At 40.5% G+C, this 288,358-nt stretch overlaps 7 protein-coding genes and 2 long non-coding RNA genes across 14 annotated transcripts; 4 read left to right on the forward strand and 5 right to left on the reverse strand.

The window, feature by feature from the left end:
* Nucleotides 1-39,416: 39,416 nt before the first annotated feature.
* Nucleotides 39,417-41,301, reverse strand: olig3 (oligodendrocyte transcription factor 3). Its single transcript, XM_004551439.3, has one exon. It carries the CDS (start codon nt 41,033-41,035, stop codon nt 40,166-40,168), a length of 870 nt encoding a protein of 289 aa, XP_004551496.1. The 5' UTR covers nt 41,036-41,301; the 3' UTR covers nt 39,417-40,165.
* Nucleotides 41,302-60,942: 19,641 nt separating this feature from the next.
* si:ch73-52p7.1 (uncharacterized) lies at nt 60,943-75,418 on the reverse strand. Its single transcript, XM_004551440.3, has 2 exons — nt 75,353-75,418; nt 60,943-65,344 (listed from the first exon to the last, which is right to left on the reverse strand). The coding sequence occupies exon 2, from the start codon at nt 65,305-65,307 to the stop codon at nt 64,525-64,527; it is 783 nt and encodes a 260-aa protein (XP_004551497.1). The 5' UTR covers nt 65,308-65,344; nt 75,353-75,418; the 3' UTR covers nt 60,943-64,524.
* Nucleotides 75,419-79,557: 4,139 nt separating this feature from the next.
* On the forward strand, nt 79,558-99,324 carry ifngr1l (interferon gamma receptor 1-like). 2 transcript variants are annotated; one of them, XM_076891325.1, is made up of 7 exons: nt 79,558-79,831; nt 91,862-91,979; nt 93,260-93,444; nt 93,857-94,029; nt 94,862-95,027; nt 96,995-97,110; nt 97,250-99,324. In XM_076891325.1, exons 1-7 carry the CDS (start codon nt 79,771-79,773, stop codon nt 97,625-97,627), a joined length of 1,197 nt encoding a protein of 398 aa, XP_076747440.1. In that variant the 5' UTR covers nt 79,558-79,770; the 3' UTR covers nt 97,628-99,324.
* A 3,426-nt stretch (nt 99,325-102,750) lies between these two features.
* On the forward strand, nt 102,751-108,554 carry il22ra2 (interleukin 22 receptor, alpha 2). Its single transcript, XM_004551442.2, has 6 exons — nt 102,751-103,499; nt 104,592-104,706; nt 105,904-106,088; nt 106,513-106,658; nt 107,390-107,547; nt 108,063-108,554. The coding sequence occupies exons 1-5, from the start codon at nt 103,436-103,438 to the stop codon at nt 107,537-107,539; spliced, it is 660 nt and encodes a 219-aa protein (XP_004551499.1). The 5' UTR covers nt 102,751-103,435; the 3' UTR covers nt 107,540-107,547; nt 108,063-108,554.
* Nucleotides 108,555-109,543: 989 nt separating this feature from the next.
* map3k21 (mitogen-activated protein kinase kinase kinase 21) lies at nt 109,544-139,755 on the reverse strand. 3 transcript variants are annotated; one of them, XM_023153522.2, is made up of 11 exons: nt 138,038-139,755; nt 121,803-121,983; nt 121,519-121,667; nt 120,933-121,108; nt 118,926-119,166; nt 118,216-118,338; nt 117,288-117,383; nt 115,752-115,902; nt 113,696-113,790; nt 112,766-113,596; nt 109,544-112,677 (listed from the first exon to the last, which is right to left on the reverse strand). In XM_023153522.2, exons 1-11 carry the CDS (start codon nt 138,828-138,830, stop codon nt 112,304-112,306), a joined length of 3,210 nt encoding a protein of 1,069 aa, XP_023009290.1. In that variant the 5' UTR covers nt 138,831-139,755; the 3' UTR covers nt 109,544-112,303. The 3 variants fall into 3 exon arrangements, with proteins under 3 accessions (XP_023009290.1, XP_023009289.1, XP_004551500.1); XM_023153521.2 differs by having other exon boundaries at nt 112,766-113,599; nt 138,038-139,754; XM_004551443.5 differs by lacking the exon at nt 117,288-117,383 and having other exon boundaries at nt 112,766-113,599; nt 138,038-139,753.
* Nucleotides 139,756-140,263: 508 nt separating this feature from the next.
* pcnx2 (pecanex 2) lies at nt 140,264-178,966 on the forward strand. The gene is made up of 40 exons (XM_004551445.2): nt 140,264-140,719; nt 142,023-142,225; nt 144,461-144,578; nt 144,674-144,710; nt 145,590-146,113; nt 146,203-146,391; nt 147,559-148,041; nt 148,133-148,310; nt 149,776-149,926; nt 150,056-150,198; nt 150,585-150,663; nt 150,933-151,068; nt 152,669-152,811; nt 153,085-153,238; nt 155,062-155,094; nt 155,457-155,628; nt 155,745-155,855; nt 156,073-156,164; nt 156,974-157,083; nt 157,409-157,517; nt 157,971-158,063; nt 158,172-158,322; nt 159,404-159,545; nt 161,302-161,479; nt 162,029-162,137; nt 162,224-162,353; nt 163,645-163,703; nt 163,834-164,049; nt 164,128-164,381; nt 166,306-166,539; nt 166,917-167,020; nt 168,769-168,913; nt 169,027-169,257; nt 170,986-171,143; nt 171,256-171,372; nt 173,201-173,373; nt 175,822-175,988; nt 176,086-176,160; nt 176,318-176,494; nt 178,567-178,966. Exons 1-40 carry the CDS (start codon nt 140,567-140,569, stop codon nt 178,738-178,740), a joined length of 6,405 nt encoding a protein of 2,134 aa, XP_004551502.1. The 5' UTR covers nt 140,264-140,566; the 3' UTR covers nt 178,741-178,966.
* A 2,352-nt stretch (nt 178,967-181,318) lies between these two features.
* rgs17 (regulator of G protein signaling 17) lies at nt 181,319-209,575 on the reverse strand. 3 transcript variants are annotated; one of them, XM_004551447.3, is made up of 7 exons: nt 209,354-209,575; nt 204,267-204,349; nt 203,966-204,174; nt 199,776-199,906; nt 192,938-193,012; nt 192,621-192,852; nt 181,319-190,761 (listed from the first exon to the last, which is right to left on the reverse strand). In XM_004551447.3, exons 3-7 carry the CDS (start codon nt 203,966-203,968, stop codon nt 190,573-190,575), a joined length of 630 nt encoding a protein of 209 aa, XP_004551504.1. In that variant the 5' UTR covers nt 203,969-204,174; nt 204,267-204,349; nt 209,354-209,575; the 3' UTR covers nt 181,319-190,572. The 3 variants fall into 3 exon arrangements, with proteins under 3 accessions (XP_004551504.1, XP_004551503.1, XP_014265446.1); XM_004551446.3 differs by having other exon boundaries at nt 203,966-204,349; XM_014409960.3 differs by lacking the exon at nt 209,354-209,575 and adding an exon at nt 206,822-206,996 and having other exon boundaries at nt 203,966-204,349.
* Nucleotides 209,576-229,208: 19,633 nt separating this feature from the next.
* On the forward strand, nt 229,209-255,607 carry LOC143421690 (uncharacterized). Its single transcript, XR_013101253.1, has 3 exons — nt 229,209-229,346; nt 230,308-230,413; nt 254,699-255,607. It is a non-coding gene; the product is annotated as an uncharacterized LOC143421690 (long non-coding RNA).
* A 16,245-nt stretch (nt 255,608-271,852) lies between these two features.
* Nucleotides 271,853-273,620, reverse strand: LOC143421691 (uncharacterized). The gene is made up of 3 exons (XR_013101254.1): nt 273,531-273,620; nt 273,086-273,433; nt 271,853-272,976 (listed from the first exon to the last, which is right to left on the reverse strand). It is a non-coding gene; the product is annotated as an uncharacterized LOC143421691 (long non-coding RNA).
* Between the last annotated feature and the right edge of the window lie 14,738 nt (nt 273,621-288,358).

Consider the following 288,358-nt stretch of genomic DNA (forward strand, 5'->3'; position numbering starts at 1 on the left):
CAGACTCAGCACCACCCTCACAGAATGTGGGCTGACTGAATGATAGCCAGAAAAAAAAAGAGTAAGTTTAACTGCTCAACCAAACCACAAACTCATTACTGCACATCTGGAAGCAGAGTTTAATCCACACATGGCATCAGTCTGATATATGTAGATGTTGGATTAACTTTGACCTGCAAATCAGCTCCACATCCACACAACAAAAGTAAAACATTCTTTATGTCCTCACTTTCCTGTAAAAACACAGAGTCAATTTGTGAAATATTAAAGCTGTACACAATGGCAGACGTGCAATTTAAACTTTCCGTGTACACGTACTTTGTGTTTGCATTCATCATTTGAATAATTCTGAGAAAGAATATTTTGCCTTGCATCATTTTGTCTCTCTTTAGGTAGAAAAGTTCCTCTCTGGTGAAAAGACGCAGTATAATAACAGGGTGCAGATTTGATTTCAGTTGTCAGCGGCGTCGCTGCTCTCATGCATCTGAATCCTCCACAGACCGAAGATGGATTTTAACAACGTTGTGTCTTCTGCTTTCCTTCACACATTTTCATTTACTTCCACCGACTATTCAAATTTACAGCTTACCCCCTGGTGTCATGGCATATAGGGAAAAAACAAACATCAATAAACGAAAAGGTAGCATGTTGAACATTTTTGCAGGCATCACGCTGTGTTTTTTAAATGTCCTTTTTTTCCCTTCTAAATGTTTTGGCATTTACTTAGTAATTATCTGTGTTTTAATTCTCATCTACCAAATTTGAAATACTCACAGTAAATATGATTGTTTACCACATTTTGCTCTTTGAAGACTCATCAATCATTTCCAAGCGATTTTCTCTTTCCTCAAAAACACAAACTTTTGTTCTTTTCTCAGAGGAAATACAGTTTTTCTTCACAGCTTTGAGTTAGACAGCTCAGAGTATAATAACACAATTCATTTTATTATTGTGTTGTTGACACATTCAGCGTTTCCTCCCCTTGTTTGACATGCGGGATTTATTTTTATTTAACCAAGAAGTGTCAGTAGATACATTATCTTTTTTCATGACAGTGACCTGGACAAAAAGCCTGCCAAGCTACACGTCACATAAAAGTTTTACAGTATTCACATAATTTTATAGTACAATAACCAATGACCTGAGAGTCATAAAGAGGAGAGTGAGACCATTTACAGCAGTAACATTCTTTATGAAAGACTTTTAAAATGTTTTCTAATGAAATTGGTCTTGGACGTTATTTTACACAGCTTTGCCAGGATTATAAAAGACACTAGTGTTTTTTAGGATGATCTAGGTCATCCTCAGATCATCATATCTGGTTGGATATTTCTTTTATAAACAGGTCATTTACAAAGAATGGGTTTAACCACTTTCTTTGTGACTGTCTAGGCTTTGGGTTGTGTTTTCTTTTAGCCAGATCTAAAATGGAAGATGTAACTTTCCAAATGAATTGTCATAAATTAATTTGACAATGGAGTTTATCTGTTAAAAGCTTTTCCATTTAACTGTTTCAGTTAGAGATTATTTTAACCCAAGCACTATCCCAACCCGCTTTCTCTGGCATGCTCCACAAAGCACTTTAAAAAAAATTAAATAATCAAAGTTGAATTTTACTTGATAAAAAAAAAAAAATCAAAGTTTAGTTATATCAACAAACTATAAAAATTATATTCATCAACTATTTTGCATACACTCACTGGCTACTATATTAGCTACACCTTGCCATCGCACCCTCTTTGCCTCCAGAGCTGCTTTAATTCTTCTTAGCAGAGATTCAACGAGGTCCTGGAAACATTCCTCTGAGATTTCAGTCCATTTTGAGACCACACAGATGGTGCACATTTGCAGGCTGGACATCCATGATGAGGTTCTTCCATTCCACCACATCCCAAAGGTGCTATGTTGGCTTGACATCTGGTGACTGTTGAGGCCATTTTAGTACAGTCAATCTACTGTCATGTTTAAGTAACCAGTTTGAGATGATTTGATCTTTGTGACATGGTGCATCATCTGGCTGGAAGTGGGAGATGAATAAACTGTGGTCATAAAGGGATGGACAGTGTCATCAATAAACCTCAGAAAGACTGTGGCATTTATTTGATTGAGACCCAAAGACCCCAAATATCACCTTTATTTGTTTGGTTTTCAGAATGCTATCTGCTGCACTTTTTATCTGCTTCTTCTGTCACATCAAGACAAACGGATGAGTCTGTTTACTTCTACATTACAAAAAACCCTTAATTTTCAACCAGTCTCTTTGACAGCAGTAGGGTGTCTTCATATTGAGGACAGGCGTTTAAAGACTTTGTGATAAGATAAAACATGTTTTCAAACTGCTACAGGCTCTTTTCCCAGGCTGCTGCCACACCTGTGAAATTTCTTATAATAGATATCAGGCATGAATCTTTAGCCAGTCCTTGTGCCTAGAAAAAAAATTATTATCTTAGGCTTCTTTCTTCTTTCTTTCCTTTTTTCTGGCAGAAAGAAATCAATTTAAGATTGGCTATTTCAAGTGTGGAATAAGCATGTATTCCAAGTCAAAGGGTTGGAATAAACTCAATGGCTACAGCTACTTTAGGTCTTTGACTGTAAAGCAATCACCTGTTTTTCTGTGTGTCTATATCTGTTCATACCTTCATTATATTTATGTTTGACTTAGAGAGAGAGAGAGACGTCTGCTAACTTGAGTGCAGCTCCACCACCTCTCCCTCTTTCTTGGTGCAGCTTTGTGCGCCATCAAAGGCCCTGAGCAAAGAGACATGAGCCTTAATTGTTGTGCTTTATCAGGGGGATAAAGGCGGGATGGGCAGCAATTTAGGCGGCCTTTATGAGACTACAAAGTGTGACAGACTGACGGAGAGATAATTGGCAGTGAGGGGAAAGGAGGATGGGATGAAAGAGGAGAATGATGGAGAGACGAGGAGGAAAGGGGACGCGGATGGAAGCATGTTTGATCAACAGAGAGGAACAGTGGACGGTGAAGTGAAACTCAGCCGTTGGTAAGAAAATATCCTGCTTGTTTTGCAGGAAGGAAAATTAGTTGCCCACCCATTCATGATATCATTCATAAGTCAGACTGAGCTGAAGAAATTGTGGAAGAAATGTTGTCATAAAGCTCAGTTTTAACTACCTGAATGCATCACTACTTCAGAGTTAGTGCACTGATTTATTTAGTAAGCTTGGGAATGATGTGAACCTTTTCCCTGCATTTAAATTTCTTAAACGGTTAATTACCACATAAAGTGTTTGCCATAAAGCTCAGATGTTAAATGTGTGCCCTCGACATTTTGAAGAATTTCTTGAATTTAAATATTTGCACAGTTAAGAGTCTGATATTTGCTGGAGCTTAAGGTGGTATTTTAAGGCTTACGATACACTAGCTGTGTTGCTTTCATGCACTCCACAGATTGTTAATGTGACAGGATAATGTTGTCCTCCTTCTATTGTATCTGAACTAATGTGTTTGTCTGATTTTACTGTGGCTATATGCAGAATGTAAAACAAAAGCTTAGCATCATTTCCAATCTGTTCTCTACTCCACCCACTAATTACATTATTTAGCTTTGACGCACGCTAAGGAGTGAGTGGGAAATGGTCAAAAATCTCTAGTTTGTTCTACTAAATAAGCATTAGCTCAGTCATTCCCACAAATCACGCGCACTCTAATCATTCCTGAGTTCACACACTGCCTGTGCAGCCCCGAGTCCCCGTCCCTCTCCTCTCCACCCCTGACATGAATATATGAGTGTTTTTATGTTCGCACTGAAAAGGCGTCACTAAGTTAAGTGGCCTTGTTGTATTCTGCTTGGGCCCTAACAGCTTCCAGAAGGGGGTGTGGATGAGAGGGGGTGGCAGAGGTGGTGGTGGTGGGGGTAGATGAAGGAGAAGCCTGCAGCACCATGCCTAATCAGCCTTTCTCGCCAGGGTCAAGACTTTCTGTCTGGGTCCGCGGTGCACCCTGCCACCGAGGACTCGCCCATTCAAGCGCACAATGTCCCTGTCAGTCCTGACAACACTTCCTGCCTCTGCTGGCTCCAGCCCTCGCAGGGATACACAATATTTCACAGCTCCCAACAATGGCCTGTCTGCCTGCACCCACCATATGGTTACTATGGGCCACAATATTGACACACATCACTAATTATTCAAAGAGCTGAGAGAGAGAGAGAACCCCTAAAAAGGAATCTACCAGTTTGTTTCCTGTGTATTATAATAATACAAGAACAAAACCACGTTACCGCGTTACATTACAGACACTTTAAATTAGTTGATTTTGAGTATGCTTTAAATTATCTATATATCACATGAACTAAATCAAACATTTCTCATATATTTAATTTAAAATTAGCATAGACACATAAAAAAATGACAAACGCCTACATAGATGTAAAAATCCTTTAAAATCACTTAACTTATACATTCTTAAATACACACTGTTAACTATTGGACTAAATAACATTAAAAATCTCTGCTCCAGAGGGTAATAAGTTGTTTTATAACCTGATATTTTTCATGTAAATAAAACAGCGTGTAACCGGCTGCTTTTGGGTAATAACAAAATGTTCTTAAAGTTTCGGATGTTTTGGTCTGAAGCAGTGAGATGGAGGGGATGTGATCCATATTGCCTGTGTTTTGTATGAACAGGAGGACATCTGTGCTTCAGTCTATAGGCATCTGTGACATCTCTGCCTAACACATGTCTGCTCCCTTTCCCGCAGAAGCCTCCTCATGGGGCGGGATCATCTAATGATGGAATCTGTGGACTCAGCCACGATGCAGAATTTCTTTGGTGCTATAGACTGTATATAAAAAATGGACACGGAGACATCACCCATCATTTTATGGAACTAATGTAGTCAGAGATGACCATGTTTGAAGAGAGCATGGAGTCTAAGTTATTAACAAATTAATAGAAAGCTTAGTTATACTGTGTATGCACAACAAAGAGACACAGGTCTATAATTTATTGGAGAAAGACACTTTTTTTTATGTAGTTTTGCCTTTATACGCCATCACAGTGGTGTAAATCAATCAAGATGCGATTGAGTGTGTGTTTATTGTGATGTGACTGCTGACAGAAGCAGTGCTACACAATACAAATAGATGAGGACACAAAGCATACTGCAAAAACCAGCCCAAAAGCTCGCAAGGCAAAAAAAAAATAAAATTAAAAGTAATTCTGCACTAGGCAAGTCAGTTGCGTAATTTCAACCAATAGAGCATTTTTCATTATATTATGTAGTTATTATAGTCTTAATACATACATAATATTAAAATATGGGCTATAACGGTTATATTGATGTATAGCAACTTGAAATGTTCCCAAAAATGGCTCTACAGCATGTAAAAATATAAAGATAACTCTGTTGGACCTGGTTCTATGGTAGGTCTTAAAGGGCTAACAGACTAATGAAATACTTGAATTTCAGTCACAAAAAATGGGCTTTTAGTAGACCTACAACTGCAACCCTATTATAACCCTATTATTTCTTAGGTAGTTAAAAATGCTCCAGATGACACCAACACCACAAACACGATTAAGAGGTTCAATTCAGCAACTCAGATTGACAGAGGTGATGTGCCAGCTACAGCTGCATGTGTCGGCATCTGCCTGCATTTGATGTTTTTGGCATTTCTACATTTTCCAGTTTTGGTTGTTTAATTCAATTTGATCCAATCTCATTTATATAGCGTCAAATCACAGCAACTTAAGGCACTTTTTATTGTAAAGACCCTACAATAATACAGAGAAAACCGACAATCACATGACCCTTTACGAGTAAGCACTTGGCAACAGTGGGAATGAAAAACTCAGGCTCAGGGAGGCGCATGAGGAAGAAAGGACGAAATGCACAAAAGGTAGTTGGTTGGTATTTACCCTCACAGGAATGATATGGTCTGCTGCTTTGATATAAACCTTATTACGATTTCCCTGCATAAAATGTATGTTTTCTGTGGATCACATAGAGAAAAACAAACAGCATTTCTTTTTCAGACAATCTCACACAGCTTCTCCATGTCTGTTTGTTTGTGTAAACTAGAGCAAAATGCAACCGCTTGCTGCAGCCTCACCCTGAAAAGTCAACTAATTACCTGTTGTTTGCTCTACTGTGAAATTGTTCGGTGATTGTTTAATTGAGCTTCAGTGGCTGTTCCAGTGTGTTATTATGGTCTACCCAGTGTTGAATATTATCTAAGAAACTGCATTGAAATACTTTTTTTTTTTCCCATTTCACCCTGGCAGGAGGGAAAGTTGTTTTCAAAAGTCTTAACCACATATTCTTGTCTCTAAATCATAGAATTAGTCTCAGATCCAGTAGATTTTTAAACATTGCTTTTTGGCATTTTTGGTATAATTAAACAGCAATTTTCAAAGAATCACAATTATTCTGATACTAGAGAAGTTTTATGGAAGAGACAAAAAAGTTTGAGGACATAGGCTGTAAATAAAAAAATACACATAGCCCTCCATCATTTCAAACCCTTATTTATCATGTTTTATTCTGAAAGGAACTCTTTACAAAATAAAAATTGTGCTGTGTTAATAAAGAAAGATTTGAAACATTGAGACTATAGTTTTTATAGATATAATGATATATTTATTTTACAAAACGACTTTTAAACAACTGGAGTCTAAAGGAGTCAACAAGAGTCTCCACCTGCTGGCCATCAGAAAGACTGCAGTTTTAAGCCATTTTTGCAGTGGCTTCGCTTTTCAGACTCCATCTTTTACATACAGTATCAAGAAAAAATAAAAAGCCCTACTGGTGCCAACATCTGCTATCACAGAAAACATTTTTTTTTGATAAATAGACTTGAGTCTATAATGTCTGACACTGCTATCAGCATGCTTCCTTTTACCACCCTCCCTCTTCCTGTAATCACTCTGTCCCCTGGCTGGCCCTCGTTTGAATTCCTGCCTGGTTGCCCCCCGAGTGGTGGGAATGTAGTCCTGTGCAGCAGGCCATGACAGGCCCATGTTGGGACAGGCCTCAGCGCTCCACTCCACAGAGCAGTTGATTGACAGCTCTCACTGAGGGAGGTGGGATTCCTCATCTGTCAGTCAAAATGCCGCCGGAGATAAAGATGCCATGCAAAGGATCTCAGGGACTAGACATGTTACGAGCCAGTTTTTCCTCCTCTGTCCTCCCAGGTCCTTAGCAGCTAGGTAAAGTTAGCTTGCTGGCTGAGGGTGAAGGTTGCCACAGGTCCAGATGTTGCTGAGGTTTACTATCCCTCTCCCGGCTCACTGTGATGTGCTGTGTCACATCTGCCTGGGCAGAGGTGTGCCATATTGCTTCCCATCTGCCACATGGCACACTCACGTTCACACAGGAACAGAGGCACACACATGCAGCGTGCCCAGAAACTGCCCATTTTAACCAGGGCCATAAATAGTGTAATTCATGGGTGTGAAACAGCGGGTTTTTAAGAGCGCTCAGAGGAACGGAGCAGAGCTGGAACCTTTGGCAGCTGACAGACAGATTTTCAGTTACTGGTAGCCACATGAAACTCTGTGAACTGTACGCTGAACACACTGAGGCAGAAAGGCATTGAAGACCTGCTGGTGCAAGAAAATAAGAGACAAACCATCTTAGTCTTCCTTTCCTTGTGAATTTCTCTGTCGTTGTGCGGCTCACCATCTGTCTCCTCTCACAGTGCGGGTCTGTCTGAGTCTCTCTGTTTGTCTCTCTTCTGTCCTCTTTTTTAATCAGGGGGACAATACTGACGTGAATGTCACCCCTGTCCCAATGTTACTTAGGGGAAATTGACTCCTTAGCCTCGGTGCTGTCAGCAGCCATATGCTGATGTTTTCATATTCCAGAGAAATGAGGAGAGGGAGTCGTAAAGACTGCTAAAGTCAGAATTACAACCCTGACTACCACTGGCGAGGAGACGGAGAGGCCCCTTCTGTCGCACCACGAGCACCGTTAAAGCTCTGATTCCTGTGTCCTAGAAAGTGCCATGGGCTTCTGAAGCACCACATTAATGGCAGCTTTTCAGTGAAATTTACACTTTTTAGTTTTACATCCATTGGCAGGCGATTCAGTCATATTCGCGGCTTGTGAGGCAGCATGTTTAGCTTCACTTTCTTATTAAACATTCACGGCCGGGTGGAGAATGAGATGTCGTTCAGCTCCTCTGCTGATTGTGGCTTTAGGAGACATCGCTGTCTTCCTCTGCATGGACCACTGAGCTATAGGCAGCATTTCCAGCTTATCTATATTTCATGCTTTTATCTGCTCTCAGCATTTAATTAGGCAGTTAGCAGCTCGTTAAATTCTATTGGGAGCAAACTTTTACTCTGTTGCAAAGTTGTGCTGAGGTTGAGCTTTTCCAGGCGATGGAGGCTTTTGATTACCTTGCAGCCACACTGTCGTAATAAGTTATGCTGTTATTTTTTTCAGGGACAATATTCTCTTCTGACATTTCTTTGTTCATATTGAGACATATGTAGGAATAAATTGTTCATAAAGAAAATGATTTATTACAAAAGCTTTGAGAGAAGTCAGTTTTTAGCCTCATTGGTGTGACTTTGCAATTTGATGTCATTGGACACAGCTTACAACAAGCAGTACATTATAGTTATTAAACTATTAGCACAACCTAGAACTATGCAGTATTTCTTATTCCTGGAAATACGTCTTTGTAATAGCTACATGTCCTACTTCAAATATTTGGCTCAAATAGAAATGCTCTATACATTCAGCTGAATGCCCCAGTCTTTGCCTTTGTGGTGTATGAAAAGAAGTATTCTAATTATACGATGGAATTAAATATTCTACCTGGGTGGCAGTTTTAAGGTCTTGCAGCAGCATTTCAATCAGGCTTAGGTGTCAACTTGCAACACCTTGATTATTTTTTCTTTCAGCCCTTCTGTTGTAAATTTGCTGTCATGCTTGGGATCATTACTGTGTTAAAAATGTAATCAAATTAGGGATGATGCAGAAATAACAGAGGGGACTGTTAGTAGTTCCAGTCCCCTCTCTTTATCGCCGCCTCCCATGCCATGCCTCTTGTTGTTATTTGTGCTGATATGTGGCATTGTGTATTGTGGCCATTCATCTCTACTTTGGTCTTGTCTGTCGAATGGATGTTGTTCAACAAGAGTTGAAGTTTGTTCAGATGCAACTTTGCAAACCTCAACTGTCCTGCCATGTTCTTTTCACCATGTTCTTTCTCCTGGCATCGTTTTCAAACAGACATATTTCTTCGCTGTTTTCATAAATTGTACTTTTGTGAACTTTAACATACTAACTGAGGAGTCTAAAATGTGGCTTTTTGGTTTTTTTCTATTTACTTGCCGAGTCTGACCTTAATATACATTTGTTCCAACTGCCAATATATATAGCGGTTGTCACACTTGATCATGAGTAAAGTGCATTTGATTAGCCACGCCTGGTGTCATGGTCCCCTGACACACCCTTTCTGATTCTCCTCGTGACTCAACTAACTCATCTTGCCTCCTCTCAGAAGTGGGTGTGGCTGGCTCAGATTTCACAGGCACACTTGTTTCTCATCTACAGTTATGTGAAGTATATAATCCTGTAGCTTCACGTCACTCCTTGCCGTACTGTTAAGCCAAATAGTGCAGTAGAGGTACTTGGACATCCTGGTTACCTGATGCTTTGCTTTTTGCCTGCAAATGTAACTTTCCTGCATTAAAGGATCCATTGTTTTACATGATTAGCACTAAAGAAATTGTGCTCATATTAAAAATATATATAGTTTTACTGCTATTATTAAGTATTTTCCAGACGTTTTTTAGTTCTTAGTCCATAAAGAGATGTCCTTGAAGTATTGCACACCTGTGTAATACTTCAAGGACAGACACAAGCACACAAGCTGTTATAAGTACCGCCCTCACTTGTGTGTGCCACCAATTTATAATTAAAACTATCTTCAGCCTTCAGCTCTTGCCCTGAGAATAGGTTGTCAGTCTGGGTTCAGTGTCCTTTTTTTGCTTTGGTGTTATGGACTACTGTTAGCAGACAAGCTTCCAGACAAACCTGCCAACCTGCTACTCATAACAAAATGAGAAAGTGGCATGTGGATAAAAAAAAAAAGACAGGTTTTGCTCGCCTCCCTCTAAAGCTTGACCTGCAACAACTTTTCAACAGGAAACCTGTTAGTGGACCTGAAGGTCCCCTGAGAGCCAATCAGGGCGGTTATGTAAGTGTAAGGTGTTTGAAAATGGCGGTGGCCGGTCACTCAGATATGGCTTGTTGCTGATAATCGGTGGCGTGGCGTGGTGCGGCGCGCGGCTGACAGATGCCTGCTCCAGCTGGTACAGGGGGGGTTTATCGCCCGGTTGGATCGTGGGTCCTCACACCCCTCCACTGTGCTGGCCAACGTGGCCGTGTTTAATGAGTCACGAATTGCCTGTTTGTCTTCTGCTCCCTGCTGTTTCTGCACTCCCCCTTCCAGAACAATCCCTGAAACACATGCTGCTGCGCTCCACAGAGCAGCCAGACAGGCAGGCTGAGCCAAACTGTTGTAAAGAACAAAGTTGTCATTTTTTATTTCTTCCCTTTTTGTCATTTTTTTTCTTCCTGGGTGTTCATCTAAGAGAGGGATGGGTCGTTCTGTAATAAAGCTGCCTTTTTAGATGCTGTGCCTGACCTCGCCAATATGGCTACCCCAAGAAACCAGTGCCCATTTGAAGCCCCTGACAAACACATAAATGGCTCTATAATTGGGCCGCTTTGTTGTGCGAGGCGCAGACTCGTCTGAAAGTGCTGTTCAACACTTTGTGGTAAATGGAGTTACATTACGACAACACATGGCAGTTGCTAAAGGAGCAGAAACTGGCACGCTGATAAGACATAAGCAGGTGGTGTTGACACAGAAATGGTTTGTTTTAAGTCACTAGAAAACCACAATTTGAAAAAAAAAAAGTTTTCTGAGACAACTAAGCAGATCACAAATTAGTCTTCAGGCCAGCGACAGAGTTGTGTGACTCGGCGAGAGAGGACGGATCTGCCGTGAAGTCCAAGTAAACACACGGAGACGCTTGGATGGCCATCAAATGGACCAGAGCACACTCACATACACACACACACACACACATGCATCCACACACTCACAGAAGGGGTGTTTGTAGCCTGTGTTAGGGGATGTTCTGCAAGCTGCCCAAAGCTTTGCCTTAATCTCACCTGTTTAATCTGCAAGGTTGGGCAACAGCTTCTGTAACAGGAACAGTTGGCAGAAACAACTGCTGCTGGACAAACTTAGAGAAAAAGTTGATTAAAGCCCAATCTGATTTTTCTTTTTTTCCCCCTGGGTAATAAATAGGAATTGATGTTAAAATGACAAATAACATTTCTTAATGTTTATTTTTTAATGGCTCTGTTGAATTAACCTTTGGAGAATGTCTACGACATAATTAAACTTACCTGTATTACTGAATATATGCAAAACATCCGTGTCTAAAATATTTCCTGCTTAGACATGCACCCACAGACGCATGCAGAGCTACTCGGAGTGTCTCATGGTCGGAAAAAGTGAGAACTATCCGCGGAATCTTGGCAGCGTCCGGATTCGGCCCAGTGCCGTGAAATCCTCATTCTGCGGGACTGCTCTTTGTAGCCAGCTCTGGGTTCTCAGAGTGGCATTCTTCTCATTGTACAGGTCACCGAGACAGAGGCGACTGGCCTGAAAAGATCGTCAGTGGGGGGAAACAATGGCTTAAGGCAGCCCATAAATGTCTCCAGTTCAGCTTCGGCCCATTGACTCTTCACCTCCCTGCCAGGCAGAGCCCTGTCAGACCAGCCCCTCTCTCTAACAGCTTAATTAGCAGAAAGAACAACAATGTCCAAGGCTGTTTCAACTGAAATGAAAACAAGAAAAGACCCAAAAGCTGCTCTCTCCACCTCTCGTTGTTCCCATACGGCCCATGATAACAGAACTGTGACTTTTCTGTTCAACGTAGTACAAATAAAACAGCATTCCTACCTTGTTCCATGAGGAGCATGACGACCAGCCGTGAGGGGGGAGTTTCAAAGAGGAGGTTTGGAAAAAAGGAGGCTTCTGATTTACACTCTTATGCTAATTTTACAACTTTTTCCTTTGTCACAGGATATTTTCAGTGTTATCTGTGAATATAAAGCTCTCGATAAGCTGTGGCACACTGAGATGTAACCTCCACATTCCACTGGGGTGAATCCTTTAGTGAAAGCTGTCCAGCTGAAGGCTTTACTCCGAACTCAATATGATTTTCATTTTTCATGATAATGGTAATGGTGATGATGATAATGCAGTTTGCATTGTGATGATAATTCGAGTTCCTGGCGTCACGGGGAGACTGTGCGAGGAGACACTGCACTGGTGTCCACCACGCTGGCTTTGAACCTTCGTTTGCCCTTCGATGTCTGACTGACTGATGGATTGTGTCTGTCTGACTGAAAGACATTTTGTCTTTTACTTTGTCCTTCTGCTTACATGCATCTGTCAATCAGATGGTTTGATTTTCTTTTTTTGTCTCTTATTTATTATTATTTTTCCTAAAATCACACCATCTTCATGACTCCTTTTCCATATCCTTGCATTTGCTTGTCCCGATACCGTCGCCCTGTCTCTCTTTGGTAAACATTGCCCTCTGGCACTTCTTCATACCTCTACATTTTTTTTTATCTGCCTATCCCATTAATCTCCCTGTCTGTTTGTGCCCCATCTTTCCATATCTCCCCGCTGTCATTCTTTGTTTTGTTTCTTTTATCTGTGGTTCACATCAAACACTGGAACCAGATTGATTCTCATGTGAACAAGGCTGCAGTGGGGGGCCAGGGACCTCTTCCCCAGGCTTTGAAGATCCTTCCCATCCCGTTCACTGCTTTTCGGACCCCCCAACCCAACATACACTCACACACAAAAACACACGCCCTCTCTCCATGTCCCACTCCCACCCCTGTTCTCTGTGGATAAAGCACTTTTAGTTTTTTTTTTATTACTGAGTTACACAGAAATTCAGAAGCTGACACAGCTGTGTGGAGAAAATTGGGGTTGTTGAATCAATTTGTGCAAGTCCCTCTGTACAATACTAATCCTTTTCTAGAAAAAGCAGTTATACCTGTACCTTCTTTGCAGGTAAATCAGCTGGACCCTGTTGTCTATTCAGTGGTGTCAAGCACAAAGACAGCAAAGACTCCAATCTGGCCCACTGTATGGCATTAGAAAATTTATAGGATATAAAGTTTGGACTTTCAACTGTATTTTTAATACCTTTTACAACGTTTCCTACTGATAAAGACCCCCTCATGGCTATTCATACTACACCAAAGTAATTAAGTAACTACATAAACAAGTTCCTGTTTATTTAGCTATCTATAAATAACTAGAAATTTCTATTGTTCTACAATAGGTAGAAAAACGCTCCGTTATCAAATGTTTTAAACTGAGATGAGCTTTCACAGTGATCTCAACTCTGTCAGTCTAACTGCACAAAACAGTGATGGCAGACACACTGTAGATGGGAAAATAACACCGGTTGACCCATTTTATTTCTGCATCATCCCTAATTTGATTACATTCTTAACAAAATGACATGGATTGTAGTGTTATAGTTGTAGTATTAGAGGAGAAAAGGAGGAGAAGAGTCAGTAATCATCCTCTGATGATGATGATAATGGATAAAGGCATGCAAAACTGACCTATCAGTTGACCATACAAGTAGTACAATAACTCACTTGGGCTTTAAGAGCAATGTCTCATTTAATCACTCAATGCTTGTACTATATTAAGCATTTGAACTGTTTCTTTTATTTAATGGCTACATTTTTGTTTGCTTTTCCATTTTTCTGTCACTGAGTTCAAGTTTAGAGTTCATAGCTTTAAGTGCAAAGAGCCGAGCATAACCATTATGGTCATTGTGCTGATTTTACACCTCTCGTCTAGCCGAGTCTTTGATGAGCCGTCAATAAATCCACCGGAAACAAGTGAGGTTGCGACTCTTTTTCTTCAGTGGGATGGTCAACCATGAAGTTCAGCTCTCGGACAGCCCTGTGCCTCAGTGCGCCAGTATTGTCAATTTTCTGACTGCATGAAGACGTATAGCACACATAACTTATTTTTTTAACAACCAGGCCCTTTGAGAGAGTCCATGGCTGAACCATATTTAACCTTTCTGTGTCAGACCACCCGCCAGTGGCTGGGCCTCTGGCGGCCCATTCACCACCTCAGTGGCACCCACAAGCTAGCCGAATATGATATAGAGCTGGACCAGAGGAACCGCACAATTTATTCCCCACAAAACCCAAGCAGCTTTAGAGGATGTTGTTCCCTGCATCACAAAGACTCTGTAGGCCACATTGCCACAGCAGTGGCATAAATAACCTTCAGTTTGAGGTTGTGGGTTTTATGTAGAGAACCTTCACACTCTGCACTTCCCATGATGGCAAAAAATACTTTTCCCAGGTTATGTCACACGCAGGGGTCTGGCTGAGCGAGCAGAGGAAGGCAGAATCTGTATCTGGGATTTGGCCATCAAGTTGATATTTTAACATATTTTGATAATTACAAATCTCAGTATTTATGTGACAAAGTGACCAGTGTTGTAAATGTAATGTATTTACCCATTTACTAACATAACGACATGTTTATAACTTTAAAAAGTATAAAGTGATGGTTTACTTTAAGTATTACTGCACTCTTTCATTCCTTGCACTGATTGTTGCATTACGTTTTCAGTTCTGCAACATTACCTGAGATCACCTTGTCATGTAATAACCACAGCTCACATATGACCACAAACCTCTATCTTCTGATGCATGCTCAGCACCCTCGTACTGAGAAAACTGTGCAGAGATAAATGGATCAACCTTTTGGGATAAACCTCTGTCCTAATACAAAGGACATAAACAAGGTCTTTGTCTTGGTGTTTAAATATCACGACAAAGTGGGAAGTAACCTTAAAAATGTTGTGGCAGTACCAATCTACTATAGATATGGGGAATGTTTTCCCTAGTAGCTGCTGTATGGTGACAAATCTACTTGTTTCTAATTTTGTTACACTAATCTTGATCATGATTTTGGTACTGGAGGGCTTTTGCTACTTGTTTTTGTTTTATTAAGGTGGATAGTGGTTTCTTGTCTGCATACAATTTGCACTTCCGCATCACATGCTCTTGCATTTCGTGAAGGAAATTCCAAAAATAACGTCGATATCCTCGCCTTTAAAGAGCAGTGTACCACTCTGCCATTTTTGTTCTATGTCCTGTACAAACTGAGGTCAGGTCATTGGTGCAAAGTGTGCATGAAAAGCCACATTTGATGAATTTTCCCCCTGAATTTGCAAATCTTTGTAAAATGTATGCAGTGCAGTAATTCTTTCATCAATAACTGTAATGTGACTGAAATTAGCAACAGTAATGCAGCGCATTACAAAACAGACACATGTAATGTTCCAATAGGAACTAGCATTAATTGTGATTTAGTAAATTATAGAAGTTATTCAATTCAGTTCAGTTCAATTTTATTTATAGTTTTTAATCACAAAATTTTATATTGTAAGAAAGCCCCAACAATCATATGACTCCCTATGAGCAAGCACTTTGGTGACAGTGGGGAGGAAAAACTCCCATTTAACAGGAAGAAACCTCCAGCAGAAACAGGCACTTATATTATTATAGTATAGGAATGTAATTGATTAAAAACTGAATAATGATAAGAAGTTCAGCAAGAGTTAGCTACCTGATCTAGATAACAATAGACTTTGGTACCTATTCCAGATTCTGTGCTGTGAAGGGAAACACTTCATTAAGTTTCCTGTCATGTTTTGTTCCAGCTTGACCACCTTGTTTTTCGCTGTCTTGATTGTTTTCACCTGTGTCTCACTCCCTACCGTTTGTACAGTCCAGTCTTCCCCGTAACCTTAATCAGGATGTCTATTATGTTTCTCTCTTTTTCTTGAGTTTGGGTCCTCTCTTCATCACTAAAATGACAGTTATATTTCCTACTCCACCATCTCTTTGACTCACTGTATTGTTTTAATGTCAGACTGTTTTGGTAAAGCTGTTATCTACCAAAATCTAAATTCTAAAAAGGAAGCAAACATCCAAACTCCAGAATGAAGTCTTACTGGGATTCATAACTGTAGTATTTGAGTTACAATCCTTTAGACCAGCTAGTCCCAAACGTTTTGACTGCCACAGCCCATTTTAAATTCTGAAACTCTTCTGCAGCTCACACAATGCTTTAATCACATCTGTGAACATGAGACTAGTCTAAGATGAAGCATTTCCTTCTTTGTGTTTTCAGTGATGTTTTTGACCTTTTGATGATTTGCTTGTTGGTTGACTTTCCATTAATACCTAAGACATAAGATGAGTTTAAGTTTAAAAATAAGTTTAAAAATAGGTCATAAAATGAAAATAATGTGCCGTCTTATAGATTCTTTTGTTTGTTTCATAAGTTCTTTTCAAGCTAAATAAAAAAAAGTTTAAAAAACGTTTTTATTGTAAATTAATTTTCACCGCTCACTTGCAGTACCTTCACAGCCCACCAAGGGGCCGCGTCCCCCAGTAGGTTAGGCCATTCATTACTGCACTGCCATTCATGTTGCTTAGTAATGCTTTGCTGAAAACAATAGTCTTTATTCTTTTCACGGGAGTAAAATATAACCAAATATATCTTACAAATGTTTGCACAGCAAAAGGAGGTTCTTGTCATTTTCAGGTTTAATTAATTAGTCTCCCTCTGACTATGTTCTTTCTCCGTCTCCTTACTCATTACTCTGCTGCCTAGTTGTGACCTTTGCCGATTGACACTCTTCAGTCCCAGATGACCAAAGGGCTGCTGGACAATCCCAGTGGGTTAATAATTACTCTGAGTGCACAGTGAAGAAGCCCTGACCCCAAGCACAGCACAGCAAGGCATGAGCAAGCCACGGCACCGCTGATAAATGAATGACATCTTTGAAAGGAGAGTGGCCAACATGCCTTCAGTCTTGCAATTTTTTTTTTGCACAACGGGGCAAAAACTTTAGGAAAGAGCGAGAATATAAATCTGTCGTCGCAGCTCTTAAAATGATTGTGCTACAAAGGACAAATGAGGCTTCAAAAGCATATTTTTCAAAGGGAATCAAATCAGATAAAGAAAATGTGAGAAATTCTTACACTTCCTCTTTACATTTCCATATATTGCCGAGATCAAATACAGCATCAGAGCCGCACTGAGATAAAGCACAACAGTGTGAAGAAAGAAAGTCCAGCAGAGAACATGACAGAGCAGCGAGGCAGAGGCCATGGCTTTTCTCAGATATGAACATTAATAATATGACAAGCCACAATAGGAGCACTGAGATCAGAGAGATCACCTCCATTGTCCCTCCATCTCCTACTGACATCGACTGCTCTGGTGAGGGAAGAATAAGAAGAATAGAGGAGCATAACCTGGCCACTCACCATGCCCTTCTTTTTAAAATACATAATGGCCTGTGGTCCTTTTAAGTGAGTGTGAAGAAAGGATGTACAGAGATGCTGAGGTAAAGACCGTGTTTCAGCTCAAAGTCAGCACTGACATATGGTGGGATTTCATGTTATTAAGTGATCCCATCAACTTAAGGTGGCAATGCCTTCATTTTATTTACATATTTGGTTCATAATGTCATGATAACATCAGGCAGTTTCCAAGGTTAAAAGCGACAATAATCCATAAAAACTAAAGCCAGATGTGAAAAAATGTTTGAGTTAATAAAATCTGGATCTTTGAAATAATTTAAAACTGACTGAAAAACCTTTGTGAACCTGTAAAACCAACTAAAAATAAACATCCAGTAGTTTTAGTGTTTGTCGGTTGGTAAAACCTCCCAAAACATATCTTTGATAGCTGTTTTTTAAGACCTAGATGTCTACAAGACTGAGTCAACTGATATCCAAAAGTTCTGTGTTTACCAAAATCTTGTAAATAATATAATACAATAGTAATAAATAATAATAATGACTAAAACAAATAGAAATGAAACAAAAACTAAACATTAATAGAAATAAACTGAAATGAGAAAACTCACTCGAAATAAAAAAAACTGATGAAAACTAACCATGGCAGTTTCTGCAGATTTGATACACATCGTGGATGTGGATGTGGATGGCTACACATCCACGATGAGAATTTCTTGCTCCATCACATCCCAAAGGTGCTCTGTTGAATTGAGATCTGGTCATTTATGTACAGTGAACTCACTGCCAGGTTCAGGAAACCAGTTGAGATGATTTGGACTTTGTGACATGTTGTAGTTTTCACTGGAAGTAGCCATTAGAAGATGGGCATTAAGGGATGCACGTGGTCAGTAGCAATACTCAGGCAGACTGTGATGTTTAAACAATGGTCAATTTGTACTAAGTTGCCCAAAGGAATATCCTCCTCACACTGCAGCAGCCTGAACAGCTCATACTCTGTTTCTCAGCAAACACATGCCACATTCAAAGACATTTATATCACCTTTCTTCCCTGTTCTGGTCCTCAAATGCAAGTAACTGTCACATGATTGGCTGATGAGATATTTTTGTTAATGAGCAAATTAACAGGTGGCTTTAAATTGTATAATATAAACTGTAATATCGGTGATTATTTTGACATTATTTAATTTTTTTTTACATAATGCAAATATTTATCAAATGGTATATTTCTACAGTGCAGTGATAAATGTTTGCATAAAAGTCACAACTTTCCAAAATCCATCTATTTCCTGCTGTCATAATATGCAGAATTATAGATATCAGACAGTTTAAGCTGTCCTTTACTGATCCTCTCCTATTAGGACTAGCAGGCAGGCACAGTGTAACAGTCAGGAACAGACTTGAGCTGTAGTGCACTGCAGCAAGTGTTTCACAAAGCATTATGTCATCCTTATCATTAATGTGGGAGCAGCACACATGAAGACTTAATGAAAGAGTTTCGAAAAGTTTTTAAAAAGCCATTTTTTATTTAAAAAAAATGTATATATATACATAAATGTTTTCTTTATATTTGTTTTGGTTTGGTTTTTTTGCAAAAGCTGCCACTAGACTGAAAACAAAACTGAAATATCCTCACTGAACTAATGCTCCCATTTAAAAAATAAAATAAAATAGAGGAATTTTCTATTTTATTGTCAAATATATTTATCTCAGTCTGCTTGAATTTTAGATTTTAAGAAAGAAAAAAAATGCAGGTAAAAACATAACAGAAAAACTTCATGTCATTTATTCAATTTAAGCGAATAAATACGAATAATCGTATTTGCATTGTGAAGTCCTCCACTGAAGGTGTAGTGAGGCCCTGAGGGCTGCAGGATACAGTGAAAGGTGGACCACTGTCATGGAGCAGTGAGTGACTGACCAGGGGAATCCATCCAGTCATTAATCATACGAGTGGACAGCCACAGACATGCTGTTCTAAGCTGGGCAGGTCTGGGCCACTGGACTCCAACATGTCCTTGACCTTATCTCTGCTTTCATCAACTTTATTTTATTATTATTTTTTAACTCATCTTAGTATTTAACGCACCTGAAAAGTATTTTCTTCCATTTTAGTGCATTGCTGTATATGCATATTTTAATTGGTTGACTAAGTGCTCATAGGATCGTGACGAGCAGAGGGAAGTGTCCTAACTTAGCTTTCTGCTCATTATTGGCACTTAAATAAGTGTGAGCCCTACAGCAGTGTTTGTTCAAGACTGGGTCATGACCTCAAGGTGGGCGATGGGAAGATTATGGATTATTTTGAGGGAGTTTGAAACTCAGTGTGCAGCACAACAACAAGTTGTTGAGATTCCCATGTCAGAGAATAAATAAAAGAATTGAATAAGCTACGAATCCTGCTTTGACCTGTGAGTTTGAAGCATAAAACCTGCTTTACTTTCTCTGTGTGTCCTCTGTTAAATCCTTATCTTCCAGAAATGTTTATTTAAAGCCTGATGGACCCTAAGGCCCCCCCACACTTGAAGCATTAAAGCTCAAGCCTTCTGTCTAAGCATAAAGCCACTTTGGCAAATAAAGAAGATGAATGTGTGCAAATCTGAAAGCAAACAGCCGAGATTGTCAGCACCACGGGAACACGATAGGGGCCGAGTGAATGATGGTGTCGCTTAGCCCGCTGACAGTTCACTTAGTGGGATCGAGAAGGCTGTTTTCTCCTCTCCTCTCCTCTCCTCTCCTCTCCTCTCCTCTCCTCTTCTCTCCTCTCCTCTCCTCTCCTCTCCTCTCCTCTCCTCTCCTCTCCAGGGATAGAGCCTTCGTCCGGAGCCATTTTTCAGCCAATTTATTTCTTGATGTGCTCTAACCTGGGGCATCTCCCGCTGGGGAGGCTTTATGTGGTGATTAATGACGGGTATTTAGCCCAGGTGCCTGAGGGACCTGAAACCCATCTGCACAACACTGACAGGTACAACACTGTGCTCCAGGACCAGACAGGACAGGCCTGCAGCAGACTAGAGAGTGGCAGACAGGTGTGATGAGTGCCACCGCACTACCACAAACCCCAGTTACATACAATTACTCTTGCCAAATGGTTACTGACTTTAAAAAACAAACAAAAAAACAAGAGCAATTCAAGCATCAAGGTATCTTTTGCATTTTTCTGCTCTTTTGTCTTTCAGGAATTTCCAAAGGATGCTTCCAGATCATCAAACGAAAGAGTAAGAGGACCCGCTGGTTGAGGCCAGATGATTTAGACATCCATTATACGCTTGAACGCCTTGTCTTCTTCACTCCATCATAGGCCATCCCTCAGCACAACAGGCCCAGATGCCAGAAGGACCCTAATGAGATTAGGCTGCGGACAGGTTGGTGGCCAGTAGCTGTCACAACCACTCTGTCTGTGTGTGGAGAGATGTGTGTGTGCATGTTTGTATGTGGGCAAACTTGTGCGAGCTAGCATTACTGCATGTATGCGGTTCACGAGTGTGTGCAAGCTGCCACTTTGATGGTGATTAATGAGCGAGGTAATCCATAGTCTCGTTCTGTCAGTGATAGACACATCAGCAGACCCCCAGAGCCCGACGAACAGACCGTACCACTCCATCAGTCAGGGCAAACAAACACAAACACACTCACGCATGCAGGAAACACAAATAAAGCAACAAAACTCTTGTCTACTTCGTGACAGACTCTTGGTTGTTTTCCAGATATATTATGCCCAGATAATTAATGATTTATCTCAGCCAGATAGTTTAACTTTTCTTCTAAGTCATTAATTGTCTTTAATCAGAGCGCATAGCTTAGTGTACAAACACCTCAACACTAAGGGTTTGAATTGTGATAATACAATGCTAACGATAGGCTTGTTCATAAAGCCACAGTCTGCATGCACAATGCTTGAAACCCTGTGGCCCCAGACTCCTTTGAAGCCCACTGAGATCAAAAAGCAATGCTCCATGGAGCACAGACTAGGTGAGGAATATGGGCAGAACAAGAGACGAATGGTTGGAAGCAAGGAGGGAGGCACGCAGGACAATGCCTGCAGGACAGGGCTGCTGACTTCCGAAGATAAAATCATATTTTGAGGGCAGGCATCCAAAACTCCCCGTCTGCCTCAGTCTCCCCTCCTGCCTTCCCTCCTTTCTTCTCTGAATATGGACAATGACTGTTTGCATTTACAGAACCATAAATCAGAGGTGCCCATTGCCACAGAGCAGCTGGCACGTTTGCCAATAATTATAATTATTAATCATGCTGATTTCACGGTCTTCAGTGGGACGGCAGGAGACTGCACGGGACAGGGTGCGGCTGGCGCCTCCGGGACCGCAAAGCAGGCTGGGAAGGGAAGGATGGCCTGCAGCGGAGTGGGGGAGGAGAGTGGTTCTAGGAAGGGGTAGACTATCAAGCGAGCAGGAACAAAAAGAAAAGTTGGGAAAACTGTATTTTGTCTTTTAACAGAGTGGGAAGTCAGGTGACCACACAGGGAGGCGGCTGAGATGGATGGATGAGACTTCAAAGCATTTGACTGTAATACAGAAGACTGCTGCTTATTTCAGGAGCCTTCTTTTCACGAGTGTAATCATTTCTGAACTACACGAACCAGCCACTTTAGCCACTTTCAGAACTGCAATAATTCTTTGTGGCATAGATTGGAAAAAGCTGTTGGAGAGAATCCTCAAAGATTTTTAGTCCATATTGTCATGGTAGCACTATGATTCCACTACGTCCCAAAGGTGCTCTTTTAGATTGAGATCTGGTGACTGTGGAGGTCATTTGAGTTCAACAAACTCAGTGTCATGTTGAAGAAGCCACTTTGATTTGAGCTTTGTCACATAGTATGACATGACAGCCATTAGAAGATGGGTACACTATTGTTGGATGGACATGGTCAACAAAATACATAGGCAGGATGTGTGTTTGAATTTCAAGTTTCAATTAAGATACTAAGGGATCACAAATTGTGCTAAGAAATTATCCACCATACCATTACACCACCACCCTAAATTCTTGCCACACTGAAAGATAGTTAAATCACATTTCTTCCTCAAAAAATGGGAGTTAGGGTATCTATTAAATGTGTACTTCTTACCTTTTAAAAAAGTAATACTACTTAATTACTCTCCCTGCAGAAAGTAATTAGTTCCACCGGCAGCCTTATACATAAACACACTGAGACAAATGCCCATCCTAATGAGAACAAACATGGGATCTTAGATAAAAGACACAAAGCTGAGAGCAGAGTTGAAAACCAGCACAAAGAACACTACATAAAACAAATGTGGCCACGGTGCCACAGTGATCCTATTGTAGAATACGGTATGCATAGAAGCTAAAATCTCACAAGGTTGACTGCAAAAATACGGAGAAAATATAGAACGATAACACCCAAACAGTTATACAAAGTACTACAGTTGTGTTGTTGCTACCTTCCCCTCTTTATTTCCCTGTGCAATGTTAGGCACATGTTAAAGTCAGCAGGCAATAAATAACTTGCAACGCTGGTAAGAATATAAAGTCAGGCTACACACCCTGTGGGTAGTTTTACCAACATATGCAATCTACCTTAAAAGAGGGAATTCACTTTTAATAATACAGTTGTACTACTGAGTTATTTTTCTCAGTAGATAGCAAATTACTTTTTGTTGTAAAGTAACAACTAACTCTAAAAAGTATTTGTTTTAAATGTCTATACATTATACAATTATAATGTATATATTTATAAAAGCACCGTTCACATCATCTGATACATCATATTGAGAATGAATTTCTACTTCTAGTTTAAAGTCCAGTTGCAAAGTTTTTTTGTTGTTTAATTTGGAGGAGTTGTTGTTTTCCAAAATCACCGTGCCATCATTCATCCACCCCATCTTTCATTTCCATCCTGTTTAAAGCATCGTGCAGGAATGTGTAGCTTCAGGTGATCGTTCCAAACACTGAGCCTCTGGAGGACTTGTGTTTAACTACTCGCATTCATTCCAACAGCTGTTGCCAAGTTGCCTCCTCCTACTCAGGCCCTCTGCTAACCAGCTGCCTCGCAGAGCTCTGCAAAGCATGGTGAGGAAATGACAGCTTGTGTCATCTGCCTTTCACGTCTATAGTACTGTAAATAGGAGGATAACTGTATAATTAGATGGTTAACTGGTGGAATATGGTGTTTTCCTTGTTAAAACGTGTGTGCCTTGGGAAGCTGCCCATGTGTGTTTCTAAAGTTGAATGCGTTTGTGTGCGAACATGTCCCTCTGTGGGAGTGTCTATTGATGCACCATGTGCATCATCAGTGTTCTTACACGTACAGCATATATCGCTTGCTTGACAGATGGTCACAGCATAGGTGTTGTCAACAGAGACCTGAAACCAGTGGTCCTGATTGCTGCTACAAACCCAGCAAATACCTCGAGACCTGCACTGTCAAACTCTGGTCTGAGGCCAACACATGTCTGTGCTGGCACAGACGCACACTGAACAGATGTGTTGTTCAAATCGGGAGACAAATAGCAGAGATAAGCTTCATTGTCTTCTGAAAGTGAGTTCGCTGAGTTCTGTGGCTCAACAGGTTAAACGGTGGGAGAAAAGAATATGATATGAAATATAAAATTTGAATCTTCCTTGTGCTTGCGTAAAGCGCTTTAAACTCATAGCAGGGGAATATTTTTACTTTTATATATAAGATGAATGTGGCTGATGCACATTTATTGTAAATCTGTCAATTTAACCTATTAATTAATTATTTTAACTTTAATCACACTCCTCCATCCATTCATCTCCTTAACTGGTTGTGCTACAGTCACAATGGAGGAAACAGTGGCTGGAGACGGTGGAACAACTGTAGAATGAACTTGTGATCCTTTTGCCTTTAAAATGGTTGCTTTGAGGATGGAGGCCACATCCGCTTCCCCACACAGTCCATTGCTGTCTCGTTCTTATTGCTGATAAAACAGCATCATAACAGCATCAGTCTGCTATCAGTCTGTGATTGCATGGGGTCAGGTTGGAAAATAAAAGCAATCTCTTTGTGAAACCTCAGCGATTATCTGTGATAAATCTGTAAGATGTCATAGATTTAGAACAGAATTTAAGAAATTACTTCAAAAATGAAGTGTTTTAAGGACTCAAGCACAGTAGGAGTGTTTAATAAGAAACAATCCATTTACTATTTACAAAATAATATAGCAGCCTTGCTTTTATAAATATTACCAGTCAATAAAGTCATTTAGCAATAAACTTCGGTGCAGACTCTTGATTGCAATGCGCTGGCAAGCTGTGTGCATCTGTTTTTATGTATCAATATTTAAATGAATGGGAGTTAAATAGTTACAAATTTGCACAGATCTGTGCAAATTAACTGAGGTGCATTTATACAACTTTCTGCAGACTTTTTGCATTTACTATAGTAAAATGTCTGCAGTGTATTTTTTCTGTGGTCGTAACAAAATTGTTGATTCAGGATTTCAAAGAACTCTGGAATCAAAGGGTTTAAAGTTATGATTCAAACAGAGCGTTGTAAGAAAATTTAGAGGAATAAATGATAAGGGACACATTCAATTTGATTAAGATATAAAAGCTTTGGAACACAAGCTACAAGGGTGTGACTTTGCAAGATAAATTGCCTCCACCTGGACAAAACTAATCTAGGGATCACTGTGATGGGAGAAAGAAACATAAAAGTTACATTTCATCTGTTTGGTGAATAAAATATTTAATAGGTATCTGGTTTTATACCACAGTGTTTAATTCCTTCCTTTTCTCTGTGTCTCCACAGGAGGTGGGAAAATTGACAGCAGGTTTGATGGATGACCTCCATTCAACACTCCCTCTCCATCTCCTCCTCTATCCATCCTTCCTTCTCCTCCTCTCTCCGTCCCTCTCCTCTGGCTCCCCTTATCCCTTACATGCATAACACAGCCTCCCCTGGGCAGGCTCGGACAGGGGGCTGGTCTGGGAGGCCAGACCCAGAAACAAAGCACTCTGTACCATTCAAATGCCCTCCCCCAGGGCCCCCGTCCTCCAGAGAAAGTGCTCTCTGCTGAGCCAGGACTGTTAATAAGCTGCTAATGAGGAAACAGACCTCTATTCTCTGCTAACATCAAGACAGATGGACACACACGACATGTTTGTTTTAAACTTCCTATTGATATGATGGATTAGAGCCGAAAAGGCTCTGATTGGTCCTGGTAGCTCCATTTGGAGCCAAATGACTGCCAGTAATTTATATGCTATAGCAAAGATTTTATTACAAATTAGTCGGCTATTACAAAATTGTCAGCTTGTTGTTAGTAACTGCTGTCACATTTTCTGTTTTTGCTTTTTTCTTTTATGGCACAAACAAGAACTCTGAGTCTTTCCGGAGAAGCTGATAAAATACTTTTATTAATATCTTTTTTCCTTTTTATCTGCCAATATTTATAAAAATAAAAATCCACCAGCATGTAAGAATATAGTAAAGGGGCAATGGGTAGAAAGTGATGTAGCAGAGGAAGCCACTTGGGCTTAGTTCATGTTTTAACACTGAGGTATAACAGTGCACTCAGTCACTACTTTGGTGTAGAAATTATCCAACAATCAGTTTGCATGATAATCAGGTGGATAAGCTGAGCAGCTGATGCTATTTTTCTAACTCACTGTGCATGAGTGGCAGGACAACATCATAAACACGAACTGCAGTAAGAACGGCCTTACTTTAAATGTTTAATTTATCAACACTTACCGCTCTAATCATGCAAACAATGTAAGAAATTGACAAAAACAGTGGATTCAGTGGAGGCCTTGATGTCTTAAACATATAACATAATGCACAGCAGGAGGTTTCTTATGCGATGTCACAAGTGCATTCCTGCCATATTCTACATGATGCACCCACAAGCATAACCATAGCCGTAAGCATGGAAGATGCCAGTTTGTCTGTTACTCTTAGCCAGAGATGGGCAGTAACGCGTTACTTGTAACGCGTTACTGCTGTAATCTGATTACTTTTTTCAAGTAACGAGTAAAGTAAGGGATTACTATTGCAAAATCGGTAATTAGATTACCGTTACTTTCCCGTAGGAACGCTGCGTTACTGCGTTACTAAAACCGTGATTTTTTTTGCGAGAATGTCTCATGACAGTGACGTAAGCAAGTGCGACGTTGGTGACAGCAGCTGTGTGCAGATCAACAATGGATAATATATCGAGTGCGGGAGAGAGTATGAGCGTGCAGCGTTTAAAGTGTGGAAGTACTGACCTTACTTTGAGTTTGATTCCATAAAAAGTGACAAAAACATTAGCGTCCATCGTGCGTGGGAAGAAAACTTCTTTTTACAGCGAAAAAAACCCCTAAACTTCCGAGCAAGCACCGAGTAGCTACACTCGCGCGGATTCTTCAACTGACCGCAGCACACCTACACCAGGGTAACCCTCCGCCTACCCTGCTCCTGCTTTACAGGTGAAAATAGAGCAAAAGGACCGCTGAGTCTTTGACTTTATTTATTTTCTGCTGTGTTTTACTTGCATCTGTTTGAAAGAGTGAGTGAAAACACAAAAAATATTTTATTTTATGTGCTGGAATGTGTAGAAAATAGGTTTAAATGTTAAACTAATTTATTCAAGTCAGAGAATGTTGCATATAATTAAATGTTTTGCTTGATGCATAAAGTTAAAAGATTAAAACTAATAAAACAAGTTAAAAAAAGAGACTTTTCCATTTGATTACATTTTGTATGATGGATTATATAGAAAAAGTAGAATTGGGCTGAAAGATCTATCACTTTATCACCTCTTCAGGTTGTAAATCGTGTTTTTAAAAAGTAACTAAGTAACTAAGTAACTAAGTAATTAATTACTTTTGAAAATAAGTAATCAGTAAAGTAACGGGATTACTTTTTGGGGGAGTAATCAGTAATTAGTTACTGATTACTTTTTTCAAGTAACTTGACCAACACTGCTCTTAGCCCAGTGGCAGTAAAACTACAAAAAATGTGACACAAACTGGAAATAAAGAACAATCACCTTCAAAGCAAAAAAATTAAAACATTAATTTTATTGAGCAGAAGAAATGTTATGAGCATTTAGCCCCGTGAGATTAAGGAGTGTATATGATCCATCATACACCTGCAGCATCCAGGTACTGAAAAAAGAGATAAAAACCATCACAAACAAATGACGGTGAGACTGAATAAAATGGTGAAAAGTGATACTTCCATTGTGTCTTTAATTTATGAGTTGCATTAACCACACATTAGCCTTTTGTGAGAATATTGTGAATGGTGAATTTTACAAACTCCAGCCCACACATGTCGTTGCCATCACCAACTTTCTCTTCACCTCACCTCTAGCCACCTTCCTCCCAGCTTGTTAGAGGAAGTAATCTCTGCAGGCCAGATGTGATCCAAAGAGACAACTGATACTATTAGAGACAGCAACAGGACTGGGAAGTGTGCCTTTTCAAACTGTGCATTGTCTACTTAGGTCCGTCAGTGCAACAGGAGGACTGACAGGAGGTCCGCACTCAAGTGCCATGCTTGCATTGAAACCCCATCTTCTCCGTGTCTCGACAGGAGGCCCATGCAGTGCTTGACTGTGCCAGGCAGGCAGCATGGCTGTGTCTAACGGTTGGAGGCATAACAGACAGGTATTGATATGGATTTCTCTCCAGTAGGCCCCAGCAGAGAGCCTGGGGACTGTTAATAGGCCTCTAACGGGATGGCCAGCCCCTGGACAGCCCCCACTGACCCCCCAGTACTCATGGAAAAGAGAAGATAATAACAGATGGAGGGGAAAGGCACTCTTCCTGTTTGACAGACAGACAGAGGAAGATGGGGAGTTGGGGATGAGTGACAGCTCTTGGTGGGGCATCAGAAAGCGACAGGGCCAATGGGTGGAGGGTTTTATTGAGGGAAACTTTTCCTTTCAGCAGCACATCAAACCTTTCACTTTGTAAAATGTTCGTTATCATCATCTGGGCATTAATGCATGTGTGAAAAAGTTGTGAAAATTTGGAAAGCAACTAAATTAAAAGTGTTAGACAAAGGAGTCTGTATCACTCAACAGAGTTCTGACAATGAACCAGTAATGTTTGCCAGATTTGGCAGGGTTCTGGGTTTGTGGATTTGTGCAGCTTTAGCCAGAGAATTAACTAATTTAGCTGCATCTGAACTTTGGAAACATACAGGCAGGTTTCACTTTACACACACAGGTGCACTTGGGCCTATTCTGATATGACATTGAGTACAGGGCCAAGTTATGCGGACTGCTTCAAGTGACATACGGAAAACTACATGAAAATGTAGTCTATGACTTACATAATGGTCAAGCTGCCTTGTGGGTGAAGTAGTTACAAAGATGAAGAATTGGTGGGATATAATATTTGACTCTGCTGCACTGGTGATTCTGAACACTGCAGTGCACACTCCAACTTTCTCTTTGGCTCTGCCTTGAGTGAATCTCCTCATTAAGCCTCCTCACTCAGCAAGTATAAATTGAGGCTTATGTATCGCATTGTCCCCAAAACTGTGATGGAGTGTTGTGTACTGCTGCCCGACTGCAACAGGGTTGTGGATCGCTTGGCGTTTCTCCCCGGTGGTAGTTAGCGTCATGGTTTCCAGCTGCTAGATTCTGGTGCAGCATCCAGTGGCCATTAGCGCAGCATCTGCTGCTGCTGACATTTTCAATATAGCAAATCAGAGCACTGCTGCTGTTATGACATTATGTGTTAGAGAGAAATATTTTTGCACAAAGCTACATTAGCTACTTTTTTTTAACAGACTGTGTCTGAATAACAACTGTTTTGTAGTGAATGCTTACACACAGTGCACAACTGAATCACTAATCTCAGACCCACCCCGAAGCTGTTTCTGGTTCCATCATTAAGAGGTTTGACCCTTTTCTCACTGTAGCTTATATTACAGAATTCTTACAGGTCCAAAGGAGAAGAGAAAAGAAAGTCTATTAATCTGGATTATGAGTGTCAAGTTCATTCTTCAAGCAAGGAAGGAAGACAAAAAAGTGAAAGAGAAACACATGAAACCCATCAGACAAAAAGAAACAAAACAGAATAAAGAAAATAAAAAGAGTTGAGAAACAGAAAGAATGAAATGTAGAATCAATGAAAGGAAGGAAGAGAAGATAAAACAAAGAAAAAAGAAACAGAAACAATAAAATAAATGCCATATAAACAAAATACTTAAATGCTCTTAATCATCATCATCATCATCATTATAATAATCATAACAATACCGGCTTAGTTTGAGGAGAGGTACACAACTAACCTTAAATGTATCTTCCAGCAATAACGTTAACATTTATCGCGGGTCGTCCTTTGATCTCACGTTCAGAGAGGAGGTTTGAAAATGTGTTTTAATCCCGCTCTGTTTGCTTTGATCGATTTACTTGCTGAGATGTGCAACATAAATCCAGTTATTCTTTAAAACATGCAGTAGTCAAGCATGAAATGACTCTCTGGTAGCAGAAGGGTTCCTCTCCCTCTCCCTCTGTTGCACACACACACACACACACACACACACACACACACACACACACACACACACACTTACATTTTAAACAGTTGACCTGAAACCTCTGATTAAACTGAACCACAGAAGATTCAGCCACTACAGATGTTAAACAAGGTTTAATGACATGTATGAATTTCAAGATTTGCGTCTTGACCAAGCCACTAGCTACTGCATCACTCACACACACAGTCAACACACTCTCTCTCTCCCCCCCCCCAGCATATCGCTGTGTCCTGTCTGATTGGGTGAGGTCTCGGGGGAGTCATTAAGTACAAAGCGTTAACATCTGCCAGACATTACTGAGCCAGAGCAGTTGTGATTCGGCCATATGATGACTCTGGCCCATCAGAGTTTGTGTGTGTGCGTGTGTGTGTGTTTGGCTGTCCATTGCTGCTGTCACTTCTGGTTTCACACCCATGATAATGGCTGTTTATAATTAGAGCTGTGCCTTCCTCGTGTGTTTCCCTGTCCTCGCCGGGGCTGTGTTCACACCGACCAGCACTGCCAAGCAAAGCTGATGCAGATTGACTCCCTTCAGGGGAGATCATGTTGAGATCATTTTTGCTTCATTTGTGACCTCTTAAACTTCTTTTCTTTTATTAGCACTGATGCTTTCTCTGGATCACCTGTATCGTCATACCCCCACCGATCACTCTGTCCCTTCTGCTTCCTTTTTTACTTACCAATCATACTTTTAATTTAACTTATTTTTACATTTTTTTAGGTATTTTAAGACTTTATCCATTAGATTATCCAAAGATTTCCTAAGAATCTGAACTTTTTACACCATTTTAACTTATTTCTTAATTCTATTGTGCAAACAGAATATAATATTCTATACTTATACCTGACAGCTGTACATTTATGGTAAATGGTAAATGGCCTGTATTTGTATAGCGCTTTACTAGTCCCTAAGCCCTTTACACATTCAGTCATCCACCCATTCACACACACATTCACACACACTGGTGATGGCAGCTACATTGTAGCCACAGCCGCCCTGGGGCGCACTGACAGAGGTGACATTTTCCAACTTCTATCATTTTAGCTTTATGTTTGGCTCATATATATGGCTCATTCACATTATGAAATGACATTGAATTTCTTTCTCTGGGAGACTGATTACAAATAATTGCAGTAACTTCTGGACAACCGCTTTCAGACCTAAGACGAGTGCACATGGTACCTGATAGGAAGTAACTTGTCTCCAAACAACCACAGTTTGACTCGGATTGATTGCAATCACTCTTAGAGAAATTGGGGAAGGCTTGCAGATTACAGATTGCCAACACGTTGCAATCAGTTTCCGCTGATGTCTGTGACATATCTTTTTGTAATAGGGGGCTTGTATTCTGGTTAGATTCCTATATAAAGGCGAAGTTTCTGTACAGAATTTGTGGAGAAATTTCTGATTTTCCTTTTAAAACGGATGATGTTCTCGTTGGACAGAAATGAAAATTTCTCTTTAATGTGAATTTTTGTATCTATAGCAACAGATTTTGCACAAAAAAACTGCATGCAATCATCAGCTTGGCTCCATTCAATCAAAGACTGATAGCAGACTCAATCTTATTGATTTTTGTCACTGTACTGATGCACCAAAGCCACTTTGACTGGAAGTGGTTGCAGACCAGGTCCACATTGATTTCAAAGGCAACAAGACTGCACACAGAAACAAAAATTTTAGGTCGTGCTCACTCTAACCTCCAACAACTACCTCTGGTCATATCAGTTAGCTGTTAACTGTTTTAACTCTTTAATGTACACTTAATTGAATTGCATTTTCATTTTCCAAGAATCATGTTAAATTTCTCCTGGTGTACCTCCTGGTTGAGAATCCCTGACCTGTAAAGCCCAAAGACTTTCTTACCACACTGAGTAGTATTATTTTGCTATTGGATAATATGTGGAAGAGACTCAACTCTAAGTCCTCTGAACAACAAAGTCTAGACTGAGAGAAACCAGAGAGCTGTTGGTAAAATAAGGCTCAGAAAAGCTGTCTTGAAATGAAATTAATAGCATTAATAGCTTCTATTAAAGTGAAAGAGACAACAATATCAAGTGACATTGTCTTTATGAGAAGATTATAGATGCAGGTTACACACACGTAGCAAAGCATAAGCTGATCTCTCTGTCTCCTTCTCTGCCCTCTCATACAATAATCACCTTGTCCAGAATTTCAGAACGTGTTGACGCATTATTTACATGTTTGTTTGTTCTCCAACAAGCTGTCTGGGTGTTGATATTGATCAAAATCACCAACTGTGACAGAGTCTGCCTGGCAGAGCCATCAATGAGGTCTGAACGTGCCAGCTGAATCCAGGCCAGAGGGAGGAGGCTAATGTCTACTTTAACATCGCAGCCAGCTCACACAGAGGGTTAGATGGCAGGCTAACGCCTGGGTTAACAGCATTGCCAGATCACAAAGTCTTACACAGACCTGAGGAAATGTAATGAAAATGTTTGAAGTCTTCAGAGAAAGCTTTAAGGGGACTGGGTATCTTTGATCAGGACCTTCCTAGATGTACTTAACATCTGGTCAGATTGGAGACATGTAATATATATACTTCTGCTGCCAAATGATGCGCGATAGACAAGAAGGTTAGACCTCCTGTAAATGTGGGCACATGCCAAACCACGTACCTTAAGTTTGAGAGGTGTAATGTCTGTCTTAACAATGCTGCCAACAGAGATGTTAGATCAATTCCCAAAGGCCTCTTTGAATCTCTCATCTTCACGTTTAGCTGAAAAATAAAAATAAATGGTCACTTTATCACAAACGTGACATTATTGTATGTTGGCTATTTAATATTTGTGTAATTAAATTGTGAAACTTAAGAACAAAAATAAAAAATAATCAGTATTGTTATGCTTAAATTTGAAGAGCAACAAATGCTTTGTTTTGATTGAAATGATTGATATACGGGCAGGTTTTTGTACATGTTTAACTGTGACTGTAAAACTACTACGACTATAAATGCAATGGAGGTAAATACAACTGATAATTTCACTGAACATGATGTTGACATGCAGAAGCTACAGGAGCCAGTGAGGTTACCCAGTCAAAAGGTAAAAGTCACATGATAAACAGACGTGTACAAAAACAGTCTCTTGTGAAGCAAGAAATATCAATTCAACTATTAAAACATTTGATATTTTATACATTTGATTGACAATGTATCTGATTATTTAATGGGTGTGAACATGTAGCCATGCAATGTTCTCTTTATGAGCCTGTTTTTATTAATATAAATAACACTTTTAAGCCTTTTACAACTGTGTAGGTTTAAATTTAATTTTAAACCTTATTTCCGGCTGAACTCAACATGTCTTGAGTGCCACAACCATCACGTCCCGACCCCTTTTTGCCAGCATCATAATCCTGTGATGAGCTGAGTGTGAAGACCAGTTAGCTTGGTATGACTTTATAGTGAGCGGTCAGGGGTTTGAGTCACCTTTGTGCTGTACCAGGGAGCCTAAGCCCCAATTTAAACAGGTCTTGAGACCAGTGAGACCCGGTAACCACAGGTTGCTAGGGAAAAACCTTTCGTAGCTGGTTGGCGAGTGGTTGCTGGACTGTGAATTCACTTATGAAGCCCCAGTCACATATAATTAGAAAGTAGTCAGTGACCCGGGGTTAACACCAGTCAATGGGGAAAAATGTGTATTCTCCAATAGCCTGGCTAATATATATGTAGTTGCTTGTTGTCACAAGATGAAACTGATAACAAAGTTTGCATAGAAGATGCCAACTTGTCTGCAAACATTCAACAACTACTCAATGTGTACTGAAACTATGAAAAGTTCAACAAAACTGGAAGTGGAGCCTGCTCCCCTTCAAAGGCACAACTTTTACTTTTCCTCTTGGTGGTTAATTATCATGTGTTTGCAGACAAGCTGGCAACCTTTCACCAACTGGTCAGTGGTTGCTGAAAGGTCTCTGGGTCTTCATGAGCAATCACCGTGCATTAGCAGATTCAGGCTTCCTCATGAGACAAATGAAAGGATGATAGTGTAGATTTATTTTTGTTTGGACAATGACCTCTGAAAAAAGGTTTTTATGGCTGGATGCATTCAGCCAATCAACTTAAATACCTATGTCTTGATCAGTCATGCCTCAAAACATTCATAAGCACCTCACCATGTATTATCAGTTAAGTTAGCACTAAATTCTCTCTACTGATATGTTGCAGGCTGTTTGAATATATGACGAATGACTGATTGCACAGTGGGCAAAGATGATGAGCTGTTCAGTACTGGTTGGGACGTCACATTCCCTTCAAAGCCTTAAAACCAAAAAACTTGATCCGCGCTCAAAGTCTCTTCATTTTAAAACTTTCCTGTCCCCTGATTTCATGTTGTTGTCAGTGAAGGAACATTATCAAACACATTTCTGTTTTGTTTTGGACTGGACCGTGCAAAGAGGTAGTCTGATCTCTCTATTTGTGCTGTCTGTTCTTGGCTTCAGTCGTGGCTCGCTCTCCTCATGACCATGTTTCACTTTGTCGCCCGACTCCCCCCTGCTGAGAGGGGACTGTCACCCAGGACTGTGCCAGGCTTGGAGTTGGCACACACACACATAAGCACACACACAAAATCTTCTCTCCGTCTCCTATATTTTAGACAAAAAAGAAAAGAAAAAGAAAACCTTTCCTGCACAGTTTGCCTCGTGTCATCAAGCAGAGACACCCGTTCCTCTGGGCAGATTTGAAGCATGTGGTGGCCAGAGATTTAGATAGATATATCTCACCCATTAACATCTGCTCCCCTGGCCTGCTCAGCACTTCCTTCCAGAAGGCCACTGCATACACACTCATCAGCATGTACATACATACACACTCACATCCACACACGCACACATACACTACGGTTCATCTGCGGTTGACAATCAAGGACAGTTGGTTTTGAACAGTGTCAGGACAGTTAGACTCTCACAGGGAGTCTCCAAACTACAGGCGACTGGCACACAGACAAACACTCAGAGAGCACATTTACGGCCAAACACTGAACGCCATCTGTCAGTCACTGTAGGAGGATATTACTGCTGACGCACACACACACACACAGACACGCACACACACAGATACGCACGCACAGGCACTTTCTGTCTGGCTGAATCTGTATTTATCACACAAAATTCACACCAAAACTGGCTTGTATGCGGACAAGTGAAAGTGTGTGTGTTTGTGTATGTGTAAACACAGCATGTCCATTTTGTCAGGAATGTTGTTTATGTGTTTCAGTTTATTTTCTAAGCCCGTAATTGATAACATTGACAGCCATCCTGCATGCATGGCCGTTCATTGGAGGAAGAACTCGGATATTTTCTTAAATGAAAGCGAGCGTTTGCTACGATGAAAGATGGCTTTGTTGCAGATATGTCAAGTTGACTGAGAACTACTTTTGTAATTGATGTAGAAGCATTTAAAACCTTTATTATTATTAACATTTTAGAGAATTTTTCATTGTGTATGTCCCAAAAGCTTGACTTACTAACTCAAACTTTTGAGAAGATAACCTTTAATTGAGAAAACAGACTGAATTTCTGACTTAAAGATGCAAAAAAAGGTTTTGTTTTGTTTTTCAGATTAATATTGAATACCTGAGATGTGGTTGAGTAAAGCTACGGATGCACCGTGGTAAACCTTTGCCATATTTTTGTTCGCTAAATGTTCAAAGATGAAGTGTGATGAAGAGGTTTTAACCTTTAGAATAGTTCAGCCATTTTTCTTAATGGCTATTTCTTTGTTTCATTGACACAAAAGGGGGCTACTGAAAACAAAAACGAGCAAAAATGGGAAATATTTCTGTATCCGCATCGGCCCAGAAATTCACCATCTGTGCACAGATCAAAACGCCTCAAAATTTCACTACCCGGGTAAATGTGTGTTACTTTTCACACTATGACAAATTCATTTGGGAGTAATGAGCTATCCTATTGCGTTTTTTTTTTTTAAGTACAGCTAAACACTTTATTTAATTCTCACATGATAAATAAATAGCACCTTATGAAATTAACTCAGTCTATCTCCCATTGTGTTCAAACGTCCCGTGATGACAGATGATATAACCAGCCCGAAACAATAACACACATGGTTATCATTCTGCAGCCCCATCCTCTCACTTTCCGCGACCCTGATTGGACAAAGGGAAGTGTCAACACCACTTCTCTAACTGCACAATTAACATGCAAATGAGCTGAGTCGCTAATGGCAATGGCAAAGCGCTCTTATGATGGAAATATGCTTTCTGCTTTGGCAGTATGGGTTAAACATTAGTCTAAGGAATCAGCTGAGGACATTAGGGCAGAGGCCTCAGAAGCTTCCCTCAGGGCAGAAAGGGAGAAAGATGGAGGTAAACTCAGAGAGGGAACGGACTTTGCACCTGCTTCAATATGACTATGACACACACACACACTGAGCATAACCAGGCGGTTATAATCAGCCTCGTTCAGGCTGTCAGCTCGGTCAATAACTTATCCCCTCAACTGCTTTTGTTCTAGCAGCAGCTCGGCTGATGCGGCCACTGCCCCTTATTCAACTAAAATTTATTTTCAATTGCTGCCCTCAGGCAGCAGCTCACTGACCGACCAAGTAAACAAACCAGAAGACCACTTCACATTCATACACTTCCACACAGGCAGGACTCTTCACACTCAATGCAACAGCAGTCTGTGGCTGCCAAATGACATGTTTATACAAACTCTGGAGTTATAAAAGCCTTAAATGCCCCTACTGTTTGTGCATATCTGACACCCCCCCCTCTAAAACAACCCTTATATTTGCAGCTTTGTAAAACTATATCTGTGATGGAGCTGGCAAGCAGCTGTCGGGGTGTTTTAATTAAAACAACTTTGCGGATTTTCAGATTTGGAGGTTGGAACTTTGTCACAGGGCCAGCAAGTGAGGCTGACAGTATTTGTTGCCTTGTTAGCATCCATGTTTAAGAATGGAGAAAAAAGGCCTCTCATTGTGTGTGTGTGTGTGTGTGTGTGTGTGTGTGTGTGTGTGTGTGTGTGTGTGTGTGTGGAGAGGGTGAACAAAGCAGTGTTTCTCTAAGTGATAAACCTCGAGTGGCTCGCAGTAACAGGTGTGTGCTCTGTAAAGGGCCAGTCATTTGTCAAGCCTCATGAAAAGAAGAGCTGATGGCCACGAGTCCATCCTATGATCGCTGACCAGCCTGCAAACAAAAACACAAATAGTTTCTGTAGAAATGATAGATTTGATCTCACAGCCTCTTTCACGTGCTATATAAATATATATGCATCTCATTTTTTAGAGTTTATAGCTTTCTTTGTAAGTATTTTTGGTATTTTCCATATAATTTCTGCAATAAACACCTTTTTCACTTCTAATGCATTAATGTTGCTTTAAGGATGTTATGTTATTTGTATTTCACTATTCGCACACTCTCTAAGTTTGATGTTTGCTGCAGAACTGACCAAAATCAGCTGTCCAACAACCTTCTCTGGTTTAACTGCCTCTGGTATAACAAATAGGTGCTCAAATACATAAAATGTCCAAATTTGAAAGCCGTTTTTATTTTTCCAGTTGAGTTTTTCGGTCCTTAACATTATCAGTTCTTCTTTTTAGTTTTGCGTTTGTGTTGATGTTGTTATTGTTGTTGTGTTGCATTATTATCCTCTTCTCTCCTCCTGTTTTTGCCTTAATGAAAAAGACAAATCTGAATATCAGTGGGATTTATTTAAAACAAAACTAAAAGTCTCAGTCTAATGAGGATAATTTTTGTGAGCCCTGCCAGGAAGATAAGCCCCTCTGTTAGATAAACACAGAAAACCTGTAATTCACTCGCTGCTTGCAAGTTAGTTTTTCTGTTTACCTTTCCAGCTTTCAGAAGAATAAGAGGGAAATCTTCCATTTCAGTGTGCAGGCCAAAGGCAGGAAGATGCTTCTGTTGCCATATGATCGACATATCAGAGCAGGACGTACACTTCCAAATTTAAGCTGGTTTACATTCCTCTCTTTAACACGGATGTGTCTTGTGCACGCCATTTGCATGTGCATGATTGTTTTGTGCGTTATTTTGTGGCTTACTTACAAATGCTCTCCCTCTCTGGTAGCAGAAGCAGCAGTTGTCTCTGCTTTGCTCGGCTCCTAATTAGCCAGAATTAAGAAGTATTTCTCAGCCCATTGAAGGGTCTATTTCCTTTGAAACCAGAGCATAATAAACCTTAAGTAATTACCCCAACTCATGACTATTAACTCGCAAACCGCCAGCTTCCCTTGACAACATCCTCCTCAGTGTTGTGTGGTTAAAAGGCCATTGCAGCTACCCAGCTATTTACATCCCATCTGGCAGCCTGCGAGGGACAGACAGGCTATACTCATTCCTAAAGACAAAAAGAAGAAGAAGCGTAAAATGAACTCTTTCACTCTTTCTCGACTTAGCCACCAAACTTGTGTTTTCTTCCCTCCAAATAAGTTACAAAAGGGCTTCGTCTCCTTTTCTCTTTCTGTCTTTCTTTACTTTTTTAATCCACACACTCATTTGCATACGGCGAGGCCGAGGAGGGGGTCTGAATGTATAATCTTCTACATTTAGAAGCCTGTAATCCCGACGCCTCTCTGTGATGTGATTTTCTCCTCTCGGTCCCCCATGAACAATTAACTTGTAATCTCCACAAACATACGTGCATTCTGTCGCTGCAGAGATGAGACGGAGAAACACCCAAGGGACCCGGCGGACAAACTGCTCTGCGCTCCCCAAGGCGAATCACTTTCTAGCTGCTACAGGGACCAATTCAGCTGAGCTCCATTAGGCTGCAGCTCAGTGCCTTATTTCCCTCTCGTTTCTCCCTTTTCCTAACATTTCTAAATAAATGATGCATTCGTGTTATTGTTCAGACGTGTATGCCCCGAGAAGAAGGTGACATGACTTCAAAACTTTGGTTAATTTTAGAACAGTTCTAAAACATGAATTTCAACAACCAGCAAAATGTTTAATGTCCTGCTGCGTAATTTCAGCAGTTATTCTAGGATCATTCAAAGGAGAAAAATATCAGATGCTAATTTTCAGCTTTCCTTAGAAATCTTTACTATAAAATAGAAAATGTTCATTTATCTATAAATCTCTGCGTTTTGTTGATTTCAATGTAGTCTGTTTTAAATAAGCAGAAAAATCCGGGGTCTTAAAAAAAGAACAAATAATGATGAGAAGTGTAAAAGAAAAAACGCGCTGAGGTGTTTTTGTCTGAGGCCTTGAAATGTTTATAATCATTGCGCAATAATTATTATTTAAAACAAGATTTGTTTTTTTTAATGTGCAATGATTACATATATGTGGGCAAAATAAAATATTTAAAGAAGCACAGCTTCGTATTTATCTTAAGATTTTGTCTGAAACTACCAAAATTAATTAAAGAAATAAAAAGTAAAACTGACTTAAACTTCCGGGGGTTTAATTCTTATATGATAGAAAAAAAAATGTCGTTTCGATGATTTGGTGAGTATTTAAAAGAAACAGAGGAATAAATTGGGTATGATTCATAATTCCAGTTTTATTGAAATTTCATCCAGTGACGCTGGGCGATAATAAATATTTCATCAGTCATCAACAATGTACAAAAATAAAGACACGGGGTCTCTGGGCATAACAAATTCATTTCAGCAAAAACAATCATGCTGTGATAATTACACCATCATGCAAAAAAAAAAAAAACAGAAGTTAAAATCAAAATAGAAATCAATAGAAATCAGGGCACAAATCGACACACAGTGAGCCACACGATTAAAATAAATCTTAAAAAAATTTAAAACAAATTTCCGTGGTGGCAGAATCGTTTTAGCCAAACACAAACATGTTGTTATTTATTTTTTACATAGAACTCAAGTTTAAAATCCTTGGTACAAGGCACAGAGCATTCTTCGTTTTCACAAAATGACGCTTGATATATTTAAAAAATGTTTTAAAAAAAGAAAAAGAAAGAAGCAAAATTAAAATGTTCATGCTGCCTCCTTCACCTTTCACAATGTCATGTGCAACGAAGACTCAGTTAAACACAGCAGGAGCGCGGTGTGTATTTTCTTTCCTTTTTTTTTTTTTTTTTTTTACCATCAACTGGCAAAAATCAGTAGTCTTTATATATATAGTCTAAGTCCTTGTTACAAGGAGGAAAAAGGCTTTTCTGTTATACGCCAAACAAGAAAACAGACTAAACAACAACATGCACCAGTGAGGCCAAATTCCCCCTCATGCCCTGAATTATCTATTTACAAACATCATTACATCTCTCAGTCTCTGCTGCTCATCAGACACACGGGCATCATTTCATCCCGTCTTTCCCCTCCCCTGAGAGTCTCGTGAGGCCGGTAGAGGTGATGGGGATGTGTGGAGGAGGCGGAGGCACCTGGCAGATGGTGCAGGGACACGGCAGCCCAGCCCAGTGTTGGAAACCGGAGCCCAGCTGCAGGGCCGAGGGCGCAGTTGGAGCCCCCTTCATCAGGGAATGGGGTGCTCTGATGGACGTGAGCCCCGGCAGCGCGCTGGACAGAGTGGAGGACGTGGAAGAAGACAGCGCGCTCCCGAGAAGAGGGTGCACCTGGTGAGCGGCAGCGGCTGCTGCAGCGGCGGCAGCGGCGGGACCTCCGGAGTGTCCGCCGGGGCCGCAGTGGAAGGCTGAGTGCTGCCCTCCGTATATCTCCCCTACCAGCCGCTTCATCTCGTCCAGGGAGCTGGTGAGCATCAGGATGTAGTTCCTGGCCAGAAGCAGCGTGGCGATCTTGGACAACTTCCTCACTGAGGGCCCGTGCGCGTAGGGCATCACCTCGCGTAGGCCGTCCATGGCCAGGTTGAGGTCGTGCATGCGCTTCCTCTCCCGGCCGTTAATCTTGAGACGGAGCTGGTACATTTCCTCCTCGGTGACTTGCTTCTTCAGTTTATACTTGTTGCTGCTGCTGCTGCTGCTGCTGCTACTGCTGCTGCTTCCCACCGACGCGGACTTTGCTTCTCCTGAGCGCAGGTGCTCGCCCCCGCTCATCTTCTGGCGCTGCTGCTCGCCGCTCTGCGTGGAGGAGGACACGGAGGAGCCAATGTGGTGATGATGGTGATGGTGATGCGGGTGGTGGTCACGGAGAAACATGCCGTCCATGTCCGGGGATGAGGCTCTGCTACTTGGGCTGGAGTCTGAATTCATTTTATGAGTTTGCTTCCGAGGTTGTTGGGTAGGAGGTCGCTGCTGGCTTCCTCCCTCTCTCTCTCTCTCACTCTCACTTTCACTCTCTCCCCACACTCTCCCCTCTCAGCTTTTACTCCCTGCCTCTCCCTTTCTCTCTTTTTCCCGAAGCCTTTAGTCACTCTGGTCACCTGATGTTGCCTGTATCCCTCCTGTCCCGTGCTTCTGTCCTTATCACATCGGTTCCCACTTTGCGTCAGTGTCTGTCGACTTTCACTCTGCGTGTGTCTCTGTAACTCTGCGGTGAGGGGGACACTGATTGTGGGTATTTATACGCGCGGACAGACAAAAGCGGCTTTCCTATTCATAACGCCTAGTTAGGAAGATGACGTGCCCGTTAGAAAGGGGGCGGTGTGCTTTGACTGTCCCAGTGACCGCGGTGCGCAACCATTCACTGCCATTGTCAGAAAACTGTCGGGGGCACCGCGCTTCTCTCCTCTCCCCTCCACTTCTCTCGTGGAAGGGAAAGTTGCTCTTCCTGGAGAAACCGGTCAGTTTTCTTCCTTAGTGATTTTTACTGCACAAAGCACACGCGGTTTATTATGAGATCTTCCCATACTTTACGCACACACGCACCGCGATCACATCCCAAGAAAGAAGAAATAAATTTTGAAAAGAGAGCCGTTTAAAATTGTTGTCAAACGCAACTGCAGAGATCATGCTGCATTTTTGTAAAAGAAGAAAACCTCATCAGCCTCACACACACTCACACACACGCTGTTCACTTTGTATCGGACGGTCAAAATTTAAGCCAAAGTCTCCGAGGTTCCGCCGGTGGCCGCCTGAGGGAATGACGAGGAATGGGAAGGGAAATTGCTTTTCCCATTCAGCGGTTAGTGCTGCCGCAGGGGTGCAGGGCCTCCGCTGGGACGGAGGTAACATGCCGGCTCCGACTCGCGGCACTCTGCTGGCCATATGGCAGCATGCGGATGTCAGAGTTTACAAGGCTGTGCCTCATGGTCCAACATCTAGCTTCCATGTGCTGAAAGCACATTATTATTATTATTATTATTATTATTATTATTATTATTATTAATATTATTATTATTATTATTATTATTATTATTATCTTAAAATAAATACTACTGGAGAAACTGGAAAAACATTCAAACATTGAAATCATTTCAGCAATCAATTAAATTTCATTATAAGCTACTTAAAATACAATATTAGCCAAATACAAGCCATGCACAGAAACCACGTCTAAAAAATTTTATACGACAAAATGGAAAGACATGCCAAACCACAGATGTGTCAAAAACAAAAGGGAAGAAAAACTACTAAATCTTAAAACCAGTAATAAAAATTCTGTATTGTCAACACGCAGTGAAAACAGTCAAAACGTTAGTTTTTATCCACTGAAGCAAAAAGCTGATCTTTCAATGTGCATTAAAATATTGGGCGAATGGTGTAAATTGAGTCAGTATTGTCTATATTGAGCAGCTGAGAGTGCTCTCTCCACTCTGAAGAGTCTACTCCAGATCTGTTTTGTCGAGGTGGAGTGGGGGAACGGGCCACCAACAATAACATGTGGAAGTAACTGAAGCACTCTTCCTCTGACCAACCACCTCAGCATCCCTATCGCTCCATCTGTCTATCCGTGCCTCCATCCATCCATCCGTCTGCACTCTCACCCACCCAGCACTTCAAACCCCCGATAATAAAGTCTGCCTCAAACTCTGCTCCGTGCTTCATCCTTCACCAATGAGATCCCCCTGGTAGAACAGTAAAAATGTGTATTCACAGCCTCATTGTTGGCCCAGCAAAAGAGCCCCTCTCATAAAGGTGCTGCCAATGCAAAGAAAAGCGCTGGTCGGCTTTGCTCTCTCTTGGTGGCATTTGATAGTGTAAAGCTTTGAATACCAATTGCTTGAACTGGACATATGTGAATCCCCTGTAAGCCTACTAATCCTGTCCCCAAGTGTTTCTTTGTGTGTGGGGCAGCCTCGCACACCCAAGAGAAAGTGTTCCTAATCCGGCCAATGTGGAGAAATGTGTGAATGAGAGGGGCAGAGCAGGTCTGTTAGCATGTGTGTGTGTCAGATATCAATCTGTGCAGGAACACATGCTTTGCAAAGGGTATTTTTTTGCTTATGTATTTTAGTGTTTGTGAGTGTGTGTGTCCATCTGAGGCCTCTGATTCAACACCACCAGGACACTGGCCTAAATGAAGGCAGTTATTCACTGTTCCCCACACTACTGTCGCAGCAGGTCGCCCATAATGTGCTCTTTTCACTGCGTAAGCTCCTCGTTTTCCTTTTATTCCTCTGTTCGTATCTTTTTTTTTTTATCTCTCCCCCTCTCTCCTCCTCTCACACTCTTTCTCACTCTCTGTACTCCTTCTCACAAGATTCTGGTTAGGGTTGCTTCTTCTCTTGAAACCCTCTCACATTTTTTTTGTTCCTCTCTTTGAGAAGTGGCTCTCTGCCCTCTCACATCAGCTCTCTGGGCAGCAAAAGGACACAATCACAGGGACCCAAATTGAGCCAGCACTATTGCTTTTTTATCTTAGATGTCACCGTTTGAATGTTGTACATATACCATTCTGTAATGCATGTGTATTAGGCATCACAGGTTCATGCAACGTTGGGTCATGAGAAAATTGAGTGTTGCACATGTGTGCATGTAGACAGAGATGCCTTTAAATGACTGAGATATATAGAAACATTTCTGATGTGTCACCAAAGAGCAGGAAGTAGGAGGTCTGCTTAGATTACTGACCCCAAAAACACAAGATAGTAACACAGTTAAGTCCATAATAGGTCATTTACAGTTTTTTTATAATGTTTGCATGATGGTTTGGTGGTTAGCACCATCACCTTAAAGAAAGAAGGTCCCAGGTTTGAACCCATCAGCTGGCTGAGGGGCTTTCTATGTGGACTTTGCAAGTGACCTGTTGCTATTTACCTGTTCATCTTGCATCCTGCCTGGTGCACCTGGGATAGGATCCAGTAGAAGACGACAGACAACTAAAAGTTCAGAAGATCTTGTTTATTATGATCTCTAAAGGCCCATAGAGTTTGAGTCAGATCCTCCATTTAAATGTAAAAACATCTGAAAAATAGCAACCAGTCTCCTCTTCATCTACCTCCTGGGAGGCTCCGGCTACTAGACTACCTCTACTAGTCTCAGGACAGTCCACAGTGACTGGAAGCTTCTCTCTGGTAGTTTGTGGTCAGCAGTGAGTGTCTGTGACACATGACTGGCTGAGTATCTCTTACCTTAAAGAACAATGACACACATACCTGAGACAATAAAGAAAGTAAAAGTCAGAGCCAAAGATAATAGCTGATGTCACTGGTATAAAAAAGAACTAAAAATTTTATGTGTTGAGTTCTCACATACTCTGAAATGCAGAACGGGAAAGATCGTCAGGAGTTAGACATGTTTTGTCTCCTCATTTTGCCTCTTTGTGTTCTTTCTGCTTTAGTTCACATGGAGTAATCGTCTGTATATCAAACCATGCTTTACTTCAGTAAAGACTGTAAACACTTACCTGGTCTGTGGAGGTGGGCATATGAGTCTTCACTCTGTGACCTTACACATTTAATTATGTGCTGCAGGACCTCATTAGAAATCTTGTTATATATCATCATAAATAAGATGAAGCTGTTAACATTATTTTTCAAAAATCACCAAAATGTAACATTTACTGCTGAACAATTTTGTTAAAACGAACTGCTTGAGGCTACAAGACACTAACAATTAATTTGATTTAAAATTGCTTTAAAACCTTTTTCTTTGCTGCATATTAACAAAAGTTGGGTTGTGTGTTTTATATTGTAGAATTTATTTTTACTTGTAGAGTTTGTCTTTTGTGCCATCTCTTCTGTATCTGATGCTAACTTTCACTTTAAAGGACTATCAAAGGAGTAAAATGTGAATGTATCTGGCATTGGTTCATGCCACATACTTTAACAAATTAACAAAAAAAACAGAAATCTGACAGTAACTTTAAATAAATAAAAATTCAATTATATATTAGTTACTGATGGTTCAAATATAATTGCTCACACAAACCTAAAAATGTATTGCAGTTGTTGCTGAGAGTTATTCTGACTTTATTTAATATGGACCTCCATTAACATCTATATAAAAGTGAGAACAGAAACCTAGAGCCGTTCATTTGTAGCAGTCAAGTAACTGTATGCTCACTGTCTACTTCATAAGTTACACCTTGCTAGTACTGTGTTGGACTGCCATAATTCTTTGATACCATTTGAGCACAGTGAACTCATCATCGTGTTCAAGAAACCAGTTTGAGATGATCTGATCTTTATGACATAGCGAGTTTTCCTGCTGGAAGATGCTATCAGAAGATGGGTACACTGTGGTCATAAAGGGACGGACATGACCAACAACAGTACTCGGGTAAGCTGTGGCATTTAAACAATGTTCAGTTGGTGAGGCACAATGTGCGTGTAGATATTTTCTCTTTTTCTGACCAATCTCTGTAAACCCTAGAGATGGTTGTGTGGAAAACCACAGTAGATCAGGAGTGTCTGAAATAACAACCACACCACATTCAGTCACCTCAGCAGGTGGTCTTGACCATATGTACATGCCTAAATGCATTGGGCTCCTGCCATGTGGCTTATTAACTGTGGTGAATGATTTTCAATCTATATTTCTTCCTTCTTCAGGAGGACAAATGTGTTTTTATGCTAATATAATCTAAAAAAAAAAAAAAAGAAACTTGTAAATTCTTGCAAATAGTTGAGCTGACAGTGGATAGTTTGTTTTTCTTACAGAAACGTTGCCTACACATCATTTTACTGAATACAATCCATGCATGAATAACTGTGGATGTATACTCCTTTCATTTTACCCATCAAAGACACCATCAAACCACAGTTTGAAGTTTCACTAAAAGAGATTTCGCTTAGTTTGAAGTGTTTGAGTGGCAGATGGAAGACAGCAACAGGAGTATTGATATCTCACAGTGATGCCAAGCAAAAACCGTAAAAAAAAGTAGTTCTGAGATTTATTTTTCTAAATGATAGGTCAACATTTGAAAAGTAAAAGATGTACCGCACCTCTCAGATATGTTATGGCAACTTTTAAAAGCTTGATTTTGCCTTCTCAGTTTTCTTTGGGTGAATTGTGGGTAAAAGAATATCAATAAGATTTCTTCATTCCTATTTTGTGAAAAGTAAACAAACCTTCAAATTATAGCAAGCCTTTAATTAAGGAGATGATCAAACGATTAAAATCTCGTTAATTACAGACCTCACAACCATCTCTGCCAACATGAATATTGAGGTCCTAATTAATATTTGTCGGGCTGTTTTGTTCTTGGAAGACACTGGCGTTAATTAGGCAAAAACAAGTCAAATTAACATTTCAGTAATGAAGAAACATACCTTCATGTTCTTATTTCTCTCTGTCTGAACACACTCTGATACAAAATTGGCATCTCAAAGCTTTCTGAGGCATGTTTTTATCAAACAGAAGCAATGAAGTTTTCAGACACATATTTTTCATCCCAATGCACGACTGATCAATGTGTGCAATTCTTGTTTTCCTTATTGAAAACAATTTTGGAAAACAATTTAGTTTAGAATCTTTGCTACATATCAGTGCAAGAAATCTTTTACATCTTTAACAGTTCTTTGTCAAACATCAAGTAAACACCTGTGACCGTTAAATGACAGCATCCTTTTGGTGCATGCTTGGACTCCTTGATGCACTGCTGCGTCTAAGTCAGATGTGTTGTAACACAACTGAGAGATCAGTGTATATATTGTACTGTATACCTGAGCATTGGCCTAAGGACAACAGACTTGAGCCGTACATAGCAAAGCTATTAACACCAGCTACATCCTGCATCTTGTGTTAGTAGCGCTACAGCTAGCTTGCTAATCAGAACCAACAACCCCACAGTGTTGGTGTCTATGCCCACCCAAAAATGTCCTCTCTGCTGATATACTCTACAACAGTAAGTCAAATTAAATCATGCCATTTGGTAATGAAGCATCTGATCTGCACGAGGTCAGTAAAGCTAAAGCTAACAGACCTTCACAGACCTAAAGCTAACCCTTCAGTTACTAGTAGCTTAGTGCATTTGAAGTGATGGCACATGAATGTCAGATGTCTATTCATATTAATGTACAGAATTCACCTGCTTGCTGCTACTACTGCACATTCACCCAGTGTATATACTATATGTATATATATATATATATATATATATATATATATATATATAATGTTCTTCCTCTACACCCCCCCCCCCCAATTTTTGCACATGTCGAGGAGCGTGTCAGGCTACATTTCACTGTGTGTTATACTTGTATAACTATGCATGTGACAAATAAAGAACCTTGAACCTTGAACCTTGAATCTATATATATGAGCTTAGCCCAATGAAAAATTATGCTCCGGGACACGACTCAGTAGATTAGAGGTTGTGATTACTTCATGAACTGCTGTTAGATTGCATTAGATTGAGGTAACTAGCATGACTACCTGGTGGGTGCATGGCGATGACTAGTGATATGGATTAAAGAACTTGAATTTGTTGGATGGCCTGTACAGGTGGTAGGAATGGGTGATGTACCCTTAAACCATAAGATACTTTAAGAAAATCTGTGAAAATGATTTTTATGACTATATTAAAAAAAAGTAATGTTTTTTCTTTTTGAGCTACTGTCACTGATGACACATGACCTAACTCAAAGTGTAAATCTATCACCACCAGATGAAAGCAGCAGCAACATTATTGTAAAATAGCAGTGATACAGCATAAGTACAAAAGTAACCAAGGTAGGTAGAGTTTCCTCTGGAAATTTTAGTAATACTTTATAATACAGCCCAAGAAATGAATGGAATTTTCACCTCTTTTACTTGATATTATGGTGTAATTATATTTACCAACATATACTTGGAGGTACACTAGGGGCTTATTTGTATTAGTGGATCATTCATGATGCACACCAATGTAACACATAATAAAAATGTAAAAAGGCAAGGTTAAGGCACTACATATACTGCCCATGTGCCTCACATGTTAGGCCTTGTCTCGTTTTCTCAGGGAAAGCAAATGCTTTATATCAGTATTATCATGGTTTGACAGCATTTTCATCACATTAAAATTATACCAGCATTGTCTTAGATAGTATAAAATGTTTTGTCAATAAGCAGTACTGTCTTAAATATGAATTAATTGGATTTTCTACCATGCAACATAGTTTATAACCTCTGTTTTGTTGGATGTCTTTCAGGGTGTGTGAGTGCAAACCAGGAGTGAAAGTGACACTATGCACGCTGTTAGTTATACATTTTTGGAATTAATTAGCTTTTTTATTAGCTAATTACAATATTGGATCGTGTTGAGTGTTGATATTAATATTTTTGCTCTAAAACGAACTTAACTGCAATTTTAATTTATTTCTTTAACCTTTAAACTCATCCTCTTCAGTATCATCCTCCCTTTGGTCATCAGTCATCCTCCTCCTCATTAGACTCACACTCATACAAGCACACACAGACACACACACACAGTTACACACACACGGTTACACACACCACCAGCACTTAACCAGCCTCCAGCCCAGCCCACCAGCTTTTGCAACAAGATTCTCCTTTTAACTGTCCCTTTCAGCGTGGGACAATTAGACACCTCCCACCGCCTCCTTTCAGGCCGCAGCTCCAGCCTCGCCTCCTCTCCTCCCCATTCTGCTCCCTGTTTCACTTTGTGTCCGCTTCACCCCCTCGCAATGGGTGCACATGACCAGAAAATGAAGCAGGGGTCTCTGCAAGCGGGGAATGAAAGCGAGTATGTTTATGCGTGTTTGAGAGAAAGACAGAGAGAAGGAGGGAGATTAACATGTAAGATTTAAGCTGATGGGGTGAGGGTGGGTGAGCGGGGTTACATGTAGAGATCAGATCAGGTCTGATCTGTGCACATGTTTGCGTGCATGTGTGGTTCAGTGATGACTGCCCATCCATCTCAACCCTGGCTGTATAACGCTCACCATCCACACTGGGTTATAATGATTCACATTCACAAATACAGTCCCTTCTTTTAAACATATGTATGTTGGACGGCAGACACACTCATACACACTCGATTAGAGGAGTACTGCAGGCTGCAGTGTCTAAGGCCTGGATACTGTTAGAGAGATTATCACATCATTAACTCCTAATGAAAAACCAATTCAGACAGCTCCCCCCCGGCGCTCTGTGTTCGCTAGGTAGCAGGGGCAGTGAAACATAAGCCATCCATGCTTCTTATTCATTGAAGCTCTGGCTCAGCATGCTAATCACACAAACAGTCTAAAAAGAAAGAGAAGATAGAAAAAAGAAATATGAGCTTAACTAATGAGTGTTACTCCCATTAAAATCATTTAGGTACCAGGATAGTCGTAATACTAGAATTTCATATGGATGCTCAGGAAAATACGCAAAAAAAATGCCATATAAATATCAGTTTATTTACACATTATTACTGTTGTTGCTTTATTTATAGCCATAGGAATTAGCTGCTAAGCTATGGGGTAACGGTGTCTTTGGCTGATCCTGCTACAGATCGATCCTCATGTTTGATTTGGCAAAATTTAATTCCAGATGTGTTTCCTGATGCGACCATCCATTATCCAGGCTTGAGACCAACACCAGCAGTAGTAATACAGTTGCTTGGGATACTTTGAGGCTGGGTTTGAGGCTATCAGCAGGGGTTAAAGTGGAATATCACCGGTGGGAACCAAAAATTGGGTGAGCACAGTGGATTTTTCATGTGCAGGCTGTGATCAGCTGACTTGTGCTGCTACTCCCATGGTTAGCTGTTTGATCTTCCACCTGCCAAAGTGTCCTCGGGCAAGTCACTGAAGTCAAATTTGCTTCTGATTGCATCCTTGCACTACTAGCAGGTGGATTAATGGCAGCATGTCAATAACGTATCTGACTTATGATCCATCACAATTAATAGGTTAGTATAATGCATGAAATACAGAAAGAAAGTTACAAGTTTTCTTGGTTGGTTTGCTGTCTTGCACAAACTAGTGAGAAATAAAATCCACAGAGACGTCAAGGAAGCTTGTTAACAGTCACATCAAGGACAAATAAATCCTGTTTCAGTGAAATCTCACCAATACTCCACGAGGAGTAGCGAGTCCCCGTAAAACAACCTGTATTACCTTAAGCACAGTGTGGTTATAGACCCTTGAGGTAGTCATTGTGTGCAAGTTTCACAAACATTTGACCTATAGTAGCAGCTAAAATTGTTCCTTAAAAGGTCATATAGGCCCCTGCAGCTGTGCTATATTTATTTCTCGTCAACACTAACTAATATTTTGAAACGATAGGTGTCTCCACTTAAGACAATATCACGTCAAACGAGCTGATAAGGAGGAGAAAAAGTAAAAAACAAAGGCCGAGACTTTGTCGAGGGGTTTTCTTTGCAAAGTTTTTAAACAGTTGCAACATCTATCTGTGTGTATTTGTATGTCTTTAAACCTTGAAGGGATACCATTAAAACTGTGGCAAAAACCAGCATAATCGTACACTTGTGTCTTCAGCCCAGCAGCTACATCTGGCCATGTTTGGTTCCTCAACTCTTCAAGGTAAATGAACACAAATTTTGTGCATTACAGTAAGAGATATCTGCCTTCTTTTTGAAACCATCGCCCCCCGCTGGCCACTGAAAAGAATGGCATTTTAAGGCACTTTCACTTTGGTTTCATTGTTCAGACCAGAAAATCTATGTCCATCCTTTATATACAGCCTATGCTTGTGTCTCAGTTAATAAATCAGCAGCAGGCAGGCCAGCCTGTTTATCATCTCTTCTTGTCAAAGCTGAAACTGGAGTTTCTTCTCTGATTTGCTGATGAAATGAAATTTTCTTCATAGCTTAATAGGTAGAGTTTGAGAAAGAGGAAGTTTATGGCACCAAAATACCAGACGGTGAGGAAACAAAATCATCCGTCCTGTGACTCTTTGCCTCGTGACATCCTGTCCTGTGTACAGCAGTTTTATAGTAATGTGTCTCCCCATGCACTCTTTTTTTTTGAGCGTTTGAAGGCACGTGCGGCGCGTGTATGTGTGTTTTCCTTGCACACAGCAATAATAAAAAGCACATCAGCACAGGCCACATTTTTCAAGTTTGTTTGACGCATTTAAAATGCTAATAACTAGTTTATTATGTGCTACATCAAATGCAAATGTTCTGTTTTACTGCCACAAAGTTCGGTCGACGTTAGCATTTGCATATCTTATGTCTGTCTCCTTAGCATGCATGGAGGAACTGGATAGCGGGCAGACTCCCAATAAATAACATTAACAGGCACATTAGATAAACAAGCTCCAATGATGCCGCTATTAGGAGATGCAGAGGCATAGTCGGCTTAAATGTAGGTGTTTGACACAGCAGCATATGGTGTGCAAATTCCCCCAAATCAACCTAACGCCAACGTTATCTGGAAATGTCAGGGGGAGCAGACGGATTGAAAAAACATTGCTTTAACGGCAGACGCTTTACGATGTTGAGAAAATGCTGTGGAGGAATTTGCCTCTTTAAGACCAACTGGCGAATGGTGCTCCTCCGTGTGTGTGTGTGTGTGTGTGCAGCGGGGGATGTGTCGTGTCTTTGTGTGTGTGAAAGAGAGGGACAGCCATTAAGATCGTAGTTCAAACTTTAATTGTAAATGCGAAACTTTGTCTGGTTTAATGTTTGGTTCACTTCATGTCTTAATCACCTCCCGGCTCCATTCAGACACCAACCGAGATGTAAACATTCCATAAAGACGATCATATATTCTCTGACTGTCGAGCCTGTAATTCATTATAAATATGAGATGGAACACAATGACATTTTAACGCCGTTGGTTTTGCAACTTTTTTTTTAAAACAATTGCTTTGAGATGTGGCATGCTGACAGATGGGTGCCCCCCCCCCCCACAACCCCCGTCCCGTATTTTACACAATGAGAAGCCAGTTTAAACGAACATGCTTCAAAATGTCACCACTGCAACATATGCGACATATTTCTAACAAAAAACAACAACAAAGGCAACTTTGGAATTTTATGGCAATCTTCTTGGTCCAGAAGGTATATTGTAACATTTTGGGATGTCCGTAAATTTTCAAGTTACACACAAGATGGGGAAAGGGTGGGGCGGATAACCATAAACGGTGGGGAAAGAAAGGAAAACCACAACAAGACACTCTTCTTTTGTCTGCTCCCTTCAGTCACCAGAGTGGATCATCTGCCTCCAGATCCTCCTCAAAAGCATCCTCTTATGTCACACCGACCCTCTGCATGTCCTTGTTCACTACATCAGTTAATCTTCCTCTTTTCCTACTGCCTGGCAGCTCCATCTTCAACACTCTTTATATTTAGTATATCTATAACCCTCCTCTGCACATGTTCAAACCACCTCAGCCTTGCCTCTCTAACGTTGTCTCCAAAGCACTCATCCTGAGCTGTCCCTCTGATATACTCATTTCTAATCTTTTCCCTCTGGTCACTCCCAATAAAAATCTACGCATCTTCAGCTCTGCCACCTCCACCTCAGCCTCCTCAGTGCCACTATCCCCAATTCATACCTCAGCAGGTTTCACTAGCATCTTGTAAAAGATGTCTTTCACTCCTCCTGCTGTTCTTCTGACACTTTTGTGCACTGTCCGTTTCTTTGGATGGTTGACCCTAGATATTTAAACTTCTTCTGCTTTGGTGTCGTTTCAGTTTATCATGGACCTCTAGACTCGATCACATAAGCCATAAAAAAAGTTAGTAAGCCTTTAGTCAATTTGCATCCACATGACTGGTTTAGAATATTTAAATAAAGAATATTTTAATTTCTATGCGCTTGACTTTCACCTTAAGCTTCTATCTGTTAATCAAAGTGAAACTTATCACACTGCAATTGTAATTACAAGATAATTTAGTTTAAATAAGCAGGGATTGGAACAAATATTATCTTGGCTCGGATTTTTAAACCTTGTTAAAATGTCAGCATAGATTTAACCTGTCTTGTAGTTTATGTAATTATAAATGCATTAACATAGGCTCTCTTTAACCCAACAGTCTCCTCTCTCTTCCCTTCAGACCTCCTTTCCTCTCTTCTAAAGGCCACTCGTGACGAGATGCCAGTGTTCACTTGTTCCTCCATTTGTACTCACTGTACACCCGGGCACTCTGGATGAGTGTCAGCTACATACCACAAACAAATGCTGAAGTGTAGATGCTAATTCTCGCTTTTTGAGACTCCCTCCTTCCTCCTTCCAGCATGCCCAATAATCTCTTCTCCTCTCTCTCTGTCTGCCTCCCTCTCTGCTCCTAATCCGCTCCACAGCCGTGAAAACTCTCCATGAGAGAGAGATGACCCGTTCTAATGGGTGGAGGCAACCACCCACACACACAGCCGCGGAGGGTCCAGCCAAAACACACACAAAACACACACATAACACACACACACAGAGCCGAAGATTGCCGGGCTTATCAAGACGCAGCGAGCCAAGGAGACTCAGCACGATTTAAACCGTTAACAGATGATTTTCAAGTTTGAGGAAATCCTGCCCTGCTCTGTCAAAACAGACGGTTGAAGCTGGTCTGGAGATGAAGTTATTAGATCATTAACCGATTGGTCACTTCACAGAAAATCTATCACGATGGTTTGCTTGTGTGGTAAAGTAGCAAAGCAAAACTTTTGCTCGCTCCAGCTTCTAAAGTGATAGTTTATCTGATTTACATTCATGTAACGTCTCAATTTTAAACATCCAACTAAACAAAACTATTTGAATAAGTCGACTCTGGCTTAGTTTTCTGGCAGTTTATAATTAATATTATACTTTATTATAAAATATTGCCAGATTAATCAGTGAAATAAGTGAAATGTTGAACTTGTACTGTTTATACTTCTGTATTGATCTACTGCAGAAATAAAAATAAAGGTTGCGCCGCCCGTGAGCACACCTGTTTGTTTGTCTTTAACCATAACTGCCCATTAGTTACTGATTTATTTCAGGTAAAGAGATAGCTTGACATTTTATTCACAACTGTATTCCTTCAGTTGAAAATAATGCAGCGAGCTTCTGAAAGATTGTACTAAAAAAAAGAAGCAAAAAACACTGCGGTGATTAGAGTATTTGAAACTGCTTGAACACTTTCTGATTATCAGAGTATGAAATCAGGCTTTGAAAGCTTTGTCTTGTAAAACAATTACATAGTGGATTTAAGTTAATTATTTCTTTATTTATCTATTTTTAAGTTTTTGGAAATTGGATGTAATTTGCACATGAGGTATAATCTTATTAAACATAGAATAATTTGAGTAATTAAATGAATACTGGCATGTGTATGAGGGATTTTTCTTTCCACAATCTCAAAATTGACAGGTAGATGAAGAAGCATTTATTTATTTGTTTGTTTGCTTTAATGTCTTGCTTTAAACCTTAAATAACAACTAAACCAAGCCATAGTGGATCATCACATCATAAGCTTTTAATTGTGATGAACTCATCAGCCTTTGCTTCTGTATTTTTTCTCCACAAACTCCTGAAAGAACAACAAAGTCTTGAAATGCTCCGCTATCTCTTGTGTACTGTTGGTTTCAGTGAAAGCTAAAAATGACACAAGGATCCTGGACCATAAACTGCAAACAATGACTCAACACAAAGCTTCAAAAAGCGAGCAGTTTTGCAGATTTTACCTGAGCAACCTTGTAAAGAAAGATAAAAATGGTGACTTTTGTGCACTTTTGGATTCAAAAATAGTAGTTCACAATTTAAGCAGCTGTGTGATAAAATGGTTTGACCTGAGATGGTATTTAAACATCTCCAATGAAAGAACATTCAAACTCATCATATCAGCTGAGATCGAACAAAGACTCCTCTCCAGAACGAGGGAAAACCTCGCCGTGGATCGCACCAGCTGTTTTGGTGAGCTGAGTGTGTGCAGGTGTTGAGCTCTCAGTGGGATCGTTCACCCATTTTCCTTCATGCTTGTTTATTAGACCCCTTAAAGGACACACGCAGCTGCTTTTGAATGTTGTTAGCCAGTTGGGTACAGATTACATATGCTCTCCATCCCCGCTGAACATTTGCCAAAGCGAACTACGAGCTTTAAGATTATCATTTAGTCAATAGCATTAAATGCACAATAGTTTTCTCTGGGTCTTTTTCTCCAAGGTTTTCTTTACAGAGAAAAGGGTTTGCGATTTGGCTGGTTTTTACTGAGTGACACATTTGTTCGCCGTATCCTCGAGTGTGACACAAGGACAGTTTAATTACTGTATGATTATGTCACGAAAAAAAGAAAGAAAAAAAGGGTTTTAAACCTCTACAAACAATTTTAAATTGTGTTCCTATTTCATTAATCAAAATAATGTGCATTAGAAAAAGATCAGATGAGTGGTGAAGACAGAATTTGTTGGTAAAAATAGAATTTGTTTTAAAAGCGTCAGATTTGTTACATTTAGACTACAAACCACAGTTAGTAGTATACTACTATAAAGTTGCACTATTTGTATTTAAAGCCTTAAATGGTCTTACACCTGCATATGTGCTACATATGCTGCATCCATTCACTTCCTGAAGATCATTAGGGTCTGCTTCCCAGTCACTCTTGACTGTCCAGTGATCGAAGTTTATTGTGCCTCTGCTGTGGTTGAACTAAAACTCTCCCAAGCGACCTCAGAAATTCATCAGCTGTGGCGATATTTAAATCTGAGCTATAGAAATGCTTTTTTTTCTCTTTAGCTTTTTTTTCCTCTTAAGCTTTTGGAAGCTGATATCTGGAACTGTGTTCAGAGGACAAGCTGCTCTTGTGTTATTTTACATAAATGCTGTGAATGTGTGCATTACGGATTTTTAGGAACTACTTTTAGTTTTTCATTGTTTAAATTTTTCGTAGTATAGCACTTTGATTTAAACACGCTTTATTAATAACATTTAATTATTGCTTTCTCTCTCCAAGCGTCAAATATTTGAACATAAGCTGTATGTCAGCAAGATTGTTTTTTCTTCTCATAATGAGGAATCGTTCATTTATGTATTTGGTCACAGATTAAGTGACATAACCGGTTGCAGGTCACAGATGCTGTTTTCCAGATTTTCCAGAATTATTTCAGATCTTCCTGTGACATCAAACTGATTAAACCTTTTATTGAGCTGATGTTCAGGAAAGATTGGTTTGGTTCAGTGCAGCAACAAAAATCTAAATCTTCCCCTAAGCTCAACAATTCATAAGTATAGCTTTTAATTTATAACCTACTCTCTATGTCTTCAGTGTTGTCATTGTCTGTTCGGTGTATTTTATATAATGTTAATCCATCATGCTCTCCAGTGTCAGCTGGAAAGGTTGCATGCAACTTAGCCATCTAACACAGCTCCAGCTGCACAAAGTGATAGAGAGCATGAGTGAGCTGTAGCACTAATGCATGTTAAGTCACTGATCTCACATATGAAGTTCTCTGCACCTTCTTCACTGTGTTCTGCTAACGTCAGTCACATACATTCACATACAAGTGATGAGGAAATGCAGGTAGTCCAGCCTGGTAGCAGTTCCAGTGTGACTATTAAGACCTGAGGCTAACATGAGTGTCATCATGCTGTTGTAACGAGGTTCATGTAATCAATCACAATCAACACATTCAAGTTATATTAATAAAGAGAAAAAATGCTTTCTGTCTCATTAACAACATATACAGGCTTTAAAGACAACACAGACATGTTTTTTTGCTCAAACAATATGGGGCCTGTCTACCCTGGCACACACACACACACACACACACACACACACACACACACACACACACACACACATACACAAACATAGCCCTGCTAGTTAGCAACAGCAACACTGGCCTTTTTCTAGAGCATTTTCTCCAGACCGGCTCCTCTGGCCATGCTTCAACAGATGGCCCAACAGATCCCTGGACGGGCCTGTAAGGTGGAGAGAAAGGGGCTGTGTGGGAGGAGGGGGGGGTTGGCACCCTCTAAGGAAGGCTGAGGGGGGTGTAGTGTGGGTGAGGGAGGAAGGAGACATATGTCCACAGTCCTGGCCCCTGCTGACGGACTGTCTCTGCTGGCTGCTTAGCGATTGGCTTGTCTTTCTCACAAACACACCACACACATGCATTAGCATGTTTTTGCCACTTAGGTGGATGCTGCATTGACTTCCATATATCCCCTGATGACTGTTATAATTCTATAGACAAATGCTCAGTCTTAACCCTTAAAAAGGCAGCTTACTTATTTACTCCTTCTCCCCCCGCATTGGGAGGTGACTCCTTGTGATGTGACTGGGTGAACAAACTGTTGTCCTCACAATGCGAGCAGCATATGCACGCACACACACACACACACACACACACACACACACACACACACACACACACACACACATGCACACACGTGCACAGATACATAAACTTATTCCAATAAGTCTGGCAGATCGCTGCAGTACAGCTCGTCTTCCTCTCCATCTGCAGCTAAAAGACCCACGCGCCCCGACAATGAGGTGACCATGTCACTGCCTGAGCCGAAGCAGAGGGATGGAGAGAGAGAGAGAGAGAGAGAGAGAGCGAGGGAGAAAAGCAAGAAGTAGGGGGAGAGAGGGGAGGGAGGGGACGAGGGAGGGACACATTAACAAGCTATAATCTCAACTGCCTTATCCATAATGCATTGTGTGGGCCAATTTACATGGTGCTGGTCCCTCTGGGAGAAAGGAGATCATCCATCACATTACTTTATTAGCTCCCTCACTCTCTCTCACAGATGCGTGCGTGCGCACACACACACACACACACACACACACACACACACACACACACACACACACACACACACACACACACACACACATCATTATTTGTCTCTGCCTCTCCCTCTGTTTTGTGGGCCTGTTTTGTCATGGTTGTTGTTTCAAACTGCTGCTGCCTCTATAAAACAACTCCAAACCGAGCTGTGTTTTGCAGACTGTGACAAGCAGTGAGGGATTTTTTTTATTTTTTTAAATGTGACAGCCGCTGGTTTCAGCATGCATCAGAGGATTTAGGTACCTGACAGGAATCTGAGGCTGAGCCTTGTTTTTCTGAAGGTAAACTGAACACACACAAAGTAATTAAACACTGACTGATTTCCCTTAATTTAATATGAAGCTTTAGGGGATATTTGATGAAATTTAACATGAATAATGAATTACACCGTGGCCCTTTCAAACAGGTAGCCTTATATTGTTAGCAAACAGTATTTGAAAGAAGAAAAATAATATTTCTCTTCAATTTAAGTCTGTTCAAATCTACCCTCTAATTTTCAAGGATCAAATAATTTTCTTTATCATCAAAATATTTGTTTTTCTAAAGCAAATTTTATGCAAAAGCAGTGTTGCAACATTTAAATAGCATTATAAATCAACCAGTACAGGAGTTATGAATCAAAATCAATAAATTTGTTCATGATCAGTGAGGAAGAAAACACGTTCATTTTATTTTTTGCGCACGTATTATATTTTTAAACACACATTTTATGTTTCTTATACTGTTTAAATATCAAGCACGATGGAATCCACGCATAAACATTTTCATGCTTCCTTTATTGATAAAGTTACTGTTTGGTTTTTACTGGTTTTTCATTAGGTTAATTCAACATTTCGATTTTTAAAATGATTTCGAGTTCATTCTAAAGGTATGTTAAAACACGCCGATTTATTTTGTTATCGTGGGCTGGTTTGGCAGGATGTGCGCACGGTGTGTTTGTGTTGGCTGATAGACTCAGAATCAAGGAAATTAATTGTTGCCACTTTAGCCACACACACACACACGGATTACAGATCCATCAGATCCCGCAGTCACCCTGTGAATAAAACGAGCTGTAATTGCAATCATATATGTGTGGCTTCAGCTCCGCGCGCCATACCGTACCATTAGTATCGCAAATAAGTAATAATTTGCTAATGACAACATTATGTTGAGTCAGTTTAGGGGCAATTAAAGTGAGTGATATTTACATATGCCTAATGAATCACCGAGCGTGGCAGTTCGGGCGGACTCTAATGAATATTCATCCAGGCATTTCTCCCCTGCGCGCAGCAGTTTATAAACTGAATTATGGCTGATTTGCCCTTTTAAAAAATGAACATGGGCGCATCTCCCACAAGGAGGCGGCGAACAATAACGTCTGATTATAAAAATGTTTTACTGCTAAACTGCCGGTGAGGAGACGGCGGCAGCGTGGTAAAAGACTCTCTTTGGAGGGGTGCTGAGGAGGGAGAGCCCACCTAAAATCAATCCAATTTAGTCTGGGCCCTCTCCACCTCTTTTTAGACTGACAGAAATATTCGCAGCGTGCTCTGTCATCGCACTGGACATGTTCAGCAGCTGCTTTTACTAGAGGAGTCTGCCTTCAGGTTATCCCGAGCAGAGGTTAGACTCACACCAACCTTTAAAAGCGCGGGGTTGACTCGCTCCTCCACCCGCCTGTGATTTCTCCGGTAATTGCCCCCGGTTGGTGGGTGAGTCGGCTGAGCGTTGACCTCTCAGGTGCGGGGCCAACAGGCGGTATCGGTTTGCATTCAGAGGGCGCTTAACAAGATGGGCTGCACGTTTATCATGCAAATAAGCAGCTCTCTAGCAGGTGTCAGCGCACACTCGCATGAGTGCGCACGCACACGTGCATGCGCGCGAGCAGAGGCTTTAACAGCACTGCAGTCATTATCGCATTACAAATGTAACCACAGACACACAAGGCTGACATATGCAGCTGTGCCTCATAATGACCAATGGCCCAAAAACAATACTCAATGATTAAAAAATACATTAAAATCACACTGAGCACAACTGTAAACCAAAACATCATTTTATTGTAAACATTTTGCACATTATAAGCATGTGGCTGTATTTTTAGATGTAGCATACATATGTGCACTCATAGCCAAGAGGCTTTGGGAAGCATTTTCATTTTTTTCATATATGTTTAGATTTTCAAATACAGATCCCGAATGTTTAAGAGTCTAAATCTTTTATTATTATATAATTAAAGATAATACTGTCTGGCTTTATTAAGTGAAACATGCAGAATCGCTGCCTACAGATATAACACTCCCCACAAGCTTTATGTTGCTGCTGATAAATTATGACAACTTTTACATTTAGGTTAACTGCATCTGTAGATCGCTTCAGTCCTTCCTCAGTCCTTCAGTTTGTCGCCACCTCTTTGATTCAAATGTATCTGCTGCCACCTTGTGGTTTATTTGTGCCACTGTCGTTTTTGGGAGTAGCACAAATGACAGTTGCACACATTTTGTTTCATACGCTGCAACTTCAGTTGTCTGGATTATATTGTTTAGATGGGAAATGAATTCTTATATAGTCTTTGTCTGCTCCACTTCAGCACTAAGACCACTTTATACAACATGTTCCATTTGCTGCTTAACACCGAGAAGACCAAGGAGCTCATCGTGGACTACAGGAGGAATGCTGACCCACATCCACCCATCCACATTAAGGGGACGGCTGTGGAGCGTGTGAGCAGCTTCAAGTTCCTGGGAGTCCACATCTCCGAGGATCTCACCTGGACGACCAACTGCTCCAAGCTGGTCAAGAAGGCTCACCAGCGCCTCTTCTTCTTGAGGACTCTGAGGAAGAACCACCTGTCCTCAGACATCCTGGTGAACTTCTATCGCTGCACCATCGAGAGCATCCTGACCAACTGTATAACAGTCTGGTACGGGAACTGCTCTGCCTCGGACCGGAAGGCGTTGCAGAGGGTCGTGAAAACTGCCCAGCGCATCGCCGGAGCACCACTTCCTGCCATAAAAGACATCTACAGGAAGCGGTGTCTGAAAAGGGCTGGGAAAATCATCAAAGACCCCAGTCACCCATCACATGGACTCTTCACCCTCCTGCCCTCTGGGAGGCGCTACAGGAGCCTCCGGACTAAGACCACCAGGTACCGGAACAGCTTCTTCCCCACAGCTGTCAGACTCCTGAACTCTGCCTCCTGACATCTGACCCACGTTAAACTCATGGACTGAACATACACACACCCACAATGGACAACTGTACCCTCAAACACAATAATAACATGGACTGAACCACCACTCACAACCACTAGCACTTTATATAGCCTCTGTAGAAACTATCTACACCCTCACTTATCTTAACTGCACTACTGTATAGCTCTGTGTAAATAATCATTCTGTACATTCGATAATTTTTAACCCTACAACTGTTTACAACTTGCATAGTTCCCATTTCTGTATAGCTGTATATCCCAGATTCTGTAAAGCTATTTATTTCATATTCTGTATAGTTTTTCATATTTATATCCTGTTCATATCCTGTACATAGCTTGTACTCACTACAGCCTGTACATACTTATAGTTATAGAATATTCACAACATACTTCATACCATGTACATTATAACATACCATAATAGACCCATTTCTGTAATATACTCACATATCTATATTATTGCTAATATATATTGTAATATATCTATATCACTAAGCACTTCTGGATGGATGCAAACTGCATTTCGTTGCCCTGTACCTGTGCATGTGCAATGACAATAAAGTTGAATTCTATTCTATTCTATTCTATTCTATTCTATTCTATTCTATTCATTTAGCCCAAAAAATCATACAAATACCTTCTACACTCAAACAAATGAAATTGGATGGTTGTTACATGTACAAGATCCAAACTTGTAATTTGAACTAAATAATTTCACGTTTCTATGGTGAACGTAATTGAATCATGTAGCATCTACATGAAATTCAGCAACTTAATTTGTTCTTGTTGAGATGACATGATACAATCTAGTAAGAGTGGTTCATTACCTGGACTCACGACATTCACAAGATCACATTAGATGTCAAACTTGCAGAAAGTTCTGCATCAACCCTTGTAATCATAGCTTTCCTAGCTTTGTTGAGCCTGGATTGACAGCTTGGTGGCGTGATGGTTAGTACTGTTGCCTCCCAGCAAGAAGAGCCTGGCTTCAAATCCACAATCTGGCTAGTTTGTGTGTAATTAGAGTTAGGTTTTGGTGATTCTAAATTACCCATGAATGTAAGTGCAAATGGTTCTTTGTCTCTATGAAATCATCAACCCCATAGCGGTTCATTAAGCAAGACTAGCAGTAATTGCCTTGATTAACAAAGTAGTTGTTCCAACAACAAGATTTCATTGTGTTTTCCTAAAGTTTTTAACTTGTGTAGAATGAATTAAAACAAATTTCACTCTACATACTTAAATCAGTCACTTCAAGTCAATGCAAGTATACTACGGTGATCCAACGTAATCTGATTACATTAAACCACCAAATGCCAAATGTGTTGGTTTGACATGATCAAAAATGGGTTATTGTACTTGGTTAAATCACATGGAAAAAGGTGCCATGATTAAATTGTGTTCATCCAAAGACAGATTTTTTTGAGCGTATCTAACAAGAACACAGTCACATGCCAGCGAATGCATCAGGAGCAACATAAGGTTCAATATTTGTCTCATTAGTAGATGTCCTGTTCTGTAATCCACAGCCACCCCAAACAATTTAGCTCATATATTTCTGCACTCGTAGCCAAAAAAGCTTTCATTTTTATATTCAGATTTTGTGCAATCTATGGAAAAGTTTCAAAGAGTTATTTTGAAATAAGTCAAATTTATCTATAAAATAAGGTATTTACAGTGTGGCCCATGCTTTTTCATAAAAACATCCTCGAAGACCAACTTCTTCCACTATACCAGGAGCTTTTTGGTGAGCTGAGAATCCATCTTCACTATATCATAGAAATTATACTGAACTCATGAAATCATAAAAACATAGAAAAATTAGGCTGTAACTGGAACAACAACAACAAAAAGTTGTTTTTAATACTTTCACAAAAAACTCTGCTGATCGCACAAAAAATAATAAAAAGTCAGCTCGAGAAAGCAGAACTGGGAGGGATTCGTAAAAACATGTTTTGCTTACAAATGAACTTCTTTATTTTTTTTTCTAGCAATGGCAGACACGTGAGACTGTGTGTAAGTGAAGTTATTATAAGTCAACATTACACCAAATCGTTTTGAAACAGCTGAATGTTTAGTTGCAATTAGGGACCCTCCACCTTTTCACAACATTCACTGTGCTTGACATTATGACATGCAGAAAATAAAACTGCTGCAGGATATGAAACGGTGTTGCAGCCTCACATTAGATTAAGGAAGTGGACCACAGCTTTCATTGCATTCTCCATTTTTTATCACATACAGTGCTGTGAAAAAGGATTCAGCCCCCTTCCCATTTTTATTTATTTTTGCAAATTTGTCACACGTATTTCAGATCATCAATCAAAATTTAATATTAGTCAAAGGCAACCAGGATAAATACAGCGTGCAGTTTTTAATGTATTTATGAGAAAAAGGTTTTCCAAACTTACCTGGCATTATGTGAAAAAGTCATTTTTCTAAGCCTAATAATTAGTTGTGCCACTGGTTACTGCAGCAAGCACCACATTCAAGCATTAGTGATAACTGACAATGAGTCTTTCACATCTCTGTGGAGGAATTTTGGCCCACAGTATTTTTTTTACTTTAGCCACACTGGAGGCTTTACAAGCACAAATCGCCTGTTTAGAGGTTTGCTTGGTAGCTGCATAACCCAAGTGTGCTTGAACTTCAGGGCACGAACTGATGGCTGGACAGTTGTCCTTCAGGATTTTGTGTTAGAGATCAAAATTCATGGTTCAATCAATTACAGCAAGTCGTCTATGTCCTGATCCTGAAGCAGCAAAAAAGCCCCAGACCATCACACTAACACCACCATGTTTGACTCTTGCTTTGATCAGTCGATAGAATATTTTCCCAAGCTTTTGTTTCCTTTCTGGTCAGCAGTGATTTTTCTCCTTGGAACTATGGATGCCATTTCTGCCCAGTCTCTTTCTTACTGTTGAACCATGAACTCTGATTTTAACTGATTGAAGTGAAGCCAACACTTAGATTATGTTATGGGCTCTTTTGTGACCTCCTGTATGAGTCATCAATTAGTAGATTCGGATAGCAGTTTTCCCTCAATAAATAAAAATTGCCATTTTAAAACTGTATTTTCTATTTACTTGTTTGATGATCTGAACCCTGTGCTGAATATGTGAAAAGAGGAAAGAAATCGGGAAGGGGCAAATATTTTTTCACAGCACTGCATAGGAAACAAAAGAGTAAATATTGGTCGGCTGGCTAACACAGGAAGGAAACAGATTGTACTTTCTAACCGTTGCCTTCAGCATAAACATAGAAACAGAAAACCCTCTGTGATTGGCCTATTTTAACACAATTAAACAACTGTGCAAACTCTTGGGCCGCCTGATGTGATTAAAGTTAGTGAACCAAAACTTTTTCCCAGGACAAGAATGCAAAAACAAATGTAAACTCTTTCAAATGCATTCAGTTTCCAAGAAACGTGGACATTTTCACCACTAATTCAAATGACTGAAATCCTGCTTTTAAAAGAGATTAAACTATTTTTTTTATCAGTATACAAAAGTGACATATATGACAGATGTCTCTGGCAATTTCGGCAGGTGGAGTTCAGGGAAAGGCAGCGCACCACTGCTGTCTATGTGTGTCTTTACTGTGTATGCTTTAACCACTGCTCCCCCCTCCAGCACTGATTTGTGGATGATTCCCAGTCTGGCTTGTTCATAATACTCTGCTCCGAGCTCCCTGCCCAGGAAGATGTCTTGGACCTGTGCTGGAGACAGACTTAAATAATCTCTCCTTAAGTCCAGATTTGTGTCTATTTCTGTGTTGTACCTATTTGTGTCTAAGTCAGCATTGTTTTCTCTGTCTGGGTCTCCAGTCTTGGCTCTGTTCAAATCTGGATAGGGATAAAATGGCTTCTGTGGCAGGTTGACCACCGTCAGCCTCTTCAGGTGGTGCACGGCAAAATATCCCTCCGGATTAAAAGGAGGCATCCCACTGGATCCGCAATAGATCAGTGTGAGGTGCCTCACCTCTGAGTTGTTGAGCAGACGTGCTGCATTTGACGGTGACGTGAACCAAACGGTTAAGCGTCTCATCTGGAAAACAGGAGACAAGTGCGACTGCAGGCGGTGCAGTGTGGAGAGCTGGATGTCCTTGCATACGCAATCTGTAAGCGATGAGATGCTGCAGGGTTGTGGGTCCTGGCTGCAGGAGTAGTACAAAAAGCTGTTGTGGGTTACATAAGCCAGGTGCAAGTCAGATCGCTGCAGAGCCACCGAAACACACAGCAGCACACAGAGGAAAGGGGCAGGGGGGCTGAAAGCAGCCATCACTGCTGAAGAAGAGTCTCGAGCATCTTCATCAGTCCTGCATTTAAACACAACATTACATTATTATCAGCAAATCGCACTTATTGTTGCAGTCTTAGTAAATTCTGACCATGATTATCAAGGTGAACAATGAATGAACAATTAGAAAGAAAGGCTACTATTCTCTGAACAGACAGTCGGTCTGTTCAGTTTTTTTTAAATTAGTTTTTTATTGTTTTTTACAGTTCAATTCAATTCAATTTATGTAAATAGCCCTCTTCACAGGATAAAAACCACAAAAGAAAATCAAACATACAGCACAAATCTAATTAAAAGACAATCTAAATAAATGAGTCTTAAGCTGCTTTTTGAAAGAATAAATACAATCAAGGCAACGTAGTGATGGAGGGAGCCACCGCTCTAAAAGATCTATCACCTCCGGGCTTAAAACGTGTTCGTGGGACTACCAGCAGCCTTTGATTAGATGATCTCAGGCTGCGAGAAGGAGCGTGGGGTTCTAAAAGATCAGAAATGTAGGCAGGGGGATCACAATTCAAAGCTTTAAAAATCAGTACCAAGATTTTAAAATGTATTCTAAAATGCACTGGAAGCCAGTGTAATGAACGTAACACTGGTGTAATGTGCTCTCTTTTTCGTGTCTTAGTTATTATATTTCTATGCACCATAATATAGAAGTTTAAGTATAAATGCTCAGTTTCCAGAGTGGATGATAACATTATGGGAATGATCATATAATAAAATAGTACAGCACTTAAGAAGAAACATCCATTTCAGTGGTAAAAGCTTTAGGGCTGACTGTAAGGCAGACAGGAGTGGGACCAAAATGCAGACTTGAGAAATCGAGAAATAAGCTAAAAGCAGCTTTGTTGCTAAACTCATGGGAACAAAACAACAAACAAAAAACTGAGAAGGCAGGAACGAGGAACTTACAAATTAGGCACTATGGAAGAAATACAAAATGCATGGGACACAACATGAGGAAGATTGCAACAAAGAACACAAGTTTAAATAGACAAGAGAAGAGGAAGGCAGAGGCGAGATGCCTGAAGAAAAAACACACAGCTGAACTAATTCTAGCCAATGAGACAAAGGGAAGCAAAACTGTACCAAGCACACACAAGACAATCAAAACTCAACCAGAAGGAACAGAAGGAACAGAAACACAGACAGGAAGGAAACCAAACACAGAGACAAGACAGACTTCACACAGGCAAGACTGGGCACAAAATGAAACATCACCTAATGAGGAATAAAGGACTACAACAGAACCCAAGTGCGTTTCATCTTGAGATTAGACGGATGGCCGGACATTTTCCAAGTCTTGAGGCAGCAAAACAGCCCCAAGTCATCACACTGCTTTGTTAATTTTAACAAAATGGGATGCACACCATCAAAAAGTTTGTGGATCCAAAAAACTTTTGCCTTGTCAGTCCGTAGAATATTTCACTCTTCGCACAGGGCCATGTAGGTTCAGATCTAATATCCCCCTAATTAAAAAAACAAAACAAAAAAAACAACTTTAAAACTGCTTTTTATTTTACCTGTGTTATCTTTGTCTAATATTTAAATTTGTTTGATGATCTGAAACATTTAAATGTGACAAACATACAAGAAAAATTCAGGAAGGGGGCAAACACTTTTTCACACCACTGTAACTCACAACCCTGGGTCACAACATTGGGACCATGCCAGAAAACAAACATAAAGTTGTATTGACTGTGTGAGCTTGAAACAGGGAGACATCAGTCTGAACATATTTTATTAATGACTTTCAATGTTCTTATTTTTTTCTCTTTTTTGTTTGCAGTTTTAGTTCGTTTTTATAGTTTGATTTATTCAGTCACTGAAAATAACAAATAGCGAACTGAGTTTGTCATTACTAGAGTAATAGATCCTGAACAAGAATTTAAAATAAATAAATAAATAAATAAAGTAAAAACAGTACACACACGCACACACACACACACACAGGAAAGGTTTGAATTCAAAGCTTTCTAGCAGACACGGTTGACAGGCACGGATGTGATTGCACACAATGCCATTCCTAAATCGAATCAAGCAGAAAGTCCTGATGCCAAACGCTAACCCTTTACAGTTTTTCCTGATTGCTTAAGCACATTTTTTGTAACTATTGGCTAATTTTGCAAAACTCTTCACACAAATAAGAAAACCTGTCACCCAATCATCAAAACATTGTAGTTCTCTTGCAAAAGCAAACACAGCTAGATAAACTCTTCACACCTTCGTAAAAATGGTGTTTCCGTATCAAACAGTACACACAAGCCATCATCTACTAAGCACACAATGCGCCAACTGCACACTGATGGTATGAATACAAAACACATCTGGCCTTTGCTTTCTCTGTGCACAAGGTAGGCTATGTCAGTTTGAGCTCATACTTCTGTCATAGATCCATAAGCATAGAGGGATCCAAACTTCAAGTACTGGTGTTTATTCAAACACATCAAAACAAACACAAGTGTTCATTTCCAAGTATAGGATTATTTGCAATCGCCATAATGACTATATGGGTTACTTGGTCTGCAGTGAACATGCTTCCTCTGCCCCCAGCATCTGGTCATCTAGCAATTCTGTAAAGTAACAATTTCAGTATTTTTACATCAGTGGTATTGGTGTGTTTCTCATTGGCATATGGCAGTGCTACAAATCTTTGTGCGAAGTGACTATACTCACCGATTCTCATTTCAAGATGTCCTTATGGTACTTGCTACAGTGTAGCGGCTCGAGTTAGGCTGGACCCGTTGGCCAGCTACCCTCAGGGTCATTCCACGGTTGATGACATGGTCCACTATTGTAGCTCTGATGTCATCAGCAATTCTATTTCTTACTCTTCCTACCCTTCCTCTCCCCCCTCCTCATCTTCCTCTCCCCCCTCCTCGTCTTCCTCTTGCTCCTCCTTGTCCTTGTCGTCCTCTTCATCCTACTTCTTCACCTCCACGTCCTCTTCCTCGGCCTCCTCTACTTCTCCCTCTTTCTGCTCCCTCCATTGTACTCCGCACACACAGCTTACCTGTATTGGTAAATGGTAAATGGCCTGTATTTATATAGCGCTTTACTAGTCCCTAAGGACCCCAAAGCGCTTTACATATCCAGTCATCCACCCATTCACACACACATATTATAGTGCTTAGGCTGATTGCAAAGTGAACTAATTATCTAAAAAAGTTTTGACATGTGAAAGTGTGCCAGACAGTTGGCAAATTAGTGTTAATGATAGCCATACATGTGTATACTTTTGCTAGGAGTGTGTTGGAAATTTGGTAATTGAGTGTTGTGCAGTGAATTGTGCCTGCAGTTTTGCAAAGTGTGTGTTACAAAATTGCAAACTGAGTGCAAAGCAGTTTTTGTGCTTTTAGTTTTGCAAACTCAGTGAGTGGTTTTGCTATAAGTCTGAATAGTTTTAGAAATTGTGCTACAGGAATCACAGTCAGGGTTTAAGCATTCAGAAAAAACTGTAAGTAAAGGATATCAGTTGGCTGCCTGTTATCATGAAATCTTATATTACAGTTTTTTCTGAATGCTTAAACCCTGACTGTGATTCCTGTAGCACAATTTCTAAAACTATTCAGACTTATAGCAAAACCACTCACTGAGTTTGCAAAACTAAAAGCACAAAAACTGCTTTGCACTCAGTTTGCAATTTTGTAATACACACTTTGCAAAACTGTAGGCACAATTCACTGCACAACACTCAATTACCAAATTTCCAACACACTCCTAGCAAAAGTATACACATGTATGGCTATCATTAACACTAATTTGCCAACTGTCTGGCACACTTTCACATGTGAAAACTTTTTTAGATAATTAGTTCACTTTGCAATCAGCCTAAGCACTATAATACAGGTAAGCTGTGTGTGTAGAGTACAATGGAGGGAGCAGAAAGAGTGAGAAGTAGAGGAGGCCGAGGAAGAGGACGTGGAGGTGAAGAAGTAGGATGAAGAGGACGACAAGGACAAGGAGGAGCAAGAGGAAGACGAGGAGGGGGGAGAGGAAGCATGTTCACTGCAGACCAAGAAACCCATATAGTCATTATGGCGATTGCAAATAATCCTATACTTGGAAATAAACACTTGTGTTTGTTTTGATGTGTTTGAATAAACACCAGTACTTGAAGTTTGGATCCCTCTATGCTTATGGATCTATGACAGAAGTATGAGCTCAAACTGACATGGCCTACCTTGTGCACAGAGAAAGCAAAAGCCAGATGTGTTTTGTATTCATACCATCAGTGTGCAGTTGGCGCATTGTGTGCTTAGTAGATGATGGCTTGTGTGTACTGTTTGATACGGAAACACCATTTTTACGAAGGTGTGATGAGTTAATCTAGCTGTGTTTGCTTTTGCAAGAGAACTACAATGTTTTGATGATTGGGTGACAGGTTTTCTTATTTGTGTGAAGAGTTTTGCAAAATTAGCCAATAGTTACAAAAAATGTGCTTAAGCAATCAGAAAAAACTGTAATAACGTGACAGCTGGGATACACTTCATTCTATCTAGCCCACATGAACTGGATAAGTGAAAGAAAATAGATGGATGGATACACTGATGAAAGAAGGGTAGTTATTAATTTTGCATGTTATTGTTGTAATAACTTTGTTTTTGTTTTTACTTGCCTTATTCGCCTGCGTCTTGTTTCATGCTGTGTAGTTTAGGTAAAAGACACCTCAGCCCTGTTGTTTACCTTAAATATTTCAATGCCATATAATGACCAAAATGATATGCCAAAAGCTGAACATCGGAGACATATTGATACAGCGATATAGATATGTAGTCATTATCAACTCGAGAAATATCTTGTAAATTTACACAAGAAACTCATAAAAAACGTCATAAAAATGGTAACAGAAAACCTCAAAATAATCACAAAATCCAAAAATAAACAGAAGCATAGAAATCCGAGGACTATGACACACACGATGATATTGCACTGAAAGCTTTTGTTGTAAATATACAGTTGTGGTTACAAGTTTACAAACATGCTTGCCTGTTGGTACAATGTTCTTAGGTGGGCATAAGTGTCATAGTAATTTGGGGCTTTTAAAGCTTTATTAGAATAGTTTTTTTATCGAGGGAGGAGAAATCCAATGATATTTTTGATTTTCTCCAATCCACACAGGGTCAAAAGTATACATAAAGGCTCAAATATATGCATACATTCATTTAAGTCTCTTGATTCGTGTTGCTGATCTACAATGTATTGTAACAAGACAGCATCATGGCCTGTTCTCATTAGCGATTATAATTGACTACAGCTGGTGGTTTCTTGTTGTTAGCATAAAAAGGAGAAATTATTAGAGTAACTGTTGAATTGACCAGTTCCAACTTGTGTAAATCTACAATTACTGTATATTTCCAATTTGTGTGCCTTTTGTCACAATGATAACAGATGTTTGGAGGAGTAAAGGTGAGGCTTTCAAACCTAAGAACATTGTCCCAGCAGTCAAGCATGGTGGTGGTAGCATCATGCTCAAGGGCTATTTTGCTTCCAGCAGTACTGGTACATTGCACAAAGTGGATAGAACAAGAAGGAGGAGGGGGACTACTTCTAAATTCTTCAACTTCACCTCAAATCAGCAGCTAGATGGACATAATCGGGTCTTCCACTAGAAACACATCCAAATTAAATAAAGCAGGCTAATGTTAAGCTTCTAGGATTTCCTTCTCAGCCTTGAGCTCAACCCAATTGAAAATTAGTGGACTATGCTTTAAAGCTAGGCACATGCCAAGAAACCAACCAATTTAACTTAACTCCATCGCAATCTGCTGATTATGTAGAGTAGAGGGAAAGACCCAAGATGCAAATACTGTACACAGGTATGATTGAACAAAAATGAGTCATTTAATTAGGCTGTTGAAAATATCCATAAAATATCCATAAAGCAAAAAATAAAATCCAAAAGGTGAAAAGCAGGCTATTGCCAGAGGCACAATGAACACTGAGCATGGAAACAGGGAGGGCAATCGTGAAAGTGAATACAGCTGTGGAAAACAAGACACACCTGAACTAATCACAGAGGCCAAGAAAATGAGAGAAAAGTAAAATCTAATATAGTTGTGACTTAAACATAATCTATATTTTTTAAAAAGCTCTTTCAGTTCAGGTCCGCTTTCATAAATGACTAAATAAAATGGACTGAGGTCACTCTGTACGTTTAATGCATTAAATATTTACTTACCAACACATGAAGAGAGGCGATATGGACGATATCTACAGATGGTTTGAATTAGGACCCACACACGCACACACTCACACCCACTCATACACATGTGTGATGGGTGTGCTCTTTTTGAACCCCAGTTAAGGATATATTGCTTGGCACAGAAAGCCCACATTGAATTTCACATGGACAAACACACTTAGAAAATTACAGCTGTGCTTTGAGATTCCAGAGAAAACACTGTTTTGAAATCGTGGTTTCTATGACCGTCGGTAGATTTTCTGGTTTGGCAATACAATCAGTGCAGAAACATGACTTTCAGCCTCATTTTGAAGTCCGGATGAAGCTGACCGCTACATTCTTTCTTTGGGTTACATTAAACAAAAGACAATCTAACTTCAAATAGTCTTATAGTGTTGTTGTTGTTGTACTTACACTTATTCACCAATGGATGAGATTTACATAAAATCTCAGGGTTCATTGCCGTTTTGTATTTTTCTTTCTTTGTAACATAATATTTTTGGAGACTGCAGAATTGGATACATAAGAAAACTGTGTGACTTTACACACATACACTCAAAATGTGATAAAATGTGATTACAGCTGTGCAATGTGCACTTGGCGTACGTGCATTACTGTAGGTATCTGCAGACAGCCAACTGGGAAAGTTGCTGTTACCAACTGAAATACAGCCTCCACCTAATAAATACAACTTTGAATGTCTGTTTCTTGTCTTTCTGGTAAGCTAACCTTGAAAGCTGCTCCCTGTGGTTTTATATTTACCAGACAGAAATTAGGCTTCTTTTCTCTGCAAGAAAGCAAACATTTCCACCAAGTGCAATGGTTGTCATAAGAGCTGGGATATTGCATTAAATGTCTTAAAGGAACATAAAGCGAGAGAGAAATCCTATTTAATTTTGCATTTACAGAAGAAACTTGTTGGCTCTGTGCTTGCAAATTCTAGAAGTGGAGAGTAATGATTACCAGCTTTTAATAATTATTTATTTTGACATTCAGACAGACATTGGCCTTAAGGGTGAGTGTTTTCCTTTTGTTCAGACTAATTCTGCTTCAGGATTGGAGCAAAGTGGTGCCGACAGGTGGCCACGGCCAACACGGACTAAAGTCTGCCCACCCTACACAGGGTAAAGTGTGTCAAGATATACAGCGAGATTCTGGGCTGCTCCAGATGAAATATGACCAACAATGAAAGAATTAGACATGAGGTTCAAAGTTGGCCTTTCTAACAGTGTTGTTTTCAAAGATTACCGGGGAAAAAGTGTTAGAAATTTAAAATGACCATCTCACAATGTAACCAACCACTAAAAATGTCGAGGGGGGTAATCAACTTGATATGAAAAGTCCAAAGCAAACTCAAAAGGGAATGGAAAATAAATGCTTGGGTTTGAAATAAAAAGGTTTCCCCCAGCAGCTGTTATGACTGAGTCAAAGGGTATATAGCACGACAACAAACAGAGGAGGGATAGGATCCATGCTTGACAGAGCATGTATTAGCATGTTACAGTCTGCAGCCATCAAAACCAACAACATATAAAGAACAACTATTTACACAAATAAAAATCAAATGAACACAAAATCACCGACACCCATCCTATTCCCAAGGAAAACTAACAAAAACAAAATGTTGACCATTTCCTGTTCCAAAAGGAGAAGGAAAAACAAATACTTGTTCTGCTCATGTTTGTTAAAGCTGTGTCACGCAGAGTGGCTTATAAGGCTGCAAAAATCTCAGTATATCATAAATCTATGAGTCCCAAATGCAGAAACGCTTAGGGAGGCAAAGGTGAACAGAAGACAAGTTGTTTATTGCCCGATGTAGAAAGTCCAGCAAAACACAAAGTCCAAAGGAGTCAGTGTAAAAAAACCAGAACAAATGAAAACCTAAAACTAGAGAAATAAACACAAAATACAAAATGAAATAAACAGGCAGGAAACCACACAGGAAACAGAAATAGATGATTTGACAGATGGGTAACAGAAGACTCGTGGAGTAAATCACAGGCGAGGAGATGAAGGAAGCAAAACTAAAAGCAAAATGCAAGGAGCACTGACTCTCAAAATAACACAGGAAGCGTTATAACTATAAGGGGAAGACACATAGACATGAATGAACTGCATACAAAGAACTAGACATAAGACGGTGAAACGCTAAGAGAAGAAGTGATCTGTATAACAACTGAGACAAAGGAGCAGAACTAAATACACTAGAGAATATAAATATAAAGATTAAACAAACCACGGATCACAAGGAATAAAATAAGCAGTCGAATGACCCAGAACCACAACACAGCCATCGTTACATTAGGATTTATAGCTAGTAACTGCCATTTTTCTACAGGAGCTTTTCATAATTGAAATTGTAAATATCTGATGAGTTGTAGCAACAGTTAAGAAAAGTTATAATCCTAGCAGTTTTTAAAAAAATCATTTGAGACAAAGTTACATAAAGAAAATTTGTTTCTGAGTCCACATGTTGTACTTCTCCACAGTAGTCACGTCTGAATGTGATGAATGATGAAAAGCTGGTCACTGAAACGTGGACGATGTCACCATCCTGGGTCTTTTGACCCCTTGTTTTGAGTTCATATATACATTGATGTTCATGGTTTATGTTTGAGTTTAAGTTTCTTAGGTTCTCTAAGTTCATTCCTTTATGCCTAGGTTGCCGTTACTATTCATGGTTTATTAGATTCCCCTTGTGTCTTCAGCCCCTGTGTTTAAGACTGTGACAGAAAATCTGGCTGACAGCAGTTTGCTGAGCTCATTTAGTGATAATACATTTAATCACACGTGCTTGGCATATCTTACTGAGGAATAGTCGGAGCTACCAAATAAATCATCAGAAGACACTACACAGTAGTTTACAAATTGAGCATTTAGTTAGACTTGGTATAGAAAAGTTTAAAGTGCTTGCCAAGTATGGCTTGTTTGGAATCATTGCCAGGAGAAAGCTTCTTTTCTCTTTGCAAAGTTGCATCTCATTAAATTGGAGGACTTAGGAAACAGTGTCCTTTTGACAAGATAGTGATGTTTGGTCATAATGCACAGCACTATGTTCAGTGAAAAACAAACAGAGCACATCAGCGCTATCACCATCAACTCTTTTGTATAGCAAAGTATTCCGGGGTCAAAGGTGAATCCATCTGTAGCAAAGCTAAAGCTTGGCTGAAACTGGGTGATGCAACAAGTCAGTGATCCCACGCACAGCAGAATGGCTTAAAAAGAAAAGGACCACGGTGTTGTACTTGGTGTTTCCCAAGACACAGAGGTTTGTGTAAACCTTTCTTTTCACGTGACTATATTTGGGATGGAACACTGTCTTCCTTTCTCTTCCCCATATTTGAAAAACATGAATCGCTGTCCAGCAAGAGTCTGTTAATGCAGTGATTCACTGATAAAATTCAAACATCAGGCTGTATTCTTTGGGTCGGAGTTTAATTTTAATTTCTGTCCTGTTTAACAGCCTAAGTTTAATCTCTGTGAAATCCGTGTTTGTTCAGCAGTCTCAGAAGAAAGACTTTCAGGGGTTCGCAGTAAAGTGTGAAGAGACACAAAACAGTGAATTAAAGGCACTCTCGATTGATAATCCAGCATCATGAGCATATTTGTTTCACCAAAAAGATTTGTGAGAATATTTCTGTTACATAACGCACACTACCAGGAATGCATAAGCTATGTAATGTAATATGAGAATGCACATAGGGCTCGGCTTTCTGATCCTTACATAGCGTTAACAACAGGACCCAAAAATACACATTTGACAGCTGTTAGTGTACACTAAATCCTCTTCAGCGTTAGTAAGCATAGAGAAAGTTTTTCATGGTTTTCTGCTGTGTAACTTACCCCAAAATGCTGCTGAGGACCAGATATGCGAATGCGTCAGAGTGAGGCTGGAATTGGGAGGGAAAGTCAAACATCCAGCTGACGTCAAGATGTGGGAAGTATCCCACTTAGGAAGCTGTAACTCACATCTGGAAGAGACTGAGTTCAGCCTTAAGTGCAATACAATAAAGTTCTGTCTGCTCTGAATATAAGTGACCCATGAAGAATCCTATTGTTTACTTTTTTATATATACTTTTTTGTCATCACTGCATTAAAGTTTCTGGATTTAAAACATATTTCGTTAATAAGCTATATAATGTGACGGCTCCATAAATGGCTTTTTATTTATTTTTGTCTGCCAGTAAATATAACACATAATGGCTGTGAGGAGGGTTTTCTTTGGCTTGACACATGGGGGAAAAGGGTGATTTCCCGTTAAAGACATGGAAGGGATCCAAAGTTTGCTGCTTTCAAGTGCTATCGGAAATCCCAGAATTGGACTTGATCTCGATGGAACAACCTAAAATTTAATGTCTTGAAGTTCAAGAGAGAAAAGCTACACTCAAGTTATTTTCAGTGAATTTCTTCATTTTTTAAAGTTATTTTATACTTCTGATTTTTGAAAAATGTCTTTAGAAGAAAAATGCTTTTTTTTTTTTTGTCTGCCACTAAGAATTGCATCTTGACTGATGATGGTGATGATCTGTAAACAGACAGCATTTGGAAAAGCATACTGATTTGCTAGCTTTTTCTCTACTTAATTTAAGTTTGCAGCATCTTTACATTGTGCTTTTTCAAATTTGATGAGGGAGGCAAATACGACTTAAATAGCTACTGGCAACCACCACATCGAGCTGGAAAGGATGTGCATGAGGTCAGGACAAATAGAAATGGAAATGTGCTTACAAGTGAAGAGAGTCAGCTGAAAAAGTAAAAGGATTACTTAGAGGAGCTTTGAATGATGAAAACAATGCCAAGAGAGGAAGCCACTGCATGAGGAAGTCAGAAGTGGCAGAGAAGTATGTGGGGGTGGTGTTGGACATGTATGTGGACATAAGGTGTGTGGTAGAAGTGACATATGGGTTTAATGTGGGGTTGATAAAAACCTGCTATGGTGTATGGTTTGGAGATGGTGGCACTGAACTTCAATAAACTCTCTGTTTATTAGATATTTTCACTGGAAGAAACTGATTTGTTGTGAGAACTGTTAGCAGTTCACCGGTAATTACAGTTTTTTCTGAATGCTTAAACCCTAACTGTGATTCCTGTAGCACAATCTCTAAAACTATTCAGACTTATAGCAAAACCACTCACTGAGTTTGCAAAACTAAAAGCACAAAAACTGCTTTGCACTCAGTTTGCAATTTTGTAACACACACTTTGCAAAACTGCAGGCACAATTCACTGCACAACACTCAATTACCAAATTTCCAACACACTGCTAGCAAAAGTATACACATGTATAGCTATCATTAACACTAATTTGCCAACTGTCTGGCACACTTTCACATGTCAAAACTTTTTTAGATAATTAGTTCACTTTGCAATCAGCCTAAGCACTACAATACAGGTAAGCTGTGTGTGCGGAGTACAATGGAGGGAGCAGAAAGAGTGAGAAGTAGAGGAGGCCGAGGAAGAGGACGTTGAGGTGAAGAAGTAGGATGAAGAGGACGACAAGGACAAGGAGGAGCAAGACGAAGACGAGGAGGAGGGCGAGGAAGATGAGGAGGGGGGAGAGGAAGGGTAGGAAGAGTAAAAAATAGAATTGCTGATGACATCAGAGCTACAATAGTGGACCATGTAATCAACCGTGGAATGACCCTGAGGGTAGCTGGCCAACGGGTCCAGCCTAACTCGAGCCGCTACACTGTAGCAAGTACCATAAGGACATCTTGAAATGAGAATCGGTTAGTACAGTCACTTCGCACAAAGATTTGTAGCACTGCCATATGCCAATGAGAAACACACCAATACCATTGATGTAAAAATACTGAAATTGTTACTTTACAGAATTGCTAGATGACCAGATGCTGGGGGCAGAGGAAGCATGTTCACTGCAGACCAAGTAACCCATATAGTCATTATGGCGATTGCAAATAATCCTATACTTGGAAATAAACACTTGTGTTTGTTTTGATGTACTTGAAGTTTGGATCCCTCTATGCTTATGGATCTATGACAGAAGTATGAGCTCAAACTGACATAGCCTACCTTGTGCACAGAGAAAGCAAAAGCCAGATGTGTTTTGTATTCATACCATCAGTGTGCAGTTGGCGCATTGTGTGCTTAGTAGATGATGGCTTGTGTGTACTGTTTGATACGGAAACACCATTTTTACGAAGGTGTGAAGAGTTAATCTAGCTGTGTTTGCTTTTGCAAGAGAACTACAATGTTTTGATTATTGGGTGACAGGTTTTCTTATTTGTGTGAAGAGTTTTGCAAAATTAGCCAATAGTTACAAAAAATGTGCTTAAGCAATCAGAAAAAACTGTAACGTATTTTCTGTACAGCACTTTGGTCCTGTGCTGGGTATTTTAAAGTACTCTATAAATAACATTGGATTGGATATATATATATATACATACATACACTCGACAAATGTACTACATAATCATATATACTCGTATACACTGTATACCAACAATGTGTTTATATAATGGAATCACCATGTTAAGCATTTAACCTACATATTCAAACTATAAGAGCCATATATTTGAGTCAAGTATTATCCACATTTAAATGATAAGTCTGCACCACTAGTTGTATGAGTACCTGTTGATCCACACCGCTTGTTTTGAGATTTAATAATTAGGATTAATATGTAACTTTTGATCATGTTATGGGCTACTGTGACAAGTCAAGACATAGGGTTAGTCGAAATTGGCCCATCTAAAGATGCACCTTTCTGCATATGTGTGTACCCACAAGAAGCAGTAGTGTTATTAAAAACAATCATATCTGTAAGGTCAGGTCCAAACAATATCCAGAGGACAAGTGATGGTGGGAGAGGAAAAGACTATACACCGCACTGACAAGAAAGCAGACAATAATAGAGAGTGGTGGACAGAAGAAGAAGAAGACTGATTGATTTCAAACATGTAAATAAAATGAAAGTACACTGTAAACAAGAAAAACGTTGCTTTTGACCTGTACCATTTTGGGCTTTAATGCAAAGCTTAGTTTATTCTACAATTTTACTCCAAATATGAATAACTTTAAAACTTTCCCTAGTTTTTAAACACTGTGTATCTTCAAAGAAACCTTTCTGACTACCTTTGGCAACAGATTGCCCCCCCCCCCCCCCCCCCCCCAGAAGATGCAGGGGTTTTGATTAACTGTCATATGTATTTTCTCCAGACCTCCAGTTTAAATATAGTAACACCTCAGAAAAGTAAAGAATGAGAAGTGATTTCTGATTTATCACATGCTTTGCTTTAGACAAGACTGAGATGTATTTAGGCAGTTTGTTAGGAGTATATTTAACATGGGATTTCCTGCAAATGTTGTCAACTGTTATCACAATATTAGCTGAAGGTGTGAATTGGTGGTTTAGAAATCCCCTCACTCGCCAAGAAGACTGCATGCCACACATATACCAATTTTTTCACTAAGAGCTATTTGTGAGTTGCCTTGTTAGTGCAAAAATGACTATTTTATGTTTTTCAAATTATATTCAACAAATTGTATCTTTTTGTGGAAGGCTGCTAGTAACAAAGTCCCAAAAGATATGATTTTAAATGGCTTTTTGCTAAATCGTTTGCTATGCATAGTCACACTCAAGTTCATCCCTTGTCTTTTTTATGCTCGAGGGATTTATATACCGGTGTTTAGTGGCTTAACACAAAAACAAAATTCCTGTAAAATTGGCCATGTACAAGGACTAGACTGAAAATGCACGAAAAAGCAGTCCAAAACATCAGCTTTTACTGCATGCAATATTACTTAATAATTACATTCAATATATTTACGTTTACTTGTTTTCAGTGAAAAGGTGTGGCCTAGACGTCATCACAACCACTGTAATTTCCACCCACTGCTGGACTGAAAGAAAAACACAATTTGGGAGTTTAAAAAAAATCCTGAAAAAAAAACCCTTCTCGAGATGAAAATACATTTAAATAAGTTCCTTAAAACAACACATAAAAAAACAAAGCAACGTGAAATGAAAGTGGAAACAGATGAGCTACTTAGCCAGTCTTAGTCACGCGTTTTTGTGGGTTTCTCGCTACGCTAAGTTGCTTCCTCTCTCACAAGAAACGACAGTCCGTGAAGGGACCATGACACCGGAGCCGCAGACAAGCGCAGTAGTCCTGGTTTTCCTCCCACTTATTCCACAGTGAAGCTGTTGTTGGTTAAAGCGTTAGACGAGCTATATGTATGACTGTAGGCTGAACTGTGAGTGCTAAGTTGGAACACTGAAGAAGTTTTAATCGGGCTAATGGAGTCATTCCACGCCGTTTTTCTGTATTTTTCCTGGATGACGGTGGTAGCTTCCAGCGGTGAGTAGCTATGATAGTTGCTAACTACAGTATGTACTAAAATGGTTCGTGTGAGACTGTAAACACGTCGATATCGGAGCGTGTGAATCAAAATGATTTGTCAGGAGATATTTTCGCCGTTTGTTTTTTTCTCTCTCTGTCTGTCTGTGTTATCAGGGAAAACACGGTATCAGGTTATCAGGGCTAACGGCTAACACTGTCAGGGAAAGATTACAGGAAAAAGGAGGTTCGTTCTTGTGGCTACAGAGTTTACCTTACACGTCTAACATTCAAGTGTCCAACAAGGTCCAACGTTGCCTCCACACCAGAGGGCCAGGAAAAGACCTGAGCTGGTTAAAAATATTTGGATTTTACATTTTACAAGTTATTTCATGTAGTCGTGTATTGACGGTGTTGTGAAGCTGTTGCTGGAAACAAAAAAGTGAATTTTAAGCACGATGAGCTGTTTATTTTTGCCTATATATCTTTGAATTATGCTTTTCCATATGTGGCCACCAGTCTTATTAGGTATACTTAAAACTAGCTGTTAGGCCTCATTGTGGGTATTAATATGAGTCTGGGTATAAACTGCACAAACTAAAACAGACACTGACATTGAATGGATTCCCTTCAGCTTTCTGGGGTTTTTCTTTATTTCCTCTTTGTAGTTTTAGGTGTTGCCCAGTCCTTTCATTGTGCAGTGTGTTTCACCACAGTTGCGATAATGAAGCCCATTATGTATTCTGCAGTGTTTGTGACCATTCAGCTGTGTTGGAGTAGATGTGCATCTAAAAGCTGCAGGACAGTAGATCTCGAGGACTGGAGTTGGAGACTCTGGTTTTAAACGATCTCACCACATTAAATTTTAGGTTACGTCAAGATCTAACTTTGTTTGCTTCAAATCATAGAGGTGAGGTAATGGCAGATTGCAAAGGCACCAACCAAATGAGTATTGATCCTGTGCAGTCTGCAAAGACGATAAAACGCGCACAGACACAGACATTAATTGTAGACATCTACACCTCATTTATATGAGTGCGTGATGTTTGTTGTATGTGTGCTGCTATAAATACTCAAGGATTTAATCTTTTGTCAAAGAGTCAGCATGACCATGTCATGGTCTTTTGTTAAATGCCTTCCTGTCTGCTTTGGGTTAGGAATAAAACCCAGCTATGTTGCTGCTGAAAGAAAATAAGACCCATTAAACAATTAATTTAATTACATTTTACTTTAAAGGGCCTCGTATAAATTTGTCCCGCTCTTATCATTCATTAAAAATAATGTATTGTTGCAGCCCTGTTATCACTGAAATTGAGGACAGAATATAAACTGTTATTTTTGTGAGTATGGATCTGTTTTGTATAAATCAAGCTCAGATCTTTTGCTACCTGTGTGACAGTTCTAACAAAGGAAGCTAATTTCCCAGAAGTAGACACATCACAGAGAAATGTGACAGATGTAACCGCATTACCCTAATTGAGCATTGTGTCTTCCTTGGTTATACACTGTTTTTTTACACATGAAGTGAAAATCGTGACAGGAATTGAAATCTTTTCAGCCTTGGCTGCAGAGGAAGAAAAATCCTAACTTAACATCCATCTTTTGACTTCTGTGAAGTTAATGAAAGTAGAAATTATGTTTGCATAGACAATGCAGGGAAGGAAGCACCAATGATAATGAAGTAAGCTTCAATAGATGGCTCATCTATAATTTAAGGTTCAGTCATTATAAATAATTAATGTTGTTTTGGGCATCAAGTGGTCTCCAGCTAAATTTATTCAGAGGTCAGAGTCAAGGGTATAAAAATGTTTGCAAAACTTTAAGTGTCCCAAATGTCCAAAAATGTATTTAAATAGGACAAGTTTGGATACACCCAGACTCTTCAGCTGGGCAACAAAATGGGGACTTGGTGATGGCAAGCTACATTGTAACCACAGCCACCCTGGGTGCACTGACAGAGGCGAGGCTGCCGGACACTGGCGCCACCAGGCCCTCTAAAACCAGAAATATTTTTTTTAATGCACAGAAAATGTATTTTTTTTCTCATCCAATACACCATTGATTAAAAAAAAAAAAGTTCCTCTTCAGTGTAAAAAGTAACTTTTCTGGTTGTGTAGCGGCAGGAAGTCATGAATGCCTTTGACGGCAATTCAGAAACATGGTTCTGATGAAAACAACTCATGACCTGAATCATATTTTAAGACTTGCAACACAATGCTTCCTGTTGCAAAAGGCAGCAATATGTATGCCCTTTTCTTCTTTTTCTTTTTTTTTTTTTTGGACATTTCTTAAAAAAGGGGCCTGACAACAACCTCTGGCATACTTCTTCAGTCCTCTGTGACATCATCTGTGTAGACTGATGGATTATATCAAATGGCAGTCTTTGGCATTTAAAATAAATAGTGGAAGCTGTGAAGAGTGCTGAATTAGGGGTTGGTGATATATCAAATATACTCAGTGTATCGCGAGTTTTTCCACGTATCAAACGGCTTTATCGTAACCATCGAGTAGGGCTGGACGAAATGGCCTAAAATCCATATCATGGTATAATTTGAAGCATATGCGGTAACGATATATATCGTGATATATTCTTCTGTATAATGTATTTTACACACTATAAGGCACACTTAAAATCCTTACATTTTCTCAAAAATCAACAGTGTACCTTATGTATGAATTCTGGTTGTGCTTACTGACCTTGAACCGATTTTACACAGCACGCAGAAATCTGTCAAAAATGTTTTAGTGCGACTTTGGTAAGCTATGAAGCCGTACTGCTTGATGGATTGCCGGAGCATTACAGCTGCCGTAGTCAGGAGCCTTGCAGAGTAATCTGGGTCCAAAACTCCGTCTGCTTCAGGTCCCAAAGTCAAATGAACACAGCAGCATCACTGAGAGTTAAAAACTGTCAAAATTCTTTCATCTTTAATAAAATGATCAGCGTTGCTGCTTTACCAGGTATAACAATTAAGTTTTAACATCCAGGCATCCATGAAAACAATTTATTAAATTCAATGGAGTTAGAAGTTAGCAGGAAGTTAGCTCGCTGGTTTCCAACTAAACATGATATAACATGTTCTGACTGAGAGATTTCTGAAAAAAGTAAAACATACAGCTCTGCTATCACTTCCAACATAAATGAAGACAGAAAACTAAACAGCAGAGATTTTTGTAGGGTTACTAAAGTTGGACGCAATTGCATGGCAGGATGCTATCGCGGTAGAGCGGTATAGTCAAAATCTCTACTGTTGGCCAAATTTCTATCTTTTCTACCATATACCATTTATACTGCCCAACCCTGCCATCGAGCATAAATTGCCATGGCAATATTAAGCTGTGTGCATGTAATGCACTGAGTTTTTTTTTCTCCCACATGCCTCCCTCCCGACCAGACAATTTTCTACCTGGTACACTGTGGTGAGCCCTACCAGATAGGGAAAAAGACTCGCTGTCGTTTGAATTTCACAAGGAAGATGTTGAAAAAGATGTGGTAATTTACAAAACATGCCATAAAACTATTGCTGCAGGGTAGCAGTACCACATATTTTTTCCATCAGCTGAGAAGTCATCCACTGCAACATTAAGACGCTTTAAACTTCACAAGTCAACGTCTCCAACACACCAAAGAAAATGTTAAATAAATCAGCTGCGATACCTGTGACTGTCCGTGGTCAGTCGTTTTCATACTCACTATCTAGACTTTTGTTTCTGTAATTTGAGGTCATCACATTTTTTATTTTACAATTTGTATATGTAGGGCTGCTCAATTAATCGAATTTTAATCACGATTACGATCTGGGCTTTCAACGATCATTAAAAATGACTGAGCCGATTATTAGCCCCTCCCTCGTTTATCCGCGACACCTTAAAGGCCAGTCCGTGAAAATATTGTCCATGGCGCAAAAACAGGTTGAGACCGCTGATTAAGAGGACCCAAGGGAAGCTCGGAAAGCTAAGCAGTAGTTATTTAGAGAGGAGAGTGACTGCCGTTGGTTGAAAAGAGAGGTTTAAAAAAAAAAAAAAAAAACTTCAGTGGTGTTGCACACTATTTTATATTATTTTTTAAAGTCATTATTCAATACATTGTTATCCCTTTAAAGCCGGTCAGAGCAGCACACTGTTTTGTGTAACTATTTTTAAATCCCTGTAGAACCTGAACCGTGTAAGCTAGCGCAATAATTTGTTTTGCATATGAAACTTACATCTTATGCCATCAGCTTGTCCTCGGTCACGGTTTCCTTCCACATAAATTGCATAAAAAGCGCTTGCAGGAACAAAAACATAATATTCCAGAAACACGCTTTGCCGATCCGATCAGCTGTTCGTAACACTTCGCACATTGAAACAGACTCACCGCTAACTATCACATGTCCGCCATTTCCTGCCCGAAACCGGAAGTGATGTCATTTTCGCGGAAAATGTAGTTGTTTTTTTTACTTGTAGGCCTTAAAAGCCTATACTGGTCATGTTTGACTTTTCTGAATAGTTTCTGGGATGCTTAGAACTTGAATTGCACTGCTGAAATAGTTTATTTTGATGCACCTGCTGTTTTCTTTGCAAATTTGCATCATAGGATTGTTTTTGTTTTTCCTGCAGTATATAAAAATTGGTGTATCTCCAAAATAAAACTATGAAGACACTCAAAATACATTTCCTGTTGTTGTAAACTATTTTTTGCAACTTTTTTGTATTTAAAGTTTTGAGGGATAAACCTCTTAAATTTCTCCAAGTAGAAATATATGTTAAAAAACAAAAACAATTTTCAATTTTTTTGTAGTTTATTGCACTTTTTTGCAATTAATGTAGTTACTATGGACTTAATGCATACATATTATTAAAATATGGGCTATAACAGTTGAATAGCAACTTGAAATGCTCCCACAAATGGCACTACAACATGTAAAAAAATAATATAAGCTCTGGCGGACTTGGTTCTATGGTAGGTCTTAAAGGGTTAAATAAATATCGTCAAATAATTGAGATCTCAATTTCAGTGAAAATAATCGTGATTATCATTTTTGCCATAATCGAGCAGCCCTATGTATATGTCATAAGCACAAAAACGGACCTTTTTATTTTCAGTTGTTTGATTTTGTCTCGTGAATTCTAGCTCAATGTACTTTTTTATTGTTATGATCTTTTATTTGTTAAAGGTCGAGTGTTAACCACAGAAAGAGACACTGTGTGACAGTATTGTCATTTGGGGAAAACCTGTGAAGGCAGATATGATAAAAAAAAAATTGTAAAATAAAACATTTTAATTAATTCAAAAAAAATTTGTATTCAAAGTAGAAAAAACTAAACAAGGAATGGTTGATTTGATTGAGTATACCAGTGAAATGTTAAGCATTATAAGGAAGAAAATAACATTTGTTTTTGGAGGTTATTTAAAAATAGTGTGATCGTGTGTCGTGATATAACCCCCAAAAAATCACAATATTAGATTTTCCTCATAACGCCCAGCCTTATGCTGAATTATTTGTGAACCCACCGTGGATGCTAAAACACCAAAAGATACTGTGTGCAGCGTCGCTATCCTGTCGTTTACTAATGGTTCTGTATTTTGCGGTTCACCCTTTGTACACCCTGAATGTTGTCAATTTCAGAAGGGTCTTGTGGGCGAGTGTGTGAACCTCAGGTATATATTGACATGCTGTTGGGGGTTTGATTTGGCACTGTGGCTTTCACACAGTGCAGATTTCTTTAGGGAGTAAAGACTGTTATTGGCAGTTTTCTGTGAAGGACAGCCTGCTTTTGACCTCTGGAGCCACATGGTCTGCCAACCACGGAGTTATTTGAAATGCTTGGTATTGTCCTGAAACTTGGTTTAAAGTGATAAGTCACTGTGCCTGGGACTTTCCTAAAACAAACAAAGCAGACGCACACACAAACCACACCTTTACTTTAAGCTTCTATCATTTATTTTTCTTTTCTAACAGATCTAACAGGCTCTGGGCATAATAAGCAGTGAAAGAAAAACTCACTGTAGTCTGGTGACCGCTTACAGGAATTAGACTCAATGCTGGGAATTAAACTGCAGAACTTTTGTGTGAAATGCTAAAATTTGTAGAAAACAGGAAATGAATACAAAACTATTGAGCTGAGATCAAACATTTGGTGACTGTCAGGTTAGTTTCTGTTAACTTTTGATTTTATTTCCTGCAATTTTTAAAATATACTGCTTTTCTCTTTATCTTTTTTGTTAGAAAATTATTGACTGTTTTGATACAACAAGAAGAAACTTTTGTGCTCATGGATCTTTACTCAGGTGATCTAGCTTTGTTTGATCAAGACCCAACTTGTTTCAATAGCTTTAAGCTGCAGCTGCACAACCACCTGGAAGCTCTTCCTGCTGCCTCTATTGTAGTCCTGATGGCTGATCTTAGACCAGGCCAACTCATGCTCTGAATTATACAGGCTCTGTAGAGAGCCTCTGCAGCCTACTTCCTGTGGAGGACCCTGGTATTTGGAGCTTTGCCGAGTTAGACAAGATAAAGTCATATATAGCTTGGATTAGGAATTTTAATGCTCTCTTCACCTGATCTATCAAAGTGAGGCTTCATTCAACTGTATTCTCCCATCTCATTCAAGCTTCCTGCTGCCTGCCATCCTACTGGTTCTTTCCTTAGCCATTACTGCTCTCTCCTCTTCTCAGACAAGTAGCCACCTTTCCTGCCCTGGAACTTGTTGTATTGGGGGATTGGAAAGCTCTTTGAACAGCCTTTGCCTCAGCCTTTTTTCTGGCATCTCCAGCTCCCTAAAGGGTCCTTCGAGTGCTTCTCCAATAAGGGGGACTTAAATGGAAGTTGCATAATGATGTACTGCTAAGGCTGCATGGCAACCCAAGCCATCTGCTGAGATATTCACTGATTTTCTTCTCCGTTACCTCCGCCAATATTATGGGCGCATCATAAACTCGCAGATGATCTGAGGCAGGCTCACCCAGTCTTTATTGAGGGTTCCTGTTTTAAATTGAAATAGAAATTTGCTTTCTAGTTTTTTTGAAGGTTGCATGTTTAAACTGAACATTTGTTTAATTGAAAGATTGTGTTTGGGGGGGGAATCTGAAACTGGGATGTTAAAATGTTTCAAATGTGAATCTTGGATGTCGTGTCACATGTTAGTGTTACTGTACTGTTAGTGAGACACCCCCTCTGTGACTGCAGATGATGAGTCACAGAGGTCGCAAGGTTTTATGTGTACGCATTAGGAAAGTACTTTCCTCTCTTCTTATGCACAATATGGGCCCCAAACAGAGAAAAAGCACATTAGTGTGAAGACAATAAACACTCAAAGGGAGTTGATTCTCATTTCCAGCATGAGGTTTACAAGCTAGCAGGAAACTTTAAATTTGCAGTAAGTGGGTAACAAAATTGGACGGATCTCAGCAAAACACCTAAAGGCATAATAATTATTAATTAGCTTGACTCTTAACTTTTTGATCTGTCTCAGTTGTCTCCCCTCCACTCTTCACCATGCTTTCTCACACACACAACTGAAGAGGAGGTTAAGGGCATTGGTGTCTCAAATGCAATGTCATCATCCATCAGCACAACCGTAATAACTGTCTCCTGTATTAATCATGAACTTTCAATCGGTTTGTCGGCCCACACTTAATCAGTCAAACGCAGAGTAGTCATTAGTCCATTCTTCTGTTTCTGTGTTTAATGACGGTCGGCAAACAACGTGCATGCGCAATCTTGTGCATGCATGTTGTCTGTCCTGGCGGGAAGGTGTGCATTGCCCTGTGCCAGTTAAAGCAAGGAAAACTATTTACTGTAAGACACAAACTAGTCAGAGAAATTTTTTTTCATAGCTTAATGAGTATTTGCAGCAATACAACCTTGTGAAGTCCCAGCTTAGTGCTAGTAAAACAGTTTTATTTGGATTACTTGACTGAATATATTTGTGTTAGAAACCCACAAAGAGAAGTCACAACCCTTATGCCGAGTCTATACTGACCATCTGTTGTTATTTACTGATTAAAAAAAAAAACAATAAAGTAAATAACCAAAGTGTTGATATGCAAAAAGTAAACATGTCATGCTGGCGGAGTGATGCAGGCATGTATGTTTGCGGTGGACCAGTTGACGTGATTTTTATTTAGCGTTAAACCTGAGCAGCAGTATAGAAGTTATTTGGTAGGTTTTGTGGTTCTGTTGCATATTTCATGATTACTCACAGTGGTATCATAATTAGTCAGATCCGATTACAGATCCTTTGTCTCTGACATTTAGCAATGGTTAAGTCATGAATTTCTTCTTCATACACCAAAAACTGATTCTCCGGAAAAGTTATTCAAGCTTGACCAACATATAGATCGGATATCAGATTTAGGTAACCATACATTTATCATTCACAGAGTATATTTTGTCCAAAAGCGTGCCAGTAGGAAAACTTTGTATTAGGAGAATGTCAAATGTTGTGAAATACTGTCATAGCAGTAATTTGCTAACAGACAGTAACTATATTGAATACCTAAATAACATTACTCTGATGCAACACTGTTCCTGAAAAAAGTCATTACTGCTTCCCACATCTGTGAGGTACGCAGCCAGCTGGATTTCATCATGACAAACTGAGTTGATTTTCACTAGAATCTGATCTATTCTTCTGAAATGGCATCCCACCCAAAACCAGGGAGTTTAGACTAGACCTCATTTACTTGTATTACCGACTTCCACGCAAGACTCCTAGTGGCTGTACGTAGTTATTTTCGGCTTGGCTTGTTTCTCCTGCTTGTTGACCTACACTTAACCAGTCTAACACAGAATAGTTAGTAAGTTCTTCTATTTCTCTTGTTTAATAATGGTCACCAAACATATTGTAGTTGTATTTTTGCTGTCTTCTGGAGATGATAATGTACTTGTATCTGATGGTGATTAAAACAAGGAAAGTACATTTTAAGACAAGAGTACTTGCATAAACTGTATTTGTTCTTGACTTCACCTTGGTGTAATGAAGCCTTACAGCAGTGCTGGCAGTGTTTGTTTGGGTTTTTTTTGTTGACAAAATGAACATGGCTGATACTCTGCAGACAGGAAAGCCATGTGGGCTGTGTAATTTAGATAAATGGTTTAAAATGTGTTTTATATATGTGTATGTGTTGGGGGGGACTTTTTTTTTTTTTTTTTTTTTAAAGCAGTTTCAGAGTATGTCTATCACCCTGTCGATCTCTTTATCTGTTTTCGTTCTTTCCTCCTGTAAAATATTTTGATGTTGTTCAGTGCCTCTGGCTGAAAAAAAATCTGCGTTTGGATGTTATGCAAGGTGCTAAGTGAGCTTTGCTTTCATTGGAATGAACGTGCATTTGCAAAGTCAGAATGCTGTTGGGTACTAAAATTAAGATGAAGAAGTCTCTGTATCTGTAAACCTGCGTGATTTGAATGACTGTTCTCTGAATAAATTTGAAAGCACACTTCAGGTTTTCAGTCACTTTGTACTTTCCATACCACAAGTAACTTCATTTTCAGTTCAAATGCCATCTGCTTTCTCTTCCTGCCTCTGCTACATTTTTTGCTTTGTAAGCACAAGTGTGTGAGCGCTGCTGGCTACTGTTTGTTCTATATGTTATCTTCACTAACTCAATCTTGTAATTTCCCCCAGTATGGTTTGAAGTCATCCGGAAAGCCGCTGTAGGGTTTTGTTTTGTTTTTTTGTCTTTTGTCTTACAGTTTTTAAATCCAAATTTTAAATGAACAAATGGAAGGTGGGGACTACAGCAGGGCTTGCAAAGCAGTTTGCATAATCAGTGTTTTTTATTCTACTTTAATTTATGTCTTTGGTTTGGGTTTTTTGTTTTGTTTTGGTTGGTTGCAGTGGGATGTGGCCTTGTTGGTGAAAACTGTTAAGTTGCTGGTGTCTTATGGTATTTATCTATAGTGCTCAATACTAAAAGCCTTCTGCATTTTCAGTGTCAGATCTGTAAACGGTGTTGAAACTGTTAGAAACACTTTCATTTCATTTTCTTAGTATGTGCATGTGTCAGATTGTGGTGACAACCCTCAGCCGCCAATTTTACTGTTGCGGTTGTCACTTCTTTACAGTGTGTATGCTCCCACCAGTGATTTTTCTTTCACTCTCAACATCACAGCTAAACGTTTAAATTTGCCTTTGTGGGCGGGTATTACTTTGTGAATGTGATTGAATGTCTGTTCACAGAGGAAGGGAAACTGATATGTACGTGTTATATATTTTTTTTTGGGGGGGGGGGGGGGGGGTTCTCCTCCTCCTCCTCTTAAATGTACAGTGTGACTCATAACTCTCGTGGCATGTTCAGTAACTCCCATGAGATTTAAAATCCAATTTCAGCTTCTGAATCTGAGTCACAAACACTGACCTTTTTTTTTTTTTTTTTTTTTTAAACTCTTGTTTGAATGAACACATCTAGCTTTATTTGTATTGTCAGGGAAATTAACAGACTTCAAAGCATCGTCATGCCATGTGCGTCTAATTGACAACATTTATGCCTCCAACCAGAAAATGCTTCATAATTTATAAATAAATCTAACTTAATTTATTAGTAGCTGGCATGGACGTTTGGAGGGAGGTGTGGTTAACCGTGCAGTGTGATGAAGCATGTCTGTTGTAGGTGTGGTAAAGTGTCAGGCCTGTATAAGCATGCTCTGGGTAAAGAATTTCTATTGAGATTTAATTAGTCATGCTTTTAAATGAGTTTTGTGCAATGCTGCAAATTTATGCTTTTTTTTGTTGTTTTTGTTTTCTTTTTTTGGTGCTGCAGATTATATCAGTGAAGTGTTTGTTCTGTTTTTTTGATGGTCTTGTTTATAAACATTGGTACGGTCCTGCACTTTGCTCGCAATCTTTTGAGCTTCTGACAGTCTTCACAGTTATGTGGGGTACTGTGCCAGAGTGACTCATCCTTTCTCATTTCCTAGTTTATATCTTCACATCCTCTTGTTCCATCTTAGTCCCTCCCTCTCACCCGAGAAGCAGATGGAGGCACAAGGCAGCAGGAACATAAGACGTCCTTACTTTGATTTGTCACTCTGACATAAATATTTTTTTATACACTTTTGTTTTGGCAGTTTTCTTAGCTAATTATTGATTTTATAGCTGTCTGGAGGCTCCTGGTGTGTGTGTGTGTGTGTGTGTGTGTGTGTGTGTGTGTGTGTGTGTGTGTGTGTGTGTGTGTGTGTGTGTGTGTGTGTGTGTGTGTGTGTGTGTGTGTGTGTGTGTGTGTGTGTGTGTGTGTGTGTGTATCAATGCACTGTCACAGTGACTAGCAGAAGGCACTGAAGATCTGACCATTGTTTTCTCACGGCCTTGTCTGTCTGTATGCTTCTGACAGTCTTTACAGTTAAGGGGGGTACTGTGTCAGAGTGACCTTCAGCTCTTTCTCATATCCCAGTTTACATCTTGGCATTCTCTTGTTATTTCTTAGCACTCCCCACACAAAATATAAACAGATTTCCTTAACATTTGTTATGTGTAGTTATTCAACACCTCTAACTAAGCTAATCTTAAAATGCGGTTTAAAAATAATCTTGTTTTACAGTCATGGCAAGTGTTGGATTGGTCATTTATGCTGTGCCCTACTCTCCGCTCCTCCTCCACATTGAAAGGTTCGAGTTGAGGGGGTTTGAGTATCTGACTAGGATGCCCCCTGGCAGCCTACTGAGTGAGATGTTCTGGGCACATCGGGAGGAGGCTCTGGGGCCTCCACTCTCCTTCGTCCTCCTGATTTATTTTAAGAATTGAATCATCTCTCAGGAAGGCAGATATAGGACAAGTGGAGCTAAACAGGCACAAATTAGAACAAAGGAAACCACACAGAAATTGTTCCATCAGCAGTATCAGGTGCACTAGTTTTCACACTATGCCCTCTAGTGGTTTGTGAGTGTAAGTGAATGGCAGTGTGACGGCTGAGAGAGAAACTGTTTAGTAACCAAATGTTCATGAAGTCTTTAATGTATAGGGAAACTAAAATCATCAATTGGGGTGTAAATGTTGAATCAATAGGCTAATGCTTCCCAAAACAACACATTTCTAACAGTGATTTGCTGATTTTGCCTTTTTTTTTCTCCACAGTGCTGCCACCAGTGAATGTAACCCTTCAGTGTCGGAATTTCCATAACGTGCTGAAGTGGAGCTACCCTGAAGACACAACTGGGCTCCAATTCAGATTGGACATTGGCGCATTTCTATAGTATGAATTTGTCTTTTGCTTACCAGCCAGTCTGTCTTGAGATGCTTTAATACAAACTAAAATAACAACTCTGAAAATTAAGTTTAATTACACATACTATGAAAATTATTGAAGTCGGATGGAGACAAATCATCAAAGTGCTTTTGCTGGTTTTGCTGGTTATTGGATACAGAGGGAGAAAAACATGTTTTGAGGATCTTAATTGTTCAAATATAAATAATTAATATTTCAAAGATTGGTGCGGTTGTGGTGCACTATTATGTCACAACAAGAATGTTAGGTTAGAAACCTTAAGTTGTGTGTATGCTCATTACAGCTGATAAGCACTCCTGATACCTTGCGTTGTGCTATGGCCTTTCTCTGTTGAAGAGTATATTAATTATGAGCCCTGGCAACATTTTACCTTCATACTATAAAAAATGTAAATTATAGGCCCTGGAAGTACATAGGAATCGTACAGCATTTTGAACGTCTTAATTTGAAATATATGTTTGAACCTAGATGAACACTCAAAGTACAGGAGTGATCTACATGAAATTTAATGTTAAAACAATCAAATCAGTTTTAAATCCACTTGAGTTGTCTTAATCTAAAACCTTTGTGTTTTTCCTATAGCAGATTTTCAGTTTCTGTGTTATGGGATACAGTGGCCCCTCATTTACTCCACAGGAGTTACGTTCTAAAAATAACCCACGATAGGTGAAATCCGCGAAGTAGCCAACTTTATTTTTTGAAATTATTATAGATGTTGTAAGACTTAAAGCCCCTCACTACACACTTTATACGCTTTTCTTTTTCTTTTTTTCCACAGTGTATTGTATTCTGTGTCCTGATTGGCTGTAGACCAGGTTTGAACTTTGAGAGTGTTTTTTTGAGCCTCTAAAAAAGGTAGACTACAGTTGTCCTCATAGGATTACATACTCTGGTTCTACTTCAGAGACTATCAGTGATAATACAAAAACTTTGTATAAGAAAAAAAAAATGGATAAAAATGTATTTAAAACAGTTACGGTTTTTGTGAAAGCCCATAATATAAAACTAAAATTGTGCACTTCAGTCTACTGAGGTGGTGTACAGAGGCAAATATCTGTCATTATTCACTTATCAACCTAAGCGTATATATACACTGTCAATCAGAAGTGTGTTTCAAGCTGCAATAAAGATAAATTCTTTTTATCTTTTAATTGCAGTCTACTGCATTTTTAATGTCACTCAAGAGTTATTTTCTTGTTAAGGTCTCTTCAAAGTTTTTAACTACATTTTCTCATTTGTTTCTTCAGTCCCCCTGACAGTCGCACGTGGATGACTCCAGCTCTTCAAGCCAATCTGTCGTCCCTCTCACACCCAAAAGACAGCTATTATGTCGCCGTAACTGCTGTGGTTAACGGTAGTGAGTCTGAACCTGCCCCGTCAGACGATGGAATCACTTTCAGCTATTTCCACGAAAATCTAGTTGGAACAAAGTGTGAGTGTGTGTGTGTGTGTGTCTGTCTGTCTGTCTGTCTGTATGTGTCTGTCTGTGTGTGTATAAGGATAATATATATTTATGTATTTATTTTTATTTGTCTTTATCTGTCACATATATATGTGTGTTTACATAAAGAATCTCTAAATAGAGAGAAATATAGATTTATATAAAAATAAATAAACAACTATGCATTGTTTTTGGCCATAGCTTAAAGAGTTCACACACTATCACAGAATTTCACACAGACATAATATCTCAAATTCAAAAGGTCATGTTAATTGTGATATAGTAAGGTTCATTTTTAAACACCATAGCTCAAGAAGGGATGGGTAACATTTGATCAAATGCTGAACTTCTGACCGTACTTGTAATCAAAAGTGACTTCTGATTAAAACTTGTTGGTTTCCAGGTTATTTGGATCTTCCACATGTTAACGTCACGGCCCAGCGAGATAACAAGGTCCATATCAGCTTTGAGAATCCCATTTTCTTTCATTGCCAAAAGATGAAAAAAAATAGAAAGAAATGTTTTAAAGACAATGACAGCCTGGATTCTTTCTTTAAAGTCAAGATCCTCAATCAGGTCAGTTCTGTCTTCCTTTTTTCTTTTTCTTTTCTCCTTTAAAGCAAACATATTAAGGAATTGTTACAAAGTTGAACAAACAGTAAAAAAAATGTCATATGTGGTCATCAGAAACAGGACATACTGATGCTGCATCACTAGTTAATGCCAAGAAAATGTTGCTAGCTATCCAGAAACTTTGGATTTCACCAATGTCAGAAGATCGTTTCGTCTTGTTAGCTGCTAGAAATATGTTAGCAACAGTTTTGAAATGCGCCTTTGGGGAGGTAGCATGAGCATAATTCATAGTGTGTATTTTAAACTAGAGTCAATTAAATCTCACTTATAACGAATGCGTTAAAAAGCAAAGTGCTTTTTGTTGCACACCAAATTTTTTTGCAGGAAGAACACTAAGCAAGCTCCTGCATTTTGGTTTGTTTTTTTGTTAAGGCCCTTTGAAAACATAATACTGGTCATGTCTTTACTATAACACAGCTAAACTCAGAAATATAGTGGCATAAAATAGACATTTTTATGTTTGATTTATTTCTTCTTCTTCCTGCTTGTAACAAAATATTTTTCTGCTGAAAAGCTCAATTTTGGATCTCAAATTCATAAATACGTCTTTGTTTCTTAGCCTGTTGGTATGACATCCCATTAGACATCCCATTGTTTTGTTTTTTTGTTTCTTTTAGTTTTTTTTGGGTGGATTTGAAAAGGAGAGTAAATACATATTATACGATACTTTGCTATCCCATGCTCTCATAGTCAGCCATACACATAACATTTCCTGGCCTCGTGTAAAAATGTTTGTGTTGGTGTTATATTTTATTCAAAATTCTTGTGTGTGCAGACCTACTCATTTAACTGTGAAGAAAGAGTGTGTGAGAAGACACTGCCAGTGGATGCAGCACAAGAGGAACACTGTGTGAACATCACCGGACTAACATCACAAGGAATATTGGTTAAATCTACACAACTGTACTGTGATGAGCCATTCCACAAACCATTACAAAGCAGTTGAGTAAAATCTTTTCTTTCTTTCTTATTTCTTAAGGTTTTCTCGTCGCTTTTCTTAAGAGCAGTAAACAATTTATGATTTACTCAAACTGCCATTGTGGGGAGCACAGTTGACATTTCTTACGCCTACCTTTTCTTTTGTGTAAAATAAGAGATGGTAAGAAGAACTGAACACAGCCTCTAACAACATGGCTTCAATTCCAATCACGCTGTTTTTCATCTGACTGCACGTTGTTTGTAGTGTGAGTGCAACAACTATGGGCTCAAAATGTGGTCATAAATATTTTGTACTTGTAAAAAAGATTTGTGTGTGGACTTAGAAAAAAACCCCCTGCAAGTTACAAGTACGGATTTTTGACCCTATTTTTCTTCCCTTCATCTGATTGGTCAATGTCATGTCAATCACAAATGTAACAATCCAATCAGAGAACAGATGGGTTTGGCTGTCGAGGGGCGCTGTTTTTGAACTGCAGGTCTTTGAAGGGAATAAATGCCCTTTTACATGCCAACCCAGCGTTTTCCTTCATCACCACGAAGGAAAACAGTCTGTGGTCGTCCGAGTTTGGTGATTTTTATGTCACAGGTCTACGTGTTTAATACAGGGACTTCCACAGCCTTTTCAACAGCGCTGCGGACCGCGGGGTGGGGGCGGGCAGTGTTTTGGAAATGACAGTCTTCATTACAAAGCTTTCTTCGTTATGAATTAGCATACATGTTTTTATTGAACATTTGAAGAACTAGCAAAAAAAAAAAAACTCTTGTAGAGGACATAAAGATAAAAAAGACAAGGAGCAGGTGCATCTAGTACAGGTAGAGCTGCTGCAAAAACCCACAGAGCCCAGCAGCCAGCGTAACAAATTCTGGATCCTTTGCTTTTAGTTAGCATTAGCAGCGTATCCTGCATCCGATGTGAAAGGACTTTTATGCTGCGCACTGTGACTCACAGCAATGGTCCTGGGTCAGCCCTGACTTTGTGTTAAACTAATCCTAAAGTAATAATGTTATTTCTAACCACTGATATACCACAACTTTTTCCTTTCAACAGCTACTGAAAGTTAGGGGACCTAGCTGCTATCGGATATTTATATAGCGATCCTCCAGCTTCAAACGGTATCACCCTTCAAGGACCTGCAGTTCAAAACAGCGCCCCTCCGACAGCCAAACCCATCTGTTCTCTGATTGGATTGTTACATTTGTGATTGACATGACATTGACCAATCAGATGAAGGGAAGAAAAATAGGGTCAAAAATCCGTACTTGTAACTTGCAGGGTTTTTTTTTCTAAGTCCACACACAAATCTTTTTTACGCATACAAATCTTTTTTACGCATACAAATCTTTTTTACACATACAAATCTTTTTTACACATACAAATCTTTTTTACGCACACACAAATCTTTTTTACAAGTACAAAATATATCCCCCAGGCAGTGACTACCTTTGATTAATGACATTCTTTTCTGTTATTTAACTTAAAAAAAAGTTTCAGAGGAAGCGGGAGCTTGTTAGCATCATGGGCTCATCCTGTCAGAATGAGAATGAACAGTCATCAGTCACAAGTTTCTCGTTTTATTTGAATAATCAGATGTAATCAGCACCATGATGTCAGTTGAGCAATTCAGGCATTTGAGGCCTGAGTTGTCAGCCTGTTGGAATTCTGTGGATAAAGCTTGTTTCATAGTGCGACCAGGATTTATAAATTGGACTTTTATTCAGTATGTCAACAGGAAATAAGTGAAAAGTTGGTTTCCCATTGTCTTCTGTAGGACCAGAAGTCTTTTTACAACCACAGGTATCAACCACAGATTTAAGGCACTTTGGCGCTGGCTTTACTTTATAGATGCAAAAGCTACATCCATATTTTATACGTTTTATGGAGCTACCACAGGGGTGTGTGTGTGTGTGTATTTATGTACAGCTGTTTTACTGTTTTTAAAAAAAAAAAAAAATTCTCTGTCTTGTCCAGATTTTACCGCCGTCTACGTCGTGAGTGTTATACTGGCTGTGGCTACATTCGGGGTGATCCTGTTCATGGCATACCAAAAAATTACCAAGCCTGAACCTTCTTTCATCAAATCTTTGGTAATCTCAATCTACCAGTTCTAATTACATTACACAGGAGTTATTTAAAGTTTGTAGTTGTTAAAATAATGTATCCCCACTGAAGGTGGAGGGGGATTTAAATTTCAGCACATACTGAGTAGTTGTTCTTTGTGTCTAGGTCCCTAAACCCTCTATCTGGCCCACGAGTACACCCGAATCGGTGACTGTTGACCCTGTGGAGTGTTTAGAGAGGTGTGATGAAGTGGAGCCTTCCTCGCCCACACCTTTACTCCCACAGACAGAAGAGGAGGACAGGACCGGAATTACCGATTATGACTTACGCTTGCCCATCAGGGTGTCGGACAATGGAGATATGTCTAATGTCATAGAGGAGGGTCCTGGTTACATGGTAGGCAACACCGATTTAGGTGATGAGGATCCTGGTTCTGGTGATGAGGATCCTGGTTCTGGTTATGAGAGGCGTGATACAGTGGTGGTGGCGCTGGGTCCAGATGAATTGGCTAAGGGCTACCGAGGCCCAGTCACATCTGAGTAAATGTAAGGCTACATATAAGTTAGCACCAGATGTTGTTCACAGGATCTCACATTTTGAAAATGTGAAAAGACTTGGTGACACGTGTAAAAGCCTGATCAGTATGAGTGCCCATATCTGCGATTAGACTGAGGAGCTTCTTATGCTGGAAATCTACCTGTTTACCTGTAAGGGTTATTTGTCTTAGTCAGGGTTAATAGAAAAGCTGAATGCATTATGTTATGTTTCTGCACAGGCTAAATCCCATTTAAAAGAATTGTAAAGTAAAACTATTAATTTCATCTTTTTCCTCATGACGAGGCCTCAGTAGTGGAAGCACTTGAAATGTTACAGGGAACTTTGGGCTTAAAAGACGTAAAGAGGAAATTGAAATCCTGTTTACATTCCTGCCTTACATCATAGATCATCAGGGTGACAGAAACCATCCAATAATCAGACGCATCCAAAAATGAATGGTGGCTCCTATACAATAACACACACTGTAAATATTTCTGTAATACAGTCAATATATCTGTGGGCATCTCATATACAAGCATATTTGGCAGTTACTGAGCCAGGTAGTCAGAATACTGGATTTGCTCTGGAGACTCTTGCACTTTCTTTTTCTATCTGATTCATTTCTTTCCCTTTTATGCTTGTGTTATATTAGTTAGAAATCAGTTTGTATATTATGACATTTATACATTAAATGAGGCGTGTGCTTTAGCTTTTCTTCATGGAAGATGTGGTTGAAGGGAATATATGGGAAATGTATGATTTGTTGTTTTTTTCTTTACAAACAACAAAAATTCAAATGTAAAATGCTTTTTGTTGCACAACAAAAAATGTAATGGTGCTTAACAAATTTCTTAGACCACCTGTCATTAAAAACTAGAAGTCACACATTTTTATAAATTTGTTACACTTATGTAAAACTAAAAATCATATTGTTATTTATTAGGCAAATAACAAACTGAACTCATGTTCTTATACCCAACTTTGGGCCAGCACACTGGGCATCTTTGAAAAGTTGGAACTTAATCAGGTATAACAATCAAATACTGAAACTAATTAATCTGTACAGTAATGCAAGTCAGTTACTGTAATTCGCCGTTTTACTCATCCACACACTGGTAGACTAACAGTTATAGAAAAAGTTTTTTAGTTACTACCAGAACAGCTGTGGAACCTTACATTAGGTGATCTAATAAACAAAAGCACTTACAACACTTTTCTGCTTTGGTTTTTCAATTTTCAGGAAGAATGTGCTTTTTCTTGTTTATTCTTTTTTTGCAACATTGTATTGTCCTTAAATTTCACATGACAAAGGTTGGGTCTAATTACCAGTTTAAAGGGACTGTATGATTGCAGTTTGTTTTTATGTGATGTTTTTGTTTATTGTTTGTTTATTTTAACTTGCCAAACAATTCAACCCTTGCACTAGATTATTTTTTTAATGTGCCTTTCTTAAACAGACAATGGAGAATAGTGAAAATGGCATGCTGTGAAGGTCCAGCTACAATCAAACCTAGAACTCATTACAGTGACATGCTCTATACCCAATAATGCTGTGCTTTTTATCTGATTATCCCTTGTAATAACATACTTCATATATAAAAAGTAATACAATGTGGTTATGTCATTATGTCCAATTTTACTAATGCCGTTTAATGCACTTGTCTGGTCTCCGTTGTGCAATTTCAATAAATTGTGGAACTGTGTGAATTTGCATCTGTCCTGTTCTTATAAAGGCAGTTAATCTATGTGACAGATTAACTGACGTTAATGTCAAACATCATGCAACAATTTTATGCTGTTACTGTACGTGGATATTACGCATTAAGGAAGGGAAGTTGACATTTGCAGTGTCATTATGTTGATTGTTTATTGTAGTGGGGCCTACAGTAGTAGTATAAATCACTTTATCAGTTTTTGTCACCATGTAAGGGAAGAAATGCTCATGCCTGTGGTATTTTGACATTTAAGCTGCCCAAACTGTTCCTCGGCATCCAGTAACACCAGTAACAGGCGGGGGACCTCCTTTGTGTTTGTGTGTCTGTTGTGTTTCCTTCCTCTTTGCTTTGTGTGGGTAAAATGGACACCTTCTTTTTATTCTGCCCGTAACAGATTTCATTATCTGTGTCTTCACAGGTTTATCAGATGAATTCCTGCAAAACCAAATCCAAGTTAAAAAACGTGTTTTATGTGCTGAAATCAATTTCAGTTGAAATTTAGTTTTAACAAAGTTGATATAGCCAAAATGTATTTTATGTCAATTACAGCCTGTTTGTATTCATCCTTCTTCTTAAAACAAAATGCCACTATTACCAATTATAACCAGATCTTTTAATCGTAACTTTTAACTCTCTTTACCATTTATCCATTTATTTAAATGCTACTGTTGCCTTTTTATTCTCTATTAATTTCACCCATTTAACCATTTGCCTGCTGCACTTTTCACACATTACTTTTAGGCCCTTGTTGCTACCTTATAGTGTCACCATTTAACCATTACTTTTAGAAGCAAGTACTCATAGCCTTTATTCTTAAGAGCTTTAAAAAGCTATTAGACTCCATTAGACTTGTTCAAATAAATGGAGCTTTTAACACCCTAAGGTTAATTAAGGAGTTCCACAGGGTTTTGTACCAGGCCCAGTTGTATTTACATTATACATATTTTAGGCAGTGTTGTACATCTTCACTGATATGCAATGATACCCAGCTGCAGATATCTATAAAGCCCAGTGACACACCAATTCGACTGCAAGAATGTGTTAAAGACAAAAAGGCCTGAATGACTAAAACTTATAAATTCAGATACTTTAAGAGGTTTTTTTTGTTTTGTTTTGTTTTTTTAATCACGATTTCAGAGTTGGTGTGTTCGATTTGCTTTTAACTTCAAAATTCAATGGATGTAATTTACATTTGTATATTTCTTGCTCTCAGCTACTTTAACCTTTCACCCACAGCATTTAAGCTTTTACTATTTGCTACTTATTAGGCTACTTTGCTGACATCTAATATTAGCTTTTGAAGCGCGTATGTTTGTCTGTTTTACCTGCTTTAATATTTTACCAAATGCGTTTCATCTTTTCTCCATTGATCTATTACTAGTATCCAGAATTTATCCTTTACTTTATTCAACTTCTTATTTCATTTTGTTATTTTTTTTTCCTTTAGATGCTATCTCATGTGTTGCATATACTTTGTTTATTGAAACACTATTTGATTCAATAGATATAAGCTTACACATTTTACTGCTATGTTTAAATTTTGCCATTTATTTACATACTTAGTTAATTTGTTGCCTATTTATTACTTCCAGGAACATATTGTCCATGACACTTTTACCACATTCAATATTAATAGCTAACAAATTAAATGAGCTTAACATTTACACATACCATGTAGCTGCTTGATATGTATTTGTTACTTTTTTCAAACTTTCATCTGCATATCCACAAATTGTAGCTTTCAACTTTAAATTTGTTGTTAAACAGTATGTTTGATTTTTTTTTCAATTACTTTTAACTATTTCAAATGTTAATTTCGACTTACGTTTTTCACAACTACTTTAATATGTAGTAGAGTGTAACCACTTATCAGTATACCAGTTAATTAGTATAAAAAAACGGGTTTTTTTGTTTTGTTTTAAATTAAATTAATATTTTTCAAATCCTGAAAGGCTGCTGAAGGGTTTGCCCCTGTGCTAAATTATGAAGAAAAAGAAAAGATGAAGTCTAGCTGCAATAATGTCAAATAAAATAATAAAGTAATTTGCATAGGTTCATGTTCTGCATTACCTAATAACAGCTGCTATAAATACTCACTGGTGGCAATATACCTAATGAATAATAATGAACACAGAGTGGAAATATGAAGTGTGATGAAAAGGGGCAGGTCATGCATAGGAAATCATTATGTAACAGATTTCCAGTAAACTCTTACACAAGGATTAGCATTGCTTATAACTGGGTAGACCAGAAATGGGGCAGTGTGGTAATCCTCCTGAACGACAGGGAACCAACAAAGGCCTTAGCAGGAGTAACCTACATCTGGGTTACTAAAGGTGTTTCCATGTTGACACTGAGATTAATGGGAAATGCACCTTTTCACACAATGCACTGCATTATACAGAACTGTGCAAAAGTAGTGAGTTAACCCAATTCTTCTAAAGAGCCAGAGTTTCTTGTATTTAAAAAAACAAACAAACAAACAAAGAAAGTGATCTTGAGCAATAGATTACTTAAATTCTCCAGTCTTTCTAAATGACCATGTCTGTGTTTTTGCTTCAATATTGGCTGGTTTTTCATTTATTTTTAGATGAGGTGGGAATCACCAGACACCCACATTATTATTATTATTATTATTATTAGCACAATATTTCACTCACAATATGAAATTAATGTGACTTTTAACATTTTCCAATATGCTGACCAAGTTTCCTGTTATACAGTAATGTAACCAGAATGCAACCAACAGCCAGCCAGTTGAGTTCCCTCACGTTGTGCTCATTGACAAAGATGGCAACATGTTAGAAAACTGTCTGCATTTAGAAAATAGACCATATTTATTTGCAAACCTTCAACAATCTCCCTGAAAGTGATTTTAGTCAATCCAAGGCAGACAGCGACTTCTTTTGGAAAGTTCACCTCTTATCAGGTAACCCGTTGAATGGCTTTGGACAACTATTTAGTCGCCACAATCTGTCACAGAATGTGAAGAAATTCAACACAGTCACCACGCAGCCACTTATTCTAGATGCAATGAAGTTGCTGTCCTATTTTTGCTGGGGTGTCTAAGCCATTAGCTTCGAATAAGTTTCCTTAGCTAATGTTATCTCGGGAGGAGTAGTATTCCCAGAGTATTTTAATTTATTTAATAAAATATCAATATTTGGTGTCCTTGTATTGACACAATTTTGCCAAACAAAATATTGTAATTTTAAGTTGTGTTGATGTTTTTCACGCAATTTTTTTTATTTTCAAATTTTAGTCCAGTCCTTGAACCTGCCCACACTTAGCAAATAGCCAGTTTTAAATCAGAGCCTTCTACACTTTGTTATTGGCAGCCTATCACAAAGGCATACAATCTGATTTCTTTAGTAAATATACAAAGATGCCAAAGATAACAGTTTGGTAGGCATAAAGTGGTATTTTCTGCCAACAAAGTGATTTGTAAAGAGCTATAAGGTGAAAACTTCTGTCCCTAAAAAAATTGAGGAAACTGGATAAGTGCTGAAAAAGAAGTTGCACTGCTAAAAAATGGAATAATGAACACAGAAAGGTGCCATCAGATTGTGGTACCAACAATACATCGCAAGCATCAGATTGGCAACAGCTTAATTTTTAAGCATGACCGAAATCCCAAACACACTGCTAATGCAGTAAAAGCAGTTTAGAAGGAGTTTCAGTAAACCCATTTTCCTAGCAGAATACAAAGAATGAGGGGGGACTCAAGTATCCTCAGGTTTACTGCTATTGTAAGAGCTTTGTGTCTTTTGTGTTTTAAAACTGACTTCGGCAGGAATGACCCAGAAAAGTCATGATATTCAATACTTTAGCACACATTAGGGTGGCACACAAGTAACGTGATCTGACACTTTTTTGTTTTGGATCCTTTTGTACGATTTGTAAAAAACACAGGAAAAAAAAACATCTTATTACATCAAATAAGTAACACTATATCCTATATCTGTGTCCAAATGCCATATAAGGAACGCCAGGGGAAGTTGATGGCATGTTAAAGGCAAGGGTGTTTCCAACAGCACCAGTCCAGTGTGGCTCGTTGTGAACATTTGCACGTTGGTCGTCCACAAACCACATAAACACCATGACATCTCTCCTGCTTGGAGCAGCGCTGCTGGGCAACTTGGGCATCTCTGTCACAGCACAAGGTAACTTCTTAGAATTTATTTCTCTGTATTTTTATTTCCATGTAAAACATGTGGTTTAGGGCTGTTCTTGATCTAAAGTTAGGCTGATTTACATCTGCCTCACCTCACTGCTCCCATAATAAAACCAAGAAGTATAACTTTACTGGTGCCACAGAAAACCAAACCAACCAATAGCAGAACTTACAGCATCTTCTGCTAGAAATCTACTTTTTCATTACCTTTTCCCTAGTCTAAAATTCATTAGTAAATCCTGAACAACTGAAACACACTTTTTGAGTGATTGTATTGTATCTTTATTTATTTCAGACATAATAAAACAAACAACCAAAAAACAAAAAAAACCAATATATACTCGTCTACATGTACTTTCGTTTACGGATACGAATATATGTGTAGATATACACACACACACGTATTTGTACAGACAAGCAAAAAAGAAATATAATAAAATAAAACACATTCGTCTAACATGAAATAACAATTGTTTGGTCTGAAAAGGAGTAGGAAGAAGTATACACATACTTATTAACTCCTACCCCTGCTCCTACCCTATCAAAGTCTAGACTTGTTGAAATAAAGAATGAAGTGTAATGTTATTGTTGGGAGTGAAAACAAAGTTGGTCCGACGCTGCTGTGTTTGTTCAGAAAGAACAACAGACAAAGGTGTGAGAAAAAGATGATTTTTGCCATGAGAATTATTTGTATTGTTTTGTGTGTTCGGGTTTTTTTTGTTTGTTTGTTTGTTTTTTTACTAATAATTTAACTGCAGTGTGTTAAGTTTGGACAGGAGCTGCTGTTGATCTTTTAGAAATGTTAAAAGCATCTTCTTCTTTGCAAGTTGCCCTCTATAAAATCCATGCAGCGTAATGTGAAAAGCTTAGAAAACTCTTACTAAATTCTGGGGTTCAGTGCCTTTCAGAGTGTAAAATTAACAGATTTTATATGTTGTCATTTACCTTTACAGTATTTACTATACTATTATTCTGTGTATGTGATCATTATCTTTACTATGTTTCTGAATAATACACATTAGTATGGACATTGTCTTTGCATAAACCCAGACTGTTCTTCATTATGTTTTCACACTTCCAGTGATACTGCCTCGACCCAGCCAGGTGAGGTTTGACTCAGTGGACTATAAAAACATCCTGAACTGGACTCCACCCACCACGAACTCTTCTCTGCAGTACAACGTCCAGTGGAAGATGTGAGAGGACACACACACACACACACACACACACACACACACACACACACACACACACACACGTACGTGCAGGAGCACAGTTTTAACTACAAAAAAGGAAGCAAGACTCTTTTACAAGTAACAGTCCTGCAAAATATCAAAATAAAAGCATTCATTCAGCAGCGAAACATTGCCTCTTCTGCATTATATCTGATCATTGTATCATTATTACTGATGTATCAGCAAATGAAGTGTTTTGCAGTTAAGGTGGAACTTACTGAGTTAGACTACATGGAGTAAAGTATTGACTCGTGCCACGAAGCTCCTGACATACAGTTTTTTTTGCTGAGTTTTGGAGTAGGGCTGGGTATCAATTTTGATTTCTATAACAGATTCAATTTCGATTCACAAGGTCTCGATTCGATTTGATTCAATTCAATTTTCACTGAGACAGTCAGAAACATAATTCTGATCATTTGTCAGTACATATCCATATTTTTTAATATCTAGGTATAAAAACAAAGCTGACACTTGTCAGACTTCATCGGAGGTGTAAGCATCACAGCAGACACCTTTGTAACGGAGGATAAACCAAAGAAAAACATGAAGGAGATTTTCGAGTCCTGGCTTTTTATAGCAGATAACCGCCTTAAAATAATCTGCAGCAGATCAAAAACAGAAAAAAATCACGAATCAATATATGAACATTACCTGATGCTGCTGAAGTGAAGCAGAGCAAAGTTATAGAGGTTTTTATTAGAGACACAACTAAGCCTTTGCAGTTTGGCATAATTTGTAAAAGTTTACATTTCTTCGGTATTGAACAGCAGAAATGAGGCTTTCTTGTCAGCGGTCATTTTTGAAAAAGACTAAACAAAACAGCGGCCGACAGCGCTGAACACAACAGTAGATTGGTGCGAATAAGCCAGCGAATAATGCAGAAAACTGAGATTTGAGATCGGAAACCGGTCTCGAAGTACACCGAGAGAGAGAGCTGTGGAGGAAGTGTGATTTTATGGTGGTGGAAGCAAAACTGCAAAAGTAAGAGGGAATTCATGACGACGTTTTTCAAACTTGAAATGTAGTTTTGATCTTCTTGCTGTTGGTTCAATGAGTCAGAGTATCTGTGTTAATATTATTGCAGCACCCTCAGTAGCATGCTGGGTAGGTTGCACAGGATGAAATAACCATCCTCTGTGTTTATGTCTTCTCCCTCAGTTATGGCGAGCCCGAGTGGATCGATGTGCCAGGCTGTCAAAAGATCCGGAAGCACCACTGTGACCTCAGCGACATGACCTCTGAGCCCAGAGAGTGGTACTACGCCAGAGTTGGTGCTGTGTCTGTGGCCACCAGCAGCAAATCAGCCTGGGCCCTCTCCCCCAGATTCAGCCCGCGTTGGGACAGTGAGTGTTTACACAACTTCTTGCATCATTGTCTGCATCCTCTTTCCGTTCGTTCTCACTTCCCCAAACTGATGCAGGAACGTATGGCAGCAAGCACAGCCTGAAGCCAGGTGCACAGACACTCATGAGCTGGTTCAGCTATTTAAATAGAGCATAACAAAGATCTAAGTTAAGTTAAAAAATGCTCTCTCCAAACTATATATAACTAATGTCAGATAAAAAAAAAAGCTCCAAAGTTCAGGTTGCATTGTCTTGCAATCCAATCACAGTCACATGACTTCTTTAGACTTCCCTCTTTAAGTTAAAAACAACAGCAGCATACTCTCCGCTGCTTCCTCTCTTTTCCTCTGCGTTGCTTCACGCTCTCACAACTGTGTGTTCATCGCTCTGCGGATAAGCTCAAAGAAATTTGTTTCCCATGCAGCCAAAATCAGCCCCCCTGTGCTGAGACTGAATGTAACCGAACAACCAGCCATTGTGGTCCGAGTGAAGCCCCCCCGAGACCTGGTCCGGAAGCTGCACAGCAATTTGTACTACAAGATCTACTTAACACACCCCAGTGGAGAAGAAGTACGCACACACACTCACACCAAACACCCTGCTGCGCATCCATCTCCACACTGATTAGGCCGGGTTTATTTTAGACTCATTACATCCTGAATGTAATTCCATGGGAAAACTGTGTTTGATTTGTGCACTTGTGATAAATTAATCACACTTAATTGGGAATTTAAGTCAGAACAGCTGAACATGCTGAAATCTCTACATTTCCCCAATTTTAGCACACATTTCAACATTTAAGAATGAAATAATAATCAATAATCACTGCATTTTCTCTATGATAAGCACCGGATTGCATCTTTTTTTCTCCAGGTTTCACTGTAAACATTAGTAAATTATTCATTGTCAATTCATTCCTCGCTGTTTGTGACACTCAAATACTCACTTTAGAGAAGGTGGCGTGCAGTTTTTTTTCCACAAACACAAACAGTTGCCGTCACAGCAGTATGCAAAAATTAATTTGTTTTTTTTTCCCGGAGCTTAGAACAAATAAAATTGAAAGGTTACAGTGGAATCGGTGCACAGTTCCAAAATAGAGAAGGAAGAAGAGGAAGAGCAGCAAAAGATGATTGACAAAACAAGAACAACAACAAAAAGAAGAACAAAACAATTTGCATTTTTTCCGCCTGTAGTTCTTGAAATTTTCTGTCAAACTGCACCACCTGTTGCTTCCAGCCGCCCGTTACCGCTGAGGGCTGGTGGACACTCACTGTCTCTCTCTTTATCTCTCTCTCCTTTAGGAGGTGTTTGACATGAAGTGCTGTTCTCACAAGCTGACTCTGAAGGACCTGAATCACAGAGAAGAATACTGCCTCCAAGCTCAGATCGTCCTCCCTCTGCAGGGCAAGCACAGCGCCCGCAGCTCTCTGAAATGCGTCACTACCCTCTGACAACACAGGTATAAAAACACATTCCCTCATATCACATCATTGCATCGTATCATGTCGTGCCGGCTGCAGGGTAGAGACGTGTCTAGCTCCTGTAGATCACCACTGATGCAAATTCCTGCCACAGCGCAAAGCCGCCATATCTGTGAGAAACTGTTGCAGGTGTGTGTTTTAGTTGCCTGCACACCGACCCGTTGGAGAGTATTGTTGATGACCAACAATACTGCTGCAACAAAAGATCACCCGGATGAGATGTCTAGTATCATTTGTCACATCACAATCGCCCGAGGCTTTGAGATAGAGGGGAGGGGAAAGAAACACCCTGGAGGAGTAATCCTATCATGAGTCTGTACATGATGACAGTAATTACCCCAGCTCACCCCGCCCTTTTCACCATATTTAGATCTTTTAGAGAGACAAAACAGAACTGCTCCGTTTGCTGATTTCCTTCTCTCTGCATTTCGTTGCCTTGTACTTGTGACATGTGCAATGACAATAAAGTTGAATTTTATTCTCTTTTCTGCAGACACAGCATCGGCCATCCCTTCAGCTTTAAATATCCATCGCTACCTCGACGGCCACAGCCACACACATCCGTGCAAGTAAAAGTGATGCACTTTATTGTACAAAGCATTAAAGGCCTCATATGAAGGCAAACTTTCACGTTCACCGGAAGAGGATTGCTTTTGTTTTTTTAAACTTAAAGAGTATTTTTTTAAATTTTTTCTATTCATGGCAAAATATTCTGAACTCACAGGCAGCTTTTCCTCTCCATAAATCATAAAAATATTATTGCAATCTGGTGTGCTCGTTCACACATGGTCAAGATATATTTTCAACTTATGTCTGTTTCCTCATACCTCTCGCACGCAGTCCAGCAGTGAGGATCAGCGAATGCTGCTTTAACGTCTTTAAGAGAGCTTTTTGTAAAGAAAAAAACTCTGCTAAAAGAAAACTGTATGAGAATGTACTGTGCTAAATGTATCACACTACAAATAAAATCCACTGTTGAAATTGACCTCTGTCCTGTAAGTTGGACCCTTTTTGTACAAACAGTAAAGCTGGTGGTGTTTTTGCAGTTTTCTCATCGTCTTCTCCTCTTTGTATTTTATTGCCTACAAAGGTATAGTGTTACGCCCATTTGTGCAGCCATGAATATATAGTTTTTTTAAATTAAAGCTCAGTAATATGCAAAAACAGCAACTTTGATTCTAGTGTGTTTTTTTCTGGTGTTACTCTGTTGTTGTAGTTTAGATTTATTCCAAGACGACAGTGAATACAAACTTAAAGGACAGAGTCACCATAGTGGTGCCTTCAGATTTCAAGAGTCAGACTTTTTAACTTTTGCTAGGAGTCTACATAATACTTTGAAATATAGGAAAAAAAACCCTACGATATTTTTTATACTTATGTGTCGTATAATAATATAATCTGTGCACTTAGCTTGCTTGTTAAGGAAGATTTAAAAGTAGCGACTGAACCCTCTGAGGTCATCAAGGGTGACTGACTTGCAGTTGAGCTTCAAACCATGTGTTTTTGATGGTTGTCTAAGAATGATTACTTTTTCTTTTACCCTGAATGGCAGGACTTTGGAAAATAATAATAATACAAATCCATGTTCTGATGGTGTAGGTCTGGGCTTTGGGTCTTCACCAACAGTAGCTTCACCTCACTGCGTCAGAAATTATTTTAGTCTTGTGTTGTTGCTACTTTCCCATTCATAGCTGTGAAAAAAAGACCATCTCATGAACTTTACTGTCTTGCCTTTGAATCTGGGCCCTGTCCTTTAACCATCCAGTCTTTGTGCCACGCTTTGGTGGGTTTGCTTCTGTAGGCAGAGGCAGCTTTCAGCTTTTTGAGGGTTTCACAGCATCTTCGGGAACTTTTGAACATGATGCTGAACTACTAGTTGAATTGAATCCCCATAAATCATCTTCAGATGACACAAAAAACTGAAATTATATTTTAAACTGTGTTTGGAAAAAAAAAAAAGACAAACCAATGACATTAGTCTCGACTTAGACTTTATTGAAAACATTGATAAACTGGATACTCTTCATCAATCAGGCATGAAATGACAAATACTGTAATGATATCAAACAGCGCTCACTGAAACAGACGTACTCTAAGCTCAATGTGACACAGTCAGCGTGACACGTGTTCAGTGATTTAAAGGAAGCACTGCATTTAACAGGAAGTTCTCATTTGATTGGGAGGGCGGTGGGTCTTTCAGCTACAGTGCTTCACACTGAGGATCTTTGTGGCGTTTTCATGTGGAGTCGCCTTCTTTGTAGGAACTCCTCACTAGCAGCTAGTTCATTTAGTAGTTTTGGTCCTGAGGACTGAGAGGCCTTAGTGCTGATAGAGCTGAATTTTGGTCCTGTAGCCACACAGCCTGAATGTGCAGTGTCTGGATTCACGAATATTATTGCTGCAGTTTGTAAAATATATTGGCATGTGTGTCTGGGAATGTTTCAGGTCTGCAGTGTTATAGCAGCAGTGCATGCTGGTGTTTAAAGATGCCCTTAATTTATTTCACTTTTAACAGCCCTATGATCAGTAAGGCCCTTTACAGTGTTTAGAGCTGCTCTGAATTCAGTGGTCATAAAACACAGCAACACAGGAAATGATAAAATGCCACAGTGAGATACACATGAGCAATCAGTTATATTTACACCATTTGGAAATTCATATCTTTTAGTAAATGAATACTTGAGTGGGCCACTTTTATATTCAATTTACTTACTAAACAATTACAGGTGGCATTGGGTCCAGCATATATCCTTCATTATCAGCTCTGCATACTGTCAAGTTCACACAAGTCTGGAAGAAACATGTTGACAAATCAACATTCAAAGCCCTTTGTGAATACTGAGGAAAACTAGCATGATCATGAAAGGCAAACGGTGTCTTGACTCGGAATATTTTCTAAATGCAAAAACCTTTTGCTTAACATTGTATAAAAAGTGTACAAAGAGAAACAGATACAACCGACAACCTGACTCAACTAAACGTTAAAACCAGTTACATGTAACAGCGCTATCACAGAATCAAACCAACCAAACTGGGGCTGATTTCTATGACTGAGTGACCGAGCTTTTAAACGACAAAGCTGAAAGGCACACATTTATCAGGTTTACAGTACAAGTATTGCAGTTTTGTGCAGTTGATGCTCTAAACAGTAAGTAAACACTCTCCTGTGTGCACATTTATGGGCTTTGTAGAAATCCTAAACATCCAAGCAGTTTATTTGGGTTTTCCCTCACATGAACATTCACGGCTGATGCGTTCCTCCCGCTCTGCTGCAGTGTGCCAAATAAAGACAATTTTAACAAAGAAAAAACATCTATAAATACTCCATATTCCATATTATCAACACATGACCACAACTCCTAAACGAGAAGATTCCAGGTCTGCTTTGAAGGACTTCCAGTTTTCTACCCGCATTCAGGGAATTCTGGGTGGAAACACACATGCATCTCTACCCGGGTCCAGTATGTAATCTACCTCGAGACAGCGTGGCCTCATGGTAACACGTGACGTAGTCCAGAAATGTGATCTGTTCCTGTGTACTCACGGACAGCAATTAAATATGTGACAGTAACCCCGACTGCAAAACTCAAGTGTTTCAAAAGGAAGTGTAACAGAGCTTTAAAACATGGCTCAGCTGTTTTATTTGAACCTAAACCACAATCTGTGTTTAAACCTAAGATTTTGGTCTGAATCTTAACCATACAAACATGAATCGTGTCTCTTAAGTGAATGCCACCATCTTCCCCTTCCTAGGGTGGACTACACTACAATTTGTAATCATGAACCTCATCATAAACTCTCCTCAGACTGTGTGGCAGATGTTTTTGTGCATACAAACAAACAAACAAACAAACAAACAAAAAAGAAAACATTTTTCTTCATGAAAACAAATTAACAGACACATTTCTCGACTACTCCACGGACTCTTCGAAAACACCAATCTATTGCCCAAGAACAAACTGTACTGCAGCATTGCTGCCTCAGTCATGAAACAGCATTAATGCCATATAAAAGAAAACAAAACTGCCAGCATTAGGCCGATAAAGGATTAAAAGAAATATTTACAAACAAGGCATAGTATATTTTTGTTCAATGTTTTAAGGGTACATGCATGCATGATTTTTAAGTCAAAAAAAAATATTAAAAAATCTAAAAGCGTGATCACACTTTTTTGAAACTGACATGGAATGTGTGTCCTGTTGGTTTCTAAGGTAAGGTCAAGTCTCTTCATATTAAATTACCTATAAAAATATATATATAAATAAAAAGGTGAGGGTATTGTGTTGAGAAAGCTGCAGCAGCGGTCAACGTTTAGCTGCACCGATAGAACGAGAAAGGAAAAGGGTGGGGGGTGACAAGAGCGAGGAAAGGATGGGGAAACAAAGGCAGCAGTCAAGCACCGAGATGATCACAGGAAGAGCTGCTGATCCATCTCTGGAAAGTTCTGCCTTGGTTTCAGAACCCCGTGTGTGTGTACTAGAAAGAAACACACTGGAACACCTGTGACTCAGGAATTTTCTAAAAGCCTCAGACTCTGCTGCAGTCTAGAACATAGAATATGTGCTAGAACTGCGACAAAGCCGTTTCTATCGCTCTGTATAGAACTTCATCAAATAGAAACAAAGGCAGCCTGCTTCTAAACCCTCCAGGAGTTCTGTGTGTGTAAGTTCTGAACATTCTAGGCTGTGAGCAACAAGCTACAACCACCAGCAAGCAGCTCGCTTCTCGAGACTTCTAAGAGAGGAACTCTTTGTCCAGCTCAAAGACAGAGGGCCGTGCAGGAGAGCTTTGAATGCGGCAGAGCGGCACGGTGCAGTCTCGTTTCTGGCCCTCGGTGTCCATGTCCAGCAGGGAGCAGCCCATCCCTACCTCTGAGGACAGCATCACGTTTAGGTTCTGCGCCGTCTTTTCTCCGGAATAGTGACCCAGGGAGTAGCTTTTGTTGCGTCCTCGCAGCAGAGCCCAGGTGTGGGGTTTGGCCCTGAGTGACACTGGCCGCGGTCTTGTGAAGGCCTCTCCACCAGAGGGCTTCTCTGGCCCTCCATCCTTCTCTTGTTTCTCCTGCTTCTTTTGTGTGACTGGAGGAGGCAGAGCGGGCAGGCCATTGGCTGTGAACAAACGGAGATACATTTTTGGAGTGGGAATCCTTTTTAAACCTGTATATACAAGTTTTCTCACTTTTTGTTAGTTACTCACTGTTGTGGTTGGTGGTGTATTTCTTTCTGCGTAGACGTGCTGCTGGGTTGTGGTTGGTCTGCTCTGGCGGCTGGCTTTGGGTTTGCACCGCTGTCTGCGTTTTAGCTGCAGTCTTGTTACTCTGGCCTTCTGGAACTGCTGCTGGGCTGCATCTGGATGGCTCTGTGTGATGATTGACAGCCACATGCTCAGCCTTCACAGGGTTAGACTCCGACATCTCCGCTTCAGACTGTAAGAGACACTTGGTGGAGTTGTACTCCATGATGGCTGACATGGAAATAAGATTGACAGGTTGGGGGGAGTTGTGGTTTGACGTTCCCTCGTCTTTACGGGAGCGACCACTTGGTGGTGAGGTGCTGCGGCGGAAACGGGTTGCGCGTTGAAACAGGCCCTCTTTCTTTTTCTTCTCTTTCTCCTCTTTCGGGGGCTCGCAGTCTTCGCCAGCAGCTGAGTTTTTCAGGGCTTCCCTGATGTCATAACCGAGCACAACCGAAGCCAGCAGCGAACCGCAGCCATACAGCACAGCGTCGGTCTTGCGGCGACCCGATGTCCTTTTCAGGCTGTTGGTGGGTGTAAGCTGTGGGGTAGTTGAGGTGGATGAAGTGGATGTGGTGGTATATGGGTCGTCTGGAGTCTCTGGTTGGCCGCTCTGACCTGCTAATCCCACTCCAGCATCTCCTGTCCCGCAGTTTCCACCAGGGCAAATCTGAGTCTGCTGCTCGTCCCTCCACAGAGGTAGATCGATGTACACCTGGTTGGGGAACTTGAGCTGCTTTGGTTTGGAGCTGCTGTCAGAACATTCCTGGGAGAAAGTCTCATCTTTACTGTTCCCTGCTAAAAACACAGAAGTGGAAATATCAATAAATACCTGCTCCTTATAAATCCAAGCACCATTTAAACAAATTTAATGTCACCACAGTTTTAGCTCACCTTGTTCGGCAAACAGGGCAGCAAGAGGGACAGACTTCTGGGACTTCACCAGGCTGGTGGACCACGGGTTACTGCCATCTGACAGAGGACGCACTCTATAAAAAGAATTATTAGTGAGGTACACTGCAGAATTAGTTACATATATAAAGACTGAAGATGCTCTTTCATGCACCACGCTGACCACAAGGTCGAGCAAAATTAGTGCTGCATAGGCTGTTCCATATCATTACTATGTCATCTTTTGAGGCGACAGTGTCTTCGTGTGTGCTATTTGCATCGGCTTCCTGTCATTCTACTTTTCTATTTGTGACACATATGTGTGTCACACTGTGCCCATGCGATCCAACCATTATTGGACGGATGAGTTTCAGAGTGCAGCACAGTGCATGAAACTTTCCATCCTCTTACTATAATGATCGTAGCATATGATCATTTGTCTGTATATACTTCATCGCCTCTTTAACAGGTTGGCCAATCTGAGCGAAACTTTGCACAAACATTATCACACGTACAGAGATTACTAACATCTAAATATTTTTATAAAAGGATTGATTATAAATTACAATTGTTTAGATTTTTGTATATATTATGCTCACTTCACCATAGGGCTGCTCAATTAATCGAATTTTAATCACGATTACGATCTGGGCTTTCAACGATCATTAAAAATGACTGAGCCGATTATTAGCCCCTCCCTCATTTATCCGCGACACCTTAAAGGCCGGTCCGTGAAAATATTGTCGGGCATAAACCGGTCCGTGGCGCAAAAAAGGTTGGAGACCGCTGATTAAGAGGACCCGAGGGAAGCTCGGAAAGCTAAGCAGAAGTTATTTGGAGAGGAGAGTGACTGCCGTTGGTTGAAAAGAGAGGTAAAAAAAAAAAAAAAAAAAAAAAAAAAACTTCAGTGGTGTTGCACACCATTTTATATTATTTTTTTAAAGTCATTGTTAACCCTTTAAAGCCGGTCAGAGCAGCACGCTCCGTTTTGCGTAACTATTTTTAAATCCCTGTAGAACCTGAACCGTGTAAGCTAGTGCAATAATTTGTTTTGCATATGAAACCGGAGGAGTTGTACTTACATCTGATGCCATCAGCTTGTCCTCGGTCACGGTTTCCTTCCACATATAGCTTTGCAAAAATTGCATAAAAAGCGCTTGCAGGAACAAAAACATAATATTCCAGAAACACGCTTTGCCGTTCCTATCAGCTGTTCGTAACACTTCCCACAGTGAAATGATGCACATGCTGTTTTCTTTGCAAATTTGCATCATAGGATTGTTTTGTTTTTCCTGCAGTATATAAAAATTGCTGTATCTCCATAATAAAACTATGAAGACACTCAAAAGAAATTTCCTGTGGTGGGAAACTATTTTTTGCAACTTTATTGTAAAGTTTTGAGGGATAAACCTCTTAAATTTCTCCAAGTAGAAATATATGTAAACAAAACAAAAGCGATTTTCAAATTTTTTTGTAGTTTATTGCACTTTTTTGCAATTTATGTAATTACTATGGACTTAATGCATACATATTAAAATATGGGCTATAACAGTTGTATTGATGTATAGCAACTTGAAATGCTCCCACAAATGGCACTACAGCATGTAAAAAATAAATATAAGCTCTGGTGGACTTGGTTCTATAGTAGGTCTTAAAGGGTTAAATAAATATCGTCAAATAATCGTGATCTCAATTTCAGTGAAAATAATCGTGATTATCATTTTTGCCATAATCGAGCAGCCCTACTTCACCATCCCTGTGCGAATGCAATGTTACATTTTCCGACAGAACGTTTTTTTTTTTTTTTTTTTTAAATCGTATGAGACTTTGAGATGTTTGACCATCTGCAGTCCTTTAGAGAAGCATACAAATGATGACTTCTTTAGTTTTTTTTGGACTCTGCAAATGTAGCATGAATCAGATACACAAAGAAGAGTCAAAAACTATTTCATCACTTTGAAAATTTGACTTAGACAAGCTTGTTTTTAAGTCTTCAACTACACAGTGCGAGTAAAACGTGACTGTCCTGCTTTTTTTCCTGTGTGTAAACACACTTCACCTCTGAGCGGCAGCAGGCCTCTCTTTGCTCTGTACTGAACTGGGTCCCCAGGTTCTTCCTTTCTTCTTGATTCCCTTTTTCACGTCATCAAACTCCTCTGGCCTGAAGGGGGAGCTGCGGCCCCACGTACGGTTGCTCTCATCTTGAGTAACTGTAAATGCAGCGATTGTTAAGTTTTACAAATAAACAAACCAATCAATCAACTCCTGCAAGCTGCTGTTGACCAAAAGACAGTCCTCACACGAAATATGGACTAGACATGTTAGTAGGATTATTAAATGATTTCTGCCATCTGTACAATCCTGGTATTAATCAATCCATAGAAGCATTATGAAGTACAGTGGTCCCTCGTTTATCGCGGGGGTTACGTTCCAAAAGTAAACTGCGATAGTTGAAATCCACGAAGTAGCCAACTTTATTTTTACAATTATTATAGATGTTTTAAGGCTGTAAAACCCCTCGCTACACACCTTATACACTTTTCTCAGACAGATATGAACATTTTCACACTTTTCTCTCTTGTTTAAATACTCTCAAAGTTCAAACCTTTGTAGAAAAATAAGTCCAGTATTATAGAATGACACCAAAGGCTCCCGCGGTTGCCTTTGATGGTGCAAAATGTTTTGTTGACATTGTTGTGTTTGTTGGGGGGGAAACTTACAGACATACAGTACAGCACTTCAGAGTCACACTGCTAGCGATCGAAGATTTATGTAAATTTGACAAGCTGAACGCATTCTGTACTGTAGAGGAGACACCGCACGAGATTGATTGACAATGGTCTACAGCCAATCAGGACGCAGAACACAAAGCGTTGTAAGAAAAAAAACAAAACCATGCAAAATTGCACCAAAAAAAAAAAAAAAAAAAATCAGGAAAAGAGCGAGACTGCGAAAGGTGAACCGCGTTATAGCGAGGGACCGCTGTACTTACGGTAAAAAACATTGGGTAAACACCAAACCCCTGGAGTACTGTTGTTCAAAAGTTATACACTAGATGGCTTTCGAGTCTTTTAATTTAATGTCTGATTCAGGAAGATTCAGAGTGAATATCATAATCGTGACAGTGATAATCATAGAACAATTCAAAAAGAAAAACAACAGCAACCAATAGCAGTGTTGTTTTAAGATCCTCTTACTGGTATTGGTTAGTTGTCATGAACTTCAGCAAAAGCAGCATCCACCAATTATGTCACAGCATCAGACAAGAGCCAAAGAAAGCTGCCACCAAATTCATTTGTAGAATTCAAAGACAAAAAAAAAGAAAAAAGAAACAGCTCCGTGGCCCATGTCTGCAGCATGAACTGTGTAGCTAATTTATTTGATTTTAAGGTTGATGAAAACATTTTTACAAGTAGAAAACACCAAAGTCTTGTTATGATCCACACATCAGATAAATGCTGTCAATCTGCAAGAGAAAAATCACTGACTGGAAACTTTAACCACTTTCAACACTTAAAGTTAGCCACACGTAACACACAGCACTCAGTGCTACTGGCAACGCCTCACGCTGCATGAGCGAAGCCAGTCTCCTTGCCTTTCCTCCTGAACCCAGAGTAGGCTGACACCTCGCTGGTCAAATCAACATCCTGTTGGTAAACATACAAACTGTCCCTCGGCCTGTGGGATGTCACTGAGGAGGGAAATGCACATGTTACAGCCTGAGCACTGTGAAACAGAGCATTTAATGCTACAAAACAGAAGGTGGAGCACTTCAGCCAGTGCTGCCATAAATAAGTCTAAATGTTTATCTGTTGGAATAAACATTTACACTTATATGTATGAATGAAATTTATGGCTGGTGCAAATAAAACTGACTTTAAAATGTGCAAGAAATAGGTGTCCATGTCAACAGGGCTGTTATTCAATTGCTATGTATCATATGGCTATGCATAAAGATTTAATAAAATGCTGAAGTAAATCAGTGTACACAACTGCAAATACATGATTCCTCATAAAGTGTACAATCCTGTGTGCACTAAATACAGGCTTCTAAAACACACCTCCTCCTTGGATAGCACAGACCTGTCTAATCTTGTAGCTCAAAGCATCAATTAAGACTAAGTTTAAACACATGGATCTGTATACAAATGTACGTCTTTTTTCTAGTACTCTGATTTTTCAGTGCCTCCTATGTTACAGAGAAGACCCCTATCTGTATTATCACCTACCATAAATGCACAAGAGGAATTTGTCCCAGTTATTGCAGGGGCGTTGGTGTGTGACTAACATCTTTTTAAAACTGTTCAAACAACTGCCTCTGCCTCTGGAGCTTTTGTTCACATGGCTCTAGTCATTGTGCATGATACTGTTCCCATGTTCCCAGTTCCTGTGAAATTCTCAGAGCTGATGTGATTTCTTTGGTTCTTTTACATTTGAGCAGGCTGGACTCAAGGTAGGACAGTAAGCACGACTAAGAAAACCTGAGGGACTCTTTAATATGCAAAAACACAAACTGAACTTACGCTGAATGGCTCGTAGACGAGGGATAAGTGTGGGACTGCTGGGAGGAGAGGAGCTGGTACTGTGAAGGCTCCGCCTTTTGTCCATGGAGGGCGAAGCCTGCACGGTGATCTTATGCTGGAAGTCTGCAATATGCCGGACAAGTAAAACAGTTATTATAATCCCAGAGGAGTTACTGTTTGAGTGATTACAGTTTGATATGTATAGTTAGATTTTCCAACACAGTTCAAATGTTGCAAACACAACAACATCAGAGTGATTATTTAATCTGGACGTGTTAGTTTGCTTATTTTTTCTGAATAGTGTAGGCTAAAAGCTTGGAAAATACAATATGGTTTAACTTTTTTATTTTGCTACAGATGTATGGGAATGATGTGGCAAATACACCATTCTCATACAAGAACTATATACTGGGAAAACATGATTTGTCAAGCTCTGGAGTTGTTTTTGACAGGAGATTCCAAGAAATTCAAATAGCAAATTAGCTTCAAAGCTTTGACAGGCAGTGGGCAGGGCAAATCTCACTCTGTTTGTACCACTGAGTGATGGCACAAAGGGACAGAGAGGATCCATCCAGAGCGAGAACTCCAGTTTTAAAGCACTGCAATCCAATTTTTTTTAAGTGCTATTACGGGGAAAAAAAGGAAGGCTCATTTGTATCGTGAGGTTTGGATGTGGGAATATTTTAGCTTAGTTCAGTCTGCAAGCTCACCTGAGGGTAGGCTGATGCGGTTCCCATCCTTCAGTTTAAGGCGGGAACGTTTAAATTTGCCTTTTCTCTTCTTCACGTTGGGCTTGTCTTTGTTGAGCTGGAAAATGAGGATGTTGAGCTCTCTCTCCAGCACGTTGATCTCGCGCTCTGCCAGCTGCTGCTCCCGACGCTTCAGCAACTCCTCCTGAGACTTCTGCTGCAGGGCGGCTCGCGTCAGCTCCTCTTCTCTGGAACGTAGCTCCTGGAAGAAGCAGGTATTAAGAGGTAAGTGCATTTATAGAACTGGCTGAAAGATTTCAGATGGTGACACCTCCTAAGGCGTGAACTCTTCCACGGCATGCATTTTTAATTTGTCTTTGATATTTGGGCTGATTGGGACCTGATGAATGTAAAAACAAAGAATTATTTTATTTTTTTAACCTAATTTTTGTTTCTAAGAAAAATGAGAGCCACATATGAGGATATTCGTTTAAAATTTCGATAGAACAGTAGCAGTATAATGTCCTCGTGAGTGGATATCAGGCCCTTGTAGAGCCAAATTGAGTATTTTGGTCTAAATAACCCAAAATGTGATGTCCTCACACGTGGACGCCAGGTCCTAGGAGGTTAAGGCACCTTCTATAGACCTCAATAGCTGCTCTAACAATAGTGAGCTAAGTTGGCATTGTTTGCCAACACTGTATGAGCTAAAACATGAGCAAGCACAATTTCAAGTGCAGAGCTAGTCAAGTCTACAGTAAGCAGTTTACAGTAAGTAAATTATATAAACTACTTTTTTAGTGAACAGTCAACATTTAAAGGATAACACTAGGATGAATAAAAGTGCCTTAGAGATCCAGAAAGGATGTATGTCATCCTCGCTAGATCAATATTTAGAACTACTCTTAAGTTGTGCCTCTGTGTCACATTTGTTCCGTGTGTGGTTTTAGACATGTTTTTTGAGCACTGAAATCTTTAAAATAGGCAGGAGTAGGTAGCCTTCTTTTTGAGGCAGTGTTATGCTCTCCCACCACTGCTTACTCATTCTTCACTCCCTCCATTTTCTCTTGAATTGCTCTCAGTTGAGTAATAATAATCCTTACTGGATGACTTCCATAAAGCAGCTTTACAGTCAAACCACTTCAGCCACCCACCTAGACACAGATTACGGTGAGATTTTTTACAGGAAATCTGTTTAAATGAAGGGACTAATTCCCTAATCTTGTAAAATTTATGATGGGAAAGCTCAAAGCTAAATTAGCCTTATTCTTTGAGCTTTGCATAGTGGTTGAATTTAATATAGCATGGTGAAGCAACAGAAATTACCAGCTGTGCAGATAAACGTTTAATTTGGGGATTGTAAGATTTAAAAAACGTAAACCTCATGCTCAAACGGTGGATTAGCAGAACTGGAAAAACTAGAACAAAGCAGACAGCATAAATCCACAATACAAAAATAGGCACAAATTAAAACTCAATAAAAACACCACCTGTGCACTTTTGTATTTTGTGTAAAACTCCGTTCACCATTCATTAACTCAGCTCTGTGTGCTGATCCTGCTGTTTCTCTAAACACTAATTAACTCCTCTCTCCCCACTTTAAGCCAGAAACAGCAGACTTATACAGGAAGCAGATTAAGGTTTTAACAAGGGGAAGTCCACTAAAGCACTTCGGCATTAATGACTTGATTGTTAAACGTGCGATTTAGCCTTATCCACTGAAAGTAACCAATTAAACATTTTTATCCCATGAAACCAGTCCAGGGCGATACATCGGGGTTAGACGTAATGATAGATTAGCCTGCGTGTATCATTACTAAAACTCAAAGAGTGAAGCAAGATGAAAAACTGGTCTTTTTTCATACTTGGCGTCAGGGTCCAACTTCCCACACTGTGCGACACAGACGAGAGGATGCTGGAAATTAAGTTTACTTTCATGTGTTTAACCAGCTGCTAGGATAGTTCCGTGTTCAGTGGCTTCAACATATTGATGTTAGTGTATGAAAGAATCTCCTCCTTCTGCTCTACCTTCTCTTTGGTCCTGAGCTCATCAAACATCTCCTGGATCTCCACACGCCAGTCGTCCTGCATGCTGTGGAAGGAGTCCTGAGGCATGGTGGCCATCACCGCCTCTTCGATGGCTGAAAGCTGCTCCAGGATGCAGGAGAATGAGGGACGCACATGGGGGTCCTGGTCCCAGCAATCTGGACAAATACAATGCAGTGAAAAGATGGACTCATAACCACTGTGACCAGGGCATCTACATCATACTGTATTTGTGGGCCTAGTGAACTGCTCTGACAGAAAAAAAAGGAGTCAGCTGGATCAGCAGAAATTCACAAAGTTGGGAAAAACCAGCAAACTTGCCATTAGCCATTTTAAGAGTGCATTTACTATTACCATGCACGCATTTTCCACTAGAAATATGTATGCATGTACAAATCTACACATAAAATTAAAGTCTAATATTTGGTGCCATATGGCCTATTTGTGGAACAGGTGGCGTCGCTTCTTGTGCCTCTCTTGGAATAAGATGCCAGTCTCACATAGATTTTCTGTGGATAAACAAAGCTTCAGCTCAGCTTCAGCTCCACTGATATTTGCTCATACTTACCTTCCATGAGCTTAGCGAAGGGTTCGGGGCAAGTGGAAGGGATTGGTAGGGTTAACTTATTAACTGCCACGCCGTAAGCAACAGCAAGGCCGTCTATTCCACGGTACGGCACCTCCCCTGTTAACAGCTCCCACAGCAAGACACCATAGCTGAAAAGAAAAAAAAAAAAACCCCAAAGTAAACTAATGATAAATAAATTTAAAGAACAATGACAGACAAATGAAAAAAAGGTAAGTATTTAAATCTAATGTCAAGGCCTCATGTGTCATTATCATCCATTATACCTCCAGACGTCACTGCCTTTGGAGAAGAGAGATGACTTAATGACCTCTGGTGCCATCCAGGAGTAGGTGCCTGCTGCTGACATTTTTGTGGTTTTGTGCCATTCCCTGGCTAAGCCAAAATCTGTGATCTTCAAGGTCTTTCTCCCAATGTCATCATTCTCAATTTTTTCAAGTAATAAAACTGAAAAGGAAAAATAATTTACTTTAGGTAGATCGATGCACAAAAACCATAGGATAAAAAAAATGCTCGAGAAAAAAAAAAAAGCAGTGTAACTGAGATAAAAGGAAAAAGGAAAAGACGGGACTGGGATGAAAGTGACAGATGTGAAGGGGATGGAGAATAAAGGTGAAATGTAAGAAAGGGGGATATACAAAGAGTGAGCGACAGAGAAAAGGGCGACCGTCCAGGTGAGGAGATGATAGCAGATATTTAAAAAGGGCCAACAGCAGTATGCTGGTCATTCATTACTGTAGAAACAGAAGGCTGACAGTGCCACAAAGCACCTGTCCTTGGGTCCTAAAACTGCTCAACACATTAAAGAGAGCAAGAACCCCTCAAACCTGCTGGTAACACTACACCAGGTCTGAGAGCGCTGCCACAGTGAAGTCACAAACTAAAATGTGTGAAGTCAAAACCCTTAGTGTTCATCATGATCTGGATAAAATAAATAAATTCACAAGTTGAAGACGTACACAAACACACATACAGTTTACACACACTGAACGTGTTGTGTGTGCATCAGGAATAAAGTACTGGGCAAATGGACTAAAAACACGGCCTAAATATTCTTGAAAGCAGCAGGTTTTTCCATAGCCTGTCCGCCTCCTCTGGTTGCTTAGCTGTCAAATTGCATGCACTTCATGATATCAGTTACCTGTGGTTCACTAAGAAAGTGGGTGTAAAATGAAGGGCTGCAGTATTCATAGACTATAATTTGCTAATAGTTACCACCAAAGGGAGATTGGTTTGATTTGCATTTGCATTAAATTGTTACCAAAGATAGGGCTTTGCCCATCTTACAAGAAATCACATCCAGATATAGATCTGGATTTAGGATTTTTTTTTTTTGCAATCTGGGGCACAACTGGATATTCTTAGTCACATCTTTACAAATACCTACAGAAAATACTTAAAATTGCAGCCTCATCTTCAAATGTCTTGTTTACTAAAACTTAATAGACACTCAGGGTGAAATAACATGATGAAAAGCATATGAATAAATAAACAAACCAGAATAATAAACAAACCGTAAATAACAACTAAATGAAAAAGGGAGCACAGAGCTTATGAAAACAACTTTGGGTCTCTGGTGTTTAGTCCATTTAAATCACTTTAAAACTACACAATCAGGGATGCAGGGGTGAACACTGTAATTTTGCTTGGGTGCGAACAAAAACAACTGCCCTGAGACCCTTTGGAGGAGGTGGTCTTGGTCCACTTCCAAACTCCAGAGCTGTTTGTTTATGGTGTAAACATAATACGAACCAACTACTTGGTGTATGCTGCAAATTTGAGCGAAATGCTTTTCCATAGTCAAGTAAGTTTTGCAGTTTGGATTGTGGCAGGGTACCACAGATGTTCAGTGTACACAAATTGTCAGTACAGGCTAGCAACTAGCCCTTAAATGTAATGTAAATCCCTTGTTTCCCTTGTTCCAACATGCCAGAACACAGCACCTTTAGTTACTTTTGTTGCTCCCACCCAGACACATTTGCCTAATCGGTAGACAAAAAGTTCTCACATGGTTTCTAGTGACACATTGCAAGAATGTGTTTTTTTTCTGTGTGTAAAAGGAACAACTATAAGTTTCAGCTATCAGGCTCATCAACTGATATGGACTGAAGTAAATGACATATAGATGTGAAAATGCACTTGTACACGGTATTTTTCAAAACAAGAATATTCTGCTTTTGTTTTTTAATCCTTTCCCTCACAAGCACCATTTTAATGAACACCATCGTCCATGTGAAAACGTAAAAACCATTGTTGCTTTGAGCATGTCAAAGCAATGTAACCCTAACCATACAAAAATGTCAGAAGCCTATAAACAATAACACGTAGTCCAGTTTGATGTTAACAATGGAGATAAAGACACACACCTCTGATGTTGCAACACATAATCTCTGTAATCCCTGTCCAAACATGAATGCACATGCAGTTTTTGAAAATGATCACATTGAGAGTACTTTTTCAAAGCTTGATTTTTAGCATAAAGCTGTTTACATGTGGACAAAATGCAACGGTGCACGTAAAAAGCTTTGTTTTCCAAAACAAATGTGTATGTGCAGACCAAACCAGCATTTGGGCTTTCTCAACCTGTGCCACATTTCTTCTAATGTTAAATGTTTTATTTCAACAAGAATAAAACTAATATTATACCTCTGATAACATGAAGCCTCTTTTTCCATGAACTGGTGTAGCCAAAATGAAGTCTTTGATCCTTTGATTCTCTTTGTATCATGTACAAAATGTGTTTTTGCCAAGATCTCCTCACATTAAAAGCTGCTCGATTTCATTATTTACACTACAGGTCAATTTGAACATGTCCTATCAGCTGTGTTGATTCTACAGAACAAACAAAAGGCTAGCAATAACTCGAGAGTCTAAATGCCCCTTTGGTTGGTTTGACAGAGGCAATCAGTGTTGAGAGTTTATTGTTAAGAAAAACAGCCTGATATCTCCGTGGATGGATGGAACGTTGCTGCCACTTACACTCTGTGGGAATATTTCCAAGGGAGAAACAACGTCATGATAAAGATAGATAGTGGAAGTGTTCAAGGTAATAAGGCATTTGTGTGCCTAGACGGACTGTAACTAAATGTAAACTTAAAAACGTTATTTAGTCTAAAGACTCTTTGTTAACAGCATTTTTTTTGTAAACCAAGGCTTTGTAATGTTTGTCGGCACTCAGTTGCACCATTGTGCTGTTATCACTCGATGACCTTGGACTTACTCCCACACGACTACACAACCAAGACTTGCCAATAAACACACACACACACTCGCTTTCACACCTTAGTGAGGACATCAAATTGACATAATGCTTAACCTTATCCTAACCTTAACCACTAGGAATCAGTGCATACTCCTAACCCTAACCCTAAACCTAACCACAACCTAATTGTAACCTTAACTCTAAAACCAAATTCTTAGCCTCAAAAATGCCTTCAAATTCGTGAGGACCAGCATTTAGTCCCCACAACTGACTGCTGGTCCCTGCAAGTACAGTGGGCTTCTAATGTTTGGTCCTCATAAAGATGTTTAAACAAGTCAACACAAACACACATGCACACAAACCTATACATAAATCCTTTCTGCATGCCTATATTACACTACTAATCAAATTTTATTAAAATCTCAGGCTCAAGTAATACAAGTAGCACAGTTAACTGATAAAGTACACAGATATTCAGTTTGACACAGTAAATGTGTCAAACTTGGACCAGATTTGCTGAAAGATGTAGGAGCAGTGGAAAGGACTAGATGGAGAACAGATAATAGAAACAAGTTTAGAGACCTCGGGAAAACTCAAGTGACCATACAATTTTAGTTGGTAAAAGATACAATGTCCTTTTTTATAGCTCTACAGCTCTCTTTTTGTAAACACTTAGACTATTTCCTTTTTCTCTGAGTGATATTTTAAAATATTCATATGTAAAATAAGTGAATAAACAAACCCCCAAAAAATTCAGATTAAGCATTTTTTTGCAGAGGAGTACATTACAGAACACATTTAGATAATATGTAACACATTTTCTTTGTTATATAATAATAACAAATATTTAAAGGGGAACAAATACAAGTCGTTTAAAATGAATTGCTCATTGGTTTCTATTTTAGAAAATGCAATTTTTTTGCTTTAAGCTGTAATGAAAAAGTATTCTTTACTCTGTCTTCTTGGAAGGCTTTATACGTTTTTGTACATCTGTTTCTGTGTGTTAAAATGTGCGAGTGAGTGAGTTTGTGTCTGTAAGTCTTTAAAGAAGAATGTGGTGGCTGCAATGAAGAGAAGCGAGCATATCAGAAGTATCTGAAGTTTGGCTGGCGATGCAAAATTTTCGTGATGCATTAAAACAAGCTGTTATGATGATATATAAGAGTCTCTGCAGATCGTTCCTAATTGCAGAGCTGGCAGCTGCTGATTGGTTCCATGATCAAGAATTGCTAAGCCTTGTATATAGTGTGTAGATACTTTTCACTTGTAAATAGGCACTGAGGTAGAGGGGTGAACTGCCTTATTATTTTCTGTACTTTTTTCTCATTTATTCAAAGGGTCTACCTTACAATATAAAGTGCCTTGAGGTGACTGTTGCTGTAAATAAAATAAAATTGAACTGAATTAGGGAGTTGGGGGTAGCACTTATCTTTTGTTTGATATTTGTTTCACCCAGGGTTTAGGTAGCACCTCCCTTTTTGGAATAACTTGTTTTGTTTGTTATTTCAGCCTTTGTTCACCCCGGAGTTTAAGCGTTCAGTTTGGTAACACCTTAACTTGTAAATTGGCTTCTAGGTATGGCTTTGGGGACCAGGGTCACAGGGTCACCTTCCTTTTAACCCTTTTGTTGCACTCCTGTACCCCTAGACCGGGACGTAACAGTAGATGTTAATTAATATTAACAATAATTCAATATCCAACCTCAAATCCCTCAGGTCAGAGGGTCAGAGTTTTACTGGCCCATGCACGTTGTTATTAGCTTGTGAAAAAATTTTTTTTATATATATTTTTAAATGTTAATGCAATTTCATTGACACAGTAATAAATTACTAAGTGAACAGTCAATCTGCATATTTTAATAAAACTTCTAGAGGCTTACTTCAGACTTTTCACTGTTTCACATAAAACAAATGGTGGTGATCAGAGCAGCTACAGAGTTTGTTGATCAGGTGCTTTGATAAAGACCTCCCACTTGCTTATTCCCAGTAAAGGTTTTAATGGCAATCACAGGAACAGCAATGCTGTTTTGGAAACTAGAAACATGTTTTCTTTCAATAAACCTGAGCTCAGCATCTCGAGAACAGCTCCGCCTCTTTGCTCTTCGTGGTGTGTAAACAAACAGCTTCACGTTAACTGTGCCAGCGTCATCATCCTGCTCCCGTTTCCATGGTGACAATGGCCCGTTACAAAGCCGTGCCTGTTATTACCACAGTTGTGCTTAAAAGGAAACCTAAACAAACTGGTAAATATGTTACATTCGTATTTTTTGTGGAAACAATATTTTCAATATTTATACTACTGAAAAACCTGAAAATCGCAACAAATTAGATGTCATATTAAAGAATGTTTACCAACAAATAAAAATAAAATCAAAGCATATAAAAAGAAAAAGCTGTTTCCAAGGTCACGAATGATCCCAGACATAAATAAATAAATAAATAGTATGAACAAAGTCACATATACAAATAAGGTCATTCTGGGGTTAACCAACTGTACACTTGGTTAAAAATAAATAAATAAATGAAGCATAATTTCCTTATTATGGTCTGTTCATACCAAACATGAAGCTAAGGTACACTTAACAATGCTTGCGTTTATGCATGCACGATGGCAATCGATACAATAAGACATTTTAAAAACTTAAGATGAAGGTGTGATTAATTTTTTCCAAAACTTTCCTTTTTTTCTTTTTTTAAATCTCTGTATAAAAGATAAGTTCAACCAGACAGCTCCACCTGCCCTCAAATGATGTCAATAGGCTTAACCTCCACTTCTGATTATTGCTGGCATCAGCAGCAATCCAATCTATGGGAAAATGCCAGGGTTTTTGTGATGTAGAATGAAGCGAATTTTTCATCCCAGTTTAAATATTTTAACTTACATAATCAAAAACTTGCCTCTATTCACATTACCTGGGTGAAATTTGCATCAGTCCACCTAACTGGATGCACGCTGCATGAAAATGCACTGTTAAAAAAAAAAAAAAAAGAAAAAAAAAAAAGAACTTGGATTGAACTATAAATGAATTTCTTTTGTTGCCCTTCATGTAGTACAAACTGGATTGGTCAGCCATCAAAGTCTTTTGTGGAACACCTTCAACATAAACAAACAAAGAAAATAAGGTCCAGCATGTCACATGTCTGCTTCGACTATGCACTGTCATTTGAGAGTCTTTTAGGAGTGAAACCTTTGAAGAATAGCCAAATAGTATCTTTGCTTCAAATGGCCATGCATAGTTTGCAGCTCTAGTTTCAAATCTTGGTTTTAGAGTTGCTATTCCCCTAACAGTTTACACAAACACTTAAAGTAAGACTCAGGGGAAAGAAATCAATTCACTGTTTAACTTAAGGAACAAATGGGCCAATTCCTACTTGTAGAATACTTCCTATCAAAAACAAATGGTTAGGATCTATTTTCTTTAAATTCATTGAAGGAAGTTACAGAGATATGGTTAAAATATTTTTGGCATGCACAAGTATTTTCAGCCAGCATAAATGATTTTGCAGCAATTTAACTGTAACGAGACTCATTGGGTTCCCACTAATAGTGTATTGGTACCATTACTAGCCTGAGGCACAGAGGGGATCCTCTACCCAGGCTACAACAATGGGAATTCCATTACAAACGGGTTTCACAACACCAATGATACTACTACTACTTCCTGTTGTCAACTCCTCTCTGAGTGATTCCATAGATTCCTCCCAGCAGACTCTGTAGGTTTATAATGACTTATGGTGGGTTAGTTACACAGCCTGGGAAAGCAGTGGCTTTGGGATAAAACCTTCTACTCTGATTGGACTATAGAATATCATGCCAAATACTTTCTTTGTAGCTCCATGATCCTTCAGTGTCAGCCCTCTAGAAATATCTGATAAAAGACCTAACTCCTGTCTACATGACTCCATGCTGACGTTATGGTAAAACCCCCCAGCCAGTCAGCCTATTAGCAGCTCAGCTACTATCAGAAACACAAATTGTAGCTAACCTGGTGTAATTTATGCACCCATCATAGTGGGTGATTATGTATTCATTTTAGTCAGGCCTTGTGTGTATGAATTGTTCAGACTTGGAACTAATAAATGTTTACCAACTGCTTTTACTAAAAGGGAGAAAGATCTGAAAATCATAGCCTGTATGTAGATGTACAGACTATAAAAATTACTTAAACTGCTCATTACACTGAAAGAATACAAGCCATTTCATTAGCAAAATAAACATGCTAGTTATAGTTTGTTTTATTAACCTTGTGCTTATGTGACATTTTAGTACCAGTTTTACATCAGGTCTGAGGAGGCACATGTTACAGTGCACAGATGTAAAGCACTACTATAAGTGAACCATTATTCTAATGTATACTTCTAACCAAGCATAAAGTGGAATCAATAAAAATGAAGACAAATTTATAGAATTTTGGCTACACATTTGAACAAAAGGTTTGAATATAACAGCCCTGGAAAGCATGGGACCAGAATAACTGTGTTGGTGCTTTGCAGAGCTACATGTTGTAGCTGTTAAACAACAACTGCTCTGTGGGCTATCCTTAATTGTGTTGGTGCTGTTCTAGGTTCTTTAGCTTAGCCCCTTTCCTGGAAACCACAGAACCAATAATAAATAAGAAGCTACTTTGTAGTGAAGGGAAATTATGATCTACACCAGGAGGGTCCTACTCCAGGCCTCAGGGGCCGGTGTCCTGCAAGTTTTAGATGTGTCCTTGATCCAACACAACTGATTTAATTGCCTAAATTACCTCCTCAACATGTCTTGAAGTTCTCCAGAGGCCTGGTAATTACTAATCATTTGATTAAGGTGACCCAGGGTGATATCGAAACCTGCAGGACACCAGCCCTTGAGGCCTGGAGTTTGACACCCCTGATCTACACAAATGCAATACTGCGAATTCAACTTCAGGAAACCTTCTATTACAATTTTCCTATTATTTTGTTTCATTTCAACTTTTTTGAAGAACTTGAGTAAAGTTCGTGAAGAACTGGCAGTATACACAATATTTTATCTCAATTTATTAATCATTACCATGTTAAAGTAGCACACATTTGCAGGCACTCTGTTAACTCAAACTTCTTTATAGGAAATTTTTAAAGCTCTACTAATGTTCAACATACGTTATGTAAACCTTAGCTGCTTTACCTAAGGAGTGATTAAAAACTGATGCTCGCATGTCCTTATGAAGCAAAGGTATATTTTCATATAAACATATTTTGGGGCATCTCTTTATTACTGAAGCAAAATAATATGTGGGACATGCATTAGTCTGCAAACATGTATGTGAAAAGTGAAATGTGTCTTTAAACTAATTATTGAAGCAAGCTGTATATTTGTGCACTTTGTGACACCCGATTAGACTACAGCTATACTTGCCTTCTTCTGTTCTGTAATAGGATTGTGCTGAACATGTTGCTAACTTTCAGGTGTTAGACGGGTAAAGCATGTGTGACAGCTGTCAAAGTTTCATGTGGAATTCCTTCAAAAACAAACATAAAAAAACTGCACCAGCTAGTATGACTCAAGTCTGAAACAACTACACATTGTCACTTGAGAGAGGTTCTCGTTTGGGATTCTCTTCCAAGAAAGTCGTATAGAATTTTCGCTTGAAATGCCCATCCCTGTATTGGTCTACATTCTTTCACTTCGTACTGGAAGCGAGAAATACACTACCCTGAACAGCAGTAAAACTACTGTGTTTGGGCCACACAGTGTGCCTTATGGTATGTGGATAGTACTAACTTATCCTGTGAAGTCATGAGATGACACTTTATTTGTTAGTAAAATTAGTAATGGTGAGATAAATGGGTAAGGACAAGCCTACATGACTTTGTATGACTAATGGCTCACCTGCAACACATATCACCAATCTTTGATTGAAGTCCACCTCTTATGATCTCTTCACCATATTCTAAAGTAAAAATATATAACAATATTTCAAGAAAATCTGCTCTACTTTTTGAAAACATTGAAATTATTATTGCAGATGATGTGGTATAGCACAGCCCTACTAAAAACACTGCATTGGTTTGAGACTTTGATGCTAAATTTATTTTTAAACAACGTTGAGGACATGCAATTCAAAGGAATAAAAAGCTACTCGAGTAGATTTCTTGTAAGGATCCCACTTAAAGTCAAACCCCAGGCCAAACCAGCCTTTTACTTGAAACATATTTTTGGATGCAAGTGTAATGTTAATACATGTAAAGCCCTTACATCTGCTCTAATACAAAAAAAATTAAAAATTAAAAAAAATTGGTCAATTTAGTACCTACAGACCAACTAAGGTCTGTAGGTACTAGCAGTAATGGAAACCAAATTATTAAACTGCATTGTTCACAGTTCAGTTCAGTGGAAACGCTAAACTGCACATGCTCAAAGACATAGATGCCAGGAGAAATAGAAGGCTTTACAAGCATACTAGGGTGATTTCTTTAAACAAAATATCCTAACTTGTTCTGTTCACTTGTCTGTTTTATTACAGAAATATAAACAGCACTAAAAATGTATCATTTGAATTTTCTGATTTAAATCAAGCCTGTAAACATCGCTTAATGAAAATGTAGAAAGGTAGACCTATTTAACAGGGGGTGTGCACTTTTCAAATATTATTACCTCTTTCCCCAAAGGTAACAAAGTATTGGAGAAATCTGGAAATGCTGCTGTGTGTAATCTGTAATCATATCATCATTACAGTTGGGTGTAACACGCAACTGGCCACAGTGTAATAAAAACAATTGATTAGATACTGTCCTTTTTATTTCCCTGAACAACAATTGGCAGTGTATACAATTTTATAATATGAACCTGTTATCAGCATTGCAAGGGTCCTGTAATAGTTTGTAGTCTGTGCTAAAGACGTCTTTTTCAAAGGTTATATTTCAGAATGTATGTTTGCTTCGTCTGTGGCTTTTTTTCTCACTCTTTTGAAAAGAAAATGTTTTGAAACAGACAACACCTCAGCGCAACTGGAGATGAATATGCCTCCAAGGCAGACCCCACCCTCAGTCCAGCCCCCCATTTAATTTCCCTTCCCAACAGTGGATCTTGAGGCAGACCCATCTTTCATACTGGAACAGTGGGAAGATCAGAAGCAGAGCTCCTATGTTCAAAGCAGATCCCACGCTTCTTCTCATTGCTTTCTCCCCCTCAAGGTAAAAAAAACAAAACTGTACACTTTTCGGACCTCTAATGAACTGAAAAACCCCTAAAACACTTGCAATGGCAACAAATTTGTTATACATGAAAATAAACGGTTTTGGGAGATGGTGCAGCTTAGTGCTTAGTGTTTTTAATGCATTTAAGGTAATATTTCTATGGCATTTATCTGAATAATGAGACTTAGTGTCATCCATGGCTATAAAAAGTCCTATATATGAACACATAGTAAAGTAGAAAAGCACTCTAACTTCCAGAAAAAAAATACAATCAAAACCTAGATTTAAAAATAAAAACACTACAAAAAGCCGTAGTTGCATGATCATTCTAAAGTTAACTCATGTTATTCAGTAACATATTACTATTTAGAGGTGCTATTAAACAGAAATCATATACCGATGCGCCAGTAAAAATATTTACAGAGTTTAAAGCGTGGTCTCCTAACTTGATGTGGCAGTATTTTCGTAACCGTGCCAACTGACTAAGCATGAGCGCAAGGGAGTTTCCTGTAGTAAGCAGAAACAAGGCTGCTAAATATTCAGTGACTGGTCTGTCTATACTGGTGGAAAGGAGAGTGCCCCCAGGCATTCTGGTCGATGGGAAAAGGATCAGGGCTAATGGCTGGTTAAATCCATCTATCATGGTCACATCTCCCTGGGCCAGTTGCTCTTTGTCTATCCTCTTCCTCTCCTCCTTTGGGTCTGTAAAAGCTTGAATTAACCTTTAAATAGGCCAATTTAAACATATCAAATGTTTGAAGTATGCAGCTAGTTTTTTTTTTGTCTACACTAGCATCTATCAATGTGCTAGTGAGCTACAGAGGCAAATGGAGGGGATTGGTTGATTTGGAAGGCAGCTCTTCTCAGCTGTGGGCCCTTTTCCTTTTCACCCGGCCCTGCAACAATAGGTGCAGTCAGGGAGAGGTCATAAAAAACACAGTGAAAGCATCTCAACTCCTCCTCTCTCCCCTCTGCCCATTCTCTTGTCAGAGAAAATACAGGCAGTAACTGTCTGTGTGTCACCAGGGGTAATTGTGGGAAGCCAGAGAAAAGTTGCCCTGCAACACATAGTCAAGCTTTGGTAACTTTTCGCTTATATTCTTCTTATTCAATTGTAGACTAAGATAACACAAAATACAGTGAAGAAAAAAAAAAGATTATCTCCAGGGACACTGTTTCTGAGCTACTTCAAGCCTGTTTTCACTTTGCATTGTGACCTAGTAAAGAAAAACAGAGTTTAAAGAAGTTTTGTCTAAAAAGTTGTTCCTACAGAAGTAAGATGATTTCGAGGGATGATAGCAAAGGCTATTCAAAGTTAACAAAGCTAACAGTGCACCAAGCTGGTAAGCCATTCCTCTTAGTCTTGGTACAAAATATTTGATAGGTGAATCACTGCTTTCTACTTCAGTAATTTCTTCCAAATCTATTTTTAGCTCCAGCAAAAACACATTCATGGCAGATACATTTATTATTCACAATATGATTACAGGGCCTATTTACTGCCTTTCTTAAGCCTGGAAAACTTGCATTTTCTACTTGAATCCATGTATGTTGAGGCATTTTCCAGCCAGTTATAACCTGGCTGAGAAGCCCATAATTTATGTGTGCAACATACAGCACTGGACATAACAGGGTCACTTGTTATGCACAAGGCTAAGCACTGAGATCTGGTGGCTGTCACAATATTATCCTTCAGTGGTGTTGGCTATTCTAAATTTTTCACTGCCTGCTACATCTGTGCCACTTTCAGTGTACAGGTCTGAAAGGAAATCCCTCCAGCGCTTCTGTGGCATCTGTCAGGTCTTCACTAATCTACAGAAGATGAGTGTGTGGAGAAACAAGGAGAGGGAGGGGAACACAGAGACAGTGTGTTGAAGTCTAACAAAAGGCAGAGACTGATGGGAGGATGCAGTTGCACACGCTCCAAATGAACTCTATCAGTTTCAATGGCATTCAAGCATGCATTCCTGGCATAGTACTGCTTGCACCAAAATATGTGTGAAACTCCAATGATTATGCGTGCTGGCTCAGGGCCAGGTTTCAGTGTGACTTCCTGCTCATATTTGCTGCTTTATGGAATCCACCTGCTCAAACTTTAGGAAAATTATGCAAGTCATAGTGGACTAGAACACAAAAAGGGAGGACCTGGATGAATCTAATGAATAATACTAAACAAAGTAAGCACAATAAGGGTGAAAACGGCAAAATATTCCAACCAAAATTAGCCATAAACTTATCCTCATAAAACTTTGGCATTCTTGACCAGAATTGAATAGATATATGCTAAACCATCAGAGGCCCTGTTTTAGCCAGGAAAAGTCCCTGTCTGTTTAGTGGACATACAGTACAAATTACATTTAGAAACCCTAAACATGCAAGTTGCATGCCCAACACAGAGCTACTCTGGAAAATTTCCAGTGCACATAACAAGCCGCAGGGTTGTTTCATAGTAAACTCCATAAATGTCACCACAACAAACCCCATTTTCTTTTTTTGTGGATGAAAAGGCAACTATGGTACACACAGATGTGAGCATGGACAAAGCTAAAGAAGAACTCTCTGCTTAAATTATAACGCTAATGTTTTAAAGATTAAAAAAAAAACACAAAAACAAATGTTGGCTCAAATGCAGCCACAAAAAATAAGAAGTGGCAAGTGGATGGAGGAGGATGGAGCAAGGAGGAAAATAACGAAGTAACAAGGGAAACCCCCTTAGTTTGTGGCAATAAAAGAGTACCGCTGCTCTCTGGGAGATTAAATATGAACGGAACAAAACAAAACGAGGGCTTTGAGACCCTCCGAGTCCTAGCCATTCTTCTGGCCACAGTAGCCTAGCAACCGCTGCTTGACCAGTCCATTGTGTAAACGTATGTTAAGCTTTTATCCTCATTAGCAACATTCCTCCCTGCAGGCTGGGATTTTACAGATTAGGTTGAAAAACACAAAGGAGATTGGGCAAATCTTGCTGACTTCCAACATATTACTTTACAGGCTAATCATTGATCAAATAGCTGTATGTTTGCCTGTGTGGAGCATGTGTACACTCCAAGTTGATAAATGACAGACAGAGAGTTGAGTAAAGCTGGAAAAGTTTAGTGTATACTTGTACAAGTCCTGGTTTAAACTGAGAGAAGACAATGAAACAGTCTGACAGAACAAAATGTCTCAAAATCAACAACTCAAAACACAACAGAATTAAAAATGACAAAAACTGCACAACAGGTATCAAATGCCATTAATGTGGATCAGTACAAATGTTTAGATGCTTTTCTGATTGACCTAAGCACACATAATGCCAAAGCAAACAGACAACTGGGAACATTAGCAGATGCAACAACTTTCCTAAGCTGGATCTCCCCCTCTTTTTTTGTAACTGGGAAAACAACCCAACACGCCCCAGGGTGCCATTTTTCTATTTGTGTTTAGGAGAGAGTCTTTTGTGAACTTGCTACCCTAGTTCTAAACAAACACATACAGTGCCATCCATTCTCAGTTTATTTAGAGTACACTTTATATTGACTTCAGATTTTCAGACTTCTGAAAAATCGACTATTGGCATAATTTTCTGTCCTCTTTCTGTAGGCATTGCTTATTATTGTGCTCTTCATTCAGCTATATGATAGAGATCTGAGTTCAGAATTTCATTATACCTCAACTTTGCAGAAACACACTAATCAAAGTCTCCTAATTTTAGTTTAAACGGTCCTCCTTTAATAAAAGCCTATGCTATATCTAGGTCACAGTGAAGTGGCAGGACAAACATAAAGAGTTGCGTTAGCAGCACTGTGCCTGTTTGGAGGAGTCTGTTTGTGTATGTTCACCAAACATCCGATTAGCTCAAACAGTCTAAACAGCAGTTAAATCCTTTCTCTCCATCTGCCCTATAATTAACACAAAGCTTCATCCTAAATAAGACTGCTTGAAGGGTGGGGCTCTTCTACACTGTTCATAACATTTAATCAAGTGTGTCACATGCACAAAAACACATCAACATGAAACGCATTTCAAAATAATGTGATGATTATGTTTTACTGATGGCTACAAAAGCTAGTAACTTAATTCTTTTTACAGCTATAGTCCAAATTATTATTAATAAGTTAACAGTATCCATAGGCAACATTGATTATCAATAGAAACACCCAAAACAGCATGAACTGAAATTGCATATATTGAAAATATGTATTTGTAGGGAAGCGCTCTTACACATTGGTATGTTATTATTGTAGCATTTCACAGCTTATGTGCTTTTATCCATCGTCTTTCCGCTTGCCCTTATCAGAGCAGGGAGAGGGGGGGGGGGGGGGGGGGGGGGCATCGCAGCTACCATAGGCCAGGAGGCGGGGTACGGGCAATACAGAATCACAAGTTAATTTAAGTTAACATGTCTTTGGACTGGACTGTTAGAGGAAGCCAGAGCTGTGCTTTTATGACTTTTTAAAAGTTTTTTTTTTTAATTGCCATAGCAAAAAAATGCCTCAGTTAGAGCACTTTAGTACAAATTTTCTTACTTTTGTCACTTCCCTTTACATTTGCCATAGTCTTAGCCTTTACGGCATGCCACCGCAACATACCACATTGCTCAAGCATTTCTGTGACTAGGAGACTCTCCATGCCTGTGACCAATGAAGTAGATCACAAGATTGTGTGGTTGTCACATCAGCGGAGAGGAGTGTGACGTTTATCACATCTTTAGTGGTATCTGCTAACTTCGAACCACAGAGAGACCCAAATCAGCACATTTTATATTAAGTAGTTTATCATAAAGCTGTTAAAAATTAATAATACCAATAACTGAAAAAATTTGGAAACAGAAGCAATAACAACATATACATGCATACATGGGACTTTGTGCATCACAGTTCTTTTTAAAATCCAATCACAAATCCTGACCTATGATTACAGAGGGCCTGGTATGTATACATTTCACAGGTTTCGCCCCTGTGTTCACACACTGCTTCCCAGAGCTGGAGATAAGGGATCAGTGCACTGGAGCGGTTCCCCACATGGCCCAGGGTTGATAAGCGTCTCCGGTCACAAAAGTGTTTGGAGTCAAATTACACACATAAACACACCTGAGTTGAAGTGAGCAGCCTGTGTCAGTGGGTATGCGAGTCAGAACCTTTTTCTCATCAAGACCTGTCCATTCATTATTCAGTCCTGGGAAAGTTCTCTGGCCTGTTGTCAATTACCAGTCCATGGTGGAACCGGCACAGTTGGCCCAATACACTGTACCAAGTGCAGCTAAATGAACTGTTATTTTTTAAAGGCTCAAAAGTGAGACCTACTCAAGAATTTTTTTCCTAAACCAAATGTTTATAGCAGTTGTAGTTCTGTTGAAAATCCATTACATAAAGGTTATATTTCTTAAAAAGCCTAAACCAAACTTCCATATGATTTCTTTTTCCACCTATGAACTTTGCTACTGCCAGGTGGTGATGAAGGACATGGCCCGATAGTGTTGACAGATTGTGTCTACCTAATATGTTTGTTAAATCTCCGAATTTATTTGAACAGCATTTCACCTGCTGGTGGAGAGGGGTCTGGAAAGCAAGTGTGTGTGTGTGTGTGTGTGTGTGTGTGTGTGTGTGTGTGTGTGTGTGTGTGTGTGTGTGTGTTAGTCAAAGGATAAGGAATGAGTCAAGAGGGAGCAGCCCAGCTGAGCAAACTGACTTCATTTCACATCCTCTTAATAGCATCCCCCACCACTTCATAAACCACAAACTTCTTAAACTGTAAGATGTCATGAGTACAGAGCAGTACTATGGCAGCTGTGGGAAATAGGCAACCTCATATTGCAGTCACAATGCTGTGCTTCCAAATAACTAATAAACATACAGTGAACCTTTCCAAATGTGTCATGTGACTAAGGAAATGGTAAACTATCATTATTTGTGTGACAGGTTGGTACATGTGGAGTTGCAAAACAGCACTGACACATATTCTGGGATGATGGAAACATGAAACAAGTGATTTAAAAGAGTTAGTTAACACCTAAAGAGTGACAGAGCAGAATGAAACCAAAGCATAACTAACATAACATAAATGACTAAAAGATGAAGTGCAAAATATCCTTCTGCAAGTTATGTTACCTCAATTTATCTGTCTTAATCACAAACACACACACACATCGATCTTTGCTTACTGTTGCTAGACTTCAGGTCACGATGGATAATGGGTACCACGGCCTCCTCGTGTAGATAGTGCATCCCGCGTGCAATCTGCACAGCCCAGTTGACCAGGATGTGTGGAGGGATTCGCCTTCCGGTCAGCGCCCGGTTCAGTGTCCCGCCTCGGGCATACTCCATGACCAGGCACAGGTTAGGCTCCTCCAAACACACCCCTTCCAGTTTAATAATATTGGGGTGCTGAAGCATCGAGAAAAGTTTAGCTTCTTGTTTAACACTGGCGGCGGTTGCCGTTATGTCTTCATCTGGGTCCTGCCGAGCCGCCTTCACAGCGACCTCCTGATCTTTCCATGTGCCCCGGTAAACCTTACCAAATCCACCCACGCCTATGATCTCCTCTAATACCAGTTCACTAAAAGGGATCTGGACGGGCGAGCTCGGGACTCGCTCTGGTACCCCCGTCGACACACTTGTAGCTGGGAGACGGTATATAGCGGGCTGATAGGTGACATAATTGGAAGGGAAAATCCCTACCCTGTGGTTGATTTTCCCCGTCCACCATCCCTCGTCCCCGGAGATCGCAGCGTCCTTGGACAGGACTTCTACTACATCACCTCGCCTGAGGCTGAGTTCGTCCTCGCCGCTCGCCTCGTAGTCATAAGCAGCTGTCCACAGGGATCGAGTTGGGCACAGCGGGGCAGAGTGAGCCCAAGCCCGAACTGAGGGGGACTCTGCCCAAGCATGTTCCCCGGTCCCACCGCCGCCCGGCCGCCCTTCACCGTTTGGGAAAGCGGCCTGCGAGACATCCATTTCTCGGTGGCCGTAGCGACACCATAGGGTGCAGCGCTTTTTGGACAAAATGAAAACTTTAAAAAGGTAACTTGTAACTTTTTGAAATCCTCATGCTGTCACATATAAGACACTATCCGATGAAAACAGAGGAGGGGGTATCCTTGTGCACTCCACGCCGTGGTCAAACTGTGTCCAAAGTCCCGTGGGAGAGCGCGTCTGTATCCACGTCGCCACTCCGGTACAAGTGTGAGGGTCAATAACTAGCTAGCGAGGTTGCCGGCTAAGTTAGCCGAAATACGGGTTAGCTAACGACGCTTTTTAAAGCTCCTGGTTAATGCCAGTAAAGCGAAAAATAACAATTAACTGCCAAGCTAAATTAATTTAAAGCTATCACAAAACACTGTCTGGTTCTGCTGAATGCTAACGTGAAAAGGCTAAAGTTAGCTCTCAAGTTACCAAGTTTTCGCAGGTGCCTCAAGAGGTGCACCTGCAGCGTCCATTCCGACCAAATACGGAGAGGCTCCGCGGAGTAGCTTTCACTGTGAGAGTCTCTAGTAAATCTCATATAGTCACCGAATAGTGAAACGGACGGTTCGTGCGCTCCTTTGTGGACTTTTAACTGGAATTTCAACTGCATTCCAGACTTCTGGCTTAGCTGATTAGCTTAGCATAGGTCAGCCTGTTGGAAAAGTTGCTCCTCTCCACTTTGAGATCGGTTAATTCCAAAGTTTATTTCTCTTTCGGTGATGTGCGGGGAAAAAACAGCCAACGGATAAGTACTCGGGAACCACAGTATATATCCTGTACTTCCACACAAACAATACAGGGTATAAAATATGAAATTGAAAAAGATCCGTCAACTTTAATCAAAACAAGATCCCGCTAACGTTCTCGCCAGACGGAGTCGGACCCAGCAGTGGCTGGACACAAGATCAGGGGACACGGCTGGTGCTCCCGTTGCAAGCTGCGCTGTGCTCTCATTGGTGGACACCTGACACGTGACCAAAGCAGCAGCAGCAGGGGGGAGGGGGAGGAGTCACTGTAGGAATGCATGAAGAGAGCGCGCCTTCAGGGAAATTATAACGATAGTGGACCACAAAAAGACACGTGCACATGCATAATATAATATAATATAATATAATATAATATAATATAATATAATATAATATAATATAATATAATATGTTTTGCATGTTTGCACCGCTGTACATTATTTTTAAACGTAAGCTCTAAAACCTTTAAATACTGTGCGCAATTCATGGTCTGTACAGGCTACAAGGCTACAAATACATTGTATGTAATGCACAACGTGGCTTGATTGCATGTCGCAAAGTGTTTGATTGAAGGTGGAACTCGCATAATGGACATGGATGAATATGGAGAGAGGAGGAGTGAAAAAGACAGAAGGGAGGGGGTGGTCAGAGCTGCGCATCTGTACAGGCAAGCCTGAGAGGAGAGAGAGGAAGGATAGAGACGAACATGATGAGGACCGCGGCAGCAGCAGCAGCAGCAATGCACGCATCGACACTGGGATGGGAAACGGCAGACGAGAGGACAACGCTGAGGAAGACCGAGCCATGAAAGGAAAGACTCAAGAGTCAAGCTGCGTCGCGCCAACATGGAGGCGTAGCGACAGTAGCATGCATGATTAGATAGAGGAGATCATTTCATTGTAGCCTAGCAGCACCAGCATCATCATCATCATCACCATCAGCCAGTCCAACCTGAGCGGAGAGGAGGGGAGAGGAGGGGAGATGGGCTCACAGGTTGTGCAAACCCTCCGTCAGGGGGTCTGGGCATCCCTGACCGGGGGCTGGTACCACGACCCGGACCAGAATAAATTCAACAACTCATGTCACCTCTATCTGTGGATATTCCTTCTGATGTTGCCCTTGTCTCTCCATCTGGTGAGTTTTTATTGAGGAACGTGACGTTCAAGGCCGTGCGTGGGGTGTAAGGTGCCCACACTACCTAGGTAAAATTGTAATAATGCCCCTGTTTATCCTTGGGAGAAAAAAACAACAACCACAAGCTGTAGGAGAATGGAATATCACGCAATGTAGCAGCTGATGGAAACACAAGGCCAGGAAAAAGGGCACTGTCGCAGTATTTTTCTCCCGCATGCAGTAAGTGAAAGCATGGCTGCTCCTGGATGTGACAGTGGTGGAGCCAGAAAGCGTGAAATGTGGTTCACTAATATTTTCATGCCATGGGCTTTGATAAAGGTGCGACACTGGCTGCATTACTCCCAGTGACAATACACGGGCTGATGATGCTTCATGCTATATGGTGATTAATAGAGGCGGAAAGCCCAGTTATATATAGTCTCGACTTTTACTGCCCAACCTCCACTACAATACAATACAATACAACCAAATTTGACCCCTTCGTCTTTGAAGGGACATCTTCAGTGACCTCTGTGTTCCTGCCATACAGCTTACCTATAGGTCAAACACATTAACCTGTGAATAGGCAATTAATAGGAGACATTATGGCAAAACAGTACAAATACTGAAAGGGTAATGTGACTTGATTGTGCAAACAGTGCAATGGCAGCTTATTGTACACAGAGTACATTTTTGTAAGCAGTTTATCAAAGATAAGATATTGCTGATTATATCTGTTTTGATGATCCCGAAATTAGCCAGTCACATATTTTAGCTATTAAGGCAGATGGTGATGTGTGACTGACACCTCAGACGGTAAACACTTTGGCACTGATTCTATATTAAATTGTTGTTGCTGACAGTTTCTAGACTGTGTGAAAACATCCACTGCTTCCCCTGCAGAAACAACACAAGCTTTCCAAGGGAAGGTGTTTCAAATTTCAAGTTTTTTAGCGTTTTTTGTGAAGGTCGTATTCAGCGCAGGATAAATGATGGAAGGAAGTTGAGGGACAATAGCAAACATTCAAAACAGCAAGAACTCTCTCTGGGACATTATGACTCATGATTGGCATGATACTTTGCCTTTGATATTCCTGTTCTTTGCTACAGGCAATTTCTCCCCAGTGGACTAGTAAACTTTATTAATCTACCAATATATCAAAATCAGATCTTGCAGTGTGCTGAGGCTGTGTTGCAATATAAATCAAAAGAAATTGGTGGTGCTAAAGCTTGAAGAATTAAATCAAACTCTGTCCTGGTGGAGTCAGGAGATTCAGGAAATGCTGATTTCAATATGACTAAGCTCTTCCTTTCTTCTCCACAGGCTTTGCCTCCCACTACAATGGCTCTGAGCATCTACTGCTCCTCCATCACTGTTTTCTTCGTCCTTATCAAGCTCGCCAACTATCGGCTGCACTTGATGTTCGACGAGGGCGAGGCAGTGGTCCGCAGCAGCCTTTCTGACCTCAGCAAAGCTCAGGAGAAGAAAAGTAATGCCTCAGATTCTTGCCTGCCCCCCAGCATCAGGTAAAAACCAAAAATGCAGTGAGTGGGATAAATATGAAATAGCTGTAAATATATAACTACCAAGAAAAAATTTTCCTTGTGCCTTGAGCTGCTCCCCTACTCGGATAACCAACACAAGATCTAGGCCAGAGGTATAAATCCCTAATGACACAGCTTAATTATTAACATGAAATTATACATTTAGGCCTGAGACCCAATTTTAAAATAATACCACCAATACTAAACATAGCCAAGCATCACTCTCCATTTTAGTCCCGCCTTTCTTTCTCTTTATGTGTCTCTGTGCTTTTCTCTCTCTGTCTGAGATGGGATTACTTTCATGATCAAGTGTCTCAAAGTGGGATGCACTCTCTCTACTTCATTTCAAAGACTCAAAGTACAGTTTCGGTGAGTGAGCGAGCTAATGAGGAGAGGTCAGTGATCTTCAGTCAGCCCCTTCACTGAGACACTTGATCTGCACAGAGACAAAAAAAATCTTGTTCTCTGTGTGAATGTGTTACATTTAATTGAGTTGAGATGAAAAAGGAAATACAAACGAAAGTATTTCTTTCTACTTTTTCATCTGTAAGAGTCAGTGTGTTTTAGAATTTAAAATAGAATTTAAAATACACCTTTAAAAATGGTGCACTGATGTAATGAGTTCCATAGACTGTCTCTGTCTCTGCTAACTTATGTCAACTATAGACTCCAAATCAGTTGACATCTTGCAACGCTTTAGTAGGTACTTGTTCCTCGAAATTTCCCTCCCAAGGAACTTGCAGGATTTCTTCACACTGTTAATTTTTTCTCTGTCCGCTGATGTATCAATTGCTGTTTTATGGCTTTTACATGTGAAACTTTATATAAAATCGTAGCGACCAGGTTACATCTTGGCTGTTTGTTTGACAAGCAGCATGCATACACACACACACACACACACACACACACACACACACACACACACACACACACACACACACACACACACACACACTCAATTTGGCACCTTCCTGCAGGGTTGAGTGGAGGTGTGAGCATATTTATTTGTATTTCAGAACATACCCAGTATAAAAAAAACCCATATTTTACTTCTGCTTTACTTCTGATTTTCCATTAATGCTGCTCCCTCTGTTCATTCACCTTTTATTTCACTTGACTACCACTCTCCAGCCTCTCCGTCTCTCTCTCTCTGTCTGGTTTGTTGAACTGGGAATGAGAGGGCAAAGTGTGATGTTGTGTTAAAAAATGTAATCAGCCATTTCTGCAGTACACTTTAAAGCAGTTCCCAAACAGTCTGCTGTGAGGCAGAAAAACATCCCTTCTTAGAGAAAGATCAAAACAACTCTGGACCTGAATTGGGGGCAGCAAAGGATACTTGATTGTGTGAAAGACATACGCTTGTCGAGCTTATTGCAAAGCAAAAGAAACTTAAAGGCAACACTCTTGCAAAGGGGTTTTATGCTAAGTCTAGATGCTTCAAATGGGCTTCCAGGATTTCCTTAGTCGTACAGTACAGTCCAAAAGAGACAGAAGAATTTAGATGATAGAGATACTGTTTAAGGCAGATACGATGCATGCTGAAATTTTGATTTGCCCTTTGGTAGACTTTGGGCACAAAATGTTTGAAACACCTCCTCTAAAATAATCAAGCATATTTTTTCTAGCAATTGTACGTATGACCTTTGGAACTGTTTGGCACTTTGAGCTCCACAAGCTCAAGTTTTTGAACTTTCAGAAAGCCCTGACCGCTGAGAAGGGACTTTTTGAGGGTAATATATTTCTATTAGAACTTAATTTAGACCTCTTAGGCCTCTCTGTGGCGGAAATCCTGAGACGCTCTTCAAAGGTTCCTTTTCTCTAATTTTAAAGTATTGCTTATCACAAATATAGCACTTCAAAGTGTTGCCGTTTCTTATGTCTCTGCACTTTTGAATCCTGCTCCACCTCTTGGTGACCCAGCTCATACAATCGTAGTAAATCAGCAGGTGATTATGTGTTTACCATTAGGGTTAGTCTGTAAACAGCTTTAAAAAATAAACAAAAAAATGTCTTTACATCAGTTTTTAGAGTTTTCCTTTAACTGCATTGGGACTAAAATTGAGTTTTAATTCATTTACATGTATAAAGCAGTATATTTGTGTGTTCTTTATTCATCTGTATCTCTAACCTGTACATCACTGTATTTAAAAAATGTGCTACATTATTCACATTCTTACTTAACTGTGTCTGTTTTCATCTCATGTCTTTGGCCGTTAGGAAGAGCAGCACAGTCCCTGACAGTGTTGCCATGACTACGTTGGCTCGGAAGCGTCCCAGTTCAGTGATCCAGGTGACGGTGAAACAGACTGAAACTGACCCGGGACTGATTGGGGTGGTGAGAGAAGGTTTAAATATTAACACCTGGCAGTGTGAGGATACTGTGTTATGTCTAAATTGTAATCCCAACCTTTTGAATTGTCCTCCATACAGGACTGCTCAAAGTCAGATGAGGTGAAGACCGTGGAAGGTAATGCTAATCTAAGATACAGATAGTTAACTAATAAAGGAAAAAAACATGACAAATGGACTGGTTCTTCTATAGCACTGTATTCATCCCCATGGTGACTATTTGTAAACTGCAGATTGATTTTGTGTTTTGGAATGATCGAGTCATCTCAAATTGTAGTGTTTCATTTTTTTTAACCTAGTGAAACTTTAGTCAGACTGACACTAAGTATGAAGTATGAAGCAATGCCAATAGACTACCTTGTGGTTATTTGGGATGTTAAAAATGGCACAAACAATATGACTAAGAGATAAGCATGCAAAAACTGTGAAGACAGGATGCAGCAGTTTAAAACTGCAGTTCCACATTTAACCCTCATGAAAGGTTCATTGTAACAGACCTGTTTCCTGTTTAGTGTGTTGTCAAAATCAGTCTGTGCTGAAAGAAAGCTGTTCCTCTTCCCTACTGTATTGGATGGCTTCTTACACGATCCAGGCCGACAACTTCCTCCCAAGGAAACATCACAGAGTTAGCAGCCGGCCAACAAGAGCAGCTGACTGCTTTCAGTAAAGTTATGACCTAATGGACTGGTGATTAGTAAGAGCCCAGTCAGCTGATTGAAAAAGGAAGAAAAAAAAAAGAAATCCAAATCCTCGGGTGCAATGCACCAGATTATTGTGCAAAAATGGTGCCATTTGTTTTTAATAGTAGAAGGATGAATCTATAGCTTCCTCCCCAATGGGAAGATATCTACTGTAATAGTTTGAATTGTGTGTGTTATTGCTGCAGCCAACTAATATGGGTATTATACTATTTCCACTGTAGGATTTAAAGCTTTATTGTGGCTTTTATTAATATTACGCTTTAAAATCAACAAATTGAATTTGCATTTCATTCCAGAGAAAGACAGAACTGCTGCAGAGGAGAGGCCTGTGGAGGGAGGCTTGCAGCCAAGCCCAGAGCCATCTCCTGATGATCTCTCTAGCCCCAATCCCGATCAGGCTGCCCCCCTGCTGCAGGCCCAGCAGAGGCCCCCATCCCAAGCTGAAAAAGAGGAGCTCCAGTCTGAATCTGCGGGTGGGATAGAGAAAACTGATACAGAAACAATTGAAACTGAACCTGTGAAAGAAGGGATAGACATTAAGGGATCTTTGACAGGGATTAACAAAGAGCAGTCGGAGCAGGAAAGGACAGCAGAGAAAGAGTCAGAGCAAGACAGAATAGAGGAAAAAGACTCTGAGGATAAAGAGACTGCAGACAGAGAAATAGCCGATGAAGGTTTCCCTTCTTCCAAGGGAAGTGAAGATGAGAGTGAGGAGGAGAGTGAGGGGCATAAACAGGCCTCAGATGCCAACAACAACTCACTGGAGACTCCCCATGAGGACCAGGAGCATGTCATTGAAATCCCAGAACCTCCTACACAGGTAGACCTCATAAAAGAGTAAGAAGACATGTTTGATCAATTTGAATTTGAAGGGCCGGGTTTATTACGAGTATTTTTCTTTATGAGTAGGCTGTGGAGGAGACATACTGTTCTGATGAGATTGAAGTGGTTCTGGTAGACAACTCTGGCCCCGGACCTGTGCCAGCTCACTTGGACGACAGCGACACAGTCAAGATCATCATCACTATGAGCTGTGATCCTCAGACTGCTGCTCAGTTGGAAGAGAGCGTCAAGCAGAGCCTTTTGGAGAATGCACAGGTCAGAATCAATTACTCAGTTACTTTTAAACACATAATGTTTGTGTCTTGGTGTTGTCCCTATTTACATAGCTTTTAAAATGTTAAAATGATCTCATTCCACTACCCAAGTGTAGTTGCATCACGGTGACTTCATCATTTTAAATGTCACAGGCACACAGGTCATTGAAAACCAGCAATATTTTTAACCTGTAGAAACCTTGGCATCTCTCCTAAGTGTTAAAATACATTTTTGGTCAGCTGAAGAGAACTGTAATAACAAATGTTGTCAGTTGACAACATTTTTAAGGGAAATATCATTGCTGAACCTGGATTTGACCAACCCTAGATCATAACACAGCCCCCATCATCACTTCATCCACCTCTTCTTACCCTGATGCACCCAGTCAGGGTCACATTTTTATGCTCCCTAGCAAACTGAAACCTTTCTTTCTGACTAGCCTCTCTGATAAGTGGTTTCTTTAAAGCTCCACAGCTATGTAGTCCCAATCCCTAAGTTATCTTTGTGTGGAAATGCTCTTACTTTCACGATTAAACTAACCCTGAGTGCTGCTGTTGATTTTTTTCACAATGTGATTTCACTAAACTTTGAAGTGATCTCTGTTCATCATTGAAGATGTTTTTCCAACATATTTCTTTCCAGAAGATCGTGGTTCACTGCTTTGCTCCCAGGTTTTACTAATGTGTTGGACAGCTCTTAACCCAGTTTTAGTAGTCTAAGTAATTTCCTTAGTGGTTTGTTTTAAACCAATCTCCTTCAGTGCTCTCAGGTTCATGCTGTAGATGACCAAAGATAGCAGTAAACAGTATAAAAGCTCATTTTTTCCCAGCGAAATCAGACCTTTATTCAAATTTGATTCAGCATCTAAATGTCTTTTTGTGTTTTCATTGTATTTCTTTATTATTTTATCTACTTTGAAATTGTGTACCTTTACTATTTGTTTGGTTCTTAGCTGCTGTATGAAACTCAAAGTGCAAAAGAATTTGACAGTGTTTGTTAGGTAGACATATTTCTAAGTCTCCAAATATATGCAGAAGATCAGATTTTGTATTCTGTGTGTGTTATAGTGTTCAGTTTGTCGGCTGTTAAATGCCGGTTGATTTATGTCAGAGGTGTTGTTACGTTCGAGGGAAAGTACAAGTGACATGTCTCTGTGTACCCCGCAAGGCTCAGAAGGATGCAGGAGAAAGTCACATCAAAATCCCTGTCATCACCTTCGACTCCCCCGAGGAGGAGAAGCAGGACTCGGAAGAGGGAGAGGAAGTGATCTGCTCAGAGGACGACCCCACCCCGAAACAGCACATGACTACAAGCCAAAGTGAAGAGTTCCACTTATGCAGAGAAACCACCAGCTCTGAGTCCACCATGCTCGAGTGCGCAGATCCAGAGCAGAAACGTCTTAGTCTGCAAATCACCGCTGACAGCACACCTAGTCCACAGCTGACAAATGATAACAGCTCGTCGGGTATCGACGTCCACTCCCACCCAGATGACACGGACTCTCTGGAAGCAAACGTGGACTCACAAGGGTTCCTGCGCCTGCCCCAAACTCTGGGTCGCTACGGACCTGGTGGGAGGACTCACATCCGAGGGCTGAGCATGGACAGCGGGAAAGATGCAGTTCTGCTTTCAGGCCGCTCACACAACACGGTATGTTGATAGATTTGCCCCTTTGTATTTCTGTGTCCATTTGAGAAATGACCGCCCAAAAAACTCACAAATATTTCTCATTGTCTGTCAGGCTACCATGACCAGTTCCAAATCAGACCTGGAGGCAAAGGAGGGCCAGATTCCCAATGAATCAAACTTCTTGGAGTTTGTTTCCTTGTTGGGATCCCTGAGTACCAGAGGGGGAGGTGGCAGTACACAAGAAGAGGAGAAGCCAGAGCACAAAGAGGAAGTTGAAGCTACAGACGAAGGTAAAGAAAGATAAGATAAGATAAGATAACTCTTTATTGTCATTGCACAGTCATACATAGTACAGTAGTACAATGAAATTGGAAAACTGTCCTACGTCGGCACTGCATATAACACAACACGACACGAAATGACACATCACAACGTAACAAACAACACAACACAGTATATTAACTTAGTATAAAAAAGAAGAATAAGTGTATGTGTATTGCACACTGTTATTATTGCACATTAATTATTATTGCACCTTGTTATAAATATAAATATTATTATTGTTATTATTTTAAACATTGTTACCTCCCCCCTAAAAGCGTCCAGGGAGGTAGGCAGTCAGGTCAGCTATTTACATTGATTAGGGCTATTGCCCTGTTGTAAAAGCTGTCCTTGAGTCTATTTGTTCGGGACCTCAGCAGCCTGAACCTCCGGCCAGACGGCAGCAGCTTAAACACCCGGTGTCCTGGGTGTGTGCAGTCCCGTAGGATGCTGCGTGCCCTCTTGAGACAGCGAGTGCTGTACAGGTCCTTCAGGGAGGGAAGAGGATGTCCAATGATTTTTTGGGCCATGTTGATGACCCTCTGGAGTGCCTTTCTCTGTGCTGTGGTGCAGCTGGAGAACCACACACCGATGCAATATGTCAGCACACTTTCAATGGAGCAGTGGTAGAAGACGGTCAGCAGCTCCTTCTTCAGGTCCATTTTTCTGAGGATTCTCAGAAAGTGGAGACGCTGTTGGGCCTTCTTTAAGACCGCAGAGGTGTTAGAGCTCCATTGGAGGTCTGTGTCTATGTGCACACCCAGAAACTTGAAACTGGAGACCCTTTCCACGCACTCCCCGTTGATGCTGACAGGCTGCAGCTCGGACTTCCTCCTTCTGAAGTCAACTACCAGTTCTTTTGTCTTGGTGGTATTGAGGTCCAGGTTGTTGTCTACACACCAATCTGACAGCCTCTGAACTTCAGCTCTGTACGCAGTCTCATCTCCCCCTGAGATGAGCCCCACCACGGTGGTATCATCTGCAAACTTGATGACTGTGTTGTCTGGGTGGGAACTAACACAGTCATGTGTGTACAGAGTGTACAGTAGGGGACTCAGTACACAGCCTTGTGGAGAGCCGGTGTTGAGGCTGAGGGCTGAGGAAAGATGAGGCCCCACTCTAACTCTCTGTACACGGTCTGAGAGGAAGTCTCTGATCCAGCAGCAGGTGGTAGAAGGAAGTCCAATTTCCAGCAGTTTAACTATTAGTCTGTCCGGGAGTATCGTACTGAAAGCAGAGCTAAAGTCAACAAAGAGCAGCCTGGCGTAACGGCCCTGCACTTCCAGGTGAGAGATGGTGGTGTGATTGATAGATAGATAGATAGATAGATAGATAGATAGATAGATAGATAGATAGATAGATAGATAGATAGATAGAAGAAAAAGGTTGGAAAAGTGCATTTGATTAAAATTATTTCCTTTAATCCATGTACAGAAAATCAAAGTGCAACTTCGAAACAAGATGAAACAGTAACCGATAGCAACACTGACAACAAACCAGAGAGACCCAAACCACCCACCAGTCTGCCTACCAACACACTACAGGCTATACCACCTACACAGATCCCAATAGTCTCTCCTGACAGGTAAGCGTTCCATTAACTTCTCACATGTTTCAGCTGATTTCACACACACAGATATAAGCACATGTTTACAGCACTTATATAATCTATTAGCATCCAGGATCTCTGGCTGATTCTGTTTCTTGTCTGCAGTCCACAGACAGACAGAGAAAAGGATCCGGATTACGATTCCCTTCCTTCGCAAACGTCTCAATCTGAGAGCTCCATGCTGCAGGTCATCTGCAGACCAGAGGCTACCAACAAAGAAGAGGCCTACACCTTTCATACTGTACACCGTAAGTAGCTAGTCTTGTCCAGCGTTTAGACTGCCTTATCTTTTTGTTACTTCTTAGAAATTTCATGTGTTTCATGCAGGAGACAATTGAATTGCCTGTAGTCACAATCACCAACCATGTGCTGTTAATATCCTCAGTCAGTATCTGGGGGGGTCTAATAATATTATGATTTTCTGTGCAAATACATTGTGTGTGTGGGAAGCATTGCCAGCAGCTTCCCACACACACAATGATAGCAGCTTGTAGATTATATGACAATTTCCTGGAATGGCTCCAAGATTTTCAGCCCTTCAGTCTCAGATGGCTGCAATGCTAAACAAATCCAAGCTATTATTATCAAAATAGAGCGTGTCTGACTAGTTCAATGTGTCTGTTTGTGTCACCAGGAGACAGGCCTCGTAAGCTGTATGCAGAGAGAGCTCTCAATCTGCCGCTAGGAGCAGAGCTCATTACCGGCAACATGTGGTACTGTTGTTATATCTTCATTCCACCCTCCACCCGTCCCCCTCTTCATCTGCCTGCAACAAGTTGTCTGTTATAAATAATTTTTATTTTTCTGTTGTTTTTTCCCTTCTTTCTCTACCTGCATGCTGTCTGTAACTGCTCCCATGAGCTTTTCTAAACATCATCTTATGTCAGTGCCCGTTTCCATCCTCTGCTAAACCGTAATCTCTGCCTGTATAATCAAGTATATTCCACATACTCACATCAACTTCCACTGTGTGTGTCTTCAGTGACCTGCTGTCGACTTCCTCCAACTCAGAGTGTCAGGACGGCCTTGCGGGCGGTCACAGTGACTGCCCTTTCCAGCGACGCATCATCCCTGCACACAGGCTTCGGCCACGAAGAACGCACCCCGAGATCTTCCAGGTGTCTGTCTCCTTTTTGTGTATATATATATATATATATATATATATATATATATATATATATATATATATATATATATATATATATATATATATGCTTTGCAACCCAGTAACATCAAATTTATAATAAATCTGATATGAAAATAATCTCAAGAAATGTTGTAAAGGGAGTCAACAAGAAGCCTGAGAATAAACAAGGTTACAAAAGGGGTTTGTAAATGTTTTATAAGGAACCCAAATGGTGTGAGATTGACAACACATCTGCTTCCTTCTTTAAAAAAAACTCCTGAGGTACTTTAACCAGGTGATGAAATGAATCCATTGATAAATTTATCAGGTTTTTTTTGTATCCAAGTACTTAATTTACAGTAACTCTTAATATAACACACCATATCTGTCTGCCTGTTTCTCTATAAACTCCTCCTATACCATAGCAGTCGAGCAGCCACAGTTAGCGCACAGTCACAACTTAAATCCTTCATATTTATGTTAACTATTGGGATGTCATCACGTTGCTTAGCAACCACCTACCAGCAGGCTAAAATGACCCATTTGTAACATTTATGCACATATAAAAGCATAATTGTAATTACATGACAATAGCATCTAATTTAGCAGATATTGAATTGAATATGCAACCAGTTTTGATGTCTCCAAATTCAGATTTTTATTACCACATTAGACATTTTAACTTATGAAGTCAAGTGTCGTGTATTTACGGACTACATCAAAAGTTTAATGTTGGATGAGTAGCTTTTTTCCAGCATGTAATTGTATGCCTTCTTGTCACGTACGTTATTTACATGCATAGATAACCCATAATAGATGTAAATGTGCAACCATTATGAAAGTTATGAAGTCCCCTGTTACTCCACGGGTGTATATACAATTGAACAAACACACCAGTTTTTCATTACACTTCATGCGTACACTCATTTTTAGAAAATGGATGGTTGACGTGATCCCTTAATCATACATACATCTAAATTAAGTTTGTTGTACATAAACATAAACAGTCCCATATTTATATGCTATTTGTCTCTACTGTTGTTACACTTTTCTCAGTGTGGTTACTAGTAATAGCAATTCATCCATTTTCTTAACTGTTTATTCAGGTAGGATTGCTCGTGCCATCCTCAACTTAGGAGGAGCCTGTCAGCTGTAATAGAGTGAGCAGCGGTTACACCCTGGACAGGTTGCTAGGCAGCATATATTTTAAAATATATATATTCTATATGCACATTAGAATGGCCCACTTAACTTAGCTAAATCCAATTAATGTCTTGTCTCTGTCAGGCTGTTGTAGTAGCAAGAAGGTCAATCCTGAATCAGTCTTTATTGCATCTGGACCCAGACGAGCAAGAGTGACATAAGCTGTCTGGATCAGTTATTGAAGCTGAAACATCAAATTACGATTTGCGAATGAATCGGTACTGCACCTCATTTTCAGAGATCTGGTTATAAAAAGACTGCATTTTGAATTATGCGGGATCATGTAGGTTTCAAACAGCAGACTGTTTTTGTTTTCTGTATTATTGCACTGAAATTTCAGTCGGTGTAAGCTGCTTATGTCCGTGTGCATGTGTGTGTGTATGTGTCAGGAAGAGGATTCTTTGGATGACTCATCAGAGACGTCCACTCAGGAGAAGCCGGCCAGGAAAATTTATTACAAACTCAAACTGTTTCCTGGGAAGTGGATCAACATTTTATATGACCGACTCACACTGCTCGCCCTTTTGGACAGGTAACACACAAAACCTGCTGTAAGATCTTCCAGCTGTTCACACTTTGAAAATAAAATCTAGTTTACATACAAAATTTTAGAGATGAGTTTTTGTATGTCACGTTAGTATTTATATCTCCTGTATCCTTCACTGTGTGGTGAAGAACATTGTTCAGCATCAGGTCTCTCTTTGAGTCACTTCTTTTCTTTGCACTCTTCCTTCCTAATAAGGTATTAGAGGCTCTGCTGTGACCTGTCTCTGCCTTTTGCATGTGCTGCTTTTTTTTATAATAGAAACCAGGATGTTCTGGAGAATCTAGTTGCAGTCTTCATGGCCTTCCTGGTTTCCTTTCTGGGTTTTGTGCTTCTCAACCATGGGTGCTTCAAAGACTTCTGGATCTTCCAGTTCTGTCTGGTCATTGCCAGCTGCCACTATTCATTACTGAAGGTAAAAAAGTCTTCAGTCCAGGATAAAGATGCTGTATATCAAACTGAGGACAAAATCCAACATGATGTAATTGCCACATTAATAGGTACAGCTTGTGCTGCGTTTAAGGAATAAAGTGTGAGGTCAAAATATTAGCCATGGGCACTAAATATAGACAAAAAGTAAAACTGACCTCAGACTTGCCAGTTCCTGTTTACTCCCACTCACTTCCTCTCTGCTGAAATGCAGCAAAGCCTGCACACTAATTTAGTCAGTCACTGCTTTATAGACCCTCCAGCCTCCAGAGAGAATATTTAGTCAAATATAATGAAATATGATATATACAGAAACAAGGAAATGATGACCTACCTCAGACACTAAACTCCCACTATGTTATGCTGCATATTTTCTCATCCATGAATCGCCCTCTCATTATGGTGGAGAGATTTGTATGTCCTGGTGATCCCTGGAGTTATGTGCTATATAGGATCTCCAAAGGCAAACAGGCCCTGAGTGAATGGCCAGATTAACTGTGATTCATAGGATCTCTATAGAAAAAAACAACACTGGGCTATGTTAACTTTCCTGGATTGGGGATACTAGGAACCAGGTCTGCTGGAGGAGCTCATCAGTGAGTGTCTGGTGGCCAGGGCCTACCCAGGTGGCTCATTCTGGCCTATGGTCCAGCCCTCCTGTTGGTCAGGTGGTAGTCAAAAGCAGAGGCTTTGGTGTTCTGCTGCTTGGTGACTGAATAAATGTGCTTCCACCAAAGAGTGGCTGGGCTCAGCCTTAGAGACAGGGTAAGGAGTTTGGTTATTTGGAAGGGACTAGGAGTAGAGCCACTACTTCTCCACATCAAAAGGAGCCAGTTGAGGTGGCTCAGGCATCTGACATGGATACAGTCTAAGTGAGATGTTCCAGGCATGTCCCCCCCTGCAGGAGATTTCGGGGCAAACACAGGACACGCTGGAGAGATTATATCTCCAAGCTGGCTTTGGAATTCCTTGCTGTCCCCCCAGAAAAGCTAGAGGAGTTGGTTAGTGAGAGGAAGATCTGGGGGTAAAAGTAAAGTAAAAGTAAAATGTATTTATTGAGGCAAGAAAGCAGTCATAAAGTGCCTTTCAGACTATCGGTAAAAAAGACAGCTAATGTGAGGTCAGAATGAGCACACATGAACCAAATAAAACAACAGAGAACACAAAAACATGACCCGAACATGAAGAGAGAGTGTTAAGCTATTCCACAGTTTTGGTGCTAAGATTTGAAATGCATAATCCTCCTTAGTTTTCAGACTAGTATGTGGGATCACAAGAAAACCTCTATCCGAGGACCTAAGGATCCAGCATTGTGAATAGGGGTGGAGTAATTTGATGATATAGTTGGGGGCTTCACCCAAGGCCATACAAGTAAGAACCAAGGTTTGTAACTGAAACCTAAGCCTGACTGGAAGCCACTGCAGGTGCTTTAACAATGGGCTGATATGATCAAAATTTGTGCGTGTGAGTTAAAAGCTTTGCAGCCGCATTTTGGAAAGATTGAAGGAAATTGGTAAATGCTTTAGACAGATAAGAAAATAGTGAATTACAATAATTTAAGTAGGAGGAGATGAAGACATGAACAGCCATCTCCAGTTCAACAGCAGTCAAGGATTGATCTGAAGTGAAGTCGAGGTTCTAAATCGTAGCTTTTACAGTGGATACTTACACAGATAACCCAATGACGCAGATAAGCAGCAGAAAATGGATGAATGGGTAGATGAAAGGATTGGTGGATGGATGTTGTCAGACTAAAGTTGGTATTATTGCTGCTGTTTTCAAACTGGCTTTTATGGGTTTGTTTTGCAGAGTGTTCAACCAGATGCAGCTTCACCAACCCATGTAAGTTTGTTTCTTTGTTACTGAAAAAAATACTGAAAAGATTGTATAATAATCACTAATAATTTGGAAACACGTGCATCCTTGTTGTGTGTGCGTGTGACTGCTCTTCCTCTTCAGTGTGGCAGTTTTTGATATATGATGTTATGAATTTCAAAACAGTTCCTTTTTTCCATGTGAATAATTTTGCTGAGCTTTGACTGGTGAACATGCAGAGTGGCTACAGAGGATCTGCCTTATTTGACGCTATGGTAGTTGTGTCATATTACTGTGAAAACACAGGAAGGTGTTTTGGTGTAGGTGTTATCTTACTGTGATGGAAATCAGGGTAAACCCCTACAGGTGGCATCCCTCTATGTCTCCAGGGTCACAACCAACTGGTGGCCTACAGCCGAGCGGCCTACTTCTGCATTTTCTGTGCTCTGATCTGGGTGCTGGAGCAGCTGCTGAGGAGGAAGGATCTGCCGGTCTCCAGCCTTTATGGAGTCACCATCGTCTGCTATGATGTTCTGCGCTTCTTACGAGACCTCCTAGTGGGTAGGGATAAATGCAACAGGAGAAAACATGCAGATGCAGTTGCTTGCAGTATGCTAACAGTATTTCTTTCCTTTGATAAATACATAAAAATGTCTTTTGTTTTATGCATTAAACAGGTTTTACCTACTGCTTCCCAATCACCTTCCTGGTGGGCCTTTTCCCTCAGATCAACACCTTTACCATCTACCTGCTGGAGCAGATTGACATGCACTTTTTTGGAGGAACAGGTTTCTAATCTCTTGATTTTAGCATTGCTCGTGTTAGCTAATTCAGATCCTAGTTCCTATTTTCACTATAAACTGTAACTTTTGGTTGTGATTAAACATACATACAAAGACAGAACAGATTTTCAGGGCCATCGAGTAAAAAGTATCTTCTGAGTTAGTTTGTTGCCATTTTAAACCACTGTATGTATTTTTAACCTTTCTAACTTGTGTGTCTCAGCTGCCACCAGTCTCATCTCTGCAGTGTACAGCATCTTGCGTAGTCTGGTTGCTCTGTCTCTGCTTTACGGTTTCTGCTTCGGCGCTCTCAAGGTAGGAAACAGAGGAAGAGCACTTAGAGGATGTAACATTACTTATCTTCTTCTTTCGTACTTTTTTCCTTTCCTGTTGAACTAATGCTGTGTTCACCTAAATGGTTAAAGGAGTAGAGGGAAGCATGTAGTACAGGTACAGGAATTTTTAAAATAATCTTCAGTTAAACAAAGTGTCACGGTCTGCAAGGGAGGGCAGACTGTGTGTGGAAGTGTGAGGACCCAGGTGCAAACACAGTGGAGGAGACAGCACTGAACTTGAAACGAAAAGCGAGCCTTTATTTTTGCTGGATTAAAGGTGGCAAACAAAGCAGAAAGCACAGACGCAGAAATAAACTAGACGCTGACTAGATACACAGACGACGTGACAATGAACGAGGACTTAAATACACACACGAGGTGATCATGAGAAGTGGAGACACATGAGGACACAGCTGACACACATGAACCTGATGACGGGACAGGGGAGGTGAAACTAAATACAATGAACAAAGAACACCAGACTCTTTCAAAATAAAACAGGAAAAAAGATGAGACAGACATGACAATATGAATGGTAAGTGAGACCAAAACACAGAGTGAAAACACAAGGGGAATCTACAAAACAATGAACTATAACAGCAATCTAGGCAAAATAGAAATAACTGGATAAGCTAAGCTAGAACATAAATGAATAACAAAATACAGTGAAACTCAAAACACTGGGTTGCATGACCCAAGACTGTGACACACAGGTGTTGCTAGTCAAGCACATGTCACACACACTCACAACTCACATTGCTGTGTGTGTGTGTTTGTTGGTGTTTATAGGAACCATGGGATGAGCAGCACACCCCAGCCCTGTTCTCTGGTTTTTGTGGCCTTTTAGTGGTGCTTTCCTATCACCTCAGCCGACAAAGCAGTGACCCTTCTGTACTTCTGTAAGTATCATGCGATGTGTGTGTGTGTGTGTGTGTGCGTGGGTGTGTGTTTGCTTGCGAGCAGCCTCTTGTTCTTTATTTAAAAAAAGCTGAAAAAGCTGAAATCATTGACACAAGGAACTGGAAGCAGATGGTTGATAACTCCGATGAAACATGCTGATACTACTTATACTATTTAAAAAACTGTCACTGACTCACTTTATTTGTATTCTTCAGAAGTTTTATTTGAAGCTGTTAAAAAGCTTCATAAATAAATTCTGTTATTATTAGCTGCCTATTATCATCGGTCATTACTAATCTAAACGTGTAAAATACTTATTCTCAGATCTCTAATCAAGTCAAAGATAATGCCTGCGCTTGTGGAGAGTGACGAAGAGGAAGAGGATGATACAAACATCAAAGATCCTCTACCTGAGAAACTGCAGAATTCCATGGTAACAATATTTATCTTCATATTAGTGGAAGATGGTGAGGTTCAGGTTATTATCAGCCCCAGGATTACAGGCCTGTCCCTGTTAGCTCAGGTTAATCTGGGATAATAATTATCAGAAAATCAATCCTCATTATCTCTGTGCATCTCTGAATTTATACAGCGTGAGCAGGCATAAACTGCATAAAGGTGAGATGATGAATCAGTGTTTGCTGGCAATCACTATGTGTGATTAAAGGGAATTATGCATCAGAGAACGCAAACCTCCCGTCGCCTTTTACAGCATTAATGGAGATTCTAAAGCTTAACTCTTCCCGTGCTCCTGTGCCTTTGATCTCCAAAAACTGGCGGCTCAGCGCAGATAGTCAGGAATAATCGCACACCTAAATGAGCTGGATATGCGTTTTCATGTGGATTATGAATGACTGCAGCTGTCCCTCACTTTTGTGCTCTGCAGAAAGAAATTCTGCTGTCGGACATCATTGTGTGCTCCGTTGCCTACATCCTAACCTTCGCCATCACCGCGAGTACCGTGTTTCTGTCTCTCAAGGTGGCTCAACTTGTTTTCTGCTTTTTACACTGCCTTCTACATTTGATCTTTACTTCTGGCACAATAATTTCATCTTATGTCTCTTTTATTATATACCCATGTGTGCAGCCCTTTGTGACCATAGTGCTGTATGCTCTGGCGGGGACTGTGGGGTTTGTAACCCACTACCTGATCCCCCAGCTCAGGAAGCATCACCCTTGGTTGTGGATCTCCCACCCAGTCCTCAAGACCAAGGAGTACTACCAGTTTGAACCCAGAGGTCAGTATCCCTACTGCATGTAGTTAATAATGAAGTATGTGCGTGCAAATAGCAAAACCATACAGTTAGCGTAACAGCAATCAGTCACTCGGTTATAAAAGTGCACAATCACTGTGTGCAGCATGGTCCCGCTACCTAATTAATGCAAGTACATGGGATAAATATACCGCTAAAATAATATCACAACCACATTAAAAAACATTAGCTAAGTGGAAATCTGATGGGCCCAAGAGTAAAGGCTTGTAATGAATTAAATAAAGGCAGGTTTTCAGTCTCTTCAAAAAGAATCATGTAATGGGAAGCCACTCTGGAGATAAGAGCACTTTAGGGAAGTATATCAGCATTGGGAGAGTGAAGAGGGCCTGCTGGTCTATACACAATTAGCTCAGATAAGTAAGGTGGTGCAAGTCCAGGCATGGCTTGAGCAGGCCAAAAGGAAAGGAAAAAAAAGAAACTTTGTTTAAAAATCAAAAGCAGATGACACTTTTTAGAATATTTTTGAGACGGGTGTAAAAAACTCTGCCATATCAAACATGGAGCTACTCGCTGTGATGACCTCTGCTGAATAAGAAAGAAGACAAAGGTAGCTTTTTGGTATTGTTTCGTGTTTTTTATTCTTTATTTTCAGTCAGTAGTTTGTGTTTACAAGAGAAATAACAGATCCAGTACTATGTCATATCGTTTGCTATACATGGGTTTTAAATGATGGCTCCTTGAGGCAACTGTTGTTATGATTTGGCACTATATGAATTAATTGAATTGAATTTATGGAGGGAATAAATGAAATGGTCTGCACTGCTACACCCTGCCTGCTTATACACAGTCACGCTGATTTTTCACGATGGTGGTGAAACCTAAAGTATGGCTGTGTCTGTTGGTTAGCCCACACTGAAACATCTACATAACTGCTGTATTGCTTTGCCGTTATGTTTTTGTGAAATGAGCCGGGGTGGATGGATTTTGCTGTAGCGCCACCAGCGGGTCAGACTCTAAACTTAAAATGTGTCCCCGCTAACTGTGCTCTGGAATCTTGTGATTTCTGCTCCGTTCATGGGTTTTTCAATTTTGTCATGTGTTGCAGAGGACGCGGTGCTTATGTGGTTTGAGCGCCTGTACGTGGGACTGCTGTGCTTTGAGAAATACGTGGTGTACCCCGCCATTGTGCTGAGCGCGCTCACTAATGATGGCTTTGCTCTCAGTCACCGCAAGAAGCTGGGAATCCAGTAAGTGGACCACAGAAAACATACAGCATCACATTTAAGATTCCACATTCTGGATTTTAATTATCATTATTTTCTAGTGTAACCTATGTTTTTGTAGCTACAGTTTACAGAGGTCACACGCAGGCATTCACCAAGTTGCTGTTTAGAAAAGAGCACAGCTTTTAGGAGTCACTGAATGCATGTGTATTATTGTGACCGGTTCAAAACATGGCTTTGCAGAACAGGCAGACAGTCGGCTGCAGATTTTTCAAATATAATAATAATATAATAATATAATATAATAATAATTTTCCTTTTACTTATTAAAAGTCCAGTGGAATTTGAAAACTGGCAACAAATAATATTTGTTTGACAATTCCACCTAATTAAAATTGCAGATAGGAGACCAAGTAGCAGCTATAAAACAATGAATGACTAACACTGATGTTATTGAAGCTAATCTAATAATTCTCAATTGTGACTCTACAAAATGTGATGATACTTGCAGTAGTAGTAGTTGGTTTATTCAGTGGATGTGCCGAATGTGTTTTTATTACAATTATAGACCGGATCCAGAAGTATGCACTGGGAAGGTTAAGATTTCATCTTAACCAGGTAACTTCAGGGTTAACCCTGGGTTTGCTGGACTACAAAGGTGGTGGTTCACTTCTTACTGACCATGGTATATTGCCATGGTAACTTATGCTCCGAACCTAACCTCCTACTGACCAATTAATTCTCTGAAAAATCACATCAACTTTCGTGGGAGACCCCTTGGGATAGTAGGCGGGTCTAAAGTTTTAGTGTCTGATGCCTTTATGTTTCCGTGATGAGCTGCAATTATAAATCTAGATTCTTAGATGGAACTTGATTTTTTTCCCCTGTTGGCTGCAAACAGTTTTATAGGAATTTTATTGCTGTATGAGAATTAATTTACAGTCCAAATTGAAAGGACAAGGTCAAAACAACATCTTAACGATATAGCTGTAACAGTGAAAACTCTGTTAACTTACACATTCACCATTTTGGCTTGTGAACAGAATGGAAGCTTCTAGCTTAACTTCACCTAATTCCAAGGTGCATAGAGAAAAACAAATGCCTAAAGAAGTCACGTCTCCAGCGTCACTTGTATAAAGAACAGCATTTTGACCTGTGCCCTTCATCCGGGTCAACATGCTGAAATGCATTGATCAGGTTTCCTCCATTCTGTTTTCAAGCATCACATTTTTCTGAGACACACTCATCATGGAACAACAGCATCACACCAACACCACCCAGTCCCTGACTACAAGCACTGATGATGGAGCTTCTGCTTTCTGTGGTTTTAAGAGTTACTAAGGACCACGGCACTCTTTGAACATGATGTCCACTATGAGACCTACAGAAGTTATTTATCTTCACACTTCATCACAGCCTTAAATAGTGTTCGTAAACGATAGCCATCGCCACACAATATCTCACTGAAGGTAAAAGCAAACATTTTTAAGAAGATGCTCTTGCATCTTGACACTTGACGAAGGAGTATACAAAGGGTTAACCCTATCCTTGGAGCAAAGATGGCCAAGGTTCAGCATTTACTTTATTTATACGGTAGATCTTTGATTGATCAGATTCTGCCAACATCAATCCTTTTATGTGACGTCCTGGGTTAACTGGTAAAATTTACAGTCAGCTTGGTGCGACTGCTTATCCACTTAGATAATGAAAAGATAGTACAGAGCCCATTAAGGAGGGGGATTTAATCGTTTTTTTGTGCCCTTGTTTGTGCTTTCTTCAGCTGTGATGTTCTCCTGACGACAGTCGCTGGACTGAAACTCCTGCGCTCATCCTTCTGCAACCCCAGCTTCCAGTTTCTCACTCTGCTCTTTACACTCATTTTCTTTCACTTCGATTGTCCACGTGCCTCTGAGAGCTTCCTGCTGGACTTCTTCATCATGTCCATTGTGTTCCACAAGGTAAAAGAGCCACCGATGATTTCTGGAGGACCACATGAGAGAATGCAGGAGGTTATCTTACACGTATACAATACTTAGTGGGTATAGAAATAAGCACACATTTGTGATAAGCAGAAACAAGGTCACAAAGAAACTGTTATACACAACAGCTGAGACTTGAATGCTAACTGCTAATTTACATGCTCTGGTAAAGTCTGAGAAAATACAATAATCAAAATTAAATCTGCTGACAAACCTTTTGAAAGTGATTCTCAAAAATATAATAAAAATAGTAACTTCAAGCTGATTGAGAGCAACAAAAACATGTTTTTATTTGCGATTGAAAGGTGTGTTTTTGTGTGTTTTTATGTGCAGCCATTGACAGAAACCAAAGAAAGTGTGACTGAAATATGAAACCTTCAACAGACTTCCCTTTTGTGTTCTGTTAATATGTGCCTGTCGTGAACCTTGCAGAATAATTAGAGCGTATATGAAGCTAGGCAGTTAAATAAGGCTGTCGCTACTGTGCGGCTCTCAGAGGATTGACTGTGTGCTTCCCTTTCTGTCCAGATGCGCGAGCTGCTGCTGAAACTCCATTTCATCCTGGTTTACATCGCTCCCTGGCAGATCGCCTGGGGCAGCGCTTTTCATGCCTTTGCTCAGCCATTTGCTGTGCCTCGTATCCTTTCTCTAAGACCTGCAAGTGTGTGAAAGTGTATCAGTGCCTGTTTTTTCTTTCCTTGACTGGCGTGTGTGTGCGTCTAGACTCAGCCATGCTGCTGCTCCAGACTCTGCTCACCACAGTTTTCTACACTCCACTCGCCCCCTTCCTGGGCAGTGCCATCTTCATTTCCTCTTATCCGAGGCCCATTAAGTTCTGGGAGAGAAACTACAAGTAAGGGCCTGATGAGGAAATTAAGTGAATGTGCCGTCAGTCTCTCAAATGGTCCAGATTAAGGAATTCTTGAAAATTAAAGAACAGGTCATTATTAGTGTAGCTCATGAAAATAAATAATATGTTTAGCTTTTACTAAAATAGCCTTTTTTTCCTCTGTGCTGCAGAGCTGTCGTTTCTAATTAAAACAAACTAATGAGGTAGACTTGTATTCTGTTGCATGGTCCTTTTTTTTACACGTTTGAATTGCACAGTCCAGCTGCAAATGTGGCTAAAAATAGTCCTCATCAGTTAGAGTCATTTTAATTAAAAACTACAATACCCAGCTGTGTTAAAAAAATGATTTGCAGTTGTGAAAAAACAATTTTTCACATGTCTATGCAATTTTTTTGAAAAGCTTATTGTACCTCAGGGTTCAGTAGCTTATAGTACCACCTTTAGCAGCAATAACTTGAGGTATTTTCTGTATGACTTTGTCAGTCTTTCACGTTGCTGTGGAGGAATTTTGGCCCACTCTGTTAAAGTGCCCCCACAGCATTTCACTTTGGAACGCTACAGCACATGGCCTCACATTTGACTCCACAATACTTTGATATATAGAGGAGCACATGATCAACTCAGTGACTACAAGGTATCCAGGCCCTATAGCTCATGTAGAAGTTGTCTTTGATTAGGCTTTTACGTGGTTAAATGGGCTTACGTGGTAGGATAAATACTGAGTCGTGACTTCCTTCTCCAGTTTGTAATTTGCACATCTGTTTTTTTATTTACTGAAGAAGCAATCAATCTTTGTCTTTTGAACTGAGCTCCCCTTCTGTCTCACACTTAGCTGCTTACACAATAAAGTGTCTTTGTTCCCTCTTACTTATTGATGTGAGAGACTGCACGCATTCAGCACCCTGAGAGCACGCCAGAAATACTCCCAGAGCTTTCATGTGCAAGCTTACCCCACGACTATATTTAGGTGACACTGTCAGTGTTAGACCTGAAACCTTGAAATCACTGACAGCATCACCTCAGCTGGAGTCAGTTGAAATAGGAAGTGTTTGCTCAAGTTGTCACAGTGAAGCTCAGATGAGCAGCAATGCAACATGACACAGAAAGTATAGCAGAACAGTCACAGCAGAGCAGGAATAAAGTGAAATAAAAGCATACAGTAGTTTTATAGTGAGACACTTCATACGGGATTGCATGATATATTTTATCAGCTTTTAACCTGATGTATAAGCACATACAGGAAAAACATTTGGTCAGTGTTGCACAGATATGCTTCTTTGTGTGTTCCTTGCAGCACAAAACGTATTGATAACTCCAACAGCAGGCTGGTGTCCCAGGTGGACAAGGAGACAGGTGAGCTTTAACTGGACTATCAAATCAGTTTAATTTATTTCATTCCCCCAACACAAAGAGCATCTTGTATTTTAGTATCAGATAAGGCAGCAAGCACATTTGATCTGTTTTTCTGGCTCTTCTTTTGCAGGTTGCGACGATAACAACCTAAACTCCATCTTTTATGAGTACCTGACTCGATCACTGCAGCATTCGCTTTGTGGTGACCTCATGCTGGGCCGATGGGGCAACTATAGCGCTGGGGACTGTTTCATCCTGGCTTCTGACTACCTCAACGCCCTGGTCCACCTCATAGAGATTGGCAATGGTTTGGTCACCTTCCAGCTGAGGGGTTTAGAGTTCAGAGGTAAAGTACAAGCATCCCATCGCGTCCATGGCAAAGGTATCTTATTGCTTTACTTATGACTCCATGTCTCTATCCCAGGGACGTACTGTCAGCAGCGCGAGGTGGAGGCCATCACAGAGGGCGTGGAGGAAGATGACGCATGCTGCTGCTGTGAGCCGGGCCACTTGCCTCACATGCTGTCATGCAACGCTGCTTTCAACCTGCGCTGGCTGGCTTGGGAAGTGATGGCCACCAAGTACCTGCTGGAGGGTTACAGCATCAGTGAGAACAATGCTGCCACCATGCTGCAAGTGTACGATCTTCGAAAGCTGCTCATCACCTACTACCTGAAGGTACATTTACACTCCAACCTGAAGCTTCCAGATTCACAGAGTATGTGCGTTTACAGGGCATCAAAACATTTCAAACTATATTGCTAAAAAAGTGTTTGCTCGCTTGCATTCACACGCACACGAACTTGAATGACATCCTGTTCTTAATCCAAAGGGTTTAATATGGTGTTGGCCCGCTCTTTGCAGCTGAAACAGCTTCAACTCTTCTGAGAAGGCTTTCCACAAGATTTCGGAGTGTGTTTATGGGAATTTTTGAACATTCTTCAAATTCAAATTCAAATTTTATTTGTCACGTACACAGTCATACACAGTACGATATGTAGTGAAATGCTTGGACAACTGCTCGTGACCTAAAGAAAACAAAAAAAGGAAAAGGCTATGAATAAGATAGGAAATAAATATGAAAAATTAAAAAGGGTAAATTTAACTAGGAAGGAATAAAATATAAATTAAGGTTAAAATGAAATAACTGTACAACACAAATTAGAATGAAGGGTAAATTTAACTGGGAAGAATAAGATAAAGATAAATATATAAATTAAAGTTGAAAATAAAATAACTGTACAACAAAATACACAATACACAATATAGAACTATATAAGAATGTATGAAGAAATCTAAATATAAATAAATATATACACAATAACAGCAGCTGTACAAGTATTAACCGGAAATGAAGAATATAGTGACCAGTGTTGTGCAAAACCAAAGTCCAGAAAGTCCAGTGTGTGTGTAAGAACTATATGTGTGGGTCAGTACTGTGTGGTGGTGTGATTGAGAGACCGTATCGCCTGCGGGAAGAAGCTCCTCCTCAGTCTCTCTGTGTTGGTCTTCAGGGAGCGGAATCGCTTTCCTGACCTCAGCAGAGAGAACAGTCCATTGTTGGGATGGCTGAGGTCCTTCACGATCTTCCTGGCCTTGGTCCAGCACCGCCTGCTGTAGATTGAGTGCAGGTCAGGGAGCTCGGAGCGGATGGTGCGCTCAGCTGACCGCACAACCCTCTGTAGAGCTCGTCTGTCCTGCATGGTGCTGTTCCCGAACCAGGTTAAGATGTTTCCCGCCAGGATGCTCTCTATGGTGCACGAGTAAAAGTTCCTGAGCACCTTGGAGGGCAGTTGGAAGTCTCTCAAGCGTCTGAGGTGGTAGAGACGCTGTCGGGCCTTTTTCACCACGGTGTTGATGTGACAGGACCATGACAGGTCCTGCGTGATGTGAACTCCGAGGTATTTGAAGCTGTCCACTCTCTCCACTGGGCACTCGTTGATGACGGGGGTCTGGTAGTTCCTCTCCTGCTTAGTGCTGAAGTCCACTATCAGCTCCTTTGTCTTACTGACGTTTAGAAGGAGGTTGTTCCTCTGGCACCAGTTCTCCAGATTCCTAATCTCCTTCAGGTAGGCCGTCTCGTTGTTATCAGAGATCAGGCCCACAAATATGCTTCTTCCAGAAGCATATTTGTGAGGTTAGACACTGATGATGGACAAAAAGGCTCTGCTCGCTGACAGCAACATGTGACTGACCCCAGAGAAACCACTGTTCTTACGTGGGAATTTGCTTTCCACTTAAGATCAGATTTTGTCATGTCAAATAAATTCAAATTAATCTCTGCTATTAAAGGGAACCCTGCACGGTTTAATAATGCATTCACCCCTGATGCATTCAGTCAGCCTCACTTCAGAGGCAGGCTGAAAATTGAACATTCAGCTCGTCTCAAAAGGCTCTTAAAGAGTTGCCTGCACAAAGGTTAAGCAGTTTAAATGACAAATTAATTAGCATCTTATGCATTAATCACCATTACAAATAGCAGCATGGCAATAAAGGACTCTAGACATCCTAAGCAATGCAGTACGTACAAGAGCACGTCTTCCTTTTGAGTGAGTATTAAGTTTTTACTTACTGACCCATTCTTTCTCAATCTCCTTTTCAGAGTATCATCTACTACTTGGTCCACTCTCCCAAACTGTCTACATGGCTCAAGGATGCCACCATTCAGGAGGCGCTGCAGTCCTACACCAAGTGGCACCACATTGAGCGCGACCCTCAGGTCTTTAGCGTGAAGATCGATGAGGACTATGTGCATTGCCTGCAGGGGGTGACGCGTGCCAGCTTCTGCAACGTTTACCTGGAGTGGATCCAGCACTGTGCTGGGAAAATGGAGACGGTACGTCCCTTTAACACTGTTCTATTAAACATCGTCTTGCGAGTTTCAGTTTACACTCTGCTGCAACTTAATGTGGTTATAGTCACGAGCCCAAATGCTTAAAATGCTGAAAGAAGAAGAAAAACTAGAATATATTTCAGATTTGAGAAGCTGGAAACAGTAATGTTTTACGTCTCCTTTAAGGAATTTTGTTTATTGTCATTCTGCTTTTACTTGTTTAGAAATCTGACATGAGTAAGAAAGAAAGCAAGAGTTGCACAGTGAAAATAAACTGCTGCAAATTGCCATATAGCACTCATAATGCTTGAATCTGTACTTACTTTTATCTCTGGCCCATATGCCATTGCCTTCATCCGTGTGTTTGTGCTTATATCCAGCCTGTGGACAGCGATGAAGACTCTCCTCTGGTCACTCTGTCTTATGCTCTCTCCGTCCTGGGGAGGAGATCCCTTGGCACTGCGTCACACAACATGTCCAACAGGTAAGCCTGTCTGACTCAAAAACAGCACACATACACTGCCTGGCCACAAAAATGGTCACCACCTGGATTTAACAAAGCGAACACATAAAAGCCCTCTGTTGCATAATTACTGCATTAATCAATATGTTTCAGCTGGCAGAGAAGACTTCATGCAGCAGTCTGACTCTCCCATCATCAATGAAAGAATTTGACTAAATAAATAAATAAATCCAACTGTGGTCAGAAATAAATGCTGTGACAGTTATAGGCTATCAAAGCTGAAGGCAGTCCAGTGAAATATTAGAGTGCGTGACTGGTTTGGCTGGCCTGCAAATCCCTCTGTGAAGTGAGCTGTGTGGAAATATTATTAAGGTCTTTATACAGCATAGGCTTATGCTCATCACTTTGAGCAAATATTTGGTAGCCCATTAGTCTTTCATAGAACTCGGTGTGAGCAAAGTGTTTATTTGTGCCTCCATTAGCTGAAGTTACACAAGAAAGGCAGAGGTGCCGTCATGTAACAGTAAGACGGTTACAACTGCTTAATGTGCTTCAGTTGTAAACATGTAGAAATGTTTGACTGTGTTTAAAATCTATTCAGGTGTGACTTTTCTATGGGAATATTATGAATTTTTAGTTGGTTTATTTGCTACTATGTGTCATTTCTTTAGCTGAAGGGTGTTTTAGGACACTGGAAAAGCACCGTCAACAGTGATGTTGTGGTAATTGTTAACAAATACTTTAACCTCCTAGGACCTGGTGTCCACATATGTGGACATCACATTTTGGGATGTCTAGACCACAATACTTAATTTTTCTCTACAAGGGCCTGATATCCACTTACGAGGACATTATACTGCCACTGTTCTATCAAAATTTGAAACAAATGTCCTCATATGTGGATCTCATTTTTCTCAAAAACAAAAATTAGGTAAAAAAACAATCTGGTAATTCTTTGCTTTCACATTCATCAGGTCCTAATCAACCCAAATAGCAAAGAAAAATATAAAATGCATGCCATGAAAGAGTTCGGGTCTTAGGAGGTGAAATCATTCATTCCCTCAGCTATTAGATTACTTGCAGGGATCATTTAGATGAGTTTTTTCCGTGACTGTTCATTTTTAGGCATTTGTTCTTCTTTGTCTATTTATTTATTTTTAATACATTTATTTATTCTTTAAGAATCTGTTTTGCTTTGACCTCATTCTTTGCTGATCTCTACCTTGACAATGTGTATATACTATAGATTGTGTGTTTGACCATATATGTAGGTTTTGTGGGTAAGTTGCAAACAAGTTGCCCTTTCGGGACTGATAAAGTTATCTGAATCTGAATCTAATTTTAAAACCCTGTGTGTTGTTAGAGTGTCGACCTCTTCAGTCTGCTTCCTCTCCTTTGTGCACTTTGGCAGTAGATAAACTTGTTCCATTAAAATAAAATGAATGGAAACCAATGAAATTAAATGCTTATGGTAAATTGATCTTAAAACACAGTAAAAATGTTTCTGTTGCATTTGAGATTACATGCACAAATTATTGGAACGTCTGTCTCATGTTGTACATATTACCCGGTGCTAAACAGAAACGCCAGAAGGGGGAGCCAGTGGATAAATCTTTAAACATCCCCGTCATTCAAACATACCTCTGACTCTGCAGTGTTATTATGTCTTGTAATCTAATCTAAAATATGTTATTATAATCCATCCTTTATTTCTCTATCTTTGTGTTTCCTTTATCCCCCCCCTCAAATCCCTCCCTTCCTCTTTAAAGTCTTGAATCATTTCTGTACGGTTTCAACACCCTGTTTAAAGGCGACTTCCGCATCGCCACTAAGGATGAGTGGGTTTTCACTGATCTCGACCTCCTCCAGAAGGTGGTGGCTCCTGCAGTCAGAATGAGCCTCAAATTGCATCAGGTAAAGCGAGAGCATGTAGCTTTTCAACCTTTAGTCTCAAACTGTACTGGAAATACACCTTATAGAGAAAACATTTCCTTCAACACTTCATGATGACCTTCCTGCTTTTGCAGGATCACTTTACCTGTCTGGAAGAGACCGAGGAGGCGTCTATCCTGTACGAAGCCATCACAAACTACCGCAGCAACCTCGTAATCTGCCACGAGAGCGATCCCGCTTGGCGTAAGGCTGTGCTGTCAAGCCGTGACACGCTGCTCACTCTGAGACACATGATTGATGATGGCACGGACGAGTACAAGATCATCATGCTGTACAAACGCCACCTCAGCTTCAAGGTCATCAAGGTAAAATACGTTTAATTTTCTGGCTGAATGACTAAACAGCTAAATGCTGTGTGCACAGTGTGACAGCATCCTGCCTACCTATGAGGAGAAGGTTGGTCTCAAAGGTTTGACAATAAACAAACCAACACTATCACTTTTCCAAATGTATGATAGAACATAATCGTGGCTTTTTTTGCTTTTTAATCTTAGTGTAAATAAATCACGCAAATTTGAATTTCTTCTGTTCAAACTCCTTTTGATTCTGGAGTTGCTGCTTTCCCTTCAGGATGTCAAACAGACTTTTGAAAATGCGCACATCTGGATAACATACACTCATCATCTCATGGTATTTCTGGGCTTTTAATGATTTCTTTGAGCTGTTTTTTTCCAGGGTGGAATGATTGTACAGCATACTTCTTTAATGACTTAAAAAAAAACAAGATTTGGAAGTATGAATTTATTTTGGATTTTCTCTAATCCACACAGGGTCAAAAGTATATATAAAGGCTCAAATATATGCAAACACTCAGTTAAATATTTTAATCAGTGGCGTTAAAAGTTCTTCAGCGTCGTTTAACTCGACTAGGCCAAAGCTTATTAACTTCACGTTGGTGATCATGGTTGACTACATATCTTAGTTTCTCTTTGCCAGCATAAAAAGGATTTGTTCAACAACACTCACTGGATTGACCAATACTCAGAAAAAATGGGAAGTCCAAGGAACTCAGTGAAGAAGGAGAATTGTAGATTTACACAAGTTGGGAAGGTCTCCAGATTCCAAGACTGTACAAGTACAGGTATCACTATTTTACCAAGATCTTGAAGAAGACCCAATCTGTCACCCTCAGATGAGAGAAAACGTGAATTTCAGGCAAATCCTAAGAACCACCGAGGCTCAAACTTGTCACTAAACTGCATGTAAATTGAGGGCACCGACCAACTCCTGCTCCAAAATCAGCACCTTCATGATTAACTGAAATTTACAGCTGTCCACATGGACAAGCCAAATATGTTCTGACAAAATGTTTTATGGTTAGAGAGAAATTCTGCTATTTGGCCACAACGACAAGGGATACGTTTGGAGGAGTAAAGGGGAAGCTTTCAAACCCAAGAACACTGTACCAGCTGCCAAGCATGGTGGTGGTAGCATCACGGTCTAGGGCTGTTTTGTTGCAATTTTTATATCATCTCATGTCAACAGCTGGATGACTGAAACTTGGACACAATTTGTTGTCCCAACAGGACAAATATCCCAAATGCAAATCAAAACTCATTTTGGAACTGATAAAACAAGCTAACATTAATCTTCCCACAGCCCTGCCCTCAACCATATTAAAAAATTGTGGACTACACTTCAAAGAAGGTCCTGTGCCAAGAAACTAACCAATGTAAATGAAGTCTACAAATTCTGCCAAGAAGAGTGGTCACATATCCAGAATTATTCCAGAGGCTGGTTGACATGGAGTTAGAAATCAGTATAATAGGTCAATTTGAAAGTTTACACCACTTAAAATAAGATGATGATTACAAAGGAACAGTTCATTCCCATGACCCTAAGGCCCAAGGCTGCCCAAATGTTACAAAATCCTCACACAAGCACCTTAAAACATGCTAATTATAAGGCCACAGCATTGTCATATTCACACATTGCTTTTTGTATAAAACAAACAAGATGTTCTCTGGATCTTCTCTCGTGTTTGGACTTTGTACTCCTGTATGATTGTTTCTATTTTTTCCGTACCTCTTCAGATCAATAAGGAGTGTGTGCGAGGCCTCTGGGCAGGACAGCAGCAGGAGTTGATATTTTTAAGGAACCGAAACCCGGAGCGAGGCAGCATCCAAAACTCAAAGCAAGCACTGAGGAACATGGTCAACTCTTCTTGTGACCAGCCACTCGGCTACCCCATGTGCGTGCCAAATTATTACACAGAAAAATCTTAATTTGCTTCAATAGAAGTATTTAGCCCACTCACATAGACGTTTTCTCTGTTTAACTTTCTTTCTTTTTGTGTTTTTTAGGTACGTGTCACCTCTGACAACTTCATACGCAGGAACACACGGTACACTACGCGGCATTGGAGGAGGGGCTTTAAGCCTGGATGCCATTCGTTCCTGGCTCTGCTCTAAATGGCTGCGGTCAGTACATTTTGTCCCACTTAAGTAGAAAGTGCAGTTTGTTATTCTTTTTTCATCCTTGCCTTCCAGGCTCAGCCTTTTCCAAATCTCTTCCTGTGACTGTGCTTCAAAATTAGTTGTTTTTTTTCACATGCTAAAGATAAACAGAAAACAGACTTTATTTAGTTCTCTCTGATGGGTAAGAAGATGATGCTGTAAGTTGAAGGTCATGGGTTCAGTCTGGTTGAACATGAGCCTCTGAGGAGTCTTGAATAACACACTCTTTATTTAGAATATTTGGAGGACAAAAACTTTCATATTTCTTCTAATCATCTAGTTGATTTCATCTCTGAAACTGGGACAAAATCATTTCAGGAGAGAAGATTTGAATCTCTGGACTAGCTAATTATCTGCTGCAAAGACCGCAGAAAGTAAGTTGTAGTAGTTTTCCGGCACACGGTGCATGGTCAGTGTGGCCCATCACATGCCCAGTGGACAGTTGCAGTTTGTGACGGTGCAATTGCTTCATGTGCATCAGTTGCAGATGTTATGGATTTTCCTCTTGATATAGTATGCATTGAAATTCACTGACAAATGCCTCTAAGTGTCAGCAGCTCTTTTTACCATCATTTTGTCTTTTGCTTTAGTTTGACCATTGTTTTGATGCACTGTTTACTTACTCGTTGTTTGAAATCGTCTCCTTATTCTGTGTTTTCAAAGACTGTATTTTTATTTGCCTTGATAACCCTTTAGTTTGCCACAGAAGCTGCCTGCCTTTCAAAGAGGTGAATAAGAACAGAGATGAGTACAAAAGTATTGTGGTTACTCCTAATAAGTATATATTCTCTGTTTTTCTCCAGGCGATTTCTAAAATGCATCATCTACTTAATAGCATTTTGTAAGTCACAAAGATTACATATCAGAAATCTGATATATATCTATATATATTTCTGAGCTGTTACAGAAGGCCTTATGTCTCCGGGACAAAAGAGGAAAAAGTTGGGATAAAGCAGTTTATGCCAGCTTCCTAATGCTCTTATTCAGCTGGTTGCATTTAGTATAAATCACTCTGGATAAGATGCAAACTGCAGTGTAATGCTCTGGCTGCCTGCTTAGTGGGAGCCTTGCCTGCTCTGTGGATTTACAGATATTGACTTGGAGGTAGTCAGTGCTGCGAAGAGGCTTCTCTGCCAACTTGATGTAGTTTTAAATACATGTACAGGGACAGTGCGAGTGCATGTTTGAGAGAAATAGACAGCTGGATTACAGAGTAAGCGGGAAGCTGAAAGCTTTAACTCTCTGCTTTGCTATGCAGAAACCTCCTTCTCTTGGCTCTCTCTTCCTTCAGCCCCAGTTTCATCCTGCCTTTTGTTTCTCTCTCCATCATTTACACAATACCTTCGGTAGAGCTTATCGTACAGGCGCTGCATTAACCTCTGCAGGTCAGCTAATGGTGTGTGTCTTTGTAACTGCGCAGTTCGCCCTTAAGCTTCTTGGGGCAGAGTTTTGCTTTCAGATTAGATTAGTTTGTTAAGCCTGTTTCATCCGCCTTGACTGAAAGGTGTTGTCTTAATTCGACTAAGTAGAAAAGGAGATAAGGAGATGGATCAAGCCTCCCCAGCCAGAACACATTTAACTAATTTACGAGGAACACCACCACCACCACATATGTTAGCACAGTTACGTAACATCTCTGAGTGTGTGTGTGTGTGTGTGTGTGTGTGTGGTTTAAGCAGTGCTGATAGTTAAGGCTCTGTAAATTTTTGAACGTCCCCCTTGCCTGTGTGCATCCCTTGCACTGATGTGGACATGAATAAATAAATCAGAGCTGTGTGCTTGTGTTCTGCAGGGTGCGTAAGGACAACCTGACCAGCTGTAACAGCGGCATGAATATGGAGGATGTGGACTGCGGTGCCGGTGGGTCGTCATCGTTGAGCCACAACCGCCCATCCTCTGTCACATCCAACAGCCTGAGCCAGCACAGAGCCAGGACGGCACACAGCCACAGACACCGCAACGCTGGTACAAATTCTTCTACTACAATCTCGATGTAAACCTAATAATGCTTGGGTTTTGTTTGTTTTTAATCACACGAACCAAAGTCAAGCTATGTAACTTTTCAAATCTAAGCCCCACCCTAAATGATAGTCTGTCACATTGCCTACCCTCTGACCCTGCTTTATAAAATAATATGTAGTTTTATATTATATTTGAAACAAGCAAAGGGAATATAAACCTATCAGAAAAGTGTTTACTAGCATCAAAGATGAATTACGCAATAGGGTCATTTTCCTATAGTTCTATACAATCAGACTAAATTTTCACTGGGAGAGGTTTTCCCACTGCAGGAAAGACTACTCTGTGCAATCACATGAAAAACTAAGTACACTTGCACTGCTTCCAGTAGCGTTAAGGTCGTACTGAGTAGATCCAGGTGCTGTTAATCAAATGCATTTCATTAATTGATCATCAACAAGTGTGGCTGCCTCTATGAAAGCAGATGTTTTGGCAGTTTGATGGTCTGGAGCCTTCAGGTGTGTGTGTTAACACAACGCCACGATCTTCGAGGAGTGAATGACGAGTGAACATCTCAGACTCTACAGGCTCCACTTACCATGTTAAATGTTAAGGTTAATGACAGTATGATTAGAAAAAGACTGGCAGCACAGCTTAAGTTTGCAAAGTTGCATCTGAACAAACCACAAGACTTCCAGAACAATGTCCTGTAGAGAGACAAGGACAAAGTGGAGATGTTTGGTCATAATCGAAACCACCATGTTTTGCAAAAACTAAACACAGCATATTAGAACGTACACCTCATAACAACTGTTAACCACGGTGGCGAAGAGGTAATGATTTTGGTGTGTTTTGTAGCCACAGCGCCTGGGAACCTTGCGGTTTTTGAGTCCATTATGAATTCTTTTGTGTGTCAAAGTACTCTGGAATCAAATATGAGGCTTTTTATCCAATAGCTATGACTTGAAAGAAATTAGGTTTTTCCACAAAACAACGATCCTAAGCACAGCAGAAAAACTCCAACAGAATGCCCGAAAAAGAAAAGAATTAAGGAAAATGGGACAAAGTCCAGACTACAACCCAACTGTGTGGGACAAAAATGAATCTCTGGAAACCTCAATAACCCGAGGCAATGTTGTAAAGAAGAGTGGGACAAAACTGTTCCACAATTATGTGAGAAACCGATAAAGTCACTCATGCAGCAGAAGGTGTTTCTACAAGCATGGGATTAACTCAGTTTTTCGCATGTAACTAATGACCAGGCTGCTTACTTATGAGGTAAAAATAAGGTCAACTTTTGAACTCTAAAGCACAATTTACACACAGTATAAAAAAAAAAAACTTCAGTAAGGGTTTGAGCTGTCACTTGAGAAAGTGTCATAGTGCCATATACAAAGGAAATCAGTTTCAACTTGAGAAAAATAATTTTCGATACTCACAAAGCAGGAGATGGATATACAAAGTTGTCACTTTTTTCCAAGTGTAAAGAAGAGGATTGAAAAGTATCATCAAGAAACACAAAGAGAGCCACATAGTACAGAACAAGCCTGGCAGAGATAGGAGGTAAAAGATTTTAAATTCTCTGGAAATAAAACTACTGAGAGATGTGTGTAAAGACGCCAGAACAACTGCCAAGACATTAGTAAATGACTTAGACCGGCTGGGAATTGTAGTCTCGATGGAGACCTGCACAGGTATGTACTCGGTGCAAGAAAATCTTGATTTCTTCAGAAGAGAAGCCTTCAAGTCATACTGAAGTACACTAAGAACAACCTGGACAAAGATCAAGCATTTTAGAAGTGCGCCCTTTGGTCAGATGAGACAAAACTAGAGGTCTTTGGCCACAGAGATGCTGCTCATGTTTGGAAAACATGTTTGGAAGGAAGAGGCGTACAATCCAACAAATAACATCCCCACAGTGAAACATGGTGGGAGTATTATGCTGTAGAGATGCTTCAGTGCATCTGGAGCTGAGACTCTCACCAACCTGGAAGGAATCGTGAAAAAAGACAATTTTCTTTGGAACAAAATCTCAACCAGTGAGCAGCAAAACTGCTCTGTGTCATCGCTTGGTCTTCCAACAACCCAAAACATGTGTTTGAGTTGAAATTTTCACTGGCTATAGTTTTAGATGGTTTTAGTTCAACTCTGAAAGTTATTTACCCAATTTACTTATGTTAACATTATAACAACTTTGATCACCACATCACTGCAATGCTTTTGCTAAACTCTTTTAAAATGAAAAATGAAAGTCTTCATTTAACATCTTGTTGTTTTTTTTATGGTGGTGTCCAAATACGTAGATGTACCAGTGTTTTTATTTTTTAAGAGACCACAGAGAGCCACATAGCTAAACTAAAATCCTGAAGTCAAATATAACGTGCTTTTTAAATTGTACATTAGGTTATTAAATCTTGCGTTTCATTACAAATGTTCACGTTTTTAATTCTACAGCCAGGAGAGAGTACCGCAGTCGATCAGTGCAGCCCCAGAGTCAGCGCCCCCCTGTCAGCAGCCAGTCTGGCCCAATCCTGGACTCGGGCTCCAATAACGGGATTGTCCAGCGTCTGTCTAACAGTCAGCTGTCCTTTAACACCTCCATAGCTTCTATATTCTCCCAGGTATACGCACACATTGTAAAAAGCTTACTTTTCTCGGTTGCAGCTGCTTTTGTGCTCCCTTACTAAGAGTGTAAAGAGGATTTTTGTCTGTCTCCAGGTCCCTCGTCTCTCAGGAGCAGGTGGCATCAGCGCGCAGCTTCAGGCAGCGCAGCATCAGCAGCGCTCCAGTCAGGTAGGAACTGTACACTCCTAATGCAGCATGCCTAAACACATGGCCGACAGATGGAAGATCTGAAAACTGAGATTCTTGATGTTCCTATAAATCACCTTAGTGTTTACTGTATGACATTATAACAGAACTGCAATATCTCCGTTCCTTGTGGTGCCAGGTCTCCTCATCTTCATCCACACTCAGCTTGCTGTTTGGGAAGCGTAGCTTCTCCAGCGGCCTGGTTATCTCCGGGTTGTCCGCTGCTGAAGGGGGCAACACCACCGATACACAGTCATCCTCCAGTGTCAACATTGCCATCGGGCCCTCACATAGGTCCAGCAGCAGAGCCACACAGGTGGGTGGGGAAAAGAGCACTGTCTGAATTCTGCACCCACTTAAGACTGTTTCCACAACACAGCTTAGACTAGGTAGGCAGCAGTTAGATGTACACATATACAGAAAAACAAGTGCACACTTTTTCCTAGTTTGACTTGCTTGTCTTGCTTTTGTAGAGGTTTTAAATACTAAGGGAAAAGTTCAACATCTTGAGGAGCTTGTTTGCAGTTTTTGCCAATAGATAAGAGACTGATATTTCTCTCACATCCAGTGTCTGTCTAAAAGCACAGCTCATTTTTATTGTTTGAGAAGATTCAATTGGATTTACAATTTTAATATTAGACAAAGAAAAATCAGAGTAAATACGACATGCAGTTTTTGAATGATGATTTCATATAGTAAAGGGAAAGAAAACCCTACCTGGCCCTGTGTGAAAAAGTAATTGATTTTTTGAGCCATTCAGAGGTGAACTTGCTGCTGCATAATCCAAATATATTTGAGATTCAAGGACAACCTGAGCAAAATTCATGGTTGTATCAATCACAGTAAATAGTCCCAGTCCTGAAGCAGCCCCATACCCTCACAGAACTGTCACCATGTTTGACTGTTGGTATCATGTTAATTTTATAAAATGTTGTTGGTTTTATTCCAGACGTAATGGGACTCAAACCTTCCAAAAAACTACATTTTTTGTCGCGTCTGTCCACAGAATAGTTTCTCTTTTTAAGGATGTTTTAGGGCAAATGTGAGATGAGCCTTTTTGGTCAGCTGTGGTTTTGTCCTTGGACGTTTTCCAAGGCCAGTCTCTTGCTTTTTTCTTGAATCACAAACACTGACCTTAACTGTAGTAAGTGAGGCCTGGAGTTCTTTAGATGTTGGTCTGAGTTTTTTTGTGAACTTCTAGAATAGAATATAGAATAATTATGGTAGGCCGGCCACTCCTGGGAATGTTCACCATTGTTCCATGTTTTCACCATTTGTGGAAAATGGTTCTGTGGTTTGCTGAAGTCCCAAAGCCTTAGAAATGCTATTCTAAGCTTTTCAGATTTATAGATGTCAATGACTTTGTTTCTCATCTATAGTTGAGTTTCTTTAGATCGTGGCATGATTTGTTACTTTTTGAGACTTTTTAATCTACATCACTTTGTCAGACACGTTCTATTTAAGTGATTTGTTAAAAATTCAGCAGGTCTGGCAGTAATCAGGCCTGGGTGTTGCTAGTGAAATGGAACTCAGCTTCCACTCAAGGGGGTAATTTTTAAAAATGGTTGATTGATAATGAAATCATTATTTAAAAATTGCATTTTGTATGACTTTGTCTAATAGTAAAATTAGTTTGATGGTCTGAAACAACAGTGTGAAAATATGCACAAAACTAATGCATCAGGAAGGGGGGCGGCGTATATTTATTCACAGTCCCGTATTCTGCTTTTCCTTATTGTCTGCCATGTATTCACTGTTATTCAGGTGGATGCTCATATTAAAGATAACCAGGGTTTCAAATAAGGATGTCAGTGGATTTACAAGGAGTCTCTGTGAGCCAAATGTTCAGGCTTCAGGCTGCTCTAAACCTACCGATCAATCTGTGGAAGCCTGTTTCAGCAGCTGGAAAAACAATTGCTTTAAGATTCAGAAGTCAACATTTCAGGTTATTATCTCCAAATTTAGACTTGCCAACTGAAACTTCAGAGAAAAGAATTTTAAATTTAAGTTATTAAGTCTAAATTTTAACATAACCCCAAATTTTGTGCATGGCAAAAAATGTTTGTGTGGGGTTTTTTTTTTTCCAGTGGAGAGAGTCCCATATTTTTACTGTTTGAAGTTTTGAAAAAAGTTGAAGAAGTGAGACTCATTTCGGTTGTTTTGTACTCCTGGAGCCCAAATTGTGAAGTCAAGAATTAAAATAGAGGAAAAAAAACAAAGTGAAAATCAGATTTTTACTCTCATGCATCATTTGACACTTTTGAGTGGTACGATCAGAGTTGCCGTCTGATATTCTTGTTGTGTTCGAACATGCTAGTTGCTTTATACAAACAGCGAATGCTCTCCTGTGCCTGAAACCGGCCTCCTCTCTCTTCCTTTCTTCCTCAGTGGACATCAGAGCCATATGAGAGTATAGACGCGAGCAATTCCAACGCTGCAGTCACGGTGAAAGACGACACACAGTTAAGCGAGCAGGGCTGCAGCCAGGGATTAGACAAGACCCAGGAGGATTCAACATCTGCCTCAACAGTTCCAGACCCAACTGATCAAAAGACTGTCTGAGAGAGAAAACACATCTGTGACAGTGCCCATACTCATGCCCACATACAGACAGGACTGTATGAAGAGTTATACACACATAAATAAAGAAGATTGTATGAGAGAGCACCCATGCACACAAACCTGCCTCCTCTGTCCTCAGCATGTGGTCTCACCCTGTTGTCTGAATGTAAAGTCTGAAAACACAGTCTTTGATGCAGAGGATAAAAATAAAGACATTTTTAAACGACGTGGCCTCTTTCTGTGGTTAACAGGTCTCATTTAAATCTGGGTGTCAGAAGGAAATATTTATTTTTGGAAGTATAGTTTATCAAAATGCCACAGGTTAATTATATAGTCTTACTCAGAGATGCCAAAACTCCCCCGTGTATTAGGTTGTTTAAACATTTTACTTTAAATGATCATGAATTGTTTCAAAAAAGCAACTACATTATGTCTGAGTCCAACATGTGATTACTAGCCTTTTGGCCTTTAGTCAGATGATCTCCCCGAAAACTCTGTTAAACACTATTTGACTTCATGCGTAATCCATTTAAAAAATAATGTATGCCTCGTTTTGAGCGGGGTATGGATTTGAAACCTGAAAAGGACTTTCCAGTTCTCAGCTGAATGGTTGGTTTGTAAGTTAAGAGTAGCCTGCAAAGAAACATAACACAACATAGGATTAAACAGCCCTTAAATCTGAATAAAAGACTTATTTGGCCATTTTTATTTATTAAGGTTTTAAAATGTACAGCACCATGTAAAAGTGCTGACCAGCAGGTTCTCCAAGCTTTCTGGAGGTCTTTCTTTGGTCATTGGCTGCTTTTTCACTGTTTTTCAGTTCTGTTCTTTTACCTGATCATTTTCAGATGAATGTTTTTTTTGGTTTTTTTGGGGTTTTTTTTGCTGCACCACCTAATACTGACCTATGAGTCATTCAAGCACAAAAAAGTAATCTACTTCAAGAGCTGAATCAGTGACATCTTAGCAAAGAACTAATTTTAATTTCTGTGTAGCCACTTTGTTACCAGCAACCACTGCAAAAGCATGTAATTTGTTCCCATTTCTTTTGTTGAATACATTTTTTTTAATTATGGTCAATTTTATGGACATAATTTGGTACTTTTGAACCAACAAGGTGATTGACTAAGAGCTATTAGCTGAAAAGCCTCTGCAGGGTGTGCAGCGTGTCCTTGAAAGAAATTGAGGAAGCTGTCCAAGTGGGGGATAAAAGAAGAAGTATCAGACCTAAAAAGAAAAAAAAATGCAAGAAAATGACCAGTATCTGAAAGCAGTGTCCTTAAGCAAAATACAAGAAATCTAGCAAAGACTAGGCAGAGGATCTGAGAGGTGAATCTGGCCTTTTAGCTGATTCATCTGGCTTAAAATCATACCTGGACAGAAAAAACACAGTGGAACATTATCAGTCATAGATTGGTCTCCTCAGAACCCAGACCTCAACATTATTGAAGCAATTTGCAATAATTTTTACAGAGGATGTAACAAAAGGTAGCCAACATCCAAAGAAAAGCTTTGAATGTTCTTCAAGAGGCCTTAAGAACTATTCCTGAAGACCACTTGAAGAAATTACGAGACAGATGACCTGAGAGAGTTCACGCTATGTTAAACAATAAAAGTAGTCAAACCCATTATAGACTTTCAAACTCATTAGGATTGCACAAACTGTGTTTTTGCCTTATATCGTGCATTTCCATATACGTTGCATGTTTCAACAAACCGCTTCACCCATTTCCCCAGAAAAATATAAAGAAATAAGTGGTGGCCTAAAACTTTTGCACAATTTCCTATGTGGACAGATTGCAGTCTGGATTTTAAAATGGTTCCTTTTTTCCTGATTGATCCTGGAAAACTATTTGTATTGTTGTACCAGACAAGTGAAAACTGGCCAGCTTCAGGTATAAAGATGAAGGAACAGGCTTAAAAATCTACAAAAGGGAGTTCATCCATGAATCCCTACACACAATTGGCTGTACACCTGCTTGATAGTTACTTAAGATATTTAACTCTGGATTAAAATGATAAATTGATGAAATAAGAGACTGAATTTAGTCCTTGCCACCCCGTAAATGCCCCACCTCTCTCCCTCCTACAGCTGAGTCGGGAAACCACACCCTGCTGCCATAATTAATAAAAGGGAAATTACAATAAAAATGAATAGACTTGCCGCTCACTTCATCATGTACCCTGATCCTACCATCCAAATGTCACAGCAGATATCAAGGCACAGACCAGGGAACGTTTATCCAATCTTCTATTGTCCAGTTTTGATAACTCAATCGTAGCCTCAGATCACTCGTCAGCGGTGCCCACTGCGGACTTCTGCTGCAGCCCATCTGCTTGAAGGTTCAACGAGATGCTTTTCTGCATACCTTGGTTGGAAGGAGAGTCTATTTGAGTTACAGTCGCCTTCCTATCATCACCCTGACCTCTGGCATCAAGGACTTTTGGTCCACACAAATGCTGCTCACTGGATATTTCTTTTGTTTCAGACCTTGTCTCTCACACAATCAATTTGGAGTCCCTTAAATCAGAGTCTTCATTTCCCACACCTTCAAAGAAAAACACAGTCACATTTGGCAAAAATCTATTAAGTATTTATTGTAAGTTGTTACATTTAGATTTCTTTCTCTAGCAGCACGATTTAAATTACAGATATTCAAGGGCAGTTACCATAAGTTGGAGTTTTCTTTTAATGCAAGATGTCATTGTGTAAACAAAGACAGAGACAGAACCGTAGATCAAAGTGTACCAAGACTGAGCACCGTGTAAACATGATGCTTAAAGGCTGATGAACAACATTTTTTTGTGTCTTTTCAGATTAAAAAGAAAAACAATGACAGAAAAACTTCTGACTGGAATAAATTAACAGCAACAGTAAAGATAAAATTAAAATAATAGCAAGCTTCTTTTGTGAGTGAGTTGTACAATTTTACTGGGAGCTGACCTGGTTGCTTGCAGTCCACATCAGTCACATCTCAAAAGGTTCAGTGCCCGTTATATTATGGTTTTGTTGGTTACATGTTGGGTAGCTGGATTACATGTGAATGATTCAGAAGTGACACAAACCCACAACAGCAACATGAAAAGAAAGCTCATGAAATGCGTTTCATCAGGATCTTTTTATATTCCAACAATTCTTTTCACCCCGTTCCACTAAAGTGGAAGGTAGATTATTATTTTGGCACATTTCATCCACCACAGAGACATACTCATTCTGTACTTAGTTGGACATTTGCAGTTCGAGTTTCCCTCTTTTTATTTATTTAATTGAATTCCACAAAGCTCTATATTTTTTTAGGCTGTTTATTCGTAAAGAAACTGTGTGACGTTCAGCAAATAGGCTTATTTTCTTTTCTTGATGAGAGTAAAACAGGGACTGCAAGAATGAAACTGGAGCCTGCTGCTATTACAAAAAAAAGAAAAAAATGGTTTTATGTGAGGTTTATTTCTAGCTTATGGTTCAGTCACTCTAGAGGAAAAATTAACATGGCAAAAATAAAACTAAACCAATGGTCCCCTGGTGAATACACTGAATATTTTGCAATTGGTTGGAGACTGATTGCAAGTGGTTGCAGCACCCACTTTCAAGTATGAGGCAATTTCACAGGTTGCCTATTGGGGAGCGGCCTCTCATCCACCAGGCAACCCATTTCACCTGCAGAAAACATGGCATAAAGCAAGACGCGAGGGCATTGAAAATAAAGAAATACCAGCAGTCAACTCAGGCTGACTAGAGTCACTCTGGTTTGCTAATAAATTGGCATCTAATTTATAAATACACGCAGACGGTACCAAAACGGCACACGGTTGCAATAATCTTGGTCATGCCTCAGTCTCCAACCCCGTTTTTCCCTAGTGTGACTGCAGCATTAATAACCTCAGGTCAGGCTTGCAGTTTCTTCCCATCTTCCCAAATAAATCTCACCAAAAAAAGTACACAAGTATATATCATCCGTTTTCCTTTTGACACTCCTCCCTGCAATTTTCTTTAAACCTAGTTTGTTTGTTTTTAAACTGGATGCAAATATTTTGTCTGTCTTGTTCCATCATGCAAAAAAAATGCCAGTACAAGCATGACTGAATATCTCTCACAAAGTCTAAACTCCCTAATACTTTTTAATTTTCTCTCTTTCTTGGACTACAGATTTAAATCACTGTGTGCCACAAGACTTGAGTCCCTCCAGTGCTATTTTACAACATGAGGTTGGGTTTAAACTAGAAGATATAAAAGTCTTTACATGCTACAGTTAAGAACTGACAATCAGTTTCCTCTGATAAATTTCAAAGTCATACATACAAGCAGTCATCTTGAAGACTGGAGACAGTGAGATGCTTTCTATTGTCTTAAGACTTCACCCTTAAACTGGCTACTATTCTCATCTCTGCATTTCAATTCTGAAAAGGGAGGTCACATCTGTTTAGTGCGGCAGGATGAGGCTCCAAATTTAATATACATCTCACCCCAGACCACCTTCTGGACCATTAGTGACCACAAAGATTAAATTTCACCTGTCAAAATAAAGCAATCAGGATCTCGCTCAAGAGACGTGTCAAGCAACCAGTGAAAAACAGCGAAAAGTTGAGCCTGACTCTGGATTAAAAAGCACTGTCCTGGTAAATCTCTCTTCAAATCATGCATGTGGAAATAACTGACCATATCTGTTACTACAAAGATGTTCATTTAATCATTCGGGTAATTCATGAGACACTCAAACAAGAATTAAGTACCCATAACCATCAATATTATAGTCAAACATACTAGAAGAAAAATATGAACCTCTCAAAAGAGTTTCTCATATTTTTAATTGTCTGCATACTGCAGTACTTGAATACATACTCATACAGTATCGTTTATAGCAAATAACTGAATTATTTCATTTATTTAGCACAAAGCATGCTGAATAGAAAAAAATGTCACTTTTCTAATCGCCTAAAGTGACGGTAAAATTCTTTTTTTCATTTTCACCTGCAGATAATTTCTCGATGACCGTGATCTATCTACAAAGGCATGACATAAAGCAAGAGGCTTAGGCATCTAAATCAATAAAGAGAGAAGTGATTGCCTAAAACTGTTGAGAACCAACTTCGAGCAGTACCCGCACGGACAAAATCTCTTTCCGAGAGTAGCACAAACACCTCCAGAAGAGGTACAAAACAGACAATATGAGGGAGGAATTAAACATCAGTGCAATTTTTTGCTGTAAAATTGGCCCGTCTCTCCACTAACGGCTAATAACAGAGTTTTATATGTGATGTCACAAAGAGAGAAAGCGTAAGCCTGACAGGGGGAGAGTGAGACAGACAAGAAAACAAGATCTTGAGGTCTGTTGTGAAGCATAAAGAGGCACCAAATCCAACTGAGGGAACACACAAAACCGACATCAATTAATAAACCTTTCTTTAGCCATGATGCACTGTGGAAAGAAGGAAAACACACACACACACACACACACACACACCATCAACCATCCTACTGTCACTTCCATTTCAGTTAAGGAGCTAAATTTTCCTGACAAAAAAAAAAAAAAGTTAAAAAATAATTTAGATCTGAATCAAACCTCAACTGAACATTAAAAGTGGCTCATTAGAGCTGAATAAATGGTCCCGTAAGTAACTTATAACTGACTAGTCTATCGTTTTGCCTTAGTGGAGTGTTTAACAAACACAAAGCCCACTTCTGCTCCACATCGATGCTACTGTATAAACACAGTGATAGTCTGACTGGATGTGGCTACAAAAAGAACAGTAAGTTGAAGAATAGAAAAATAAGTTGCTGTTGCCACAGTGTTGCCACTCATTTCATCATATAATTCACAACATTCGTGGAGAGTCTACTGACAAACAACAAAGATAATCACAATAAAATATGGAATACTTCATGGTGAGCGGGGTTTATTTGAATGGTTAGAGTGAATTACTGCGACTTGCGTGTGGACAGTGCACACTTCAAAGGCAGATACTGTCATTGACTCGGCTAGCTTGTTTCCATGTTTGCGCCAGCTCCAAAGCCCTTATAAAGTGAGACTATGTAACTTTTGAATGAGTCAATAACACGGTCTCACTCTTAGAGATAAAACAATTATATTCATAAGCAGTAAAACAAACTCTTTCCACTCAGTATACTCAAAGTTTGGATGTAACTAAGACTCCTGTCACACAGGCGTAGAGACCAGTTGGAGACCACTTGGCAACCATCAGTCACAGTGGAAAAAGGAGCAGTTTCAAACCAGGTGTGAGAGGATTCTGGATGTTGCTTGCCATCTCTGAAACTGATAGCAAAGTAGTATACGATGAGTAGATTGCTACAGTTGCCCTAAGTTTGCGTGACACTGACTTGTCTGCGTTTGCCGACTACTCGCCAAGAGGTTTTAAAACTGTAAAGAGTGCAACGCCTTCAAAGTAAAAGCTGCACCTTTTGAAACGTGTTGCTTCAGCCATAGATCGTATACAACACAGATGTAGCTCCTGTATGTCTTGAAAGACATACAGGCCAGCAACTGCTCACCAATTGATCAGTTTTTTTTTTCTACAGCGATCAGTTTGCCAAGCGTTCACCGAGCAGTCTTTAGGCCTCTGTGACAAAGTGGCTAATGTTAGCTATTGCTAACGAACTTGCTGTGCGACTGACATTACTGAGTGTGTTTGCTAACTCTATGACTTGTGCTACTTCTAAACAACATTTTGTTTTAACCCTGAAGTTGTAGTAGGCAGAAATATGGATTTTTTTTTTAAAAAAAAAAAGAAAAAAGAAAAAGAAAGGGGGGGGGGGGGTTGACAAAACAATTACAGAATAAAAAAAGAAAAAAGAAAAATCATCCCTCCTCCTGCCACTCTCCCCTCTCTCTTTCAAGCCCCACTAACAGGTCGAGCATAGGAATATGGTTGTATGTCACTCCCCTTCTGGTTTCACATTCCCCAACGTTAAGTCTCTGGCTTAGCCCATTGTACCACCTTATCCGCTGTTCTTCATCCTCGTCTTGTACTACTCACCCAATCTGGTCAGAAGTGGGAGAAGTTTGCCTTTAAGTCTTTTTGTAGTAGCACTTTGATATTGTTTCCGGTTACTGTTTAGTTGAGTAGTCGAGTAGATTTTAATTCATTAGATTTTAGTTAAAGCACTAAAGGAAAGCTCTCCCGTGTGTGATTTGGTCTGTAAGGACCTGTAGTTGATCAAAATTCTTTATCACAGGCATCACAAGCCCAGAGGAGATGCAGGAGTGAAGTTCTTTTTCAGATCATAAAAACTACGGATATATTTTTCTTTAAACACTTACTGCTGTTTAAACACCTGCCTACCCCTACTTTGGCAACAAAAGGTTTTTCCTACCAAAAGTTACATAGTCTTAGGCTTTAAAAATGATAAGGACAAATCCTTGGTGGTCCCCTGTTTACCCCACTGTCTAATAACATGCTACTGTCAGGGTAACATGTTTGTCACAGAAAGTCATGATTTGGTTGATCTTTAAATAAATAAAATTTATTCCTTCAGTCAGGTAATACTGCACAGGGTCAGCTACAAGTCTTGTAGCCTGAGAGTAATGACAGTTTTATGACAGTCAAGTTGAATTCCAGTCATCTAGGTTACCAAGACTCCAGCACACAGCCACATAATGTCAGACAACACATTTATTTGTTTTCATCAAGGTTTCTTGTTTTTTTTTTTTTTATCATCACGAAGGCATATACTATTTACTCTGTATATTATTTGTTTTGTATGTATGTATATGTATAAACAAAAATAAGCGTACATTTTTGCTGAATAAGAAGAATATCAGCAAAGGGCAATGTAAACCATGGTCCATCTAAAACAGGTGAAAGGTGCATTAGCTCACCCTTTCCCAACTCACCCACAGTAACAGATTTGCATAGGCAAAAATGGGATTAGCCCTTAGACAGTGGATTCCTGAATTCTTTATAGAGATGCAAAATCTAGTTCAGCTCAACACAAGTTCAAAACAAACACACATACAAACAAACAAACAGAAATATGTTGACTAGGCCAAACTCTCTTTAACCCCTCTGGTCATATACATAGTCATTTTCTGTGCACATTTTTGTTTACAGTGTTAGGCTTCAAGTAGATCTAAAAACAACTTTTACATTGACAACTAGATGTGAAATAAATTAACCAACATGAGAGGTAGTGAAAAGCCTACAGAGACGTTTGTTTTCTTTTTTATACAAAGAAAAAAAAAAAACATGTCAGTAAGGCCAAAGCTTCGCAAACCTCCTCCATCCCGTTAGGACACTTCAGCTCTAGCTCGCAACCTTTATTTAATATTTTTCTTTATATATTTTTTACTCAATAAAACCATAGCCACATTTTAAAGACCCTCTCACTTGGAATCCATGGAAATTTAAAGACAAAAATCTAAACTTAGCGATGACAACTATATCACTTCACATCATCGTCATTGCTTGCAAAATCCACATTTAAAACGCAGGTATTAAAAATAAACAACTGTGTACTTCTCCCCGCTGTGTAAAAGTCACAATAAATTACGAGGAATGGACGCGAGCAGAAAACCTGGGTTTCTACCGTGTCTGTCCTCCTTGTAAAACGCTCCCAGTTTTAAACTCCAGCTTGCCCGTTAGCCCTGGGCAGAGACTCGCGCCAGCTTCAAACCTGCTGGCTGTTAGCTTCCCACAGTTACGAGTATTTAATAAGGTACACACATCTCACAATTTATAAATGTAAACTTGTTTTGATTGCACCATGATTTCAATATCTGGTTGTTGGTGAAACATTCTCATGTTACTTATATAGACTCTGAAAAAAACCTGCAAAAAAACAAGGAAATGTAGTTCTAGTGTGCAGAAGAGGGATGTGTCTGCATGAGAGCTTTATGAGTTAAAAAGTTCCAGAGTTGTCCAAATACAAATGTCTAAAATGCTTTCACTTTGTGAAAAGGTAAAACTGTTCCAAGGAGTGAGAGTGAAAGCTGATCTTGCGGTATCAGAATTGGTAAATTACTCTGTATTCCTCTGTTTCTGGTCAACTGGGCGCATGCATGCAGAACTCTTCATTAAAGCAGCCAAGCAATATCAGTTCAAGCCCTTATGGATATTCACATAGCCTGAATGTGAGTACTATATTGCCAAAGGTTAAACAAGAGTATATTTTTAATAAGGAACACTGAAAAACTGTGGCGTGGTTATTAGTTTCAACCTGTCTTCCTGACCATTATTCACAGCAGACAGCTTTTGTACTACTGTGACATCCTGTCTGTTTCTTTTGTTGAAATAAGTCTGGAGGAAACATCAAAATCCCAGGCTCCTGCAAAGGATTTTTTTTGTATTCATTCGTTTCCTTATTTAGTTTCTCCAACAAAACCTGAAGTTGCAGTTTAGAAACAGTGGCAACAAACAAAAACTTTATATCCTGAAAGGTGTTTATTAATTAACTTTCCGACAAGTGAGACAGAGCCTCAAATTGACATCCAATTGCATTTCAAAGGCCTGCTAGGCGTCGTGCAACATCCGCTCTTATAATTAATCTAGACCAAGCTTGGCACATGAATGTTAGGTAGTTAAAGGAGCCAGAAACATGGATGCCGACATTAATCAGTGAGGAGTGGCACCGTTTCATTGACACTCTAAGATGTGGCACTACTCACCCAAACAAGCCAGGAGGTCAGCTACCTATCGAGTGCTGAATACACTCAGAGGCTCAGTTAATTACAAAAAAAAAAAAAAAAAAAAAAAAAAAAAAAAAAAAAAGCATATACAGCACTCATGCACTGTCTATTGTACATCCACATGTTCATGTGGATGCACATGTTCATGTTCAAATGTTTACATCATTAAAAGAAAAAATCATTTCATGTATTAAAAATGTTAATGGGAGGTTTGGCACAACCGCTTAAACTCTCCTCTTTTTTTCTCTGGTAAATGTGTCACTGTACCATAAACACACGGCCGTTACCGTAGCATGCTGTCAAAGTCTGATTAGAAAAACAAACCAGAGTGTGCGCGAGGGCTGGCAGTGGAGTAGAAAATTAGCATGGCTAGCACAAGCATGCTAACTGCTTGACTACAGCATGCTGAAACCTAGACGGCTAGTTGAAAAGGCGAGTGTGTAGCATGACTATGCAAGCTTCTTTTACTAGCCCCGTGTGCAAGCGTTGTTATTACCAACCCTCTTCACTAGCTCTGGTATGAAGAAACAAGCGTCTTGAACAGGCAGTAGCTAACTGAAGGACCACCACACGGCAGAAGGACCAAGGCTCCACAGCCTAGCGACCAGTACTGACGTCATCACGGCATCTCTGACATCGTGTTTGGGACCTGGTTCGGCGTAACTGCTTATAACAGGCATCCAATCTCCGGTTTTTAGCCACAACTAAAGCTAAAGCCTTACAGACAAAAGCCAGGGTTTGATAACCTTTTACATTACACCCGCGCCTGCAATTTCTGCTACTGTTCTTAAAGCAGAAGCGGCTTTCTATAATGCTCAAAAATTCACTGTAAAAACACTACAAGGTAAGCCCTCTTTTTCTGCTCAAGAATTAAAAAAATTTAGATGATTATTTATTTGGATTCAATGTATTTTTTCGTCTGTTTGTTTTTCTCCAGCTGTGTTTTTTCCCCTAGACTGGGCACCTGTGCTTGTCAGGCCTTGATGGTCTGAACTGGAGGGAGGAGGAGGAGGAGGGAGGGAAACGAGGGTAAAAAAAAAAAAAAAAAAAAAAAAGGGAGGTAGGGATTGGTGGACAAACTGTGGTTGCTTTCCAGAAAACCTGCAGCAGCACTTGTGCTGCCTTTTCCTGCATGTAAAGGCATTGTGATTTTCTCAGTGGAGAGATTTTTTTGTCTAAAGTTCATGAGTAATAATAATAGATGTAGCTGCCCAACCACAATTCTAGCCCTTCTCCCAGTTAACGAATCCTAAAGAAGGAAAGTGCTTGGATGGACGGATGGATTGGATGGACAGGTGGATAAATGGTAGGTGCTGCACGTGCTGCAGACACCTTCAAATCTCCTCAATAAAAATACTGCAGTAAGCCTAAAGATGTCAGAAGTTTACTTTTTCCCATCACTGGACACAGACAGCCAAACAGAGATACAGTCCTCCCCGCCCCCCTTAAATACCTCTTAATATTCAAAAACAGTTGCAGTCCGCGGCTTATATCATCAAGCGATCATAGTGAGAGAGAGTTGCATGCAGAGCCAGTGTGTCTACTGGTTAAAAGGGCAAGAAATGCCCTAAATCCCACCGACAGATAGATGTCATGTTTGGACAGTGAAGGAATGAAGAGCAAAATTAAATGAAAGACATCTGAGGAATGGGACAGACTTGAAAAAACTAAAAAGTTGTTAAAAATAATGAGTAAAGACAGAGAATATCACTAAGTAAGGGTAAAAAGCATGAGGTCTAAAATATTACAGTACAGGAACAGTGGGCTTGTCCTTTTTGTCTCTCTCTCTCGCACTCTGTTCCCACCTCCTAAGGAGTCTTTGTCCACAGTTAACCAACAGCGGGTCACTAGGTTGGCCATCTCAACTGATAGCTGATACGTGGGTTGGCCAGTCAACCATAACGAAAAGCACAAATTGCTAGCAAAACAATCACTGGCCAGCATTAATGGTCTAAAACTGACCAATAACCACCAGCAAAGGCTGACCCACCTCCAGCGGAGAACTGGATATAAATTGCTTAAAAAATATAAATAAAAAAAACTAACAACCAGCTATCTTGGATGTCACTCGGCCATTTCAACCAAAAAAGAGGGAGAGGTTTTTCCAAACCCGACTTCTGGCACCATAGTAGTATTTGAAGTTTAAGTAGTAGTCTTGTTGGCATTTGATGGCGATGATGGAGGCTGGAGGAGACTAGGTGTCGAGGCAGGTGCGCCTCCTGCTGGCCAGGAGGTCTCTGTAAACAGAGGAGTTGAGGAAACGGGGGAAGGAGTCCCGGTGCATCAGGGTGTAGATCTGGAGTTGGGCCTCCTCGTACATCAGGTTGCTCGGCTCCGCCAGGCTCTGGTTTATTCCTTCTCTGACCCGTGAGTCCAGACTCACCTCGGGTAAGGAGAACAAAATTAAGTAGAAGTGATGATCTGTGGTTTGTTGGGACAGGAAATGTGCTAAGGACTTCAACTTCTGCATTGAATCATGCACCACCCCAGAAAGGTAACCATAATGTTGCGACAGACTGCAACCACTACAATCAGTCTGGTTGGTAGAAATAACATAAACAACATACAGAGTTGTGTTAAATTATAGTATTTACATCAAACAAAAATGAAGTAGAGATACAAACACAACAACCAGCATGCTGCTAGCAGGTTTTTAAATGACAACGATTAAAGTTGTCACTCAAGATTAAGAAAATGCATAGACCCCTGTTAAATAAAGTGACTAGGTTCTCTGACTTTACTGTATAAAGACCAATCAGGCTTCTGAGTGTAGTCATACCACAAAGGGCCTTTCTGAGGCATTACAAACCTACCAATTTGAGTAAATGTAAAGTCAGTAAGCAAATAAGCACAAATAACCTGATTAAGCAGAACATCAAATCCAATGATAGATACGGACGTTACCAGAATGGATTCAGTACATTTTAATACCACAACTCTAAAAAATGTGATTGTACTTGCTTTGTTTTTTGGTACCATCAGTACCGTAGCCATGACATGGATTAGTTACTCATCTGCAATAGTCTCGTTTTTTTTTCTTCTCCCCCCCCCCCCCCCCCCACACACACACACACACACACACACACACACACACACACAGCACTGCTGCAGACAGGGTAGTACACAGCCCCGCCCCTCACTAGCAGCTGAACAGATGAACAGCAGCACAACAAATGTGACTAGGCATCTTAAAGACTAACACCCCAGTCTTTATGAAGAATTTTGTGTTGTCATCAGCGTAACTGGTAACATTAGTTGTCTGTTAAGCTATGAAGCAGACAGGAAATGAAGCAGACATAAGTCTGCAACTAGAAGCTGTGGCACCCTACCTTACCAACTCTGATAAGCAAGGAAATATGGTGCCAAGTCACCAGAAGCCACAGGAAATAAACAGATGAATACATTTGCACGAACCAGTAATGATCTAATTATTATTATTATCATCATTTTTTTAAATAAAAAATGCTTAATTTTGTGATTTTTTTTCCTAAGTGGCATCAGAAATAGAATTTTTCAGGGTGCTGGTGCCCAGTTTAAAATTTTAGTAATGTGAAACCCCAGCTAATAGATTAATTAAATGACACTGAGGAATGGCTAGAGGAACACCGATGTGCAGAATGTGCCAGCACTAGCCTATTCCACAGAGGCTTCACTCCTAAAGCACAGTAACCAACGGATCCTCTGCCAGAGTTACTGTTCCAGACACCACAGTATACCTGCAGAGCTCCCATATCCATGTGTAAAGACCATTTTTTGTTTTTCTTTTGCAAATGAGGAATCAATCCAACTTAAAACTATAGTTGTAAATCACATTAGCACATGTCTGCATAGTAAATCAGAAATAAGAAACCACTGCCATGAACTGTGTTTACAGTTTTAGTTCAGTGACTTCTCATGGCCACATTTTTAAATTAGTGATGAACCCTACACGAAGTCTAGCTATGGCTGATGGGAAATAAAGTAGTAGCTAAATGGAAAATTTATCTTGGGAATAGTAAAGTGGTCACACTTATTCCTGATAGCGACATGCATTCCTTGGAAATTGCCCTAACACAACTAGTGGAACGAGAAAAAAAGGAAAGCATCGGCAGTTTCATTAGGATTAATTACTGGAGACTACCAAAGCAATCCATACATGGGTTTCATAAATCAGGACTAAAGATGACCCTGAGGAAACAGGTTTGCCATTTAGTGCAAGGTCTTGATTTAAAGTGTTTCGGTTGCGTTCCTGTGGTGGCTCACCTCTTTGGGTGATAATATGGACACATAATCTTCATATATGATCCTGGCCTTCTCATCAACCGCTGTGGGATCCGTCTCCTTTTTCAGCTCTTCACAGGCCAACCAGAAAAGCAGGTTGTCCTCGCTGTACTCAGAACGCAGGAACTGCCTGAAAACCTCCCGGCCCTCCAGCGAGCGCAGCATCATCTCAAAGCTCCGTGCCCACGACAACACCTCCTCTAGGCTAGGGCGTCTACAGTAAAAAAAAAAAGAAAAAAGACACACTTGTGTTAGATTGATAGAGACACACAAATGGGAGAATAGATAGCTGAACTCACTGTTCTTCAGTAGCTTCAATACTGTCCATCTTGGTGCAGGTCTGCCGTTCACTCCTCTCCATTCTGTCTTCATTCCTGGATCAAAGGAAGAAAGTATTATACTTGCCAAAATAAAAGCCTCAATATATGCCTATTAAAATGAGCATATTTCTTTAATATTTATGTATACACTTAGGGTCGTAACATTAAATTGACTGTGATAAACATGTCAGTGTTTTCTCTACCCCTGGATGGATTGGAGAAGGGAAAATCAATAATTCATGAATAATTTGTCATTTACATAATTTATGTGCCCTTTAATGGAGCAGAGGAGACACGTGAAGCTAATACAACATTACCTAAGTTGACTGCAAGTTATTAGATTACTGTTACTGTAATAAAAGCTTCCCAATAGGAACTAATCATCTGCTGCTGATAGCCAGGAAGCTAGTCCTACAATAGCAAAAAAAAAAAAAAAAATGATAACATTGTTTATTCAGGTCAAACTTGTCTAATATTATAATTAAAAGTGTTCATAGGGATCATTATGCTTAAAAAATGATTTCACTTTCACCAGCATGCTACAGAACAACAACAAAACTAAACTGAAACTGCAGGAAGGAAAGGCTCAGGTCGTGAGCCTTTCTCCTCCTTTTTTGGCTTTTCCCTTTAGGGGTCACCATAGCAGATCATCTGCCTCCATCTTCCTCTGTCCCACCAGCACCTCCTTCACTACATCCATGAATCTTTTCTGTAGTGCTCCTCCAACCAAGAAACGCCATCTTCAAAATCCTTTGTCCAGTCTATCTACCTAACCAAAGCACTGCTTCACTTCTTCCGCATTCTCTTCTTTACATCCAACCAACTTGATTTCTCCTCTCATAAAGGATCTTAAGAGTTAGCCAACAACATAAGCGTAGGAGACGCTGGAGTCAAATTTACTCGGTCAGCTACATAGAGCCAGATTTATTTGTAATCCTCTGTCTATTGTTCCATGGGTACACCAGCTGTCAAATAAACCAAAGCGCAGTGCTAAACCTGGGAATTGCTTCATAATGCACAGCATCAGGAGGCAAATAAATGGCAGCTAGAGGCTTATATCAATTATATCTAAACTGACAGCATGCTCCAGTAACTGTCAGCAAGCACAGCCGCTTTGGGTTAATAAACACTTGATATATTTTTGTGTCCCAGCATCTCACGCTGTCTAAACCGTCCTCTCAGTACAGCCCCAACCTTCACTCTCTACACATATCGTTTAAAATAGCAAAGAGCTACAAACAGTGCTGTATGAAAAGTGTATCTGCATGAGTCTGAAACTATTAAAAAGGAAACGGTTATGTGGGCTGTGTTTACTGTATGCCTTACTGTTCAGCGGTTGGGTAGACTTTCCTGCAGGCCTACATTTAAGTAAATTTGCACTGTGCAGTAGCACTGTGCAGAGGAGTGTAGATAAGAGAGATATGTGGTATAAATTTAGGAGCAGGACTTAGTAATAGCAGATAAAAAATTAAATAAAAAAAAAAAAAAAAAAAGATTACCCCACCGGTCAGGACTCATGGACAAAAAGGCAGTAACACATTTAAAGATATCTCGTGTGTCAACTGAAATTTCTGCTTTCCACTACGATTACTGCAAGCTGCAGTTTTATACCATGAAGTCTCAAATGCATAACAGTGGCTTGGCAGACATTTTCTACTTCCTGCTTCTCACTAAGACACCACCTTGATAAAACCTGATAAAATGAAAGCAGCTCTGCTCTCTCAGCTGTTAATTTGTACTCTGTTAAAACAATAAAGCATCAGTTAAGGTCTTTATGCAAACACTCACGGTAGCCTCTGTGTCTATCGTAGCTCAGTCACACTTGCTGAGTCCACAATGCAACACACACTGAGCTGTCTATTTTTGTCCACACCATGGAGGATCTTTCCTTCCTCTTGCAGTCTCTTGTCAAAGTCCCCATTGTGCAGAAGTAATGGGCTAAGCTAGCCTCAGCCCCCTGGCGCCCTCACAATACTGCTAAATATACAGGCTGTTCCTCACAGCTGTTTTGCATGTGATGTGTGGTTGGAAATAGAAGGCACCCCTACCAGAATAGGGCCTTGTGTGAGGGTGGATGAGGAGGGGTTAAAGGGTAAGAGGTTGGGAGAAAATAAAAAGAAAATTAATACTTTCATACACCCCGATCCTCTAAAACGGCACAAGAGATTTCACAAACTCACACACGCCTCTACTTCTCGACTTGGCACGACTGCAAAAAAAGTGACACAGAGAGCAATATGTGCTTTACAAGCAGCTCGTATACTACTCTCAGCAGTGTCACACAGGCTGGACTAACGATCCCCGCCGGCCTCGACACTAAAATAAATAAACATATAGGGTTCTGAGGACAAATTTCCAGGCTCATTCTGGAGATCTGATATGAGCGTCTGACTGAAAAACACACAGTAGAGTCACAGTCCACAGGCTGCCACCACTTCAGATGAAGTGGTGTGAAAAAAGCAGCACATTCACCATTCACTGCCTGAAAACAATGTTTCATTCACTCCCCTCTCGCAGCAAGACTGGAGCCACAGCAAAGCAGCTATAGGAGCTGCGTACCAGCACCTGGCTTTGGTGCCTTGCTCGTGGGCAACATGGTACAGGAGGTTTTATTCTCTAAGGTGAAATCTGTATGTGACAGGATGCTGACTATTTTCTTTTTGGTTGTGTTGGATTCTGGTCCTTCAATCTGGGACAAATGCACATCATCACTGTTTTTTAAACTTAATGTTTAAAATAAATAAATAATAATGAAAAAAAAAAATCACCAACCTTTACCAAAGTTGACCTTTTAATTTTACAATCACACAACACTAAAAATTGACATTTTGGGAGAGAGATTTTTAGCCTTTTTGCATTTTTTTTTGTTTGTCAAGCCACTGACTAATACTTCCAGCTCTAATATTAATTATAGCTGAGCCACAATTGACCTGAACTTTTGAAACTGATACTCGGCTGAACTCAGCGACTCCCTGGAAACTCTGCTGGTTCCCCGAAATATCAAAACATATTTTTAACCTGTCTGTTTGTGCTCAGATTTTGGTGTAAGACATAGACAATTTAGAAATGGTGACAGATGACAGGTCCGAGCTTTAAAAAATGCTCTCTAGCATTTATGTAAAGTCAAAATAATAGTTCTACTCTACTCTTCTACTCTCAACAAGAAAACAAACACACGCAAATCCCCAAATCTTGAGGTGTTTCTTCAGAGTTCATCGTGCACTTTGACGTAGCAGTCACAGCTTTCCTTCATTCCCCTGAAGCTAAAACAGTGAAAACTGTGTCAGTGTCCTGGCTATCCTTGTGTGTAACATCTGCACTGCTTTGTTAAAAATAATACAAATGATTTTCGTTTATGACTCATCTCCTTTTAACGGCGAGACAGAATGTCAACCAAAAACCCAGAAAACCAAACACATTTCATAAAAGTCAACTGCTTGTGTCATTATTATTATTAAATTTCCCACTCGTGGGATTAATAAAGGTATCTTATCTTATCCTTCATGTAAGATCTTGCCTTATGGGTATGGATGATCATGAGGAAGTAGATCAGCCCAAAACTACATGGGAGTAGCTTGTTAATGATCTGAAGGCAGTAAGCAACACCACTGATAACACACTATGCCGTAATGGACTGAAATCTCGCAGTGCCTGTAAGGTCTCCCCGCTCGAGAAGGCACATATACAGGCCCATCTTAAGGTGGCCAGTGAATGAAATGATTCAGGAAATGATTCAGAACAGGCTTGGGGGAAAGTGTTGTAGTCATATAAAACCAAAATTGAGCTTTTTGGCATCAACTTGTTTGGAGGAACAAAAATTCTGAGTAAACAACATCATCTCTACAGTCGAGCACGGAGGCGGAAACATTTGGATTAGGGGCTGTTTGTGTGCCAAGGGTACAGAATGACCTCATCGCATTGAGGGGCCAATAGACAGGTGCACGTCCAGGATGCAAATCTCCCATTCCATCAAATCACTAAGAACCTCTTTTTGATTAAGATCTAGTGACTGTGGAGGCCATTTGAGAAAAGTGAACTTATTGTCGTGTTCAAGAAACCGACAATAAGGATTTGAGGTTTGTAGAACGGTGCGTTATCCTGCTGGAAACAGCCATGATGGGTTCACTGTGTTCAGTTGGTAACAAGAGGAACAAAATACATTAAGATGTCCCCACCATAGAACCACCAGCAGCAGCCTCCCTGTGAATCCCTGATACAAGATCGGATGGTTGCATGCCTTCATTTATGCCAAATTCTGACCTTGCCATCTGAACGTTACAGCAGAAATCAAGACGGAGCATTTTTCTTCCAATTTTGTAGTCTCAATTTCTCTTTCTCAGTGGTAGCCCGATCTTCTGCTGCTGCAGCTCATTTGCTTCAATGTTTAACATGTTGTGCGTTAAGAGATGCTCTTCTGCATATTTTGGTTGTAAAAAGTGGCTATTGGATTTAGTTTTTTACCGCCTATCAGCTCAATGTGGTCTGCCCATTATTCTCTAACCTCTAGTATTTTCACCCAGAGAAATGAGTTCTGTGGGATCAGTAAATCAGCAGTTTATGAAATACTCAGACCAGCCTGTCTGTCAGCAACCATGACTGTTCAAAGCCCCTTAAATCACCTTTCTTCCCCATTCTGATGCTCTGTTTGAACTTCAGCAGGTCATCCAGACCATGTCTAAATGCACTGTGCTTTTGAAAGGTGATTAGCTGATTAAAATCATCATTTTTTTAGGAAAAAAGATTCATGGACAGCATTGCTTTGCGGTCTCCCAGCACAGGGAGGACTCTGTTCACTGAGTGACAGAGTAGCAAGCTGCCGCAGTCAGTCTGCAGCCGTACACGGTATAAGAGAAAAAAAACTAAAAAGCAATCTGCTTCCAGTAATCCTCGTATATCTATATGCAGCACCACTGTTATCTTTAAGTTGTGCATATGGTGATTTTGCATGACAATGTTGTGTAGTGAATCAGAAACAGCCTGTTGCAGCTGATTACAACTCTGGAGCTCAAAATAACTCAGCAAAGCCAAAGATAGTTTAGGGGTGGCTGCCTGGTGATGAATTAAGTGGACAGCCTGTCTGCAACTAAAGACACTGAAATGCATTAAATTCCAAAAGCTTGGTTTGCATGCTCGTCTAAACCTGCTAATCTTTATTCCCGAGGGCTTAGGTAACCAATGATGGACAATTTACATCATGTCAGCACTGGTGAGACACAATAATGAGACATTAAAAAAAATAAAATAACTAAAAAGAAAGAAAATTCAAGGAATAAATGTACATTTATTTTCTGTTTTTGCTGGTCAGTCCCCGGTTTTGTGTTGCCATTAAAAATCATAATTCATTCAGCTGAGGTAAAACTCAGTATCAGTGCAATATCACAGATTGGGCAACGGGATTAAGGGCAGGACAACTGTTTATTATTTCAGGTACCAGGGCTGCATTTTAATCTCTTAAGGCTCACACTATTAAAAATGTCTACACTGTTCAAAATAACAGCACAACACAAAAATGAAGAAACCATTAAGAAAAATAAATAATTTGTCAACTAGCTGCCTAATCACACAATGCTAAAATGCTGTTTGCATTATTGTATGATCAATTCAGACACTGGTTTTGTTCAGTGGTTCCTTTGGGCCTCTTTTGCAAAGGATAAAATCAGATCCTGCTAATCTAAAGCAAAACAGACTGCAGTTATTTATTCTGCTTGTCTGTGCTGCCAACTTATTGCTATGCAACTTTAACTGGCAATAACGGATTTTTTGGCCTCTTCAGGGCTGCAGAGGAACAACAATGACATAACCACCAGACAGCATGACATTGTCAGCACAAAGGTGTTTATTCTAATCATTTATTTAGAGCTACTTAGTGAATAACGTTCTTTGTTTCAGTTCTATGTTGGTCTCCACCTGCCATTTTAGCTGATAAACGCTACCAGCTAGTACCTAACTTGCTTTTTGGTGTTAGTCAGGAAGTATAGGTGCTCAATCACTGCAAGTGACACATTTTGCTTTGTTTTCACAGTTCAATTTAATAAACTGCTAAAAAAACAACAACCAACAAACAGCTGTGTGAGTAGTTATGGTTAGCATGAGATTATGACTTATTTTCCAAAAACATGTTGTGTGAGCGACCTTTACTGGGTGTTTCTGAAGTGAAACCACAACATCCTTGACCTTTGATCGCAAAAATGTAACCAGTTCATCCTCAGGTCTTTGGCCTAGTTTTGGTTGTGGCTGCACAGCCCTGGTTTTATTATACACAATGACATAGGTTCAAAGTTAGCTGTTGTGGCTAAAGATATCCTGCAACATTACAGCCACAATGAACCGCGTGCGCCGATGAGCCAATGGGAGTCCAGCGTGAGTTGCCATGCCAATTGTTTCAACAGTGGGGGAAAAAACAAAACCAAATAATGGAAGTAAAATGTGCAAAACAAACATGTTTACAAACTCTACCCTCTGGCGGTCATCACGGGCGAGCAGTAGAAACAAACAGCCGTGTGGGCTGTTTCTGCGGGCATCGTCTTTGCACCGTTTACATGCATCAAACTTGATGGCTGACTCAAGTTTACCAGGCCCATGTCACGCACTGTGGTTTGCAATTAACTGATAAGGTTGCTAAAAAGCACATGGTGCGCAGGAGACTTTTGTGCAAAAACTTGAAAAATATTCTCTCAAGGCACCCCTGAGATACTGCACTCACGTGAAGGATGGACAAACAAACAGAATACAACACTGGTGCTGCTTAAAAACTAATAAAGTATAGCATAATATTAGCATGGACTAGTTTTGTTAGTACAGCTTTGCATTTTCTTACCAGAGACACTTGCAGCAGCCACACCAGCAGAGGCAGCAGGTGTTGGGTCGGGGCTGTCCAGGGGCCTGGGGTGGGGCCTCAATATGAGCCGCCTGCCTTTTTCTCATCTCCACTCCACTCACACTCCGGGGCTTCACCGTAAAGAGGACGAGAACGTGCAGTTAAACATCTTATACATTCAGATGTTACAGTAGATGAGGAAACAAAACAGAAACTGTGCGACAGGTGAATTTATGTGCAGGGGAGAGAGGAAGAGCACTCAGGCAGGACAGTACAGGAACTTCCCTTCTTCATACGTTGCGAGAGTTTCTGGCACTGAGCCAAGTCTTTCACTCACCTTTGACAGAAACTACAAATTAATTTTAACCAACACAGAAAAACAGGATCTGCGTGTCACAAACACAGACAAGCAGGCACAAATTCATGAGAATTCATACCAACTCACTCAGGTTTTGTACATACGTTATGTGCAATGATGCATGACGTCAACCTAAAAAGTTATTGCGATCTTTTGCTTTGAAATGACAATAATGTACGATACCGTTACAGGTTTCTCTCCTGCTAATTCCTTCATGTTTGATTCCTCGCACATGCTGGACCAAAAACTTCTTGATCCACGACAGCTACAGTTTGACAGGCTCCAGCCTAAAACACTCACACTGGTGCTCAAGTATCCTGGGAGCACCAACGCCATTTAAAGACGTTATCGTATCAGGAACATAAATGTCCAGATGATTCGATGATGCCATTTGCTGTGCAACAAACCAACGATATCCTAGAACAACAACACGTGTAGTGTTTGCCTGCACTCTCCTTGTTGCTTCAAACTGATTTTCACTCACTATTAAAGATTCTGAAGACTAAAAACCAAAACCCCCTCTGTCAGGTCTTGGATAGTCAGACAAAGGTCATTCAAAGTGTAAAGCAAAACTACGCCCATTGTATTATTAGCATAGTCTAACATAAATAACATTTGGTGTTATTGTATCTCACTGGGGAAAACATCTTGCAGTAATGAAATTGCTGATCAATCATTGCCTCAATCGATGTGATGAATCAGGAGTCAATGAAAAAAATCTTAGAGGTATTCTGTGTTTGTTTTATCAAACTGTCTAACACCAGAAAGAAACTGAGAAACCAAGTCCGATATTGCTCTAAAGGTGCACAGGGAGAAATCAGTTGTCATAATTTTGTAAAACATCCGTCAGCCACTTCAAAAATCACTATAATTGGATATCCAGTAAGCACAGCGCAGTGTTCACTGATTGAATTGGAAACTTTTGCAAAGGTTTTGTGGGCCATTTCTTTGCCGCTGCAGCTACAGCTACTTTAAGCGATGCCTAAAAATAGCCATGAGAAACAAAAATGTGCAGCTAGCAATTTTGTAGTCACACTCTGTTCTCCTTTAATTAAAGCCATCTTGGAGAGTGCTTTCCTCTCAGTAACAGCGGAATAAAAATATGGTGGCTACCTCTCTGTGACTGAATGAAAAAGAAATATTAATAATGAAATAAAATAAATAAATCGGTGGTTGCCCAGAGATTGCACTGAATTCTTCTGCTGTGGAAGACTGACTGCAAGTAGTTGCAGTGACCAGCGCAATACTGTCAACTTCACCTCATGCACAGGTCTCCAAAGTCCAACTTGGACTGACTGCAATCATTCTTAGAAAGATTGGCAGAAGTTTCTGTTTCAAATCTGTGAGGTTTTGAATTTAAATTTCTGTGGATGCAGAATTGGAGAAATAAAATCACTTTTACCGGTAGCAGCGACGAAAATTTATCTGGTGTGTCTCATCAGTTTTGCATAGGCAAACGAAAGCATGCGAATACTGGAAAAATGTTAGCAGTTATTCTTACAGTCATGATTTCTTTACTAATGTGCCACAACATGGGGAAAAAATTAATAAATAAAAAAAAAAGTACAAATACATGGGGATTGCCATGAGTCTACAAAATTACACTATAGACTAGTCAGTGGGCTCCTCCATGTCTCTTCTGAACATATCTGATTTGCCAGTAAGATATTCCAGAGGAAAATTGCAGCTCTTTAATAGGAATTATGCAAATTTTGGGGTTAGAGGTGTTTATTTTTAGACAGTTTTTTAAGGACTCTTTTTTTGAGAAGGCCATTCTCAAATTCCATTATCTAGAAAAGTACCTAAACTTATTCCTTCAAAATTCTTTGGGTAAATATCTTGTACTACGGCTCTATACACACAGACTTTCAGGGGTGTAGCTCATGTTAACACAGAATGATGAATCTGTAGGTGTGTAGAAACCACAGTTTTGCAGATAGAGGACTGACATTTTGTTCGCATCTTCTCATATTCATTGCACATAACTTTCTTTAAAACAGTCTAAAATGAGGAGAATGGTTTCACAGATAAAACCTGGATATGGTGGGAAAAAAATTCATCCTACCCTAGTGTGATACCCCAGGTATGACTGACGCCATGTACGAAATCCAAATCAACTTGTTTAGAAACAAGAAGTTTCCCTTATTATATCTAAAACTTCACCTACTCTTATGACCCTTATGCTATTTATAGGTTTACTTGGTGAGCTTATTATACTGGGAAAACCCTTACCTCACAGTGCCATAAGCTTTAACCGTAACGTAAAGCTCAGCTGCAAACATATACAACTAGAAATGCTAGAAAGATCAGCCACGAGGATGTCAAAACTTTAGCTTTAAAGTTTTATGCATTTACTTAGCTGGGAGGGTCTAATCAAATGCAGTATGAGAATTAAAAGTATACTGACTGAAAAAGCACTCCTACCTGTAATGTCATGGTTCAAATTAAAATCTTTTCATAAAAAATGTGAAAATCCAAATTTAAAAAAAAAAGAAGAAAAATATAACTAATTTTCTTCTTTTTTGTTCCCTCTACTCTACAGACGGATAATTTGCTTCAATGAAGAAACATGGAAGGTACGGCTAAAAAGACAAGCCCGATATGCAAATGCTGTCGTCCGTCCAGCGGAGCAGCCATCGGTTATTTAGCAACTGGGCGGCTACCGTGGAAAAACAGGCTGTTAGACGTAAACCACAGAGAGGGTATGGCTTTGTTCCAAAGCCAAAGAAGGAGGATGCACTGACATGTCATGCAAATGGGGTGGAAATACTAACACAATAACATCAGAGGGCAAAGAAAAAAAAAAAAACAGATGAAAAAGATAGCTACAAGATCTGTCATACATGCAGTACATTTTTGCAAATACTAAAATAATACCAAAATAGAGGACGCCATATTAACCAAAACAATCATCATCCAAAAGTCCAACTTGACGTTGAAGCTTCCACTCTGCTTCACCATCAGGCAGTTTTTCACGAGAGCGATGCAAATGAAACTAGCGTCCTATTTCACAAATTAGTGCCACATGTAAAACGCCAGAAACATTTGCACCTTGTGCAGACTTTGACCTCGCATCAGCGCAAGCAGCGTTTGCTTTGATGAGGCACTAAGTGCAAAAAGTAAAAGAACAGAATAATGACGTCACCGTGGCACGTAAGTCGCAGCCTGCCTCCATTCTCACTTTGTTGTGGTAGGGAAAATGGTTAATAGCGTTTTCTTTACAAAAAGACAAAAACAAATAAACCGTTTGTTGAGAAACTGTGTGAGAAAAAGCATCTTACCATTAGTTATCTGAACACAAATTATTTCTAACTCTGAGTTAACAACACCTCGTTTTCAAAGATAAAGAACGTCCTTTCAAGGTGACAGATCATTTTCCATTCATGGCTAATAACCGACTGATATCAAGCACTATATACAAATAACCGGTGGGTTGCTTTGTTTCACTTCCATGAAGAAAAGACTTTTACTAAGCAACATTTAAATTCATGTCCATTCTGAGAATTACAAATGAAAATCAAAACTTCAACTTTAAAATCGAGAAGTAAAAGCCAGTCACCCTTTGCTGCCGACTCATTATCTTACACGATCTGGCAGATGTTGCTTGGTCCGTCAACCTCCAGGACCACAACTGCAAACTTTGGTTATGAACATGAACATATGACTTTTCATTTTGACCCCTTAACCAAAGCATTTGACTTTATATTTCACACAAATTTGGATCCTCACTGTGACAGTAAACTTGAAAATACAAGTTCAGTTTCTGTAAAATAAATAAATAAAAAACAATCTAAATATATTAATTAAATTACTGGGAAAGCGTGAAACTTACCATGAATTAGTGAGTTCCTAAACACAGGTCAGACAGAGTAGTCATGGCATGAGGTAATAGGTTGCTGGATGCTAGCAGGCTGGTTGACGAAGTGACTGACTGGGGGACTGTCTGAGCGTCTTTCTGACTTGCAGGAGATTTGGGGCAAGGCGAGGAGGTTCTTTTCACCACAGGGCAGAGAGGTTACTGGTATCACCATCCCTGACCAACTGGCACAGAAAGGGACACGAGAGCTGAGATGAAATGCGACCACTTCCTCCCCTCGTTTCCTTACTTCACTCGCTACTTCTGCTTCTCTCACCAACACCTCCTAAGCTTCCTCAGAACTCTGTGAAAGGGTCATTTATGGACTTGAGGGTGTAGGGAGCATTCAAAGTGCAGCATCTGTAAAACACAGAACGTGAACAAAAAGAAAACACCATGAAACACAGAAGTTGACTTTAAGTGAAAATGATCAGTCAGGAGAAATATATCCTGCAACGACAAGAAGACAGAAGCAGATACGAGCAAATGCGACACAGAGCAGAACCTCATTTTCATCCATCTAGATTAGGTGTAGATGCCCAGTTGCCCAGTTTTGGAGTTATAAGTGGTAAAGATATCTACTCTTACTTGTCTACGTGTGCTCAATTGGCAAAGATTGCAGCAGAGAAACTAAGCAGCAATGCCCTTTTCTAGAAACTACGATCTGGTTATTCATGTTTCTTGTTGTAGAACTCTTTTCTTTCTACTATCTACACGCACCGGCCAAAATAGGTATGAAACTGCCTAACATTTGAGCTCAGCTCAGCTGAGTTTATATCCTGTCACATCCTGTGTCGTTGCCAGATGTAGTTCAAAAGAAAAACAGTTGCTGCATAAACCTGTGAACACCGGGACTTTTTCAGTCACCGGGCTTTGATTTCTAAAAAAAGATATTGTGTTTTTATTTTTTCAATGTAGTGCCCATTGAAGAACCATGAGGAAGGTGCCAATTATTTACATTAAATTCAAGACAAAGGTAGGCATTTCTTCAGCCAAAACCTCCCAAACTGAGCAGCTCACACCAAAGTAGTCTAGATAGATAAGCAGCACTACAGCCATAGGACAATGTAAAAATTTGCATTTAATTTGGGAATGGACTGTATTTTAATATACAATCAATACATGAGAGGGGTTAACGATGACAAAGATCTACTGGTTAATGAGGAAGTCGACTAGGTGAAAAAGCTAGCATATTCATCTGTATTGAAAACTAGGGCTGCCACGATTTGTCGACTAGTCACGATTACGTCGTCGACGACTGATTTAATAGTCGACGCCTCGTTTGAAGCTTTGTAAGATCGCAAAAGACGCAGGAATAATAGCAGGATTTAAGAGCGTTTCTTTGTCGGTTAATTTACGTTTTCTTACCTTCGTAGTTGTGTATATATATGATGCAGCATATAACTTAAATCCTTTATCTAATTTGCTGGCGGGGGTAGTCCGTCACTCTGCAAATCCGATGAACATCGGTGATGTTCAATTTTGGGAGCTCTTGTAGGCATCGAGTGTAGAACGTCGCCATGGTTTAACCGCACCGGAAGCACTGGAGCAGGACTACATAGAACGCGGAAGTGTTAGTGCAAGTAGCGGTAGCTAGTTAGTTTTAATATTACTCTTATTATTCTTTCTGGGTCACAAAATAAACGTTTAACATATTTTCAGGCGAGAATGTAGCTGTGTAAACCTCAAATATCGGCTCAGTTTATCAGGACACCACATATTTTCAAAAGCGCTCCGACGTTTTCGGACTAGCTCGATAGCTAGCCGGGGGCTAGGTCACTAGCGCCGTGAGAACACCGGACTCCCGGCAAATTGTTTTCAAACCCACCGCCGTCTTTCGCGACTCAGGTTAAATATATATGAGTCACTTAGATAAATTAAAAATGTTGTTGTTTGGCTTTTTTTTTTTTTTTTTTTTTTTTTTGTATTTTATTTGTTCCTGAGTAAATCGGTTTGGCTGAGATTAAAGTTATAGTTTTTACACAGCTGAATAAACGTCAAGCAGACAGCTGATTATCAGAAGTGTGAGATGCTGGAGAATATTCTCCGGTGTCCTGTTATATTTTAGATAGCAAGGAGTTTATTAAACTTTACCGAAACAATCTGCAAATTTCATTAAAATTGAATAAACTATCATCTTGTCTTTATTTTTAGTTAGCACCTTAAAAGCTTAAAGCTGTAAGCTAATGATAGTTATATAAGAGCAGATGCTGCTGGTGCAATAAGCTGTAGTTTTACGTCCAGTGGATGATGATCTGATTAGTCGACTAATCGCATAAATAATCGGTGACTAGTCGACTATCAAAATAATCGTTTGTGGCAGCCCTATTGAAAACAGACATCAGCTGAAGCTGTACTTTTCCTCTGACGCCTTTGTGCAACAGCTTCCTCTTCTCAGCCACCAACACAGACGCTGATACCATAATACTTTACTTGTGATAAGCTAAAGGATGTGGTTAGAATAAGACCAGTTCAACCAGGAAATGCAGTAAATGGCAAATGATGCTGCGAATGCTTATCTTAAACATTTATGGTGCAAAGCATTAAGCTCACTGGCACTGCAACCCAACACTCAATCAATGTCAAAAGCCATATGCTGGATTTTGGCCCTGAGAGAGGCTGCTGTGTCTCCTAGATAGCCCTCATGCTCCATGTTCTTCATGCAGGAATTAGTGCTCCAACACCGTGCTTACTCATAACAGCAGCTTAGAGGTGTTCGCATGGTGACCTTAACACTATTGCAAATTATCAGCAGTCTGCAACTTAGAGTGTAAAATTAGCATATACAAAAAAAAGAAGATAAAGATAATATCTAATATTGAAAAGACTTACCAAACAAACTAAACATCTTCAGTTACAGTGGGTTAGCAGCCTTATCAGCTCTGATCTACAGTCCCTCACCCACCCTTGCCTATACATGGCTCATTTCCTCCACAGTGATGTCTAGCAAGATAAAGAGCAACACAAAGAAAAAAAAAAAAAAAAGAAAAAAAAATCGAGGTTCACATGTCACTACCATCCCTCCCATATGACACAACATGCTGTCTCAATACTGCTCTACTGTAAAAGCAACGTGAGGGGAGCATCAACATCCGTTCATGCCAGTTTAAACTGGTTTGAAAACAATAGTTTCCCTTGTATATTAAGAATCTATGACAAATTATTTTGCACAGCAGCTTGTTAAGATCAGGCTTTTTCATTGTACTTGTGAGTTTGCTTATTCCTGTTGCGAAGATGATCACCAACTTTAGTGATGTGCTTCCTGAATGAAATGAAGAAAATGACTATGGGAAATGTTTACGACAAAGCTCGGCCCGGTTTGGAATTTGGAGACTGATGCCCCTGATAATCCACGTGAGTGAAAAAAATTCCAATATGGCTAAATCATCCCGGGATAAAACTGCACAGGAATGGCTTTCGAAACACAACAAAGAGCCCAATCTGTGCGCTTTGTTACTGATGACGTATCGAGCCTTTTTCCGGGTCCAAGCCTCTACTGCATAGAGAACGCTGTCAGTGTTGAAATGCTGCAGTAACACCTCCCTTGATGTTTTTGAATTGGCATGAGCTGTAAAAAGTTGTTTGGTTATTATCCTTATTCTTCTGTACAGCTTTCTGTCTTTTTAAATAGCACTATTCATATACAAGACACCTTTAAGCTACGTTTTGTACAGTACCGATATATTCAGACATTGCTGAGATTTTGGTAGGGAATAATTTAGAACAATCCCACAAAATACTCATTACTAACCTTGTTTTGTGGATGATGTCACCTTATACCTTAAATTAATTTGTGTCTGCTGACTGGGCACCTACAGGTTTGATATGTCAATGAGAGCCCTACAAAGTCATAAAACCTCCCAAATACTTTGCCAGCGCTGCTCTTTTTATATCAGCTTACCGTAGTTGGTCTGAAGCCAGCCTTGGGGCGGGAGGCTAACAACTAGCCTAATTTCACCAACCCTTTGAAACTTCACCAGCACTTTGTTTTTCATCTTTTCATCTAGAATTCATGTAAACTGCTTCTGAATTTTAAATTCACTCAATCTCGCAAACATTTTTAATTGTTTAAAACTGATTGGGACATCTAGAAGAAGAAATACATTGATTGCTTTATTAGTGTTTAAAGAAAAAAAACAAAAACCCAACAACAACAACAACAACAACTGGTGCCTAAATGCTAATTCGCTATTGGGAACTAAAGAAGCTTTTGGTTGCAGAAATTAATAAGTATTCTACACTTAGCAAGAGGATTGACTTGGCTATCAAACTCCCTAAACAACCTTCAAATTAAACATTCACAAAACTCAACGGAGCCCCTGAAAAAAAAAAAAAAAAATCTGCTTTCAACCCTGTCAGACAACATCACAAACAAAAAGAGCTGCTCTGCTACATGTGCTGCAGACAGTCTAAAAATGACATTAGAGCTGCTCTTTTGGACACTACATGCTAACCTTATTTGTAAATTAATCTTCAAATGCTTTAAAAAAAATGTATGGCTTGTTAACTATATCTATATATCTATATATATATGAGAAAGGACATATCACTGAATGCTTTTAGGGATCAATTTAAATGTCGATACTGGTGCCACCGAGTTTCACTGCTTTCAAGAATAAAAGTTGCCATCCTAGAAGCAAATAACATCAGATGCTGATAGGTCAGCTTGCATTCTGTTAGACCTCTTTGAATGAAGAGTACAGGCCTAATGAGATTAATCAGGAAGTCTCTCAGGATGCAGTTGCAACATAACCTGGGCTCCTCTGACTCAACACACCCATGGGAAACTGCAGTGATGGTGCTGCTACAGCTGTGCACTGCATGATCTCTTAACAGTGTATTACATTAGATAAATAACACACACAAAATGCACTCCCGAGTGAGAAAGTTAACAGGACAGTCGCAGAACGGAATCTTTTGAATCTCCCTGAAGGCCTGTGCATATCTTCAGATATGAAGAAGGCAATCTCATCAGACCTTGCTCTCACCCTCTGTACACTAGCTCTGCTGGCTAGCTGCTCGGCTGGTTTGTTTTGCATGGTTGTCTCCTGCAGCTGCAAGAACCATCTGAGCAGAGTCGCTGCAGGTCCGACCAGCCGGCCGGCAGAGGGGATCCCCTCGCAGCTGACACCACCGACGGCTAACGCAGTCAGAGAGGGGGCTCCACAGCGCTGTCAGCCGCACAGACATTTTACAGAAATCAAACACCACCCACTTTCTTCTCGCTAGCTTTAGCAGTCAGCCTGAGATCGGCTATCTCTCGCAGGGAGAGGAGGCGGTGGCAGCTGAGCAGCAGCTAGCGCCGTGCTAACGTCAGCTAGCCAACCCGTGTGGACCCTTAGCGCAGAATAATCACCACCTTACCCCTTTGCGGTGGGCTGTCAGTGTCCTAGGATGATAGGTGTGAAAAAGCGACGTCCCGATGCTTATTTAAAGACATCGTAAATTGGAATCCCGCGGTGTAAAGTCCATCGCCGCTGTTTTTCTGCCATCCGCCCCACTTCAGCACCGAACGCCGCCGAGCCCCTGGATGCACTGCGCAGGCGCGCTGCCACCGCCGCTCTGTGCCCGCAGTTGGTGAGAAGATGCACTGCCGAGGCTGCACACAGTCCGGTCACAGAGGATCATTATCACAGCTGTGCTGCTGCACAACTGAAGACGCCCAGTTTGCTTTAAAAACAATGCTGTATTGGCTTTGGTCAGTATCCTAAACACAAGCGAGCACACTTTCGGAAAGCCAGTCAGCCGGTAATAAAGTTAGAAGGCCACCATTCATACAAGAGGAAATGTGTCCCCGGGTTATAAACTCGTAAAAATGAACCATAAACTATCTCACATACAGACTGTCCTGATGTTAAAACAGTTTCCGCAAGAAACAGTTGCTGCACTAAAACAGAAATGGGAACAACGTTTTGCATTATTTCTCTCGTCTCAGCATAAAGCCCCATGCATTGTTAAAGCTTATCAGTGAGATTACACCGACTTCATGAAGCATATGTGTTTAGCACTTTTACAGTGTTAACACAGTATGATGATCATATTATGCTTTACATACATATGCAGACAACAAGATGCTTAAAATACGCACTTTTAAGATACAGCTTGAATACTTCTTAAATAATGCTCAGGTGAGTTTAAAGAAAGACATCTTTAAAATGTAATACATAAACACATAGTGAGGTTTTCTAAACATACATCAATGAAAAAATATACTATATTTTATATAATATATAAAATATATAGAATCGATTTATTCTGTTAATCGCAAGCTTTCCCTGTATTTCTGATTTAGTGTCACAGATTATTTTAATTGTGTTTAATTGATATTTCCCTCATCACCGTGCAGCCTGTAGAATGCAGGCGCAATCTAGTAAATCTCAGTTTTTGGCAGTAAATATATTTTCCACTTCCACCACACGGGGGCACCACAGCTCTGCTCTGCTTTCTCTCTCTAACACACTCGGTCTTTCTCTCTCTCTTTCTCTCAAACACACACATATGCACACAAACACCTGTTCTGATGCGATGTGCCTCCCTATATGTGTGAACGGAAATGGCAGGAAACATTATTGCTGCTACAGTGACGATTATAGGCTTTGAGCAGACAAATAACTCATTATATGTGCGCGAAATAACAACCCGCTGTGCATAAAGAAGAAACACTTAAGTGAGCTCTGCATGGAAATTGTTCCAGGACTGATGGATTGTGCATTTACTCTCTGGCAGGCCTCCATCTTTATACATCTGATGCACTCAGTGTTTAGTTGTGAGGAACTGTGGTTCTCCAGAGGGACAATTACGAAAAGGTCATGGCTGGGAGGCTAAGATGGAAGATGGGAATGTTCCTTGACACCATTTGCTCATTAATAGGGATTTGAAGAGGCCTGGATCAACTCCTGTTTTCTTCACGTGCTGAGAGTGATTGCACTGATTTGCATGTGAAAAGGTCAAGAGCCACAAAAGCACCATTCTGCTTCATCGTGGCAAATCTCGAACATGCAGCAGTGAATTTTCTGGCATAGATAGTCGGAAGACAAGCGTGCATGTCCTTAGCTGACGAACATCCAAGCACAGACGTGTTTGTGCATTTTTATTTATATACCTCACGAGCAATGAATAATTAGGCAAAAAGTGACTCTGCAAACATCTGTTTGGTTTTTCAGAGATAAACAAGAGGGAAAGAAGATTAACCTTTGAGTAACCCGGATGGGTCATTTATGACCCCAGCTGTATATTTATATGTGCCACTGTGATATTTAAAATCATAACAATACTTCAAAGAAACAGTCAACTTTTTTTTTTTTGGCCCACCAGTGTTGCAAAGACAAGGGAAAGCTATTTGGGATCTCTGTATCTGAGGTATCTGTATGTTTTATTTATTTTATTTTATTTATTTTTTACATCATAGGCTGTAATTGTATTTTAGCTTTCTAATCACTACATTGCAATGTTTTGTGGCTTGCCATGGCTACTAGACCTAGAACAAGCTTCAGTGAGATCCAGGAGTACATGGGGTTTGAAAGCCAAGCAAACAGAGCAGACAGGCACATCATGGACAACCTTGCTGCTTTAAGGGATATCTGAACAATGTGTGCGGCCCATTTACCCAAATGATATATTCCTGGTAGGATAAAGAAGTTGTCTATTAGAGGGAGATACGGTATCAGACGATAGCCTCTTTGTTTCAGCTGAGTATGACACCACATATCTGGTGGATCTGTGATGCAAAAATGATTTTAAAGCACAAGTTATTTGGATTAGAATATTTTTAAATGTGTATCAAAGATAAAGGAAACAGTGTAGGCACAATAAACACAAATAGAGACATTAAAATATAATGAATAAATTTTTGGCACTAAAATACTGTGGTTACTTGTTAAGGAGGCTATACACTTCAACAAAAGTGTGGGATTATTGCAGAGCTCTTCCTGCTTCTTTTTTACATCATAATTATGCTTTGTGCAACATTTTCTGTGACTTTGAAAAAAGATCATTCATTCTTTGCAAAACTAGTTTTGTGACTCCATGAGTGTGAGTTGTACTTTACTCCCATTATTCTGTAGGAGTCCGGCTTTTCACCACAACTTCCGTTTTTAGTTAATCATTTGACAAATGCCAACCTGACTAAAAGAAAGTACGGTCATTAGCAAAATCATGAAGATTCAGGATGGTACAAATTAAAAATGAAGTTCAAAAATTCCACAGAGATCACTGTTTTCGTTTATCCTCCACATTTTCTCGAACTCCTCTCTCAGCGTTTGGTATTTCTTGAGCGTCTCATGTTCTTCTTGATGTTGCTGCCCCTTGCTATACCTACAAGTTTTTCCATCTGTATCTGGAGGTCCCACAGGATCTTAGCTTGGTCATTCTCAACCACCCTTGAGGCAATGTATCCCATTTTGACCTCCGGACTTCCAGGTCATACTCAGGACAGATGTTCCAGTATATTATGCCGGTCACTCAGGGTCTTGCCTGTTCTGATAGACCCCAGCCTCTATCAATCCTGTGCTCAGAGCTTTTTCCTGTGCTGCCATGTTTAGTACCTCTGTGCTGTCTTTCAGTCCAGCTTTGTCCAGCCATTGTAGGATTTTTCAATATCAGCTATTTACTTTGCCTTGTTTGGTATCATTCTTTTCAGCACAACCTCACGTGTCTGAATTTACAGTTATGTTTTCATTTTGATATACTGTATTACCACAATTGATCTAAAATCAGACAAAAAACATAAAATCAGAGTAGAAAAAGTTATATTTTTTTACTGTAACAACCACAAACATGTTTAATGAATCATATTTCATAACTTTAAATGCAAATATAAATTGTCAAAATTAAAATCCTATGCACAAGTTTTGCAAACAACAAAGTTATTTGGAGCCATTTACCTTTTACCTTGATTTTTTAAATAACCATTTCAAACTATTTACAGAACAATCAGCTGTTCTGATTCAATAAGATGCCACACAAATTATTTGTGCCACTCCAAAAAAATAATTTCTGTCCACTATATGCCTGCCTGATACCTGCAGGTCTGACAGCAGCAGGTGTATCACTCCTTTTTCTACCTGGAGACAGCAGTCGCCTCATTGTTCTGACACGCAACACTACACAAACACGCTAAACGTCACAAATCTCTCACATCTCAAAACTCGCGCTCTCTCTTTTTCTGCTCTCTCTCTCTCGTTGTCACTTTCCCTGTTTTTTTTTTTGGGGGGGGGGGGGGTTGGGGGGGGGGTGCTTGCTAGCTCTGTCCTTAGACAGTAAACGTCACAAAACTATTGAGGAAAAAACACCGCGTTTACTGTTTATCATGACTCTGGTTTTACATGGCCTATCAACACAATTTAAAAACTGGTATATATCACCTTGTTGCTTTGTCATCATTTTCTTGTTAGTAACTGTAACGGCGTTGTAACGATAGGAATACTAATTAGTTAGATTATTCATTACTGAAAAAAGTAATGCCGTTACTTGTAACGCCATTATTCCCATCACTGGTGGCTTCTATCTTCTCCTTTGGCCAGCTTATTATCCCAGCAGAGTATCTGATGACTGATTGTATTGATTGCCTGATCTTGTTTTTCTAATTCTCCTGAATTTTTAGGTTCCTCTATATATATATATATATATATATATATATATATATATATATATAAAAACACCCAGCGCGCCCCTGCGGGCGGTTTATCCTTCAAGCTCGGGTCCTCTACCAGAGGCCTGGGAGCTTGAGGGTCCTGCGCAGTATCTTAGCTGTTCCCAGGACTGCGCTCTTCTGGACAGAGATCTCCGATGTTATTCCCGGGATCTGCTGGAGCCACTCGCCTAGCTTGGGAGTCACCGCACCTAGTGCTCCGATTACCACGGGGACCACCGTTACCTTCACCCTCCACATCCTCTCGAGCTCTTCTCTGAGCCCTTGGTATTTCTCCAGCTTCTCGTGTTCCTTCTTCCTGATATTGCTGTCATTCGGAACCGCTACATCGATCACTACGGCCGTCTTCTTCTGTTTGTCTACCACCACTATGTCCGGTTGGTTAGCCACCACCATTTTGTCCGTCTGTATCTGGAAGTCCCACAGGATCTTAGCTCGGTCATTCTCCACCACCCTTGGGGGCATCTCCCATTTTGACCTCGGGACTTCTAGGTTATACTCGGCACAGATGTTCCTGTACACTATGCCGGCCACTTGGTTATGGCGTTCCATGTATGCCTTGCCTGCTAGCATCTTGCACCCTGCTGTTATGTGCTGGATTGTCTCTGGGGCATCTTTACACAGCCTGCACCTGGGGTCTTGCCTGGTGTGATAGACCCCAGCCTCTATGGATCTTGTACTCAGAGCTTGTTCTTGTGCTGCCATGATTAGTGCCTCTGTGCTGTCTTTCAGTCCAGCTTTGTCCAGCCACTGGTAGGATTTCTGGATATCAGCCACCTCCTCTATCTGCCGGTGGTACATACCGTGCAGGGGCCTGTCCTTCCATGATGGTTCCTCGTCTCCCTCCTCTTTCTTGGGTTTCTGCTGCCTGAGGTATTCACTGAGCACTCGGTCAGTTGGGGCCATCTTCCCAATGTATTCTTGGATGTTCCTTGTCTCATCCTGGACTGTGGTGCTGACACTCACCAGTCCCCGGCCCCCTTCCTTCCGCTTAGCGTACAGCCTCAGGGTGCTGGACTTGGGGTGAAACCCTCCATGCATGGTCAGGAGCTTTCTTGTCTTTATGTCAGTGGCTTCTATCTCCTCCTTTGGCCAGCCTATTACCCCAGCAGGGTACCTGATCACGGGCAGGGCGTACGTGTTGATGGCCCGGATCTTGTTCTTACCATTCAGCTGACTCCTCAGGACTTGCCTGACCCTATGCAGGTACTTGGTGGTTGCAGCCTTTCTAGCGGCCTCTTCATGGTTCCCATTTGCCTGCGGGATCCCCAGGTACTTGTAACTGTCCTCTATGTCTGCAATGTTGCCTTCTGGTAGTTCAATCCCCTCAGTTCTGACTACCTTCCCTCTCTTTGTTACCATCCGACTACACTTCTCCAGTCCGAACGACATTCCAATGTCATTGCTGTATAGCCTGGTAGTGTGGATCAGTGAATCGATGTCTCGTTCACTCTTGGCATACAGCTTGATGTCATCCATGTACAGGAGGTGGCTGACAACTGCTCCGTTCCGTAGTCGGTATCCGTAGCCAGTCTTGTTAATGATCTCACTGAGGGGGTTCAGGCCTATGCAGAACAGCAGTGGGGACAGAGCATCTCCTTGGTAGATCCCGCACTTGATGGTAACTTGTGCTATGGGCTTGGAGTTGGCCTCTAGTGTTGTACGCCACATCCCCATTGAGTTCCTGATGAAGGCTCTTAGGGTCCCATTGATCTTGTACAATTCTAGGCATTCCAGTATCCAGCTGTGGGGCATAGAGTCATAGGCCTTCTTGTAATCAATCCAGGCAGTGCACAGGTTGGTCAGTCCGGTCTTGCAGTCTCGGCTGATTGTTCTGTCTACCAGTAGCTGGTGTTTTGCACCTCTGGTATTCTTGCCAATTCCTTTCTGTGTCCCGCTCATGTATTGACCCATGTGCCTGTTCATCTTAGCCGATATGATGCCTGACAGGAGCTTCCATGTAGTACTGAGGCAGGTTATTGGTCGGTAGTTGGAGGGGACCGGTCCCTTCTTGGGGTCCTTGGGGATCAGGACCGTCCGGCCTTCAGTTAGCCATTCCGGGTGTCTCTCGTTAACTAGCAGCTGGTTCATTTGTGCTGCCAGACGCTCGTGGAGTGCAGTCAGCTTCTTCAGCCAGTAGGCGTGAACCATGTCGGGCCCTGGTGCTGTCCAACTCTTCATACTGGAGACCCTTTCTTTATATATATATATATATATATATATATATATATATATATATATATATATATATATATATATATATGCGTGTGTGTGTCCGTCTCTCTCTCTCTCTCTCTCTATATATATATATATATATATATATATATATATATATATATATATATACTGGATAATAGCAGCTGGATAGCGTAGTGGTTAAACTACACGCCTTTGGAACAGAGGATCACAAGTAAGGGTCCTAAGGCTAGACCCCCTATGCTAAGCAAGCCTACCGCAGACATGAGCGAGACAGATAAATATAAAGGCATGCCGGCTCGGACGTCGCCCGGATCAACAAGGTCCGCGTCAGGTGTTGAGGAACCAGGGCACCCTGACGAAAAGTGGGCTACTGGAACAAGAAGGCATCGGTGGGCAAGAGACGAAAACAGGGCGTTGTTGGAATGCTACTACGCAAGTAACCCCGGCGGAAGGGGCTACATGAATAGGATGAGGGACCTATGGATTCTTCGATACCCAACATCCACAATGACGGCGAAACAACTAGTAGCTCAGTGTTCCAACATTCGAAAGAAGGGACTGCTCTCACAGCTAGAGATTGACGAGGTACAACACAAATGCTACGGCAAGGAGGAGTCAGGACGCCAGGTCAGGGGGGAGATATCATCACCCCCACCCGAGATTGGGTACATAGCCCCAAGTGCGATAGGTGAAGGATCGTTGAGTGCGAGAGGAACTGACCTGAAAAATAGGATAATGGCCAAGCTTGAAACCTGGATCCCCCGTAGCCGGTTACCAAGATTACGTGAAGTACCCTCAGAAGGTCTGCTAGATGATGTTAATGCAGCACTACGGACAATACCTACAACCACGATTACCGACACTAACAAGCTGATCTACAATACGGCAGCAGTGATCAGTGAGATGCTTGGCTACAAGTTGAACAGCCACAAGGGGCAGTACCCTCCATGGAGAAGGAGGCTAGAGGGCAAGATCAAAGTAGCACGGAGGGAGGTTAGCCAACTAACGGAGTTGCAGAAAGGTGCGACAAATAAGGTGCCTAAGAAATACAGCAAGCTGTCCATACCTGAGGCCTTGGAAACTGCCAAGCAAAGACTCACAGCGTTGGCCAGCCGCTTGAGGAGGTACACCAGAGAGATAGAAGGCAGGAGAATAAACCAGCTGTTCTCCACAGAACCAGCAAAGGTGTACTCTCAGTGGCAAGGGAACAATAAGAGAACAGCACCACCAAGGCTGGAGACGGAGCAATACTGGAAGAGCATATGGGAGAAGGATGCAACCCATAACGGCAATGCTCAGTGGCTAGAGGATCTGAGGGCTGACCACAGCGACCTCCCTGAACAGGGTCCAGTAACCATCACAGTGGCAGATATCCAAGAAAGGGTCTCCAGTATGAAGAGTTGGACAGCACCAGGGCCCGACATGGTTCACGCCTACTGGCTGAAGAAGCTGACTGCACTCCACGAGCGTCTGGCAGCACAAATGAACCAGCTGCTAGTTAACGAGAGACACCCGGAATGGCTAACTGAAGGCCGGACGGTCCTGATCCCCAAGGACCCCAAGAAGGGACCGGTCCCCTCCAACTACCGACCAATAACCTGCCTCAGTACTACATGGAAGCTCCTGTCAGGCATCATATCGGCTAAGATGAACAGGCACATGGGTCAATACATGAGCGGGACACAGAAAGGAATTGGCAAGAATACCAGAGGCGCAAAACACCAGCTACTGGTAGACAGAACAATCAGCCGAGACTGCAAGACCAGACTGACCAACCTGTGCACTGCCTGGATTGATTACAAGAAGGCCTATGACTCAATGCCCCACAGCTGGATACTGGAATGCCTAGAATTGTACAAGATCAATGGGACCCTAAGAGCCTTCATCAGAAACTCAATGGGGATGTGGCGTACAACACTAGAGGCCAACTCCAAGCCCATAGCACAAGTTACCATCAAGTGCGGGATCTACCAAGGAGATGCTCTGTCCCCACTGCTGTTCTGCATAGGCCTGAACCCCCTCAGTGAGATCATTAACAAGACTGGCTACGGATACCGACTACGGAACGGAGCAGTTGTCAGCCACCTCCTGTACATGGATGACATCAAGCTGTATGCCAAGAGTGAACGAGACATCGATTCACTGATCCACACTACCAGGCTATACAGCAATGACATTGGAATGTCGTTCGGACTGGAGAAGTGTAGTCGGATGGTAACAAAGAGAGGGAAGGTAGTCAGAACTGAGGGGATTGAACTAACAGAAGGCAACATTGCAGACATAGAGGACAGTTACAAGTACCTGGGGATCCCGCAGGCAAATGGGAACCATGAAGAGGCCGCTAGAAAGGCTGCAACCACCAAGTACCTGCAGAGGGTCAGGCAAGTCCTGAGGAGTCAGCTGAATGGTAAGAACAAGATCCGGGCCATCAACACATACGCCCTGCCCGTGATCAGGTACCCTGCTGGGGTAATAGGCTGGCCAAAGGAGGAGATAGAAGCCACTGACATAAAGACAAGAAAGCTCCTGACCATGCATGGAGGGTTTCACCCCAAGTCCAGCACCCTGAGGCTGTACGCTAAGCGGAAGGAAGGGGGCCGGGGACTGGTGAGTGTCAGCACCACAGTCCAGGATGAGACAAGGAACATCCAAGAATACATTGGGAAGATGGCCCCAACTGACCGAGTGCTCAGTGAATACCTCAGGCAGCAGAAACCCAAGAAAGAGGAGGGAGACGAGGAACCATCATGGAAGGACAGGCCCCTGCACGGTATGTACCACCGGCAGATAGAGGAGGTGGCTGATATCCAGAAATCCTACCAGTGGCTGGACAAAGCTGGACTGAAAGACAGCACAGAGGCACTAATCATGGCAGCACAAGAACAAGCTCTGAGTACAAGATCCATAGAGGCTGGGGTCTATCACACCAGGCAAGACCCCAGGTGCAGGCTGTGTAAAGATGCCCCAGAGACAATCCAGCACATAACAGCAGGGTGCAAGATGCTAGCAGGCAAGGCATACATGGAACGCCATAACCAAGTGGCCGGCATAGTGTACAGGAACATCTGTGCCGAGTATAACCTAGAAGTCCCGAGGTCAAAATGGGAGATGCCCCCAAGGGTGGTGGAGAATGACCGAGCTAAGATCCTGTGGGACTTCCAGATACAGACGGACAAAATGGTGGTGGCTAACCAACCGGACATAGTGGTGGTAGACAAACAGAAGAAGACGGCCGTAGTGATCGATGTAGCGGTTCCGAATGACAGCAATATCAGGAAGAAGGAACACGAGAAGCTGGAGAAATACCAAGGGCTCAGAGAAGAGCTCGAGAGGATGTGGAGGGTGAAGGTAACGGTGGTCCCCGTGGTAATCGGAGCACTAGGTGCGGTGACTCCCAAGCTAGGCGAGTGGCTCCAGCAGATCCCGGGAAAAACATCGGAGATCTCTGTCCAGAAGAGCGCAGTCCTGGGAACAACTAAGATACTGCGCAGGACCCTCAAGCTCCCAGGCCTCTGGTAGAGGACCCGAGCTTGAAGGATAAACCGCCCGCAGGGGCGTGCTGGGTGTTTTTTTTTATATACATATATATATATATATATATATATATATATATGTAGAGAGAGAGAGAGACAGACACACACACGCATATATATATATATATATATATATATATATATATATATATATATATTCATTGCACAATTTAAACTCTTAACAAAATTGCACAGTTCCGGCAGCATTTGATGCAATTCTAGCTTTTGAAAGAAAAGTATTAATCTCTTATTTTTGAAACATCTGCTCAAGGTCAGCAGTTCAAGCAAAACATGTCCAGGATGGGATGGCTCAGAAGGCTTTTTCGAGGCAGCTGAAACAGCAAAGAGCTTCCAAGGAGGGGAGAAGGCATCCGATGATTTTCTTGAGTACATTACTCTCTGCCACAGTGCAGAGGGCAAGCCACAGATAGATGCATGTCAATATGCTCTCTACTGAGCAGTCATTGAAGAACACAAGCTTTTGGGTTGGGTTGTCAAACGTAAGGCACGGGGTCCGCAATTGCCCCTGCAAAGGTTCTAATCTGACCCATTGCACTACTTTGAAGATGTAAAGAAGGCCATTACACTTCTTTTTCTTATAACTCTGGAGTTAATAAATATGTAGTTCAACTTCTGTACACTTACAGAAGGGGGAGTTTCACTGGACTGGCCCACTTAAGATTAAAGTGGGATATATTTGGTAAAATGAGTTTTTTTTTTTACTAGTACAGTGGTTTTTGCACTCCAGTTCAGGTCCTCCTCTATGTGTGTCCTTAGTAACTGGATATCTGAAATTCTCTCCACACATTTCTTACAGATGAAAATTGGCTTTACATGTATTTTCTTATTCCTGTTGTCAAATATTCCACTCTGTGGCCTTGATGGTGTTAAGGATCAGGTTGTTATCTCTACACCATGCAATCAGTTGCTCCACCTCATCCTGATAAACAAACTCATCATCCCCTGAGATGAGCCCCACAATGGCGGTGTCAATAGCAAATTAGATGATGCTTTTGCTGGAGTGGAGAGCCAGTGCTGAGGTTGAAGGTTGAGGAGGTATAGGGTCCTGCTGTCTGAATCAAGGAGTGTTCAAACAAAGATTCTTTAATCCAGAGGCATATGGAGTGGCCATCAAAGCCACCAGCAAGGCTGAGAAAAAGTATATGGATTCCTTCAGTTAGACCCTTCCATACTATCTCAACATGCCTACAGTTATCTTTCACCCTGTGGTCATAGTGTTTGTGGGATTTGTCAAGCTGAGCCCAGACAGCCTTCTGGGCTTTTCTGGAGTTAATTTGTTTGACTGTTGTTTGTGTACCACATGTATGAGAGATACGGAGAGATACAGAAAGGGAGAGGAAGAAAGATGGACATATAGAGCCTGCAGTCACACTTTCTCTACCCAAAGAAATGATAAGACCTGAATAACTACAGCATGTGTCTGGTTTCTTCTTTGTCTGAGTCCACTGGGAAAAATAATGGTTTCACTCAACCATACACAAAATTAAAGAAAAAATGATTCCAGTCTATAGCAAAGAAATCAAAACATACACTGAATATAAGAACTTAATATATTTTTTTAATTCCTAAGAGCCACTCAAGAGTAGATGAAACACTTCATTTACTGTTCATCTGCCTTACTCCCCTTCAACAGTTTAGTATAAGGATATTAGTATGTTTTAAATTCTGACTTTTAACATGGCATAAAAAAACATCTTGAAAACTAAATTAGATGGCCATTAAAGATGAGAGCAGCCTCTCACCAAGTCCGTCACATCCGAAGGCTCCTGTTCACTTATGCATTCAGCGCTCACTTAAAGCTCTTTTCCTCACTGATGGATCTGAAGCCTGAATATGCTCATGCTTCATAACATGTGAGTGTTCCCTTGCATTTTTAAACTTGTCATCAATTCCCTCTGTTACTTTTCTATTTCTAGTCTCTTCCACATTGAAAACCTGGATTTTTACTTTAAAAAACTTAGCAAGAACATTACTGTTCATTGTATGCTCCAGCCACCCGTCAACCCTGATGAGTGGAAGAGGATGGATGGATAAATGGATTACTGTTCACTGTAACGGTTGAAATGTGTGTACATGGTTTATAATCCTTGGATCCAGTCTGTTCTATCTCAACAACCCATGTTCTGTCGATGCATTTGCCCACCTTCAATCATGTCCAGCAACTGTGCAACAACTGCCCGATCGCAGTTTTTGTGGGAGACTGGAAGAAAGCAGCAGATTGCTCTGCAGCCCTTGAGGGCTGTCGATTACTTTGCATTTAGCTAAAGGACCAACATGAGGTGGTGAGTTACTGCTGTATTCCTGTCAGCTCAAAGCAGTCTGGCCATTCTCCTTTGACCTCTGGCAACAAAAAAGTATTTTCACCAAAAGAACTGCAGTTCACTGGATATTCATTCATTTATTTATTTATTTTTAGCTCATTTTCTCAGCTTAGAGATAGCCGTGCATGAAAATCCCAGTAGATCATTAGTTTCTGAAACACTCAAACCAATCCATCTGACATCAAAGCCATTTGAACTTCTTTCTCTGCAATTCTGATGCTTTGAACTTCAGCAGGTCATCTTGACCACGTGTGCATTCCTTAATGCACTGAGTTGCTGCCATGTGAATGGTTTATTAGACATTTGCATAAATGAGCAAGTGGAGTGCCGAGGAAAGTGGCTGTTGAGTGTATGTAAAGTTTGATGTTCTTGTGGCAGTTATAAGACACTTGAAATGAGTTGAAAGTGTAATATAATGATTGCTGTAGCATAAGGAGAAAATGTGTAAAATGCTGAATCTATATTATATACATCTTGTAGTATATGTTATAAAATGTAACATTTTTTTGAGTAACACCCCTATCGCTGTTAGGGTTAACCCACAGGATCTGTGACTATTTTCTCCTCCTGAGATAAGATTATGTATCACTCTGAGAGTCTTTCACTGCATCACTGAAGACTCTAATTAGATTATATGGTATGCAATGCATACAAAGTATACTGTTGCAAATTGTTACCGCACTTGAAAATAAAATCTTCATGCTAACCTCTTCCAATTATCCACAGGGTCTTCTCTTGCATTCATATGCAACAAACATTTGGCAAATTACATGCAAATTGCGACTCTAGTGTACGGTGTCTGCTTGATAAACAGAGAATAAAACGCATTTGCAAAAACAGTCACACTAGCAGTGACCCTATGCCTCAGATCAGTTAATGTAGGTTGTTCCTACATTATTTACTATCCCAAAGCCGCCACAAATCAATAAGCAATGTGTTGAAAATCTCAGGTACAATTTGTTCCATTCATATCACTTACACTTTCAGTTTAGCAAGCTCGCTTTCAAAGTGAAATGGAAAAAAAAAGTCTTTTCAAAGATTGTTTTTACACTACATCTTCTCTCTTCAACACCCAAAAACAGTTTTTGAGCAAAAGCAGCAATGGTTTCAGAGGGCTGAATTCAAACTCAGACCTATTTCTGTTACCTGGTAGGGATCTTATCTTAGAGAGTCAATGTGACACCTCTGAAAATGCCCTTTTAACACGATTTCTTTGCCTCCTATCGAGACTTTCTACACTGCATTCCTGACTGTCAGGCACCTGTAGCTAAATCAGCCTATTGGTGCAGTTTTACTGAAATTTTACATTTCTTGTGTGAAATTAAATGGATGCGACATAGTATTGTTTTAGATCTTAATGAGAAATCAAAGTGCTCTTGACACAGCTCAGCTTTGAACACATCCATTTCTTGTGTTTTAAAAAGAAGGGCCTAAGGCAGCTATTATCATACTAAGTAAGATTCAAGGGTTTGCACAGCAGTGGTGCTGCTGTGCAAACCCTTAAAAGCAAAGAGAGGGTATGAAAGGATCAGCATAAAAAAGCACAGGCAAATCTTTATTCTGCCACTTTATCATACAGAATAATCTGTCTTATTTTGTATGATACAGTAAAGTTACAGTTAGTTTTTTTAAAATTCAAAAAATCAGGTGGAGGTAAAATTAGAGTTTTGTGCTTAAAAAAATTATAATTTTCAGCTCTGGGTTCTTTTTTCAAATCATAACAGAATACCATTCAACTAGTCTGTCACCAGTGATTTTATTCTCTCCAAAAAATACCCTTTTAGCTTATTGTAATCACAAGAGCTCAAGGTGTGAAATATAAATCATCCGCTCAGAGAAATGTCTGGTTTGAGATATGCACAAAAATCTCTTCATCGGAGGAAACACGAGCAGCACTTTGTTATGTGGGAAAAAATGTTCATTCTGACATCCAAAAATGAGAGAAGAACAGGATGATTAACTGACATAATTAGCAGAGAACCTCGGAGTGTGTGAAGTTACAAAAGAGAAAGAGCTTCTCATGCTGACACACACCACCAGGAAACGTGTGATATAGAAGATTATCATCACGTTTAAATCTCGCAGTTTCTTCAGCATGCAAAGTTAACTTCAAGTACATGAAGATGCAAACAACTAGCAGGCACACAGTCACAGTCTAGCCCAGATAAGAAAATTGGTTTTACTTTGAAAGAAAATGAATGAATGTTTTCAACTCAACTTGTTTCTAAAGAAAAAGGAACAGAAGGACGGCGTCGTTTGAATTTCAAACAAGTTTCTGTGGAAATGTACCGCAGTTGTTTTCAAGTTGCCGCTCGATTGTACCGATTTTTTGGGAAATAAACCCTCGCCTGTTCACGGCGATTCTTCTTCATTTAATTGGACACATTTCTTAAAAGGTTCGTGCTCTCAGTCTGCACAGCCATTAAGAGAGACTGCTGGTTGTGCTCAGCCAGCCTGAAATTAAGAGCTGCTTTCAGCTCACATAACCTTTTAACAACCAGGTATGTGAACCATTGATAACATATTCAGATCCACATAAAGGGCTGCAGAATGCAAAACATCCTGACTAGAAACTGATTTTTGTTCTTGAATCAGCTGGACTTTGGAATTTATTCATTTTATGGAGTTTATGTTTATGCAGAGTACTTTAATTATTACAGACCTTATGGCTCACAACAACAGTACTATGTCTCTGAATTAGTCTGACCATGGCTCTTCAAGATTGAATAGTGCAGCAGAACTCACACCTCAAAAGGGACATGTAGGGACGACAGTAGCGTATAAATCATTGTAGCTTCATGAAATATTCAGAACTATGTTTCTTCTAGACACAGAGGCAGGCTTAGCCAATACCCAACAGCAAACCAGAAGCTTTCTTCACCTCACATGGCACAGGCATCCATTGTTTTATGTGACTTTCTTTCTTTCTGTCAAAATTAGCTACAGTTTTTCTTAAAACGGTGTATTTTCCCCAGTTTAAACACTTCATATGTTTTCTATATACTATTGTGAATAAAATATGGGTCTATCTGTCAAAATTGTTTAAAACCACATTAAATAATTGATCTTCTTTACTGCAAAGCTGTACTTGAAATTCATCTACACCGAGACTGCCAAGAGGCCCTCGAAAGTATTTGCCAGCAGTTTTCCATGTCAATGAGGCTTCCCATCTGCTCATGGCTGATTACCAAATTTGGAAGATAATAATCGAGATAAAGGTCTGAGTTTCCTTGATTACACTTTCCTGATGCAAGACGGAGACTAATTTTGTCACACTGCAAATTTGGATTGGGTCATTCAGCTTGTCCTCTCCTGCAGCACTTCTCCCTGAATTAATCACACTATATATTTCACACTGAAGTGGAAATTCACCTGGAATCTGGGAACCGGATTCATTAAAGAAAGCATTGTAGAACAAGAAATACTAATGCCTGTGAGTGCTGGTGTCTTATTTAAGAAGTATTTAATATCCAACCAGCACAGACTGTGCAGTGTGTACTAGATGTCATAGATCACAGAGATGTCACACAGATCATCTGTATAAGTACTGGTAGCAGGAGAAAAAATGTTTAAATTAATGCTGCACAGAAAAACAAAAAAACAAAAACAGGAACCAGGTGAGTGGAATTTGAAATGTGAGCAGGTATGCTGGGAATCCTTTGATCCTAAGTGAATGCTCAGACCTGAGCACTTGGAACAGTGTCATGGGAAAAGTTAGTAACTATTCAGACATACTGGGAATGGGCAAGTAGCTAGGCGAGGGACAGCGGTAGGCATCCATAATGGGAAGCCAAGGCAGGAGCATCAGAGAATATACTGGGTACACTACACTCTACACTGAGCCAGTGCAAACTAATGGCTGATAGGTGAGAAGACAATCTGGCAGAAACATCAACACGTCATACCTCCTGCTGAATGAAAACACACTCCTAATACAAGACTAGCACTACTAGAGGACTAAGGATCAGTGTTGGGTAAGTTACTTTAAAATAGTAACTTAGTTACATTACTAGTTACTTCTCTCAAAAGTAACTCAGTTACTTCAAGTTACTCGTTACTTTCAAAGTAACTAGTTACTAGGGAAAGTAACTCTGGTTTTACTCAGAATTCTCTTGTTAATGTGTTTCTTCCATAACTTTGCCAGTCTTCTAGCTTGCTTACTTGCCACAAGTGCACTGTGCCACCTACCAATAGAAAGGAAAAGATAAAGTGCATATTTCCACGAGAGAAATCCCACGCCTGGACCGTCATTGACTGCTGCCATGATTCTAGCCTACGTCACAGCGTCATGTGCGCCTTTTACATCCAACACAAAAACTGCAGTCGTGGTGCTTTGATTGTACTCAGAACTCGGAAATTCTGCCTTCTGAATAGGAAGATGTAGGTAACACCAGACTGCAGATGAGCTGCATACAGGGCTGGACTGGGACAGAAAATTGGCCCGGGCATTTTGACTAGGAAAAATCATAAAGCCTTTGAATGAAAATAAACACTGTTGTGACAGTGATGTACACTGTTTTGATGGTATATATGCATCAATCTATCAATCGTTTGTTGTAGAGCTGGGCGATATGAGATTTTTTCATATCACGATATGTTTTTTTCATTTCAGGCGATAACGATATCTATCACGATATAAGCCAAATAACTATATTTGTAAGATTTAAATGTGCCGTTGCTCACAAGTAAAATGTGAAATAATCAGCAGCTTGTTTTTATTTAAATATTTATTTCCCATAATAAGTTCAACAGGGTAGATGTACTTAAGGAACACGAGACTTTTTCAGATAAATAAAGGCAAATATTGCAAACTACACAAAAGGCAGCCGCTAAAGCGTTTAAGTTTCAAAATAGAACAAACGAAACAGACTAAATTGTCAATTCCACTTAGAAACAAAATATTAATTCTAAAAATAAATCTTAGTTTGTTTTACAGAAGAACAGACAAAACTGACTAACTTTTGTCAATATCAAATAAACTGAGAACTAAAAGGAAATTCTCAATCTCTCCTTGTTGTATAGCTTAGCTTTTCAAACAGTTTTAACAGTTACTTTAGTCTGACAAAAGCCGAATGACGAATTAGCGCTTCCAGTCAGAGACTGAGGCTACGTCCACACGTACACGGGTATTTTTGAAAACGGAGATTTTCCGCTTTCGTTTTAAAAAATAATCCCGTCCACACATAAAGGCAGAAATGAAGGAAAACGCTGCTATGAACATGCCAAAGCAGCAGGTGGCGCTAGATTCCTAACCGTGCAGAAATGTTGGCCAATCAGAAGTCTAGAAGCCTCGGTGGGAAAAAGTAAACAAAGCTGGGGCATAGAAGCAGAACCGAGTCGCATGTGTGGAGGGACAGTAACTGTGTGTATATGTAAGCATTTAAACACTGCAGAGAGTAGAATTAACAGTAACAGTATTGTAGAAATTCATTTCACCGAAACAATAACGTGGCGCACAGTGTGACGCATGCACCAGTTTATTGTATTTCCAGACTTGCTTTCGGCACAATTTACAGTGCACGCTACTCTGTTTTTTGTCAGACTTGAAATAGCCGAAATACCTTCACACTACGGAACTTCTATGGCTCTTCCGTTTGACAATCTCTCCGGCATTGGAACCATCATCTGTTTTCTCTTCGGTCACGCTCGGTTGATTTTTCTAGTCGGCGCACTCATTTCCTCCATTACGCGCTGGCTGCTTCCCAAACAAACACACGTGCGGCTTGGCACTTGTGCGGTACGTAACAAGTCACGCGACGTGACGCTGCGGCTGTGATTGGTTCGGCTCTGCGCTACTTAATTTGGATTGGCTGACCTTTTTTTTTTTTTTTTTTTTAAGAGGACAAGAGCGGCGAGGTCTATCGCGATAGCTTAATTTCTCTATCGAGTAAAAGTTATATCGCGATACATATCGTTATCGTTCTATCGCCCAGCTCTAGTTTGTTGTAAGATTCAGATAATTATTTTTTTTAAAAGCTAGACATTTTAAATGAGAATAAGAAAGAAAAGTATTTCTTTGTGCCCCCCAATTCCCCGTTAATGCCCTACATGCCCCCCTGGCAACACTTTGCTAGATCCGCCCCTGCACAGTTACCAGCTGTCAGCTACCTAAAAAAGGATCCTGGGGTTATTTGTCTCCCAGAAACAGTTCATAACTTCCCTTCAACTCATTCATGTCACCTAAAAGGTAAACCTGTTTCTCCATCACCTGTTCAAACAAACAAGAGAGCCGATCAGCTGATCATTGATCAGTTTTCATGATTGAAGCAGAAACGGGAGAGGGAGGGGGGAGAGGATGAGAGAAGAAGAGGCAGCTGTGCAGTAAAGACAGAATAACTCCAGCTTTGTGTCTTTTTCATTGTAGCTGAATTACGGGACAAACTGTTCCTTTTCACCTCAATAAGAAACGCGTAATATTTTCTCTGAATACCAGGCGGGACGGTTGGCAACTCTAATAACTTATGAACAAAATAAAGTTCAACATCATTAACTTCATAGCACCCACCCAGCTGTATAGAAACTCTGTCATGCTAGCTAGCACGCAGTACGGAAAAAGTCAGAATAACGAAAATAAACTCCACCTAAACTTGGTTCATATCTGACCCAGAGAGACTGCAGGTCATAACTTCTTACCTGAAGTTCAGTTCACACTTGGACCGGCGGCCGCCTCGGGTCTCTTTTCCTTCTGCGTCCCTTTTCCTTCATCCACCTGCTGGCCTCCACCACTTGCTAATGTTACTGAATCTGTGGAAGCTCCGCGATAGCCACCACACGAAGTAACGAGTAACGACCCTATCTAAATCCGAGTAACGACTAACGCGTTCCTGATTTTGGCATAATAACTAGTTACCGTGCTCGTTACCACAATAATAACGTAGTTACTGTAACGCGTTACTTAATAACGCGTTAGTCCCAACCAGTGTTGGTCAAGTTACTTGAAAAAAGTAATCAGTAACTAATTACTGATTACTCCCCCAAAAAAGTAATCCCGTTACTTTACTGATTACTTATTTTCAAAAGTAATTAATTACTTAGTTACTTAGTTACTTTTTAAAAACATGATTTACAACCTGAAGAGGTGATAAAGTGATAGATCTTTCAGCCCAATTCTACTTTTTCTACATAATCCATCATACAAAATGTAATCAAATGGAAAAGTCTCTTTTTAAAACTTGTTTTATCAGTTTTAATCTTTTAACTTTATGCATCAAGCAAAACATTTAATTATATGCAACATTCTCTGACTTGAATAAATTAGTTTAACATTTAAACCTATTTTCTACACATTCCAGCACATAAAATAAAATATTTTTTGTGTTTTCACTCACTCTTTCAAACAGATGCAAGTAAAACACAGCAGAAAATAAATAAAGTCAAAGACTCAGCGGTCCTTTTGCTCTATTTTCACCTGTAAAGCAGGAGCAGGGTAGGCGGAGGGTTACCCTGGTGTAGGTGTGCTGCGGTCAGTTGAAGAATCCGCGCGAGTGTCTCTGTGAGTTTCCCATCACGTCGTAGCTACTCGGTGCTTGCTCGGAAGTTTAGGGGTTTTTTTCGCTGTAAAAAGAAGTTTTCTTCCCACGCACGATGAACGCTAATGTTTTTGTCACTTTTTATGGAATCAAACTCAAAGTAAGGTCAGTACTTCCACACTTTAAACGCTGCACGCTCATACTCTCTCCCGCACTCAATATATGATCCATTGTTGATCTGCACACAGCTGCTGTCACCAACGTCGCACTTGCTTACGTCACTGTCATGAGACATTCTCGCAAAAAAAATCACGGTTTTAGTAACGCAGTAACGCAGCGTTCCTACGGGAAAGTAACGGTAATCTAATTACCGATTTTGCAATAGTAATCCCTTACTTTACTCGTTACTTGAAAAAAGTAATCAGATTACAGTAACGCGTTACAAGTAACGCGTTACTGCCCATCTCTGGTCCCAACACTGCTAAGGATATACCACACAAAGTTTAGATGAACAGAAAAATCAAGGTTTGCGTCAAATTCAGTGATCCATTAAGTTTACAAAATGTCTATCATCATGGTTAAAGTAATATATACCTGACTAAACATCACAGTCGTAGGAAACAGAGTATGAGTCTGAACCGGGGTTAAAAACAGCCAAACAAAAACCAGCAGTCTCCTGTGACTTCTTTCCTAAATTGTAGCTCAATAAAGTCACCTCGCTGGCCTGTTTTCACCTTTCATAAATGTTACGGCCTCTTTAAGTCTGGTATGCGATCTTTCTTGTTATTTGCTCAAAGACTGACTGTCTCCACACTAATGCTGAACACCATACAAAAAAACAACACATACAAGCAATAAATTGCTTTTTCCCCCCTGGGTTGTCTGTTAAATCAGCTCTTGTTCAGGACGAGGAATGTCATCTCTGCTTGTTGAGGATATTTTCCAAATGTCTGCCTTTCAAAGATATATTTCCTTGGAAAAAGTCAACCAACCACAGGTCTTCTCAGACACTTAATAGAGATCTCTATTTATAAATGATCTGGATTCTTTCAGTTTGTTGGTGTTTGTGCTCTTTCTTCTTCCTCTCTTTGTTCTTGTCCTCTTTACTCACCTCTTCTATATACAGAGCACACCTCCCTTTGCACTGTGACTACCCATTCATCTATAAAGCAGTGAAGGTTAGCTGTGGGCCAGCTCTTCGATTTTTTCCCCCCATAAATTCAGCTGAGAAGGTAAGTGACATATCTTTGAAAGACCAGCCGAGAATGTGCATTACAAAGTGGAAGCGTGAGGGATATTTGGCAGAAAGAACAGGGCGAATATTTAGAATTTCTTGTCACCAGAAATTACTGGGAAAAAAATGTCGTCCTATAGGTGTTATGTAAGCAAATTCAGATGGGGGTAGAAATGCCGCTGTAGGTGTGCTAACAAAATGAAAAGCATGAATCACATGGAGACGTAAACTTTATGTGACACTCTATGTATATATATATATATATATATATATATATATATATATATATATATTTATGCTACATTTAAACAAATATTAAACTGCAGATGGTCTGTTGCTTGTGTGACATTGCTTAGATGTAGTGTGTGTTACGTCCTGTAGTAAGAACCAGACATAATGAAAAAAAGAGCTGCTTTATTGCTCAAATGCTACACCTTATATAAACTATCTTGTGTGTTTATAGATTTAATAGCAATACTTTACATCCACTGCTGTGAACTAGATGGAACATAGGCATGCAATGAGACAGAAAACCCACAGAATACGATCTACACTGTTTTATAAATTGAGATTTTATATATTTTCTACCGTACTGTCCAAACGTCTTGAGCTGTCACTCATTTCTTTGTATTTTGCTTCATGTGGAGTTAGATGTTCATCTCAGTTTTTTAACCCTCTTCAGGCAGACATTGCAGATTTGCAACAGTTAAGACCTAACTGGCTGTGGCTACAATGTAGCTTACCATCACCAGTGTGTGAATGGGTGGATGACTGGATGTGTAAAGCGCTTTGGGGTCCTTAGGGACTAGTAAAGCGCTATACAAATACAGGCCATTTACCATTTACTATCTAACAACCTGATTACCCCACATACATGTTTTATGAGTTTTTTTTACTCAGAAGTACCACTGCAGGACTTGGTTGTGCATTAGCAACACAAAACTTAATTCGGGCCTGAGAGGGTTAAAGTGCTTTTGAGAAATGCTTTTGTTTCTTAGTTTTCTTTGGACATCAGCAGCTTTTTCACTGATGTTCATTCCTTTTTTCAGAAATTTTTTGTTTGTTTGTCAAGTCACATCATTCCTATGTAAAAGGGCACTTAACCAGTGTTGTGTCCGCACATAACAGACTACTTATAAAATACCACATTTTTATATTGTATCTTTAGGCACTTGTTACTAGAAGCCTGTTGCAAAAACACTTTAAAATAAATTGTTCCCGTTTCTTTGGTGAATCTATGAAAAAAGATAACACAGTTTTGACAGACAGCATTTTTGCAAGGTGATTCCCAAAGAGTTATTAGCTGAAAGGTTTGCAAATCTTAGCTTATGTGTCCTTCAACAGTTTAAGGGAAAAAAAAAAGAAGAAGAAGAAGACGAAGAAGAAGAAGAAGACTTAACAAAAACTGTCCAAAGGAAATGGTCTAAGTGGAAGGATGACAGTATGTGTAGTGCAGGTCAGGAGAGAGGTAGAACAATTACTATATACAGCCAACTGTAAAACATGACGGAGGCTCTGTCATGGTTTGGGTCTGAATCCCCAGTTGTGTTGGAGATCTTGCCAAAGTTGACTAAATTATGAACACAGAAAAGCACAGCCAGATTTAGATCCATCATGAAACATCTGGAAAAATTCTCATCTGCAACATCTTCATTTTTCAGTGAAAACAACAACAACAGCAAAAAAAACATTGATAGAAAAACACTATCAGTAATAGACTGGCTTACTCAGAGCCCCGACCTCAATATTATTGTGTGGAATCACTAACAAGAACAAAAGGCAGTCAAAGCATAACTCTGAATGTCCTATTACTGAGAATAGCTTAAGGGAATTAAAAGAAAGCTTGTAAAAGCATACCTGAAATATGTAAAAGAGATCAGACAGTGTTGAAGAATTAATGTGGTCAAACCAAATATTACAATACAATACAATCTCACTTTATGTCCAATTTTCCTTGCAAAATATAAAGAAATAAAAGGTAACACAAGATTGTTGTTGAGTCTGTATATTACTATTCTTTAAAGGTAACTTATTATATTCATTAAAATACTTAAGAAAATACTTAATTCTATGCTTGCAAACAAACAAAAAATCCCTGTTTATGTTATATGCACTTTTTATATACTGCCTAAAAAAGATTATTTTAGCTTTTGAGGGAAACCTTCCTCTGATTTGCTCCCCTTTATAAACAAAAGCTGCGAACAGCAGATGGATGGGACGTCTGTGGTCACAGTCGACGCCTGTGTGCCTGGTATGACCATAAAAAGAAGATCCACTCTCGGTGACATCGAACAGAGACAAGAGTTGACATAAGAATATAAAAGATGGACACGATCCACTGGTTTCGGAAGTTCTAGTTTGAAGCCTTAAAATCAGCATTTCTGGCATGTTGGTTGTAAAAAAGCAAGACGACAGTGAGACTGAGCTTACTGTAAAACCATACGCTCATTGGCTAATGACTGCTGGTTGGCATGTTGTGAGTAAATGATCATGTGGTTTCATCTCAAACATAACTCTCCATTAATAAACACGGTAAGACCAAGATTTATCAAACAGTCTTAATTTGTTGTGTTACCCCAAACGAGTGGCTAAAGTAATAAACTCAGCAGGACAGTGTTTACAGAGGTGAAACAAAGGCGCTTTTTTCCAGGGACTTTAGGACCAGTCTTTTTTCAACCAGAGCTATCACCATCTGGTGGCTTTCAGATAGAATGCAGGTTTAAAGCGCTTCACATTAGCTTCAGTTTTCAATCTGGAATTACCGTCCATCTTTTACACTGTCTATGTGTAATAAACTGTGTGAAACAGCAGACTTTGAGCAGTTTGTAGACTGAGCTTTTGCCTCATAGTCATTACTTGCACTTGCCTATCACAGTGGCGTGATACTTCTTAGACGTTTCCTAGATATTTTTCTATACTGAGTGAAAGTGGTATTATTGCAGAGTGTAAAGCTACAGACTGGAGCCACCAGGAGTGCATAGAGCATAAAAGTAATTGCTTTGGGGATTCTTTAGTTCTGAGCAGCTCATGTAGGTGTAACTGTAGGTGGCCAGTGGTTTTGTTCCTATAGTGTATATCTGCACGTGTTGTGTGACCATACAACTTGCACATTATAAAAGTGATGTCAGAGTGACATCAGCACTGACACATGTCAAGCAGTTGCAGGTGCGTGCTTACAAATGAATTTCAGTGCATCATAAACATGACTGGCTTTTTCTAACACTAGCACTAATTGTAAAAATTAAAAAAATAATTTGTTAATTTTGAAGCATATGAAATCTTTCTTTGGGGAATATAATATTTTCATTAAACCCTTTCATGCATGAATTATGACTTAAGTATTTTTATTCATCTTTATGCATGAAAAAAAGATTGTTGAACTTAATTTTTTTAAACATGTACTTTTCAAAGAGTTTTTTTTACATGTCCACTTAGGTGGACAACATACATTTTGACTTGTGAATTTGACAAATGAATACACATCAGTGTCTAATGTAGTGGTTTATGTGCAAGCATAACATCAACACTGACACAAAAACAAGAAAACCAGCCTTTGAATAGCTGTCCACTGTAGTGACCACTATGTGTGAAAGGGTTAATATTTCAGAATTATAAACATGACTTCTGCCTCCTTGAACTCTTGAACTGTTGTTTGAATGGACTTCAGAAAAACGGGAATAAAAGATTTTCCTATTGGCAGATTATCAGCATGCACTTTCAAATTCTTCAGAGTCATCTCTGTTGTACATTTATAGGTTATAAGTTCTATCTGGAAATTTGTGTTTTATCCCTAATGAGTAATTTAAATGGCTTCTTATGAGGTAAAGCCACCTATAAATACCAGCCAACTCATAAAAATTTATTTTAATGAAATATTTCTGAGTTTTCCAGGATCAATATTTACTTAAATTTGTTTTGTTTCACATTAAAGTTGAAGTCTGAAGTCCAGTGTTAATATAATCAAATTACTTTTTTGTAAACTAGAAATCATCAACTCAGCTGGGCTGAAAGTGGGAAAGAGTAGCAGCTGTGTTGTATCGGTAGGATTGAATTTACTTACATCAACTTTTGACGAAAACACATTTATGTGTCAAATAAATCGAATATATTTGATACTAGAATGAAAAAACCTGAGTATTTGGAGAATAAATTCTTTACTAGTAATTCAGAACAAATTTTCTTTGGCTTCTTATTTTTTTATGTAGCCTTTGATAGCAGATTAAACCTCATTCAACCCCCTCTCCCCACCCGAATGTTGCTACCTGTGACTCATACCCTTTTTAGTTTCCATGGTTACTCCCATGTCTATCTGACCAAGGGTACATCACATCAATAAATAATAATTGCATCCTCCTCTGCATCCTCTCTTCCTGCCCATTACCGCTTCAGCTCCTCTGATACTCTGGTCTTCAGTTCCTTCTTTCATGTCTTCCAAACAACTCTTCACTCCCAACTCGTCCACAGGGTCCTGATGTTCTTGAGCCCCATACTTTGCAAAATCTTCCTCTCTCAACCTCACATGAAAACTCTGATGCTTGTGCTCAGTGATATGAATAAGGTCAAATTAAATCAGGAGTTTTTTCTTCTTCATATCAGTTTTCATTATTTGTGGCAGAGTGCACCATCCCCACCATCCCCCTCTCTTTAATTTGATACTCACCACCTGAGGGTATCACAAGAAAACAAATCTCCAAAAGAATAAAAAAAAAGAAGAAGCAAAAACACAAAAAACAGTTTTTCAAGTTGATAATTAAAAAACAAGTGTAACAAATCAAAGAGGAGCAGTCACAAGTGGCAGGATGCACACCTCCAACTCCTCGGCAAGACCAGAGTCATATTGTCGCTCTGTTCATCATAGTGATGTCTGTGTAAGCATTCATCCAGATCAGGGTAGTCTTGAAAGCTTGATGTTGTGAAGATGTTTCACCTCTCACCTTTTAGGCTTCTTCAGTTCTGAGAACAAATGGTATATAACCCTTATGCAATGTAACCGGAAACTCCTTTTAAACCTACATCGTAACCTTCCACAAAACCTGATGTGCACCTCCGGAAAAATGTCACTACAAGTCGGGTCGATGCAGCCTGCACTGAACTGAATGGTCGTGTGTAGAGTTGAGAGGGGTTTCCGATTACATCCTAAGTTGGGATATAGATTTCCTGCAGATCATATAAGTCAAGATTTTGAGGTTAAAAGTGAAAGCAGTGTGAGATTGCCCAGTTTATCATGTGACCCATTCAGGTTAACTGAGACAAAAGTGTGAGTGGGGTTGAAGCACTTAGGAAAGGAGAAAGGACACTCTTTTAAGGATACCAGTGTTCACATTTTGGATTGAGAACACAGAAATGGTTTGATTTCAAAGTGTAACGTTGAAAACTGGAGGCCATCTATGTCGGATGAACAGCGGTGTTGGCTTACAACACCAGCTGTCAATCACCTACAATGCAGTCTTGAGATTCCCTTCCCAGCACTTCAGACCCCGCACACCGGCCAAAAAACCCAAAACAACCAACAGGTGTTACCAAACCAACCAAGATTAATATCGTCTGAATTCCAGTCATACTTCAATTAAATGCATTAAGTACTCTGATCTGAGTATAAATTTGACATTTATCAACAACAATGACTGCAGTATTTTTAAGCAGGTCCTTAATAAATGCAAAACCTCAGGGGTGTGTATTTATATACACAATTCTTTTAGGCCAGTCTGCATTTGCTGATGCTATAACTTCTGCCCACTGCACTGTTGCTTACATTTCTTGCCTTTGGCTTCACTAAACCGTTTTTTTTTTCATTTTCTCCACTTGTGTCTGTGCTGATCTTTTTTTTTTCTTTTTTTTTTTTCAAAATTTCCTCCCTCAGCTTCAGAATTGCTTTCATCGGAGAAGCATTTTACAGCCTCGTTTCCCTGGAACCAACAATCATTTTCATCATCGACAGTATATTATTAGGCTCTCGTCTCCTTTTCACTCCTTAGGATGAGTTCCATTTTTATCTTAAAACCCTGTCCCACCATCTTTCCATCTTTTGTACTCTATTTCATCTAACATAACACTGGGAATGTTTTTTTAGTCTAGGTTCCTCTGTTTGATGAGGTCTTATTATTTTGGGAAGGTCTTTGTGCATGTCTTACTTTAAAGCTTTTCAAGGACCTTCCAAGTTTTCAGATTGGCTCTTGAGTTCTTATTTTATCATCTCATTTTGGAGATAATAGGAAATGAAACTAAGTTCATGGCAGAGTACAAATACAAGGGGATGGAAAAAACTCTGCAGAAGGCTTAACTTTAGAACTGGATGACCAAGCCTGCTGTAAGAAATGTCAAGAACATCCATAATAAATCCATCTTCATTGACTTATTATATATGGCTATTTTTTACTTTTTTATTTTTTTGCATCTTGCAGTATTTCCATGGCAACCATCACCTAACTAATATTTTTGAAAAAGTTTCCTCTCAACCTGGGTCTTCTCTGGAATCAATCCCAAAACACTCTTTATTCTTCTGGAGGAAGTAATTCAAGTTAATTCACATGGATCAGGCTCAGTGTTACTAAAATGGGAAAATGTAATGATTTATTGTTCAACAAACAAACAAAAAACTATTATTTATGGATTTTAGAAAGTGACAATGACACTTTTACAGTCCCTTTAATTGTGTTAACACGAATAAATAGTTTGCTAAACAGAATTAAAAATAACTACTTTGACATTTACAGAGATAAAAGAGAAATGCAACAATAACTTACAAACAGCTGGACAGCAAGATGACCTTGTACCTAAAATAAAGCGCTTCTTCAAACGTCAAACATTGTCAGATACCCTATTCTACTATTAAATGAACTTTCATTTATACTCACTGGACACTTTATTAGGTGTGCCTAGTACTAGTGCTTTTACTGTGTTGGACCCACTTTTGCCTTAATTCTATGTGGCACTGATTCAGCGAGATGCTGGAAACATTTTTTTAGAGACTCAACCCAATTTCAGATCATTCGAAGCTTTGTAACATGGCTTGTTATGCTTCTAGAAGCAGCCTTTAGAAGATGAGTGTAGTGTGGTAATAAAGGGATGGACATGATCAGGCGCAATACTCATGTAGGCTGTGGCTTTAAAATGCTGCTAAGTTGATATGTCTGTGAAGGTTCTCAGTCATCCAGGTCATCGTAGTCAAAGGAGCTTGCAATAAAAGCGTCTGGACTTCTTTAAGTTGCTTGAAGACGTTTCACCTCTCATCCGAGAAGCTTCTTCAGTTCTAAGGTCAAATGGTGGAGAGTCCCAGATATAAACCTAGTGGGAGTGACCCCCCACAGAGGGGCAAAAGGACCCCCTGATGATCCTCTAATCGCCTGAGCCAAGGTGGGAAACTGGGCGTGGGTCCCAATCAGCCAGAGTTTCGGGTGTGTTCATTGTGAAACCGGGCCCCACCTTATCATGCGAATTCCTGAGGTCAGATGGCCCAGGATGTGAGTGGGCGTTAAGGCGTCTGGGAAGGGATCTCAAAACTGGATTATAGATGGCAGAGAGTTGGTGTCGTAAACCCCCGCCTCTGTTCAAAGATGGTCGCTCACAGTGGACATAGATGGCTTCTTTCACTCCTCTTTCAAACCATCTGTCCTCTCTGTCCAAAATGTGAACATTGGCATCCTCGAAAGAGTGTCCTTTATCCTTAAGATGCAGATGGACAGCTGAGTCTTGTCCTGTGGAGGTGGCTCTTCTGTGTTGTGCCATGCGCTTGTGAAGTGGCTGTTTGGTCTCTCCAATGTAGAGGTCTGAGCATTCCTCGCTGCACTGTACCGCATACACCACATTGTTAAGTTTGTGTTTTGGCGTTTTGTCTTTCGGGTGAACCAGTTTCTGTCTGAGTGTGTTGCTGGGTCTGAAATACACTGGGATGTCATGCTTGGAGAAAACTCTCCTGAGTTTCTCTGATACACCGGCTACATAGGGGATGACAATGACAGACAGAAACTGGTTCACCCGAAAGACAAAACGCCAAAACACAAACTTAACAATGTGGTGTATGCGGTACAGTGCAGCGAGGAATGCTCAGACCTCTACATTGGAGAGACCAAACAGCCACTTCACAAGCGCATGGCACAACACAGAAGAGCCACCTCCACAGGACAAGACTCAGCTGTCCATCTGCATCTTAAGGATAAAGGACACTCTTTCGAGGATGCCAATGTTCACATTTTGGACAGAGAGGACAGATGGTTTGAAAGAGGAGTGAAAGAAGCCATCTATGTCCACTGTGAGCGACCATCTTTGAACAGAGGCGGGGGTTTACGACACCAACTCTCTGCCATCTATAATCCAGTTTTGAGTTCCCTCCCCAGACGCCTTAACGCCCACTCACATCCTGGGCCATCTGACCTCAGGAATTCGCATGATAAGGTGGGGCCAGGTTTCACAATGAACACACCCGAAACTCTGGCTGATTGGGACCCACGCCCAGTTTCCCACCTTGGCTCAGGCGATTAGAGGATCATCAGGGGGTCCTTTTGTCCCTCTGTGGGGGGTCACTCCCACTAGGTTTATATCTGGGACTCTCCACCATTTGACCTTAGAACTGAAGAAGCTTCTCGGATGAGAGGTGAAACGTCTTCAAGCAACTTAAAGAAGTCCAGACGCTTTTCTTTGCAAGCTCCTTTGGCTAAGTTGATACTAAAGGTTCCAAAGTGTGCAAAAAGATATCCCCTGCTCCATTACACCATCCCCAACCAGTCTGACCTATTGATACAAGGCAGGATGGAGCTATCATGCTGTTTACATCCAATTCTGACCCTGCCATCCAAATGTTCCAATAAAGATTTAGATTCATCAGACAAGGGAACACTTTTCATATCTCTTTTCTTGAATTTTGATGAGCCCGTGCAAACTATAGCCTTAGTTTCCTGCTCTTAGCTGACAGGAGCAGCACCCAGTGTGGTCTTCTGCAGGTGCCCGTCTACTTCAAGGTTTAATGTGTTGTACATTCAGAGATGCTCTTTTACATACCTTGGTTGTAATGAGTGGTTATTTGAGTTACTGCTTTCCTGTCAGCTTGTAGCTGTCAAGACCAATAACATTGCAATGTTCAGAATCCATTAAATCACATTTCTTCCTCAACAGGTCATCTTGAGCGCATCTACATGCTTTAGTGCACTGGATTGCTGCCATATGTTTGGCTTATTATATATTTGTGTTCATATGATGTACCTAATAATGTGTCTGGTGAGTGTATACAGCACTTTTCTAGTCTTACTGACCGCTACAAGCCATGTTTAAATGTTCATTCGTACAGCACTTCAAGCATTTAGCATTCAGTTAACCTAAGTTGCCACTGAACTGTGGGAGGAAGCCAGAGAATGTGGAAGAAACGGATGCAGGGAGAGCTTGCAAACTCCACCGAGAAAAAAGTGGTGACAATGACCAGCAAACTTCTTGATGTTGTCATGGTCCTGGGTCGTGTGACCCAGCGTTCTGAGTTTTTCTTGTTTTTTGATATTCATTATATTTCATTCTTTTGGTTTTAGCTTCTAGGTTTCTTTAGTTCCTTGTTTATTGGAACCCTTTATGTCAGGGGTGGGCTACTCCAGGCCTCAATGGTCGGTGTCCTGCAGGTTTTAGATATATCCTTGATCCAACACAGCTGATTCAAATGACTAAATTACCTCCTCAACATGTCCTGAAGTTCTCCAGGGGCTTGGTAATGAACTAATCATGTGATTCAGGTGACCCAGGGTGATATCTAAAACCTGCAGGACACGGCCCTCGGGGCCTGGAGTTGCCCACCTCTGCTTTATGTGGTCACACCTGTGTTAAGTATTCCCTGTTGGTTCGTGTCCCCATGTTGCCTGTTTTTTATTGAAAGGTCTTGTGTTTCTTTGTACTGCGTATTTAGTCTTACACTCCGCCTTGTTGTCATTATGTTTCATTCTAGTCAGCTGTGTACTCATGTGTCTCATGTGTCTCCACTTCCCCTGATCACCCCATGTGTCATCACCCCTGATCACCCCTCATGTCAGGTTTCAGGACTCTGTGCAGGTCATCTTCATGTTGCTTGTTCATGTATAAGTTCATAGTCCTTCATGTTCCTGCACAAAGTCATGTTCATAGTCATCACAGTCCCCTTGTCATTGTCTTCCTAGTTGTCATAGTCAAGTCTCAGCTTTCTTAGTTTTCAGTTCTCCCCAGTTTAGGTTCCAGTTTAGTTTTGCCTCTGTGCTTGCTGCCTTGTTTTGTTGACCTGATTATCAGCCGTAATGAAAAGCTTGCTTTTTGTTCAAGTTAGTTGTGGTCTGTGGCCTGTGTCTGCTCCTGGGTCCTCACACGCCCACACACGGTCTGCCCCTGCAAACCGTGACAGATATGCAGCAACAGTGGTAACCACTGCAGCACTATGATGCACAAGAAAACTGGTGGGGCTGTGGCCTGTAAAGTACTTTCATGATTACATTTGACGTTTTTTCTTGTGTTCTGAGGTGTGAACATATGCACATTTTTTAACAATCCTTTATTTTTACTATTTTTGCCTATTTTTTCCTCTTTTTACTTCAGACTTTTTTGTTTTTTTAATCTGTGCCACAGGCGAGGAGTATTCAGCACATTCAGACCACAATTTCCACCAACTACAGTTCACAAAAGTGAATCATCACATGTTAAAGATGGAGCAATTTGTGGAAATGTCAGTAATCCATGAAATCCATGATGTGAAATGTATGTAATTACTACAATTGCTGAGATGCAGTTACTGCCCCCCCCCCCCCCCCCCCCCCCCCCCTTACATGTGTATGTCAAAGGATGACTCACACCTTATTAAACTTTATATTAACCCTCAACAGCTTAAAGTTTCTTGAGCTAATGAGGTAAAAAGGAATAGCTTTTCGAACAGGATATTTTATTATTGGTTTTATTTTATTAGTCCATGAAATTCTCAGAAAACGCTATGCATTTGGTTTGTACTCAGTGACCCCATCACAGCACGTCACACTGTGCCTGAAAGCCCATAAAGAGAGAGAGCCGAGTGTTTAGTAGAAGCGATAGGTAGGGGTTCATCACTCTGAAGCCAGGTTCACAAATAGTTGAGTTGAGAAAAACATTTCTCAGTGTTAATCCAAAGAATTTGGGGATTTTATCACCTGCAGTGCATAATAACATTGCAAGCGTTACCAGAGAAATTTCTGTAGACAATAGATAAAGATGAAAACAATCTCCAGGCCCTCAGGTGGCACTGTAGTGGAAATTACTGCATCGGCTCAAGAAAGCTTCTGAAAAATATAATCAGAAAAATTGTTTTTGTCTCCACAGTTGCAAACATGTAAAGGTTGTTGAGCGCTCGCAAGAGTGTGGTTCTTCTCTCCCTCATGAGCATATATTAAAAAGCAAAACTAATTTTCAGCATTGCTGTGCCGCTTTCCACTAATTAAACGTGGGGTTTAAAAGTTTTGCAAATCATTCCATTTACATTTTAAACGGCAACCAAGTTTTCTTTTAAAAGAACATTTATACAACAGGCGGCTTAGAAATACAACATAACACAGTTATTAAGCCGATTTTACCTTAAACTAATTTATTGATGTTACGGCTGTGGCCATAAGAACACTGTGTGGGCTGTTTGTTCTGTGTCTCTTTACTGTGCTTAAGACTCTCTACAGGTACCTCCCCTAATGAAGAGTAGTGAGCTGATTGGACCATGGAACAGGTGACCACATTCAAAAAGCCGCTCTGACAGCTCCAGAGAGAGAGAGAGAGAGAGTGTGGAACGAGCGAGTAGCCTGACAGCCGTCGCAGTCCTGACCCTGGTTTTCCCAGCCTGCGTTTATCTTGTGTATTTGTGGGAGTGTGAATTGTAAGCTTAGGCACTCGTGGGCTGAAGCGGAAGGGGTGAGCTGCCTTTTCTTTTGGAATCGTTTTCTCCTGTTTTCTTGGTCAGGGAGCGAGGGATAGCTCTGTCATTTGTTTGTTCTTTTTTCTTTCTTAGGGTTTAGTTAGTCTTTTCTGGTGGGACTTAGTTGGTTTTGTTTATTATTTTGGCCTGGGCTCACCCCGGAGCTATGCTTCTTGTCCTTAAATAAAATCACTTTTTTTACTTACAACTGGTTTGGATGTTTGGCTTGGGAACCAGGGCGGGGATTTGGTCTCTCTCTCCTCCAACCTTATGTGCGTCCCTACCCGCCTAGACTAGGGGCGTAACATAAATGGGGGCTCGTCCCTTTTCGTTCGTGTGATTGGTTCGTTTCCTTTTTGCGTTTGTGGTGGGGGGGAAACGTCGTGCGCGAGTTTTGCGGCTCTGGAGTGCGCGGATGCGGTTGGGTGTCTGCGGTGTTGTGTTTTCCTTTTTCGCTTTGCTCGTGATGTCGTTTGACATGGATGATTTTGCGCAACGTCCCTCCATTGAAAAGTTGGAGCGGTGCACAAAAGCAGATTTGTTGGTAGTGGCTAACTTATTCAGGGTGGATGTTCCGTTGAATGCTAAGAAGGCGGAAATTAAACACTGTTTGGTGGAGAGACTGGTGGACAGGGGAGTGTTTGGGGGGCAGAAAACCTCGCCGAGTGGGTCTGGGAGTTTGGAGACGGCAGTGGGGGCGGAAGCTGCTGGGGCCGTCCCGAAGCCTTCCAAGGGGCGGATGCCGTCGGGGGCGGAAGCTCCTGTCGCCATTCAGTCTCCTGTATTTGACCCGGCTGGCCAGGTTGGGGCGGGTTTGGTGACGGAGGATCTCAGGCTTGCCCTTCGCTTGAAGGAGGTGGAGTTGGCGGCTAAGGCTAAGGAAGTCGAGCTCATGCATCTCCGCATTCGAGCTATGGAGCTTGATCGTTCTCGAGCGAGTGACGCTGCTCCCGTTCCTGTAAGTACACTCCCCGACACTCCCACCATAGACCAGTTTAACGCTAGCAAACAGGTTGTTTTGGTACCTCCTTTTAGGGAAGGAGAGGTTGACTCATATTTCACTGCTTTTGAGCGCATCGCAACCACTTTAAAATGGCCAAAGGACGTCTGGAGTCTGTTGCTGCAATGCAAATTAATGGGAAGAGCGCAGGAGGTCTGTGCGAGTCTTTCTATTGCGGACAGCTTGGATTATGAGGTTGTCAAATCCACTATTTTGCGGGCTTATGAACTTGTCCCAGAGGCGTATCGACAGAAGTTTCGTGCCTGTCGCAAGTTTGATAGTCAAACGTTTGTGGAATTTGCACGTGAGAAAACTGTCTTATTTGACAAGTGGGTGGCTGCCAGTCACGCGGAGGACTTTACTCAGCTAAAGGAGTTGATCCTGCTGGAAGAGTTCAAGACATGTCTCCCTGAAAACATTGTCGTGTATCTTAATGAGCAGAAGGTGGGGTTACTGTCTAAAGCCGCGGTCCTTGCCGACGAGTTTGTGTTAACTCATCGTGCTGCACTTTCGACAGAGCGCCGTGAGTACACTTCCTCACCTCGTCCTGTCAGAAGTTATAGGGTTTCCCCTAAGCGCCAGACACGTTCTGCTGCTATTCCTATGTCAGATCGCAAATGTTTTTATTGTCATGAAATCGGGCACCTCGTTGCTGCTTGCCCATCACTACAGCGCAGGGAGCAGGCCAACACGGTGAGGAAGCCGAAAAGTGTGGGTTTCGTTCGTTCTATGTCAGCTTCCACTTCACCTAGCAATGGAGTGGGAAGTGAAGGCTTTGATGAGAGCTACCGCCCTTTTGTGTCGGAGGGGTTTGTTTCGTTGAATGAAAAAGAGGAGGATCGGGTGCCGATCATGATTCTGCGTGACACTGGGGCCGCGCAGACTCTTATTTTGAAGGGTATTCTACCTTTTTCTGATGACTCTTTTTGTGGTTCGGATGCTCTTGTCTGGGGTGTAAAAATGGATGTACTACGTGTGCCATTGCACAATGTGTTTCTTCAATCGCCGCTCGTTTCGGGTTCGGTACCGGTTGGCGTGCGCGACCAGTTGCCAGTGCCCGGAGTTGCGATGATTCTGGGGAATGATTTGGCTAACGGAAAAGTGTTTTCTACCCCGAGAGTGGTTGAGATACCGGTGCCTGATATTTCATTACCTAACCCTGTCGCTGAGGAGCATTCCTCCTCTGTTTTTCCTGCTTGCGCGGTAACTCGTGCGCATAGGCGCAAGTACGGTGACGTGGATTTATCTGATTCTTTTCTCTGTGCTGGTGGTGGTCCGGAGTCTGAATCTGAAACCCGTGTTCCACTGACGGGCGACTCTGAGGCGATGCTGCCTATCAGCCCATCAGTGACACCTCAACTGTCTTTGGAAATCAACAAAAAGGAGTTGGTTTCGGCACAGCAGAGTGACCCAACTCTTGTGAGTTGTTTTTCCGCGGCCAACTCTAGCGACCAGTACCCTCGTGTTTATAGTGTCGAGGATGACGTGTTGATGCGTACTTGGTATCCGCCTACAGCTGGTGATTTGGGTTGGAATGTGTTTAAACAGGTTCTGGTGCCTCAACAGTACCGACCCAAAGTTCTTGGTCTTGCCCATGACAGTTTTTCTGGACATTTAGGTATTAGGAAAACCTATCACCGCATTCTGCGTCATTTCTTTTGGCCAGGATTGAAGAATGACGTCGCTCAGTATTGTCGTTCTTGTCACACCTGTCAGATTAGTGGTAAGCCTAACCAAGTCATTCCACCCGCTCCATTACACCCTATTCCAGTTTTAGGGGAACCTTTTGAACACATCCTCATCGACTGCGTTGGTCCGCTCCCTAAAACAAAATCGGGTCACCAGTACCTCTTGACTCTGATGTGTGTTGCTACCCGTTTTCCCGAGGCAATTCCGTTGCGCACCCTTAAGGTTAAACCAGTTGTTAAGGCATTGGTGAACTTTTTCTCTATCTTTGGTTTACCAAAAGCTGTTCAAACTGACCAAGGCTCTAATTTCATGTCTAGGATTTTTGCTCAGGTTTTGCAGTCACTTGGCATTAAACATCGGAAATCTAGTGCCTATCATCCGGAGTCGCAAGGTGCGCTCGAGCGGTTTCATCAGACATTGAAATCGATGATGCGGAAATTTTGCCTTGAGTCTCAAAAGGAGTGGGATGAGGGGTTGCCGCTGCTTCTTTTAGCAGTGAGAGAAAGTGTGCAGGAGTCGTTAGGATTTAGCCCTGCTGAGCTGGTGTTCGGTCACACAGTGCGTGGCCCCTTGCGATTGCTTAAGGAGAACTTCCTGTCCGACACTGTTGCCCCTAAGGAAAATGTGTTAGACTATGTGAGCTCTTTCAGAGAGCGTTTGCATAAAGCGTGCGCAATTGCACGGGATGCTCTCAGTGCAACACAAGGTAGGATGAAGAGGAAGTTTGATGTGAAGGCTGTGCAGCGAGAAATTTGAGGTTGGTGATAAAGTTTTAACACTTTTACCAGTCCCTGGATCTTCCCTCCAGGCCAAGTTCAGTGGTCCGTATACAGTGCAGGCGAAATTGAGTGACACGGATTATGTCATCGACACCCCAGAGCGAAGGAAAAAGTGCCGTGTGTGTCATATTAATATGATGAAGCCCTACTTTGCTGGTGGTGTGTCAACAGTTGCGACTGTGGGGGTGCCGGTTTCCGAAACTCGGTATGACCCAGTAGGTGACGATTTGGTTTTCGGTTGTGCTGTGGGCTGCGCACGACTTAGGAATTCTGAAATCCTACGTGATTTAAGGTCACATTTAACTGGGGTAGACGATGATGTCCGAAATGACGTGTGTCGGTTGATTGAAAATCATCCTAATCTTTTCTCGGACACTCCATCCTGTACCACCGTGTTGGAGCATGATATCGATGTGGGGGACCATCCTCCAATCAAACAGCGTGCCTACCGGGTGAATCCCACTAAGCGTGCTCTTTTCCAGACAGAAGTCTCTTATCTGTTGGAGAATTGTCTTGCTGTCCCTAGCTCTAGTGCGTGGAGTTCCCCATGTCTCCTAGTGCCTAAAGCGGATAAGACCCCACGGTTTTGTACAGATTTTCGGAAGGTGAACAGTGTGACCAAGCCTGACTCCTATCCTCTGCCCAGAATGGAGGATTGTGTTGATAGGGTCGGTTCTGCGACCTTCGTTACCAAGCTGGACTTGTTAAAGGGCTATTGGCAAGTTCCCCTAACATCACGTGCGGCTGAAATCTCTGCTTTTGTTACTCCTGACCATTTTCTCCAGTACACTGTCATGCCTTTCGGGTTGCGCAACGCTCCCGCCACATTTCAACGGCTCATGAATATCGTGCTGGGCGGCGTCTGCAAGTGTGAAGTGTATTTGGATGACATTGTCGTCTATTCAGACACCTGGTCAGAGCATATGGAGACACTCACTGATGTGTTCCATCGCTTGGAAAGGGCATCCCTCACCCTCAACCTCGCCAAGTGTGATTTTGGTAAAGCCATGGTAACGTACTTAGGAAAGCAGGTGGGTCAGGGGCAAGTGCGCCCTATCTCGGCCAAAATCCAGGCCATACTGGATTTTCCTGCCCCTCAGACTAGGCGTGAGCTTCGCCGTTTCCTCGGCATGGTGGGCTACTACCGGAGTTTCTGTCAAAACTTCGCGGACGTGGTCGCACCTCTCACTAGCCTCACTAGTGTGTTGAGACCTTTTGTGTGGACCTCTGCGTGTCAGAGTGCGTTCCGGGCTGTTAAGACTCTCCTGTGCAGTGCGCCAGTGCTGGCCGCCCCTGATTTTGCACGCCCTTTTAAGTTGGAAGTGGACGCCAGTGCAAACGGGGCAGGTGCCGTATTGCTGCAGGAAGACCATCATGGTGTGGATCACCCAATCGGCTATTTCTCAAAGAAATTCAATGTCCATCAGCGAGGGTACAGCACGATTGAGAAAGAGGCCCTCTCTCTGCTGTTTGCATTGCAGCATTTCGAGGTGTATGTCGGTGGCAGTCCCTCGCCTGTGATTGTTTATACCGACCACAATCCCTTGGTATTCCTAATGCGGATGCGGAACTCGAACCAAAGGCTGATGAGGTGGTCCCTCCTGGTGCAGGACTTCAATTTGGAAATCCGTCATAAAAAGGGCACAGAGAATGTGTTAGCGGATGCCCTATCCCGTGTTTTCCCTTAAACATGACTGTCCAAAACATCTACAAAGGAGATGTCTTTGATTTTGGGAAGGGGGGTGTTACGGCTGTGGCCATAAGAACACTGTGTGGGCTGTTTGTTCTGTGTCTCTTTACTGTGCTTAAGACTCTCTACAGGTACCTCCCCTAATGAAGAGTAGTGAGCTGATTGGACCATGGAACAGGTGACCACATTCAAAAAGCCGCTCTGACAGCTCCAGAGAGAGAGAGAGAGAGAGTGTGGAACGAGCGAGTAGCCTGACAGCCGTCGCAGTCCTGACCCTGGTTTTCCCAGCCTGCGTTTATCTTGTGTATTTGTGGGAGTGTGAATTGTAAGCTTAGGCACTCGTGGGCTGAAGCGGAAGGGGTGAGCTGCCTTTTCTTTTGGAATCGTTTTCTCCTGTTTTCTTGGTCAGGGAGCGAGGGATAGCTCTGTCATTTGTTTGTTCTTTTTTCTTTCTTAGGGTTTAGTTAGTCTTTTCTGGTGGGACTTAGTTGGTTTTGTTTATTATTTTGGCCTGGGCTCACCCCGGAGCTATGCTTCTTGTCCTTAAATAAAATCACTTTTTTTACTTACAACTGGTTTGGATGTTTGGCTTGGGAACCAGGGCGGGGATTTGGTCTCTCTCTCCTCCAACCTTATGTGCGTCCCTACCCGCCTAGACTAGGGGCGTAACAATTGATGTCCACTACAGTGGGGAAAATAATTATTTGATCCTTGTTGTAAGTTTGCTCATTTACAAAGAAATGGTCAAAGAGAATGGTAATATGCAAAGAGATCAGAGAAAGATGTTTAGCAGAATAAATATTAGGATATTATGAGTATATTTAATGGATGAGTATCTGGATTTTTCTGGGTCCAATCTTGTCCGTTTACAGAGATATCTCAAAAACATCATTGCCTCAGATAGTACCTTATTTTTGGGCTTTTATTTCAGTGAATCTCTAATTTTTCTGGACCAAACAAACAACCAAGGAAATTCAGAAAAAACCCATTGTCAGGGGTGGGTCTGTTACCAGCATTTTCAGGTTATATGTTGAGTTCTTACAGTGGGGCAAAAAAGTATTTAGTCAGTCACCGATTGTGCAAGTTCCCCCACTTAAAATGATGACAGAGGTCAGTAATTTGCACCAGAGGTACACTTCAACTGTGAGAGACAGAATGTGAAAAAAATCCATGAATTCACATGGTAGGATTTGTAAAGAATTTATTCGTAAATTAGGGTGGAAAATAAGTATTTGGTCACCTCAAACAAGGAAAATCTCTGGCTCTCACAGACCTTTAACGTCTTCTGTAAGAAGCTTTTCTGTCCCCCACTCGTTACCTGTATGAATGGCACCTGTTTGAACTCATCATCTGTATAAAAGACACCTGTCCACAGCCTCAAACAGTCAGACTCCAAACTCAGCCATGGCCAAGACCAAAGAGCTTTCGAAGGACACCAGGAAAAGTATTGTAGACCTGCACCAGACTGGGAAGAGTGAATCTACAATAGGCAAGCAGCTTGGTGTGCAAAAATCAACTGTGGGAGCAATCATCAGAAAATGGAAGACATACAAGACCACTGATAATCTCCCTCGATCTGGGGCTCGACGCAAGATCTCATCCCGTGGGGTCAAAATGATCATGAGAACGGTGAGCAAAGATCCCAGAACCACACGGGGGGACCTGGTGAATGACCTGCAGAGAGCTGGGACCAAAGTAACAAAGGTCACCATCAGTAACACACTACAACGGCAGGGAATCAAATCCCGCAGTGCCAGACGTGTTCCGCTGCTGAAGCCAGTGCATGTCCAGGCCCGTCTGAAGTTTGCCAGAGAGCACATGGATGATACAGCAGAGGATTGGGAGAATGTCATGTGGTCAGATGAAACCAAAGTAGAACTTTTTGGTATAAACTCAACTTGTCGTGTTTGGAGGAAGAAGAATACTGAGTTGCATCCCAAGAACACCATACCTACTGTGAAGCATGGGGGTGGAAACATCATGCTATGGGGCTGTTTTTCTGCCAAGGGGACAGGACGACTGATCCGTGTTAAGGACAGAATGAATGGGGCCATGTATCGTGAGATTTTGAGCCAAAACCTCCTTCCATCAGTGAGAACTTTGAAGATGAAACGAGGCTGGGTCTTCCAACATGACAATGATCCAAAACACACCGCCCGGGCAACAAAGGAGTGGCTCCGTAAGAAGCATTTGAAAGTCCTGGAGTGGCCTAGCCAGTCTCCAGACCTCAACCCCATAAAAAATCTGTGGCGGGAGTTGAAAGTCCGTGTTGCTCGGCGACAGCCCCAAAACATCACTGCCCTCGAGAAGATCTGCATGGAGGAATGGGCCAAAATACCAGCTACTGTGTGTGCAAACCTGGTAAAGACCTATAGTAAACGTTTGACCTCTGTTATTGCCAACAAAGGTTATGTTACAAAGTATTGAGTTGTATTTTTGTTATTGACCAAATACTTATTTTCCACCCTGATTTACGAATAAATTCTTTACAAATCCTACCATGTGGATTCATGGATTTTTTTTTTTTCACATTCTGTCTCTCACAGTTGAAGTGTACCTCTGGTGCAAATTACTGACCTCTGTCATCATTTTAAGTGGGGGAACTTGCACAATCGGTGGCTGACTAAATACTTTTTTGCCCCACTGTATGTCATATCCTGGGATAATGCTGAGTTATAGGATTATTATTTGTTTGCCTTGAGTTTAGTCTAGTTTATGTTTTAGTGTCATGTATTTCTTGTCTGCGTGTTTTATGTTGTCAGGCCTGTGTCACGTCTATGTCTCTTAGGGTTTCCTGTTTTATTTTGAAAGTCTTGTGTTTCTTTGTTCAATGTGTTTAGTTTTACTCTTCCCCTGTGATATTGTTATGTTCATTTGTGTCAGCTGTTTCCCCACGTGTTCAGCTCAGGTCTTGCTCATGCTCATGTTTTTCCTCATCGTTTCTTGCATGCACCTGCTCTGAATCACGCTCATGTTTTATGTCACAGTGATAGTCTAGTTTTTTCCAGTTTAGGGTCTAGTGTAGTTATCTCCCCTCTTTGCTTTGCTTTGTTTGTGTACTCTTGTTATCAGCCACAATAAACGGCTTGCTTTTTGTTCAAGTCACTTTTCACTTTTTTGGGTCCAGTATTCACTCTACACACAGTCAGCTCCCGCTGCCTGTGACACACAAGTTGTGAATTTATTTGCAAGTCCATCCATCCTCATTCGCTTTGTCCGGGGCCGGGTCGCGGGGGCAGCAGCCTAAGCAAAGAGGCCCAGACCTCCCTCTCCCCAGCCACCTCCTCCAGCTTATCCGGGGGAATACCAAGGCGTTCCCAGGCCAGCCGAGAGATATAATCTCTCCAGCGTGTCCTGGGTCTGCCCCGGGGCCTCCTCCCGGTGGGACATGCCTGGAACACCTCACCCAGGAGGCGCCCAGGGGGCATCCTTGTCAGATGCCCGAACCACCTCAGCTGGCTCCTTTCGATGTGGAGCAGCAGCTGCTCTACTCTGAGCCCCTCCCGGATGGCCGAACTTCTCACCCTATCTCTAAGGGAGAGGCCAGCCACCCTTCGGAGGAAGCTCATTTCTGCCGCTTGTATCCGCGATCTCGTTCTTTCGGTCACTACCCACAGCTCGTGGCCATAGGTGAGGGTAGGGACGTAGACCGACCGGTAAATTGAGAGCTTCGCTTTTACACTCAGCTCCCTCTTCACCACGACGGACCGGTGCAGCGTCCGCATTACTGCAGCTGCAGCCCCAATCCGTCTGTCGATCTCCGGCTCCCTTCTCCCATCACTCGCGAACAAGACCCCGAGATACTTGAACTCCTCCACTTGGGGCAGGAACTCATCTCCGACCCGGAGTGGGCACTCCACCCTTTTCCGGCTGAGAACCATGGCCTCAGATTTGGAGGTGCTGATCCTCATTCCCGCTGTTTCACACTCGGCTGCGAACCGTTCCAGTGCGAGCTGGAGGCCCTCACCCGATGAAGCCAACAGAACCACATCATCTGCAAAAATCAGAGATGAGATTCTGAGGCCACCAAAGCGAAAGCCCTCCGCCACTTGGCTGCGCCTAGAAATCCTGTCCATAAAAATTATGAACAGAACCGGTGACAAAGGGCAGCCCTGGCGGAGCCCATCACCCACCGGGAACGAGTCCGACTTATTGCCGGCAATGCGAACCAAGCTCTTGCAACGGTAATATAGGGATCGAATGGCCCGTAGCAATGGGCCAGACACCCCATATTCCCGCAACACCTCCCACAGGACACCCCGAGGGACACGGTCGAATGCCTTCTCCAAGTCCACAAAACACATGTAGACTGGTTGGGCAAACTCCCATGCACCCTCAAGTATCCTGGAGAGGATAAAGAGCTGGTCCAGTGTTCCGCGACCAGGACGGAAACCGCATTGTTCCTCCTGTATCCGAGGTTCGACTAACGGACGAACTCTCCTTTCCAGCACCCTGGCATAGACTTTCCCAGGGAGGCTGAGGAGTGTGATCCCCCTGTAGTTGGAACACACCCTCCGGTCCCCTTTCTTAAAGATGGGGACCACCACCCCGGTCTGCCAGTCCACAGGTACTGCCCCTGATCTCCACGCAACATTGCAGATGCGTGTCAACCAGGACAGCCCTACAACGTCCAGAGCCTTCAGGAACTCGGGGCGGACCTCATCAACACCAGGGGCTCTGCCACCAAGGAGTTGTTTAACTGCCTCAGTGACCTCGCCCCCGGAAATTGGTGGGTCATTCCCCTCATCCCCAGACTCTGCTTCCTCCTCGGAAGACGTGTCAGTGGGATTAAGGAGGTCCTCGAAGTATTCCTTCCACCGCCTGACAATTTTCTCAGTCGACGTCAGCAGCGCTCCGCCAGCACTATACACAGTGCAGGTAGAGCACCGCTTTCCCCTCCTGAGACGTCTGACGGTTTGCCAGAATCTCTTCGAGGCAGTCCGAAAGTCTTTTTCCATGGCCTCTCCGAACTCCTCCCACACCCGAGTTTTTGCTTCAGCCACTGCCCGAGCCGCATTCCGCTTGGCCTGTCGATACCTGTCGGCTGCCTCCGGAGTCCCACAGGCTAACCAAGCCCGATAGGACTCCTTCTTCAGCCTAGTGGCTCCCTTCACCTCTGGTGTCCACCATTTGGTTCGGGGATTACCACCACGGCAGGCAAGTCATTAATTGAAATTAGTTAGGAAAACATGACTTAGCAGTTAGATGGTCATCAGGTTTGCACACATCTCAGTGGGTATTTTGCCCACTTCTTATTAAGAAACTCTGTAAATCCTTTATGCTTTTTGGATTCTATGTGGCAACTCAATGTTTCAGCTTCTATATAGGGATTTTCTATAGGATTGAGGTTTGGAGACTGCCTAGACCACTCCATTGTTTTAATGTGTTCCTTCTTTAGTCACTCCTTTGTTTCCTATTTCTATGCTTTGGTTCACTGTCATTCTGGAAGACCCATCCATGACCCATTTTCAGTCTTGTAGCTGAAGGAAGGAGGTTCTTGTCCAAGATTTTATGTACATGTACAGCCCCAAAGCATAATGTTTCCACCTCTGTGCTTGAGTGTGACGACGGTGTTCTTTGGATCAACATATCAAACAATTCATTTCTTTGTAAGTGAGCAAATTTAGCAGGGATCAAATGATTACTTCCCCAACTTTAGATCATGTGTCTTTTGTTTTTTTAAATGTGCCTTAAGGAAAGTTGAAAATCTATTTTCACTTGCAGACTTTCGCTCAAAGCAAATAGTTAGTGGGAATTCGGTTTGGCAGATCTTGGAGGCGCTGGCCGTGACACACTCACCCTCCCTTTGCTATCACCTCTGCTCATGTGTTACGTCAGTTCAAGTCTGTGGGAAAAGCATCTCAGCTCTCTAATTAAAAAGCCTAATTAAAACCAGAGGGATGATCTTCCTCTTAGTCCCGTCTGCCCACTCAAAACAGAAAGAGGGAGGGTTGAGAGGCAGTGAATCGCAGCCATGAGAAACCTCTTGTGGTGAGGTTGTCAGGAGTGTGACAGACTGATGTTCCACTGGGAGCCTAAGCTAGGCGGCACTGAGATGAGCGTTGTCGTCGGGAATGCTACTGTAACAGCCTCTTCATATTCTAACAAACTAATCAGCTACTTTATGTGGAAAAACATCTCCCGTGAAGGAAGTTTGAAATGAGTAAATTGTGCCCAGTAGCCAGCTGCTGCCCTGCAGCACAGCAGCCCCCAAAGGCCCAGTTAGTCCAAACCATGCTTGCAGATCTTACACTCCTTAAACTGAGTTCTGTGTTTGTCTTCTTCTCACCTCACAGTTTGGATGAAATAAACAAATCATGATCGTCCCTTATTAGTAACAATTAAAATGCCTTAAATGCTCATGGTGTGGTCTTGTTTTGTGCAAATAACATTTCATCCAGGAGTGAGAAGAATTGATTTATTGGGATGAAACCAGCAAAACAAGGACAAATACATATCAGCTGAGAGTACCAAGAAGCCATAAAAGTTCATTCTGTTCTGTGTTAAAATGTCACTGGTTTTATGAATTATGAGTAATAGTCACCAGACTCGTGAATCACAACATGTTCTGCCCTATAGCAGCTGTAATGGACTCCAGCTCCCTGATTCTGAATTTGATAAGCATTTCAGCTTCTGGAAAAGGGCAGCAGATAAAATTTTAATGTTACGTGGAAATGCTCATTATTTGTTTGATTTGAGATGTTTTACACGACTGGACGGTAAATGCATCAAAGAAAATCTTTATTTTTTAGGGAATTTGATTTACTACATAGCTTACTGGTTAGACAGTGGCATCAAAGTGCACTTTAAACTCTATCCTCAGGAGTCCGTCTTGTCAGTTTTGCTGAAGATGTTGATGATGTGTAAAATATTAATTCAGAAGCTGTCTGAACTGTGCTGCTTGATGTATTTCTCAAGAAATTCCACAAAGCAATTTAATTGTTGGTTCATGCATAGAAACAAACAAAAGCTGTCTTTACTTTTTTTTTTTTTACTTGTTACTTTTTCACTTTATGAGTTTTAAAAATAATGTTGTTTTACTGACATTTCAGTTATGGCTATTGTGATTTGTCCTAACCAAAATATTGTTTGAATGTTCTCTTGATAGAACTGTTATGTCAGGCCATGCTATGTAACTATAAATCTCACAGTGTGTCTAAAACCTAGGAGGAAAAATATTTCAGAGCCACATATTCTTACATGCTAGTCTTGGTATCCGGGGATATATCGACCAGGGCCTCTGCTCCTGACCCTTACAGAGCCTCTTGTGGGTGGTGAGCCTGCAGGAAGATGGGGCCATGTTCCTTTTTTGGGCTGTGCTCGGCCAGGCCCCACGTTCCCCCGGACAAGCTGGAGGAGGCGGCTGGGGAGAGGGAGGTCTGGGCTTCTCTGCTTAGGCTGCCGCCCCCGCGGCCGGGCCCCGGATAAACGGAAGAAGGTGGATGAATTGATTCCTGTATGTTCCGGTATTGAATATTGTTGCATCCAGTTTTTTCATGAGTTTTACAAACATTTTTTCCTTGAATAAAAAGAGAATAAAAGGTGCATTGAGGTTATATAGGTATATAGAAAGCCAGTAACAGACTAGCCTTTCCTCTTAAGCACTTAAGAGCTCTGCTAGTTTATTCACTAAGTATATAGAGCAGAGTTCATACTTTGTGTATCACATGTCAGTGAAAACACAAATCATACCTGTTTCCAACTTTAGTAAGATAGACCACGAGCCGCAACTGAACAAGCTGCTGTCAGTGGTTAAAAACAGTATTTTAGTGGTGAGTGGGCAACCCACCCACATGTCCCTCAGATCAGAGGTTTTTGGTTAACCTGAACTAAGAAGGGACCTAACAAGTCCTTCTATGTGTGAGCTATTAAGTGACATCTGTCATCTCACACACTGCAGCCAGTTCCTTGCTTTTTTGTGTTTGATATCCAGGGCACTGTCTGTGGTGCTGAAGTTTTGGTGCAGGACTGTCACTGTTGATCAGTGTTTCCTTAAGCAAAAGCCCCAACATTGTTTTGATGTGAAGCTGCTTTTTTTGGTCAAGATAAATAAATAGTGCCACCAGAATGTTGGTGTGATTTTTATTTATTTTTTCTTGAGTAGTAGCAATTAGCACAGTGTGGCGGAGGTGTGGTCCCTGGCTCAGCTGCAGAGGAGGCGTGGTGCAGTGAGCTCAAGCTGCAGTACCAGGGAGGTTGAAGGAACAGGTGATCCATGTAACGAGGTTTCCTGTTCTTTATACTGACGTCGGAGACCAGAAGAAAGAGACGCATGCGAGGACAGCTGAAAAGCTGACTGTGCTGGGACACTGGTGCCAAAGCTGAGCGCTTCTGTGTGTTTCACAAATAAAAAAAATCATAAACAGCCATCAGAATGCTGTGTGGCGTCCGATTTATTCACACACATCATTTGCAAAAAAATGTAATGAAGAAATAATCAAAACATGAGAATACTGTGTGCATACAAAAGACTGTGTACATAATGCAGTAAAGCCACAAAAAAATCCCTCTATAAGTGCTGGTGGGCTGGTGGTGTAAGACCCTCACAATAAACATCTTTTTATCGTCTGTACACTGCACAGAAATCTCCCATGAATAAGCAATAGAAATGATTTTTGCTTTTGCTGGTTTCATTCTGGTTCCCCAAGAATTAGATGAAGATCAATTAAATTAAGTTCTTGTCTGTGCAAACAAGTATAACAACATCCTCTTCAAACTGTATAACAACATAATGTCCATCCTGTTTTCCACTAGCAGAAAAAGATGAATAATATAACAGAATTGCAGAATTGAAAAAACCCCACTTCAGCAGCAGAAAGTGACGAGTTATTCTGTGTGACAAGCGCTGATGGATTAATGTTATTATTATTAATATATAGCTTTTAACTGTTTTCAAGTCCACATGATACGCCAACCCACTAAGTAGATCCACAGCTTTTTTCTGACTTTGTACTTGACAAAGGAAACTTTGATAACAATGCACATATTTCATCTTGGCTCAAACTAGTTTATCTAACCAACAAACCCATCTGGAACTGTTGCAGCGTCAGTAAAGCTGAAACGATAGATGTTTGGAAATGTCAGAAATTGTATTTTTAACATTCAAAAATCAGATGAAGAAACTCAAACATGTGATGTGGTCCAAAAAAGATAAAATGATTGGAGCAGCACATAATGGCAGGCTTTGAATGCAGTCTGGAGGAGATAAGGAAGAAAAGTCACATTGTCAGTTTCCATATGGAAATATAAATAAAAAAGAGACCTTTCCTATCTGGAGGAGCAGATTCTCTGATTCAGCTTATTGTCACATACATATAAGCAGACTTGAATAGAAGGATGGAAATGTATAATTTCAGCTTTAAAATCTAATAAAGAATTCTAAACGTTGACATGCTGCTTGTACATACCTTTATCTCACAATCTAATTTTGTATTCATTAAAATGACTGAGGCAGCAAATTACAATTAATTATATCCATTCATCAGTTTTCTTCAGCTGGACCCGAGACCTCCCTCTCCCCAGCCACCTTCTCCAGCTTATCCAGGGGAACACCAGCCAGCCGATGTAATCTCTCCAGTTTGTCATGGGTGTGCCTTTGTGCTGCTGACGTGTGCTGGGAATGAGTCCCACATATTAGCAATCTGTAGCAACGGGCCATGCACCGCATTCTCCTGAAATGCCATAAGGGTGGGGTGCACTGTGTCATGTGGCGGTCAAAGGCGGGGGCACTGGCAGTCTGATCCCCAGCTATCGAGGCTACCCAGTAAAATATGCAACTTAATTTTAATTACCTCCTTAAAAATACGACAATCTTTCTTAGCTCAAATTAAATATACCAAACCTTTAAAATAATGAGGCGTGCAAAATATGGGCAAATAACTCCTGTGATCCAAGGGTAACCAATATTAAAAAGCTGGTTTAAAGGGAGAGGAGCATGCTTGTTTTAGTGGATAAGCAGGTAAATATGGATTCATTTGATTTAAAACTCACGCAAAGTGACTCTAATTGGAGATTATGTATCGGAATTTCAGGAGCGGGACCACGCCTCCAAACACGCTCCTTCCGGTTGTCATCTATATAAGTCCCCCCAGTTCTGCAAGCTTTTCATTCTCGTTTACGTGCCCCACCCTCTCTCCCTCCTTGTTTTCAATTCTTTAACTTCTTCACTTCTATTTAGTACATGGGGATCTGCCCGGCCCGGAAGTCGTCGCCAGTCCAATTCGAGGCCTTCCCTAAACTGCAGCTCAATTCCTGTCCAAGCCATTCACCTTTCCCTACTAAACTGTCAAACCTAAAATGAGGACGTGGGCCCAGTTAGTGAAAGTGCAATAAGTCTTCAACAGCTGAGTTGTGTATGGAGTTGTGGATTTAAGACAACTGTTACTTGTCTCTGTTCAAGTGAAGGGCAGTATTATGTTAAACAGGAAGTTTGAATAAACACAGGCTTAGTTTTATTCAGTCTTACAGATAACAGATAAGCCCCAGAACACAAAGAGGCAGATGAATAAAACAAACACCATCCAATTAGGTATAATCCCAACAAAGGTAAAGTGTTGCAAACAAACACAAACAAATCCAGAAGGTAAAAGAAAAGGGGGACAAGGATAGAGGGAGACAAACAAAGGGACAAATGTAGCATATTAACAACTGCCAGGGGAAGATACTGAAGAGCACAGTAGATAAAAAACACAGAAACAGAAAGAAAAGCACAAAAGGTAAGTGAAAGGAAAATAACTCTATCAGAAACCCCAGGCCATGTCAACCATCTGCATTTAGTAACACAAGTGTTTGGTTATTAAGTAAAAGAGTGCAGACCTCACAAGCTAAGAATTCATCTCCATGAAATGAGATGAGAAATGTGGATTAGAACTTTAAGTCGGGCTCATGAATACAAAACCTCAACATGTCACGAGAATGTCTCAGAGCAAAAGAGGAATAAATTACAGGCAGTGGGCTTTAATTTCCTGCTGAGTGCCTTCAGCAAGTTGAAAGGCTTATTTACAAATCATCCACTTTAACTGATCAAAAGGCTCAGTGTGGTTAAAAGAGCAGTATCATAGCATTCATTTAAACTAAAATGCTGAAAACATGTCATTAAAATATCAAAGAGAAATCTCTTTAAAAGGAATTGAAATGATTATGTTTTTTGTGACTGATACTCAGTAATATGTTTGTGGAAAAAGTGTGATAACTTTGGAAATATACTTAGGCCTTTCACTTAGTTTGTATAGTAAATCTGGAGCAGCCAGGAACATTGCTTTTTCAAGCTAAACTAAGTGTTTACTCACTATAGCTTCACTATGATTGGTGCCGGTGTTCTGGGAATCCATCCTACCTGACAAACCATCCTACCCGTTGTTTCTACACATGCGCACAACACGAAATTCAGTGGCGAACCGTCCTACCTTTGTGAATACAAGCTACAAACATACACTGATGGGTAAAATTAAGTGCCAAACCGTCCTACCTTTGTAAATGTGACGTACAAGCATACTTTAACAGCTATAATTAAGTGGCAAATCGTCCTACCTTTGTGAATATGAGCTAGAAGCATAATTTTACAGCGAGAATTCAGTGGCAAATCATCCTACCTTTGTTAATAAGAGCTAGAAACACACTCTGACGGGTAAAATTACGTGCCAAACCATGCTACCTTTGTGAATGTTACCTACAAACATACTCTGATGGGTAAAATGAAATGGCAAACCATCCTGGCTTTATGAATGTGAGCTACAAGCATACTCTGATGGGCAAAGTTATGTGGCAAACCGTCCTACCTACTTACATTTGTGCTGGAATTACTCTGTGACAACAGAAATGTGCATAAACTACTTACAGTAGGACATTTTGCCAAAGTAGGATGTTTGTCAGAACACCGGCATGAAATTGTTATAGATCTTGTTTAACTTGTGGAAATACAAAATTTAAAAAATAGACTACATGGGTCACTTTGTTCCAGTGTCACTAGTAAAGAATATAGATCTACATAACCTATAGCTTTGTTTTATAAACTTTAAGTCCATGCATTGTCCAAGATGTCAGCATGACCCATGCAAGATAATTAATTTTTGGGTGATTTTCTGGGTTGTCGAATGCTGGAAAACATCAGCCATTCAGTGTCTATTCATCTTTTTTTGTTGTTGCAGGGTTTATATTTATTTCTGACTTTCAGATAATAAACTACAAGCAGATGATTGGATATCTTTTTGAATTTTTACAGCTTGTGACTATTTGTGTTGACTTTACTAAGAGCAAGAGTCCCGCCAACTTGAATGATCTTGTATAAATTGTAAATATTAGTAAACTCAACAATGAGCGAGGCCCCTAGGAAAGTTGTTAACAGGCAGTCACTGACAAAGAGCGGTCTCGGTTTTTGAGACTGCTTTTATTGATCATAAAATTTATGTTGTAGTAAAATAATGATTACAAACACACCAGTTCACCTGTCTTAAGTGGAAAGAAGAACAAAAGGGGAGCAGGAACCTTGCTGCCTTGATCTCAAATCAAGAAGTCAGTCTGGGCTCGTGGAAAATGAGAAAATCAAGAGATGATCAAAATCAGCAGAGAGATTGAGGCAATTTGCAAAATATTAAAAAACAAACAAATGTGCCAGTGAGAATAAGTGATGCTCTAAAGGTAAAATTGATTACACTGAACTTTGGTATAGCATTCTCTTTACTATACTTTTCAGCCTAATAGATTAATAGTTAACATCAGAATACACTCAGTATAATTTCAGTGGCTGTAAAGTTTTTTCACAGTTTTGTGCATTAGATTTATATTACTTTGATCTGTCTTATCTTAAAAAGTCTCTCTTATCAGAGGTGGTTTCCTCTACTGCAATCACTTTTCCACCACAGACTTATCCCCTCCTTATCTTTGAGTTGCAAAGTTTCTGATAAATTATCTTTGTCTGACTCACATGTTTTGTTTTTTTTGAAAATACGACTAAGAGTTTTGCCGAGACTCAAAGAAACCTTTCACTATCAACAGGATCTTGATTTTGATTCCCCCTTCAGAGATTTGAACCTTAACATTATTAAATCTAATAAGATGTTATGAAACATCTTATTCCCAGGACATTAATGCTGCCATTTGTTTCAGGAATAATGATGTTTGTTATTGGTGAAAGTATAAGCATGCATTCAGGGACATTAAAGGAAATCCCCGGCACCCATACGACTGAACTGGTTTGGATAAGTGAGCTGGAATATTCTGATTAAATATCAGCAGGAAGAAAGAGTGATGTTTGTCGTCTGTATGTGTGTCTGTATGTGTGTATACACTCATCGATAAAATGAGTCACCATCCTTTGGGGTTTATTACCCTCATCACTTCAGCTTGGCTGTGTAGGTGATTAGGAGAGATTCCCCGAAGCAGTTTTCCTGGAACACAGTACGTCTGCGTGTCTCTGTGTATGTCTGTGTTTATCTACTGAAAAGGGTTGCTGTTTGTTCATATAGGGATGACTGTGAGGTACAAGACAGGAACACTCTATTAGGCCTTGCAGAAATATGTCTTTTTTTGGTCTGTATTTTGTTTTCTGAGTGCTCGCTGACTGCTTTTTCTTTTCTTTTTTTTGTTTCTGTCCCTGAGAAAAAAACATGTAATGGCTGCTTTGTATGAAATGACTGCTCACCTAACAATTGTAGCTGATGGCTTTGGTCTGTAATCCAAGACAAAATAGTAAAAGAAAAAAGCTTTTTGGCCAGCATCACACAGAGTAAACAGCAGCACATTTTGTATCAGAGCCAGAACAGGCATGTGTGCTAAATGCACACATGTCTGTGTGCTAAAGGTCCAGTAGAAATAAAGTTTAAGTAATTGAATGTGTGCAGTGCATTTGTGTTTATCTTTGATATCTTTATCTTTTAACGCACATTGTGAACAAAATAAGATGAACAAATGGATGACAATTACAGTGGACTGAAATAATAAAAAGTCACAGCTATTAATCTTTATAAATATATTTTAATATGCTCACAGACACAACTCCATCTAAAGTATCTTGTATGCCCTCTCCCAATGAATCACTGTAATTTGATGATCCCTTTTGGGTCACTAATGTAAAAACTTGAAACTTGAAAATGAAAAACTTGAAAAAAGACTAGCATCATTTTGTAAAGGTGGAACATCATTTCTGAAAATTTAGCTCAAACATATCAAGACAAATAGGAAAAGAAATAAAAACACAGTGTTTTTGCTCAGATTGTACGGTAAGTGGAATATGCTGGAATTAAATGATGTTTGTGTTTTAACTGCAAACATTTCAAATACAGGGGTATCAGTAATGGTTCTTCTTCATATTCATAGCTCATAAATAACTAAAAAATCCTATGCAGAAATTGCAACAGAAGTGAAAGAAATTACTAACAATTGGATATTTTATTCATCAATATAATATAGTCACTGGGCTCTGGTTCAGTCACACTGGAGTAAAAATAGTTACATCTTGCAACTAAGAAAAATTGGTCCAGTGACTGAACTAAAGATTTTTTTTGTGATTGTAAATATTTAGTAAACTGTTAAAATAGTGCTGACCCTCGATCTGGTTGTGCAGTGGTTAGGGTGTTGCTCGCTCAGCCTTTGGGTGTCCGCTGGGAGGCATCCCGTCTCAAACCTGTCTCATTTGCAGTCTGACTAAAATCCCTCTCAGACAGACTGATGAAGGTCTGTCAATAACATATCTGATTTATAAATACAGACAAATTTTCAACATGTTGCGATTAGTCTGAGTCAGTCTGCACTGATAAGCTGACCTCGTCTGGGATGCCTCTCTTTGGAAGAGGAGACTTGACTGAACTGGCTGCCAAGTGGCTCTATTCTGGTTATATTCAGAGATAAAACTATCTCATTTTTCACTTAAATTACCATCCTGAAGCAACTACGTCACTATTTGCAGAGCAATTTCTGAAGTTCTGTTTCTAATCTATGAGGTTCAGGTTGGACTCTGAAGAAGTTAATGTGAATTTCTGTTCCCGGTGCCTGTCTTTGACGCAATCATTTCAAAGGCAACAACATCGCAAATTCATAGCACATGGTTGCAATAATTTCTGCCTCCAACCACTTTTCCCCCCAAGTATAAATGTTAGGAGGGCAACTCCGGGCCTCGAGGGCCGGTGTCCCTGCAGGTTTTAGATGTGTCCTTGAACCAACACAGCTGATTTAAATGGATAAATTAGCTCCTCAACATGTCCTGAAGTTCTCCAGAGGCCTGGTAATGAACTAATCATGTGATTCAGGTGTGTTGACCCAAGGTGAGATCTAAAACCTGCAGGACACCGGCCCTCGAGGACTGGAATTGCCCAACCCCGGTCTAGTCTGAAACCTTTGTTTTTTGACCTTTTCTTTTACATTCTTTTTACTACCAGTGCTTGGTTAGATCTAAGGACTTGAAAAAACACTTGGCTGTTTTAAGGAAAGAGGTCCTAAATCTAATACATTAATCTGGGACAGTGAAAAATGATGCTTACTCTGTGAACTTGACACCAAGGGATTGTTTACAAGTGTCCATATGGATAAGTTGAGAGTGATAGGCTCATCTCACTGTTGCTATAAACCTAAGGCATCTTAGCACTGATCCCAAAGGGCACCTTGTATTTGTGAGATGCCATTGGCTTTGCCAATACTTCAGTGTTTAATGCCCAGGGATTGAGAAAAGGACATCGAGGAGTAGAAGCTAATTTCTCTACCTATTGGAAATCTTACCAGGCTTCCTACCATGTTTCCTATCTCCCCTCAGTGACAGCTCTTATCAACGACAGGACAGACTGACATGTTGACACATCTGTCAGAAAAAGATGAGATATTGGCAGCTCTTCCATTAGGCTTTCTGGAAAACACTATCTGGGAATGTGTGTGTATGTGGAATGTGTTAAAAAAAAAAAGAGTCACACATGATTATCACACTGCACACACTTTGACACCCAGGCTAACACAAGGCTGGCCAAAAATCGATGTACCATGTAAGTAAAAAACAAAAAGAGCTTAAGAGACTGTGGAGTGTTGTTTCCATGGATACACAAGCATAAAATTCAAAGGGATGTTGTTGCAGCAGATGACCCATGTTGGTATGTCTCATTATCTAGAGGGTTTTCAGTTCACGAAGCAGTAAACAGTATTATCATTTGACATCACAAAGGGACACTGAGCCACAGTCAGGAAGGGCTGGGAATGCAGAATTAAATAAAGCCCTGTAAACAGGAGAGAGGAGTTATATGTTTATGGGACCCAATTCAAGCTAAATGGAGCCTAGCCAGCCAATGAAATTTGCCTCATTGGGTGTAATGACTCCACTAAAATGACAGTGATTATTTCTGAGTAAATGATAATGAAAGACGCATGCAGTGTACAAGTCTGCAGGCAAACACGTCATTTATGTAGTCATATTTGTTAATGTGTGGCTATCCTGTTGATTTCCTCAAAGAACTGACCCAGACTCAAATCTGGACACAAATAAGTCAATTATTTTGTTGCACGATGCAAACACATTGATGACGTTAGCTACAGCTAAGGCTTCAGCTTATCGTGACAGGCATTCTAATTATCATCATAAAGATGTAGGTAGGTAAGTGTAAATAACACGAATGAGCTATTTTTCCATGCTCTGATGAGGTGCGCCCGGAACATCGATCATCTTATCAGCAAAAGGGTAATGTCATGGAATATTGTGCACATGTGATAGAAGTTGACCAAAAAAGGAAAAACAAGCTTTAAAATATTATTTGACAACATGTTCACACTGGAAAATATAGTAAGAAGACCCCGACCAGCTTGAAGTCAAGTCATTATTATTAGACAGGTAATGCTGTGATCTAGATTTTGCTCTTGCTCTTGACGAAGGCGGTCACACTTTTTCTCCTCTCCTCCTCTTCCTCTCCCTTAGCTTCCCTGCTTAGCCTCTTATGTCCTTGTCTAGTCTCGTGTTTTTTTTTGTATTACTTTTCCCTGGAACACTCTCTCACAGTCTGTTCTCTAAAACCTAAAAGAGGAATTATGGATTTGATCAACTGGTCCCTAAATGGAATTGACACCCCTTTCTCAACAAGAAGTTTGGGCTTGGGTGAGCCTGAGTGCTGAAGATATCTACCTATTCGGAACCATGGTAACAGGGCTCTTGCTGATCGGAGAAAGCAGAACCGGCTGTTCAAACCCCCACAAGGCTGCCCGCTGGGATTGAAACGATGGGAAGAGGCGTGAGTTTCTCAAAATGGGCTCATTGAGTGCAGCACGGATAAGATCTTGGAGAGGCTACGGCTGCCGTGAATTCTCCGAATAAGATCTCTGAGTGCAGACTGGATTATATCTCGGAAGGGCTCGCTCAGAACAACATCTCTGAGCGCAAATTGGATTACATTTTAGGGAGGCTCACTGTGGTCGTGAGTTCTCAGAATCGGCTCTTTGAGCACAAGAATGACAACATTACAGAGTGCAAGTTTGATAACATCATGGAGAAGCTCACGGCTCTCCAACGGGAGATTGAGAGACCAGTGTTGGACTGTTAGAACAGCTTTGAAATTCATATGAGCTGTTCACACTAAAGTAAAAAGCACCATCACTTCATGCGGATACCCCTTCGGCGCCAGCTGCGGTCGCAAGGCTGGAGCCGAACAAAAACACCCTGATAACGACTGTGTTTAGACTGTTCCTTCCCATTCCATGCAAGGCCACCTGGGTTGGCTGGAAGACTGTTTACTTAGCCTGGCAGGGCGAAGGACACTGTCTCAGCTGAACTCTGGACACGCACACACATACATATACACTGATATGCACACACTCATCCCCCCTCCCTTTCCAAACGCCTTCGATGCTTGTTCCCTCCTGGTAACACGGCGGGTCTGAGCCCGTGCTGGAATGGTAGCGCTGGGAAGGATGGCTGCTGTATTTGCTTCGGATTACTCCCCACCCCCCACCGACCTTGTGGCTTGTCACGTGTTCCATACTGTTGTGCTGTGGACATTTATGTGCTTTTTTGTGCATTTCCGATCAAGAATGAAAAATTGTTTTTCATTTAGTAGTTTTAAAGTTTCTTTTCGGAATCTCTGCAGCAGAGGAAGGGTGAAGAGCTGCACTGAGGTGAATAATAAGTCAAGTAAGAGTTAGTTTTACTACCACGATTAAAAATATTGAGCACAGCTGGTACAGTTTAAATATAAAGTACATTTCCTCTCATTAACACTGCATAGAGGCATAATTTGTGTAAAACATAAGAGTTTTTGAACTGGTTTCTTCCATCTCTGGGTTGTATTCCCACATGCTGCTGTAGTATCGATCTGTCTAAGCTCTGTGCATGCCCTTTATCCAGGAATGCTTCTTGCAGTGCAACTGATGAGATTAATTTAAAGAGATGCACATTCTGGCACAGATGAATAGCTTATTGGCGGTATGACATTGCACTAAAAAAGTTTAAAAAAAAACTTCTCTTGCTTTTCTGGCGTTAATGCAGAAAAACTGCAGGTTTGAACTGTAACTGGATCAAAAATAGGAAAATACGGTGTTTGTCAGTGAACTGTATTTCTAATGTAAGACAGCTGAGATAAATGCACAGTTCATTGCCCTTTAACTATTGTTTGCTGTAGCAGAAGAATTATGTTTTTGTCACTAGGCAGTAGAGCAAAGTCGTGCCAACCACCAACTTCACACTCTATCTTCATAGTGCAGTGGTGACAATACATCTTGTCACACGGTGCAAACCTTGCCAGAGAGTGATATTATACCCCTTTCGTCAAACTGAGTGATTTATGACCCCCCTAATTGATTTATGACCCCTAATAAATTATTCATGAGCTCCGGAAGTAATTAAATTATTCATGAGCTCCGGAAGTAGGAAGTAATTAAGTAATAAAAATATGATATTCATAAAAATATGATATTCATAAAAATATGATATTCATAAAAATATAATTGATTATTTAGAAAGTTTCTTATATATCAAAAAATAGCATTCTTTTATTTCTTTAAGCAATTAAATTTTTTTTAATTTTTTTATGCTCAAAAAACGCCATCTGGTGGCGGGTCAGTGTGTGTGTGTGTGCGCGCGCCCGCGCGCGCCCGCGCGCGCCCGAGGCTGTGTGTCTGGGCGCGCGGGGGCGCGCCCGTGTCTCCGGACCGTGCTCTCTCGGGCTCCGTGCTCATGTGTTTAAAAATGTATTAAACCATATTAAAATTGTTTAGTTAAACTTGTGCTTTTGTAACGTTCAGTATGGCCACAAACACATGCTGCATGCCTTGGGGGAAAACTTTATTTCGATTTATATGCATTTGTAGATTTAGAATAAAACTCATACTCAGAAAAAACTCGCGATCCCCTAACCCTAACCCTCCTTAGATACATAAGCAGGGAAAACTCCTTAAAAAACCCTCCGCGATTTCTCCAAAACCCTACAATAACTTGTTAGCTACCCCTCTATTCCCAAAACCTTATATTCGATAACAGGGAAAATCCTGAAAAAATCCTTAGTCTTTTTTTCTCTAATTCAGCGCCCCGCGGCTCCCTTCATGCTCAGCCAAACAAAGCCAAAACTCCTTTTAAAAATTTCTCCGCGATTTCTCCAAAACCCCTAGAATAACTTGTTAGCTACCCCTCTATTCCCAAAAACCTTATATTCGATAACAGGGAAAATCCTTATTCTTTTTTCCTTCAAAAACTTCCCTCTTACTAGCAAGCTCTAAAATTCAACCCACACTCTAAGTTCTACCTCGCTCTTAATCTCCGATCCACAACTTCTTGCAGAGCACAATTTTTTCCTGCTTGTTCGCTCCCCGCTCTGCTCCCGAATGCGCTGCTTACCTCGTTTGAAAATTCCCCCCTTAGACCAACTCCGCCTCACTGCGCCCCGCTGCCAATCACATAACCCTTGCACCGCTCCCTTCGCACCCCGGTTAGCCAATCCACTCCAGGTCCGATTTACCTTCTCAGCCATAGGTTAATTCACTTACTGGCATTCAGGATAAATAATCTAACATTTCAGCTTAAATTTAACTGTTTTTTTCTCTCTCAGAAAAAACAAGCAAGTTTTCTCTTTTTTCACAAAGAAGCATGGCCGTGAGACCTACCAACCTAACGGTGCTTTCTCAAACTCCTGTAAACTGCTACAGAGCTTCCGCCACGGCGTCTGAACTCAGAAGACTACATCTCTGCAGAGTGCAGCCAACAGCAGCGGCCAACCGTTTGGAGCAAAGATTCAGCCTCAACAATGGCAGGTTTTGGGGTTATGCCTTCAGCCTACCACAGAGTGAAATCTTTTTCTATCAGCTCAAAGCCGGTGAAAGTTTTGGTCCGCTAACACCGCGAATCGCTTTTACTAGCTCTGACTGGGCGGTTATTACACTCATTACCACCCCTGAAATAGAGAGAAGCGTGCGGGAAACCAGCTCTCAGCAACCGCGAACCAGAGACCAGCAAACACAGACGCATCGGGTTTTCAAAGAGGAATACTCGTTCCCTCCATTCACCCAAGAACACAAACGACTCCGGAATGAAAACACGGTGACCAAAACCGTCACATACACCCAGTGGGAGACCAAGAGCACTCCATTTTGCAGATGGGTATGTAGAGTTAGTCGACAAACATGCGAGCAAGCTTGCACAGATGATTTTGTGATCGACCTTACAAACTCCCAGTCCGGGGTTTTTCAGCACATTGCTTCGGATTCCGACTCAGCACTGGCTCAACATGATGGCCGAGAACAATGCGACAATATTAAACCTGTTCAAAATGAGTAAAAGTACAACTGAGCTGGTGATGGTTGGAAATTTCCTTTTAAAAGATTCATACAAATCTCACAAACAGACTGAATAAAATCGGGTGAGCATTGTTGTAAAATAACCTTACGGATTTTAGGGGAACTTGTGGTTAGTGTTTTCAGTAAAGCAAAGTTTCTTCTCAATCTTACAGACATTGTTTCTATTATTTTTTCCTGGGCAAGAAAACACACAGCTTTTCAGAGGGTAGTATCCCTGTTCTCAGTCTTAGTTGCTCTGGACAGGTGGGGGTTAAATCTATCAATAAATATCCATGTGGCTCTCTCGTAGCTTCTTCAAAACTTTCCAAAAAGTATTGCACACGTCCTGGGTATATTTGTCTAGCTAGTGTATTAACTTGTAATTTATCACGAGGGTTTTTAAACAACACCATGTAAGTACTGTTCAGACTGATCGTCCTGCTGTGTTTACCTTGTAAAAACACGTTCTGGCTCAAAATCATCACACTCATATTTTTATGGTGTCTGTATTGAGTGAAAATCCGGACTACTTCCGGATGATTAGCTGCTTGAAAAATAACATCGTCCAGTACAATGAGATGACTTTGGTGTGAGGGAAACAAGGTCTCATCTTGAAATGATTCAGGAATGCCCTCGATGAATTTAATGTTTTTATTTTTCTCTTGAAGCTCAGAATACAGAGGTTGAAAGGATGTATAAACCCACACAACATTGTCAACAAGCTTGTTCAAAACATGTACACAGTTTTCCAATACAGATTTCACAAAAAAGGTCTTTCCAGAGCCACTTGGCCCGACAACCATACAGGAAAATGGCACATGAAGTCTGGGGTCAAACTCGATTAAAGCAGGCTGAAACATTTTTTAAAAAACAAACAAACAAAAACGAATAACAAAAAATCAATAACCAAAGGGTAAAGTCAGACCTCCTGGCAGCAATCTACGCTTGTCATAAACAACCCGGAATTTTTTGGGAAATGATGAATTTTGTAGTGAAAAGGCTGATTTATTACGAACGATACTGTGCTGAGGGGCCTCAAGTGTAGACCCTCCTTCACAGTTATCAATGTAATTGTCAACAAGAGTCTTTACAGATTCAAAGTTGACCTTCTCGCAGACATCATGTGTTTGTGTGATTCCTTTTGCTTTCAAAACAACTTTACCTTTTCTGGTCATGTAACCATAACTCTTAGGTCCTGCTGCAACAAACTCTGTAATGAAATCATCCTGGTCTAACTCATTTGTTAGCTCGCCTAAATACCTGCCTGTTTCTAGTTCAGATTGATTTTCTTTAGTGAGATACACTACGCTATCAGTGTCATAGTAAATAGCTCTTTCCTGCAGCTGATCCAAGTAACTGTAGAGTTTCATACGCCCATATGAAGTAGTGAAGGCCGCAATGAAGATGTTATCTGTGGAGTTTGGGAGCGGAGTGCAGAGGTCACCATAACACCATTGAATAAGAGCCACATCATCACTGACAAAAGAGAAATAGCTCACTTTGTATTTTGGAGAGAACATGAGGTTAAAGAATTCCTCGGGGTCACTCACCAGTTTGCTCTGTGTGAGATTATTTCTCTGACCAAATTTTCCCCAAAAAGAGTTTAAACACAGTTTGGCCATTTGTCTTTTAGCAGGGTTTAGTTTTATGTTTTCAGGGTCTAAAGTTATTCCTTGCTTAGCCTGGTAGTCTTTAATGTAAAGCTGTTTAGCCTCCTCAGTTACAGCATCTGATGGGTAGCCTGAAGCTTCTTGTTTTTTGCGCAGGAAATGATGTACATAGTCTGTGAATATTGTGTTACTCTGTCTCTCAAAGTGCCATACCTCTGTGATTCGACCTATTTCATAACCCTTTTCTAATGCGAGGTTAAACTCGGGAGTGGTCCAAACCCCTCTCAGTGCTCTATCCTCGTTACTATGGTTACAGGCTCCTTGTTGGTTGTTCATTTCAGCACAAGTGCGACAGAGAGTAAAGAGAAGTTTTCCTGATTTTGTTTTAAATGGTAAGACCGGAAAATAGAGCCGTCGTGGTGGGTAAACGGCGGCTTTGATAAACCCAAAGTAGTTTTTAGGGTGCTGAAAATTTTGAAAGATTATTTGAGGATGACCTAAGGGGTAACTACATGTACTATTTACATATGGATACAGGGATGTGACATCGACATAGTTGATTTTCTCACGGGGCCCGGCACTACAGCGAAGTTGTGCTGGGCTTGTACGGCCTCCACAGAGAGCATGGCGGGGGATCAAAGGCTCTGGTGGATCATAACGTTTGAGAAAGCTGATTACACTCTCATCACTACGTTTTAACTCGGTCCACTCATGCTCCCAGATTATAACAAGAGAGACATTATGCTCAGCTCTCAATCTAGCGAGCCTGTCTTGAGTGGCGCTGTTTAACTCTGCAAAAGAGGAACCTAGCAGGGGGTTAACATCGGACTGATTGGAAAAACACTTAACACACCCATGGAAGTAGCAGCCCAAAAATTCCCACGCGTATGTTTTACCATTATTTTCGGAATATCCATCTACATAATAACTACCGAGTTGTTTTTCTCCTTGATTGAGCGCATGTCTGATAAAAACACCTTGCGTACACGAGAGATATTCGAGCCATTGAATTGAGGATGAGGAAAATGATTTTACCTGATTATGGTAATTTAAAGGACAGGGCAGGGCCAGAGAATTGGCAGGCATGAAGTTTGTCAAACGAGTCTATATAACGTTGATTAAAGTCTGGGTCTGTAAAGCTGATCACTTTGGAACCTTGCATTATCAAGTTTGGTTTTAATCCTCGCATAACTAACCCGCGAAGGATAATGTACGCATCGAAACCCTTTGCATTATGAGCGATAAAGATTGAGCCCTTGAAGAGGGGGCGTCTAAAATGAGCAAGAAAGTTTTCAACGCAATGCTCGCCCTGAGAGCTCCAAGATTTACCATCTGATGTTTTTGTACACACCAGAAAAGGGCTGTGCTCACCGTGTTCGTTAACAAAAGTTTCAAAATCATAAAAAATCAACTTGTTATTATGTTTTGTTTCGCGTTGTAAAACCTGCATATAGCACTGATGTGTTTGATGATCACTAGAGATTTCCTGACGACAGATTTGGCATTTTCTCTTTTGGCATTTGTGAGGTTTTTCATGTGCTGCTAAGTAATATAGCCTTGAGCACTTGATACATTTCCTGTAGAGGTCACAGTTGCTGGCAGACCTTTCACGCTTGTCAACGAGTTTTTTATGGCTCTCAAAACAATAACGAGATCTACAGGTGCGATTACAATCGGTACATACAATAGGGGAGAGGAAATGATCGTTGCAGTCAGGCTGCATACAGACTGAGCAACGAGCAGGGCAGAAATGGGATAACACATGGTTAAAGCCTATGTAACAATGAGTACACAAATACGCTGTGCCCAAAAATCCTTTAAGATTTTTGATAGCGTAGTAATGATTGTCAAATAAAAATAAACACAAGGCTTTTGCGCTATTCACTGTACTAGTCTGAAATTTACAAAGGGTGCGATCATGCTCGTTACGGTAAAATACTATAATTTTACATCCTAGTAACCTTTCAAATGTAATTATTTGATTAAACCCAACAGGCGTTTGATCATTTAGACCAGCTTTTTGCTGAATTTCTCAAGAATAAATTTTCAAATTCAGATAAATCATGATTATCACGTAAAATCACTGAAACATTATTTTGTAACTGCTGGCCTATCAATTCTAACTGGATATAATCACCTGGACGTGCGTGAGAGAAAACCCTGTTTGATATTTCACGTGCACTAGACATTACGCCTTGATAATAATGCGCATAGTCGGGTATATCGTTTGGAGGAGGAAAATTCAAAATTTCTCTAATTTCAACGTTATTAAATTTATTTCTAACAACTATAGAGGGTTGTGCTGAATTACTGGCGCAACTCTGGTCTGGATTACCCCCTTGTTGAAAGGAGTGATCATGGTTTACTGGGTTAAGTGGCTCGTTCGCAGAGACAATGTCTGCGGGAGAGCTGAGTGATTGATGAGGATTAGAGTCATTGAAAGTGGTTGACAGCTGTATCGGGGGGCTGCGGCTGAGCGGTTCGTTGGGACACGCATTTTCTGGGGAAAAGACTAGCGAATGCTGGCTTTGAGAATCAATGAAACGATTTTGATTTAGCCTGTTTATTTGACTCAATAACTCTGGCGGTATTTGAACCTCATTTTGTATTTGGGCCAAAGCTTCTAAAGCTCTATTAATTGCTAAAAACGGATCAGAAGAGGAGATGTTTTGTGTCAGACTCATTTGTGAATGAACCGCGTCTGACTCTGTTTGGATCTCATCATGATCCAATCCCAAACTCAAAGAATTATTTTGAAAGGCACTTTCATTGGGTGCTAATCGGGCAAGAGCTAAATTAAGCAATTCTAAAGGATCATTATTATTGATCACCTCAGGTTGCTCACTGTTTTGTGAATATGTAATCTGAGAATGGTGTATATTTTCATTTAACCTAGCTAACGCTGTTTCTAAAGCAAGAAACGGGTCTGTAATATCTTGTTCCTGGTTATCCATTTATTTTATTATTATTGTTTAACAGGAATATATTAAAAGAACAAAAAACCACAAAAGAGAGTATGTTTGAAAAGCAAAATGAAAAAAAAAATCAAAAACAAAGTTTTTATAAGATGAGCTGAACTAATTCAGCGAACAGAGATACCGCGCGAAGAGCGATTGAAGCCAGCTGCCTTCGGGTGCGTGTTCGCGTTGTCCTCGTTGTCCTTGCGATCCTGCGGGTCCTGCTACTCCTCCTTCTGACACGCCCTGAGAATTTGAGGGTAAGATACAAACAGTTAGTAAAGTTAAATAGAAAAGGGTTAGTTTTTATTTTAAAAAAGAAATGAGAAAAAAGCGAGAACCTAGAGAGACTGACCGTGATTGGGTCTCAAAGGCAGGCGCGGTGCATTTCGTGTGTCTGATGGCGGAGAATAAGAAGCGTTTCTGGGGCTCCGATCGGCCGGAGCATCGGGAGTGAGCTCGGAGAGCAAATCTTGCCTGTCCCCGGCGGACAGGCGCAAGTTTTTCCCAGAGGGTTGCGGGAGAGAACAAGCTCCGACGGGAATGGAACTGGGGCCAGATGAAGCAGGGCGATCTAGCGTAGAGAGCAAATGCTGTCTGTCCCGTGTGGAGAGACGAATATTCTTTCCTGTGGATCGCACAAGCACTGGTGGTGAAGAATTCGGGGAACTCGTACCAATAAAGGTGTCCAAGTCAGAGATATCTAGAAAGTTTGATAAAAATGAAAAAAGAGGGTAAATGTTTTGTTTTTCTTGTACAATTAGCTGTTAAGAAGGGGAACAAGAATGAACCAAACCTACCAATTCGATCGAGAGACTCAAAAAAAGAGGAGTTGAGCAGGTTTATCTCAGAGTCTGAAAAGAAATAACATCGAGTATTTACAAACGGGAAAAAACAGTAAAAAATATAAACATTATATGAACAAGAGTGAGAAAAAAAAGAGATACCCGATGAGGCCATGATCGCTGCTATAGTTTAGCGTACAAACGCACTTTTTAGCTCTGAGTGTTAGAGGCGAGCTTATATATGTTTTAAAAAGTGTATTCCAAGTGTTACAGAGCATATTTTGCATGGCTTTTTTGAAGATGAAAGGATTGACAGAGTGGTAAAAAGGAAAATGCGAAAATGTAGTTAGAGGGGGAAGATTAACACTTACCGAGTGATATGCACATAGGGCACGCAAAGGTAGTTGCTGTTGAAATCGGCCGCTCCCTATGCGAACTCGCAAGCAGTCTGAGCGGCGCCAGTTGTTGATACGTCTGAAGTCAGATGTCTTCTGGGGGTTCGAAGATAGTCTTAACCTCAGCGGGAGATCGTAAAATCAGACCTGGAGCGGATTGGCTAACCGGGGTGCGAAGGGAGCGGTGCAAGGGTTATGTGATTGGCAGCGGGGCGCAGTGAGGCGGAGTTGGTCTAAGGGGGGAATTTTCAAACGAGGTAAGCAGCGCATTCGGGAGCAGAGCGGGGAGCGAACAAGCAGGAAAAAATTGTGCTCTGCAAGAAGTTGTGGATCGGAGATTAAGAGCGAGGTAGAACTTAGAGTGTGGGTTGAATTTTAGAGCTTGCTAGTAAGAGGGAAGTTTTTGAAGGAAAAAAGAATAAGGATTTTCCCTGTTATCGAATATAAGGTTTTTGGGAATAGAGGGGTAGCTAACAAGTTATTCTAGGGGTTTTGGAGAAATCGCGGAGAAATTTTTAAAAGGAGTTTTGGCTTTGTTTGGCTGAGCATGAAGGGAGCCGCGGGGCGCTGAATTTGAGAAAAAAAGACTAAGGATTTTTTCAGGATTTTCCCTGTTATCGAATATAAGGTTTTGGGAATAGAGGGGTAGCTAACAAGTTATTGTAGGGTTTTGGAGAAATCGCGGAGGGTTTTTTAAGGAGTTTTCCCTGCTTATGTATCTAAGGAGGGTTAGGGTTAGGGGATCGCGAGTTTTTTCTGAGTATGAGTTTTATTCTAAATCTACAAATGCATATAAATCGAAATAAAGTTTTCCCCCAAGGCATGCAGCATGTGTTTGTGGCCATACTGAACGTTACAAAAGCACAAGTTTAACTAAACAATTTTAATATGGTTTAATACATTTTTAAACACATGAGCACGGAGCCCGAGAGAGCACGGTCCGGAGACACGGGCGCGCCCCCGCGCGCCCAGACACACAGCCTCGGGCGCGCGCGGGCGCGCACACACACACACACACTGACCCGCCACCAGATGGCGTTTTTTGAGCATAAAAAAATAAAAAAAAATTTTAATTGCTTAAAGAAATAAAAGAATGCTATTTTGATATATAAGAAACTTTCTAAATAATCAATTATATTTTTATGAATATCATATTTTTATGAATATCATATTTTTATGAATATCATATTTTTATTACTTAATTACTTCCTACTTCCGGAGCTCATGAATAATTTAATTACTTCCGGAGCTCATGAATAATTTATTAGGGGTCATAAATCAATTAGGGGGGTCATAAATCACTCAGTTTGACGAAAGGGGTATAATATCACTCTCTCTTGCCTAACTGATTTTTTACTTTTTTCTCGCTCAGTTACGAAAGACTATGATTGTTTTCTCTTGCACTCACTAAAGTATGACTATGGGACATTATTACACTCTCCAAATTGTAAATGACAAATATATTGCAATTTAGTTCTGTTCTGAATGAACAGAACTTACATTCTGTAGGCATTTCCTGAGGTAATTTACTGATTCATTCACCCACTTGGGGTAAAATTAAATAATTTTAAACACATTTTTATTACTATTTTCTTTTATTCTTTGAAGTAATTCTAAAAACACTCACTGTCACAAGTCAAGTCAAAATTACCCACACTTGATATGACAAAAACTGCACAAGCTAGTTCACAGTGCACAGCATTGTGAGTTGATATATGACAACAGAAAATGGATGGAAACAGAGATGAAGAGGAGGAAGCCAAGAAAGAGCGAGGTCAAGAACAGTAATTTTACATGTAAATTAAACTAGTGTGGTTATGCACATAGAACTACAGCTCTTTTCTAAACAAGGGAAGCAGGGCAATCTCAGCACATCCGGTTTTTTTTTCCATCATAATGCTGGATCTTTGCTGTGTATATAGAAGACACCGGACCAGTGTGTCTTAGTTGAACAGTTAAAACATCCTGTCATTTGCTTTTACATATTTAATTTTCTTACAGTGTCCATCAGAGGGGGCTGAAATCAGCTTCCGACTGTACAGGGCAGCTTAATTACAGTGCCAGTGCATGGTTTTAAAGCAGCTAGTTTAACTTAACATTACGTCAATCCAAAATAACAAAATGCCAAACTTAAAGGTCCAATAAAACCAAAAACATATTTAACATAAACTATTCTACTGAGTCTCCACAATGTGGCAACACATTCTACTTTGCATCTCCTGCTGGATACTGAGACTCATCTTTTGCTCATTTCATGACGAAAAAATAAATATAAGATGAATATATACTGTAAGAAGCATCTAATGCTGGGCACATTGAAACTAGATTTAACGACAAAAAAGCATGTTATATGTAATTACTTATGGTTACATGCTTATATACAAGGTCACATACATACATGGTTACATAAATACATACATGGCTACTAGGGGTGAAACTATACTCGTATCGATATTGAACCGTTCGATACAGTGCTTTCGGTTCGGTATGCATATGTATCGAACAATACAAAATTTGTAATTTATTTTATCAACTTTCCTTCTGACGATGCTGTCTGTGTTGAGCGCTCAGTGAATCTGCGTTCGACTACTCCGCCTAGGCTGCACTGTCTAGCGCAGATCCACTGAGCGCTCAACACAGACAGCATAGTCAGAAGGAAGAGCGCAGGGCAAGCTAGCCAGACAGAAGTTAAGCTCTCCTTGCAACATGGCAAATTGAACCTCCCCCACCCTCATTCAGATCTGGTGTTTGGAATTATTTTGGTTTTCATGTGACGTATGACCCTGAAGGTAAGCGCGTCATGGACTAAAGTAAAACAGTATGTTGGATGTGCCACGCAATGCTCAATTACATGGGTGGGAACTAGTGTGTTAGCACAGTTAGGTCGTTAACGTGTTGTCTGTGAAGGTTCTCAGTCATCCAGGTCATTGTAGTCAAAGGAGCTTGCAAAGAAAAGCGTCTGGACTTCTTTAAGTTGCTTGAAGACGTTTCACCTCTCATCCGAGAAGCTTCTTCAGTTCTAAGGTCAAATGGTGGAGAGTCCCAGATATAAACCTAGTGGGAGTGACCCCCCACAGAGGGACAAAGGACCCCCTGATGATCCTCTAATCGCCTGAGCCAAGGTGTGAAACTGGGCGTGGGTCCCAATCAGCCAGAGTTTCGGGTGAGCTCATTGTGACACCTGGCCCCACCTTATCATGCGAATTCCTGAGGTCAGCTGGCCTAGGATGTGAGTGGGCGCTAAGGCGTCTGGGAAGGGATCTCAAAACTGGATTATAGATGTTGTGCCATGCGCATGGCACAACACAGAAGAGCCACCTCCACAGGACAAGACTCAGCAGTCCATCTGCATCTAAAGGTCAAAGGACACTCTTTCGAGGATGCCAATGTTCACATTTTGGACAGAGAGGACAGATGGTTTGAAAGAGGAGTGAAAGAAGCCATCTATGTCCACTGTGAGCGACCATCTTTGAACAGAGGCGGGGGTTTACGACACCAACTCTCTGCCATCTATAATCCAGTTTTGAGATCCCTTCCCAGACGCCTTAACGCCCACTCACATCCTGGGCCATCTGATCTCAGGAATTCGCATGATAAGGTGGGGCCAGGTTTCACAATGAACACACCCGAAACTCTGGCTGAAAATTTAGCAGTCTTTGCAAACTTCAAAAAGCAAATGGCCTCGATCTTGGTTCCACTTGTCTCTTACCCGTGACTTCAGTGGAAATTTCAAATTCAGGATCTGACACAGACTGATTCATGTTCTACAAAGTTCTTACAAGTTCATAGAAATTTCTGTTCAATTAGAACCAAGTATTTGAGTTGATGATTGTAATTTTTATACAATGTTGTAATTTGTTTTTCAACAATTTTTTGATTAATGTTTTGTTTCCTTTACAATATTATACTTTAATGTATAATATTGTAAAGGAAACAAAACATCAATCAAAAAATTGCTCTCTTTTTTATTCGGGCTACTTAAATTTATTTTGGGCCACCAAAAACTGAAGAGTCCCTGCCCGAAGGGCTACCAGGGATTTTGAAATTTTGAGAGCCCTGAGATATATTTATTTTTTAAATTACTAATTACTTTTGTTTCAGCAACATTAAATTTAAAAACTGTACTTTTGAGTTAAAATATATATTTATAATTTTAATAAATGACAAATTAAAAAGGCATGAACATTTTTTTTGTATCGAAAAAATATCAAACCGTGAATTTTGTGTATCGCTGCACCCCTAATGGCTACATATATATATATATATATATATATAAACACCCAGCACGCCCCTGCGGGCGGTTTATCCTTCAAGCTCGGGTCCTCTACCAGAGGCCTGGGAGCTTGAGGGTCCTGCGCAGTATCTTAGTTGTTCCCAGGACTGCGCTCTTCTGGACAGAGATCTCCGATGTTGTTCCTGGGATCTGCTGGAGCCACTCGCCTAGCTTGGGAGTCACCGCACCTAGTGCTCCGATTACCACGGGGACCACCGTTACCTTCACCCTCCACATCCTCTCGAGCTCTTCTCTGAGCCCTTGGTATTTCTCCAGCTTCTCGTGTTCCTTCTTCCTGATATTGCTGTCATTCGGAACCGCTACATCGATCACTACGGCCGTCTTCTTCTGTTTGTCTACCACCACTATGTCCGGTTGGTTAGCCACCACCATTTTGTCCGTCTGTATCTGGAAGTCCCACAGGATCTTAGCTCGGTCATTCTCCACCACCCTTGGGGGCATCTCCCATTTTGACCTCGGGACTTCCAGGTTATACTCGGCACAGATGTTCCTGTACACTATGCCGGCCACTTGGTTATGGCGTTCCATGTATGCCTTGCCTGCTAGCATCTTGCACCCTGCTGTTATGTGCTGGATTGTCTCTGGGGCATCTTTACACAGCCTGCACCTGGGGTCTTGCCTGGTGTGATAGACCCCAGCCTCTATGGATCTTGTGCTCAGAGCTTGTTCTTGTGCTGCCATGATTAGTGCCTCTGTGCTGTCTTTCAGTCCAGCTTTGTCCAGCCACTGGTAGGATTTCTGGATATCAGCCACCTCCTCTATCTGCCGGTGGTACATACCGTGCAGGGGCCTGTCCTTCCATGATGGTTCCTCGTCTCCCTCCTCTTTCTTGGGTTTCTGCTGCCTGAGGTATTCACTGAGCACTCGGTCAGTTGGGGCCATCTTCCTAATGTATTCTTGGATGTTCGTTGTCTCATCCTGGACTGTGGTGCTGACACTCACCAGTCCCCGGCCCCCTTCCTTCCGCTTAGCGTACAGCCTCAGGGTGCTGGATTTGGGGTGAAACCCTCCATGCATGGTAAGGAGCTTTCTTGTCTTTATGTCAGTGGCTTCTATCTCCTCCTTTGGCCAGCCTATTACCCCAGCAGGGTACCTGATCACGGGCAGGGCGTACGTGTTGATGGCCCGGATCTTGTTCTTACCATTCAGCTGACTCCTCAGGACTTGCCTGACCCTCTGCAGGTACTTGGTGGTTGCAGCTTTTCTAGCGGCCTCTTCATGGTTCCCATTCGCCTGTGGGATCCCCAAGTACTTGTAACTGTCCTCTATGTCTGCAATGTTGCCTTCTGGTAGTTCAATCCCCTCAGTTCTGACTACCTTCCCTCTCTTTGTTACCATCCGACTACACTTCTCCAGTCCGAACGACATTCCAATGTCATTGCTGTATAGCCTGGTAGTGTGGATCAGTGAATCGATGTCTCGTTCACTCTTGGCATACAGCTTGATGTCATCCATGTACAGGAGGTGGCTGACAACTGCTCCGTTCTGTAGTCGGTATCCGTAGCCAGTCTTGTTAATGATCTCACTGAGGGGGTTCAGTATATATATATATTATATATATATATATATATACACATATACACACACACATGGTTACATACATGCATGGTTATATACATTTATGCATACATGCTGCATACATGGTTACATTCATCTATCCATGGATTATAGTAACAGCAAGCTGAGCAGGGAAATTCCTTTCCCCATTTCTCCCCCCTCTCCGTTTTGTCTAGGCATCCCAAAGTGCCACCACGCCAGATGAGATATCTATTCTGTTTGCAAATACTGGGTATCTCCATATATGTTCTCCCAGCTTGTATTTTTCCTTCCTGCATAGCTCTTTTTGCAGTGTTGTGGGTCTGTGTATTTATTTTACTGTAATTCATGATCAGTTGCTTCCATCATCGCTGCTGTTACCTGATAAAACAAACAAACAATTTGACTCTCTGACTCTCACCATGGATTTTTAAGGGTGGATGCAAGAAAACATACATACAACTACAATCTTGCTTCAATTTAGTGGGAAGTATAAAGCAAACTTTTTTTTTGACTATCATTTCATGCAATGAAATTTGGTTCTGTTGTTATAGTCATAGCCTTAATTTAATTACTGTGTCCCACTAAGCCAGCATACTAGGTACTGAAACAGCTAAAGGGACTTTAACAAGTTTTAATTACTGCTACAATTTCCCTACTATAGTGTGTCAACTTCTGCTTCGTGACAAAAGTCACTTCTTTGTAAACTATGTGTGACTCTGACAACCTGCTGGTAACCAGAGCAATCACAAGGAGATTGTTCATGTAGCTCCACGTACTGTACCTCTTTCTGACAAACTTCACCTACTGGCAAAATCTTGCCATGCAGTCAGGAATATACATTTCATCCTAGCCACCACTAATTACCAGCGGGTTGCTGACTGCCTGTGTCTGGGCCCTGAAAGTGCCGATAGCTGTGAATGTAGCATGGATGGTTGTTTGTCTCCCTGTGAAAGCTGTGTGATTGATTGTCAGTCTCTTCCGGGTATACCCTGCACTTTGCCTTTATGACACCTGGAACAGCTTATATATGCCATTAACTCATTCTGATTCTTTCTATATATTCAGAATAAGTTAAGTGCAAGGACAGCACAACAGCACTGTCCATTTCGTGGCACAACTAGGCTGCACCAGGAACAGAAAATAAAATTCATATGGGAGTCATTTCTCTCTGGGTGACTCTGGCTTAATTGGTGACAATTCATGGCTATGAAGTGAAGGCAGAGACATAAGCCTTATTATGAACTCTCTGGACAACAACAAATTAAATTTGAAGCACACAGGAGACCTAGGAGTCTCCAAAAGAGACCTGCCAGGCTAGGGGAAATAAGCTTCTATATTGCAAGGGTAGGAGAATTAATTTATAAGTGCTCTGTGCAACGGCTAAGACTGTGTGAAAAAAAGAGCTTCCCTCGTTTGAGTAGAGTTAGTCCATCAAAAACACAGACTTTTCAAAAAATAAAGCTTTGAACCAATTTTCATAATTACTAAGACACATTCTGGAAACTGTAAATGCAACATCCAATGTTTTAAGTCATATTCACAAAGCCACACAATATCATCAGATTATATACACAACCAATCAACATATTAATTCAAACTCAAAAGACTGAAAACATTATGTTCAGGACATGTAACTCGAGTCTTTCCAACCTCATGTGGCTCACTTGCAATTCTCCAAAAAACAGGGTTTGTCGGTCACCTCATTCACATAAAGCACAAAATAAAGCATATTGTAAATGTAAACATAAGCATCTGTAAATTTTTAATTTTAAATATGTAAGTTGTTTTACATTTACTGGGAAAGACTGATGTTAACCTGAATTGAAACGAAAGATGTGCGTAAGGATTGTTTGTTTCATAAAATACTTGTCAATGAAAGAGGCCAGTTTCTAGCATAATTATAACAAAAACCAACTAAACATTATGCTTAGTTATGCTGTTATGTAAAACTGATGAGTGATTCCATGAGAACTACAAGTCTCAGCCTACCTTTTCTTTTGTTTTTTCAGATGGGCTGTACAAATCCAAGCAGTGAGGAATATTTTTTCACACTTTAGGCCCCTAATTACCAACTGAGCATCACTGAAATGTCAGCGCCTATCCAAGTATCATTGCAGACCAGGTCCATCCATTTAAGACTGCAGTGCAGCCATCTTCTGGTGGCTGCTTCCAGCAGGATTTCACAAAGCTTAAATCATCTCTGACTTGTTTCTTGAAAATGGCAATGCATCACCATACTTAAGTGGCCTCCATATTCACTCCAATAATTTTGGGATGTGGTGAAACAGACATTGTCATCCTGGATGTGCAGCTGAAAAATCTAAAGCAAACACGTGATAGTATCAAGCCCACGGGGACTAAAATTTGCAGGACAACTGACTGTTTCTGTTGGAAGAGGAGAGAGTGAAAAGTTGGAGTCATAGCAGAGGTGAAGTGTGGATTACTCTGTAGTATTCGATTCTCTCCTCCGGGAATGTGGGGCACCTCAGTTCTCAGCAAGGGAACTCACAAAAATTAAGCTGCACAAAAGATAAACTTGGCTTCTAAGACAGAGAAGGTGTGATATTAACACAAGTCAAACAATAAAAACCCCAGGAGCTTGAATTTGTCTAAGAAAGTTGTTGTTTTATCTGGTCCTTAAGAAGCTGGCACAGCTGCTCTCCACTTGCTAGGTGGAGAGCAGCTGTGGCAGGTGAGATGCGGGACCTCAGAAGGCCACCGGGTGGAGATGAAACCTATCACCACCTGCGGGGAGAAAAAAACACTACCACCTGCCAGTGCTACCCCCAGCCTCCTAGTAGACACAGCTATGGTAGTGCATGACTTATGATATCTGACCTTTAGGTTGATGTCTCACTGAGATTTGAATTTGTCCGAGATTTTAACTATATGTACCTATGATATCAATTTGAAAATCCTACATCGCCACCTTCTCGAGTAATCACAGTCATGCCTGGCTGCCTGGGCGGCCATCTGCCCAGTGGGTGATGACAATACCCCATCAGGAAGACCTCACACCACAACTGTAAGTATAGATGCCATGCTCTTTTATGGTAACAAATTTTTTTCTCTATAGTTTGTTAAAGCTAGTAAGACAATTAACACGGCCAGAGACAAAGTAAATCTGACTCTCCACTGATTCCAGGGCAAAGGGCATTTTATCTTTGCCCTTATCCTGCTTTCCTGCTACAGTCTGCTGAACACCTGTTCAGGTTTAACATTCAGTTCACGGTGGGTGGGAGAGATATAGCAAAAACACAACTAAATCAAATACAAATTTGCTGGTGGCAAAGATAATAACAGCTGGACAATCAAGCAAAAAAAACCAAAACCCCAACAAAGAATAATTCAAAAAAAGGTTAAAGTTAAAAAAAGTGAACAGTTGGGAGACAGAACCGGAGACACATGCAGGACTATACGTGCATTTAGAGCTGACGGGATAAACTGCCACAGATGGAAAAAATTAGGGCAGTGCAGACAATCAGATGGTGGAAAAACACATTAGGGTAAACAAACCAAAACCAAGATTGTGATTACAGGAATATAATGTGACAACACAAAAGGCACAAGAGTGCAGCACAGAGAAAAACAGACACAGACCGGGAGCTCAGTGGTAACCGGAAAGAAAAAACACCAGAAACAAGAGCGAATAAAAGAAAATTGACATTGGAGTGAACATGACATTGTTAATTTGATTAATGAGAAGAGATATAAAACAGAGGAGCATGCTTTTTAGTGAGGAGTATCCTGATTGAAGGATTCTTCTCTGTATAGTACAAACTTTAAATTTCACATAGCTAAGCACAATTTAACAGATAAGCAGGTCATGCTTGTAACTCAGTGACATTTCTGAATCGTTATGTGAGAATTTTATTTCAGTAAAAGCTACAGAATGGCGAACATAGTTATCTCCCTTTGTAGGCGTGAAGAGTAGGGATGGGTATCGTTTAGGTTTTATCCGATATCAGGACCAAACCGGTGCTTAAAGAATGGAGAACACAAAATTGGTCCAAAAACCTCTCATGTTCAGCTGTTTTTTTGTAAAAAGATAACAATGTTAGTCTTTTCTGCAGCTGTAGGGGATTTATGGTATCCCTCTTGGCTGGAAGCAGTACTTAAACAATGGAAAAAACACAAACTTTGTCCAAAAACCTCTCATTTTTAGCTGTTTTCCACTTTCTCTTTGGTCATTTTAGCCTTTTTGGCCAGGGTGAAGGGAGTATCTGCCATCAAACAAGAAGACAGCCGCATGTAACTACGACGGTGTTTGCTAGTTCACCTTACATGCGTTAATTTAATAACGTGCTTAGTTTACACACGAACAACATTAAGCTACTCACGCAGAGAAGAACGGCTGTTGCTGCCATCATCATCCGTCTGCTCTAAAAGAACATACGTACCTGGGCCCGCCTACTATCCTCGGAAAGGTAAAATGATTGGCTAGAATCCAAAGTGTATGATATCTCAGGAAATAAAGCACCGAAATAAAGCACCGAAATGTGCGCTGCTTTTCTGTCTGGTTACTACCGTTCATGTAAGAACCGGTGCCATTATGGCACCGGATACCGGTACCCATCCCTAGTGAAGAGAAGTCACGCTGACTGTACGTCACTCGGGCGATGACTTTTTTTCTCTTCTGCTGGTAAAGATTACTGTGTGCTTTTTTTAATCTATCAAGGAAAAGAGGATATTGTTGTAATTTAACACAAATTAATCAACATCAGGACACATTTAGAAACACCATTTTAGAGGAAAGGATAAGTGATTGTCATTCATTAACCTTGGTATGACAGAAAAAAAAAACATTGGCGAGATTCAACAGGAAATTGAATTTCCAGAGTAGGAAAGAAAGTGCTTACAAGAAGACATTAAGAAACTATAGAAGTGGCAAGGATGATGGAGAAAACAACAGTGATAAATGTGTCTCATTTGCAGATTTTTTTTCTTTCTATGATATTAGAAATGAATCAACAAAATATTCAGTTTGCACTCAAGCAGTTTACTGAAGTATAATGCAGTTCTATAAAATGGGTACATTTAAAGTGGTGATTATAGTATAAATGGATCTGTATTGATTTTTTGTAGAATATTACATTACGCTGTTTGTTAAATGATGCAGTTGCTAAAGAAAGAAGTACACTTCACTTCAAATACCGTGTGGTACAAAAACATCAGCTTTTAAGATTTTTAGCTGTAACATTTATTTTTGCGTCAAGATGAAATTTCCAGTCTCGAATCTGACAGTGAGATATGCTTTTAAAGAAGGTAACAAAGTATAATATCAAAATCGACCCCCCTCCCGCAGCCAAAAACCCCCAAACAAACAAACAAACAAAAAATACAAATGAATCACAACAAAAAAAGCACAAAAATAATATTACACTTAAACCAAGCAGGCTCCAAACAGGTAAATGATACATAACACAGTTTACAGCTATCTACTGGGCAGCACAGTGGTGCAATGATTGGCAGGAAACTCCACCAGCTGCCACCAGTCTTTCTCCGTGGATTTGCGTGCTCTCCTTGTGTATGGGTTTTCCCTGAATACTCCAATTTCCCCTCACAGTCACAGCCTAACCCTAGGCTGGTGTTGGAGAGGGTTAAGTTGAAAGCAACACTAGTGTTTCAACCTGAAAACATTTCTTTCTGGACTTGTGCACACTGATATAGTTTCCCTAAATTGTTTCCTCAAAGCTGATGAATCATATTTGCCACTGTCTGCTGCAAAGGTATACATATGCATTTTGAGGAATTTATAACAACTATTTGCTGAAAGCATAAAGACATTAGCATCATCATACCTTTCTTTAAATAAACAAATACTTAAATAAGGATTTTTAAAATTTCCCTTTAATGATGGAATAGCCCTTTCTTGGCCATAAAACTGTTTACAAGTCAGCTATTAAATAACTTTTTAGCCTCTGAAAATGTGCAAAAGTGGCTTTAAATAAAAAACAGTTAATACAATACTTTTTTTTAACTTGTTGCAATGATGCAATACTTCCATCATTGTTTGCTGGAAATCCAAAACGTTCATGTGTCAGGGTTCTGTGTGCAGGCGGATGGAGAGGAGGATCCAAATGCGAGACTCTGAGACTGAATTGAAACTGAGAGCCTTAGCTTTATTGCTGGTGATAAACGAAAACATGAACTGAACAATGACACTGAGAACTGAAGACACAGGCATAATTCTGAGGGCACGACACAACACTGAGCATAGGAAAACACAGGGCTAATATACACAGGGTGGTAATCAGGGAATGGGCAACAGGAGGGAGACACAGCTGGGAGAAATTGGACTAACGAGACAGGGGGAGCAAAGCTGCACACACTAACATAAGACATAGACTTTCACAATAAAACAGGAAATAAGACACAAGGACGCAGACTAAGAAACACATCATCCTCCTCCTCATCATCATCATCATCATCACAAGCACTAAGAGAATAAGAAAACAATCAAACACACCGAAGTAACTTGAAACGCAGATTCATCATAGAACCCAACAAAGCACCAGAGAAGCATAAAGAACAATCCATCATTCAAAAATAAACCAAAACATAACTCAAAATACTGGGTCAAACTGACCCAGAACCGTGACATCATGTCGTCATGGGCTAGATCCGTCACCCAGCATTCTGTGCTTATATTGTATTGCTGATTTGCTATGTTAAAATAATATCAAATTTATGTGTTATTCTTAATTTAAGAGTGTAGTTGAGTTATTTCGTATTTTTTATTACTTATGAGCAGTGTTGGTCAAGTTACTTGAAAAAAGTAATCAGTAACTAATTACTGATTACTTCCCCAAAAAAGTAATCCCGTTACTTTACTGATTACTTATTTTCAAAAGTAATTAATTACTTAGTTACTTTTTAAAAACACGATTTACAACCTGAATAGGTGATAAAGCGATAGATCTTTCAGTCCAATTCTACTTTTTCTACATAATCCATCATACAAAATGTAATCAAATGGAAAAGTCTCTTTTTAAAACTTGTTTTATTAGTTTTAATGTTTTAACTTTATGCATCAAGCAAATATTTAATTATATGCAACATTCTCTGACTGGAAGAAATTTGTTTAATATTTAAACCTATTTTCTGCACATTCCAGCACATAATTATTTTTTTTTGTGTTTATACTGACTCTTTCAAAAAGATGCAAGTAAAACAGTAATAAAACTTGAGTCTGTGGTGGGGACCGGTTTCCTGTATAATTTGCATAGTACAGTTTTCTGGTCCATGTCAGACTTTTCATAATGAAACCATTTCCATGCTATTCCCTCGTTTAGGAATAAGGTCCTCGATCTGTTGTGACTGGTCTCTCTGTTTGGAGCTTCCTCGTTCTGCCTCATCCTCGCTGGCCGTGCTGGTATTCCCTGTGCCTGCATCCACGTGGTGACTGTAAGCGCCCATTTATAGTTACTTCATGTTTTTATTTGATGTAACTTGTTTGTTACATATTCTGAAATTTGATGTTTGAGAATAATGTGTTTTGTCATCATTTCAGTTTATTTTGAAAAATCTCAACATGATTTTCAGCTTTATTGTGAAAGGTTTATGTGGAAATAAGCAGACGGCGGAGCCACACGCTGGGTTTACAACAACGTGTAAAAATAGTCACTTGTCCATCCGTAGTGTAGTTATTTTAAATATAAGAGAAAGAGAGAAGTTTAAGAAATTAATATAGCCACTACAGTGACCATCAAAATGATGAAAACATTTGCCGTAAGCAGTTTATTTTGTGACACCACGAAACAAATGATAGCTTAATATGAAACGATAGACGTTTTAATATCGTCATCCGATATATAATCTAGTAATAATACAAATCTAGTATTATTATTAGTTTGTCTTGGTTGAGTTTTTAGTCTGGTTGACGTTTCTTCTATGCCTCCTTGTCTATGTGGGTTCTCCTTGTTCCGTGTCTCCCCAGTACGTCATGTGTTTCATGTCTGTGTGTTCCATGTTGTCAAGCTCATATTGTCATATCTACGTGCCATTATGTTTCCTGTTTTATTTTGAAAAGCCTCGCGTTCCATGTTCAGTGTGTTTACTTTTGCTTCCCCTGTGTCTTTCAGGTTCATTTGTGTCAGCTGTGTTTCCAGGTGTTTCTAACTCCCTCATTACCCTTCTGTGTATTTAAGTCCTCTGTTCAGTGTCTGCATCTGTTTTCCAACTTTCAGGTACTTCATGATTCTGTTCATGCTCATGTTTCATGTTCATGTTTTTCCTCATAGTTTCTCGCACTCTTGAACGTCATTCGGGGCTCCTAGTTTAGGGAAAACTAGACTGTTTTCCCTAAAGTGGGAAGACAGTCTAGTTTTCCCATTTTAGGTTTTAGTTTTAGTTTTCACCTCTGTTCACTTTTGCCTCATTTTGTATTTATGTTTTTGGCCAAGAAACGACGCACCTTTTGTTAAAGTGCAGCTCCGTCTCTTCTGTACGTCTGTACTTGAGTTCGGATCATAAACACAAAGGCTTCGCAGCTGTGACACATGTGCAGTAGCTAAATTGCAAAAACTAAATTTTAAACATTTCTTAGTCACTGCCCTACTTTTGAAAGAGGGAAATTAGTTAGATTTTATTAGCTATAACATGGCTCCCCAGCC

Source organism: Maylandia zebra, linkage group LG13, assembly GCF_041146795.1.
Source record: "Maylandia zebra isolate NMK-2024a linkage group LG13, Mzebra_GT3a, whole genome shotgun sequence".
Lineage (NCBI taxonomy): Eukaryota > Metazoa > Chordata > Actinopteri > Cichliformes > Cichlidae > Maylandia > Maylandia zebra.

Excerpts from the sequence above, each read along its gene's own strand:
- rgs17 (XM_004551447.3), bottom strand. Across the intron at positions 193,013-199,775 it reads GGCTGCTGCAAGTGTCTCTG|GAATGAAGACAGAATGGAGA; the intron begins GTAAGAAAATGC and ends CCTTTGATCCAG. Across the intron at positions 192,853-192,937 it reads ATTGAAGCTACTGAAGAACA|ACGCCCTAGCCTAGAGGAGG; the intron begins GTGAGTTCAGCT and ends TTTTTACTGTAG.
- si:ch73-52p7.1 (XM_004551440.3), bottom strand. The coding sequence starts at position 65,307 with ATGGCTGCTTTCAGCCCCCCTGCCCCTTTCCTCTGTGTGCTGCTGTGT.
- il22ra2 (XM_004551442.2), top strand. The coding sequence starts at position 103,436 with ATGACATCTCTCCTGCTTGGAGCAGCGCTGCTGGGCAACTTGGGCATC. Across the intron at positions 104,707-105,903 it reads TACAACGTCCAGTGGAAGAT|TTATGGCGAGCCCGAGTGGA; the intron begins GTGAGAGGACAC and ends CTTCTCCCTCAG. Across the intron at positions 106,089-106,512 it reads ATTCAGCCCGCGTTGGGACA|CCAAAATCAGCCCCCCTGTG; the intron begins GTGAGTGTTTAC and ends TTTCCCATGCAG.
- map3k21 (XM_023153521.2), bottom strand. The coding sequence starts at position 138,830 with ATGGATGTCTCGCAGGCCGCTTTCCCAAACGGTGAAGGGCGGCCGGGC. Across the intron at positions 121,668-121,802 it reads AAAGGCAGTGACGTCTGGAG|CTATGGTGTCTTGCTGTGGG; the intron begins GTATAATGGATG and ends TTTTCTTTTCAG. Across the intron at positions 113,791-115,751 it reads AGGCCTGCTGCCGCTCAGAG|AGTGCGTCCTCTGTCAGATG; the intron begins GTGAAGTGTGTT and ends TTCTTTTTATAG.
- ifngr1l (XM_076891325.1), top strand. The coding sequence starts at position 79,771 with ATGGAGTCATTCCACGCCGTTTTTCTGTATTTTTCCTGGATGACGGTG. Across the intron at positions 93,445-93,856 it reads AAATCTAGTTGGAACAAAGT|GTTATTTGGATCTTCCACAT; the intron begins GTGAGTGTGTGT and ends GTTGGTTTCCAG. Across the intron at positions 94,030-94,861 it reads AAGTCAAGATCCTCAATCAG|ACCTACTCATTTAACTGTGA; the intron begins GTCAGTTCTGTC and ends TTGTGTGTGCAG.
- olig3 (XM_004551439.3), bottom strand. The coding sequence starts at position 41,035 with ATGAATTCAGACTCCAGCCCAAGTAGCAGAGCCTCATCCCCGGACATG.
- pcnx2 (XM_004551445.2), top strand. The coding sequence starts at position 140,567 with ATGGGCTCACAGGTTGTGCAAACCCTCCGTCAGGGGGTCTGGGCATCC. Across the intron at positions 144,711-145,589 it reads TGAGGTGAAGACCGTGGAAG|AGAAAGACAGAACTGCTGCA; the intron begins GTAATGCTAATC and ends ATTTCATTCCAG. Across the intron at positions 176,495-178,566 it reads CCAGCAGCAGAGCCACACAG|TGGACATCAGAGCCATATGA; the intron begins GTGGGTGGGGAA and ends TTTCTTCCTCAG.